This window comes from Acipenser ruthenus, chromosome 2 (genome assembly GCF_902713425.1).
Source record: "Acipenser ruthenus chromosome 2, fAciRut3.2 maternal haplotype, whole genome shotgun sequence".
NCBI classification, from domain to species: domain Eukaryota; kingdom Metazoa; phylum Chordata; class Actinopteri; order Acipenseriformes; family Acipenseridae; genus Acipenser; species Acipenser ruthenus.
In genome coordinates this window covers 103,998,622-104,221,871 of record NC_081190.1, presented here as the reverse complement: position 1 = coordinate 104,221,871, position 223,250 = coordinate 103,998,622, and the positions used below count along the sequence as shown (strand labels likewise).

Sequence of the window (223,250 nt, the reverse complement as noted above, 5' to 3'; positions counted from 1 at the left end):
ATGCATGTATTAACATATTAAAATTATTTAGGTATACGGAGCATCTCAAATCTCCCATGAAGTATCTGGTCTACAGCTTCCCCATACAAGCCCTGTTCTCGTAATGTTATTAAATCATCTCCTTGTCCAACACATGCACTCCTTCTTGGACACAAGCCATTGTCAGTAATCTAACTCTTCTGCTATCTGGTCAAAAGCACAGAGAGCTTACTTTTTCAAACAAGCCAACCGCTCAGCTCAGTGCCATATGCTTATTCATAAATGCTGTCATTCACAAGGCTTTAGAGTTCAAGCACTATGATGCCAAACAGCTGTATGCTACATGAATCAGGAAACAACAACTGATGCAGAGAAGCTTGATAAAAATGCATACATATTCAAGGTGGACCCTTTACAAAGTAAATGTTCTGTATTCTACCAAAGTCTTCGAAGATGGGCAGTCCTGTCATACAGCCAATATGTATGTTTAACCCTGTGTGAAAATACTGTACATTATTTAATATAACTGATATTTCAAATCCACTACCAACAGTGCACTCTGTGCTGGAGTGTGACAAATTACCAACCCTTACAGAAAAAAAAAAACTACAATACCATTATAATTAAAGTGCAGTATAGAACCATTAGCTGACTAATCTGCAATGGCAACCCAATCAATACAATGATCCTGATACAGTATCACACCACAAAAATGGTACCAACACCATTGATTGGTCAAATGGTCACCACTATGGTACCATTCAACTTATGGTTCATACTGTACCTGCACTTAAGTGAATGTTAGGAATTGCTAATTCCAGTGGGTTCCAGTGGTTAAAGAAAAGGGCTTGTAACCAGGAAGTCCCTGGTTCAAATCCCACCTCAGCCACTGACTCATTGGCTGTATGATCTGAAGCAAGTCACTTAACCTCCTTGTGTTCCGTCTTTCGAGTGAGACGTAATTGTAAGTGACTCTGCAGCTGATGCATAGTTCACACACCCTAGTCTCTGTAAGTCGCCTTGGATAAAGGTGTCTGCTAAATAAACAAACAATAATGACTTAACAGTTTGGACCCAATCTGCAGTATAGCAGAGATGAAAGGCTAGTGAATTAGCTTGCTGCGTCAGCCATCCCCATGTCACTGGTAAGAGTTCTGTTTTTACTCATCTTCTAGATGTGGGAGGGATGATGTTAAACAGCGCACACTTCCTGTTGGTGCTGATTTATTAGTACATTTGTTAAGTGGGCCAATTCACAGATACACTAAAGCAATTTAGAGCCATAGCTCTTTGTTCATGAATCATGTGTTATGTTCAGTGAATCATGTTTTTTATGTTAATTTAATTGGTGCTCAGGAAGGATAATGGATAGGAGTTGTCTGTATCCAAATCATTCTTCTGACTTCCAAGTGGATGTGGATAGTAGTTGCCTTGGATAGGCGTCTGCTAAATACACTAATAATAATAATAATAATAATAATAATAATAATAATAATAATAATAATAATAATAATAATAATAATAATAATAATAATAACTAGAACTGAAATGTTGGTAAGCTGTAGCATTGCAGCACAAGTAACAGATCAGTTTTATGGAGCAGTTTCAATTCAGAATACTGCATTAGTTCATTATCTCACAATACTTTATAACTTTAAACACCATAGTCATAAGCTAGTTTTAAATTTAACCTAAAGGAGAGGTCAAAGGTTATGATCAAGGTATTTTTCATTAACCTATCTGCACTTTGAAAGAAAATGTAGGTCTGGTGGCCATCTTGTTTTACAAAAGAACACAATTTCTCCTTATTTGAATTCTATTGTCCTCAGGATGATGCCTACCAAGTTCAGAGTTAGTTGGTCAAATGGTTTTCAAACAGAAGCAGTTTGATGTTTGGTGCGTGTTTTGGCGAATTTGGTGACAGCCATTTTGATATTCAAATTAATCGCTTCAACTTATGCTTCACAATTTGAAGCGGGTTTGGTTGTTGATGACATATGCCGTGTTTCAGATCAATCGGTTCACTGGTTCCCAAGAAGATTTTGAAAATGTTTTTAAAGAAATGCGCCAGGTGGCCATCTTGGTTTACACACAAACACCATTTCTGAAAAAGTCAGTTGTATTGACACAGGGATGATGCTTGTCATCTTTGGAGTCAACTAAACCGTGTTCAACTGAAGTGGTTTTAAATTTAAGAACGAAACGTAGGTCTGGTGGCCATCTTGTTTTACAAAAGAACACCATTTTGCCATATTTGAATTCCATTGTCCCCAGGATGATGCCTACCAACTTAAGAGTTATGTTTGGGGTGCGTTTTGGCGAATTTGGTGGCAGCCATTTTGATAGTAAAATTTATCACAGCAACTTCTGCTTCACAAACTTGAAGTGGGTTTGGTTGCTGATGTTTCAGTTCAATTGGTTCACCGGTTCCCAAGAAGAATTTGAAAGGTTTTTCCAAAAAATGTATCAGGCTGCCATCTTGGTTGATGGAGGAGCGCAATTTTTTGCATCTGAACTGTAATCTACACGGGATGATACCTACCAAGTTCCATGTTGATTGGTTACACCGCGTGTGCACACAAGCAGTTTTAAATTTTGGGAGGAAAACCGACAATAATAATAAAAAAAATTATATATATTATTATTATTATTTATTTCTTAGCAGACACCCTTATCCAGGGCGACTTACAATTGCTACAAGATATCAGATTATTTTTACATACAAATACCCATTTATACAGTTGGGTTTTTACTGGAGCAATCTAGGTAAAGTACCTTGCTCAAGGGTACAGCAGCAGTGTCCTCCACTGGGGATTGAACCCATAACCCTTCGGTCAAGAATCCAGAGCCCTAACCACTACTCCACACTGCTGCCCCAATATATATATATATTTTTTATTTTTTTCTTATAATAACAATAGGCTTTTTAAGCCAGCTTGGAAACTTAATAAATATCTTTACAATAACAATAGGCTTCCCCAGCCATTCTGGCTTGGAAGCCTAATAATAATGTGTCAAGATGGACATTAACGTAAGTGATCAACACCACTTAACCTGTTCACAATATCTGTCTAGGTGGCTTCTATGAATAGAGTTTTTGTGTCTGTGTGGATTTTTTAAAATGTTTTCTTTACAGTAATAATAAATAGACAAAATAGTGAATTAAACATTTATTGGAAGATGAACATTAGCATTTTCTTGCAAACCAGCAAAGCAACAAAAAGCTTAAGTTACGGCAGGATTTACACTTTCATCTGAACATTGCCTTGTTACAAATACACACAATCATTAATATAAATGAAATTATGTTAAGAGTGGTGGTTAAATGCATTTTAGATTTTTATAGCAAAATGTAAAGTCACCAATAAACAAATGTATACAAGACATTTTTTTTCTGTGAAAAAAGGCATGATGTCTTATTGAATGTTTGTATCAGATAAGGGAAAGTCTTACAACAAAGACAGTACATGTCTGGTGCTATAATGTACAAATGCAAAGTGAAGAACACAATAATATTTCAGTGTCAAAAAACCCCTCTGATTTTAATGTTGTTAATATTGACTTCCATGTTACATATTTGATTTTATTCTCTTGCAAGTTTAGGTCAATGGACTTGCACCATTTCTAGTGCTATCTATTAAGACTGACCCAAAAGCTCTGCGTCTTCAGACAATAAAAAACATTTTTTTCAGTTTTTCTACAACTAAACCCATAGCTGTCATTTGAGCTTTCCTCATCTCCTAGTGTTGAACTAATACAAATTAGCAAATGAACTACGATTTAATTTCCCATAAACTTCTTTGACCTAAGTGACATTGTGATAGCATCGCAAGAAGAACATTTGCAGTTTTTTTGCTTGTCTCCAGATGCTCTTGAACTTCAGTGGGATGTGTTGTGCAGGTTTACAACACCATTGTGGTAATACACACACACACACACACAATGGAAGTCATATATGAAACCCAGATAATGAGAATAATCCTACAACTCCCCCTTTTAAGAATCTTTTTTATTTCATTATTATTAGAACAATTGACTAACTGGAGCAACTACATGTTTGGATAACCAAGTACTTTCTTACTTTCATTATTACAGCACCTCTACTGACTGAGCATGAATTTTAATGTTCACACTGATTTTGATGCTGCAAAAGGCCAACTGAGCTAAAACCTTGGCTAGACTGAGTTCCGATTAATTTTTTTGGCCAAGATTATGTAGGGTCAGACATTCTTGTTTCTTGGAATATTATCAACAGACAAAACATTAACAACAAAAGCAACAGTCAGATTTTGTCACAGTGGGTTGCACTGAAACAACTGTCAAGGGTATTCAATATTGTTAACTGAATAGTTTCACTTTTTGCACTTTCAACAAAGCAAACATAATATACCTTACCAAAAGTCTGCATTAATAACTGCGTTTGTTATTACAGATTAGAAATACATGTTGATCTTCTCCTTACATAAAAATCTATTTGCAATAAATGCTGGTAATACATTCAACAATATTCCAAAGCACTGTAATATGTAACATACCTAAATATAATCAGAAACTGCATGTCAGGAAATAGAAACAGTACATGGTTTGAAGTCTTTTAAACTCTGAACTTGTGTCTTAATTTTGCGTCATTTTGACACTGGTCATATTAAGGATTTTGACAGAAAATTCGAAAGAATCATGTTGAAGATCAGTATTGCACACAAAAATAACTTTAGCTGTTGCTGGCATTAACTACCTGAACTTGCTTACTTGCATGTTTTTTTTTTTCTCTGCTTGCATAAAGTTGCATTTATAATGACTCTTTGGGATATTATACAAAAATATATATTTAAATAAATGTACTTTCTTTTTTGTTTGAATATAAGGTTTTTGTTGCCACATCTCTTTTGCTTTTTATATTGAGCTACTATAATAATGATTTCACAATTTACACTTTTTCAAACAGCAAGCTTAAACCTTCAGAACTAAACAGTCCTAAAATGTGTATAAACCTTTGTGTTAAACATTTCCACACATTTCCATCTAGACATCACTGAAGCTAGACAGATGCATTGCTGAAATTCGAAAAGCTTCCTACATTGTAAATTACTACAGAAGAACCTCAATGAGTTGATGGCATCCCATAGTCATGAGTGTCCTGGGTAAAAGAAAATCACACAGCAGTTTGGTGAATAAAACACAAAACTGTTTGCTTCAGACCAGTTTTACACATACAGGTACTATAGGTACGGTTAGGTTGGTAGATATTTATACATAATTGAGTGGAACCTGTTATGATATGATTGCAAAATACAATATGCCCATTATTCAGGGGTTAATCAATTGATCTTTCGCGGTCGATTTAGAAAAAAAAAACACTGCTGTCAGCTACAGCTGTCTCAAGATTGATGTGAAAGTAAACTGCATGATTGTCATCATTTTTTACAACAGCACAAGTTTTTCTTCTAAAAGTCTAACAGTGTTCCTAAAAAACAAAATTCCCTTTTCTATTTGGTTTTCTACTATCATTTAAAAATGACAACAACTGCAGTCATACAATAGGCCCCTCTGTGCTGTACCAGGGATATTAAAATGAACATCTCTAGCACTGCTTGCATTTAGCCATCCATGTAAGGCACCAAGGAGGGTCACTAATAAGAACACAAGAAAGTTACAAACGAAAGGAGGCCATTCAGCCCATCTTGCTCGTTTGGTTGTTAGCAGCTTATTGATCCCAGAATCTTATCAAGCAGCTTCTTGAAGGATCCCAGGGTGTCAGCTTCAACAACATTACTAGAGAGTTGGTTCCAGACTCCCACAATTCTGTGTGTGTAAAAAAGTGCCTCCTATTTTCTGTTCTGAATGCCCCTTTATCTAAGCTCCGTTTGTGACCCCTGGTCCTTGTTTCTTTTTTCAGGTCGTAAAAGTCCCCTGGGTCGACATTTTCAATACCTTTTAGAATTCTGAATGCTTGAATCAGATCGCCGTGTAGTCTTCTTTGTTCAAGACTGAATGGATTCAATTATTTTAGCCTGTCTGCATATGACATGCCTTTTAAACCAGGAATAATTCTGGTTTAAAAGGCACTCTTTCTAGAGCAGCAATATCCTTTTCGTAGTGAGGTGACCAGAACTGAACACAATATTCTAGATGAGGTCTTCCTAATGCATTGTAAAGTTTTAACATTACTTCCCTCGATTTAAATTCAACACTTTTCCTACATATCCGAGCATTTTGATGGCCTTTTTTATAGCTTCCCCACATTGTCTAGATGAAGACATTTCTGAGTCTACATAAACTCCCAGATCTTTTTCATAGATTCCTTCTTCAATTTCAGTATCTACCAATATGGTACTTATAATGGACATTTTTATTGCCTGCATGCAGTACCTTACACTTTTTTGTATTAAATGTCATTTGCCATGTGTCTGCCCAGTCTAGATCATTTTGAATGACCTTTGCTGCTGCAATGGTGTAATGATTTTAGCAGTGGTAGTGTTTTGCTCAGCCACCCTTTAGATTCCAAAGTAACAAATGAATAGCTGGAAAACGTGTCCAATCACCTATTTATTTTTTTTCTGGTTGATGCACATTTTACTTCAGCTTTAAGTGTCACTTCCTGTCTGTGTTCAGGACTGGGTTGCTTTGGGATCTTGGAGTTGTATCATGATCTCTGTGATTAAATCTGGTCTATTTTATCATACAGAGATAACCCTTAGGGAGTGACACTTTCACCAGCACAAGAAGAAATAAAGCTTTCTACTCTGTATTAGTGGGTGAATAAAATAATAAATTAGATATTGGAATTGCTCGGAGAATAACATAAAGCTATTCTGTAAACCTCAGAAATCACCTCTGCGACATTTTGTGAGTTCTACTAATATGTACAGTTTAAGATCAAAACTTTAAAAGAAAAGCAATAGAAATACTGTTTTGATGAAAAATAAAATATTATGTAGTGTATGATTTGCATGTCTGTTACTGCTGTAATTTTCAGGGAGACCAAATTGAAATAAAAAATGATTCCCATCCACCCCCAACAACAAATCTGTGCATGTGCCAGGGGTACCATAAGGCATTTCTATGGCCAATATGAATTATAAGGTCAATATCATCCTTGTTTCTTTTCTGTCTAAACAATACACCATAGACATTATTTGAACATATCTGCATTATAAGTAATAAATAACAGTACTGAACCATTCTAGATTTGTTTTGAAAAAACATAAAAGTTGTATAAGGTGCTTTCTATGTTTACTACTATAAAATAAAAGAATGAAAAATCTTTTTTTGTTTTCTTTTTTTTGGCCTAAGCATGTATTATTAGCCTTAGTCACCTGGTTCTGTAACATAATGCAAATTATAGTTTATAGTGGCAGTGCAAAGTACTATCAGTGTACAGACCTAAACTATTACACTGTTACGAAAGCTTTTTAATATTAATTAATTAATAAAATAATAAATGAATTCAGTTATTTGCCCTGTATGGGCTGGTTGTGACTAAGACCAGGTAAAAGAGAAGTTGCTCTCTCTATTCCTGCTGGCTTCCATTGGATCATCTTTATTCAAAGAGTGATGACATTGCAAGTAATCCTGTGGCATTTTTCTTCCACCAGACAGGACTTTTGCTAAGCAAGAAATTCTATATTCTGTGTTTAAAAAAGGCGTGCTTTCTTCTTAATGTCGTTTCTTTTCCACAGTGCTAAGCGATCAAACTCTTCAATCGTCATTCCAAAAACCCGCCCAAATTCTTCAGGAGACAAGTGCCTCTGCAAAAAGAGAAAAAGAAATGAGTAAACTAACAGGTGCCCATTACAGTCTACAGGTGGTCAAATTCAGAATGCATTCCACACTGTAACGACTTGGTTCCAACTGCATACACCTGTACGGAAATTTTAAGTCATAGACTGTCTATTTTCTTTGTATGTATATGTCCCTTTTCCTTCCCCGAATTATCTGCTTGATCTAATTTACACTCCGAATTACACACCCCTTTCTTCAATGTACTATATTAATCAAAGGTGACTCTCCAATCAAAGCTGTATGAATACAGCATCATCAATCAAAAACTTTGTCACATTAATAATTAAAAAATTATTTTGCAATACTGAGTTGATTAGTAATGACCTTATATTTTCACAAATTGCTACAATCATGAATCTAGATAAAATGTCACATCCTTACAGCGTTACATTTAAAGGTCCATTACTTTTACAGCTTTCAAGGGCATTTCTTTTAAATGCCTGCTGTGACCCCCTACAAACACACAGTTGTGGTGTGAAAACCTGGCTTATATGATCCAGGAGACACTACAGGATGTGTTTAACATGGCTGCTGCTTTACAGAAGGAGGAGGCTGTGTGGTCCAGTGGTTAAAGAAAGGGACTTGTAACCAGGAGGTCCCTGGTTCAAATCCCACCTCAGCCACTGACTCATTGTGTGACCCTGAGCAAGTCACTTCACCTCCTTGTGCTCCGTCTTTCGGGTGAGACGTAATTGTAAGTGACTCTGCAGCTGATGCATAGTTAACACACCATAGTCTCTGTAAGTCGCCTTGGATAAAGGTGTCTGCTAAATAAACTAATAATAATAATAATAACAGAAGGCAGGGTGAATAAATCTGGTGATAGGTGTTGATCATTTGCAAACAAACCAGTGGGGGTGCTTACATAACACTGGAGTCACCATACATCTGTTGTCTGCCTCTGTCAAATCAATAGCCTGCTCAGGCTTAAATGTTGTAAGACATTTTTTTTTCTCTTCTAAACATCATTCTTACTACATTTCAGCAATGAAGAGAAACCAAAGCTCACAGCAGATCTACATAACAACTGCATTTTCACATTTAAAAGCCAGAAATGTTAATTAAAATGATAATTGCTCCATAATCCGTTTCCTACTGCCCAATCAATCAATACTGAAAATATTTTTCAATCAAAAAAAATAAATAAATAATGATATATTTTTCATTTTTATAACATGTATGTTTAATATATCTACAAACATATGTTGTTATGTAAGGGATAAACAACGATAAGTGTTGAATCGGTAAAAATAAAAATTCTCTTACTGATTCAACACATTGAGTTGTTGATGCCACTTAAAACATTTCTACCTAATTTATACTTATTCGATAATTAGATTCAATTGATTGTTAATTTGGTGATTGGATTTGGTTTTTGCTCTTTTGTTACGCTTAGTTCTCATATTGTGGGAATGTTCCTCGGAGTTTAAGTTTGAAATTCCTTTTACAAAGTGTCTGTTGTAAGTGAAGATAGTAGCGAGGACTATGTTTTAGATGAAGAACATGAAGGTGGCATTAGAAAAATAAAAATGCAAGAAACAAAAGGACCATGTACCAGGAACAGAGAGAAAAAATATTGATTTGTTTTACCAAACCTAAAATCTAAATATCATTGCCAGTGATCGGTTTTAGAGACGCACTAAATGTAAGTGGGCTGTAAGCTTGTTTGAACAATGGTTAAAACAAAACAAATGCACATGTAATTGATGGAGATTTACTAAGTGATGATGAACTTGCTGTTGTTCTCGAACCTGTCGAAAAAAAATGAAACAACCACATATATTATGTTAATTTATAATTGTATTACTTTTCTTAAACAATATGAAATGCTAAATTTAAATTGCAAGTGTTACGGTTGAAATGTGTAACACTATAATTAGTTAATCAATTTCTTTAAATGTGTGATCTATCTGCAGAGATTTACATCTGCAAGGCTAGTGTTTTAGAATACATAACTTATCTACAAATGGATTTCTCTGTTCTACACAAATCTGACATTATACAAACAACAGCCTGATGTACAGGCTGACAAAAACAAAATAATGAACATGATTTACATGCTTTTTAAACAAAATATAAATATTACTCTTTTCCGTCTCCACTGCCGAGACTGCGTCCATTACATAGTTTACACGTCATTTTATTTAACCACTGAATCGTCTGAAAAGTACTCCATTTAATGATCTATTTATCTTAGAAATCCAAGTTTCAAGTGCGTTGTCTTCATTGTTTTCATTTTGATACTGTGAAATGTTAATGACTGAATGGATTAAAATCCCATGAGACGCCTTCCAGCACCTTGTCTGTGCCACCTCACGTCAAGGTAGCGATAGGGCACAGGTCAAATGACCCGGAAGTGTATGTAATACATGGGCAGATGAAGTTTGGCAATTCTTATTTGTAGAATTAAACCAAACCACTGTGCTGCCAATGCGTTTGGAGTTATTTTACAGCTGTTTTAGGTTGTCGTCCAATAACAAAACAGTATGTGATCACAACCATATATTGGTGAGGTCATTGCTGGCAAAGCTGGTTTAACTGTCCATAAAAATACGTATTCTCTTCTGCCCGGCAGACTTTATGGAGTTACATGAAAGTGTGAATTTAAGAAGCCGCTAATAAAGCTTGATAATCTTTTTCTATAAAAACTTAATTGGAAAAAAAAGCATATCTTTTTAGAAAAAAACACCCCTATGTTGCAGACTAGGGCAATTTTAATTTGAGTAAGATAACATATTTCTTTGAAAAATGTGTTTGACTTTGATGAAATATTTCTTTAAAAACATTTTCCAAATCTTAAAGCCTGCGTAAAATACAAAAACAAGGCATTAAAATGTATTGAACACTAACTGTTAAACTGTTTTGAATAAGAGGGTAATACATTTCCATAAAAACACCTCAGTGAGTGGCAGATTCTAGAACTCTTGTTTGATGTTTTTCCACGCCAATATAATGTAATATTGTGGGTATGTTTCAGTTGAAGGACAATACCTAAATAATGTTTTCATTTTAGCTGTTTTATTAAGCAAATAATAGGGCCTGATATTGCTATAGATAGTAACAATAGTAACAATTCAATCCAATGTGTAATGAAATACAATAAATCTAAAAATCCTGGTATACCGATATGCTTTAGTTTAATAATGTATGCAATGTATAGTGTATCTATGTGTTATTCTGTCTTCCTTAACACCATAATCAAAGCGTAACTAAATTTAATGCCCAACCAATTCAGATTTCAGTATCTGTTTGCACAGTTTTTTCGACACCCATTGTATCTGCACATGAGTCCACAGTTTGATTTTTCTTATTTGTGCTGGTGACGGCTCCTCTGGGTATTGGCAGGCTGGGCTTGCACCTGGTACTGTAGGGTGTAACACTAGAAGACCAGCTCCAGCTCCAGCTGAGGCATATGCATAGATTATTGATATAAAAAAACCAAAAAAAAACACAATGATCCCTTCTGTTTCTACAAGAAATGCAATTCACCAGAAAAAGAAAAGATTTTGTTACTATTGTACTTTTACAAAATCTCAAATTCATCCACAGTCTATCTAGAAGAGCTTTGTAGCAATTCAAATCTATTCTGTTCTAGATGACATAGTTCGAAGCAACATCGTCACAACACGTGTTTAAAAGCAGAGAGGCTACATGGATATGTCCTTGATGATGCAGTTTTCTGTTCTATTTACGTCTATTATAAAGCTAGTAGAAGACTATCTTAAACCCCTCCCTGCACTTTACCAGCTTATAATGAACTCCAAGCCATCTGTTATACTACATTATTGGTATTTGTTATTGTACAGAGAAGACGTATAGCACCTCCTACTGTACAGCACACCCCACCCTCCTTCCCAGAGCTACATCAATCGCCTAGCTGGAAGCATATCCTATAAAGAACCAGGAATACTCCTTCATCTTCACCAAACCACTCACTGTTTAACATTCCTATGGTTGATTGTTTCACACTGCAAGGTGGTATTGGCTACAGAAACAAAGGAACTGAAATTACATATTTATTATATTGTTCTGAATCTTTCAGAACATGAACACCACAGAACATATCTGAGAGAATTTTTGCAGAAAACTGCAGGAGATCAAGCCAGGAATTGAAAAACTTTTTCAAGGTGTGATACAGGTCCTTGTTGATCCCTAGACCCCTGCCTACTTCAAATGATAGGACCAGGATCAAAGCAAGCTGGGGTGATACAATTACTCTGTTAGCTTGCATAAACGATTCTACAGTATATAGTAATTTCACAAAACTACTCCATCTGTATCAAATGCTCAACCTTTTAAACCAGTGCACCCGTACGGATTTGCTGACACAAGGTTGCAGCTGCAGCTTTAGGGAGGTTTAGCGAATACCGTACTGTAATACAATATGTCACTGTGGGTCAAACAGGGAAGCTCCTTAAAAGATCATGATACTTTGCAGCAGAAGGTCCCCGGTTTTGTTACCACTGTTTTATCATGTTTGAATGGGTGGTTCTTCTGATACAATTCAATTGCTCTGAACAGTGCGGGATCTAATACTGCCACGTTTAAATATTAAAAATTAGACCAAACGTGAATCTGAGTTACTTTTAAAAGACAATACTGTGAAGAGACCACACACACACTGCTGTGCTGGTTTTCCCAAAGCACCTTTTTTAAAAAAAAGATTTGAGCATTCATATGTATTATTACTGGAGTAACTAAAGCATGTAATAGACCATAAATAACCATACAGTTTTTACCTCCAACTTCGTCCTGTCCACATCCTTTGGCAATTTAAAACGAACTCTGTTTGTTACTGCTAGCATTCCATAGGGATAAACCTAAAATGAAAGCGGACAGAATGACTCTTACTACTGTAATAACTGGGAATTTGTATACAAATTGTGCTTGTGATATACAGAGTTTAGGGACTCAAATTCTTACCTTGTATTCTGAAACAAAAAAAGAAAAAAAAAGGAATTAATGGGATTGAAATATAATATGATTATATTATATGATAATATATGTCAACATGTTAAACAGATGTTTTGCTTTTGATTTTCAACATAAACTTGGTATGCACTGAATACCTACGTGATAAACTGAATCTCAAGTAATATTCTATAATAGCTCTTGATTTATTTAACATGTGGGTTTCTGTACTGTATATTGTAGGGCCCATCAATGGTCTATATATCCCACCTCTCATTCCCCAGCTTCCATCCTGGTCTGGCTCATATTGGGCTAGATCTGTAGCCTAAAATAGAAGAAGCATACTTTACTACCACTTCTACAGTAGAGAAAATATACCAGCACACAAAACTACTTCACCCACTGACATATTGAAAATGCATGGAAATCTTTAGAAAACTAAGTTGAAAAAAAAACAAAAAAAACAAAAAAACAATTACAGCAATAATAAAGCAGCAAACTACTCTTATTACATTAGACTACAGTGTAAGTTATTTAATTGTTGAGAAATACTGCCACCTGGTGGACAGTCAGATTGCAGTTTCTTAGGGGCAAACATTTATTTATTTATTTATTGGATTTATACAGCGCTTTTTATACAAAAGTATCGCAAAGCACTGTACAGTTTACAGCAGAGAAAAAGAACAGACCACAGTATATTTGTATAGCATGTCACACATACAACTGCCACAATCAGACCATTTAATAACAACTTTAAATAACAGTATACACATAATAATACAGAAGAAGCAATTTCAAAGTTACATTAAAACCTACTAAGACAAGAAAGCTATTTTATAAAAGTGCATTTTTAGTCTTGACTTGAAAACTATAACAGTCCCAGCTTCCCTGACAAATGAAGGCAGAGCATCCCATAATTTCGGAGCTCTACAAGAAAAAGCCCTGCCTTCAGTGTTGCTTTTTTTGACCCTAGGAATAACCAGCAGCCCCACATCCTGTGATCTCAGAGTGCGGTTTGGAAGATACGGGGTCAATAACTCCTGCAAATAACTAGGTGCTAATCCATTCAGGGCCTTGTAAGTTAATAGCAAAAATCTTAAAATCAATTCTATACTGCACAGGGAGCCAATGTAAGAGGCCAAAACAGGGGTAATATGTTCACTTTTCCTGGTTTTAGTCAGAATTCTAGAGGCGGTATTCTGAACAAAACTGCAAGCGGGTTACCACATGTTTTGGGATACCACAAAAAAGTGCATTACAATAATCAATTCTAGATAAAACAATGGCATGGATTTGTCTCTAGGCATTAGATATGGAAATAATTTGTCTAAGTTTGGCTAGGCTACATTTCTCAAATAGTAAAAAGATACTTTAGTAACTTCCCTAATATTGCTGGTAGTGTCACGTGAGCATGCTCAGTGTGCACAAGACGGCTGCCGCAAGTTAATTTGTCTCCAAGGATTGTTCGTTGTTTTACTACTTTTATGGTCTTAATGTTTTTATGTTATTTTACTTTGCTTGTACTATGTGGCTGAGTTGAGAGCCGGAATTCCTAAAGAATGACCTAATTTAATTACCTTGTTTGGAGTAAACATTCAGTGACCGCTTGCTTCCTTTAACTAAGACTATTTGGCATACTATTATCCCGGTGTCTGTATATCTACGACAAGATTGCATATTGCCTTTTCTAACTTTATGACAAACTAATACTCTATACCTGTGAGCATGGTCTGTTATGGCTGAGGACCGGTGCTGTCTGTCTGTTGGTCTGGGCCTGGCCGGTGGCGGCATGTGGGTTGTCCCCGGATTCTAGAGCTGCTGCTGCTGCTGCTGCTGTGTGATTGTCTGGCTCTGAGGAGGTTGCCGCCGTCGGTTTGGCTCTGGCCTCTGATTGGTGGACTTGTCTGTTACTAGGCTCTCCTGGGGCAGACTGCGATTATTGAAGGTGGTGATTTGGTGGAGCTCTTCTGCCGAACACGGTTCCTCCGCTGCGAATGGAGAGAGGAGTTGGCTTTGCTGACGGGGAATTGGCAGCGGGCTGCTTGGTCTATCTCCAGTGAGACATGGGACTGCTGGACTTGAACTGATACCACTTCCAGACTCTGTCATACTGTTATCCCAGTGACTTTTTACTACCTATGCCTGTTTGTTCTAACGCTTTTAGAAAAGAAATTACCTCCGGTCGATATCTGGAGTCTTTTAAATGGATTGCATCAATAACAGAACTAGTTTTTGACCTCCTATGTGCCATTTAAAACAGAACACTATTATTTAAGAGGTTTATTAGTACCTTGGTTCTAAACATACTATTTATCTGATTGTTTTGAAATCTCATAATGGGTGGCTATTCAAGACTTGCATTAAAACTTTGTTCTGATAGATTGGCAGCACCATTAAACAAAGAAGATTATCATAATTAATAGGGCAGAAGTGTGGAGTAGTGGTTACGGCTCTAGACTCTTGACCGGAGGGTCATGGGTTCAATCCCAGGTGGGGGACACTGCTGCTGTACCCTTGAGCAAGGTACTTTACCTAGATTGCTCCAGTAAAAAACCCAACCGTATAAATGGGTAATTGTATGTAAAAAAATAATGTGATATCTGTATAAATGTGAAATAATGTATAATGTGAAATAATGTGGTATCTTGTAACAATTGTAAGTCGCCCTGGAGTCTGCTAAGAAATAAATAATAATAATAATAATTGTAATGAACTGGGGATCATGTTTATTTCTGGTAAAATTCCCATAATTTATTTTAGGTACATGACACCCACCTCTGTTGCTGTCAATAACAACTTCTGCTGTAATCAGTCAAATTTAATACATTGTGATACTCTATCTGCCACTGCTACTGCCTCTGCTAATGTAAGCCAAATATCGGGTCAGCTGATTAATGTACGATCGGCTAAAAAACATGCTGACGACCTCAACCAACTTTTTGTGGATTCCCATCCTCATTTTGTGAGACTTACTGAAACTTTGACAAAGCTAGTGATGCAGCTATTTGTAAAATTTTGATATTATACATTTAGACAATATCAGTAAGAAAGGTGGTGGAGTAGCTTGAGTTTATAAAAAAACACTGGCAATGTTTAACTTTGGCTGAGATTCAATCACCATGCTTTGAAGCTCTGTTGGTATCAATTAAAATAGAACATTTCCTATCTATGAGGATTATGATAGTATATAGACCTCCAGGTAATCTCACAAATTTTATACAAGCATTTTTTTTTTGACTCCTTGGATAGTGAATTGTCCCAAATTATTGGTGATGGGAGATTTTAATGTTTGGCTTGATAAAACCCCCTCTCCCACATCTCAGTATTTTTTTAATGAAATGGAATACATATTTTCTATAGGTTTTCCAATTAAGGTGTCCTCCATTCTTCCTATACACAATTTTTCCTACCATATTGTCCAAAACAGCTAAAGTTAGAAAAATACTCTGCAGACCAAAAACTTTGTTAGACCAGACTATTTTCAATGAGATCTTAATTAAGAATACTCAGTTACTTAATGGCAATAATTGTGAATCTTTGACAACAAATTTAAATACTGCATTGGTTACAACAATTGATGAAATGGCCCCTAAGAGGTGGGTGTTGTCTAAATCTAGCCAGAATCAACCTTGGTATACACAAGAACTAGTACATCAAAAGAGGGAGCTTCGAAAAATAGAAAGCTTATGGAGGAAAAGTAAAAACTGAATTAAAGAAGCCTTAAAACTACTACAAAAAGCTCATAATAAAACTATAGCAGAAGCAAAAAGCTACAATTTTTCGGGAAAGATTAATGATGTTATAAATAAGCCCAAAACCTTGTTTCAGATTGTCACAAAATTAAGCAAAACAAATAATGATTTTTACATTCAGATGGTTCTCCAGAATTATGTGAATCTATACAAGGCTTCTTTATAGAGAAGGTTGTAAAGATTTGTGACAGTATATCAGCTGACATGTCGGGCCCGTTACTCAAAGAGAATCTCAAATCTAAGAATGGTCTGCTAAACTGGTCTCTGTTAACAACTGCTTCGCTGGAGCCTTTTTTAGCTGCCACCAACCCTACACACTGTGATCTCGATCCTTGTTCCGCCACTTTAATAAAAGGCGCTAAATCTGTGTTGCTCCCAATTTTGACGGATTTAATTAACAAGTCCATTATGGAAGGATTATTTCCAACTCCATTCAAGAATGCATTGGTATCGCCTGCTGTAAAAAAAGCCAGGACTTAAATTGGAATTCTGTAACCTATCTCACATCTACCTTTTATTGCTAAAGTCCTGAGCGTGTGGTAGGGTCCCAGCTTCAAGACAATCTGTCCTCCTCTAACTTGTTAGGTCACTTTCCGGGTTCCGTCCCTTTCATGAGACTGAGACAACCTTGCTGTGTGTTGTTGGCGACCTCCTGAAGATCATGGATGGTGGTGGGGCTCCTGTTCTCATGCTTCTTGATCTATCAGCGGCTTTCGACACTGTTGATCATGGCATCCTACTTCGCCTGGAAAAACGTTTTGGTATCTCTGGTCCTGCGTTATCATTACTTAACTCTTTTCTTACTAACCATACCAGCAGGTTGTCAGTGGGATCTAATGTATCATCGGTGTCGTCGGTCAAGTATGGAGTGCCTCAGGGGTCTACTCTTTCCCCCATTTTATTTAATCTACACATAGAGCCCCTGGGAGAGATCACCGAGGCATGTGGACTGCAGTACCACCAGTATGCTGATGACACACAGCTTTATGTGCGTGGCTCAGGAGATGTTGATTAGATGAAGGCAGGATTGGAGTTCTGCCTGAAAGAGGTGGACACTTGGCTTAATAGGAACTGGCTGAAATTAAATCCTTCAAAGACTGAGGTTTTGGTGGTGGGTTTGACTACTACTCTCAAGAAGCTGGGTAACTGTTTTATCCCTCCATACACAAACAGAACCATACCAATTGTAGTAAATAAAGCTAGAAATGTGGGTTTTATTATAGATAATAATATTTATTTTATTCCCCAAATTAATATGGTGATGAGTTCAGCCACTTTTCTTTTACGCAATCTAAAAGGTATTAAACCATTTTTGCCAGAAAGTCTCTTTTGGACAGTGATTCAAACTGGCTCCCTGTCCAAGAGAGAATAGATTTCAAAATCCTTTGTATGGTATATAAAGCCCTAAATGGAATATGTCCTGACAATCTTAAAGCTGTTCTTAATGTCAGAAATACTGCAAGGGTGCTGCGCTCAACCATTTTTTTCGATCAGGATCAAAGATGACCCCTAAACTCTTAATTTCTAGTTTAAGTTTTGATGAGAGACTGCAAGGGTCGAGCTCATGTAATCCCACATTTCCTTTTAGGTGGTTCTGTGAGCCCACTAGCATAATCTCTGTTTTATCTGAATTCAACATTAGAAAATTCAGTGACATCCAATGCTTGATGTCTGTAAGGCAAGTAGCTAATAACACCCAGGCAGAAGAAATTCCTGACTTTAGGGACAAATATAGTTGGGTATCATCAGCATAGCAATGGAAGTTCACTCCATGTCTGCGGATAATGTCACCTAACGGCAGCATATATAATGAAAAAAAACTAGAATTGAGCCCTGTGGAACACCACAGACAACTTCTGATAATGCCGATTTTACCTCCCCAATAGAGACGAACTGAAACCTATCAGAAAGATAAGATTTGAACCAGGATAGGACAAGGCCAGACAGTCCCACTGTGCTTTCAAGATGATACAGCAGGATGGAATGGTCTACAGTATCAAAGGCAGCACTTAGATCTAGAAGAATTAAAACTGATGGAAAGCCCGAGTCAGAGTTTATCAGCAGATCATTCACAAGGGCCGTCTCAGTGCTATGTGCAGCACGAAAACCAGACTGAAACTTCTCGAATATACCATTAAGAGTTAAAAATAGAAGACCCTTATACAAAGCTCCCTCCCTAATTAAGTGTTGTCCCCCACTGTTTATTTAACTAGAGATGGAAACTGCATGCACCACATGGTACTGCAGAGAGCACAGGGAAGCTACAGATGGTAAAAATCAGACAAACTTGAATGAGCTCCATTTTTTCATTAAAGCCTTGCTGTAGGCTATGAACTTTAATCCTGCGTACTATCAAATGCACAGAATGGAGAATATCAGAGACTTAAGACAGACTTCATGAACAAATGGTCTTAGCATTTTGTGGTTGGATTATAAATAAATACATAGAAAAGCCTCTTTCGTAACATGCATTCACAATGCTCTGTTTCTGAGTATAAAACTGATCTGAGTGTTAATGTGGCAACACCTCTTGTTATTTAAAGGCATGAACTGGATTTAAAGGTAATGCAAAACAGTAATCATTGTATATCTAAAGTGAATGTCCTTGAACCAGCCTGTTAAACACATTGTAGTTCTCACTACAAGTGCCTGATTTATTGTTACTACAAAAGCTATTACAATTAGCAATAGAAACATACAATCTGCAAGAAAAGTCTCAGTATTTCCTGTAATAACCCTTATAAAAGTTTACCACAGCACATTTGTACAGTAATTTCACAGTTCTGCCAAACATTGCCATGGTTTTACAATGTATTTACCATAGTATTCTATGTGTTTTTTTTTTAATGCCTTACCATACCTCTCTGGGCTTACAAAGCTTACCTATGCTTAACCACACATTTACTGTGTTTTATTACACTTTGCTAGAAGTATCTGTGTGAGAGTAAATCTACCAATACTGTAGATAACATCCTGCTACAGCTGCAGACAGATAACCTTTGGGGATTACTGTACAGCAGTATAGGGCAGCAGTGTGGAGTAGTGTTTAGGGCTCTAGACTCTTGACCGGGGGGTCGTTGGTTCAATCCCTGGTGGGGGACACTGCTGCTGTACCCTTGAGCAAGGTACTTTACCTAGATTGCTCCAGTAAAAACACAACTGTATAAATGGGTAATTGTATGTAAAAAATAATGTGATATCTTGTAACAATTGTAAGTCGCCCTGGATAAATTATAATAATAATAATAATAATACAGCAATGTGTAAATACAATCACAGTTCTGAAAAAATATACAAAGTAGACACCTAGTAATTAAAATTCACAATGGAATATTACATTTGAAGCTACACAGCCTATCTGCCCAAACTGGTACAGTATGGGCAAACAATATCATATTTTCCAATTATCAACCATGTGAACCGATCTGTGTTTTAATCTACTGATATTTTAGCTTTATCTAGCTATTTAGCTGCAGTGGATTATTTCTGTAAGCAGAGGGCCCTAATAAAGGTGGCTGCAGTTTAAGTTCATACGAAACAGTAAGTGCTGTAACACCATCTTATCCTCATATGTTTTTGCTGCTACTTAACAGTACCACAAAATATTATCCTAACCTCTTTTTCACATGTTACAGGAAGTACAAGGATACCTTTACAATGACCAGAGATCCTACCTTATGTATCCCATTTCTCCCATAACCAGGAAGAGATGCTGATTTAGAGTAGGGGAAGTCTGTAATGGAGAAAATTGAATGTTAAAAAAAAGATTATGTACAGTAAAATGTGTTTTAATGACACCCTTGTCTTGGACATGTACACCCAAACATGCTGAGTGTTTTTATGTTACCCTTTAGTTAATTGTCCATTCAAATATTGATACAGATTCATTTGCATCCAGCATACTTCGTTGTTGTTGTTGGTAGTCCTTACTTTGCTGTGTAAGAACAGTGAAGTAACTACTAAAAAAAGGGTGTCTGTGTAGTGTATTTTATTTTTCTGGAGGATGAATAATTCCCTGTTACTTCCCTGTTACTTTACTGGAGGGGTTGAACTATATTTGATTTTATTAAAGACATACTCACTTGTCTGTGATGGATCAATAGGCAGGCTGCGAGTAGATGTCCTGGGATCTACATCATCTGGACCAGACCGAGCATCCATCTCGCTCTTCAAAATCAACCAGTTTGTCTTAATCTAAATGTAGATTTCAAACGTCAGCAAAAAATAAATACTGTAAATATATAAGCCTTTTTTTGGCACAAAGTTTAAAAAATAAAAGGGACGTACAGATTTGAAAGCATGCCTACCTTTCTGTTGTCATGTTCCATATCCTCTCCTCCGTGCCAGTATGTCCTTGCCGCTATAAGATATATATTTTATTATTAAAGCATTATTTCGTACTGAATCTATTTTATTCTTGATTTCAACAGCCCCAACCAGCTAAATAAATGTTGATATCCAAATCTCAATCCAAAGACTGCAGAAATAGACTAGAGTAAATAGGAAACATAAAAGAAAATGAATGAGCTGTCAGACAACAAACGGCCCCTTCATAGATGTTCTGTTGTATGCTGATAGCCAATCTAATTTTTCGCAGGAAATGTATGCTTTCCACAGGCAATGTAAAACATTGGACACAGCCCTCCAAGTTTGTTTAGTCTGAATAAAAAGATCTATAAACAAGGATATAATACAGATGATGCAGTATTTATTGATTAAATCCTCTACAGACCTACCTACTTTTTAAGCAATCCATTTTTGGGGCTTCAAGACACTATTTGCAGGACCACATCATGCAGTAACTGCAAGTTTAAAACTCCTTGAGGTCTTTTTTAGTGGTCTACACATTGCATGGGTGCAAAATCTTTTGAAAATGTGTGTTAAACTGTTTTGAAAGTTTAGCACCAGAGAGCCAACGGGTGCTAAATTATCAAACCCTGACCTAATCATGCCCCCCCCTCACAACTTCCCACACGACACAAACCTTCTCTCCTTTTATGTGGATGAGTGTGGGGGGGGTCATGTGAGTAGTCCAGACCCAATGAGAAACTATTATCATCTATTGTTGCTAAGTAATAAAAAATAATAATAATAATAATTAAACATGTCTACTGGCGCCAGAATTTAATGTTGCTACCGCTATATGAGGTAACCTGGCACTAGAATCTAGGACCAGATTAACACCATTTTGATCCTGTCGGCATTTCCACCCAGATGTGATTTATTGCCCCCCCCTCCTTATATTTCACTGTCATGACCAAACAACGGTTTTAAGACGCACTGCAGTCCAGATCATTAAAAAGGATCCCATTGTTTCTTGTGCTGTACTGTCTGAATCGGAGAAGAAAGAACTAGATTGCCCCAAAATGAAACCACCCTGGTGACAATGGGGTACATTTACTAAGCTTTGCACCAGCGTGAAGTTTGCACCATTTGTTCTATGAAAAAATCATAGCAAAACTTGTTAAACAAAATTGTCCTGAAATGAATATTCAGTGGTTTTGACTCATAGTAGACCTTTGAAAAACATGAATAGGTCTCTGGAGTAAACACGTAGTAAATTGGATTCCAAAGTGTCCACTGATGTGCGCCACAAGCACTGATTTCTGTGACTCGTGAAACCGTTGTGCTGATGGCAATGTGAATTACCAGGAACTCCTATTTAGCTGTAGAACATAGCTAAGGAGAACCAATGTAATTTATTCATTTATTTATTATTATTTAAGCTCGGCTCACCGCTACCACCCCTGCGCTGACTCGGGAGCAGCGAAGACGAACACACGCTGTCCTCCGAAGCATGTGCTGTCAGCCGACCGCTTCTTTTCACACTGTAGACTCACCATGCAGCCATCTTGGAGCTACAGTGTCGGAAGACAACGCAGCTCCGGGCAGCTTACAGGCAAACACGCAGACACCCGGCAAGACTACAGGGGTCGCTGGTGAACGGTGAGCCGATGACACCCTGGCTGACCTAAACCCTCCCCCGCCCCGGGCGGCACTCGAACAAATTTTGCGCCACCCCCTGGGAATTCCCGTCCATGGTCGGCAATGGAATAACCTGGACTCAAACCAGCGACGTCCAGGCTACAGGGTGCATCCTGCACTCCACGTGGAGCGCCTTTACCGGATGTGCCACTCGGGAGCCCCCTCTGAACCAATGGAATTTAAGACATCTATCGAAAATTACTTCTAATTTTGCCATTTAAAAGTCACAGTAATGTTGCATGTTACCATCTTACAAGCTGGTGTTCTACTGAAAGCACAAACACACAAAAAATACAAAAAATACAAAAACAATAAAACCTTTGTGTGCACGTCAACTGAAAATATCTGCAAACCATGCTGAAAATGATTACAAGGTAAACTTGCCACCCCTTTGAAGGAACAGAAGTAACAGAGAGCATGCATGACATGCAGAAAATTGTTAAATAGAAAAGAGGACTGTACCATGCGGTTTGTAGACTGGGGGTTTTCTATAGAGATTATCTTTTAGCCTAGTTTCTGAAGATGGAAGAGAAATGACATAGAGAAGGAGTGAGTTAAGCTTTCATTTGCCTCATATACATGGTGGTGACAAAATAATCTAAATAAGAAACTAGGGTAGTATACTGGTATAACGACGTTGTTATAACAATTACCTAGGCAGGATCACATTTTTGGAATTGTCTTTTTAATACATACGTTCCATAAGGTATTGCTGTTCCAAAATGAAACTTTCAGATAGATACCATGTTGGTAAAATATAATATATATATATATATATATATATATATATATATATATATATATATATATATATATATATATATATATATATATAATTTAACCTTCAGTCCCCATAAAGAACATACACAGATTCTTATAGTGAAGAAGCTTGTTGGCGGTTGTGCTGAGGCTGTCTACTTTTGGTTGAAAATTGGACACATTGTTCCAAATTAAGTTATTCAAAACCAACACCATATAATGCTGCAGGAATTAAAAATGGTTGGGATGAAACAAACAAAGGATTTTAAAACGAAAGGAGATTTATGGGTTATGTTGAATTTTAATACAACAGCTTGTAAGTATGTTATAAATTACTGGATTAAGTACATGGTTCCTGCATGTCAACTTTCAGCTGCTGCAGAACCTCACCACATACACCTCAGAGTTACACACTACCATGAGAAAGCTTTTTGGTGGCTGAAGCATAAGAATGTGAAACATAGGACAACAGAAAAGCAGACAGCGTTCTTTAGGTTACAGCGAAACTATGAAGTCCTACCTGGTACATGGAAGTGCCTGGGTGCTTGCACATAGGTAGAGGAGGGAGATTTGCTGTCTGAATATGCGGATAGGCTGGGGGTACTCTGGCCGCTTTCACTACCTCCAGGGGGGGAAGAGCAAAGAAAGTAGAAGCAAAGTACAATAGTTACAAACTTCCACAGCTGAGATATGGGCCGACTTGCTAATCCAACCTCAGTTTCAATTGCTGTCAAACCTGACATAATCTTGACTTGTACTCTGTCGATAGGTTTTCTAAAGCTTTCACAACATGCAGGAACTTTGGGAGACAGAGCTGGGAATGGATTAGCTGATTGTCAAACAAGTGTATAGTTACACTGCAAATGAATGATGACACCCACTGATCTGTACAGTATGCAGTAATTGTATCTCACAGATCCAATTTACATATCCCGTTTATTCAGCAAATTTCCCTAGAACTGACAGCATTCGAAAACCCTTTTATTTCTCAAGCAGGGAGACCATTTGTTGTTTTTCTTTTAAAGTAATGTAACTATGTAAACTATGTCATTTCACATACAGCTACACTCACTTCACAAGGCGTGAAGTTGGTTAAATAACCAGAAGAGTTCATCTTGTGTCTATCAAGTCACATAGAAACAACAGTCAAAGAAAAGTGCTGGATTACCAAGTCACTGCCATCTATAATGCCACAGCTAATTATATAAATTTGCTAGATAAATGCTTTAAACCAAAAAGAAAGAAAAAAAGCATCTGCTATCTGAATACAGGACTATCAGCTCTGTATGACAGAATACAAAGGCGAAGCAGAGCATAAACATACAGGTGAGTGAAGCATTGGCTTATTATGGCAAACCCTACGATGCAATTCAAGCTTTTTATGCTCAGAGGTGACCTCTTTTGTCCACGTAGGTCTCAAAGAGGTAGCAAAATGCAATTAAAACTACAGCAGTTAGCATTACGAATGTGTCATAATGAAAGGATTAAAGCTAAAGACACTGTCTAGCTCCTGGTAATAGGGGTTTATCCTATTTTATATTATTTTATTCCACATCCTTTTCATTTTGAAATAGCCATCAATGTTAAGGATTATGTTGCTAATCACATACCACAATGTTAGGGTTGTTGTTCTGGCTTCAGAACTCAACACACTGAGCACTATAGTAACTTACTTCACAGCCCATCATTTTCAGATGCGAGATGACGCAAGCTGACAATCCCTGAATACATGGTGATGTCTTTTATTTTATTTTATTTTTTTACTTTGAAAACCAAGCACTCCCTACTGAATCAAACCTACAGGGGGGTGACACACAGGCCAGTTTTGATATTAAATACAGATGAGCTGTGGCTGGCATCCAAACTGTAATCATGAACCTCTGTGATGAGATGAGGTAAGTGGTTGCCCTACTGGAAATAGAGAGAAATGACTGCAGAGCCCTCAGTGGTGCCAGACATGTGGCTGACTGCTGATCAGTAGTAGTGGGTATTGGCAGGCTCTGAACACAGAGAAGCCTGCCATGGCAACTGCTCTGCCTCTCCAAACACTTTATCAGGATAGGGGGCTGCCCCAGGGGATGAAGGGTCCCAATCACTGACACTTTACCTCCGTTTTTATTTAAAATTATGGGGTGAATTCAACTGTACACAGCAGCATAATTGAACTCCCTTTGGTAGAAGGCAGCGTTGCAAAATAAGTCTGTTTGTAGAAAAGCATAACGGCTTTCTTCAAAAGAATAGACTGCCAAGGTGTTTGAACTCCAAACCTTCTTGAGTCTTTTTAAATCATTGATCCCCCTGTGAATAGAGTGAATAATTTATCCAGGATGCAGTCTGTAGTTCTGACTGCATCTTCTATTGAAGTTTAATCAATTGAACCAACAAAAGATGAGCCCGACGCTCTGAAAACAGTTAATCTCTGCTATAAATGAACATACAACAGCTACATCTGTTCTAAATGCATATAGCACGTTTTAAAGTTTTATGAACAGGGCCTGAAGACATATAAAATATATATATATTTTTAAAAGATATTCTGTATGTGTGGGGAAAAATACAACACACCTTCGAGATTACCTCAATAAATATCTGAGATGGACATGTGTTTTTCATGTGTTTGGCCCTTTGTTCATTATTAATATTTTGTCCCCCTCTGTTTAGATCAATCGAAAGACCGCCATGACACTTTAGATTCATGGGCTAGGTACAGTGATTATACCTTTATATGAAGGCTAACCACGCTCTACATTTCTCATCCTTGCCTTTTCATAATTTGGACCCTACTTACTGTATACACAGTGATACATACATTTGACCTGATTGTATTCCAGTGATATACTGGAATACATTTCAAACAACAAATATTGATAAAAGCATTAGCACCTATTATTTATTATTATTATTTATTTCTTAGCAGACGCCCTTATCCAGGGCGACTTACAATCGCAAGCAAATACAAATACAAAAAGCACCTACCGCTGATTGACTTTGATAACACATTAAACCATCATTAAAGATTAAAAGATACTTAGGTAAAAGAAAATGTTGTATATATTCCACACAAACATACTCTTTTACACATTCATTTTATTACAAAACATGGTTAGGATCAAAGAACGAGCAATTATATCCAGCCAAGCTGTCACATTTATTTTTTCTTATTCAGTAAGGCTTTGCCATGGGTAGGTAAACTGAGACGCAACATCTTATTTTCAATGGGGTCTTGTTTGTCACCTGACGGAGTGAAGCACAGGGAGGTGAAGTGACCTTCCCAGGTGGGAAAGCTGGGATCTTCTGCTCTTAGCCTTAAAAACTAGAGCACATTGTCATCCACTTGGGCCTGCATGCCTGGACACTCTTCTCTGGATGGCAATTAACCATTTCACATCCCAGGATTATTGTAGATGATTTCCCAACATTTCTATGCATTTTTTGCAGAAAATATGGATTGACTGTAAAACAAGAACCATCTAATTTGTATTTTTTTAAGGAGGTTACCTGTCCTTTAAAAGGGTTATACGATTAAGCAAAACTAAACGTAACAGCTTCGTAAAATCAAATACGAATAAAAAGATTTAAAAAGCAAAAATTATTCTCGCAAACTCCTAAAACACCAAATGATGCCTGTATCTTTTTTCCAGGATAAACGAGCAGTCACCTTTGTATTAGTGAAGTGCACTAACTTCTCTGTAACTTTGAAGAGAGACGGCCTCCAACGCGTGTACCATTACCTGGTCCAACTCATTAACACTGCCTGCTTACTGTAGTAATTATTACATCACAGAGCTGGCGGACACTCTAGGAATGTACAAGATGGTGACGTGTCAGGTTAAATATGGTGTTATATTAATGGACATGCTGCACACAGCTTTAACACAAAGAGGTGTTCTACTCTACAGGCACACAATCCCCACAGCAGACTTGCCACTCACACTTTACCTTTAAAGTATGGGATGTAGTTATGTCGGAGCATGGCTATGGTGCTGGCGTCATGGGGAAGAGAACTGTAATTGCCAGCACGCACAGTGTATGTACCACCAGCAGGGGGTAGCTCTGAGCAAAGTAAAGAATGATTGAGAAGGAAACATTAAATTGAACCACTGCCTCTGTAGTAAAAGTTCTTCCAAAGGTTTTTAATGGAATTCAGCTTTTACTTAGTTGTTTGCTAAATGTATACAGAGGCATGTTTCAGGAATTATTTTTCAATAAAAACATCAGGCATTTGTCAAAAAAAACAAAAACAAAAAAACTTAACAAACATGTAAGATTACATTAATATTACACAAGTGTGTGTGTATATACTGTATATATTATACACACACACACAGAAGTATTCACCCCCTTGCAAAGTTTTCAAATTTTGTTGGCACCTGAGTGTACGCCACAATGCTTTCAAAGTTAAAAAATGCATACAGACTATAAATAAGTAAGATTTACAGAGAAAAAAAGATTAAATCTCAGTTGCATAAGTATTCAACCCCTTTGCTACTGCAGCCCTAAATCACCTCAGGTGCAAATGATTTTCTGGAAAGGTCACAAACTTAGTGAAATGGTTTCAGCCTGTGTGTACTCAAAGTGGCTTCACTTGTAGATAATTTCCCTCAGGTATATAAAGACTTCCAAGCTGCAACTCACATAGTGATCCAACAAAGCAACCATGAAGACCAAGGAGCTTTCAAAACAAGTCAGGGATAAAGTGGTAGAGAGGCACAGAGCAGCAGAAAGGTACAAGCTTCCAATGCTAAGGCCAAACATCGCAGCACCTGGTCATGGTGCCAAGTAAACCGTCCTTGGCTAAGACCCACCTTACATCCTGTCAAAATGTACCTTAATGCTGCAGGTGATGAACACAAAGCACATGAGGGATCCTTGCCTACCCAGAGATTTAGGTTCTGTGGTGATGGGAGAACATCATATGTTGACCTGATGATAGGGCAGCAGTGTGGAGTAGTGGTTAGGGCTCTGGACTCTTGACTGGAGGGTCGTGGGTTCAATCCCAGATGGGGGACACTGCTGCTGTAGCCTTGAGCAAGGTACTTTACCTAGATTTCTCCAGTAAAAACCCAGCTGTATAAATGGGTAATTGTATGTAAAAATAATGTGTACAAAATAATGTAATTGTATGTTAAAAAAATAATGTGTTATCTTGAAAATAATAGTAATAATATACAAGAACATTTTAAAAGGCACTGATTATCCCTCTCAGCACAGTGAAGTCCATCATTAAGAAGTGGAAGATGCATCACACCACCCAGACACTACCCAGATCAGGTCGCCCTCCAAAACCAAGCAGCCGGGCAAGCAGGAAACTGGTTTGGGATGTCACTCTGAAGCCAACAATGACCTTGAGAGATCTGCAAAGTTCTGTGTTTGAGATGGGAGTCAGTGTTCACACATCAACAATAAGCCGGTCCTACACAAAGCTGGCCTGTATGGACGGGTGGCAAGAAAGAAGCCATTACTCAAAAAGCCTCATCTTAAAGCATGTATGGAGTTTGCAAAAAGCATGTAGATGATACTGCAGACATGTGGGAAAAAGTTTTGTGGTCAAACAAGACAAAAATTGAACTTTTCGGTCTAAATTCCAAACGTTACATCTGGCCCAAGCCCAACACTACACATCACCCAGTCAACACCATCCCAACTGTCAAGCATGGTGGTGGCAGCATCATGTTATGGGGATGCTTCTCTTCAGCAGGGACTGGGAAGCTTGTCAGGATAGAGGGGAGAATGGATGGTGCAAAGTACAGGCGAATCCTTGAGGAAAACCTGTTTGAGTCAGCCAAGACCCTGAAACTGGGGAGGAAATTCACATTTCAGCAGGACAATGACCCGAAGCACAAAGCCAAAGCCACACTGGAGTGGTTGAACAAGAAGAGAATTAATGTTCTTGAGTGGCCCAGTCAAAATCCTGACTTGAATCCAATCGAAAATTTATGGCTAGACTTGAAGATTGCAGTCCATCAGCGATCCCCAACAAACTTATCAGAACTGGAGTCATTTTCCCGTGAAGAATGGGCAAAAATGTCACCATCCTACTGTGCAAAGCTAGTAGAGACCTATCTAAAATGACTCATAGCAGTAATTGCTGCAAAAGGTGCTTCTACCAAGTACTGACTTAAGGGGCTGAATACGTATGCAACCAGTAAATTTCATTTTGCACATTTTCTTTGCTCACAGTTAAGCTCCTCCTCATATAACAGTGTTCAGTATAACCACTACAGCTTTGAATAAAAAAAGTTTGTTTGAAAAACTGTGCACACATTATTTGTATTTCAACAAAATGTGACATTATTGGTAGGGGGTGAATACTTCTGCAAACCTCTGTACATAGCCATATAAGAAGAAAACTGTACTGTTTAAGTAGTGCAAGAAAAATGTAGTGCTCCCTACTTTAATTCCATTATAATAATTTTTCAATGGTATATCATACAATACCAGTACTGTTTACCCTCTGAGGCTGTACATATAGTATTTGTTTAGTTTAAAAGGTGAAACCTGTGCGGTTCCAGGTTCAGACTCTGATTGGTGTGTGCAGATCTGCGAGTTACCTGGTCTGCTGTACTGAGGCGAGCGTGTTGGAGTGAAGCGCCCATATCCCAGGGAGCTGTTGGAGCTGGGGCTGGAGGGTCTCTGCTGTCGGGGGGATTTGTCGCCTTGATCGCCCTGAAACAATGCACAAGGATTACAACTGAAGCAGGGTATCTGTTGGTTCAATTACAGATTGCAAAACTATATACACTTGTAGTCTGGCTCTTGGTCTGGTTCATGCTACTTTATTTTTAGTTATTGCAATAACATTTCTTGCAGAAACAACTATACAGCTAGGATTCGAGATACTCGATATTTCTAAAAATGAATACATAAATAAATAAATAAATAAATGATTTACAAGCAATGAATAAAGGTTTGCCTTTTGTCCTTGGGATAGGTACCCAAGCAAAGGCACAAAGCCACAGTATAATCTCAGGAGGAGAAGTATGATTCAAATCAAAACAACCATAGATCCAACTACTTGGTTTAATTCTGATGACAAAACCGGCACATAAAAGTTTTTTTTGCTGTGGAATTAACTTTATCTTGTGTGGTTTTAGAATTGATTTTAAAATCTTACTATTGACATATAAAGCAGATTCTGTCCCAATATAAACCTCTGTGCACTTTAAGGTCAGAACGCTGCCTCCCAACGGTACAATGATGATTTCCATTACATGAAAGTAGATGTTAAAACTTCATGTTGATTTGAACTCGGCTCTCGCCAAGATAAGCTCCAACTAAGACATAACTTTACAGTAAACTAATGTGATCCACCTGCGTCTCCATCCATTTGCGTTTCTTTCAATCTGATGATGTAGATATCCTTCTGCCTGGTGTTAATGGCTGAAGTGTAATGCTGGCTCCAGGGATCAGCTTATTTTCATCTAGCACACCCAATGGCCACAGTGTGGTCTTCCCAGCGCGTCAGCATGACAACCGTATGGATTGAGCTAAGTAGGGTACATCTCTGGGGTCTTCAAGTGGGCACCTTCCGTCCTCTTTTTTTCGTCGACTAGCCCATGACACCTCAAGAGGGCTCGACAATGATTCTAGCATCCCAGCATCACTCCCCTCCGTCCCCCATTCAACTCAGCCCAGCTTACTTACCTATACATCAGCGTTGTGCTTGAGATCCCCAGCCAGAATCTTTCCGTCTCAACCACAGACAGTTGCTGCTCCTTTCTGCTGCTTCAGACAAGTTCTTCACTGTGTGACGCAACTCTTGGTCACTGAATCCGACGTCTCTGAGAAACCGGGTTGTAGAGTGTGCCACAAATCCTCGACAACCCACTTCCACTGGGTAAACCTGGACTCTCCATCCTCGCTGTTCCGCTTCAGTGGCTAGTTGAGCATACCGCAGTTTCTTCCTCTCATACGCCTCATCTACAGCATCCTCCCATGGCACTGTTAACTCTACCAGGTGAACAAGGCGTGCTGATCCAGACCACAAGACAATATCTGGTCGAAGGTTAGTGGTGACAATCTCAGGTGGAAAAATAAACCGTTGACCAACATCTGCCAGCATTTTCTAGTCTCTAGCAGCTTCCAGTTGTCCTGGGCGAGGATTGGTTTAAACACCTTTTCTTGGTGGTTGCTCTCCTGGGTGGAGGAATGTTGTCTTTTGTGTGTAATGCTTTGATGGAACTGGTGGCAACTTATTGGCCATGTTACGCTTGTCTTCCAATGTTAAGGCCAAACATTGCAGCACCTGGTCATGGCGCCAAGTAAACCATCCTTGGCTAAGACCCACCTTACTTCCTGTCAAAATGTGCCTTAACTCTTTGCGGTCCTATGTCGGACCTGGTCTGACACTGCAATTTTCCCTTTCCGGTACAATGTCGGACCCTGTCCGACATCATCAAAAAGACGCAAAAAACAGGTCTCTAGTCATTTTTCCTCCGGAGAAAGCCGAGAAAACCATTCAATAGCTGAGTGAGATCGATAGGAGCCGTGAGAAGCCCCAAAAAAAGGGGGCGTATCTCAAGAATACAGATAGCTCCGGCATCACATAGATAACACGGACATAAACAAACAAGATAGCTGCTTCTGCATCCAGCGCTCAAAGAATATCTCAGACATTTGCAGAGCTTTTTTCAGATGCTATAGTAATAAAATAGGGCACTAGTGTGGAGTAGTGGTTAGGGCTCTGGACTCTTGACTGGAGGGTTGTGGGTTCAATCCCCAGTGGAGGACACTGCTGTTGTACCCTTGAGCAAGGTACTTTACCTAGATTGCTCCAGTAAAAAAAAAAAAAAAAAAAAAAAAACTGTATAAATGGGTAATTGTATGTAAAAATAATGTGATATCTGTATAATGTGAAATAATGTATAATGTGATATCTTGTAACAATTGTAAGTCGCCCTGGATAAGGGCGTCTGCTAAGAAATAAATAATAATAATAATAAAATAATGACGGATCGCATTATTGAAGAGTTTGGTGATAAAACGAGTGATCAGGAGATGATTTATCGGTATGCACGACTATGAAGAGGTATGTGAAAAAAACAGCAAACGAGGGGTGGGGCGGGGCTGGATATGCAGTGCCTTTTAAACCTGTTTTACTGTGAAAAAAATACTTTTAAACAGCGTGTCTAAAATAAACTGCGTGTGTGAAAATAAATTGGACCTGATGCGCCTGAGACGCGCTGAATAACTGGACCGCTAAGGGTTAATGTTGCAGGTGATGAACACAAAGGACATGAGGGATCCTCGCCTACCCAGAGATTTAGGTTCTGTGGTGATGGGAGAACATCATATGTTGACCTGATGATAGGGCAGCAGTGTGGAGTGGTTAGGGCTCTGACCGGAGGGTCGTGGGTTCAATCCCATGTGGGGGACACTGCTGCTGTACCCTTGAGCGAGGTACTTTACCTAGATTGCTCCAGTAAAAACCCAACTGTATAAATGGGTAATTATATGTAAAAATAATGTGTAAAAAAAAAATGTAATTGTATGTAAAAAATAATGTGATATCTTGTAACAATTCTAAGTTGCCCTGGATAAGGGCATCTGCTAAGAAATAATTAATAATAATAATAAGGAAACTGTTCCTGCTCTGTTCCATTGTCCATAGGTCTTGCCAGCCGATCTTGCGTTGTTCCACACTCTCCCATCTCATCCATTCTCCCTGCTTGGCCTGGGAAACGGCCTTTATGCACCTCATCCTCTCCTCCTGCTTTTGCAACATGTTGACTACCAGCTTCCTCCGTTGAGCTGGGGCTGCTTTGTGCCATGTAGGTGGAGCTGAACTGAGACCAAGACCCCCCTCTTCCATGCTGAAGTTGCCCCATGATATCACCGATTCGAAGGGCAGTCTTTGAATCTTCTACGACTTTCTTTGCCACCCACTTTCTTCCAGTTTTCAACACAGGTGCTGCCTCCCTTACGAATTTGTCGCGTGACTCTACTAATGTCATTTCCAGTCGGACCTTGACACACTTAAACTCCTCGGTTAGAGCGGAGACTGGTAGCTGCAGTATTCCTTTACCATAAAGTCCCACTCTGCTGAGGCAGCGTGGAACTCCCAACCATTTTCTAACGTATGAATTGATTAAAGCTTCCAGCTTCTCTGCTGTTGTCAAAGAAACGTCATATACAGTCAGTGGCCACAGCAGCCTCGACAGTAGACCAAACTGAAAGCACCAGAGTTTCAGTTTGCCCAGTAAACCGCTGCTGTCTATGCTTTTCAACCCTTCCACTGCTTGTTGTCTAACTTCTCCCACACAAACTGTGTCCTTTAGTTCCCCGTCGTACCATCTCCCAAGACTTTTCACTGGTTTCTCAGACTGTTGGTATTGCCTCACCATTAATGTAGAACCTTTTATCTACTACTTTACCTTTAATTATAGAGATGCTCCTTGATTTAGTGGGCTTGAATTGCATTTGTGCCCATTCAATGTTTTTGGTTAATTTGCCCAATAACCGATTAGTGCAGGCTACTGTTGTAGTCATGGTTGTCATGTCATCCATGTATGCTGGAATTGGTGGAAGTCACATTCCAGAAGCCAAGCGCTCTCCTCCCACTACCCATTTTGATGCCCTAATAATTACTTCTATTGCCTTGGTAAAAGCCAGTGGAGAAATGGTACATCCTGCCATTATTCCAACTTCTAGGCATTGCCATGTAGTGCTGAATTCTGAAGTTGAAAAACAAAATTGCAAATCTCCAAAATCTCTTTCACTAAATTTGTTATTGTCATCGATACACTGAAAAAATCAAATGCTGCCCAAAGAAGTTCATGTGGCACTGAACCATATGCGTTAGCCAAATCCAGGAATACCACATGGAGCTCCTTCCTCTCCTTTTTAGCTGATTGAATTTGTTGCCAGATCACGATGATGTGTTCTAAGCATGGAATGCCCGGTATTTGTACTGAAGTGCCAATGAAGCAGTTCTTTAATAGGCAAGTTGACAATCTCTGAGCAATAATACTGAAGAAAATCTTGCCTTCTACGTTTAATAGGGAAATAGGGCGAAACTGACTGATGCTTGTAGAATCTTTTTATTTTGGTATAAAGACTCCACCTGCTCGACACCATGTTGGTATAACCTATTTTTCCCATGCCACTTTCATCAATTTCCACAGGATTCGTAGAACTCCTGAAGCACTCTTGTACACTCTGTATGAAACTCCATCAGGCCCTGGAGATGATGACGCCCTTTTTTCAAAGCTTGCTCTACTTCTTTCCACTTAGGTGCACAGTCCTCCATTTGGTATTCTGGTGGATTGATAGGTGGGATGTCTGAACGAATTGACATAGGCTCCTGCCTTTTTGAATCTGTATGTTTCCTCCAAATATCTCTCCAGCTCAAACTTATGATTTTAGTGTGCCACTTTTCTCACTGGTGAATAACTTCTTTACAAATTTGAATGGATCTTTATAAAAGTTAGTTCTCGCACACTTTTGTAGCGTTTACATAGGCGCTCAGCTCTGTAACAGACTGTCCCTCCTCCTGACTATGTTCTGCTCCATTGCTTCCTCAGCTGTCTCCTTTCTCTAAGTGTTCAATTTCCTGCTGCTGTCCAGACTTTCCAGGAATAGTGTGTACTTTTTCCTTCCTTTTTTTAACTCCAAACCTCTCGCTTCCTAGATGATGTCCCCAAATTTATCCAGCTTCTTGTCAACTGTTCCACTTAATCTTTCCAACGCAAAACAGAGATCTGTGTTTACTGTGTCCCACGCTGTTTTCTCAGGAGCTCTTGGCCATTTAACTCCAGCCTTGTGCCCGTTGAGGTTCTTTTCTCTCTTACGCTGGTTCATCTGACCGGGTTCACAAGGATCATTAGGTTCATCACTAGTTGTATCCATGCAAGTCCTCCTCTCATCTTTGACAGGGGTGCTGATATCCTGCAAACTGTGGTCTGCTTCCTGTCGCTGGATTTCATTCGACTGACTTGACTGACTTTGTAAGAAGTACTGATTAATGCGAGGCCCTTGTCCCTTCTCCCCATTGAAAAGGAGAGGAGAAAGTGCATTTAGTAATAATGCCCCAGATTGTGGAACTCACTGCACTTTTCTATTAGAGATGCTGCTTCGGTCAATATTTTAAAATCAAGATTAAAGACTTACTTTTATAGTCTAGCCTTTTTTTTTAACCTAACTTACAAATACTGTATAATTGTTTTTTATTTATTTTACTTGCTTATTTCTGTAATTTTGTGTTTTATCTATCATTCGTATTTATTTTTGTAATGTTTTTTTATTGTTATTATTTATTCATATTGTTATTAGTATAACTATGTATTGCTATTTTGTAATTTTTACTATTTTTTGATACTGCAGACTTCTCACTGTTTTAACTGAAATGTAAAGCGCTTTGAGATCTGTGGTATGAAAGGTGCTATATAAAAACATTCAATTCAATTGAAAATATTATGACTGGCAGCTAGTTAAGGCACAAGCATTAAAACAAAAAGGATTGTTTTTACCTCAGTGGGTGTTGGGGAAAGTAGCTGACGTGACTGCAAATAGAAACAGCAAAAATAGGACATGAGCCACACAACTGAAATGAATAATGTTATTCAGCCATGCAGTAGAGACCTTTTTCTACATTTCATACAAAAAACTGTAGCAGAAGTGCACAGTAATGTAACGTTTATTGTGAAGCATCCTAAAAAAAAACTCCAAAACTTGTGTGTTTCAGTAATTACATTATATATTTTCTAATGCTAAGAGTAGGATTCCAGTACCTCCACATTGCTATGCCTGTCACCAGAAGAGTAATTCATATATGGAGAATAGGTGAGCATATCAGGGCGGTCAATGTTATAGATTGCCTTAATTTTAGGAAGTGCTGCCAGATCCTTGTAGTCAAGAAATTCGTCGCCAAGTTTTGTCTAGAAAGGAGGCAAGAAAGAAAGCATAAGAAATACTTAGTTTTATTACTTTTAAAGTTTTAAAAAATCTGCATAATTATGGACGCATATTAGATCTTTACTTAAAAAATGCATATCACATTTAATGCAACATTTTGCCAAAAGAAAGCTTGTGGCCTTCTAACTGTAACACATCTACAGTACCTGCTGAATCACCTTATCTGTACATACAGGAGCAGGAGGAAACACATGGCAATATCTGTACATACAGGAGCAGGAGGAAACACATGGCAATATCTGTACTCACGTAAATGACACGGCTTGGAGATCCTGAAGTGCTTGAAGCTGGAACAGAGGTGATGCTTTCAGAGGAAGTTCTAGTTACCTGCACAGATCGAAAGAATGAACTTTAATATCTGTACACAATGGGGCTATGGCACAAATACACTGCGTGATCAAATAATTGCATATAAAAAAAATTCTCAAATTGTATTGACCTAAACCCCCTACAGTTTTGTAGGTCTGGTAAAGCAATAACATCCCTATCAAATATAAGGTCCTTTTGGATTTGGACAATAAAAAAAAACAACGACGACACATACATATACTTGTATTGTAACACTTGAATGTATTTGTATTTGCTTGCGATTGTAAGTCGCCCTGGATAAGGGCGTCTGCTAAGAAATAAATAATAATAATAATAATAATAATAATAATAATAATAATAATAATAATAATAATAATAATAATAATACACCACAAAGTGTGGAAGTGTAGCAACTACAAATTGGCTCAGTATTATACTTTATAAAAACAAATCTGGGAATTCTTCACCTTTAAGAAATGTAACTGTTTTTCTGATTGGATGCTATAGTTTTCAAATAAAGCTTGTGCATAAATTCCATATTTGCTCGAGTAAAAGTCGACTTTGTGTAAAAGTCGACCCCCCCCCCCCCCCCATTGTGAGGGCGAGATTCGAGTATAATTTTTTTTTTCATAAATATATGTATTAGATATCCTGACGCTGTTTGAGATGCAGATTTGAGAAAATAACAATTTTATAAGCATGTCTACCTAGAACCGCCAAACGCATCATTTTGACGTGTAATACAATACAGTACTTTTTTTTATACTCTACAATAGTATTATTTTAGTATACAGTCCACCTTAATGCCATGTCATATAAACTGATGCATACTTGGCAATGACCGTGGCTAACTGCTCTTGATACTGTGTACTTGGATACCTGGATAAATTATTGTGAGTTTGATAAAGATTTGAAATAAAAAAGACATGTTTCAGGGGGTGATCTGATTACCTCGCTCAGGCTAGCTTAGCCTCAATGGTAAAATATGCTGGTGACTTTATCAAACATGTCAAATATATTATGATCAAGAACACATATCAAGGAATAATAAAACAAATACAATTAAATATTCCAGTGGTATTCCTTTAACTCTTCTATGAAAGAGAGACATGGGATCTTTAATTTCTGTAGAGTGGACAGGACCTCAATATATCATCTCATTCTGAGAATGGTACCTCCTGCACCACGGCTCCCCAAACCCCACTGCTGGGGTCTTGAGATCTGGTCCAGAGGGAAGAGCACACATTTTCCTTGAAGGTAAATGTTGTGATAAATCACAATATCTGTTTGTGATGAAACAAAAAAGTGCCTATTTTTCAAAGCACTAACACGAATTCATTCTCACCTTGTGTTTTTCTTCAGCCCTGGCTGCCTGTCTACAAGGTGGATGCCAAATGGAAGAACCTAAATGAGAGAAAACATCCCCTTATTAATGTTTTCCAGATTTTTACTTTCAACCTAATTTGACATTTCTCATTTTATATAACTCCCTCCCCTTGTTAGCATACATATTAAATTCAATGTCCGGATTATGACTACTTGTATGGTATGGTGAGAGTGGTGATTATAGACTAGGTTATTACTGCTGTTATAAATCAAACTCAGGCAATAACCGCTGCTGAGGGGACTACTGCTGTTATAAACCAAACTCAGGTAATGACCCTGCCAAGGGTATTACTGCCAAACATGGTAGGATGTTTAATTTCAGAAGCCCTGAGTATAGTTAGGCATTAATGTCCAGTGCAGCGAGAGTGAGTGTCCCAAGCTGAAGGCAAAAGACTTGGTCAAACTCAGGTAATGACTGCTGCTGAGGGTATTACTGCTGTTGTAAACCAAACTCAGGTCATGACCCTGTCGAGGGTATTACTGACCAAACTCAGGTAATGACCCTGATATATATATATATATATATATAAGACGTAAAAATCTATTCACCAATTCACCAAAACTGCAAGAACCTGTTCATGACTGCAGAATTTTACTCTTAGGAAGAGGGAGACCACTAGCGGCAGAAACTGGCAACTGCTTATGACGCTGTTGTAGGGTTACAAATGGGATTGCGACGGCAACGCCCAGGTGAGTTTAACTGAGATTTATATAAAACACGAGGAAGTGATCTGATGAGGGAGCAACTATTCAATAATCCTAATGAGAGAGCAATCATTCAATAATCATCCCCCAAATTTCAGCCTAAGCTTCAAATGAATGCCTCCTAATATGTGCCAGTATCAGTATTTGAAAACAAATGGTCATATCTCATATACATTTTTTTAACCTAGGTTAAACAGTTTTCATTAATATAAAAATACTATGTATGCATTAAAATGGTGATTTTGCCATACATACTGTACTGTGCAATGGCTGATCAAAGGTAAGTAACTATGACTACTATAATCTATATTATACAACAGGTGCCTTGTCTAGCCATTGTTTTATGTTTTTAATATTCTCACAATGTATATTTCATAAAATCATAAAAGTACTAATAAACCTTTGTAAAAAATACAGAAACATCAATAGATGTTTTAGCTGCACACTCATTTCAGTATGATACAGTCAGCACTCATTTATCCTCCTCTGGCAGTCTCATCAGCCGTTGGTCAGGGCTATAACAGATTGATTCTATTACAAATTACTACATATAACCGTCACAGGTGTTTTCTGACTCTGTCTGTGTTTTTTTGTTACACGAGCATTATATTTTCATGTTCGGTGTATAACCTCTAATCAAGTTGAGAGTGTATTTCGAGAGCAAATGATCTGTTAAAGTAGGCAATTTACCTTGTTCTTGTTTGCTTTTGAATGTGGGTTTTATCAGTTAAAATGCCATTTGAAAGATGTTTTTATTTATGTCTTAACTAAATGAACAAAGTTAAAAGTTACAGTACTGTATTCTTGCTGATATTGCACTTGATAAAGTAAAAGCAAGTGTTAGTCAACAGTACTGCACGTATCATCAATGCACTCACTGTACAATGTAAGCATACATTTTTGATTTTTTTTTATCAGTGTAGGTTTCAATGCATTATTCACTCCTTGAAATACCACTTAAATAGAGTGCAGTACAGAACTGTACAAATGCTGTTTTTCAGTACTGTAACTTGAATTGCAATATAAACTGTATGCATGTTATTGTAAATGTAATGCGATTTGGAAATAAAACATTTATATAAAATGTGCTTTTGTGATGATTTTTGGTACAATGATGTTAGCATCGTGATCTACTGGTCGTTTCATAAAGCCATCATACTCATTTATCCCTCAATTGACGACCCAATATTCCAACTAAATATTGCTTCTTGCAACAGCACAACTATTACACTGGGCTGATGTGTCGGTAGAAGTTATTGCAGACCATGTAGTTCATTTGTCAGTTGGGCACTTTCTGAAGGCATCAAAAGACTTTTATAATGAAGGTTAATATTTTCCTGTGCAGATCAATTTGGAGTATTTTGTTGTGAGTCATACTGAAACCATACAGAACCATTTTTCCAACACCTTTAAAAGATAACCTGCATAGCATAATGACATGATGAAATTAACCTCTAATATAAACCAATAATCTTTATTACTTTGCACTTCATCATATTTGACAGCCGACAGTTCTGTCTAGGTACAAATTACCACATAGAAAATACAATATTCTCCAATAGCCTCTGATTAAGTACTGTTAAACAGATTTACGATAATTTATTTGACAGCTGTGAAGTATAACATTGTTTTTGCATTTATTAAATGTGTGCTTCTAACAGTACCATCTTCATTTCCAGAACATGTAATACATTACACTGTGATTTGTATAATTCTCGATTGATAGCTGTTCGTAGATAATTATGTACCAGGCACACGAGTTGTCCTTTGGTGTGCAAGTCACATTTGTTCTCCTGCAACTATGAATTAACAAATGGAAAATCTCAACACAAAATGAAAAAGGACATTAGACCTGGCAGGTAATGATCGAAGCAAAGACAGCAATAGAGATGTATACAAAACACACATGACAGAGTATTCAACAGGTAAGAAATACAAAATGAAGAAAATGTATTCATATAAGCAGGCATTTATAAGCGTCAGCACCAGGGGCCCTTTATAGCCGATGGTACTGGTCCTTGTTGGAAATCAGTTATTTTGCTTTACAGTGAATGTGTCATGTCGTTACCTTGAAGATACATCTCTTCTCCTTCCCTGAACATCTGGTCGCACCTGACACATCTTGCGCAGGATGGGTGATAATGTTTATCGCCTGCCTGAAAGAAAATACATTTCTATTTTAAAGAACAGAAAAATACAAATCTCCTTGTCCTGCTCCTGGAGAATTTTACAGCTGTCACCACATGCTAGAACAAAATAACAATGATCTTTTGGAGCTGCTTTTTGGGAAGCATTTGTAATGAGTTTCCTTAAGCTTTGTATTGAAATGAGGAGCTATTTTAAGCTAATAGATAACAGAGAATGGATGAAGATATTAGTACAATATAAGCTGTAGCAGGCAGATGGCGCTGTGTCACAAATTAAAAAAAAAAAAACATGGTTCTAAACGCTGCTGAACAATCTAGAACTTTTTAAAGGTCTGTTCAACTATATATTTACCGATTCCATTTTTGTGTGATTTATTTCCATACTGTACAAGACACTGAAAGTTTTTAATAAATTATAGTGGGTGTGTCTTTATGCAAAGTTACTGAAAGAGTTTAATTGCATTTCACAATTACACAAAAATAAATATTTATTAAAGCTAACAGCAATTCATGGCATTGCAGTCCTTGACTCCATAAGATAATATTTGTTATAAAAGCAATTTGTTTACTACAAACCCTGTCAGAAACTTAACATGTTTGTTTAAATCAGAAGTACCTTCTACTATTTAATCAGAAAAAGCTTTTAAAATAATAATGAATAGAACACTTATCAGTCTGTAGGTTTACTAAGCCTCACGCATTGGGACTGACTAGTGTAGTCACAAATAAAATGGAGAAAAAGTTTGGCAATTGCTTTTGGTTCGGTAGATTAAATGCAATCGTTTCTTTACTCAGTTTTTCCAAACTAATGTAAAAGTGTGGATGTTTTGCTTAATATCCTCTTTTTTGATCCACTGGCAGATTATTTATATGCATTTATTTTCATTGAGTAAACAGGTCAGAGATGAGTCCGTAACTCAAAACACTGTCTTCTGTTACTTTAGGTAAGGGACTTGGAGTCTAGAATTGGTAATCGGGTTTGTGTAAAAGATAAATAAATGTATGAAATATTTTTATTTACCACCAGTTTAATTCAAGTAGCATATGATATGATGCATATAAAAATGAATGTGTGGTCCGTTCTGTTCTTGCTCACAACATATTACATTTATGGTTGATAATCATTTTAAATTATGAATTATTGTTGACAGCGTTCTTATTTCTTGTACTTCTCTAGTCACAGTCAGCTTCTTAAATCAGATCCAATCTCACCCAGCATTTAATGTCAGCATTAAAGTATTTTTTTAATTGTTATTTATATATTTATTTTATTCTATACTTTATTGCTATTTATTTAAAAAAAATGTGTCCATGTTAATACTAAAGTTGTTGGGGTTCAAGGCACTTCAGAATTCACTAAATTGCAGGAAGGTACACCATTGTGTGGGTGGGTGTGGTTTTGCCCCACTTCATTGAATGCAGTTTTGCTTCAGATTATGCCATTGCAGATTTATTATTTTTAATCACACAGTTGTTTTTGTGGGGCATTTTATTAGAACCCCTATAGTGCCCTTCCATAATTAAATTGGGGTCCCCTTGGTGACCCCCCCTTGTGTGCTATACTCTAGAATCGCCACTGTCTGAGATGTAGGTCCTACATTTTATTTTACACACATAAATGTTTCCTTAGGCTGAGGGAGAGCAATTCTGTCTCTATATTGTGCTTGCCACAAATACATGTTTCTTCAGGCCGATAGAGCACAGTATGATGTTGCCCGCGGTGCTGTACTTGTTCAGTGTTGTTGCCCATGAGCCAGCAAAGGCTGGGGACCACTGATGTACAGTAACTTCATATGATATCGCACCGCGGGGTGGGGTGGGGGGTCATCACAGCCTGAAACATTTCCAAAGGGGGGCCCAGCAAAAAAAGTTTGAGAACCCCTGTTCTAGGCAATCCTTTGTGGCTGATGACCACGTCTCAGAGAGCTTCACAATTCTTGACGATTTGAGATGCAGCTGTTACTACATGAATCAAATAACAACTGTAGGTGGCATACTAAGCACCAGGGGACTTGACCTTTCCTGACAGTAGTCCCTGCTATTAAGGTAACAGCCGGAAATAGGATTCCCATCACTGTATGGCATTCTGTCCTGTCTGATAAGTCATTCTGATGCGAGGGCAAAGCTCAACTCTAACAAGCAGGAAATGTCCAACAACTGTGCAGATGAGCCTTTTTTTTATCATGCCCAAAGATGGCACCTCTTTCTGTAAAGCGCTTCCAAGAACCACAGACTAAATCCAGATTATACCCACGGTCTGCAACTGTTTGGCAACTGACTTTCATCGTAATAACAGACTGTATACTGTATACTGTATGTTCCTGTGCAATTCAGAGCAGCTTCCACAGTTGCTTTTGTTTGTTTTTTGCTGTTGTGCCATTATGCCAATTTCTGAAGAAAACACTGCCATACTATAGCACACACTTCCACTTACTGATTTGTAATTAAAATACTTTAGCAGCAAGCCTGACATGGATTGTGTCATTAAGGCTGCTAGTCCTTATTGATAAACCGTCTCAGTCAAGAGTCTGTTTATCAATAGCAGACTTGACATAGACTAGAGAGCAGAGAGATCTGACTGTGCCGTTCGTTCAAATCTTCCCAATGTATTGATGTTTTATGGAAGATTAGAAAGGGATGCTGACACTGGGTCGTTTTGGAGAAACCACAGAGCCCAAGATCTCAACCCTCCAACTTCCCAATAAGAATTTCTTAAAACTGAAGAATTAGACCAATTTAAACACATTGGATCCTGGCTACCCTACACCCATTGACAGGGATATGGCAATAGTGTATTTCTAATGTAACCCTTTACTGCCCAGAGTATGTTCCTATATTTAATGCCTATTTTCTCAATGTCAATTATATTGGACACTGGGCAGCAAAGGGTTAAGGTAAAACAGCAGGATACTGTACATCCTCAGTAATGTGGTGTTTTATATGCGGCATCGAGTTAACAGAAAGAAAAAAAATCCATAGATATGAAGAAAAATGAAAATTAATAAGGTGTTGCGACATCCCCCATTTTTACATTTTAATAGTTGTTTTCCTAAATGATAAAAGTCTGTGTTGAGTCTTGTTTTGCAAAACAAGAATGACATGAAAACATTGAATGTCTGCTTAATCTGTTCAGACAAAAGAAAGGTACCCTGTAGTTAAGGTTTCTTCATGTGAATAAAAGGCAAAAAACAAGTGACATTTATCAGAATGAAAAATATCAGACTGTAATGGAATGTCCTCCCTTAAGCACACTCCTCCTTTGTTCCTTGCTAGAGGAGATACATATAAATCCGCCTCACCCAACTGTGCTTTTTATCCCCTGCTGCGCAGAAGAAGCTGACTTCAGTGCCTGAATGTCTTCCTAATGAAGACGCTTTCTGAAACAAGTGCCTAGCCACCTCGGATCAGTCTAGGTTTTCTTTTACAGAAAATGTCTTCAGAAAACAGGCTTTATACAGTACAAGGCATATTTTATGCCTCCATAAAACAACCATATATCTGTTTATGCTTATATATGGTAAGATAGCCAGTATTATAGAAAGTAGCACTATTTTAAACATGTCCTACATTAGACTTGTATGTTATCGTAGATTTCCAAAGAGAAATTCTGGGTTGAGGTGAGTGCTGACTAGTCAGCAAACAAATGATTATGAAATAATTACAATTTTAAATAGATGTATGATCATTAGAAAACACGTTTTGAAACATGTACAGTCATTTAAAACAGCCCTCATGTTCTCCAGTGTGCTCTTAGATTCCCTGAATATATATGTAAAATAAATGATAAACCCTTTGGTGTTTTTGATATGTAGTATAAACATCCTGTTGTCACGGCGACAGCTCTGGAAGACTGTGGGCTCTTCCAACCCTTTAGCCACCTGAAATGCATTACCAGTGAGATACAGCAGTCTGTGCGATTAGTCTTGATGTACTAACCATCATTTTAGTGAACAGTAATTGCTATTAATTACACTGTAGTTTCTGGGAATGTGCCAAATTTGTATATGCATTTGTATATACTTCTACAATGGCTCATTGAGGAAATGGAAGAAAATTATAATTGGTTGACAAATTATTAAGTGACTAACATGTATTTAGCAGTAACTGAATAATACTATGGAATGCTTGCAGAAACAGAGAAAAATATCTTTGATCAGACATGCCAAAAATTATATTTTCAGGATGTAATGTTGTTGGGACTAGATTCTCAAAACTCTCCAAATTATCCAAACCCAATAATCCAGGTTAGGTTTAATATCATTGAATTAAACACATAGATCAAAGAAAACAATGATTGCAAGTTCTTTTGCAAAATGTTTTCTTTTAAACTACACTTGGCAATGTATATTGGTTGTATTAGTGAGATCATGTAATACCGTTGTCCCTCATTATAAGGCAGACCTTTATAACATGTATAAAGGTTATAAGGTGGTATGTTCATGGATCCCATTTGCCTCATAATGACATTACGCAGGTACAGTTGTACTGCATTCTTGTTATAAGGCGGAACACAAATAGGACGGTCCCATCTACAGCATTATAAAGGGGGAACACTGTTCAGGTTTAATTTGGGACTGCAAATGTTAGCCAGGCCCCAATAAAAATCAATTTGCACCACTTATGTATATTGTAGCATTTCACATAGTTTTATTGCAAAATAGGTAAGCTTACTGTACATAACTTAAATCAAATGCTAACATGTATTCCAGGGTGTGTAGTCAGTGAAGAGGCTTTAACCTTTTGCGTTTAGTATTGCATTTCAGTTTAATTGTAAAATATGTACATTACTTAACGTGGAATATTAAATCAAATTGTTTGTAGTTTCAACTGTAGCTTTTCAGCTACACTAACATTTCCCCCTGTAATCTTTTCATGGTGCAGGCATAAATTAAAATGTAATTACTGCAATGTTGGCCCCAATATCTGCTCCACTGGTTCCTCCCGCTAATGGAAACTGGAGCCGGGCCTGGTGGTGGCTGTAATCCCTAATGGCAGGGTGGCATTATTATTAATATTATAGGTCTATTTAAGTCAAGAAGCAAACACGGCTATACAAACAGGAATTTAATTGCGGGTTGGTCTTTGTACCGAGGTGTCCTTTAAAGAAGGTTTCAGAGAGTGTCAACAAGACCTGTCTTCTGATGAAAAGCAGCGCACGTACAGGAATAGTAGCAGTAAACAGACACAAAATAATCCGATTTAGTAGAACGCTGAAATAGATTTTTTTTTTTTTTATCCTAGATTTGCCTGCAGTTACTTAGCAAACAGGATGACGTGCTTCTTGTATGATATTCCCTTGACAATCCCAGTTTAATACAAGATGCAGAATTGAATTGAACACTGGATATAAACCTCACTACAACATGCTGGGGGGGGCTGGATATACACATATCATCTTCCTTACCTCTAATACTTTACCAGTGATGTATTTCTTACAGTGTTCACACTGGATGCCGAACATGGCATGGTAGTCAGCTTCACAGTAAGGAATTCCTCCCCTAAATGGTGAAGGGGTAAAGTTAAAATGGATTGACGGCATTTCATATGCTCTTTGTGCAGTAGTTTTTAAGTTACAGAATCGTGAAAAGCCAAGAGTAAGTTAGTGGGTATTCATCAGTTTAATAATTCTCTGTGGGTAATTTTATTTGAATTCCTTAGGTCACTTGTGTCTTGTGGTTCTTGTGGATCCTGACTTTATCCATCTCATTTTTCATGACTTATTTTAATTTTTATTTGAAATGCTTCCCACCTTAACTCAGTCTGTGAAGCTAAACCCCGGATGCAGTATCAGGATTGACAGCGCTGTCTCCAATGGGGACTCCAGAAGTTGATGCAGCAATGAATGAAATTGTACCTCTTTTAAATATCTATAGCCAAGGCATTAGTCAGTATATATTTAGTTTATATTTATTATATACACTTTAAAACATAAGCATAAAATATCTATATTCGTAATACTAATATATTACGATAACGTATTACAAACAATATAACGAGCATGATAATTAATATTACCAAATGTTTGAGGGTTTGTTTCCGAACACAACAATCACATAATAAATTGCTCACAAACAATTATGGATTTGCAGCATTTGACTGATCATTTATGTTCAGAATGCTCCTTCCGTGTGAACTGTGACACACAATACAGAAACAAAATGATACCTTGAATTCTTGATATTCTCTAAATTAATTCATTGATGACTGGATCTACACAGGAAGAGGCAGAGGTTGTGTGTCCACAGAGCCAGGCCTGAGGTTGAATTTCAGACCTTTTACTCGCAGAATATTGTTTCAGGCTGTCGATATTCATCTAGAATCGCTCAGATTAAATGTGTCTGGCAATGCTGTGATTGCCTGTGCTGGGTATGCCTCCTGTGACTGAAACCTCATCCAACAGCTTTGTTGTGGAGCTTCCAAAAAAGGTTATCAGAAGAGAATACACAAACACCACTGTGTACTTTAACAGTGTGATGTGCAACAGCCTAATGAGGCAATCCAGAGAAGTTCTGCTGCTCAAAAGTCCAACATAAACTAGGTAAAATGTGCTCCATATAATTTGAAAGTGTTTATTTATTTTTTATTTGATATTTAAAACAAATGTGATGATTTTGTATTATTATTTATTTTAAATAAACAAATGATCTGAGAAAACCCAGCCAGGGATTCACGCATTCTGCACCCAGTCATGGTAATTAAATCTACCTTGTTGGGAAATGTTACTAGAATTATCTGGTTCCAGGCACTTGCTCAGTCTGTTGTGAACTTACTAGAGTTATTATATGAGTAAGTCTCCTCTCCATTCCTTAAAGTGAGACACGATGGTCTTTGGATTCCCATGTTACAGTTCCAGCTTAGGCAACAGACCCACATGCTTACATGCTTTCATCCATTTTATGGTCAGCTAATTACCAGCTAAGTGTCCACGGCCTTATCATCCATTACTTTAAAACACTTAATAAAACATAATTATTCAGAACAGTCAATCACATGAATACCATATACCTATTCTCCACCTTATATGTCCCTAATAGTTCTTAAATTGGCCACATCCAGTATAAGTATCTGGGATGGGCTAAGCTCATATACTGTACACACGGAAACAGAATCCGATGCACTGGTGAACAACGAGTCAGACATGTGCACCTGTTCCACCCTGTGATAGGCTCATCCAATATCTGGAAAATGTAAATGTTTATTTAGCAGACGCCTTTATCCAAGGCAACTTACAGAGACTAGGGTGTGTGAACTATGCATCAGCTGCACAACAAAGTCTCACCTGAAAGACGGAGCACAAGGAGGTTAAATGACCTGCTCAAGGTCAGACAGTGAGTCAGTGAGTCAGCTGGGATTTGAAACGGGGTCCTCCTAGTTACAAGACCTTTTCTTTAACCAGAGGACCACACAGTCTCCTTGTAAAAGACCAGCTGTTGGCTGGCTGGAGAAGTGATGGTTTAGCAATAAGGATGCCAAATGGAAAATACTTACTTGCTGATGTATTCCGCATTCAGCACTTTGTTACAAATCTTGCACTTGAAACAGCCAAGGTGCCAGTGTTTGTCCAATGCTACCAGCGACTGTTCATTTGTAAATTCCTTTCCACAGCCAGAGCAGTCTGAAAAACATGTAAACATAGGTGAGGCTGAGGAGCATGCATTATAGTTAGACCTCATGTCTTTTTTCATTTAAATCTAGATAAAGCCTACCATTTGAATAAATAAAACTAGACGGTCTGACTGGTGTACCTCTGAGATTAAGGGCTTTTACAAATGTACTCTCCAAAGGAGATATTTCAGCTAATTACATTTTGTTTTAATTCATGTTATTGAGACAACGTCATTGGTTGCTCCAATTGATGCATATGATACTATTATAATAGTTAAGATAAATCATGAGATTTAATGGTCAACGGGAGACATAATAAAACTCCCAATAAAAGGATTGTTAAATAAAACATGACTCAGAGCAAAAATGATTCTGCTCTTTTTCCAAACTTATCAAAATCTGATACGATCTCAAGTTTCACAGGATCAGCACGACCTTCTTGAGGTGCTTTTAATTTCACAGGCAATGTTCTGAAAGTTGCAATGCAGACAATTTCTGAGGATCAAGCAGCCCAGACTAGTTACAATCTAACAATGACACATTACATTTGAGCATTTCTGGTAATGCATTTCTTTATTCCCTTAGTTTTTTTGTTTGTTTGTTTATTTGTTTTTTTGAAATGGCCAATTCAATTGTTGCTTCACTGCTCAGCAGCATAACCTCAGCAGCGGAAGGTACTGCACCTGGATGTGTTTTACAGGCCAGTCTGGAAGCGCTCTGAAGCGCAATGAGTTGAACTGGCCCCAGCCGATTCTCCTCCCAAAGGCAAATACAGCACTCTGTGGAACCCCTGCCAAGATTTTTGGGAGGGATTCCACCCTGCACTCTAAACAACAGTGCTCTTAAAAGAAAAGACAACTGGGGACCTTTGTTGTTTCCTTAATAGGGGACTAATGGAAACAAAATACTGCAGCATAACCACTTGAAGATAGCCATTCATTTAAGTGCAAGCAGTTCAACTTACATGTCATTCTTTGGAGAAATGTCTTAAGTATACATGGTTATGCTGTAATTCTGCTGTAGCTGTTGTATGCTGACTTAAAGAAGATCAGTCTTCATGATGCATTCATTTACATGAATTGATACTGACACAAAGAGACTTACTTCTGACTGCCTGGATTGTTGCAGGGCTGTGGGCAGGCATGGGCTGTGAACATTTCTGGCAAATGCAGTCTTTCCCGTTGAAGGTCACTCGATCTCCAGGGGGAAACGGCTGTCTGAAAACAAAAAAGGATTTTAAAGTAGCCTGACTTAGAAAAACACATTTGAATATTATATCAGAGGGGCTCCTGAGTGGCGCATCTGGTAAAAGCGCTCCACGTAGAGTGCAGGATGCACCCTATAGCCTGGACATCGCCGGTTCGAGTCCAGGCTATTCCACTGCCAACCGTGGATGGGAGCTCCCAGGGGGTGGCACACAATTGGCTGAGCGCCGTCAGGAAAGGGGGAGGCTTAGGTTGGCCAGGGTGTCCTCGGCTCACCGCGCACCATGACCCCTGTAGACTGGCCGGGTGCCTGCGGGTTTGCCTGTAAGCTGCCCGCAGGCACCTGACCAGTCTAAAGTCTCTAGGCTGCATGGCGGGTCTGCACAGTGAGTGCAGAGTGAAAAGAAGTGGTCGGCTGATGGCACACACTTCGGAGGACAGCGTGTGTTCGTCTTCGCCGTTCCCAAGTCAGCACAGGGGTGGTACCGGTGGACTGAGCCTGAATACAATTGGGCATTTCAAATTGGGAGAAAAAAAAAAAAACGGGGTAAAAATTAATTGGCGACTACTAAATTAAAAAATAAATAAATAATATTATATAAGTAAAATACAGTACAACAATACAGCTTTATTTGAATTTCATTGTATCATAATTGCATTATAACTACTTTGTAATTACAACCAAATTCATATTCATATAGAAAGGTTTAGCTGAAGGGACACAAGCTTCATCCCTACTTGAAAGATCCTTGACTGCACAACAGTGAGAGCCAAAATAAACATGATTGCAGTGGGAGGTAATCCATACATTTTCAAGCTCTGTTTATACAGTCAATGATAAAGGCAAAAAGCTGAAATGCTTGTCTACTTAGTTTTGTATAGGTTTCACTCATAAAACAGATTAATTGTCCAGAAATTGCCATGTCTCCAGCCAAATATAAATATTAATCACAGAATATCAATGAAGTGGTCCGATGCTGTGTCAAACAGGATTTGCTTCATACACAAAACCTTAATGAAAATAGATGGATGACACACTTTGTGTCACATGGAGAGGAGTGTAATTTTACTAGTACCAGTCCAATGAATGGTTCCACTGCCATCAGTCTATTAGGCATTTTGTTATTCCACAGTGGGTATGTAGCTGCATACAGCCCTTCATGTAGAAGCCCCAAATGCTTCGTACTACAGTAATAGCGTGTAAGCTATCAACACTCACAGGGCAGTGAGGAGACTGACACCGCTGCCATGACTTACTGAAAGCTGGAAGCAATAAGCAACTCCTAGATACGTCATGTTCTGAACTCAAATAGCTGTGCTGGTGGAATCATTGCAGAAGAAGTTTTGGCTGTACTTTATTTGTTATAGTACTTGGTAACACAATACCTGGACATCTCTGAGCAAGCAGTCATCTGGTTTCACAGATGTCTCTGAGGTAATTTCTTATAACACCAGGGTTGTTATTTTCCAGTATATTTGAAATCCGAAAGCCTTTGTGCAACATAATTTGTTTTAAAAGCTGATGTCAACACTGAACAGAGTGTGCTTTCAAACATGTTGAAAAAGGAACCACTATTCTAATGTATTTTATTTAAACGTGGCTGATGATGGTTAAACACAGAATCTAACTGGCTTTGTGACTGCAGCACGATTCCAAGCAACAATATCAAATTATAGAAATGTAATTCAAAACACCACACATATCATTGTCAAAGTGCTCATCAACACATCGTATATCGTTCCATACATTTAGCCAAGGTAGACATATAAAGGTGTAAAATACCAGTAGGTATTAAATGCTCAAGTAGAATTCATTCTTTATACTATACTGTAAAACACATTCTTAAATAATTTGCACTGATGTTTTAGTAATATAATCTATGATCCACACAATTAAACACTTTTCTATTACTGGGTTTATACTTAAGCATAAGCAACCTGACTCCCAGACAGTCAGATTAGACTAATTCTGATGCTCAATGATAGTGTAATAGCACACAAGTGTATGATCAGCCACACTGCCTGCAAATGGATTATTTAAACTGATGTATCTGCTGATACTTTTGTGTGCACCCAGTATCTTTTCATCATGCTCCAAGGCTACACAAGCAATTCGCCACAGATGCCCAATGCAATACATCCCTATGTGTCCAAAACAACATAACAAATACAGTAGTACCTTTGAGAGTAGAACAGATGTATTGGAGACAACAAGGGCATCTTTGTATAAATCTGGCTATCACATTCCCCCCAACAAAACTCCTCAGGGAAACCGATTCTAGCATGAGATCACCATGGAATACTTATAGCCAACCTCATTTACTCAGGTAATACTGGTCAGTCTGTATTGGCTTCTTCACAGTATATGGTTTGTAACTTCAACTACATATTTAACATTCTTTCATTTAAATGATTTTAAAATATACTGTATTGCTGAAATAATAATCCTATAAATGGCAGTTTTTGTTTTTAAATCATGTAGACCTTCACACTTGCTTTAAATTAGATTCTGTGAGTGACATACATTCAAACCATGTGCAGTAAAAGTTTAATCAAAATGGGGTTTAATCACTGGGGATAACAACAGCCTGGGGATAAAATGTGCTGAATGAAACATGTTTGATATTTTATCAACATCTTGACTAATATGTCAGGTGGGGTATTCTTCTTGAACTTTTTTCACCCCCAAAATGTTTATAGGCTCAGATGATGGCCACCAGGTCCATAATAGGTTAGTTTCTCATGGATACTGTTCATATTCAAACTACAGTATTGAGTAGTTGTGACTTCCACATCTTAAGGTTTTGTATTAGCAACTCCCAAATGTATTTGCATATACTGAATGTGAAAGTGCTTGCGTTATTTGAGAAAAGGTCTGCGTTTCCCCACTTTGTTCACGCATCAATGACATTGAAAACTCACTGGACTGAAAAGTAAAAGGAAAGAACTTAACTTGACCCCATTTGCCAATCCAACATTTTCAAATGCCCTTATCTATCTAAAGTACACTACTCAAGCAATAAATTAATCAACTGCCTAAATCAGTTACTACGAAAGCATACAGAGTTTGATATTTTCATTTTTTTTTTTTTAAAGGGTTTTCTGGAGAAAACAGTTTAGACAATCAAGCCTCAACAACACGACTCGCCCTGATAGAAAGCAGCTTCCATGGTGAATCACAATGTTACTTGTTTACATAATCTGACCCTGGAACGAACTGTAAAGTGAGCCAGAGATCTGGGATTTCTAAATGAGTAGTAAGGGGACTTTAGTTTCTGTCTCAGGAGGTTACGGTAAATGTAGAAGTATCCAGATTGTTACAGCCATCCACATTTAAAATAAAGTAATCCATGATGGTCAGGCAGGGAGAGTAACTTACCTAGATTGGTTTTACACAAATATATGTGCATGGGCACTGAACCCAGTTATTTGGGTAGCAGTTTCTTTTTAGGTTTGGGATCTGAAGATTCAAGTTATTTCTTCCTACCTGCAAACAGCACAGACAAAACACCGGGGGTGATACGTCTTCCCCAGGGCTGAAACAACCTCTCCTTCGATAAACTCATCACAGCTAAAGCAGCGTGTCCCGTAAAGTCTCTGGTAGTCCAAGGTACAAATGTACTCTCCTTGACGGACGAAAAATCCTCCCTGGGCCAAGTCACAGCCACACACTGAAATGAGAAACCAGGTACATGTTTGAGAAGGGCAGTAGTGAAACAGTATATTGATTTTCTAGATTTCCAAATTACTGGTTGTTATGATCAAAACAATGCCTACCAATAAACAATGAAATGCATGTCAATAGAGTTATCCTGATCTGTATTGGTATATTCAAATGTCTTAGATTATTTATTTTCTTTTTCGGTGTGGGATAAGTAAGCAATAAGGCATGACAGGGTGTATGATATACTCTAATATCACCACGCCCCAGGTTCATTGCAAGCCACAAGGCCCTGAAGTGCCTTATTGCGCTTATAAAATGGGTTAACTAACTAAATTGAAAAAAAAAGTTTTTAAATTAACAAGAAAGTCATTTTTGTTAAATATCCTTCTGCCTAAAACTGAGCTAAGAAAAAATAGTTCCATATAACTTAAAAAAAAATAAAACCAAAAATGAATTAATTAAAAAAAAGAGATTTATAGATGTTGAACTGAACATTGCTATTGAAAGTGAAGTTTTTCTGTATTTGACTAGTTATACTACTTGTAATTCTTGGTTTGTTCGTTGCACTTTAAAGTAAAATATTACTGCCCAATTTCATCATGACACAGCCTTTAAATCACGCAGACCTTTCCTCCCAAGACCTGCAACAGTATCAACAGTTTTCTTTCTAAATCTTAGCTATCCAAGGTAGTAACAGGAGGTATCCATACCAGATTTGTGCTACTGCTTCACAGTGGCAAGAAAGACATTATTTGCATTATGGAATACCCAGTTACTTATCTCAAACTGCCTTTGTAGTTTACAGCTGGACAACGTGGAGAACTACTGGGCCTGTGTTAAGAAACAATTTAAAACAATGCAGGGCACAGCAGAAGAGATTATACCATCGTACCTGGACGAATTTAAAAAGAACGACAGGAAATGTCGAGATGCATTTATAAATATTCTGCATCAGATCACACAGCTGCGCAGGGGGGTGGGACCAGTGGCAGCAGACAGGCAGGCAGACCAACCAGAGGAGAAGAACGGACAGACGGGAAGCAACGACAACAAAACATCGATTTAACCACTAAAGCCTCTTTTAAGAGTGACCCAAATCTTTTGTAAAAAGCTGAAAGTTGAAGATATTATTTTTGTATTGTTTATTCTCAGAATGGGATATGGATATCAACAATATCAACACCCCCTTGTGACTGGTTTTGACCAATCAGGATAGAGTACTTAAAATACCTATTTTATAAAAGTAACACATTTCCATATGTGGGATGTTTTTAATAAAGTGTATATTTTATCTATTTAAGGGGTGGTCTAATTGAAATAGAGGTATATTTTTTCCAGTGGTATCAAGGCCTTTGAATTCCACATATGGGTGGGACAAGGATCAAGTGAATTGCCCAATACTGTTACTCAGTGGCAGCGTGCACTTGGAAATGAACCCAGGGAGTCCTTTTTAGTAATGTGCTCTAATAACTAGAACACACTGCCTGTATTTATGATGACTAACTGTGGAAGAGAAGCTCAGCTATATGATAATGTACAACATTGATAGTTTTTTCTTGCTTTAAGCACTGCTTTTTGAAAATTGGTAAAAAATATAAACAAAATGAACACTGGAGACTGTTTTGATTTTTTTCCTAGCAAATCCCTTTTTCTTTGTAAACCACCACTCATGAACACCATGATGTTGAAAATGAGCAGGACAGTTGAAAATGTGAAATGTGTTTTATCTTGTATCTGGATACACTGCTCATCGTTCTACGGTTTGTTTAGCTTGCTATCAACATGCTGAGTAATTTTAGTACAATGGAGGTAAATGTACCGTTTTAAACTTAAGGATATTTAACAAGATGCCTTTGTTATGCTTCTGCAACATTTGTTATTAGTCAAGGCCACTAAAATAGCTTGCTTCTTAGTTTTCTAAAATTTACATGGGATTAATGCTTTGAAGGTAGGCCCCACAGTCCTTAAATGTGCCTGATATACTGTATGTCCATAAAGTCATAGTTATGAACAACAAATAGAACAAATTCAATGTTGTAATCTTGTAACACAGAAAAAGAGCAAAAATAATCAAAAGCCATGCAAAGTTATCAGAATGGTGTCTCCCTAATATGATGTAATAATTAAAATAAAACTGTGTTATATAACTGTACAATCCTTGGTCAAGTCAATAACCACACTTGGACCAGGAACACATTTCAAAGGCTATGGTGTGCCGGTATATTCACACAATAATACAGGAATGTTTATCAGGAAATGTTAGACATATTTTCCAAAGTCGCTCTCCTATAAATGGGTCCTGTACACAATGTAATGTACTGCGACAGCTGATGCTGCCAGAACGTTGCATGATAGTATCTGATATAGGTCCAGGACACACTGACATCACTTCCTTCAACTGAAAAAACAAAAACAATGACTGCTTATCAGAGTTTGTGAGGCAGTACAAGTTATAATTCCATTTTTTACATCAGGTTTGATTGGATTTGTATTCTCATTTCTCTCCATGTTCCTCTACAACCTCCCGGCGACGACCTCACAATCTGTTAACATTCAAACCCATCTTAAAGCACTGCTATAACCTAAACAATATAATGGGGTTACCATGGTAACAGTGTCATGAAAGTGTATGGCAGCATTTATATTGTGATGCACATCAAGATTCCATACCATAAAAAAATAAAATAAAAAAAACAATTCACATTTGTTGAGGGTTGTGTATACAAGTATATAGCACCTCCAGTGAGACGTGTGTATCTGCGAAGTGGCAGTATGTGATGAAAAATAATGCACTCTAGGCACTCTAAATGTTAACTACTGTTTTAACTGGAAATATGTTTAAGCTATGTTAAGAAAATCCAGAATAGTATCATTAAACCATTAATAGTTTCTTACGTCACTTCTAATTTGATAATCTCAGCACCAGTGTTACTGTCAATCACACGATGAACCGCCAGGTAACCCGATATGTAGTGATTTCCCTGGATATTTAAATGTGGATCCTTTTATCATATTACACATATTGCCTTTCAGTGAGGCTATTTACATCCCAGCAAATGTGTCCCATAAACAACAAACACTCTCTGTCACTGGGCTACTCATGCAGTTCTTATCATTTCCAATCAAGCCATTTCTATCCAGTGTCGGGGAGTGCCTTGTAACTGTTTTTGCTGAATGAATTTTAAGAGTGTTGTATCAATGGATTTTAGCTCAGACAAACTCCTCCATCTAAATTTCTCAGTTGAGCAACGGCAGTTTTTTTTTTTTTTTTTTTATAAAAAAAAAAAAAACAAAAAAAAAAAAAACAACAACAACATACAAATTGCATTTACATTTACATATGTCCTTGGTATTGTTAAGGGAATCGTCAATTATTCCTTTGTTGGTTCATAGAATGAGTATTCCAAAAGAAACCTCTCTTAGTTTACACTTTACACTTGCATATTGAATCCTACTACCCTGTGCTCATTCTGGATCAATGCTTTATGTGTATCAGTTTCATTTTATTCCATGTGTTTTGCTCTCCGAGGTCCAGATCTCCTCCCCATTTCCATCTAAGGATCTGCCGCCAACCCAGGCACCTCTCTGGAATGCTGCTTCTCGTAAGCGATCACACATCCTGCCACATGGTCAACATACTATAGGTAGCATGCTCGAAACACTCAGGGCAGTATTCATGAACCTTTAACGTGCCAGTAAATGCACTGAAATCCATTACAATGCTTTAATACTACTATTTAGTTGATTAATCGTCTGATTAATCTGTTAATCAGAGCAGCCCTAATATATATATATATATATATATATATATATATATATATATATATATATATATATATATATATATATATATATATATATATATATATATATATATATATATATATATATATATATATATCTTCATGGGAAACTAATTAGCTTAACTGAATGACAGCGAGGTACAAGTGGAGATGTCAGAGGCAATGCCAAGGGTATTTATAAACAGCTGTGTGACATTACTTTAGATACATCCTAATGCCTTCATTGTGGCAAATGCCTTTAAAATTAGATGCTATTCTTTGAAGACTGATGTTTTATAATGAGTTGTAACATAAACTTAGTCAATGTTTAAATGAAATGCAAGCCTACGTACTGTGATAGCTCAGGCTAATTCGAATGATGTGCAGCAAACTGTTTAAATGGAGGTCTCCTAGAAATTCAAAGCCATTTAGAGGAACCTAGAATCTCTCCGATAAATCACAAAGAACAAACAACAGAATCCTACAGTACAGCTCTGTAATCATCCCAGAGGAGCTGTGTAAAAAAATGTATTAGAATCATATAAGGCAATAAGGCATACATTAATGTGCAATATTCACAAAGCTTCAGCATATCAGTTAACACACTTAGGATATGTTTAACAAGTACTTCCTAATTTCTGCAGTCTTTTTCTTCCTGTTTTAGTCGCCTGAATACAAATATCTGCATCCTTGGTTCAGTTTTGATGTGTGCCCCATTTTCAATGACAAGTTCCAGCAAGCAGGGAGTTGCAGGCACAAGAAAATGTTACCCTGCACAGTTGCAATGGAGCGTCTGCTTGTACATGTCCACTAGCTCAATGGTAATGATGGTGATCGTTTATTAGCGAGAGCTTTGATCAAGGTCTTACAAATTATTTTAATCAATAATAGCTGGCCTAAATTAAATGTAATATTTAAACTAAAGGAGCTTTTGCATCTAGACCTACGTTATGAACCAGTCATTGCCTTGTTTTCAAAGTCATTACAATGGTGGTCCTCATTAAATTCAGGTTTTTATTTCTGTATTCCTGCTCATTATAATTAAGGGGGGATCTTAAGCAGTGTTTTCACAGGCTTGTTTGCACGGCTGTCTCTCTTTGTGCCCTTGTCTGCCTAATTCTACAGTACATGCCCTATCCTGCTACTACTGGCCTTGAGTGCGGCATGAGAAAGCTGGTTTTGAAAGCAAGGCCAGGGGCCCCAACCCCCTATGACTTTCTGGGTGTTTGATTTTACAGCTGTCAAACCCATCAGCACTTTTGTTACTGTACATTTTTCAATGGGAAGAGAAAAAACAAACGTACTTCCGTGAGTAATTAATATAATAAATTAGTTCGAAAAAACTTGGAATATACATACATTTTTTATTGTTGCATAGAGAAAAAGCCTGTGTTCTATTTATGATTGAAGACTCTCTTATTACACTTTGCCAGAGTTCAAAATGTGATGATGGAATAAAAGACTATTAAACCAGACGCATGACAGATAATGCAAACAATGTTAATCTATTCACTCATTTATATTTAATGCAACTGGTGCAGAGAGGTAAGCAGAGGATCGGGAAGCTGAATCCATTGTTGATCCAAGATCCAATGGACTTGATCTAATCCGGCAATCCGTGGAAATACAAGTCGATACATGTGACAGAAATACAATGATTCTTCGTTGTAAATCTCCCTCCCGACCTGTGAGGGCGCTAAGCAGCGAGAACAGAGTTCTTTGGACGGGCTGGTCTGACAGTTCTTTCCCAAGGTCGGGAAGTCGGCCAGTCTGGATGAAGGCTCCGCTGCAAGAACGCATTGACCCGGAAGGGAAATGACGTGGCAGCCGCAGATTAGAGAGGCAGTTGCACTTGTTTACCATGTGTGACGGCATAAAAGGGGACGGAGAATCGCAATCTGTTCCTTCGTTTGGTTTGAATAATAAACCTGTAAGGACCTGTGAGAGACCCAGTGATAAAAGTACTGTGAGTGTTTTGTTTGTCTATAATTGTTTGTTTGTAATTATTAGACGGCTAACACGTTTCGGAGCTGTCACCAAGGGTCAGCACAAAACCCGGAACAGCACTTCACTTTTGTCACGAATAAACTTGTATCACCCACCATGAGCACTGCAGCACGCACCCAGGACTGGTGACCGTGTTTTGTACATTGTGTCAAAGATATGTGTGTTTATTATTTGGGACTGTAACCCGTTTATTTGCTTCCAGTGCATTACACATTGTTGTGTATTGCCTGGAGTTATTGTTTGGCCACCAGACCAGGATTATAATCAATAAAACCTGTTTCCAACTGGATTAAATTCTCTGTTTGTTCATTGCGCACTGCATCACTCCTGCACCTGTACACAATCAGCCACTTTGCCACAATACATAACTGGTTAAAAAATTGGAAGCAGAGTACTTGTAAGAGGGGAGGGGGGTATAGAACTGAAACAGGCTCACCAAGAGAAAGACCTTAGTGTTGTAATAGACTCCTCACTGTCAGCAACCAGACACTGGGAAAGCAATCAAAAAGGCTCAGGTATATAGTCAAAATTGTACAGTACAAATCCAAGGAGGTAATGATGAGGTTGTATAATACACTGGTGAGACTGCACAGAGGGTGGTGAAGGTATGGAATGGGTTACCTAGTCATGTTGCTGAGGCAGAATCACCTGGATCCGTCAAGACCCAACTTGACAAAGCTTTGAGATCAATCAGCAACTAGGAACCAGGTGCGCTTAGATAGGCCGAATGGCCTCCTCTCGTTCGTACATTTTCTTATGCTCTCATTATCTGCAATAATACTTAAGTAAACAATGTCATTAGTTCGGAAAAATATTCCCCACCCAAGTAGAATTCCTTAAATGCCTAATTCTTCCGTAAGCAGAATAAGCATGTCATTTACATACTCTCCTTGCTATTGCTGTAAATACAACATTTCAGACAATAGTATCATGACATACAGATGCAGCTCCACACCCTCCAAATACAGACACTCTTGACAACTTGTGCTATAGAATGTCTATAGCAAGTTTCAACACAATTGGATAAGTGGTTCTTTTGAAATATGTAATAGTCTAAAGTGTGACATACATATATACTGTACAGTACACAGGACTCCCCATTGGGGCTTGATAATTATTCTCATGTTCCTAGTAGGCATTAAAGGAACCCTTGGATCGCTCACTATTTTTAAAATTAAGTCTTGTTTGTTATTTTTGGCAAGAAAAAAAAAGATAAAGATGTTTAATATACAAATCAATTAAGCGGTTTAAAATAAATATGGTAAATTAATTGGTGATGTTGAAATAGCCTGTATCTACAAAATCGTTGGTTTACTCCTACATGTGTTTTTAAAATAAAACTTAAATACTGAATATATTTAACAAATTATACCCTCTTATTCAAGTCCATTTCAAAACACTGCAAGTCCTTTTAACTGATATTTTTTATTACTGAGGTATGAGGAGCCAACTCTGAATTTCCAAGATTAAAACGCTGCATAATCTCAAATTGAATTAACGGACTCCCTTGGGCAACAGCAGATATTAAAAAAGCAATTACTTATCGTATTTCACACAAACCAAATGGCGATCTGATGAAACGTGCCCTATTAGTCAGCGCTGTGCAGCCCAGGTCTTGAGAAATATCGGCTGTGCATGCAAAATGAACGAACACTATAAGATATTAAACAGGTAATAAATTAGATGTGAGGAAAATGTGGTTGATATGGTTGAAGGTATCCATTTAACTGCATCAGGGGTGGCACGTGGTAGTCACTAATAGTGATTGAGCACATCTTCAATTACTTTCATTGACATGCTACTGTATGTTACTGAAGTACTCGGTTTCCCTGAAATGGAGTGTTGGAAGAACACTGCAGTTTCCCGGGCAACAAGGTTGCTGACGATTTTGTGTCTTCCAGATGGATTTGTTGAACCAATGACAATAAAGGACAATTGATCGGGGAAGAAATTAATATAATTTATAGGGTATATAATCCCCTGAAGCCAACCTACACATTTGAGCTGTATTTATAAATGAATAATGTTGTACAGTAGAAATTGGCTGTCAAAAATGTATCTGCAAAATGCACATGGTATGTTGAATCAGAATGACCTATTCAAATCAAGCATGTACTGCATGGAATGTGCTGTACTGCAGTAGTAAGGCTATAGTCTTGCAGAAGGAAAAGTCATGACTTACCTTTGCATACGAAGCACTTGATATGAAAATGCTTGTTTTGAACCCGGAGGACCTCTCCTTTGCAGGATTTGCCGCAGTTGTAGCACAGGATTCCTTGTTGCTTCTCAAGAGGGCTGTGTACAGCCTGCTGCTGAAGTACTGCCAGGGGAAAAAGAGCATGTTAACTTGGTGTCCCATTGGATCATTATTAGAACACACCTACAGTAATATAATGCTAATTTCTATAATTATTAGGATGTATGTAACTCTTACTGATGCATACAGTGTATAAACAGGCATACTGACACTTGGCTCCTCGGAGTATGGCCTCTGAACAATTTGGAGCCTTAGCTTCAGCTAGTAAACAACCTCATTATTGCATGCTTCCTTGGATAAGTTGGCACTGGGTTACATGTCTTACGTTGCGTACCCTTTAGTTACATCCAACACATTAACCATGACCTGTTTTGGTCCAAGATTCCAATTGGTGTTCCAGCTGGAGTGACTACCTTAGCACAAGGTTTACCTTCTATTTAAATTCCACAGAATCTATTTTTTACAGTATTCAATTTATTGAAAGATTGGTAAACATGGATTAAAACAGATACTATAGAAAATTTTCACTGGACACATGAAACTTAAAGTGGAAGTAGCGGGGTTCCAAAAAATAGAGCGTTACACCCACATGCTGCTACAACTGTTTAATTAATGTACTTAATTTAATTTATCTTGTCATTGTTAACATCCTGACAACTTTTTACACTTGTACTTTAAAGTCTATTTCAAAGCTCTTTTCAAAATGGCCACTCTAGTGCACTGGGGTTTCAGATCTGTTCTCTAAATCACTGCAGAAAGAGCGATTTAAAAAAAATTAAAAAGCATAACAAGTGCGCTGGCTTTTGTTTCGTACCACATGGGTTACCTGTTTGAGAATGTTGGCAATAATCCTTACACTATAAGTGCACTAAATTGGACATTTTGGAAAAAGCTTTGAAACAGCCTTTAAAGTTATAGTGTAAAAGTTGTCAGGATGTTGACAATGCAAAGAAAATTAACTTTGCGATATCATTTCGTAGTATGTTTGATTACATGATGTTAAATAAAAGATCTAAACTATATTTTTTAAATGATGTCTCAATCCTAAAATTCAAGATGATGCAAAACTTTTGGTCATAGCTGTAATGTATGTGAAAATTGTATATTTATCTGGTACTTGCAGACTTCATTTTAATAGTAAAAACCATTGAATAAGTTGATTTCCTAGGTATTTTTGCGGGGCCCTTAAAAAGGGGGAGCGACTTTTATGCCAGTGCGACCTATAATTTTTTTTTTATGGCAACATACTGTATATTGTCCAGAGAGCCTGGCAAAATATGTTTAATTCCTCCGATTGTACTTTGAAAGTGGCATCAATACCTTACATTTTAAATTCCAAACATCCAGGTTATAGTTGTCCCATGGACGGTTTCTCCCATCTTAGCTGTGGATCTCTCCAGGTCCTTCAAAGTTACCATTGGCCTCTTGGTTGCTTCTCTGACTAATGCCCTCCTTACCTGGTCACTGAGTTTTGGTGGACGGCCTTCTCTAGGCACAGTCGCGGTTGTGCCATATTCTTTCCATTTTTTAATAATGGATTTAACGGTGCTCCGGGGGATGTTCAAAGTTTGAGATATTTTTTTATAACCCAACCCTGATTGGTGCTTCTCCAGAACTTTATCCCGAACTTGTTTTGATAGCTCCTTGGTCTTCATGATGCTGTTTGTTTAGATATGCTCTCTAACAAACTCTGGGGCCTTCCAGAAACAGGTGTATTTAATCTGAGATCATGTGACACTTTAATTGCACACAGGTGGACTCCATTCAACTAATTAAGTTACTTCTGAAGGCAATTGGTTGCACCAGAGCTTATTTAGGGGTGTCACAGCAAAGGGGGTGAATACTTATGCAATCAAGACTTTTCAGTTTTTTATTTGTAAATAATTTTGAAAAATATGTAGATTTTTTTCCCCACTTCGACATTATGGACTATTTTGTGTAGATCAGTGACAAAAAATCCTAATTAAATCCATTTTAATTCCAGGCTGTAACACTACAAAATGCGGAAAAGTCCATGGGGGGTGAATACTTATGCAAGGCACTGTATATATATATATTACTACAAAAGAAAATAATAATACGTTTCCCAGTGCAGCTGGGCAATGTCCCTCCTTCCTGACTTGTATTTAGTTTAAACCCACCCCAACTACTGAGTGGCAACACATACCTACATTTCTATTGGAGACTCCACTGCAAGATTTAAAAACGAGATTACAATTAGTAATGGAGGCTTGTTCGCGGGATATTAAGCTGTATTACAGTTACAATACAAAGGATTTAAAACAGAATTGCCCGTGACCATAAGGTGTGTAAGTACTGTCGAGTTACTATTATACATATTTTGACAGAAAAAAACAGCCAAGCATTTTGGAAAGTAACTGAAATAAATTCATACAGTATATAAAAAAAGAAAGCCCCGAAAAAAACTGATTTGCATAAAAATCGAAAAAACCGAAGCTCTACTTATACAGTACAATATACTGTCAAAATTGTCAAACATGACAAAAATTCTTACAGTTCAACTTTTATATAGGCCAGAGGTGACAGTGTTTCAGTTTCACTTTCTGTTATTATAATATTAGTATTATTTTTCCACAAAACACAGTGAGACATTCCTTTGCCATTACCAACATAATTTTACATTTATTTACTTTGATGGTCAAAGTAAGTTCTTGTTTGCTAATTGTATTAGAACATAAGAAAGAACATAAGAAAGTTTACAAACGACAGGAGGCCATTCAGCCCATCTTGCTCGTTTGGTTGTTAGTAGCTTATTGATCCCAGAATCTCATCAAGCAGCCTCTTGAAGGATCCCAGGGTGTCAGCTACAACAACATTACTGGGGAGTTGGTTCCAGACCCTCACAATTCTCTGTGTAAAAAAGTGCTTCCTATTTTCTGTTCTGAATGCCCCTTTATCTAATCTCCATTTGTGACCCCTGGTCCTTGTTTCTTTTTTCAGGTCAAAAAAGTCCCCTGGGTCGACATTGTCTATACCTTTTAGGATTTTGAATGTTTGAATCAGATCACCGCATAGTCTTCTTTATTCAAGACTGAATAGATTCAATTCTTTTAGCCTGTCTGCATACGACATGCCTTTTAAACCCGGGATAATTCTGGTTGCTCTTCTTTGCACTCTTTCTAGAGCAGCAATATCTTTTTTGCAACAAGGTTACCAGAACTGAACACAATATTCTAGGTGAGGTCTTACTAATGCATTGTAAAGTTTTAACATCACTTCCCTTGATTTAAATTCAGCACTTCTCACAATATATCCGAACACCTTGTTGGTCTTTTTTATAGCTTCCCCACATTGTCTAGATGAAGACATTTCTGAGTCAACAAAAACTCCTAGGTCTTTTTCATAGATTCCTTCTTCAATTTCAGTATCTTCCATATGATATTTATAATGCACATTTTTATTGCCTGCATGCAGTACCTTACACTTTTCTCTATTAAATGTCATTTGCCATGTGTCTGCCCAGTTCTGAATGCTGTCTAGATCATTTTGAATGACCTTTGCTGCTACAACAGTGTTTGCCACTCCTCCTATTTTTGTGTTGTCTGCAAATGTAATAAGTTTGCTTACTATACCAGAATCTAAATCATTAATGTAGATTAGGAATAGCAGAGGACCTAATACTGATCCCTATGGTACACCACTGATTACCTCACTCCATTTTGAGGTTTCTCCTCTAATCAGTACTTTCTGTTTTCTACATGTTAACCACTCCCTAATCCATGTGCATGCATTTCCTTGAATCCCTACTGCATTCAGTTTGAGAATTAATCTTTTATGTGGGACATTGTCAAAAGCTTTCTGGAAATCTAAATAAACCATGTTGTATGCTTTGCAATTATCCATTGTCAATGTTGATTGTATGCTTTCTCATGGCATGTGCTCACTGGGAAACCATAAATCGTTTATAGATCTTTAACCTTTTCAGTGCCAATGCTGAGAGGTCCCATCATTGTATACTCATTGTCATCAATATATTGTTAAAATTAACGTTTGCAGCAGTATGAAGTCAACACCAAACTTGGTGTGATTTTTTTTTAAATGCCTCTTTCTGGCCATGTGGAGATTGTGTTTTGATCTTGCTCTTAACTTGTACTCTTGTCAAGTGTCTCAGCAAAACAGAGTTAGACTGAGGCAGTCAGGTACTGCAATGTCAGATCTTAAGAGGTTGTTTTCAACAGCCCGTAACTTCACTTTGCTTCAAATGTAATCACATTCTTTTTCAATTCATTCCAGTGAATACCTTATTCAAGCCATGTGGAGTAGTGGTTAGGGCTCTGGACTCTTGACCGGAGGGTCGTGGGTTCAATCCCCAGTGGGGGACACTGCTGCTGTACCCTTGAGCAAGGTACTTTACCTAGATTGCTCCAGTAAAAACCCAACTGTATAAATGGGGAATTGTATGTAAAAAATAATGTGATATCTGTATAATGTGAAATAATGTATAATGTGATATCTTGTAACAATTGTAAGTCGCCCTGGATAAGGGCGTCTGCTAAGAAATAAATAAATAATAATAATAATAATAATAATAATAATTAATTCATTGAACATACCACAGCCTTCTTCTAACAAGGCCTTTATTTGTTTAAATGGACTCATGTGTTCAATTAAATAATACAGGACCTGTTTGGAGCAAAGGCCTCGAATGGAACTGATGACTTGGAATGGAATAAAAGAGCCACAAGAGAGGACCACTGATTTCATTCTTCAACTACCACAGAGGCAGCCAGAGTTGGCCCTCCCACTCCTGGTCTTTGTTCCAACCCTGCTCTAAATTGTTTAATTGAACCAGTTAAACCTCTACCCAGACACTGAAGTAATTAATTATCTAATTAATGGAACAGCCCTCCGGAACTGTGATTGGCCATCCCTGAAGTACCAGCTACTACAGCTAATCAGAAGACAGTATGTTTCCTGGCACACTATATATTACCTGTCATCATATTAGGGCTACTATGTCACAAGCTAACCTTAATTGATTGAAGTGTTGTGCTGCAAAACCCCCAAAGAGATCTTAAGAGGTTGTTTTCAACAGCCCATAACTTCACTTTGCTTCAAATGTAATCACTTTCTCTTTCAATTCATTCCAGTGAATACCTTATTCAAGCCTTGTCTTAATTAATTCATTGAACGTTCCACAGCCTTGTTTTAACAAGGCCTTTATATGTTTAAATGGACCCATGTGTTCAATTAAATAATACCGGACTGGTTGGAACAAAGGCCTTGAATGGAACTGATGACTTGGAATGGATTAAAAGAAAGCCACACAGCTACCTCTACTTGCAGAAACACAAAGCTGCTGCTGTCTATGTGCACGATGCCCACTCATTTCTAGATCTTGAAGTCGCTTTGGCATGACCTCAATCACTTTTGAACATAGCAAGCAGTCGATTTGACAGTGAGATTCCATCAGCTAATAACATAAATTTGGCAAGATCAGGAGCTGACAAGAGCGGATCCAATTACTTCTGCCAAAGATCAATTTGAACATGAAGTTTCAAGTAGACTTCAATCGCTTTTTGATGTTAAAGTTTGCACGTCATAGTATACACTTACAATCACATGTCCTAAAATTTAATAAATACAATTTCTGAGGTTATGCAGAAAAACTTTGAAAAGAATAACTCACTGGTATTTCTTTGAAAATTGTCTAGATCTTCTGCTGTCATTCTTGTTCCATAATTACATACTGCACAACTGTACCAGGACCCAAGGAATGAGGTCTTAATAATTCAATTTTATTTAAAAACATACAGTATAACAACTATCAGATGACAGAAACAAACAAAAACAACACAACATTCATGATGCTAATAAGAAGCTACAAATTATTTCGGTCACTTTGAAAGCGTGTCAGTACTTCTATTTATCCAGCCACTCTTCTGCATAACTTACATTTCATTTTTGGTTATCTGTCTCATGCCAATATGTCTTCCAACAGAAAGCCTAGAGCCCTGGCTCACAGTCAAGTTCTGTATTGATTTTTCAACCCTTAGTTTTCAACTCATTGTGCTAGATTCTCAAATCTAATTACTCCATATTGGCCTCAGAGCATTTTTTGTCTGAAAGGAGAAAACAAATACCAATTACAATTCTAAAACAAATAAGAGACACATCTGAGGCGACTCAAAAGCCCCAACATTACATATCGGAGGTTTTTCTTTCAGGTTTTGGATTGTGGTATACAGTATACAGACATATCGACTCTTCATTATCTTCTTGGTAAGACCTCCAGAAAGGTCTGTAATACAAACTAATGGTTGCTTTTGCACTGAAAAAGTATGGTAACTTAATTTCAGAGTTAAAAGTAGTCTAACGTAATGTCTAGTAAAATACACAAATGTTGATCAAACTTTGGTGTAACTAGAACAGTAGTACAAAACAGTATTGCAAATGTGTAGCTGGCAATCAGGTGTGAAAAATTAAAGAAAATTGCAAAAACCCTCAATAACTTCTTCAAAGGAATATCCATGTATGTAAATGCTTTATGACAACTGGAAAAGCAGAGGGTAAAAAGTGTGCCATACTGTACAAATATATGGACAGACAGCCGCCTCCAGTTTATCCCAGTCAGTATTTCTCTAACTTTGTGGCGGATGTCATGTCCTGGTTGACCATGTCGACAGATCACTAATCTAGCAATAGCAATGTTCTGAATCACTTCATGAGAGCCACAGCATGAAAGACCACAAAAACATCTCTCTGTCCCAGTTCATTTAACAGTAGCAGATCAGTATTCACTGTCAGAAGCACCATCAAATAACCTCCCACTCTACTGTACCTCTAGTTTGCTTTATATTGTACTGTATTGTCTACCTATGGATTAGTAAAAGGAAATGGTACTACTGTAACAGGCCTCTGGGGCAGGCTTAAATCCCAGTTGTAAAGTGTGTTTCTGCTACCTTGTAATCAAGATGAAGACTGATTGCAAACCACAGTTTAGAGTGCAGCCCAGACCACAACTGATAATGCTGCTGATCAACTGTGTCAGGCTGCAATAGTAAATAGATAAAAGCTGAGTGAAACCCCCAAAACACGTTGTGTTATTCCATGTCTTTGAGCTGTGAGCTAGAAATACATGTCAGCCTTGGATATTTCGGGTTATTAGTTACAGTAAACCTCTCCACAGCTGCCAGTCTTAGATTTAGCACACTTACTATCCTGTTCCTGGTATTTAAAAGTTAAAGTTATACTCCCTCATGCAGTACACATGCCACAAATACAGCTTCACATGGTAAGTTAAGCGCTTACAGAAACACACAACCACGTCACGTCACTAATTTAGAGAAAGAATTATACATACCTTTAGCACGTATGCTATACTGACAGAGGAGTAAAGACCAAAATGAATGTCTCTAGTAATATGTATAACTGGATTCATAAATAAAGTAAGTTAAATAACTAGTCTATTTCAGTCACTGTTTTTTTAAATACCACAAGAAAAAATTAATAGATGCATTAGCGCTTTGTGATGGTGGTCCACTATGAAAGGCGCTATATAAAGATTGATTGATCCACCCCCTTTTTTTCGGCTTCTCTCGGCTCCTATTGGTCTCACGTGGTCAATGTTTTTCTCGGCTTTTTCCGGAGAAAAAATGACGTCTTTTTGATGATGTCGGACAGGGTCCGACATTGGACTGGAAAGGGAAAATTGTAATGTCGGACCTGGTCCGACATAGGACCGCAAAGGGTTAATATCAAGTCAATTCTTGGCAGACATAACTCAGATATTGCTTTAATATAAACTTACATGTTGCATTCCTTCATCTTCAGGGGAGGAATCTAAAGAGGCATTGTGGCGGAGTGTCCCGTCCCTATGTATTATTATTTGTATTTTTGTTTGCGGCGCAGTTAAAAGCGCAGCGTCTTTAATTATTATATTTTAAAACCCCGTGAGGATGCATGACTGATCAGCTACTGATTAACTAGCTGACAGTCATGCATCCTTACCAAACGCGTGCAGACTGTGGCCGAGGGGTAATAAGATAATTAACAGCTAGTTAACCCCTCGGCCAGAGTATAAGAACCTGCAACTGCCCGTGTTGCAAGGTTGGAGTGTACAGAGGAGAGTACGGGGAGCGGAGAGAGCGAGCGAGCAGAAATAACGACATTTAGAAACAATTGCTAAAACGTGCTGGATTAGCCACCACGACACTTACTTGTTTGTCTGTCTGATTCGTTTGGCCCTCGTGCCCTTTGTTTTGTTGTTTTGTTTAAATCTTTTGTTTTGTTTATTTGGTTAATTAAACACGCTGAGTGCAGTAGCATTCAGCTTCACCCGCCCATCCATTGTTTTGGTTTCAGTTACTTCCTGGTCCGTGACGTCACCTCACCTCACCACTGCGAGCCATCCTGTCACAGGCATGTAAAATTCAGGTTAAAGTATCCTGCCATTCCCGCGACCCGCTGAGTAAACACAGAGGTGTGTTACAGTAACCTTCGTCAAATTCCCATTACCCCTGCTCAATCACATGCTCTTGATTGGACCAATTTACGCCTAAATTTATTTAATGTCACGTCTCTGACTCAGGCTTTCCATCAGTTTTAATTCTTCTTGATCTAAGTGCTGCCTTTGATACTGTAGACCATTCCATCCTACTGAATCATCCTGAAAGCACAGTGGGACTGTCTGGCCTTGTCCTATCCTGGTTCAAATCTTATCTTTCTCATATGTTTCAGTTTGTCTCTATTGAGGAGGTAAAATTGGCATTATCGTAAGTTGTCTGCGGTGTTCCACAGGGCTCCATTCTGGGTCCCTTGTTATTTTCAATATAAATGCTACCCTTAGGTGACATTATCCACAGACATGGAGTGAACTTCCATTGCTATGCTGATGATACCCAGCTATATTTGTCCCTAAAGCCAGGAATTTCTTCTGCCTGGGTGTTATTAGCTACTTACTAGCTACTACAAGCATTGGATGTCACAGAATTTTCTAATGTTTAATTCAGATAAAACAGAAGTTATGCTAGTGGGCTCATAGAACCAACTAATGCACACCTTTGTTTCATCTAGAATTGATTATTGTAATGCACTTTTTCCCAAAACGTGTGGTATCCCACTTGCAGCTTGTTCAGAATACCACCACTAGAGTTCTGACGAAAACCAGGAAAAGTGAACATATTACCCCTGTTGTGGCCTCTTTACATTGGCTCCCTGTGCAGTATAGAATTGATTTTAAGATTTTGCTGTTAACTTACAAGACCCTGAATGGATTAGCACCTAGTTATTTGCAGGAGTTACTGACCCTGTACCTTCCAAACCGCACTCTGAGATCACAGGATGTGGGGCTGCTGGTGTTTTCTAGGGTCAACAAAAGCAACATGGGAGGTAGGGCTTTTTCTTGTAGAGCTCCGAAATTATGGAATGCTCTGCCTTTGTTTGTCAGGGAAGCTGGGACCGTTACAGTTTTCAAGTCAAGACTAAAAACAAACTTTTATAAAATGGCTTTCTTATCTTAGAGGATTTTAATGTAACTTTAAATGTATGCTTTTGTATTATGTGTATACTGTTATTTAAATATGTTATTTAAATGGTCTGACTGTGGCATTTGTATGTGTGACATGCTATACAAATGTATTGTGGTTTATTATTTTTTTCTGCTATGTACTGTACAGTGCTTTGCGATACTTTCTATAGAAAGCGCTATATAAATGCAATACATAAATCTAACATTCTGTAACTGTCACTCGCACAAATGTACAGGGAACAAGGTGCACTTAAAATAATCAGCGCAATGGTTATAATATAAATGGTAAAATTATGCCACAACATGACACAATCCAGAATACTAAAATTAAGTATTCACTTTTTTATTTCTAATGTAACTTGTCCACTTTTAATGAAGTTTGTTTTTTAAGATCCACCAACAAAATGCTGCAGTATCTGCCTCACCTTCGCACCTGTATTAAGAGATGTTAGAAGTCAAAAGGGTCAACACATCCTTTTATCTGTTGTGAAACTTATACTAAATAATACATTTGCTTTTTGTGACAGAAATACAATGATTCTTGGTAGTAAATCTCCCTCCTGACCAGTGAGGGCGCTAAGCAGCAAGAACAGAGTTCCTTGGACGGGCTGGCCCGACAGTTCTTTCCCAGCGTTCAAGGGAAGTCGGCCAGCTAGAAAGGGGGCGGAACTCTGTTGCACTCGTTTACCAAGGGGTCATGTGTGACGGCATAAAAGGGAACGGAGAAACGCAATCTGTTCCTTCACTTTGGTTTGAGTTTTGAACCTGTAAGGACTGTGAGAGACCCTGTGAGAAATAACATAGTGTGAGCGTTTTGTTTGTTTGTTTATAATTGTCTTGTTTGTGATTATTAGACGGCTAACACATTCCAGAGCCGTCGCCAAAGGCAAGCACAAAATCCGGAACAGCACTGCACTACTGTCACTGATAAACTTGTATCACCCACCACGAGCACTACTGCTGTGGGACGGATATATTGTTTTTATCATTTGGGACTGCAACCCCGTTGTTATTTACTCTGTGCAATACACATTGTTGTGTGTTGCCGAGGTTTTATTGAATGGTCACCAGACCTGGAAATAAAAAATAAAACCTTTTCCAAACTGGATTATAAACCTCTCTGTCTGCTTCATTACGAGCTGCATCATTCCTGCTCCTGTATCCACTCAACCACTTTGCCACACTTTTTAAACTGACACTTTGTACTACAACACAAAAAGCCTTCCAACACCACATTATCAATCAAGAATATTGTATTTCCTCTTCAATGGCAAATATGCAGATCAACTAGAACAAAGCACAAGCTCTTTTAAATATTTAATCAATTTAAAAAACAATGTCCATTTATAAAAAGTGAATATATTTCATATATTAATAAGAAAAAATGCCCTGTGGTTTACAGTCTAATGTTAATCTGAATATCCACAAGATGTAAACATTTTTTATGCTCAGTACAAAGAATGTATTGTACCTTCAGATATTAAGAAAAAATTTACAAAAAAATAACAAGAGTGCAGTGAAAAAGCACAATCCTGGTATTCAAAATACACTACAAATAGGAATGTGTCACCTGTTTCTAAACAAGAGTTAGTAACCTATCCCGAGTTTCCAAAATGCATAACTCACGAGATACTATCCTTCTTTGATCACAAATCTAAAAGTGGTGAATTAAGACAATGAGAAGGTGTGTGTGTGTTAAGAGAAAATGGATCCCAAAATGATCATATATTGTCAACCCAATCTTCAACCAGACATTGAACAGGATGTTACAAACTCAGAGATCACTTTTTTTAATTTTGCTACTTATATATGAAGCCACAAGCCTCCAATATTTCCATGACTGTACAATAATATATTCACAGCCTTCATGTTCAGCCTAGACTTTGTTTTCTGCAGTAGGAGATTTAAACTCACTGCACTGTATGCTCAGCACGTAACTTGCACCCACAATCCTAACTGGGAGTGACAGAGTTGAAATCGATTTTGATCTACTGATAGAAACTCATGCATCAGATTTCAAATACTTTCACGTCAATCCCAGTGCCAGATGGATAGGTGGCTATAAAAAAACGCCCAAGAATTTGGAAAGTAACCGAAAACAATAATTTCACACAGTATATAAAAAGCAAAGGTGTCTACAATTTCGGGGTACCTCGAAAAAAGCTAAAAATAAGCACCAAAAAATGAAAGGAATAAATACAGAAAACAGAAGCCCTAATTATAATACAGGGGCCCAGTATATTGAAATAACGTACCACAGCTTGTGTTCCTTGCCAGCTACATACAGGTAATTGAATATTCATAATTTGAGAGGAACTGTTAAGTCATACAGTACCTGTTTGTAGGCCCAGAGTTGAGAAGATGATGTTGTTCTGGAGCCATTAGTGTCCATATTTGACGCCCATAAATGCCTGGCCTGACTCATTGTTAATGTTGGCTCATTGCATTTCTGGATTGTTTTCTAGGACAATAGTCACTTCCTTGGTAATTGCTATTCACTTTTTCCTAAAACATAAACACTGAAACCTGCAAATACAATTGTGTTTCATAGTGGTGGTTTGTGGGTTTATAATTTAAATTGTGTATTCTGGAAATAATGAAATTACTTTCAGAATTTCAATGCACTTTGATAACACAATGATTATAATTCTACTTATTACCTGCACATGATCCCTTTATTTTCTATTGCTTGATCTCAGGCTGCCAGCAAACTCAATTTATAGGATGGGTTTAGAACATGTCATCTTGTTTTAGGATTATCTGTTCCCACCTACATATGTGGTGGTGGTGGGGGGGGGGGGGGATTATTCCTATTATTTATTTCTTAGCAGATGCCCTTATCCAGGGCGACTTACAATTGTTACAAGATGTCACATTATTTTTACATACAATTACCCATTTATACAGTTGAGTTTTTACTGGAGCAATCTAGGTAAAGTACCTTGCTCAAGGGTACCGCAGCAGTGTCCCCCACCTGGGATTGAACCCACAACCCTCCGGTCAAGAGTCCAGAGCTCTAACCACTACTCCACACTGCTGTCCCATGATGTTTGTATAGTTTTGCAATGTGGGAGTGAAGTCTACAGAACCCAGCCTACAAGCGTGTTGTTCTTTTGTTTAAACCTTTTATTTTGGCCCTTGTGCCGTGTTTTGTTTGTTTTTAAGTTCCTGTTTTTTTCTGCATTTAATAAACATGAGCATACGTGCTTAAACTGCAGCTTTCTGTCTGTAGGTCTATATATATATATATATATATATATATATATATATATACAGACGTGCTCAAATTTGTTGGTACCCCTCCAGAAAAAACAAAGAATGCACAATTTTCTCTGAAATAACTTGAAACTGACAAAAGTAATTGGCATCCACCATTGTTTATTCCATATTTAATAGAAATCAGACTTTGCTTTTGATTTTTTATTCAACATAATATTGTAAATAAGAAAACAAATGAAAATGGCATGGACAAAAATGATGGGACCGCTAACCTAATATTTTGTTGCACAACCTTTAGAGGCAATCACTGCAATCAAACGTTTTCTGTAGCTCTCAATGAGACTTCTGCACCTGTTAACAGGTAGTTTGGCCCACTCTTCCTGAGCAAACTGCTCCAGCTGTCTCAGGTTTGATGGGTGCCTTCTCCAGTCTGCAAGTTTCAGCTCTTTCCATAGATGTTCGATAGGATTCAGATCAGGACTCATAGAAGGCCACTTCAGAATAGTCCAATGTTTTGTTCTTATCCGTTCTTGGGTGCTTTTAGCTGTGTGTTTTGGGTCATTATCCTGTTGGAGGACCCATGACCTGTGACTGAGAAAGAGCTTTCTGACACTGGGCAGTACGTTTCGCTCCAGAATGCCTTGATAGTCTTGAGATTTCATTGTGCCCTGCACAGATTCAAGGCACCCTGTGCCAGGCGCAGCAAAGCAACCCCAAAACATAACCAAGCCTCCTCCATGTTTCACTGTAGGTATGGTGTTCTTTTCTTTGAAAGCTTCATTTTTTCGTCTGTGAACTTAGAGCTGATGTGACTTGCCAAAAAGCTCCAGTTTTGACTCATCTGTCCAATGGACATTCTCCCAGAAGGATTGTGGCTTGTCAATATGCATTTTAGCAAATTCCAGTCTGGCTTTTTTATGTTTTTCTTTCAGAAGTGGAGTCCTCCTGGGTCTTCTTCCATGGAGCCCACTTTCGCTCAAAAAGCGACGGATGGTGCGATCAGAAACTGACGTACCTTCACCTTGGAGTTCAGCTTGTATCTCTTTGGCAGTTATCCTTGGTTCTTTTTTTACCATTCCTTCTGTTCACTCTGGGGTCGATTTTCCTCTTGCGGCCGCACCCAGGGAGGTTGGCTACAGTTCCATGGACCTTAAACTTCTTAATAATATTTGCAACTGTTGTCACAGGAACATCAATCTGCTTGGAGATGGTCTTGTAGCCTTTACCTTTACCATGCTTGTCTATTATTTTCTTTCTGATCTCCTCAGACAACTCTCTCCTTTGTTTTCTCTGGTCCATGTTCAGTGTGGTGCACACAATGATACCAAACAGCACAGTGACTACTTTTCTCCATTTAAATAGGCTGAATGACTGATTACAAGATTGGAGACATGTGTGACACTAATTAAAGAAACTAATTAGTTTGAAATATCACTATAATCCAATTATTTATTACCTTTTCTAAGGGGTACCAACAAATGTGTCCAGGCCATTTTAGAATATCTTTGCAGAATAAGCAATAATTCATCTCTTTTCACAGCTGCTTTGCTTTATTCTATGACATACCAAAGGCATGCAAGTATACATGATAAAATAGCTTTTAATTTCATCACTTTTCAGGAGGAATGAAGCATTATTTCAATGAGCTGTAAGGGTACCAACAAATTTGAGCACGTCTGTATATATATATATATATATTTGTACAATTTAACATATTTTTCTGTGGGGATCATAATTCTGGATGTTAACATTACAGTGGCACCTCACTGGAAAGTACTCTAGTCTCAGTGAGTAACTTTTCTCGTTATTCACGATTTAAATAAATACTGTCTAGTTACTTGTGCATGGCTGATGTGTAACTTGCCTAGGTTCACAGTAATACAATGAGCTGCCTGTAGTCTAAACTGAAATCTTTTTCTCAGTCAAGCCACTTGGCTGTATTTGTGGCGAGAGGAGTGACTGCTTCTTGCATGAACAAGTAAAACACTTCACTACAATGTAGAGGCTCTGTTAATTGTTGGAGCAGAAGGCTTTGTGGACAATCTACAGCATGCCGTCATAACTAAACTGATATACCATATGTACTGTATATGAGAAAGAAAACAGTACTGGGAAATGCCTGCAGTGCTAACTGTGTTACTTAGACAATGTGTTGCATTTTGGGGATCCATGACAGAAGAACATTGATAACACTATCAGGTTAAAATGAAGAAGGTGGTCATCGTACTGATACCCATCAACTGCAGTGTTGTTTTGTATTTTCCACTGTATCATTAGTTATTGTTTCATAACTGCAGTTTTGAAATCTTAAAAACCCTGTTTTAAATTACTGCCTAACAATTTCCAATTAATGTAGCACTTTTATGCAGTACCCATGCTATTACTTCAGTTATGAAATTATTCATGAAAGCATGCTTTCCCTGCAGTTAGACCCCATCGTATATCTCATTATAATAAATAATACAGCACCTTCAAAATGCTGACAAATGCATCATGAAAACCAAACAACATAATACAAAAAGAAAGTGGAGACAAATCATACATAGATTTTGTATACGATTATTACTACAGTAGTAAACTAAACAGTGAAGCCTCACTACAGATGCAAGCATGAGAGGGTTATCCAGACACCTATGTAAACACATTGGAGTGTATTTAGCAGGAAATAGTCTCATTTTAAGCACTATAAGTGTCTTATTTAGGCTACTCAAAACAGAAGAACCTCCAAAAAATTCCTCAAGCATTCCCCCATATGAACAATCAGCCAGTTTGTGCTGGTGACTGGACAAATATCACAACCATTCGTCACAATACTAGGGACTTAAATATCTTGATCTAGATAAATGCATGCATCTGCTGTATTCATGGTTCCATCATACTCACAATATGAGTGATGTACAGCCACTGCAGTAGGGTCACTTTATACAGTAACACTACAAGCAGGCCAAACTTGGAATCAGTTTTATCAGTTGCTTAAGACTGGTTTGACTAAAATGCACTTAATGTGCCTGGCATTGTTCATTGCTCAGTTGTTCCACAGGTGATTTTGAGTTAAATCAAAGACAGCTGGGTGTAAAGGGCTTACAAACACCCATATTGTATTCAGTCTTTGAACCTTCTCCTAGAGTTTATTGGATCAAGATCCTTATAAGTGGGGGATCCTTTGAAGAAACCCCATTTGACATAATATAATGTGCTTCTTTAATGCACCATCTGACACCTTTCTAACTAAAAACAATGGATAATGTCTATTGAACGAGTTGTGTTTTGAACCCATTGTGTCATTATTTTTAAGAAGCTGTATTCAGTCTTAACTACAATTGCAAAACCTCAGGTTAAACTGCACATTGCATCCAGACTTTATTCTTAATCTGCTGGCTTCAGAAGTAATAGCATCTCATTGATTAACAGTTCTAAGCAAAAGTCCAAATAAATTGCCATGTACAGTACTATTAAAAAAAAGGTTAATTCAGTACAATTGTAATATGATTTTGCAGGGTCCATTACAACATTATAAAACTATAATATATAGATGTAATAAAAACAGCCGACACACAGGCACCACACTGATATTGCTGCTGGACTACTGTTATTATATATAAACATTTAGAGGCCGATGTAAGGATAGTTGCAAAGTGATTTGTGGCACTCTGTACCCGCTATCAAATTAGCACTTTGTCATCATTAATCCATTTAATTTATATTGAAATACATTAAAATGAAGAAAAGAGAATGGAATTGGGAGGGGATCTGGAATACTAAACGGGCGCAAACATTACAATGAGATATAAGGATTTTGCCTCCACTTGGGCAATTGCTGACCCCAGTACTGTATCTCTCCTCCTGGTCTGATGTCACCCGCAAGCCGTCCAGGTCACACATGGTGTCAAGAAATGGGAAACAGCGCCCTCACACGCAGGCCAGGAATAGTACTGCGGGCGGAATTATTTTTAAAATAAATGTTTGTGGGTGTTTTTGAAAGGAGAAAATGAGGTGAAGGAGTCGAGAAGGAAAGCAGAGGAACGGCCAGTCCTAAAGCCTCACCTGTACCAAACCCGGGCCACCACCATGTGCTGCCCATTCCACGCACCCCTTCAGGCACCTGCCCAAAAGAGGGACGTGGAAGTAGGGAGGTGAACCCTCGGACCTGGCCATGGGAGCCCATCTGGTGGGTACATAAGAGCATAAGAACATAAGAAAGTTTACAAACGAGAGGAGGCCATTCGGCCCATCTTGCTCGTTTGGTTGTTAGTAGCTTATTGATCCCAGAATCTCATTAAGCAGCTTCTTGAAGGATCCCAGGGTGTCAGCTTCAACAACATTACTGGGGAGTTAGTTCCAGACCCTCACAATTCTTTGTGTAAAAAAGTGCCTCCTATTTTCTGTTCTGAATGCCCCTTTATCTAATCTCCATTTGTGACCACTGGTCTTTGTTTCTTTTTTCAGGTCGAAAAAGACCCCTGGGTCGACATTGTCTATACCTTTTAGAATTTTGAATGCTTGAATCAGATCACCACGTAGACTTCTTTGTTCAAGACTGAACAGATTCAATTCTTTTAGCCTGTCTGCATACGACATGCCTCAATTCTTTTAGCCTGTCTGCATACAACATGCCTTTTAAACCCGGGATAATTCTGGTCGCTCTTCTTTGCACTCTTTCTAGAGGAGCAATATCCTTTTTGTAGCGAGGTGACCAGAACTGAACACAATATTCTAGGTGAGGTCTTATTAATGCATTGTAAAGTTTTAACATTACTTCCCTTGATTTAAATTCAGCACTTTTCACAATATATCCGAGCATCTTGTTGGCCTTTTTTATAGCTTCCCCACATTGTCTAGATGAAGACATTTCTGAGTCAACATAAACTCCTAGGTCTTTTTCATAGATTCTCAAATCAAGCAGGTTAGTTAGACACAGTCTCCCTTTCCTAAAACCATGCTGACTGTCTCCCAGGATACTGTTACCATATAGATAATTTTCCATTTTGGATCTTATTATAGTTTCCATAGGTTTACATATAATAGAAGTCAGGCTTATTGGTCTGTAGTTACCTGGTTCGGTTTTGTCTCCCTTTTTGTGGATCGGTATTACATTTGCAATTCTCCAGTCTGTCGGTACAACCCCTGTGTCAAGAGACTGTTGCATGATCTTGGTTAGTGGTTTGTAAATAACTTCTTTCATTTCTTTGAGTACTATTAGAAGGATCTCATCCGGTCCAGGAGATTTGTTTATTTTAAGAGCTCCTAGTCCCCTGAACACTTCAGCCTCTGTTATGCTAAAGTTATTTAAAACTGGATAGGAACAGGTCTACATGTGGGGCATGCTGTCCGTATCCTCCTTTGTAAAAACTTTTGTAATCATTTAATATATTTGCTATTTTTATTTTTTCGTCTATGATTTTGCCATTTGTGTCCCTTAGACTTAACCTCCTCTTTGAATGTTCTCTTGCTATTATAATATTGGAAAAACATTTTGGAATTGGTTTTAGCCCCCTTAGCAATGTTCATTTCTATCTCTCTCTTGGTCTTTCTAACTTCCTTTTTGACTTGTGTTTGCAGTTCAAAGTACTCTTTCTGTGTACTTTGTTTTTGGTCCCTTTTAAACGCTCTGTAAAGTGCCTTTTTTCGCTGAATATTTTTTTAATTGATCTATTAAACCATTTTGGCCGTTTTGTTTTAGATTTAGATTTGACTGCATTTGGGATGTAATTGTTTTGCGCCTCTAGTACTACATTTTTAACAACCATCCTTTTTCTGTGGATGTTTTCTCTGTTTTACTCCAATCTATTAGTTTATGTTTCATACCTTCATAGTTTGCTTTTCTAAAATTGTAAACCTTAGCTTTAGTCATTACTTTTTGGGTTTAAAAATCACTTCAAATGAGACCATGGTGTGGTCTGAGTTGCCAATGGTTCTCTGACCTCTGTTTTAGTTATTCTGTCTTCATTATTTCAAAAGACTAAATCAAGGCATGCCGCCCCTCTAGTCGGTGCCTTGACATTGCATTAGGAAGCAGTCATTTGTCATACCCTCTCATTTGTGAACTTTTTTATGTTCTTATGTTCTTATGGACAGTCGACTATGAGAAGGGGTTTGCTGCAGGCAAATCTGGCTCCAGTTCTGAGACTTTACCTTAACTCAATAATTATGAATACAAAAGACTGGAAACAGCTTGCAAAGCGATCTCACTATAATAATCTGGATAACAGCTGTAGATGTAACATTTACCATAAAAAGGTGTTCTCCTCCAGTCACCCCCCTCCCCACACCGCACACACGCTTTGTATTTGAAGAATCCAACTGTTTTGTGTGCAGCTGTGGTTCTGCATCATTGTGCTACTTAAAGGGATAGTATGTTGCAGCATTTCTGTTTTTACTGATTTTATTTTTTAGTGTGGTAGTTTTTGAGATCAATTTTACAAGGTCTCATTAGCTAAAAACATGCACACAAAGACATCTGCCTTTATTTACCTAACATTTTGTACTGGACCATGTTAGTATATTTTAGGCTGGTTAGTTATATTTTCTCCAGCTTGTCGTAGCAAATTAACTATAACGTACATCTTCATAATGAAAGCCATTTGATTTCTCTAAACACAACTGAAGCCATTCTTTTATCACTGCCTGTGCTCTAGGACAGATTTACTCCTATGGATCGAATTAGACCATGTGACCTACATCAGAGAAAGTGTACCAGGAATTAAAGTGATTAGCAATTCATTAGTAAACAGTGGCCATTTATGCTTGTGCCACTTTATATTTTGCTATAATGGGTGTTGTAATGCAAGCATCCCCCAGCTTTCTGAATTTTACTGGATTTTGTTTAGGGATTTCCAGTTTGATTTGGTCTACTAAGACATTCTTTGTAAGGTAAAGTATATTATAAAAGAATGTAAGTAAGTCTGGCTATCTTCTAAATGTTAATGGTTCCCCCTAACACAGATACAAAAAAGAACAGATCAGTTCAGTCTTGAACAAAGAAGACTACGCGGTGATCTGATTCAAGCATTCAAAATCCTAAAAGGTATTGACAATGTCGACCCAGGGGACTTTTTCAACCTGAAAAAAGAAACAAGGACCAGGGGTCAGAACTGGAGATTAGATAACGGGACATTCAGAACAGAAAATAGGAGGCACTTTTTTACACAGATAATTGTGAGGGTCTGGAACCAACTCCCCAGTAATGTTGTTGAAGCCAACACCTTATTGATCTGACCAGATTCTGGGATCAATAAGCTACTAACAACCAAACGAGCAAGATGGGCCGAATGGCCTCCTCTCGTTTGTAAACGTTCTTATGTTCTTATGTTCGATGTGCGTCCCCTATTGACTGACATGCTTTCAGCTGCAAGTTTGAGAAAAGTGAACATGCTCACATCAAGAAGACATGGGCAGCCAACAAAGACCATGAAAAATGCAATTTCTATCCCTGTCATTTGCAACTGAACATATAAATATCTACCAAACAATAATACATTGATAAAACAAAATGCACATGTTAACTTCAAGTATTGAGTAACTCTTTTTATCAAGTTCTGTTTGGTTTTAAATACTAAGAAATTGAACAAAAAATATTTTTCCTACAACACTGTGGTAGTTGAGACCTTCTCAGGTCTTGAGGTGGCCTGTGTACAGTTGCACTGTGTTCAAGACACTGCTTCGAAAATATTTAACATTTCAAGCCCATGTCTAACTTAGGAACCATATATTAAAAATAAGATAGCATTATTGGCAGCTGACACTGCTGTCTGAATATATTAATGTTAGGCTGTTTCACAGGATCCTGTAGAGATTATTTAGACTTCCCATTCCACTGAAAAACAGAAGGTATAAAATATCTTTAACATTTCTATTTTATAAACTCTCCAGCAAGGGGAAAAGATACAATGTGAGCTACATCAGAAATGTGTGCACTTGAGTGAGGTGGGGAAGCCTGAGATGTCTTTCTGTGTAAACATCAAGAACCGAATGTGCAACAACACTGCAAAACAGCTGTAGAAGAGAGAACTCTCCCCAGTAAAGGAAACTGTTTTATAACCGAGAGCCTGCGAAAAGCTATCTGTTCAACTTTGCAGTGTGGACAGAAGCATCATTTCAAGTCCACTCATCGTGTTCAGCGTTGGCGGCAAAGCTGTGAATGCTAATTCCCCCACAGTCTCATAACTTCTAGATTGTATCTAAAGTCAGGACTTTGCTATTTCCTGAGGATTATAAACATCATTGAGACTGTGTTAATGTCTAGAGCAAAAGACTGAGGTAACAGTTTTGCAGCTACACAACAAAATCACTAACAGGTTGTTATATTACAGACTTTGAAATATGTTGTAAATCCTGTTTGCACCACTCACATTAAAAATTAAAGAAAATAAACAAATAAAAAAAAACTTTGACTCCTATCAGCCCTTTAGGATGTGCTGCAGTCAGGATGGTAGCCTCAGCCTTTGGGGGGCGCTCAGGGCTTGTCTCGACCAAATAACCAAATATGCAGTTTAATTTAATGATGTAACATTTCACGTGCATTCCATCTGCCCAACCTCTGCAGCTCAATTAATTATACAACCTTAGAGCTAAGCTCACAAACATCACATCCAACTGCAAAATAGCTGTGCAAATTATACCAGTGTTTAAACTCGGTGCAGTAACTTCTCAGGTATGAGATCACAAATCACACCATTAAAAGCTGTTGGAGCTGTTGGTATGCCGTACTTGACAGAACTAATAGATTATCCATACCTCTCATGAATGGTGATTTTGCACTTCACAAAACTGATATAAATGTATCTCTTGTAAGTACTGCATTTATTTTTGTAGGAAGCTGCTCATGAATAGATTTGAAAATGTCAAGGTGAAACCAGGACCCACTACCCACCCACATAATTTCCATTATTTTCCAATTTGAAAATTCTAGTGTTCAGTAACTTTTGTTACACTTTTTTGATGGTATCTCATTTTGGAATTTATCTTGCATTCTTTCAATATATGCTGATTGAATGGCTGGACAAATTTCACTGTTGGAAACTATATGACTGCAACTTGTTGCAGCTGTGTTGCTAAGCAGATGTGTTGACTGATATTATAACTGACAGAAAGATCACTCCCTAATTCTCCCATCTTGTGGGTTCGTTGTTATTTTTACCATCCTCATTTGTAGAATAACCACAGTATTCCATGCACATTCCTGGAGTATCATCCAATTTACTGTATATTTTGGTTTTCTGTTAATATGATGATGTCAAGAAAACGTTCAATCTCATCAACCCTCCAGCCATTCAATGTGTGCCATTAATTTTAGCTAGTTTTGCTATGTCCATATACAACGCTAATAAAACTATATTACGTAATACAACGGTTTTACAGTTTGTATGTCAATGACAATGACATTGAAACAAAGACTTAAACGACTGTTTTTTCAGACCTAAATTAACTCCAGTTTTGGACTTCCTTACCTAAGGAACCATTCCAAGCTAATAAGGGTTTGTGAAATTGTGAGAATTTTGTTATAAGAGTTAAAAAAAAAAACTCTTTAAAATCTTTGCTATTATAAGTATCTCTGAGGTTATATGTTACAGTACAGCACTTCAGTCTAACGAAACATGTTAGTTATTTGTCTAATGCACAGTTACCACAGTTTAACTGTAAATGTTTTCACATGACTTCACTACTGAATCAAACTAACTGAAGTACAGTATCATCTTTAAATAAATTTTTTATTTGACCGTTGGGTTGTCTCCGAAAAGCCTGTTCTGGATAAACACATTAGTGCAGCCAGGTTTCAATTAAATTTAGCCTTTTCCTCTTGATATAGATGAGCTAATAATCTCTGTATACCACTGGGTGAGGCCAATCGGCCATGTGTTACTCATGAATATTTAGCCCTGCTGAGATATTGCATCTTGTTCACACTCCACTTTGCAGATGGGTGGGGACGGGTGCACAGGGAGGTCAATGGACTTGTCCAGACTCACACAGACAAACTTTTTTTTATTTTTTTTCAAATATAATTTCAGCAGTTTGGATGTTTATTACTTTGTACTATGGTACGGAATACATGATTACAACCTTACAAAAAGTAAATTAAATTGCACATACAATCTGTAAGCAGGGAGGCTTGTCTTACCTTACAACAGTGTTTAAGATAGTCAAATGTCTACTCTTGTTACTTCTGGCAAAAACACTTAAGGTCATTTTTATCATTCTTTCTTTGCCCTAACCACCAGACCAAACCGCCTTTCAGACAATACAGCTCCTAAAAATGTTTGCAACCAAACAACAACAAAAAAATGTTTATTGGTTTTCCAGAATCATAAATCATGTTAGTGTACTTTACATGCAGAAATATTTTTGCATGGGAAATGTTACTGTAACTTTAGATTGTAGACATTTATACAGCAATAAAAGGTCTCTATTCAGATATTACAGTGAACTTGAACAGCCAGTCACCAAAGGGACTGGACTGCTTAAAGTAGTTGACTGCTTAGTTCAACTGACCATAAATATAGGTTTTAATATATTTTTATGTCTTCAATATAAAACAAATAAAAATATATCACTGAAAGCAGAGTAGAACTACATAAACTTTACTATTCAGAATACAACTTCTACAATATTCTCTTCCAGTATATATGATTGTAGTGTATGGTGGCATGCAGTAGAAGTCATTATGCGCAGTTGGCCTTATGGCACAAAGGTGTCTACTCGTGAGCACTTGTACATGCAGCAATACTACCATGACACATGTGTCTTTACAATGTACTGGAATTTTCTGCTGTTTTGATTGGCTGAGAAGTGGCTTCATGGTTTATATTCCTGTATTTCTTCCCCTAAGTACAAAATATATGTCCTACATTATTCAAAGAAAGCATACATGTTTCTTCTTTTTACTTTACAATCGGAGTCCCACACCAATTACAAAATTAGCCTGAAAGGGTATAGCTTACAAAATAATGCCATACCTGTTATGCACTTGCATTTGCTTTGAAACGAACACTTGTTAAAGCAAACTTGTAGCCTTTTTTTATTTTAAAATATTGTAAGGTAAACCTTCAGCTAAAATAAGGAGTCCCTTTTTTTTCAATTCAAGCAATAATTGAAGCAGTCATTAAGGTCTGGTTCCTTTGGTGATTAGATATGTCAAGTTCACTTGATATGGCAATGCAGTGTTGATTCTGCAGTCCTCATTTTTACAGCAGAGTGCACAGGCAAGTCAATGCAGTTTCATCAATTTCACCAAAAGGGTTAACTTAGAACATAAATGTATTTGAATATTGGATATATCCCTTATAAAAGTTTACCACTGTAACGCACGTTTGGTCTGCAACAAGCTCGCAGCCACCTTAGATGCTTTCCTCTCCCTCCACCGTGACATCCTTGCACTCACCAAAACATGGATCACACCACATACCACAGCCACCCCTGCTGCCCACACCTCTTCAGTCACCACTTTCTCCCATACCCCCTGGCCAGTTGGTTAAGGCAGCGGTACTGGCCGACTTTTGCCCTCCTCCTAGACCCCTGCCCCTCCTCCCCCAATAACTACCACCTTCCCCTCTTTTGAGTACCAACTTACATCCTTTGCCTCCCCTCACCGCATTACCTTGCTTGTCATCTATCGTCCCCCCGACCCCCCATCTTCATTCTTTGACCAGCTTGACTGCCTCCTCTCCTCTCTCCTCCCTCTTCCCCACCCTTTCATTCTCCTAGGCAATTTCAACCTCCACCTACATTGTTCCCCCATTGCTTCTGCCCTTCTCCCTCACCAACTTGTTTAACCTCCTGCTTCTCCCCTCACTCCCTACTCACACATCTGGCAATACCCTGGACCTTATCTAACTCTCCGGTTGTAAGGCATCATCATCCATCATAACTGCCCCTTGACCTCCCTCTGACCATTTTATCCTCTCCCTCACCCTCTCCCTACCCCCTCCCCCTCCCTCAACCCCCTCACCCTCAGTCCCTATCCTCCGCCGTAATCTCCATACCCTAGACACTGGTTCCCTGATCTCCTTCTCTTGTTCGTTGCTTCCCCCCATCTCTACTGCACTACCCTCTTCCCTCAACTCCCTAGCACCCCCACGTCCTTATTCTCCTTCATTTAGGCCTCCTCAACCACGGCTTACCCCTTAAAATGGACCGACATTCCTTGTGTAGGGCGGAGCGACTCAGGAAGTCCTCCCCCTCACCTTTGAACCTCCAAGCCTACCACTCCCTCTTCTTCAATTTTCACTCTGCTCTGGAACTAGCCAAACACGACTTCTTCCTAACCCTCACCCTCCTCACTGCTCTGGCCCCCCATCCCCGTCAGCTCTTCTCAACCCTCAATAAGTTACTCTGTCCCTCTCCCTCATCCCAATCTCCATCCCTCCCAATCATCACTGCTAGTGATTTCTCTCACTATTTCACCACCAAAATCAGTACTATTCGCCTACACCTCCTGACTCTCCCCCAGCCTAGCCCTTACCCCCAGCTTCCCATTTCACCTCCACTTGCTCCTAATGCCCTCTTTACTGATTTCCCCACCACATCCTTAACTGAACTCTCCTCCATCATTGCCAAGGCCCACCCTACCTCTTCCCCCCTGGACTCAGTTCCTGCCTCCCTCATACCCCCACTCCTCCCTTACCTAGTCTTCCTCTTTAATGCCTCTCTCTCCACTGGTATCTGTCCTGCCATCTTCAAATCAGCTACAATCATCCCTCTGTTAAAAAAAACCCTCTCTCGACCCTGCCTGTCCTGCTAATTACCGCCCAATCTCTCTTCTCCCATATTTCTCTAAGCTCCTTGAGCGTCTAGTCCACTCGTGCCTATCACACTACATATCCGCCAATTCACTCTACCCCCAATTACAATCTGGCTTCTGTCCCTCCCATTCCACTGAGACTGCCCTCCTCACTGTCCAGAATCATCTGGCCAACTCCTCCCATGCTGGCTTCTCCTCAATCCTCATTCTCCTTGATCTTTCCTCTGCCACTGACACAGTCAATCACCCCATCCTTCTCTCCACTCTTTCTAACCTGCATCTCTGGCACATCCCTTGACTGGCTGCAGTCATACCTATCTGCACACACCTCTGCTGTTGCTTTTAACAACCTCACTCCCCCCCCCCCCCCCCCCAACTGTTGGTGTCCCCCAGGGCACTGTCATAGGACCCTTGCTACTCTCCCTGTACACCTCACCCCTTGAAGCTCTTATTTCCTCATTTAACTTCCCACATCATTTATTTGCTAACGACAACCACATTTTCTTTTCATTCCCCTCCTTTACCCCCGACCTTGCCGCCCGTATATCAGCTTGCTTGGTTGCTATCCAATCTTGCACGCCGATACCTCCTCATCAACCCATCAAAAACTGAAATCGCTTTCTTCCCCTCCCCCTTCTTCCCCCCACCCTGCCCTACCATCTCATTCCCTCCCTTGTCCCTCATTCCATCCCTCTCTGCTCGTAACCTCGGCGTCATCTTCGACTCCACCCTCTCGCTTTCTGACCGTATCTCGGCCATAACACACACCTGCTGTTTCCACCTATTCAACATCCGCAAAATACACCCCTGCATTTCCTTTTCTGCTACTAAACTCCTCATCCACTCTCTCATTTTCACCCGCCTCGACTACTGTAACTCTCTTCTCCTTGGCCTCCCCTCCTACGCCTTTACACCATTACAACAAATTCAAAACGTCTCTGCCCATATCCTATTCAACATCCCCCGCTCCTTCCATACCTCCCCTCTCCTCCTCTAGCTACACTGGCTCCCTGTCTATTATCGTTGCCTGTTCAAATTCCTTACCCTTGTGTACAGATCTCTCCATGGTCTTGCCCCACCTTATCTGGCTGCACGATCACCTACTATGTTCCCCCATGTCCGTTATGCTCCCTATCCCCATCGTCCCTCTCGGTCTCACCCTTGCCCTGTGCCCAATCCCGTTTCCGTTCCTTTGCCCTTCTTGCTCCCCTTCATTGGAATAGACTCCCACTTATCATAAAACAGTCACCCACACTGGTAGTTTCTGCTCCTCCCTCAAAATGCATCTCTTCTCCCTAGCCCATCCTACTGATACTCCTGGCCCCCAATCTCCTGTTATGACCCTGCTTGCCTGACCCTGACCTAGCCTCTGGCCTTCTGCTTTCATTTAACTAATCTGTATCTCCCCACCCTAGCCCAATAAACTTACCTTCTTTTTTCATCCATTTTTCTTGATTGTACCGTTTTGTTTAAACTTGTAAAGCGCCTTGGCTAAAGACGCTATAAAAATGTAAATAAATAAATAAATAATTTTGTAGATTTCCTGTTCGTTATACTGTACTATGTATTTACCATGTTATTGTTATTATTTTTTTAATGCTTTACCACTCCTCTCTGGGCCTTAACATGCTATTCTATGCTTTACCATGCTTTCATTCCACTTTACCACGCTTTTACTGCGGTAACATTTTATAAGCTTCTTATGCATAATTTACTGTGAACTGTGTGATACCTCTCCAACTACAGCATTCTTCAGGTTATATTAATTCTGTTTGAATTCCCACATATGGAATCCAGCTGCAACAAGTTGCAGTCAAGTGCAAATTCTGCAGCAGGCTTCATAAATGACTGTGACTGAAGGTCTGGTCATTTTTCAGATGGGGTTTCAAGACATTTACTTCAGTGCTTACTGGGTATGTGTGGCACACAGCCTTGTCAACAGCTACATGCAATTGCTTCGCATACCAGGACTTTTGACAGACATATATTGGAGATGCCTTGCCCTATAATTAGTAACATTTTATTCAGCTGCCTGGAGAATTTTCATTTACAATCACTGGTTATTATTGGACATTACAGAATACATGTAAATTGCTTTAGCTGTTACAGAATGTGCATCAGTGTTTTAATTTTTATTTTTTGTGTTTCAATACAGTATTTGTGTTTTTTTTTTCTTTATCCATCATAACATATAAACATAGTATAATGTAGTATCTCACTAGAGGTAACTGTTCTTTAAAGTGTACCAAAACCCTTACAATCTGCATAATTGCCTTTCCTTGCATAGCCAATACGTATAGATGTAATGTACTATGAGCACTCCCGCCAATACGTTTACAGATATTCTACCCAGCAACATGTACACTTCAGAACTGTTAAGTTATATTGGTACTTTGCCTCACCGAAGACGGTTTAATCTACCCGTAATCACTTTTAAATACTGTGGACGAGACTGCATTGTAACGCGACCAAAACTGCACTACCCAACACGAGCAAGGCGTAGCATAAACATATTTATTGTTCTGCAATGCTACGTCATAAATAAATGCAATTCTAATCAGAAATATCAATTATTACACAAACCCGAAAGCACGAGACGCTCTGTTTAACTTTAAATCACAAATAAGAAACACAATAAAATCTATATGCGTGCTTTACTACAGAAGACATGTTGACAGCTTGCAACTTACACACTGACCGATTGTGTTTATAATTATTTATTTAAATTCGTTTTCACTCTTGTAAAAGGTCATGCAGCATTAATCCATAAACTTTGAAAATAATCCACCTAACTGAAATTGTTATACATAGAAGTAAGATAAAAATGCTACTCACCGGTGCTCATCTTCACTGGTATTCGCTGATTTTTTTTTATTTTTTGTAATCTTCAGAATTGAATATCCAGTTTAAATATATCCCCTTGTGGTATTAAGGTGTTGCACACTGAAGTACACCTGTTAATGCGCAAGATGCAAAAATAAGTATGTAGTCGTAGTAGTAGGCTAGGTTGCGTTCAATTTCAAACGGTCTGACAGTGTGATAAATCTTACATGGAATTTAAGGCTTTTGTATTAATGTCTTTTTGCAAGTACATAAATGTGTTTTCCCTGTAAAGTCTCTTTATCCAAATGTACAAGACACTGCAGGTTCAGAAGATGCAGCCTCCTGCGCTCACTGCGCCTTTCTGCCTCAGCATCTTTCTGGAGCCAGGTGATAAACAGTGTATCTGACAGCTTCACTGCGCACAAAAATGGAGCAACGTTTTCTGGGAAATACAGTTTTTCCACTGGATCAAGCCAGGAGGTTCATGAGAACTGTTAGGTTGTAGAACTACAATTTCCATGAACGACATCACGAAGTAAACAAAAGAGTGCCTCAGTAAAAACTGTCTTGAATGAAGAACGCGGTGTTCGATTTGGAATTATGAGTTTGCATTTTTTTTTGGTGATGAAACACAGTTGCCCACAGCGACAGGAACTAGACAATACAGTCAGACGGGGTTACTGATAAGCACAGAACTGCATTGGGCGGAGATTGTGCTTGTTGTCATGTGCCAAAAAAGCGATTGCATATTGGCACTTCACACCGGCAGTTGTCAAATGCATGTTTTATTATGGACATATGGTGCTGTGCTTTATATGTTCCCGTGCTCGTCAGAAGTGCTGCTGTTCTAATTATAATTTCGTTTTATTAGACTCATTTAGAATCTAAATGTAACAAGTATTATATATATATATATATATATATATATATATATATATATATATATATATATATATATATATATATATATATATATTGGTTAAAACAAGCAAAGTAATAAAACACATGTATAATTTTAGTAATTAAGAATGAACTTTGAAGTAATTTCAGTAACTAAAGATCTTTAATTGTTCTCCATGGGAACTATTTATTTCAAATGCAGTTTGTGTCGTCATCTGACAGAAATATTTAATACCAGATCTATGATAAGAAGATAAGAAAGTTTACAAACGAGAGGAGGCCATTTGGCACACCTTTGCTCGTTTGGTTGTTAGCAGCGTATTGATCCCAGAATCTCATTAAGCAGCTTCTTGAAGGATGATGTTAATGCACAGCACTATTCTGATGATTGATGTATAGTATGTACAATGTAAATACTGTATTTTGAATGTTATTGATAAAGTTACTTTTAACTCGGACAAAGCAGTATATTTTACTAGCAGAACAAGAGGAAGAAGAGCTTCTTTGTGGGTGACACGTGGGGGCGCCATTCGGCCAGTCGCTGTATGTCTTAATAAATTATAATAAAAAGTTCTCAGACAATTAAGTATTGGTGTCGCTGATGAACATTTAAAGATGATCTGCATTACTGGTTTTCAGATTCATTTTTGAAAATAAAATCTGGTGGATGGCTCATGTTTACATTTTTATTGTTCTTTTGTAATTGCTACTATGTGAATAGTTTGTTTCCGACAGAATTAGACATTCCTAATATAGATAAGTAAAACAGAAATATATATATATATATATATATATATATATATATATATATATATATATATATATATATATATATATATATAGCCTGTGCCACTGCCACCTGTCAAAAGAACAGACTAATACTATGTCCTTGTTATTTTCTTTATACCGGTCTCTATTTTTTTAAAATCTGTTTTCAACAAAATAAAAGAAGAGATAGCGTCTGAGCCCACGTGTGACGGGGTGTGAAAAACCTGCACATGTAAACAGTGTTCGGGTGCAGTTTTCTATTTTATTTGTGTAAATAACTGATTTTGTAGCAGAATCAACTAATCTTTTTAAATTGTTTTTGTTTTAGTAAAAAGGGGGGGTATGGCATGTGTGGTCACATGACCATTTTAAAACTAAATTGTTAAAAAGTATTTGTTTTTGATTTGTTTGGATTGTGCAAATAAAAGCAGGCAGTTACTGCTCCAAAAATGAGGGAGGTATGTGCCACTGAGAAACGTGAGAAAAGCTAGTGCATTGTTGTTAAATTCAGGGCTGTTTTGTTTTGCTGTGATTTTAAGAGTGACTTTTATGTTCACCTGTTCTCAAAAGGTGAAGCAGTGGGACCAGTTCCCACAACATCCAGTAAAGCCTATCTCCACCACTCCTTTTCAATCCTGGTTAGCATGTATAATGCATATAGCATTTGTATCTAGAGAACCTATAGTATTTGCCAGGAACATGGAATGCTATAGTATCTTTTCATGCAGTAACATGCACTACTATCAATACAGGGTGGCCCTGCAGTGCCATCTGTTGGTGGACCATAGACATTAAAGAATAGTTGGAAAGTAAAGAACTGTGTACTTTAAGTTGAAAAGGCAACTTATCACAATGTCAGAATTGTTTGAGAGGTTCAGTGATGAATATGAACTACACACAAACCTGCTATGATGCCCCACGCAGTCCACCTTTTGTTTTTAATTCTTAATTATTTATTCTTTATTCATGCTTGCTCGTTCTCCACTCACAAAAACCCAACACAGAGTGAGTGAAACACTGCATCTTTTATGCAGCTGTACCGAGACTCAATTGCTAATCAACCATTCAATTGGAATCTCGGTACATCTGCATTTGAACTAATTGTGCTCCCTGTGCTTCCATACTCATACCCACTTTAATCTGCATGTGGTGTGATTGTGCATTTCCCCTTGCCTAAATACAAATATACATTTTACATCATCTGTGATACATAACCCACACTCCGTGCACCACTACATACATACATACATATATTATTATTATTATTATTATTATTATTATTATTATTATTATTATTATTATTATTATTATTTATTAGCAGACGCCCTTATCCAGGGCGACTTACAATCGTAAGCAAATAAATTTCAAGTGTTACAATACAAGTAATACAATAAGAGCAAGAAATGCAAAAACTTTTGTTCAAGCAAAGTATTATTATTATTATTTATTTCTTAGCAGACACCCTTATCCAGGGCGACTTACAATTGTAAGCAAATACATTTCAAGTGTTACAATACAAGTAATACAATAAGAGCAAGAAATACAATAACTTTTGTTCAAGCAAAGTACAAGTGTGACAAACCACAATTCAATAATACAGCAGATAATAGTGATAGTTACATCAGGATATGATTAAATAGTGATAGTTACATCAGGATGTGATTAAATACAAAGTACTACAGGTTAAACACTTGGCAGATTACAGTATTCTGAAGTACAGGATTAAATGCAGTAAAATAGGGGGCAGATAAGAGCAAAATAAAGCACATTTAAATGAAGGGTGATAGTATCCCAGGATACAAACAGAGGAGTTCTACAGGTGCTGTTTGAAGAGGTGAGTCTTAAGGAGGCGCCGGAATGTGGTCAGGGACTGGGCAGTCCTGACATCTGTAGGAAGGTCATTCCACCACTGCGGAGCAAGGGTGGAGAAGGAGCGGGCTCTGGAGGCAGGGGAGCGTAGCGGAGGTAGAGCTAGTCTTCTAGTGCAGGCGGAGCGGAGAGGTCGAGTGGGGGTGTAGGGAGAGATGAGGGTCTGGAGGTAGCTGGGTGCAGTCTGGTCAAGGCATCTGTAGGCTAGTACAAGAGTCTTGAACTGGATGCAAGCGGTGATCGGGAGCCAGTGGAGTGAGCGGAGTAGTGGAGTAGCGTGGGCGAAGCGAGGCAGAGAGAACACCAGGTGGGCAGCAGAGTTCTGGATGAGCTGGAGCGGACGGGTGGCGGACGCAGGGAGGCCAGCCAGGAGGGAGTTGCAGTAGTCTAGGCGGGAGAGTACCAAGGCCAGGACCAGGAGCTGGGTAGCATAGTTGGTGAGGAAGGGTCGGATTCTTCGGATGTTGCTCAGGAAGTATCGGCAAGTGCGTGCCAGAGTGGAGATGTGCTGGGAATAAGAGAGGCAGGGGTCCAGGGTGACTCCAAGGTTCTTAGCTGAGGAAGAGGGAGAGAGTGTGGTAGATTCCAGAGGAACAGAGATAGAGAGATCAGAGAAGGGGGAGGAGGAGGTAAAGAAAAGGAGGTCAGATTTAGAGAGGTTGAGTTTGAGGTGATGCGAGTGCATCCAGGAGGAACTAGCAGACAGACAGGTAGAGATACGGGAGGAGATGGTGGAGTCAGAGGTGGGGAAGGAGAGGAAAATCTGAGCATCATCAGCATAGAAATGGTATGAGAAACCATAGGATGCGATGAGGGGGCCCAGGGAGCGGGTGTAGAGAGAGAACAGGAGAGGACCCAAGACTGACCCTTGGGGGACTCCAGTTAAGAGAGGGTGAGGTATGGAGGTTGCTCCACGCCAGGTTACCTGGTAAGTGCGGTTGAGAGGTAGGAGGAGAACCAGGCCAGAGCAGTGCCAGAGATCCCCAGGTCAGCAAGAGATGATAGTAGAATAGAGTGATCAACAGTGTCAAAGGCAGCAGAGAGGTCGGGGAGAATTAGGACAGAGGAGAGAGAGGCAGCTCGGGCACACTTAAGTGAGTTGGTGACAGACAGGAGGGTGGTTTCAGTGGAGTGAGCAGAGCGGAAGCCAGATTGGAGAGGGTCAAGCAGAGAATGGTTGGACAGGAAAGCAGAGAGCTGGCGGTGTACAGTCCGCTCGAGGGTTTTGGAGAGGAGGGGTAGGAGGGAGACAGGACGGTAGCTCTGGAGGGAGGTTAGAGAGAGAGAGAGAGAGAGAGCAGACAACATAAACACACCACATACAACATGTAATACATCACATACAACATAAAACACAAAAATACGCGCAGTGGCGGGGCACCCCGCCACATATGTCCCCCCTTGTGCGTAGCACACATGGCCTCGTGGCCACCTCCCCCCTTAAAAGACCTGGACCAGGAACAGAGGCATCAAGGGGCCCTTGGGCGGCAAAGTTGCTAGTAGCCATGCTGTCAGTGTCAAGGCTGACAGTGCATAGGCTGCCTCCTCCAGCTTGGGCAATCCCTCCTCCCGTTGCACCACTGGCAGCAGAAATGCTGGGCAATTCTGGCAGCGGAAATACTGCTATGGGCAATGCTGTCAGTAGACATGCTGACAGCGCCAAGGCTGGCTCCTCCAACCCCAGCAAATCCCCAGAGGTCAGCAGCAAATCGCCTCCAGGGCAGGCATCCCCAGGCAATGACGAGAGGCCTCCACGGGCGATGGAGAGCAGGCCTGCCCAGGCGACGGCGAGACGGTGTGCATTCCCCTTAATCCTCCTGTTTGTCCCTTAATCCTCCTGTTTAGAATAAATTGTTGTTTTACAGTCTGAGATTAGCAGTTTGAAGCAGTTTCATAATATATTTAAATGCATACGATTGGTCCATCACTTGACAAGCCTGTATCTCAACATGATTGCAGCTGACAGATATGAATATGTATGCTAATCTTGTTTTATGCATGTGTGTCTTGGAAAACCTCTTTGGCATAAATATATGGTTATTTAATCTTTATTTTATTTTCTTGTTCCTTTTTATCTTCTTGCCATCCGTTTTATGTTTCAGCTTGTTATTTGAGTCAGCATTTTGCTCAGACTTTGGGACGACACTGTTTCCTCTACAAAGTGACAGTCTGTAACCAAGGTTATTTTCTTTCTTCTATTTTCCTTTAACCCAGACTGTGTAACTGCTGGGCTTTCCTGTAAGATGAGATGCCCAGGACCACTGCAGCTTTAGTGAGGAAAGGGAAATGCTGACACTGTTCCTATGATAAGACTGAGAATGGAAACAATATGCACCGAGAAGCCAGATACCAAAACTGGGGAGTTGTCTCTTTGATAATAAACAGTTCTGTGCAATCTGCCTGTAGGTAACTACAGTAACTGTGAGTTCCATAAGCATCTATAATACTACAATGTTGTTAACTAAAAACTTGAAACACTTGGAACACATACATTTGCTATGTTCTTATGTTCTTATCACTAATTGACGTGCTTTCGTTAGTTAACTTGAATAAAATTAAAATGAATAACATGCTGTTTTAATAGCACTACAGTGGGATTTGTATATGTATTTGTTTGAATATTGTCAGGAAAATATCAGGAAACATATTTGCTTTCTATTTTTATTATTAAATGGTTGCCAGACATTGTATCGTTGTTAACAGTTATTTCTGACATGTATTAGTTGATTGGTGCAAGTGTAGTGTTGCAACATTCTGTTACTGTATGTAAAGTGTTATTGGATAATCAGATTTTCATGACCATTTAAACAACCCCCCACCAGTACACACATCTTGAACACCCTGTGGCCCCCCAAGGTTTGGACATTGCCTTATATGGCCCACCAGAGAATGTAATTAAGTACCCCTGGCTTAGGGGATGTTGAGTCCAAACAGTGTATAAAGAGGGTTAGTGTAGATTCCTGGAGCGGGATATTCCTTTTAGTGGGACTAGCGCTCGCCATTTGTGTGGGAAACTTTTATTTTTAGCTTTCTTTTGTTTTGTTTTCTTTTCTTTATTAAATGTGACACTAGGGCTACCTTTGCTGCTTCCCTAGTGTCAGCACTTGTGTTGGTATTAAATCTGTGCGCCTGTGCAGCGTGTCAACACCCATTGCTCTGTGTCTGTCTCAGAATTTTTCAGTGACGACCCACACACTTAACACTTCATCCTGTTACAATTACTCAACATCATTTTGATAGTGTTATGGTAGGTGTTTAAACATCCAGTATTGGTTTAACCTTTGTTGTGTGGTGCACATGGGCACAGCCACCACAGGTCCAAGGGGACAGGGAGACAGTAAACAGCACAGAAAGGTCCAATGGATCTGTGACAGTCTGGCTCGCAGTGGTGATGTGTGATGACGTCACGGACCAGGAAGTACAGAAACCAAACAGTGGATGGGCGGGTGAAGCTGAATGCAATTGCGTTCGGCGTATTTAATTAATCAAATAAACAAAAACAAAAGATTTAAACAATGAACAAAACACAAAACAAAAAGGCGCGATGGCCAAACAAATAGAAACAAGTATTTGTTTAAATATAGCAATTGTTAATGTTATATGTTCGTTCTCTCTCTCTCTCTCTCTCTCTCTCTCTCTCTCTCTCTCTCTCTCTCTCTCTCTCTCTCTCTCAATGTATACACAGTACATCATCTGAACATTAAATAGACAATAACACTGATGAGAATAATAATGATAATAATAATGGTAAACAAATATAAATAATAACCACGTTATTAATAAGTTAACAATAACAACAATGAAATATAACAAGATTTGAACTAATGTAGAGTGCTCACTGTTTGTCCCTCAGGCTGTGACAGGCGGCTGTGTACTGGGCTGCCAGTTGGACACAGCTGGACTCCTCTCCGAGGAGGATTGGGAGTTTTTGAGAGTCTGGCAGGTCTGGGAATGTTTTGCAGAGAATTTTTATTTGTGGGAAGAAAGTTTCCCTTATTTCTGTGTATTTTGTACACTGCAGTAGAAAGTGCATCTCTGTCTCTACTTGTTGGAGTTGACAGTGATGACACAGCCGGTCCTCTTTGGGCAGCCAGGTCTGCCTGTGTCGGCCTGTTTCTATGGCCAGGCTGTGCTCACTGAGCCTGTATTTGGTTAGGATCTGCCTCTGCTTGTTGTCTTTCACCCTGCTCAGGTATTCAGCCAGGGTGTAGTGTCTTTTTAGGGCCCGATAGCACTCTAATTTGCTTTGTGTTTTTGTGTGTGTGTCCCAATAGGTGAGGTAGTTTTGTTTGTGTTGTGTTATAATTTGGTTCACTCGAATTGTCTGTGTTGGAGCAGTGCTGTCCTGGGCTGGTTGGTGTTAGTGTGTGTTAGTGCAGTGAGCTTCAGGACCAGCTGGCTGAGGGGACTCTTCTTTTGGCTCAGTTCTTGGTACTGCAGGGCTTTACTGTGGTAGGAGTTTGGGTTGCTTTGTTTTAGATGAAGCCAAAATTTAATTGCTCTTTTTTGTATTGAGATCAATAATGGATATTGACCTAGTTCTGCTCTGCACGCGTTGTTTGGTGTATTTCTCTGTATTTGCAGGATGTTTTTGCAGAACTCTGTGTGCAGGGCTTCTATTGGGTGTTTATCCCATTTAGTGTAATCCTGCTCTGTGAGCGGACCCCACACTTCACTGCCATAGAGGGCAATGGGTTTGATAACACTTTCAAAAATTTTGAGCCAAATTCTAATGGGGAGTTTTATATAAAGCTTCTTTATGGAATAGAAAGCCCTGCGGGCCTTCTCTCTCAGTGCATTCACTGCCGGGTTAAAGCTACCTGATGCGCTGATGTTTAGGCCCAGGTAGGTGTAGTGCATGCAGTGTTCTATTGTGGTGTTGTGTAGTGTGAAGATGTATCTACTTTCCTGATATCTGGGTTTTTTCTGAAATATCATGATTTTAGTTTTGTTCATGTTTACTGCCAGGGCCCAGGTCTGACAGTACTGCTCTAGCACTGACAGGCTCTGCTGCAGCCCCTGCTCTGTGGGCGACAGCAGGACCAGGTCATCTGCGTAGAGCAGGAATTTAATTTCAGTATCAAGCAGAGTGAGGCCAGGGGCTGCAGATTGCTCCAACACTGTGGCCAATTCATTGATGTAGATGTTGAACAGTGTTGGGCTCAGACTGCACCCCTGTCTCACTCCACGCCCCTGTGAGAAGAATTGTGTTCTTTTATTGCCAATCTTTACACCACATTTATTTTCTGTATACATTGATTTAATTGTGTCATAGGTTTTACCTCCTACACCACTTTGGAGGAGTTTATAAAATAATCCTTCGTGCCAGATTGAATCAAAAGCCTTTTTGAAATCTATAAAGCAAGCAAATAATTTATTTTTATTTTGGTTTACATGTTTGTCTATTAGGGTGTGTAGGGTGTAAATATGGTCAGTAGTGCGGTGTTTTGGAAGGAAGCCAATCTGACTCTTACTCAAGACACTGTGTTCGGTAAGGAAGGCCAGTATCCGAGTGTTAATGATACTGCAGAATACCTTCCCCAGATTACTGCTCACACAGATGCCCCGGTAGTTATTGGGGTCGAATTTGTCTCCACTCTTAAAGGCAGGGGATATAATCCCTTGGTTCCAGATGTCAGATGTCTCTCTCTCTCTCTCTCAACCCTGAGTGCAGAGAGCTGCAGGTTTATATACTCTGGCCGGGGGATTAACTACTTGTTACTTATTTTATTACCCCGCGGCCACAGTCTGCACGCGTTTGGTAAGGATGCATCACTGTCAGCTACTTAAATCATTAGCTGCTCAGTCATGCATCCTCACAGGGTTTTTAAAATATAAATAATAATAAATACGCAGCGCTGTTATCCGCCCCGCAAACAATACAAATAATAATAAGGGCAGGACACTCCGCCACAGGATCTTACAGGTATTGCTAAAACTTTTCTGGATGTGATACTGGCTCTTTAGCCCTGAATACAGCAGCCACTGCTTACTTTATATTGATTTTCCAGTACAGGCTGGGTTCAGTGAAGAGGTTACCAGTTATCAGTGTTGACAATGTGTTTCTATTGTGTTAATTAAATATGTGTTGTTTTACAATGGGAAGCATCTTTAGTGCTGCTGGCCTAGGAAACCTTTGATGACAGCAATCCTTAAATAACTACAGGAAGTGTAGTGTTGCACTTACTAGCCTTCTACAGGAAATGTTTTCCAGATGCAGGTATTGTACTCTGAGTGATTAAAAAGCACCCATACAAAATCCTGCCACTTCCCAAAAGGCTTTTTACAGTGGCAACTTTCATTTTTCATTTCTGAAATGCTGAGAACAAACTTTACCTAAAAAAATGTGCACTGTGAGAACAAGGTTTGTGAGGTAAAGCCTCCAAATAAACCTGCTGTAAATATATAAAGTGGAATAACACTCTATAAACTATTTCATGTCATTCTTTAATCTTTGTCTGATTCTTATTTTGTTGTTGTTGTTGTTGTTGTTATCTGTATTGTATTTATTTCATTGCACCAGTGTGACCCTAACATGAGCTGCTCAACTCTTGCTAGACTGAATAATGGCCCAATTTGTTCAGGACAGAAGGTATCACTAAGCAGCCTGATCTCAAGGATGGCAATGACTCCTATTGCATAGCAGTTTCACCCATTCCAGGTTTCACTACGAGCCTGATTAGCCACAGTGTATATGTAACAAGCTCAAGTGTGTCTTTTTAAACTCATAATTAGGGCTTCTGTTTTTCGGGTTTTATTAATTGTATTTTTTGGTGCTTATTTTTTAGCTATTTTCGAGTTTTATGTAAATCGCTTTTTTTCGGGGCTTTCGTTTTTAATATACTGTATGAAATTAGAATTTTCGGTTACTTTCCAAAATGCTTGAGCGTTTTTTTTTCTGTCAAAATATAGTAACTCGACAGTACTTGCACACTTCAAGTTGTACCTTCTTTCCTTTGCTGTCTTCCACAACGAAATCCCTATGATCACGGGCACATTCTTCTGGGTTTTTTGTGTGTAGGCATTTTTGTACATTTCGCCACAATTCTGTTTTCAATCCTCCGTATTTTAACTGTAATACATCTTAAAATCCCGCTAACAAGCCTCCATTCCTGATTGTAATTTCGTTTTAAATCTCGCAAGCGGAGTCTGCAGTAGAAATGTAGGAATGTGCTGTCACTCAGTAGTTGCGGCAGGTTTAAAGTATTCAGAACGAATCAGAAAGGCAGGACATTGCCCAGCAGCACTGAGAAATGTATTTATGATTATTTTTGTAGTAGTTTTTATTTTTTAATGGGAAAAGGGTTAATGTGAATAGATTAACCATTTCCAGTTTTTCCGGTGTTTTCTGGTGTTTATTGGCTATCCACCGATTTCATTTTTTTTGTATCGGCGGTGTTTTATCGGGTTTTATCGGTTAAAAACGAAAATCTGAAGCCCTACTCATAATAAAACTAATAATGGATCAAACTGCTATGCAATGGGAGGTTTATTTCCATCTCTGTAATCTGCACATTAGATAAACAGCAATACATTGCATTTAAAAGTACAACAGTATTGCCAAACGCACTAGAATTTACTCAAAAGGGTTATGCTGTTTTCTTTATATATATACAGACGTGCTCAAATTTGTTGGTACCCCTCCACAAAAAACGAAGAATGCACAATTTTCTCTGAAATGACTTGAAACTGACAAAAGTAATGGGCATCCACCATTGTTTATTCCATATTTAATAGAAATCAATAGACTTCAATAGAATTTAATAGACTTTGCTTTTGATTTTTTATTCAAAATAATATTGTAAATAAGAAAACAAATGAAAATGGTATGGACAAAAATGATGGGACCGCTAACCTAATATTTTGTTGCACAACCTTTAGAGGCAATCACTGCAATCAAACGTTTTCTGTAGCTCTCAATGAGACTTCTGCACCTGTTAACAGGTAGTTTGGCCCACTCTTCCTGAGCAAACTGCTCCAGCTGTCTCAGGTTTGATGGGTGCCTTCTCCAGATTGCAAGTTTCAGCTCTATCCATAGATGTTCGATAGGTTTCAGATCAGGACTCATAGAAGGCCACTTTAGAATAGTCCAATGTTTTGTTCTTATCCATTCTTGGGTGCTTTTAGCTGTGTGTTTTGGGTCATTATCCTGTTGGAGGACCCATGACCTGCGACTGAGACAGAGCTTTCTGACACTGGGCAGTACGTTTCGCTCCAGAATGCCTTGATAGTCTTGAGATTTCATTGTGCCCTGCACAGATTCAAGGCACCCTATGCCAGGCGCAGCAAAGCAGCCCCAAAACATAACCGAGCCTCCTCCATGTTTCACTGTAGGTATGGTGTTCTTTTTTTTGAAGGCTTCATTTTTTCGTCTGTGAACATAGAGCTGATGTGACTTGCCAAAAAGCTCCAGTTTTGACTCATCTGTCCAAAGGACATTCTCCCAGAAGGATTGTGGCTTGTCAATATGCATTTTAGCAAATTCCAGTCTGGCTTTTTTATGTTTTTCTGTCAAAAGTGAGGTCCTCCTCAGTCTTCTTCCATGGAGCCCACTTTCGCTCAAAAAGCGACGGATGGTGCGATCAGAAACTGACGTACCTTCACCTTGGAGTTCAGCTTGTATCTCTTTGGCAGTTATCCTTGGTTCTTTTTCTACCATTCGCACTATCCTTCTGTTCAATCTGAGGTCGATTTTCCTCTTGCGGCCACGCCCAGGGAGGTTGGCTACAGTTCCATGGACCTTAAACTTCTTAATAATATTTGCAACTGTTGTCACAGGAACATCAAGTTGCTTGGAGATGGTCTTGTAGCCTTTACCTTTACCATGCTTGTCTATTATTTTCTTTCTGATCTCCTCAGACAACTCTTTCCTTTGCTTTCTCTGGTCCATGTTCAGTGTGGTGCACACAATGATACCAAACAGCACAGTGACTACTTTTCTCCATTTAAATAGGCTGAATGACTGATTACAAGATTGGAGACATGTGTGATACTAATTAAAGAAACTAATTAGTTTGAAATATCACTATAATCCAATTATTTATTATCTTTTCTAAGGGGTACCAACAAATGTGTCCAGGCCATTTTAGAATATCTTTGTAGAATAAGCAATAATTCATCTCTTTTCACAGCTTCTTTGCTTTATTCTATGACATACCAAAGGCATGCAAGTATACATGATAAAATAGCTTTTAATGTCATCACTTTTCAGGAGGAATGAAGCATTATTTCAATGAGCTGTAAGGGTACCAACAAATTTGAGCACGTCTGTATATATATATATATATATATATATATATATATATATATATATATATATATATATATATATATTACAATACTGTTCACAAAAGCAGAAATATAGACCAGTGGTATGATGTAAACACGCTTACTGTATCGCAAACATGAGCCGTTCAGCGCTTGTTAAACTTAACCATGGCCCAACTTGCTCAGATTTGCACTTCAGAAAACAAGCAATATTAAAATGAATTGTCAAAATCACTATAATTTACTGTAAACTGCAAAAATGAAATAGGAGGATGCTCTATTTCTTTTTTTTGGAGGGGGGAGGGGGAGGGGGAGGGGGGGGGGGAGTATTACAGTACTTTTCATATGGATAGAAAGTAGACCAATGGTATGATGTAAACACACTGCTGGTAAGTGGTATGTTTACATTGTACTTCTGGAAGTTACTGTCAACATAACACAGTCATTTCTTGTCAACAAAAAAGACATAGAAATAAATTGCAGTGTGCCCCATTCTAGTAGAGATTTTGAGATTAAAATGCAATCCCAGTGATAAACAGTTTGCATTTAGAAGCTCTTTCAAACACATAGAAACACTACAGTTAGATATTTATTTGTCTGGGTGTCATTTTCATATAGAACAATTTAACCAGATCCCAAATAATGACGGCAGTTTATCCAGTGGCTAAAATATCGGATATGCAGGTCTGTGCAGCCAATGACACTTGTTAAGAGGTTTGTGTTTCACGTCAAAATGTATAAGTGTACTGTGTTTTGTAATAACCGTCCATATGATTATCATGGCCATCCCGGAGAAAGGGTGTTAAATTGTGCAGTTTAACAGAAGCCTATCTTTCTGTACTACTTGCTGGTTTTCCAGCTACTGTATACAGTATGTTAAAACAAATTCAAAAGAATTAAAACTATAGTTACAGTAAATACATACACCTAAGTAGTGAAATAATTCTGTTAGAAAGCAAGATGGATCTTGATCCAACGCTGAAAGCAAATGTGATATTTCGCCATATGGTACTTGTCTTGAAATACTAGTTACTCAATAACTAAGTGATAACCTTAGTTGTAAACTGGAATAAAAAGAAAAACAATCCAAAGTCGCCATAATCTTTGTTTAAAGTTTAATTAAATATGGAAGCAAGTACATACCGTATGAATTTCTCAGTTTGAATTTACAATACAGCAGCTTCCAAAGACAAAGAGGTGTTTCTCCTTTAAATATGTGATGTGGGCGTTTACTGAAACGTTCCTATGAGGAAAATGTACACGCGTCCTAAATCTGGACTGTGTTGACAATGGGAATCATGAGATTTCTCGTTTATTTATACTGTATTGATAATTAACTTTTCTCTGACTGGTGGACCAAAGTAAAAAACGCTCACTGCAAAAATGCATGACATGTTTTACTGTTCAGGCTAACTTCATGACCTGGCAGGTTTGTTAATAGCTGACAAGACAGCAGGAATTTGAAGAACAGACACGGAAATACTTTCTTAAAATCCCCATGACCTGTTAGACTTGTTTTGTGATCCCGGCTTGTTCAGTGCTACAGTTTGGTATCAAAGAACTGGGATGGACACGTTCTCTACGGGACTTGATTAGTTTTATTATATATATATATATTTTTTTATTTTATTACGTTCATTTAACCTTTACATACACTACATACAAACCAGGGGCAACTGCAAAGTTTATACTGACTGTTATTATTATTATTATTATTATGCAATGTAGGAAAGTAAAACGAACTTGCTATGAGAAGCCAATGAAGTAAATGGCATATTTTCTTGAACTTAAATTAAAACCGAATGTATAATGCTGACGATGGAGACAAAAGATCGCGTGAAAAACGGTAATTTTGCTTTGTACACTATACAAGAGGAAAAACCCAGCTTGGTTTCAGTGGGCACTGCAAATAATGGATTTTCAGATATGTTTCTAAAAGGGACTGAGTGTGGAACGACGTTAAGACAACCGTTTGCCACACAGAGTGGAATTTCCACTGGAGAGTTTGAAGACAACGAGCCTGGAACAAGTCGCCATACAACTAAGGCAAAGGACATTGGTAAGTTTTTGTTTTGTTTTGTTTTGTCTATAAAGTGTAAAAGACACAAGCGCAGGACTTATTTAGTTAGTAATTTATATTGAAAGACATTAAACAAAAACAAAAAAACAAGTAACTTCCCAGGTATATGTGCATACTGTTACAAATGACTTCGGGAAACATGCAGGTACAGTATATCCCATCTGTTTTAATGTTTGAATTCTGTGCTGTACCAATACTGAACTAGACACAAACCTAGACAGAGAGTACTAGGAGAACAAACAGTATGGAAAATCGCGTTCAAGTTGCAAAAAAAAGCCTATAAAATCAATGACAAACATTGTTTGACATTGAGCAAGGCTTGTAGTGAAAACGATTGTAATTGAATTCTACTTCCCCCATTGTTATAAAAGTTTTATGAATATAGTTATAGTAAAAACATGATAAAGCCGTAGTAAATGAGGCAAATTCACAATAAGAGCAGGGCAAAAAAGAAAAAAGTTGGTTATGAATTTTTCATTTTAGCATGTTACTTGCAGGGTTTAATATAACCTAGGCCCAGGTAATACACTTTGATTTAAGCCTGTATTAGAATTCCAACACCAGTAAGTAGGATTTATTTTAAATACAGCATGGCCTATATGTACAGTGGCAGTGTTTAATCTGTTGTGCCAGGTTAAACACGTATGTTGATAACATATATCCGTAGCCAGGGCTTTAAATTACAAAAGCTCTGTGAGTTGTGAAATTGAACATAGTGACCTACAATCACTGTACAGTAAGTACATATTCCATTACTTCCAAATTCTGACAATTGTGGAAATAAATATAAAGTTTCACTGAAATTGGATCAGCATCTCTTTTCTGATTATATTTATATATTTAAGGGAGACACCTGTTTCCAGATTGACATGCTTTTCCTGCCCTATAAGCAAAGAATTTCACCAAGCAGGGAGAAGATGTTGTTTTTTTTGTTTTTGTTTTTTTTTTAAATTATTTTTTCCCTTCATGTAATTTATAAAAATGACCCTCTTATCCAAAATTGGATTCCATTGCTAACAACAATGGCACCAGTAATTCCTACTCATCATTTCAAGGGCAGGAAGATGTTTCCTGTTTTTTCTTTTTGTCTTTTTGTCTTTTTTCACAAGGAATCAGGATAATGTGAAACAGTTTGCACCAGGGAAATGGAATAGAAGACATTTAGCTAATAATATTTACTTTGGTTATAGGCCTAGGTCATTCTTAAAGTAATCTGCTTTATGTTTTTTGTTATTATACATTCTAAACACACAGGACTGTGTAAATTTAATGTCAGTGTTCATTGAGATACTGTGGGAAAATATTAAAAATATGAAATTAAAACTATAGGCTATACAATTATACAGTATGCTGTAAAGCACCCTTAAGCCTTGTAAAAACCTCCCTCTGGTTTCCTGATTTCCTGGTTCCACCACCCAAGCCAAGCCACTTGGGTTGGGATCCAAGTCATTGTGACAGTGCCTGCGGTCCACGATTCAGTGGGAGGACAGGAGATATAGGAACGGGCTGGCTCACCGTTTCCTCCACTATATCACTGATACCGTACTTGCAAGTGTCCATGCATTAACTATATGCTTATCACATTTGAAAACAATATAGTCAGCATAAAAAAAACAATGCATTCAGTTTCAAAATCAGACAATTCCTTTTTTTGAATAATAGGTATGTTATTGGAACCAAGGGGAAGGCTTCACACCCATTTTAAATAGACAATTGTAAGAATGACTAGATCATCCAGAAAGAAGTGCTCTCTATGATTAAATGTATCTGCAGTGTTAAACATTGTTAGTTTCAACTCCTGTTATCTGCTGCTGTGAATTCAAGTGAGTGGTAGAAGTGACCTTAGAGACTGTCAGATAAATGTTGTGTTATGCCAGTATGGCAATAACAAGCAGATGGAAGTGGCTTTGTTTACTAAACACACAAGTACCAATGCTTACGTAATCTATTGTACTCTCTGTGTTCTTTACCAGACACATGTTTGCACATTATTGAATACATTTTGTCTTTCTCCTATACTGTTCAATCTGCTGTGGGGGATGCAATGAATATATGTTACTGAAATACTTTTTTCCATTAGTTTTGAGTGGCAGATCGTAAGCACTGGAGACTGACATTCTCTCAATGTATCCTTAGAGCTAGGTTAGTATACACTAGCAATGCCCCTCAAGCATGTGCTGGAGGAATCCTCTTCAGTGGTGAAGGAGCAATTTAATCTCCAGATCTGTCCATTCGTGGCTTCCTTTTGCCCAGTGAGGTTTCTAAAAAAAGTGTCTACTTCCTTTGTGCGTATGCTTCTGAGGACACAGTTAGTCCTTTCAGACTGTCGCATATATACTGCTGTACATGAGCGGCTGTGTCCTTTATTGCCTGAAGGCATTTGTAACATACAGTAAAGGCGTCGACTATCATAGTTGCCCTTTGAAACAGATACATCATTGTTTCTACCCTTTGTACTAAATAACAGCTAACTGCTCTAGGACCTTTACTCTGCATGGTTCAGTTATTTTTCCTTCTGATTTTCCTGCTTTATTTTCTTAGTGGCCTCATCCTATAATATCGTATCCTGTGAATTAAATGACAGAACTTTCTTACAAGTAGTTTGACTTTAAGCTATAGATATAGCCTTCTGGTATCTACATAACAAAATAATAACAAACATGGGCATCGTTTGCAGTGCGTTTCGACTTTCCCTGAATTCTGAGCCAGAAATCAGATTGAATTCTGAGCTAGACATCAGTTTAATCAGATTGAATTCTGAGCCAGACACCCGTTTAATCAGATTGAATTCTGAGCCAGACATCAGTTTAATCAGATTGAATTCTGAGCTAGACATCCGTTTAATCAGATTGAATTCTGAGCTAGACATCAGTTTAATCAGATTGAATTCTGAGCCAGACATCAGTTGAATCAGATTGAATTCTGAGCCAGACATCAGTTTAATTAGATTCCTGAGATCTCACATAGAATTCCATAGAAGCACCCCCCAACCCCCCCCCCCCCCCCAACAAAAAAAAAGCTAATTCTGGAAAAGTATCACTGGCAGCAGTTGGATAATGATTTTATGAAAGTCATCTTAATATGGAGCTCTGACAACAGGGTCACATTACATTTTTTTGATTTGTGGCTTTTGATCCAGAGTGCAGGAGATCAGAGTCAGTCTGGATTATTACAAGAGCACGTAATTACTAATGAATAATTCCTGTAAATAATTACAGTGCTTATGAATAAATACACTGTATAACGGTAATACTTATAATACACTATTGTACCCCATGCGTAAAAGAATGCTGGTACAGAAAAGTCTGTACTAAAAATAGATATGTATTTTCTTTTTCATAGATGAATCACAGAAAGAGGGTTCGTTTTCTTGTTCTGCTGCTGAGGACATTTTCCCGACAGGTAAACGTTTTCCTGGTTAATACATTTCAATGGTGGCATTCTGTTTTCAACTTAAACCACTGCCACCTGATTTTCCGAGCTGGGCATATCATTCTTATGATAGAGAATAATGTGACCCCTTAGGTTTTCCCTTTTAATATTCATTTACTGGAGTGTTGGTTCTCCAGTACGCAACGATGACCATGGACTGCTAAACTGCATACACTTATCAGCTGCTGCTGCTGTTGTTGTTTCCTCTCCAGCCATTTTCGTGAAGCTGGTGATGATGCGCCGGGAGAGCGGGCTTCCTGACGCTGAGCTGCAGGAAATGCTGAGAGGAAAGCTCCGGATTCTGGAGAATGATAGCGGAGAGGTCATGGCAGTCTTCAGCGTAAGGCACTGCGGCTTCAGTATCTGCCTTTTTTTTTGCCACTGAGCTACTTGAATGCATAATTCTGGTAATTTAGGTGAATTCAGTAATTCAGAGGTTGTGTGATAAGCCCCAGCGCTGGATTTTGCAAGATTAGTTATTAGGCTTCCAAGCCAAAGGCTATAATAAAGGGAAGTCTATTGTTATTGTTAAGTTTATTATTATTATTATTAGGCTTCCAAGCCATAGGCTGGGGAAGCCTATTGTTTCTGTAAGGATTATTATTATTATTATTATTATTATTATTATTATTATTATTATTATTATTATTATTATTTTTCTTTCTGCCAAAACCTCATCGCAGAAACAAAAAATCGGGTTTATAGGTAGGTGGCTACGTGCAGATAACAGGTTAAGCGTCCAATCTTGCGCAAGTCACATGGTTTGGCAGCCATATTGGATTTTGCGAAATTTTTTAAAACGCCTATGCTTCGGAAACCCTTACTCTAGAGTTCTGAAAATTGCTATACATGTTGAGGGATAGTCCTTGATTAACTGTTGTTAATATGAAGCTGATTGGTTATGTGGTTTGGCAACCACATCGATTAATGTCATAAAAATGTCGAATTCTCAAAATTCAAACATCTTCTTCTCTGAAACCACTTATCCGATTGAAACAAAAATTGGAATAAAACATCTTAGTATGGTCCTCTATTCCGCTTGTTCAAAGGAAGTTGCTACTGTGAAAATTGTGGCGTCCACGCTGCATGACATCATCAACACACCAACTGGCTATAAAACCGCCTATGCTGCACCAAAATGCACGAAATTTCACACAGATGTAGAGGACTATGTGATGTTGTGCCATGGTCAATATGGCGGCCTTAGGTCACATGGTGTAGCAGCCATCTTAGATGTAATAATATTTTTTGTGCAATTTTCAAAAGTCTTGTTCTCATGAACGGTAAACATTACAGCTGTGAAAAAATTTGCACATTCCCACCACTGGGGACAGCTTACCCTGGAAATTGAGCCAAAAACGAAACTTAAAAACCTTAAAAGCCGCCATATTGGATAAATACGGTACTTGAAAATAAAACATCTTAAAGCAGAATACAACTGAAACAATTACATGTTTAATACATTAGCTTTACAAGTCACACGAATGCAGTTTGCTTAAAAATCGTCATATAATCATTTTTACAACTGAACTGTGGTCAAATACAGTCACAAAACCTGAATCTGTTGAAACGAAACCGTGTCTGTAATCCATTTAAAAGAGGCTTGTGAGAAAGGGGGGGCGCGACTTTGGAGCCCTCGTTTACATTTAAATATGTATTTTTGCTAAACAAACACATAGACAAAACGCTTCACAATCGCTTGCTCTATAAAATACCGCTATGATGTAGAGGACTATGGGATGTTGTGCTATGGTCAATATGGCAGCCATTGGTCACATGGTGTGGCAGCCATCTTAGATTTAATGAAAATTTTGCCCAATTTGCAAAAATGCTGTTATCATGAACGGTAAATAGCACAGCCGTGAAAAAATGTCTGCATAGTGCGATAACCAATGCACATAAAATTTACGATGACTGCTTGGAAGCTGTAAAGTTGCTCGCAACTCTAGTTGTTATTATTATTATTATTATTATTATTATTTTTCCACACAAACAACATCGCAGAGTTATGAAAACGCATACGTAAGTAGATGCCTATGGCTGGACAACCAGACTGGCGTCCCCAAATGAAAAAGTCACATGGTTCGACCGCCATATTGGCGTTAAAAACAACTTAAGGTGGAACTATGACGATGGCAGCAGATAGTGCAGCAATGGCCTATAAAAAACATATGTTCAATCGAGGTCGATTGAACAATTGCTTTGCCCGCTACGCTGGATTGGCGCCAAATATTCAACAATCTTCTTATCTTATACCGCGATGTCAATCGACACCTAAATTGGCATACATGTTCATGACCAGGTCCTTTCTACCGTTTGTAAAATCCACGCTTTTTTGTTACAAAACATACCCGCTGCGCGCAAATAACCGTTTCACGACGGCGCTATTTTCATACATTCGTGCATAAATCCAAGGTGCAATACACTACAGTCATGAAACTTTATACGACCATAGAGACTCACGTGAAGTACTGGTGATATGAAAGTGATACATTTTGGTCACATGGTTTGGCGGCCATATTGATAATTGTAAAAAAACTTTTGCAACCCATAACAAGAACATCATTGCGCTTATGCTCTTCAGTGTCAACACAATTGCACAGACCATTGGAAAGTAATAACTGCTGAAGATTGAAACAGATTGCTCACACGGCACGGCTGCCATATTGGAATTTACGTTGAAATTTTAACTCCTAGGGCATGCCGACAGAGTCATAGTTATAATGCAACACATATAGGAAGTCATATGTGCTCTATGAAAAAATGTCATCGCCAGTGACCTCTGACCTCTCCGAAAGGTCACACGTGATGCATGACATCATCAACATACGCAAATGGCTATAAAACTGCCTATAACTTCTTATTGGCTGCACCAAAATGCACAAAATTTGACACGGATGTAGAGGACTGTGGGATGTTGTGCCATGGTCAATATGGCGGCCTTTGGTCACATGGTGTGGCAGCCATCTTGGATTTAATGAAAATTGAGCAATTTTCAAAAGTCTTCTACTCATGAATGGTAAATACTACAGCTGTGAAAAATGTTGTACATAATGCGCTAACCAATGCGCTTAAATTTCACGATAACTGCTTGGAAGCCTTTATAGTTGCTAGCAACTCTATTTTATTTAGTTTTGCCATAAATTACCCACTTTGTGAATTCATTTAGGGCCTTTCATTTTCATATACTGTACACAGCTTCCAAATGAAGCATTTCTGTGTCTCCAAATAATAATAATAATAATAATAATAATAATAATAATAATAATAATAATAATAATAATGTCTTTATTTTTATATAGCGCCTTTCATAGTGGACCACCATCACAAAGCGCTTTACAGAGGTAGGCTGTGAACTGTGCATTATACGCAGAGTCACTTACAATAGAACACTGATTTAACATCTCATCCGCAGGATGGAGCACAAGGAGGTTAAGTGACTTGCTCAGGGTCACACAGTGAGTCAATCAGTGGCAGAGGTGGGATTTGAACTGGTCACCTTCTGGTTACAAGCCCTGGACTTTAACCACTGGACCACACCGTCTCCTAGGCCTATTAAATGTTTAATAGTACAGTGAGGGATTTGATCACAAAGATCAACCTGTAATTAATCCTTGGCATGAGAACTATGATAAAACATCAATGGATATAATGTTATGCATCTTTAATGATGTTGTGTTTTTCTTTAATATGTATTATTGTAAATAGCAGGGTTGCAAATCGTTTTTGAAAATTGGTGTTAAACTGTTTTGAAAGTTTAGCACCAGAGAGCCAACGGGTGCTAAATTATCAAACCCTGACCTAATCATGCCCCCCCTCACAACTTCCCACACGACACAAACTTTCTCTCCTGTGTATGTGGATGAGAGTGGGGGGGTCATGTGAGTAGTCCAGACCGAATGAGAAACTATCATCATCTGTGGTTGCTAAGGAATAAGAATGTAATGTTGCAGGCGCCATAGCGCCAAATTTGCACTCCTGGATAGTGTGCTTGTTGTCCAGGAAGTTTGAGTTCAAGGGTTTTTTAAAGTGACCGCTCACTTTATCATTTGGAATCAGATGTTCAAGTTAACATTAATGGATTGTCATGTTAAATTGAAATGTACATAGTCACAATCACAATCATATTCAGCAGTTACTGTCAATTCTCTTATTTACAGTTATGCATTTTCAGGGTTGGTGAGTAACACAGTACATTTAATGCATTACTGTAATCAGAGTTTTTTGTAACTTTTAACTGTAATGATTCCTTTTCAGATAGGTAACAAAATGTGGAAACGCATTAACTTTTATGTGAAAAAATAACCTAGCATATGCACTACATGGAAATCAGAAAGCACTTCAACAGCACGAGTGAAACAATAAATGTCACATGAACGTGTTTTTCATATCATCGTTAGAGGAAGGAACAAGCGGGGAATAGCTGGGCCTTCAAATAATATTTCTAGCTGAAGCCTAACCAAACCAAACCAAATATATATGTGTGTGTGTGTGTGTATATATATATAAAATCTTATATATATATATATATATATATATATATATATATATATATATATATATATATATATATATATATATATACATACAGTACTGTGCAAAAGTTTTAGGCAGGTGTGAAAAAATGCTGTAAAGTAAGAATGCTTTCAAAAATAGACATGTTAATAGATTATATTTATCAATTAACTAAATGCAAAGTGAGTGAACAGAAGAAAAATCTAAATCAAATCCATATTTGGTGTGACCACCCTTTGCCTTCAAAACAGCATCAATTCTTCTAGGTACACTTGCACAAAGTCAGGGATTTTGTAGGCATATAGTCAGGTGTATGATTAAACAATTATACCAAACAGGTGCTAATGATCATCAATTCAATATGTAGGTTGAAACACAATCATTAACTGAAACAGAAACAGCTGTGTAGGAGGAATAAAAGTGGGTGAGGAACAGCCAAACTCAGCTAACAAGGTGAGGTTGCTGAAGACAGTTTACTGTCAAAAGTCATACACCATGGCAAGACTGAGCACAGCAACAAGACACAAGGTAGTTATACTGCATCAGCAAGGTCTCTCCCAGGCAGAAATTTCAAGGCAGACAGAATTGGCAGAAAACAGTGGGACCCTGGTACACCCATCTACTGTCCGGAGAAGTCTGGTCAGAAGTGGCCTTCATGGAAAACTTGCGGCCAAAAAGCCATACCTCCGATGTGGAAACAAGGCCAAGCGACTCAACTATGCACGAAAACACAGGAACTGGGGTGCAGAAAAATGGCAGCAGGTGCTCTGGACTGATGAGTCAAAATTTGAAATATTTGGCTGTAGCAGAAGGCAGTTTGTTCGCCGAAGGGCTGGAGAGCGGTACACGAATGAGTGTCTGCAGGCAACAGTGAAGCATGGTGGAGGTTCCTTGCAAGTTTGGGGCTGCATTTCTGCAAATGGATTTGGGGATTTGGTCAGAATTAATGGTCTCCTCAATGCTGAGAAGTACAGGCAGATACTTATCCATCATGCAATACCATTAGGGAGGCATCTGATTGGCCCCAAATTTATTCTGCAGCATGACAACGACCCCAAACATACAGCGAAAGTCATTAAGAACTATCTTCAGCGTAAAGAAGAACAAGGAGTCCTGGAAGTGATGGTATGGCCCCCACAGAGCCCTGATCTCAACATCATCGAGTCTGTCTGGGATTACATAAAGAGAGAGAAGCAACTGAGGCTGCCTAAATCCACAGAAGAACTGTGGTTCGTTCTCCAAGATGATTGGGCCAACCTACCTGCCGAGTTCCTTCAAAAACTGTGTGCAAGTGTACCTAGAAGAATTGATGCTGTTTTGAAGGCAAAGGGTGGTCACACCAAATATTGATATGATGTAGATTTTTCTTCTGTTCACTCACTTTGCATTTTGTTAATTGATAAATATAAACTATTAACATGTCTATTTTTGAAAGCATTCTTACTTTACAGCATTTTTTCACACCTGCCTAAAACTTTTGCACAGTACTGTGTATATATATATGTAAAATGTAAACTGTGCTTGAGAAGTAACTATTTGTAACTGTACCTATAACTAGTTACATTTTTTAAAAGTAATAAGTTACTGTAACTAGTTACAATTGTGTTCGAGTAACTTGGAACCGTAACTGATTTGCTTTTTCAAAGTAACTTCCCTACACTGTGTATGCTACAGTTAGGTTCAATTGTGTAAAACACATGGCGTGGAGAAAGTAATTCTGATTGTATGGCATGATTTAGTATGAACTAAATATGCTGTCAAGTTATTCATATTATTAGCTTTCAGAGGTATAGTTCCACTCTTACTGAGAGGACTTGAACTAATATCTGAACTGAGAAAAAAAAGGATGTGTGGTGTCCTGGGGTTTGTCAAGTTGCAGTTTTCGTCTCTCCCTTGTGGCTCACAACAGTGACTTCATTTTTTTTTTTCAGGAACTGTCAGCCAGACTACTGTCCATCCATAGTGACCAAGACCTGATTGTTATCACATTCAAAACATTTGAAGAAATCTGGAAATTTTCAACATACCACTCACTTGGTAAAGTAAATAGTTTTGAAAGTTTTTTTTTTTCTGAGTATACAGTATGTTACATTAAGTGTAGGCAATTGTACCTACCCTGTCAATAATTATTACAGTACATTAAATCATTTCAACCTCTGATCCAGTCCTGTAGTGAAGAACCTATTAAACGTGGAACAGGTTTGTTCTCCTGGACTGGAGCTGCCTTCCCCTGTGGCAGACGAAATAGTGTGTTGAGGAAGGAACCGGCCAAAACGTTTGTCTCGTTGACTTAGTTTCTTATACTGCAGTACAATATTCAAGATTGAATCCTTCAATGATGTGTTCCTTGGAGTGTTCTTCATGCAATTGTGCAACATATAAAGCTGGATTGTACTGCTAAACTAAACAGAGCACTATCCACAACCAAAGCAACGTTTAATACTAGAATATAGAATATACATGTTTGCTACAACTATACAGCTACTCTCCACCTTTTTCTGGTTTTGCTTTGTCGATGTTGGTAAAATGAACTACTGTTTTCTCAAATTGGGTTTGTATTGTATCAGGTTTTGTTGGCCACTGCATGGAGAATTTGCTGCTGGACCAAGCCTTTTGGTTACATCACCTTGATGAAGAGGATGCTTGGATTAATGTCCTTATAGACGAAGAGTCTTTAAGTTCAATGTATCGAGGTATCATGATGCAGGAAGGTAAAAAAAAAAATACTTCAAAATTCCTACCAAATTATTTTTGGTTTATGTATTTTACACTAATGTGACCAGTACATGACTGTCTTAATATTCCCTTGTCTCCAGTGCCTCTCATGACAAGTTCTCTTGTAAATGCTTTTTCCCACAGCAACAGCGCACATTTGCCAAGGGACTTTGTATCCATCATATAATTGTTATCAGTTGTTATGAACTGTTATTTTTTTAAAGCCTTACACTTATTGCTTTGCAGTATTCTTTTTCCACTATGAATCGTGTTTGAGGTTTCTTTTTTTTCAGGAACTTACTTTGCAAGGTGCATTGCGGAACAGAGTTACGACAGCTCTTCCTCAGGCAGTGAACTGACCCTGCAGCACAATGATATAGTTATCGTTGAGCCCCTTTCCTCTGGATCCTCCTGGACTGCGCAGTCATTGGTTGATGGCACGAGGGGCGTTATTTCTAAATCTGCGCTGGAACCAGTCGGTTCATTTCATCAGTAAGGAGACTTGTTTGGTTCCACACTGTGTGTTTTCATTTAACATGCTACCTTGTAATCTTGTCTTGTTAAATGAACAGTTTAAGGAGCAAAATAATGCCATGGTCACCAGCAGCTTGGGTTTAAATCTGTCTCACAGGTCACAAGGGAAATTAGGTTTCTGGTCTCAATTGAGCTTCTAGTGGACATTAATAAACATCACAAAACAGCCATGCAATTTTCCTGGGAGACCAACTGCTGCTTAACCAATTTTCTGCTGTACTGTTACATAATTATCAGGGCTGCTTTACTTGAGGAATAATTGCTTTGCTTAGGCATGTAATGAGGAAATAATGGAACCCCAGATTCAATAGAGAGCGGCTGAGGGCATTATTTGAGCGAGGGAGTTCTGTTATTACAGAGTAAAACGTCTTAGTATTACTTCTTGGAATTAGCACTATCATACTCCATCTTCTTAAATGTATTTATTTATTTACCTTTAAGAGCAGGACTTGTTTGTGAGCAGGGTTTCATCATTAAGGAGTGTCATACATTAGTGTCATTTTTCAGTCGTGCTGTATTTTCAGTTCCGTTATTGAATAATAACAGGAAGGCTGACCCCCATAGAAAACAGTCTGAGAGTAGTGTTAATGTAATTCATTCATCAGTGTGATTGTCAGTTTGTTTTCTTTACTTGAGGAAAAACTTCAAATCTAACACTGATCTTTTTTTTTTTTTTTTTAGATGGTTTCTTAAAACCTACACAGAAAGCATTTGGATGTGCAGCAACAGTGTGCAGTTTGATTTTCCCTTTCAGATAGGTAAGGAGTTTATCTGACTATACAATATGTTTTTAGGCCAATCACACACACACACACACACACACACACACACACACACACACATATATGTATATGTGGTCGGGATCTGGGACTAAAATGTTGGGGGGGGGCAAAAAAATAAAACATGATATAAACAATGTTGGACTTCTTAATCATGTGTTACTTCTGAATGTACAAATATGTACTGTTTTCACCCTTCTGTCTGCAGTGCAAGCTACATCATGAAGGACTACAGAGCAGGTACCTGTGGGACGAAACATTGCCATGTTGGTGATGTTTGTGTATCCATCTAACTAAGGCCAAATAGCAAAAATCTGAGTATGTTAACATTAGCAGCCTTCTTACCTAGTTAATGAAGAAGAAGACGGCGTCCGCTCGCCATCAAGGATCGGTACAGCTTTGATTCAAAGTAATCCATCCATCTTTCTTTCTTTTCAAGATTTTTACTGAATACAGCCAGCTCTGCTGTCAATTCCTCCTTACAAATGCCGTAGTTTTCGCAAATTAAATCCAAATGAGACTCCTCCATGCTTTTAGAAGATGTTGTCAGTATGCTGTTTAGCATTCTCCTTAAATGTTTATTTTATTTCTTTTGCAGTTTTATCCAAAATTGCAAATAGAACTTCGGTTCTGTAAAAATCTTGAACCTCTTCGGTTCCATTTACAGGACTTCCACCGAACTTGGCTTGGATAAGTCTTTGCCTTGGCAACTGCGGGCCTTGGTAGTTATTCTGAGCGCAGATGCCACTTGCATACCTCCACAACTGCAAGAAAAAATCTTCAGTTCTCATTGACACTATTGTTTCCAGAGTAGCGCGAGCCATGTCCTTAACAGAAGCATAGTTGAGGATGGAGGACTGCAAAGCTTTAGAAAGCATGTTGCACTGTGTTAGAACTCAACACATCAGAAGGCAAGGGAACAGAAAGTGAAAGTTGGTAATCGATGGCATTATACCATTCGCTTGGCCTCCCCGTCCAGCGTCATTATACCATTGGCTTGTCCGCCTCGTCCAGCATCATTATACCATTGGCTTGACCACCTCGTTCAGCATCATTATACCATTGGCTTGACCGCCTCGTTCAGCATCATTATATCATTGGCTTGACCGCCTCGTCCAGCATCATTATACCATTGGCTTGACCGCCCCGTCCAGCATCATTATACCATTGGCTTGACCGCCTCGTTCAGCATCATTATACCATTGGCTTGACCGCCCCGTCCAGCATCATTATACCATTGGCTTGACCGCCTCGTCCAGCATCATTATACCATTGGCTTGACCACCTAGTCCAGCATCATTATACCATTGGCTTGACCGCCCCGTTCAGCATCATTATACCATTGGCTTGACTGCCTTGTCCAGCATCATTATACCATTGGCTTGACCGCACTGTCCAGCATCGTTATACCATTGGCTTGACCGCCTCGTCCAGCATCATTATACCTTTAGCTTGACCACCCTGTCCAGCATCATTTTCAGAAATAACAGCCAAAGCAGCAACAACTTGTTCAAAATTATCAAGGCTTTTCAACGCTTCAGAACGGCAACTCCATTTTGTGTCACTAAGCGATTTTAAAGTTGTAGCCTGTCCATAAAAATCACCTTTCAGCAAAGCTTCACAAATGGCATGGTGTTTAGATGATCCCTCAGTAAAGGTGTGTAGCGAAGACACATTGCTCATCATATGCCGAATTGCCGTTACGGTGCTACATACACCCACAATACACAGATTCAGGATATGCTTGTAACAGTGCACATACATTGCCAAGGGGTTTTCTTTTAAAATACAAGAGGCAACACCACTGTAACGCCCTCCCATATTTGCTGCCCGTCGTAACACTGGGCTCTTAGCTTCACTATAAGAGATGATGATATGCTTTTCAGGAGCAGCATTAATGATTCACCGTCTATTTTTGTTGTTCAGTGGAATCCTACAAGCGATTCCTGCACTGTACAGTCGCTGCCAACGTATCCGAGTACAACTGCAACCTGTTCATGTCTACTTATATCCTGTGTTTCATCAGCCATTAAAACGAACATACCTGCATTTCATACTCGCTGTGCTATTTCACTTGTTGAGTGGTCTTTCATTATTGAAATCAGCTCGTTCTGATGCTTGCCTTGAACCTAACTAAACGATTTGTCATGCCTTTTAAAGAAACATTCATTTAGGGGGTTGTCGTTTGCTCTCACTTCCATTAACTTTGCCCCAATTAGAAGACTGTGCAGTAGAGGTCTTCACGGGTCTACCCGGACCCGAGGACCCGAGACCCGACCCGTACCGAACAGGTTTTCGGGTGGAAAATTGTCACGCAACGGTCGGGTCTGGTCGGGTCCAATTTTGTTTACTCAGTAATACACAAACTGTCCATTACTGTTAAAGAGCTCTCTTTGGTACTAAAAGTAATTGTTTATAATTCATGTTGCGTGGATTGGCTTCCCCCAGTAACACATGACATGGCTTGCAGAGCGCAGCAGCAGACACATGACCCATATCGAAGATGTTTCTTTTAGATCATTCTTAAAAGTCAGAGTAATTGATTTGTTTATGAAGGATGTGAAAGAAACTTAAGAAAAACGAATTCCAAGAACAAAAGCTCACAGAAAAATGCAAGCCTGCAGTGTGGGAATCATCTGTTGTTATTGTGGGCAAAGAAGGAAAACAAGTTTTGCAAAACACAAATTTTACATGTCAGTTCCATTTGCTCTTGTGTTAAGTTTGTAATAAAATCACGCATTTACGAGATCGTGCTTCAGTTCATTTGATTTTCAGATTATGTATTTATCTTTGTATCTTTTACACAAACATGTTATATATTTAGTTTTACAGTCCTCTCTGTAGGTTCATGATGGAATAACTGACTGGATGACTGGAAAAAACACTGCTTTAATACTGTATCTAGTCAGTGCATATACTAAGCTGGGGAAAGGAAAAGCGTTCCAAGAATTTTACATACCGGATCGGGTAAATAATTGTCGGTTCATGGTCGGGTCAGTTTGATTTATTTGGACCTATCAAGACCTCTACTCTGCAGTCTTATCATGGCCATGCAGTGCAATACCGGCACGTCCACAGAAAATGTAACTTTGGCACACAGCTTTCAAGTATTGCCTGTTTTCCTCAACTTGTCTGTCATGTTCCGTATTTATTTTAGTAACACTACCAGTCTTTTGGGAATCTCTGTAAGCAGAAAGCTTCACAGCTGCAGAAACATGACAAGTGCTTTTTTGGTGATTGTTACATTTTTCAGTTGCCTTTTTCCAATTACAAATCCTTTTGTACGAAAGGTTTCCTCAGTGCACCCACCTCCACTAAATGCATGGCAAAGGAAACATAATGCTTGATTCAGTGCTGGACTATATTCAAGCCAAGTGTAGGTTACTTACCACTCTTTTCTAAACTTCCTCCCTCCTCTCACTGGGAATTGAAGTATGTGGTTGGTAGGATCCATTTTCAATAAATCTGACAGTATTTTCAAGCCCATGAAACAGACCCCTTCCCGTAGGCTCCAGTGCTTGGCCTTTATGTTGCATTCATGTCCAGCTCTGACACGGGGGCTTCACTTTCTTCTATGAGCGGCACAGCAGAGGTTTCTGGTTCTTCTTCACATTGAAGACTGTCACTGTAATTAGTAATTTTACTATGTTTCGGGAAATATGAATCCACTGTATAAGTGTGTTTAGCCATGCTTAAATAACCAGTACTTGTAAGCGACAGAAAACACAGTTACTCGAGAACGTTTTCATAACCCTTCCCATTGGACAGGAGTTAGGTTACCGCGAAAAGAGACAATACTGCTGTTTATACAGGTAGTCTTTGTTTCGCCATCTAGTGGTAAATCAAAATAACTACATGTGAATTTCATATAATTATTCTACAATACTTTTTTTCTTCTAAACTGTATCTTCCTATTCCTCACCTATATATACACTGGAATCCCGCTAGTGTGTGTATATATGTATATATATATAGATGGTCCCTGTGCATACATGCGGGAACTCATGACATCTAGTGGTCAACCCATTACACTGCAGGGAACAAAGCTTTCATTCTCAAACTAACACACTGATTCTGAAGCACTTCACCACATTAATCATATTGGTCCGCTTTTAAGAATCATCCGCTTGTAAGAATCAAATCATCCGGGACGGATTTCATTCTTATGAACGGAGTGCACTATATATATATATATATATATATATTATATATATATATATATATATATATATAATATATATATATATATAGTCTATCGGAGCCCAGCACACAGTCACGCTAAAGAATCAAGAAGTGCAGTTAACATATTTATTCACTGGTGAAATACAAGTTGCTGCAGTCCACTGTTTTGTCATTTAAATATTTTCACAAAACAAACATTAAACTTTAAAGCTACAGTCAGTGCAAAAGCACATCATGAAAAAACACATATGTAGGTGAAAAACACTAGAATAAAAGTCGCTACATTTATAAACTTTAAAAACACGTGAAATTTTCGGTCCTCTAAAGTAAATGGCTTTACCTATTCTCTGGAAGTAAGAAATTGGGGTGTCCAGTGTGAAAACACAACATGAAATAATAAATGAATGTAGCATCCAAAGTAGCACTATAGCAATAAAATGTTCCAAGAGTTTCAGGCTGTTAGTGTCCAAAAAAAAATAAATCCAAACTATGGATTGTAGCGTAACAATAGGAAAGCGGAGTTTGTGTCAAACTCTTCGTCATCTGAACCTTCATCACTGATGATGCAAGCAATTGTCTGAATCATTAATGCACAGAGCAACTACTTCGAGGCAGTTTTTTCTATTCACGTAAGCCGCGATAGTTCCCCTCAGGCATTATTTGCGCATGGATATTAAAATTAATTGAATTGAATTGAATATTAAACAATATACATGATCTAATTAGTGATTAAGTAATAATTGTCCTGCGTCATTGGAAGTCATAGACTTTCAAGGAAATAGTTTGTATTAACCTTGATATTATTTTGCTATTCCAGCTGTGGGCTCTTGTTTTGCATCTGTTTATTCTAAAGGCAATGGACCAGATGAACTTGCCTTCCAAACTGGAGACTCAATTGAAATTGTGGGGTTTCTTGTTTCGTGCTTGGAGTGGTTTGTGGGGAAACATGCAGATTCTGGAAAGATTGGACTGGTAAAGACAAGGGATGTGAAGCCAAGTGATTCTGTTTGTCAGTAAGTATATCTTTTTTCTGAGTGAATGTGGGGAACTCATATTTACACAGGTCTAAATGCAAATGAAAACTAGATATGCTAAACCTTTCACCAATATTGGATGAATCTGTGTGGCAGGAAGTTATTACACTCACTATATATGTAGGCCAAGATCATTGTTCTCACACCTGATTGGCTGAGCTGTTGAAGGCCACATTTTGGAAACCATTTGTGCCATCGGTTAGACAGTGTTTAGAAGTTGTCAATGAGCCTAGGGGCTGATTTGATCCCACAGTATAGCCAACCAGAATAAGCCACAGCTGGATTTTACAGTATTGGGGAATCTCCTGGGATTTCTCCTAAAAATAAGTGGTTGATCAAATGAACCCCATAGTTACAGATTGAATAACCACTTTTATTTCTTAGGTCGACAGAAGTATTCATAAATGAAGACGAGAAATCAATTTTTAAATTCCAAGAAGAATGTTTTAGAGAAGACTCTATTACTTTGCTAAAGAAGATGTCACAAACTGACATTGGAACTGTCTACAAAATGGGTATGTGAAAAGTGCAAATAACATGCCCCTAAGGCATGGAAACATTTTAAACATAGTGCTTGGTGTAGTCAGATTTCAGTACTGTATTACTGACCTATTGCAACAGTGGTACACATCAAACAGCCTGGGTTACAGTGATGGTAGTGTTTTCCATTTGCTATTATACTGGACTAAAGGCAAACTTATAATGTTTTTTTTATTTTTTTATTCTGCAGACAAGCTAGGACCACTGGGTTCTGCGAGAATGTTGCCTCAAGGTAAGGTTGTTATGGAGTTTTATACTATACCATAATCTTTTGTGCATTGTGTGTACTATGCAAACTGCAGGAAGGCACATATGACTTTCTATATAATATATGTGTCATAGGCATTGGAGTTTAGAAGGGGTTCTGCAGAAATTAAATAATTCCCATGTCACTGACCTAAAACGCAAATTGCTTATGTCAGCTTTAAAGTTGCTTCAGCTGCTTTGTTCTGCATTAAAAAAGAAAAAATGTTGAAACTACATTTACTAGTACTGGCACATTTGGTCTGTCAATATTCTGAGGACCAGGTGTTTTATGAGACACATTTTAAGTGTCTTTATGTTTACTGAGATTTTATGACTGAATGTTTGTTGTTTTCTATATGATAGATTGTAAGAGAACATACTGTTTTGCTTTTACAATGTATGACAGGGCAGGGGGAGGTTGAATCATCACTGTTTATTTATACTTGTCATTGGTCCTTAATTGTGGCAAATAAATTGTATAATTTAGTATTTATATCTGTTTTTTTTTAGAAACGCAAAGCATGGTGAGTGACCAAGAAAGAAGGGAGCTGAAGGACAAAAGAAGTATTTCAGTGGAACGGAAGGAACCTCAGACGAGCGCATCCCTTAGTGAGGATGAGGATGTTATATCTATCAGGAGCCACCCTCAGCCATCAGGACCAGGAGAGCCTTGCTTCTTCATCAGCAATTCAGAGGAAAATCCCAGCGCAGAGGAATTCCAGCCCCTACTCGAGTTCCTCAACAGCTTAGAGTACAAACCAGAATTCAGGAACCTCTATGACTTCTCCTTCGCTTTTCTCAATTCCACCTTTCACGGATACTCGGAGGAGGAGGAGCTGGTGTGTTATCTGGGCTTGGCCAGGGAGACAGCAAGAAAGAAAAAGATGCTTTGGGCTCAGACGAGAGTCTGTTTTCTCTTGGGGAAGCTGTGTGCCAAGAAATGTAAGTTTTCTCAAGCCAGGGTTTACTTTGAAGAGGCTCTGAGTGTCGTCAAAGAGGATTTCATGGATATGTTTTTGTTAATTGCTGTGAACACAAACTTAGCAGCCATCTACCTGAAGCAAAAGAACAAGGAGAAATGTTCAGCCATTTTCGAGCGTATTGCTGCACTGCTAATGGGAATTCCCAACTACATTTGCAGCACAGAAATGGAGTCTGAGATCTTAAAGTACATTTTGAAGAAGACTGTCTTGGCTCAGAACAAACTTGCTGAGGCAAGAACCTGCTTTCTCTTAGCGAAATTCTATAGTAAACGTAACGAGAATGACCGGGCTTTACCATTCATTGAAAGACTTCAGTTGCTTACCAAAGAGTTGTCCATACGTATCAGGACAATGCCCAGTGACTACTACTTAACTTTAGGGAAGCTGTATGGTGAGAAATATCTTCCACACCTTGCAGTTAGCTGTGTAAAACATGCTGCTTTACATTCCAGCAGTACGCTTACTGACTGTTTAATTGGCATTAACTTTGTGTTGAAAAATGCTTCAAGGCTGTATGGTATGGGAAGAGCTGGTGTAGTGATTCCAACTCAGGTTGGACCTTACCTCAAACGAGCACTTACTTTCTTCAGTAACAAAGGAGAGCAAGCGCATTGCCGGACTATCTGCCTGTGTTTATCACAGCTGTACCAGCATCATAAGATGTTTAATAAAGCTATCTGTTACTTGCTTAATGCCATAAATTCTGAGTCTTGGACTAGCTCAGTTGATGCAACTGATACTCTGATTTCCCTTGCATGGTTACACATTTTAAATTACCAATATGAAAAGGCTTTGGATATCTTAAACTCCATATTGGATACGTCACCTTCAAGCTGTACGCCTCTCCAACAAGGTGCTGTTTACAACATGCGTGCCATCGCCCTGAGACACGTCAAGGATGTAAGGCAAGCAGCCGAGAGTCTTCAGAAAGCTCTGTACATTTGTGAAGAGCAAGACTTCAAACATAACCGGGCTATTGTACAGGCTAACTTTGGGTTCCTGTGTGTGTTTGCCAAGGCAACGTGTCTAGCAGAGACCAGCCTCGTGAAGTCTGTAAAGCTTTTTTCTGAACTGCAGGATGCCGCCCATGATATCAGTTTTATAACCGTCTTGCTTGAGCTTGGCCAGTATTACATCGGCCAAAATCAAAAAGAGAAAGGGCCGTTTTATTACGAATGGGCATTTCTCATCGCAATCATGGCAAACCATGCTGATTGTAAGTATAGTTTTTTTAACTTTTTTATTTGTGTATTTGAACCTTTGGAACCACGTTAATTACAGAACAAAACCAATATTATACAATATATGTAATGGGCTTTTTGATGTTTGAAAAAAAAAAAAAAATTATATATATATTTATATATATATATATATATATATATATATATATATATATATATATATATATATATATATATATATATATATATATATATATATATATGGTTAATTTGTAAAGTTAGTCATTTTATAAAGACCAAGGAAATGTACATTCATTTATAGAATAGCTTATTAACTGATAAAGTTACTGGTAAATGTACAAAGAAATGTTTTTTTCTTAACGGGCTGCACAGCAGGGTTCAGATACCTACACCACTAGATATTTCCGGGATATTTTTATTTCTCATAATTTATTAAAATACGGGCCAAAGAAGAGAGTAGCAACATATTTAATTACAGTAAAAGTCTCTTGTGGTGTTTTGAAAATATTTCTATTTCACAAGTATAAAATACATGTTTTGTTGTCTGAGTTCTGTCAGCATAATCTGCTGTCAAACTTCATGATTTCACCTTTGCTTGACAGACTGACTCATCCACGGATTTGCTTAGATCAAATGTATTTTCTTTCAAGTTTAAGTTCTGGTTGGCTGGGCTTTGGAAGCCTCTGTTAGGAACCTGTTGAGTGACTTTCACAAATCTTTGCATGTACACTTGTTTCAAGAAGTTATTCAGTACGGAAATGTAGGGCATGGTACGTCAGTCTGTCATACGTTTTCTTTCATACATTTTAAGCTATATCTTGAATTTTAATTTAAACTTGATTGGGAATTTTAATAAACTGCGCTACTACTGTCCATGGAGACCACATGACTGGAGAAAAGCATTCAGGCCAGGTTTTAATAGTGTTATTTATACTCTTCACTTGGGGTACAGTATGTTTGCTTGACTGAAAAAAAAGAAATATATTTACTGTATATAAAATATATTCAGTACATTTTAATTTCAATATATTTCAGAAACCCACTTCTTAGTCTGCGGTCAGTAAGATTTTAAATGTTGTAGCTTGTCTGTTATTTATCTTATAACTTGTAGTAAATGTGACTTGTAATCATAATAATAGCTTGATGGTGTTATTGACTGCTGAAACATGGTACTCATTGCTGAATTGTGCCGTTCCTGTTTAGGCCAGATCCAAGCCACTCAGCTGCTGTGTCATTTCTACAGAACAGTGTCCCAAAACGAGGCTCAGTGCATCATCTACAGCGAGCACCTGCTGGCCTTGGCTCGAAAGACAGGAGACAAGAAACTGGAGGGGGAGATACTGGAGAGCATTAGCCAGCTGTACTTCAGTTTGGGGACTGAAAGGTGAAGGAGGTTTATGTTGTGTGGCAGTGGGGAAGGCGCAAATATGCCAAATCACAAATGTTGATATCACATTTTACTTTTTGAATCCACCTGTGTACAAGGAGAGTCAGTCTGTCTTTCTTTGTTTTATGTAGTGTATTTGGAGGCTGTAATCTGGGGAAAAAAAAGTGATAAACGTGTTAAGCTGGGAACCGGCTTTTTCTCATGCGTTGCCAGTTGTGCTCAATGCATTTTTGAAGTGAACACCCAAATACTTATTTTTCCCTAAAAGCAGGGTGTACTTACAAGCCTTGAAAACACATTTCTATGACATTTCTGGTAGCAATAGACTGCACACATGTGCCGCTAACCCCTCCAGCGCACTCTGAGCATCTGTATAGGAATAGGAAACACACCTATTCTATTAATGGGCAGCAGTGTGGAGTAGTGGTTAGGGCTCTGGACTCTTGACTGGAGGGTCATGGGTTCAATCCCTGGTAGGGGACACTGCTACTGTACCCTTGAGCAAGGTACTTTACCTAGATTGCTCCAGTAAAAACCCAACTGTATAAGGGTAATTGTATGTAAAAAATAATGTGATATCTTGTAACAATTGTAAGTCGCCCTGGATAAGGGCGTCTGCTAAGAAATAAATAATAATAATAATAATAATAATAATGTGCAGGTGGTTTGTAATTGTGCACAATTTAGCACTGCACCCCTGACTAACTTAAATAAAAACGGACAGTATACATTTGGATTATAGACTACTAATGATAATACGAATTTGCGAGAATTGACTGTCCTCCTGTAAGTATCAGAACTTGTCAATGCTGCACCATGACCTATTTTGTGTTAATTGTCTAGGCTAAAAAAATATAATAATACAAAAAAAAAAGTTAAAATTATTTAGTTTCAATTTTAAATACTGGCAGTCTTTTACTCGCATTGCACACCAATGTGTACAATGCAGCAGCATGGTTTATTGTGTGTTACCGGTAGCCTACAGCAGGCTAAAGTAAAAATAAAGTGTGCTAGGTATTCATTTGATTTTACTGCTGTACTGTGTACTGTTTAGGCCTACTGTACAGATTTATATGTTTTACATAATGTAATGTGTAGCCTATTCAAAATACATTAGTGTTATTTCAGCACAATGATTTATACATTTAAAATACATTGAGCACTATAAATGTGTGCGATTTTATTGTATTTTTTTAAACCCGACACCTCCTAATGTCAGACAAACATGTCCGGTATAGTAAGGGGCTACTGAGTGATTATGAAAAGCCTTTTGATAAACAAATTTTGTATTTGGGGGGTGGTGCAGGCCCCACTATAGAACCTGATGGAATAAACTGACTTATTATTTATTCAAAATTAATGTGGCACCTCTCTTCAATGCTAGAGATCTCACTAACATTATGCAATAAATATTTAAATGAGTATGTTGCGTCTCTCTTCATTAACCTCTTTTCTCTTAGTACATACGACAAAATGTATACTTTGCGAACTGTCGCAACGAAAATTCAAATTGCAGTATGTTTGCGCTGCTACTGGCCCATCTTAGTACATCTACCCCATAATCTATTAAACCTGACACCTACTATATATTTAAATCGTACTAACTGATACATAAACCCCATTACTGCTAATGATTTTAATGTAACTGGTATTATGAATAGGTCATTTAAAATGATGTGTTTATTTTTATGTATATATATTTTTACCACCAAGTAAAAAGTTAGTAGTTAAACTACTCTATCTAAAAAAAATGCTTTTTATAATTTCTTATTTTTAAAAAATTCTAATTTGTATTTGTATTTTTGTAGAGCTTACAAATCTGCTCTGGAGTATACTAAGAGAAGCCTGGGAATATTTATAGACCTGAAGAAGAAAGAAAAAGAGGCCTATGCTTGGCTTCAGGCAGGGAAGATCTACCACACACTGAGGCAAAATGAGCTGGTGGACCTTTACATTCAGGTACAGTGTAGTGGTGTCTTGACGTATTAACAGACACGGTGTTGTCTTGGTTAAACACATGCATGTTAATGAAATTCCTTGCCGCTATTTTCTCAGGTTGCCCAGGACTCTGCTGTCAGCACCGGGGATCATTATTTTGCTCTGGAGCTTTTTGAAGCAGCAGGAGACGTGTTTTTCAATGGCTCCTGGGACAGAGACAAAGCAGTACTTTTCTATAGAGTAAGTATAAACAGGACTGTACCTCGCTTGAGTAATGCAGTCTATTTACACAAACATTAATAATTAAAAACAAATAGGAGTAACAACTGTTCATCAGGGACCATTTATCCTGACTGTGGAACAGCTGGCTCTTGGTTAGGCACCTGGTGAGCTCACGTGTGCAGGGCTGGCCTTTGTCCGCCAGGGGGCGGTAGTTTGCCAACATCTTCTGTTGAGCTCTGGGGTCTAAAGAGGCAATTGGCTTGCTCGTGGGATCGTGGGACGTCAATTATAATATCAAACTTGCATTACCACTGTATGTACAGTGCACACCACAGAAACTAAACGTTGTTCGACGCATTTTCACATGCTGCAGTAAGTGTGTTTTTTTTTATTTTTTGTGATTTAACTTAGCTTAAACTACTATGTAGTTTAAAATTAAGTATATTAGGTATAATATAATATAGGGAACGTTTTAACATTTGTATTTTGCATATTCATATTCGTATTCTGAGTGTTTGATTCTCTAGAATAGGTTAATAATTGTGCATGATCAGAAACCGAAAAAGAACATTTCAGCTAGGGAATCCCGTCATACTACACTAATGTTTTGGCTATAGTTAATGGGATCTTTGTGTGTTAAAAGCCCATTACAAATGTATAGTAACAGTAACTTTGATGAAGGATGCATGTTTCAGGACCGGGCACTTCCACTTGCCATCAAGACAGGAGCTCTGAAGATACAACTGAGGCTCTCCAACAAGCTAGTGGAGTTACTGCTAAACCTCAAGGCCTTTGGAGAAGCTGTTGAATATGCACAGACAGCCATGGCCATCAGCATCAGCTTTGGTAAAATAGCACTCATATTCTGGAAACGTAAACATGTAGGATTATGTTTTTTGATGTTATTAAAATATATTGGTTCATGTTTTGGCTCTATTTTAATTCCCTGTGTGTACTAAATTTATATATACAGGCAATTCCATCAATGTCCACCAGATGGCAGATGTAGTCTGTTTTTTTTTTTAACTATTCCAAGATGAATTATAAAAAAATGTCTTCTGTGTTTTTCTACTGGCCTTCTGGAAGCCAGCCATGAAAAATCACAAGGCAGTTGCCCATGAAACCCTCCCCCCCCCCCCAGTACTACTGAAGTTTTTATAACGGAAGAATAAAGATATGAAGACATTATTATATGTTGTTTATTTAAATACAAAAGTTTAGTTTAGTCACACAGAAATATAAGTCCTCTCTTTCATGAAAATGCAGTGCTCTGTTTGGCTTTCTTTTTACACAACATCACATGCATCTGATTTTAAATGGAGTTTGCCAATCTTCCTGTGACCACTGGCATCAAATTTCTGCAAAATGTCTGTTCTGGAGAGATGAATCTCATCTATGTGACAGTGCAGCAAGACCACAAAGCTGATCTTCAATCTGCACGTTATTTGCTGGAGTAGAAAGAAGTCTTAGTTAATCGACTTGTTTCACTTTTTAATAAAAATAGTCGGCAAAAAACATATTTAAAATCAGGTACATTTGCGAAAAATAAAACGCAAAAAACTTTAACTCTACATATAACCGAAATACTGATATTAAATTGAAATACAGACAGTACTAAACACATCCATCAAAGTAACTGTCTATATACATGCCACTCACGAAATGAGAGAAGTGGGGGGGCTACACAGAGACTCCACATAAGTAAACAGACACAATTTAAGCATACAGTATGTCGAACTGACCATTAATTATACCCCCAGTTTCAACTAGGAGGCTGTGTGGTCCAGTGGTTAAACAAAGGGGCTTGTAATGAGAAGGTCCCCGGTTCAAATCCCACCTCAGCCACTGACTCATTGTGTGACCTTGAGCAAGTCACTTAACCTCCTTGTGCTCCATCTTTCGGGTGAGACGTAGTTGTAAGTGACTCTGCAGCTGATGCATAGTTCACACACCCTAGTCTCTGTAAGTCGCCTTGGATAAAGGCGTCTGCTAAATAAACAAATAATAATAATAATAATAATTGTGTGTAGTGCAATGACAGTAAAAGATTTTGAAGAGCACAGAGGCTATATTAGATTGACTTTTTAATGTATGCACAACAAGGGATTAAATGCATTTTATTTTGCACCAAAGCAACATGTAAAAGAGCCTAACTAAATCATTATTAGTATGATTTTAACCGAGGCCCGTGCCTCACAGCTGGCTACGGTCTTGCAGGAGCACTGATATGCAGACTGTGATTATATTCTTTTTACTGACAGATGACCAGCTGAATGAGCGAGTGGCCTATCACAGGCTGGCCACTGTGTATCACTGCCTTGGACAGTGTGAGCTGGCTGAACACTATTACCTGAAAGCATTGTCCCTCTGCTCCTCTCCGCTGGAATTTGATGAAGAAACTCTGTATTACGTAAAGGTGTATCAAACACTCGGGGACATGCTATTCTATGAATTAAAGGTAAACTTTTTTGTAACGTCTATAGCACATTCTTTTAAGTAGCTTAACATTAATTAGGCTGCCATAGATATATGTAAGATCAAGACCAAGTGCCATCTAGTCACCTGCAACTTTGGATCAAGTTTAGTTTATTTTTCTGGCAATACACTGTTGTGGACTAGATAGACAGTGCTGTTTTATTTTTACTAATACAAGTATACTTTGGCTGATCTAGTGAACATTACTAACTTATTTAGTAGGGAACTAGAAGTGGAGAATAGGACCTTAACAGACTTACTCCCAGTTTATGGAATGATTTACCTGGTAATTATAAAGCTCCTTGATGTAAGATTATAATGTACGTGGTGTTCCCCTCCTCTGTGTACACGCATGATTGTAACTGTGGTGTTACCTGAAGTCCCTGGGACAGTCTTGGAAAGAAGTTCTTGCTACTAAGAGCATCTGCTAAGAAATAAATAATAATAATAATAATAATAATAATAATAATAATAATAATAATAATAATAATAATAATAATGGTGTATATAAATAAGGGTATATCTGTCTAAAGTCATAGTTGTCTTTTACATTCCCAAATATCTGAAATGTTGTGACTGTTGTTTTTTTTTTTTGGTTGTTAAAATATATATATATATATTGTTCTGGTTCGTCTTGTCTCTTGCAGGACCCCCACGATGCTGCAGGATATTATCACCTGGCTCTTGCTGCAGCTATGGACCTGGGCAACAAGAAGTCTCAGCTGACGCTTTGCACTCGACTTGCCACCATCTATCACAACTTCCTGGTCAACAGGGAGCTGTCTCTCTTCTTCTATCAGAAGGCCAGAGTCTTTGCTGCAGACCTGAATGTCCGAAGGATCAACCTGTCACCAGACCAGTATTACCAGAACACAGCCAAGACACAGCTGAAAACATTTGTCTAACAGCTGGGACTCCTCAGTGATGTGAAGTAATGCCATTTAGGTTTGTAGGATGGGGAAAGTGTTACGCAATGAAGCAACACAGAGTTAAGGTGTGGTGTAAAACTGTTTTATTCACCTTTTATAAGTGTTTTAAAAAAAAAAAAAAACTCAAATATATTTTTCTATTTTTAAATTTTTTTGTGGTCATTCTAGTCTATGCAATTACAGCACTGGCTTGTTGTTCAAAAGGATGCACATGAACTGGGTCCATCTGCTGGACAATGAATGCTGGAATATAGTTCTGTAGAAAGTGACCTGCAAAGTGCATTTTGGAATTTAAAAACCTTCCACAGTCACTTTGGTACCACTGGTATATACACCTAGTTGGAACTGCATGACAAACTGGCTTTTTTAAATATATTTTTTTATATATACAGTATCTTATATAATCTTTATGTTAAGGGATGATATAGTGTTGAATTACAATAATTGTATTTGTTTTTGGAACAATCAAGTTACCACAATATAGTATTTTGTACATTAAAAGGTCTTTTAGCTAAGTAAACCAATCCATGAATCTTACCTGCTGTGCACTTCCATGTGTGCTGTTTTGAAAGAAGCACTTGTTATGGCAAAGACTATTTTTTTTTTTTATTTAAAACAAATATCTGGGATCATACTGGGTTAAAGGAAGCTCTTTGTAAGGCCATTTCACTTCAGCAATATGTTTGGTGCTAAAGCAGGCTACAAAAAATATCAGTCATTACACAACAACCAGACACTGCTCTCCCATTGTTTTCTATGGAGGTGAACTGTTATTGTTATAACTAAGTAATGGAAAAGATGGCACTAATTAACGACTTCTGTTCTAAAACCAGTGCTAACTGAAGAAACGCTCCACAGAGACACAGGCTCTGCTGTCAAAAGTTACCTTTCAGTGGATTACAGTGGATTACAGTGATTGTCAGACAAAGAGGTAAATAAATAAATAACTTGGAAGTGTAATAGTGTTCCTTAATAATAAAAAACATGTTCCCGTAATGCCCTCGACCTGTGGTTTGTAACACGCTGCATCAATGCCATTATCCCTTAATTAGATGAGGCTTAATGGCAGGATAGAAGCTGTTTAAGTGGTGGGGACCAAGTCACTCTCCTGATGAATATGACGTAGTGTAGGAAGTGCAAGAAATTACATTTGCAGTAACTTGCGCTTTATTCAAAACTGCACATGTAAGACCTACATAGTGAACAGGAGTGCAAGACAAGTAAGATTTGAGGTTTTATAGCATTAGCTAGGACCTCTAACATCTGTATTGAACTGATAATAAAATCAAACAAGCTTGTACCAATATTGTATATGGTAGATAACATGTTAATTATAATCACATGCAGTTAAATTCTTTATAACCCATAAAAAAATAGTAATTTTTATTGGCAATTAATTTATAACTACAAATAATTCTTACGTACTTTCTACAAACTACAGTGCATGTATAAGGTTCTTTTGACACAGTTCATTTAGGGCCATCAAATAATCATAATTAACTTCGACAAATAAAGTGTTAATTTCTTTGGAGATTAATTTTATTAACACGTGTTAAATCGCACTCCTCTGTCTTGACCCTCTTAGCATACCGTAACATTCAATGCATCAGATATACTTGCGTGCATGCAACTCAATGAATGCAGTCGGTGTTTGCATAGAAAGTCATATAACTGCATTATGGAGCAAAGTACTAAAAGTGAAGGACTTGTGAATGGGAAGTTTATTTAAAAGAATAACTTTGATGTATCTACTGTCAAATTGAAACTTTCAGTGTCACAAACATGGGCTACATCTAATCTGAAGAACCACCTGTGTGCTAAACACACTTCTCAAAATACACTTTCTAGCAACGCAACAAAACCGTCAATTTCGACATAGTACACTTTTAGAAATTCAAGATCGCTGCAAGCCCATGAATGAAGCTAAGTATGAGAATGTAACAAATGCTGGAGTTTTTGTGTATAATTCTGTATAAATAAATCTAAAACTATAAAGAAATAGGACCATGTTTTTTTTTTTGTTTTCTTTTTTTTTATGCTGGGTTCTTTTTTTGGATAATAATAATAATAATAATAATAATAATAATAATAATAATAATAATAATAATAATAGCAAATTTCACTTCTGTAGCGCTCTAAATGCAACCATTCAAGGGTGCTTTACAAAAGAAATATAAAAAAGTCTGTGTCTAATATATAATATAAACTACAAATAAACAGACCTAAACAAATACATTTTCACACAGGGTTTAAAAGTTTAATTGTGCTAGCATTCCTCAGGACCAAGTTCCAAAAATGAAAGGCATTATAACTGAATGCCCTGGTTCCATCAGAGTTCAAACACATTTTAGGGACTGTCAGAAGATTAGCCGATCTCAGGGAACAGCCAGGGACATATAGGATCAGCAGATCTTGAAGATAAGGTTTAAGACCATATAAGACCTTATAGGTAATAAGAAGAACTTTAAAATACTACTACTACTACTAATAGCATCAGTAATATGCCAAGAATCGCGAGATTAATCACGATAATTTTTTTAAATCGCTCGACAGCCCTAATTTCATTGATTTATGTTTGTTTGATTATGTAATAGCTGAATTTCTGCCACTGTACTTACTATAGTTTTTGTTGTTCCTATAGATATTGCTATTTTCTTTGACAAAGTGCTATATATTTAAACATAAATAAGAGTACATCAAGCAAATTAATATGAAAAAGAATTCCACCTCATAGAAATGCATTTTTGAGTGCATTCATTTCTATAATAAAAGGTCCTAACTTCTACATGTTCTGGTACTATTTACAACCAGTATTGCATTACTCATCTCTATGAAACGCTCACATCTGATCCTTCAGGCCTCACCACGTTACTCATGGGTTTTTACTCTTGGGTTTTCTCTGCATACAGCAAATCCAGTTATGGCTGTAAGGAATAATGAGCCCTATTTCTGTAATGATAAGGAATGGCTTAATGCCATTTTCTGTAAGTACACCAAGACTAATTTCTCAAAGCTATTTACTTCTGTCATGAGCACAAGTTTTTCAGAAAGGAGAAACGTACCCAATAAAGTTGCCAAATCATAAATAAACAACTAAGACTTTTAATTCAGGGGCTTGAATGAAGTATTATGTGTTTTTTATGGTTTGTTTTGTTTTAGAAGTTTAATTTAGAAGGTCATACAAAAGAAAATAAACAAAATTTAATATTTGAGCAACAACACTCACAGCTATTCACAACTACTGCAGATATCATAAAAGGTAAGAATGTTCTAAAATTAAAAGTATTTTGCGCTAAAAAAAAGTAATCAAGAAAATTGACTCTTGTTACTACAGGTTGCACTGGCAGACTGAAATACTTACATGAATATCCTTTCATGGTAAGTAAAAAAAAATTCTGAAGATGCTGTAATGTATTATCATTTGAACAAGCACATTTTTACACAAAATAATATATTTGTGTCTTTACTAATAGGTTCACACTGTCAACAGCCTTCCCCGTACCCCGGTATTATTTATTTTTATTTAAAGTGTTTTATAATCAGTTGTCAATTATACTTCTGTTTTATCTAAATATTTTGTTCTAAGATCAATGCCTGATTCAGCGAAGAAGCAAATGACATCATATTGGAATTTTGGCTGTTTTGAGTAACTGCTAATAAAATACAGACTATTATAAGGGTTAAGAACTTCTTTAAGATTATGCACACACATTAATCCATGTTCATACGGGATATTCTAAAACCAGCACAAATACATTTTTGACATGTCAGTAATACTCTCAGTGGTATTCATGGTGACACTCCAAGCTGTTTTAGTCACCACCATCATTTGGCATGGAGGACTGTCCCTTTATAACCTGTATTAGGTTTGTCCAGGTGCCTAAAACAGGACTGACGTGATCATAGACCCATGTCATGGCCAGAAGAACATATGCTGAGAGAGTCCTGGAAAAGGGAGAGAAGCCAAACGTGAGGATCTAACAAACTTATATTAATACCACTCACAAAACTAGAATGGAAATTGTTGGCACTTTCTTTAACATCACTCTAGAAAATGTTACATGTATTGTATACTAAATCTTTATTTAAACTCAGTAGTTAAAGCTTTGTGAATAGGGCCCTGTGTATCTGGTTTATATTCAGCATACATTAAATCTCCTTACTCCTAACTTTTTTCTTTTTTTTAAGTCCTCACAATTGATCCATAGCACTGGCAGTTGTAACTTCCATTCTTACTGCACAGAACCCTCTATTGAGGCAGGGATCAGGGGTACATACATTCACAAGGGTCCTGTGCTCTGCAAACACGAGGCAAGAATATTATTGCATTCTTTTGTGTAAATCATATATTGTACCTCCATCTGCGGCTGCCATGAAATAAGTACATGAAGTATTAGTCTCATTGGCTGGGGTCACTACCAAGCATAAAGTTCCCACATGGTTTTAAGTTCCCTATCAAGTACGAAATGTAACCATTACCTAAGGGGTATTTATCTCCTAAAGACCCAGAACCTGAATAATATATCGAAGCTGCTCATCTGAGCCTGTGGTGCAGTCTTGCCAGCCCCCGAGGGCATATAAGGACTGCACACACAGATCTTGTCATCATTGTTCCTTTCCATGGAACCTGACAGGAGAGCCATGGATGAGTACTTGTTACTTTTATCTGCTTACGTGACAGAGAAAGAATGAATCTTGGTTATAAATCTCCATCCCGACCTGTGAGGGCGCTGTGTAAAGGGAGTGCCCCGGACTGGATGGTCTGGCAATTCATTCCAGGGAAAGGGGTAAGTTTGCCATCTAGAAAGGGGGCGGAGCCACAGTACACCAAGTCATCGCCCCAGACAGGAAGCGACGTGGCAACGCGGATTGGAGGAAAAGTGATTACTCACTAACCAAGGGGGCGTGGCTGAAGGTACAAAAGGGGATGTGGCCGTGCAAACTGCTCCTTTGTTATAGTGGCGAGAGAACCGCTGAAGGACCGCTGAAAGATCGTAAGTGTTTCATGTTTGTTTGTTTGCCATTCTAATTGTACACGTTTGTCATTATTAGATGGCTAACACGTACCGGCAGCTGTCACTAAAGGCCAGCACTAACCCGGAAAGCACTGCACTACTGTTCACGAATAAAATGTATTTCACTCATCACCAGCCACCTTCATCGATTGGGCCTCCTATTTAGGAGTGCACTTGGACTCCAGGTCCATGCTGTCCACTTTGTCAGGCAACAAAATGCGGAGAATAGCCGGCTGTTTGAAGCTTTTTCAGCTCAACAGTGCCTACATCAGTGACGTTCCAGAGACTTCTGGGCTTGATGGCAGCAGCTTCCCAGACCCTTCCTTTGGGTCTCCTGCGCATGGGCCTGGTTCAACAGCAGGGTTTTTCAGCCCGCGTTGAACCATGGCTTCCTAGTGACAGTGTCTCACCACTGTCTAAGGACGCTCTCTTGGTGGACACAGCCTAGGCGTAGACTGGGGTGCTGTGTGGAATGGCAGGGAGACAAGAAGGGTATGGAACCCCCCCTTGGCAGGGTCTCCATAATATTATCTTCACCCCAGGTCATGAGCCGCATTTGGGAGCGGTTCGGGAGGGCAGAGATAGATCTTTTTGCCTCCCAGGAATCGACCCACTGTCCCCTCTGATTCTCCATAACAGGAGCAGGGGACCTGCTGGTTGAGGTAACTGTTATATGCCTTCCCACCGCTCGCCACGCTCCCGCTGTGTCTGGAGAAAATCAGGCTCTGATGCAGCTCCTGAGCTGCAACCTGCTCAGTCAGATGCGGGGGACATTGTGGCATCCCAACCCATCGTTAGTTTATTATCAAAACCTGGTTCCCTGAAATAGAACTGTAATTAATCTTTAACCTTCAAGGTCGCTGCGTCTATGATTGCAGCAGGCTTGAAAGAAAAATGATGACGTGCACTCCTTATATACCCTCAGGGGTGGGCATGACTGCGTCACAGGCTCTGACGAGCAGCTTTGATATATTATTCAGGTTCTGGGTCTTTAGGAGATAAATACCCATTAGGTAATGGTTACATTTCTATTTCAGGGAACCAGGGTTATGATAATAACCTAATGTTATATTTCATTGGGTTGCTTTGGGTTACATATCTAGGGAAAGAACACAAGTGGCTATAACTGAGTCAAAAGCCGTGCTGGACTGCAGTGAATTACTGCTTTGTCATTTCAGTCAGGTCAATAAGATTCAAACCATTGAATTTATGAAGCAGCAGTTAAAGCAGTACTTACCTTCACATATCTTATGTACCAGGTTAGCCTCATAATGTTTTAAATGTTCATAGGTAGGTACTGGAATCATGAACTTGGGGTTCCCAGCTATTCTCAGAAGAGTCTGTGACTGGGCCTCCCCCACTCCAGTCAAAAGAACAGTAACTCCATGTCGTCTCAGTTGCTCAGCAACAGTAGTGACCTCATCTGTACTTTGTCCGTCTGTTATTAATACAACCGCTTTTTGGACTCCCAGTCTGGCACCCTTCTGGGCACTAAAAGTGTCTTCTGTTATATACTGCAGGGCTTTACCCGTCCATGCGTTTCCACCTAAATATGGAGCCAGACTTAGACTTTTCTTCATTTTCCCCTCACTGTCAAAGGTATCCAAGTTGAAGACTGTCCGGGGCTTGTCACTATAAATCACCAGTCCGATCTGGGTGAGGTCAGCGTCAATGTCGAACTGTGAAATTATGTTTTTAACAAAGCCTTTGATGTGACGAAAGTCATGTCTTCCAACTTTGTGGGATGCATCCAAAGCAAATACCAGGTCCAGAGTCTTTGAATAACAGCCTGTGTAAACAATATATGTGGGTGTTCTTGTTTTAAACTTGATTGAAGGTTGTATTTATATCTTTATCTGTCCAATTCTATACATACATTAAAGACAGTTGCCCTTAACAGTTTAAATATAAATATAAAAGTGTGTCAGGAATGTGAAAATAATTAATAACGCAGCAGCTTATATTTTATTCACCTTTATAACATTTTGGGAAAACATTTATCATAAAATTCTGCCATGTAGGCAAATACAAATTATTAGGTCAACTGAAACTGCTAATACAAATTGGTATTGCCTAACCTATTCGCACTACACATCATATTGAGAAAGAGAGAAACAAAATTATGTTTTCTTACCCGCTGTATTTAATCCACATATTTTTGTTCTAAGTTCCATAACTTTGCCATACAGCTCCTGCGGATCACTGAAGGTAAACACCAGACGTGAGTCTCCAGTGATGAGGTTCATTTCATTGAACAATCTGCTGCTTCTGCCGACAGTTAGAATGAATATTTCCCTCTCTCTGGCATTCTCTGCAGGAAGAGTTACCGAGTCATGTGACTTGGAATTGGACAATACCACCAAAACATGGGGGACCTCCATTCTAGACCCCTGAGCAGATCTGAAACCATATTCCGCAATGTAATCCAGAGCTCTTCCTGTGAAAGTGTTCCCACCTCTAAAGTGGATATTGTCTATGTCCTTCATCAATTCCCAGACAGTGCCATAGCGTCCAATGGGGATTTCTATGTTGACTTTATCTCCATACTGGGCAACTGAAATTCGGACTTTGGTGGTGGAATCAAACACAGACTGAACAAGTCTTTTGATAAAATCTTTAGCTAAGAGAAATCCTTCTAAGCCCATATTCCAGGATCCATCTAGCAAGAAGATCAGATCAACTGTGCATTCAACTAGTCCTGCGGGTACTGAAGAATGCAAGCAGATTTGTATGGTTATTACCACCTAAAGATAATTGGCTTAATGTAATACAGTCTAATGGGATACAGTACTTACTGAGGTATCTGTTTCCTGCTGTAAAAAACAAATAGGAAACAGTCTTTAACATTGTTCCACACAAGCACTTTGAAAAACTACTTGCACAGTTATATTATATATATATATAATATATATTCCATTAAAAAAAATATTATTATTATTATTTATTATTATTATTTATTTCTTAGCAGACGCCCTTATCCAGGGCGACTTACAATTGTTACAAGATATCACATTATTTTTACATACAATTACCCATTTATACAGTTGGGTTTTTACTGGAGCAATCTTGGTAAAGTACCTTGCTCAAGGGTACAGCAGCAGTGTCCCCTACCAGGGATTGAACCCACAACCCTCCGGTCAAGAGTCCAGAGCCCTAACCACTACGCCACACTGCTGTATAAAACAAACACAAAAACTAAAGTTCTGTTTAGTACTTGTTCTTGAATTTGTATTATTACAATACATTATTTGGGTAGATGCTCTTGTTGATAAAATGTCTATCCATTTGGTAAGGGAAACATACCGCAATGCTTATCTCCCCCATAGCCAAGGGGACACAGGCAGCTGAACTCTTCCACACTTTCTGTAATGCAGGTTCCTCCGTTGAGACAGGGGTTGGACTCACAGGGATCTAGAATGTATGTAATGGTTAGTGAAGGACTTTTTTGGCTCAACAAACATGGATATCCATTTTGTAAATCTGTTGTTGTTTTGTATTCTGGAAGTCTTTGGTAATTCTAAATATTATACTCTACTTAATAGCTTATGTCTTATATATACTATTCTTTCATCTCTGTATGCTGCTGATTAAGTTTTACATTTTTACTGTGCTCTTTGTACATTGCAATTATCATTTTATTGTTTTCCAGGACCCCCTTGTAAATGAGACATCCGTCTCAATGGGCAAATCTCCTGGGCAACTAAAGAAATAAACAATAGCTTTGGTTTTAGACTAAGGTATAATTCAGTGTTCCATGTAGTTTTAATCACAAATAATACAGTCAGTGTATATGCTGTATTAGGTACAATGAAATATATATAGTTATATAATTTATATTTATTTAGTTGCTTTTACAGTGACTGGGTTTTTTTGATACCTGGACACAGTGTTCGGTGACATTGGCTATGTATTTTACTTTCTACCCGTTTCCACCTAGAATTTAAAGAAAACAAATTATCATGAATATTTATGGGTAGGATAAACAATGATCACTTCATTACTTTAGATTGCTGTCATCTATAGAATTGGGATGATTTAAACATAAATAAAATGTTCAGAGAACTAATACAAATCATGTACAATTATATTTGTATTTTTTTTTTTAAGGGACATCATTTGTCCAGAATGTATTTGCTTGTTAGTTTGGTTATTTATGTATTTATTTATTCACCAGTCCAGCACAATCATTTCAATAGTGGAGGCAATAATACAAAGCAAGATCATTTTACACACTGGGACTTGAAGAAGAGGGCTCAACTGTCTGGTTGGCTTTCATCATACAGTTCAATGTCTGGATCCAACATTACTTACCCATAGACAGGACATATACTAGCCATGGGTTTAACATAAAATCCTGTATTTTTGCCCTTCCAGCAAATATGATTTCCCTTGTACTCTTTCTGAGCCTCTATGGTTGTTCTCTGGCAGTTCCGAGACTCCACATAACATGCTGGAGAAGAACAGAGACACTGTGCTGTACTGTACTATACATCACTGGTAGACCCTTAACAAATACTAAACAATGCTAAAAATAAACACATTTGTAGAACACAATTTGAATGTCTTTATGAGTGTCACCGTACCAACTTTACATTTTTTATCATAAGTAAAAGTAAAATTAAGAAATACATAGAGCATGCTGGCCCTCTAAGGCCAGTTAGCTAATCAGAAGAAGACGCTATGGTGCTGTTTGCCAGGGAAACCCCATTAATGGTTTCCTTCTTTTTCCTCTGCTTCCCTTCCAACACATTGGCAGTTCTCCATAACAATGGTTCCTGCTTCTACAGAGCAACAATACAGTCATTTCTTGCTACCTGTTGTTTTCAGTGTATCACCATGGCACAGGCCATTTGCATGTAATTAAACACTTACTGTATTTCACCAGTAGTTAACATGTTTATTACCCATTTATTACACATCTGTGTATCTATAGCTCGACTGATGTCTCCTTGAGATAAATGGCAAACAGCATGGCTAAATCACACTCTGGGTCAAGTGGAATAAAAGGTAGCATCACCTACAAGGTGGAACGTCATTGCAAACAGTGCTCTGTGTTAGAGTTGTATAAAGTCCATTTACTGCATCGTCGTAGTGTTCAGCAAAGAAGACATACATCTCACTGGGCTCGCTTGCAACACTGTGTAGTACTTTCCATCTACAGGGAATGACAAAAAAGAAGAGGCAGTCAGGTTAATTAAAGCCATATTTCTATTGGCCTCAGAGTATACTGTAAAATAACATAACATTTATTTTAAAAAATATATTAACCCATACCATGTAGCTTTCCCCAAACAGCAGATCCTGGAATAAAAACAAATAAAAGATCTTACTGTGGATGTTTGATTCCCACTGCAAATAGGGTTATTCCACTTTTCTTTGCAAAAACGGCTGGAGGAATAATGTTGTCCTGTGATTTCCCATCTGTGAGTAATATCATAATCTTAGGAACTTCATTCCTTCCCCCTTGGAATCCTTTTCTCAGGACATGTTTAATGGCACGACCAATTTCTGTACTCCCCCCTCTAAAAAGAAAAAAAAATAAATCCCATCATTTCTTTCAATAGTGTAAATGATGTACACTAGTGAAAACCTGGATAAAGTTTATAAATCTGTAAGTCAACTTATCAGCAGCAGTTTCATTTTAGAACAGAGATGTTCAAAGCTTTGACATGGGTTTCAGTCGTCTTTTTTGAAGTTGTGGAAACAGTTTGCCACAGTATGGTATTGATGCAGTTTGCATAGTAACATGTGTTTCAGTTAACATGTGATTTCATTCCACGTGCATGAACGCTTAACTAGTTTACTTGTGGTTAGTTAGGTAGATAAAGGTTCTGGCTAATGATCTCATTAGTATTAATAAAACAGGCCTTTTTAAGTTTTAAACAGACTTACTTTAAATTTCATCATAATGTTATGCATTTTACTTGAAAAATATTTTCCCTAAATTGACCATACTTGTTTTGTGATATATTAATGCAGGTATGTGTGTTGTGTGTGTGTGTGTGTGGCACAACTCAAACCTGATATCCTGACTTGAAAATGCTGAGAGGTTACACAATTTGCAAAGAAAATAGCTGCAGAATCATTTTTTGACAAACTGACATTGAATCATTTCTGGTCTTGAAAAAAACCTGTCCGCCAAAATAATCAGCAGCAGCCAGGATATTTGTCATCAACATTACTCACCACTTACAGGTTAATGGAAAGAAAATGTATCCTGTTCGGAGAGACTGGTGAGCATTATGTCACATTGTTTCATTACAAAGCCCATTTGAGAACTGAGCAGCACATATTGTGATTATATTTATGTCATGCAGTCTTGCCTTTCATAACATGACATCAGTCATTTAAAAATCTAGGCAACAAACCCTGCGCAATTCAAAAACTTGCATGTGCAGTTTAGAATTTATTACAAAATATGAACAATTGCCCATTTGGCCATATTTTCTTTGGGTGCATGGCACCTGTTAACCATGCTAACAACACCCCAGTTCATATGCTCCGATCTGCAATTTGCAATATTTTTTAAAAGAAAGAGTACTAAGAATTAATTGCTCCATTCATGTTTCTAGAATCTGTGTTTTCAGTTTTTTTTATATATTAAATTAGTTTGTTTTCAATTTGAATCCAAGAGCAAAACTTAAGCATTTAAAATCTATAAATTTCAGTTTGAACTGTATTCTTAAGTAGTGTTAGAAAGTCCAAACCTGAAAAGACTTTATAATCATGAAACCAATTCCTTGAAGAAATTAAGACAAAAATTCAGTCTAGATATCTGTATCCAGTATCCAGTAGAGCCTGAGCTGTTTTTTGTTTTCACTGATACAACAACAGACCTGTCAACTCTACCGTATTCACCGGGAGTCTACCGTATTTTGGACCCTTCTCCCGCACATCTCCCGGGACAGATTTTCTCCCATATTCTACTCACTCCCTTATGTCAGCAAACCTTTAATGTCTACAAAATTCATGGCCGGTGTGTGATTACTACAATCCCAGTCTGTACCTAGCAGGGATTTGGACCCAGGGGAGTCCTGTGGCAGGCATGCATTCAGTGTGCGAGGCAAGTTCACATACTTAGCCACGCACCTGCACAGCCCCCCGCCCCCACCCCCCCGCTCTCTTGATTTTGTATTTTCAAAAGTTGACAGGTATGAGATTTCAATTTACAAAAGCTCCCGTATTTTGAAAACTCAATGTTGACAGGTGTTCAAACAAAGCTAAACCAGTACATACTAACACAGGGGACAGCGAAGAACATGATGAAAAGGCTTCCATGCAAGGAGTGCCTGATAAAGGAAGTATATACTGACATTGAATATGGACAACAACGTGGCTGTCTTTGAAGAGACAAGCCTTGCCCTTGGTTTCTTAAGAAGCTTGCTTTTTACTGCAATTCTCCTACCTAAAGTGAATATTTTTGATGGCTTCTTTTGCTTCTTCTCTTGTTGGATAAGCATCTAAAGCAAATTCTAATTTAGGTTTGGAACTGTATTGTATCACTCCAATCTGCACCTGTTAAAACAGAGAGAAGAACAGCAACATCATTTAGAATTCAATAATGTTTTCAAAGCTTGAGTTGATCTGAAATGAGTCATAGATCACTACATTTTACCAAGTCCTAAATTACCATAGACTAAACTTAATTTGATGTTGCACCCCATAGACATTGAACATATTTATTAAACTTTAACCCTTCTTTAATTATCCCACTTTAACCCTTATTTTATTGATTTAACTTTCCCAAATCACAATTATTAAATTAAGAAGAAAGGTTTCATGAATATCAAACTTAAATAATGTTTTTTTTTAAAGTTACTGGTGTTTCTTTGCTTTTAATCATGTGAACCTTGCTTAAATATTGGTGACAATTTTTATTTTGTTTATTAAATAAAGATTATTTCTTTATGTTCTAAAATGAGAAACAACCACCTTGAGAGAGCCAGAGACCCTGCATTATGAGCTTGAGCACAATTGTATTTGCCACTGAGACTTGTTTTAATGCTCTGTTCCTTACCCGGTCTGGATTTATGTCAAGCACATCACATACTTTGGATGCAAAGTGTTTAGATCTTTCAAAGCTTCCTTTTCCAATGCTGTATGAACCATCCATAAGCAGGATTACATCAATAGCCGCTGAACACTGAATCACTGAAAATGCAAACAAAACCCAGAAACACCATGAGCTTAACTAGCAGATACACACAGCAGGTATAGTAGAACAGTGGATGTTATGAAATGAAACAGCAAACGCTTTGGAGAAGCTTGTCATGGAATTGTAATGTGCAGATTGGATTCAAAGCTTGGATTTCAGTGACTTTGTGCTAAAACTCATTTGACGTCAAATGAGCTTTCGAATGATATTTTTGCTACTTGGATGAGTTTCTCAAAAGATCAGGCAGTGTAAAAGGCTAAGATGTTTAAGGCTAATAAATAAATAAATAAATAAATAAATAAATAAATAAATAAATAATAAAAAGGCTTACAGTACATGAACCTCATTTCTTAAAAGCCTCTAATTTCCAGATTGATCAAATGCAGAAGAAGAAAACAAAAAAATAAGATGTTTTAGTTTTAATGTCTGACACAGCGATCATTACTTGCTAGATAATCAACAACAAAAGTTAGATGTTAAAAGCGACAGACAAGGGCTCTTACAAAAGACGTGGTCAATTATTTACAGGTAGTGAACGCTGTGCATGATATTTGTTGTGAAATGTGTTTGAGATTCTCTTTGCAACTTAGAATGTACATTGTCGTTGAAAGTGAGTTTCAACCTTCCCCATTAGCTTTTACTGAGATAATGACATCTTCCTGTGGGATAATGACGCTCTACTCAGAGGTTTATAACAGATGTATTTAAAAATATTTGTTGTTCTTTACTTACTTTACCTTTCAAGTTTTACAGCCATGTGATTACAAAGGATATTAATCTTTTAAAGTTAATCAATAATCTTGTTAGTCACTGCAGTTATTTTATACTTGATTAACTCACATTTGCCAGAAGCTGCTATCTTGATAATTGTTTCCTTATCAGCCATAAGCTGTTGGATGCTGTCTCCCAGGCAAACTGAAGAAAATATTAGAAAGCATTGACATTTTAGGACTTATTGAAACTTTGTTGGTGTAAATGTGAAATCAGGAAAAAAATTAAGTTTTAAAATAATACCAATAAAATTTAGATAAAATAGAGTTATGTACTGTGCTATTAATGGAATTACACTGCTGAATTTTATTCGCTGTAAATAAATGGACCACAAATACAATTGAGCAACTAATGCCTCTGAGAGTTGTTATACTTTATGTTTCTTTGAATAACTAATACAATTAGTTATTATTTTTTTGTAAAACTGACAAAAATCACACATACCTAACACTGTTATGTAAAACGCAATAATACATATGATCAATCTGGTCTTCATAATGAAATTCACCACTCCTAGGAAACAACATAAGAAATATGGTAAACTTCTTTGCATTTACAGAGTAACATACTGTAAAAGGGATTATAAACTCTTGTCAAAGGTTTCTGAATGCTCCTTCACATTCCTAAGTAACTGTCAAGATACAATATATGACGTCTGGGCTCTACTGAGCACCACACAAGAAACCTTTCATTGATGTGTTGCATGATTATAAAACAGAGTTACTTTAATTTAAGTTGTATCTGTATCCCAAGGAAAACAAACAATATCCCCTAATACAGGGTTAACACAGTATTAGCAAAACTGTTCAGTGTCTTCACACACACACACACACTCGCCTTTACCTTTATGGATGACTGAAGTGGAGGTGAAAATACTGTCCCCACACCTCCTTTGGTCAAAAAGACACTAGTTGAAAATTGATTAGTAAAACACTTTTGAAATGTATTTTTAACAACTATACCACATGATAAGACATGTCTGCAATTGTATCCCCATTTTTCTTTCCATAATCAACACAAAAACATAACTTTCTTACTGGTGTGCAGCATTTTCCAACAATAAAATTAAATCATCCAGACGTTATGGGACATTTTACAATTAAATAATAATTACTATACCTTCAAAGGCACAAAAAAATCCCCCACAATTGTATTGCCCTATGTAAACAGTGAAACATTGCTTTGAATACAACTTCATGCTCTTCCATGGTGACTAGACATGTGCTTACCTTTCTGAGTAAAAGTGTCCCAGTTCTCATTATACAGTTAATTAATTTAATTACAGTAATTTACCTTCTTGACTGAGAAAGGTCTAGTCCAATTTACGGTTTCCAGTGGTAGAGAAGGCTGCTCCTCTCAAAACCCATCAATTTGAACACCTTTTTACCTTGAAAGTTCAAACTCCACCCAGCTCACTGAAGAAAACTGAAACTCTGGTAACAGGAGACATCATGTACCTGACTGACAGACACCACATGAACTGGACAGCTGAAAATAAACCTCTTGCACAGGGGTTCTGAAGAAAAGATTTAGTGGCTGCAGTGTCTGATCAGTGGTTGCATTCCATGCTGTATTACGCCTGGCCAATAAGAAGGTAACATAAAGGAAAGCAATTGGAGGAATCAAAATGAAAGCCCACATCATGACAACCGCAATGCAATGTGCTCATGAAAGACTGTGAGGAACATGTTTGAAAGCTTGATAAACAGGTTACTGGGGTATAAAGTGTGTTACTGGGAGTCTGCAGTGTCTGCACAAAATCACCCTTGTGCCCTTATGAAAGTTTACCACTGTAAATTTGGTTGATCATTTTGCAGTTTTCAGTTTTCTCATACTTTCCCCATGATAATACCGTGCATTTACCATTGTTTACCATGGTTAGCTGTCTTAAAAAAAAAACTGCTAGTCAAAAAAAAATGCTTAACCAAAACTTTCTGGGCTTTACAATGCTCCCCTATGATTTACCATGCTTTATTACACTTTGCTATGCTTTTACTATGGGAAACTTTTATAAGGTTGGTCACCTTTGAGAAACATTGTTCTAGCATCTACACAATCAGTGCAGGCACATACAGAGGGTCCTCGTAATTCTGTAATAAACTCACAGTACAATACAGTGCAAAGTGTATAGTGTGACAGGTGGACAGACAGACTGTCTGATAGATTTAGCAGGTAACCTTTGAAAAAACAAGTTACAGTCAATTACATGGAAAACAATTGCAATTTCAGCTGCATTTGACAAAACTGAAATGCTCAGGACTGTGTAGTATTCCGAAACATGGATACATTAAGCTCTGTTCAGTGTTCTTCACATTTATACATACTTTTTGTGTAAAAATCTGACCAGAAAGTGTTATGGTGTCCTCTGAGCAAGACTATTTTAAATCAATTACCTGATGACTGGATAACGATGACAATCTCAGGATGAAGAAGAATTAGGCTTGTCAGTACATGGAAGAAAGACCTGCAGCCAGGCTCTGAACATAACCAGTGCTGAGGCACGGTGTAAGGAAGTGCCAGTGCTGAGGCATGGTGTTAGGAAGTGCCAGTGCTGAGGCACGGTGTTAGGAAGTACCAGTGCTGAGGCACAGTGTTAGGAAGTACCAGTGCTGAGGCACGGTGTTAGGAAGTGCTGAGGCACAGTGTTAGGAAGTACCAGTGCTGAGGCACAGTGTTAGGAAGTGCTGAGGTACAGTGTCAGGAAGTGCCAGTGCTGAGGCACGGTGTTAGGAAGTGCTGAGGCACAGTGTTAGGAAGTGCCAGTGCTGAGGCACGGTGTTAGGAAGTGCTGAGGCACAGTGTCAGGAAGTGCCAGTGCTGAGGCACAGTGTTAGGAAGTGCCAGTGCTGAGGCACAGTGTTTGGAAGTGCCAGTGCTGAGGCTCAGTGTTAGGAAGTGCCAGTGCTGAGGCACGGTGTTAGGAAGTGCCAGTGCTGAGGCACAGTGTTAGGAAGTACCAGTGCTGAGGCACGGTGTTAGGAAGTGCTGAGGCACAGTGTTAGGAAGTACCAGTTGAGGCACGGTGTTAGGAAGTGCTGAGGCACAGAGTTAGGAAGTGCCAGTGCTGAGGCACGGTGTTAGGAAGTGCTGAGGCACAGTGTTAGGAAGTGCCAGTGTTGAGGCACGGTGTTAGGAAGTGCTGAGGCACAGTGTTAGGAAGTGCCAGTGCTGAGGCACGGTGTTAGGAAGTGCCAGTGCTGAGGCATGGTGTTAGGAAGTGCCAGTGCTGAGGCATGGTGTTAGGAAGTGCCAGTGCTGAGGCACAGTGTTAGGAAGTGCCAGTGCTGAGGCACAGTGTTAGGAAGTGCCAGTGCTGAGGCACAGTGTTAGGAAGTGCTGAGGCACAGTGTTAGGAAGTGCCAGTGCTGAGGCACAGTGTTAGGAAGTGCTGAGGCACAGTGTCAGGAAGTGCCAGTGCTGAGGCACAGTGTTAGGAAGTGCCAGTGTTGAGGCACAGTGTTAGGAAGTGCCAGTGCTGAGGCACAGTGTTAGGAAGTGCCAATGCTGAGGCACAGTGTTAGGAAGTGCCAGTGCTGAGGCACAGTGTCAGGAAGTGCCAGTGCTGAGGCACGGTGTTAGGAAGTACCAGTGCTGAGGCACGGTGTTAGGAAGTGCTGAGGCACAGTGTCAGGAAGTGCCAGTGCTGAGGCACGGTGTTAGGAAGTGCTGAGGCACAGTGTTAGGAAGTGCCAGTGTTGAGGCACGGTGTTAGGAAGTACCAGTGCTGAGGCACGGTGTTAGGAAGTGCTGAGGCACAGTGTCAGGAAGTGCCAGTGCTGAGGCACGGTGTTAGGAAGTACCAGTGCTGAGGCACAGTGTTAGGAAGTACCAGTGCTGAGGCACAGTGTTAGGAAGTGCCAGTGCTGAGGCACAGTGTTAGGAAGTACCAGTGCTGAGGCACGGTGTCAGGAAGTGCCAGTGCTGAGGCACGGTGTTAGGAAGTGCTGAGGCACAGTGTTAGGAAGTGCCAGTGCTGAGGCACGGTGTTAGGAAGTGCTGAGGCACAGTTTTAGGAAGTACCAGTGCTGAGGCACGGTGTTAGGAAGTGCTGAGGCACAGTGTTAGGAAGTGCTGAGGCACAGTGTTAGGAAGTGCCAGTGCTGAGGCACAGTGTTAGGAAGTGCCAATGCTGAGGCACAGTGTTAGGAAGTGCTAGTGCTGAGGCATGGTGTTAGGAAGTGCCAGTGCTGAGGCATGGTGTTAGGAAGTGCCAGTGCTGAGGCACAGTGTTAGGAAGTGCCAGTGCTGAGGCACAGTGTTAGGAAGTGCCAGTGCTGAGGCACAGTGTTAGGAAGTGCTGAGGCACAGTGTTAGGAAGTACCAGTGCTGAGGCATGGTGTTAGGAAGTGCCAGTGCTGAGGCACGGTGTTAGGAAGTGCTGAGGCACGGTGTTTGGAAGTACCATGGAATTTCTTCAAATAAGAGCAGGACGATTAAGCCTGATATCTTGGTCCAATTTAAAAATGAGGCATAATTTGATCTGGCAAATTAAGTAGTTTCAGGTATGACATCTATTCAACAATACTTTAGCAGTGAAGTGTTTATATAAACACAACTATAATAACCAAGGCCCAAAGACAAGTGATTTACAGCACATTCCATAAGTGGGTGATTTATATTTCTTTATTGACAGGGCAACTAGTGTTGACTGAAGTATTAACTCATTTAGACATGGCCTTTCATATAGGTCTGGCCTGAGCTTGATATATCACAATATGTAATTTACAATTGACTCCAATGATAAAAAGTTAACATCAAATAGACGTCACAGTCTAAAATTATTTGAAACACATAATTACCAGTTATGAAAGTAAAGATGAAGGTAAACATATTTATAGCATTTCACTCACAGGCATGTTAGAAAAAAAACTATAGACAGTAAATATAAACCGTTTTTTAACTGGTAACTTTCTGTAAACTTGCCAGTTTAAAATATTATACAGACTTTCATTTACATTCACTGCAGAAAAAAAACTGTATTACTGTAACTTACATTATAAATCGATGAACACAACCCAAAATATTGCTTGAAACATTACATTTTTGTTAAATACTGACCATTTAGGCTCAAGGTGACATGTACCACCACTCAATGGATTCCATTGTTACTACCATGAATACTATTAATAAATGCTTTTACATCACAATGCTGTCTACTTATAGTTACTACAGTAATCACCATTGACAAGTGGTATCCATAGGCAATACATTCAAAATTCTTATGGGAAGATTTGTGTTTTGAGAAATAAAAGCTTTCACTACTACCTGTCATCAGGTAATCCTAATCATGATGAAATGGTTCAGTGTTCTTCTAGACAACCAACATACAAAAAACAAAACACTGATTCACCTCTGTAGAGTACAGATCTCTTGGAAACAAAATTTCTCAAGTTTTCCATGGATTTGCTGCCAGAATAAACAAGAACATTTTTTAATAAACTGACAGTTAGAACGTTTTTCTTTTTTTTTTTTTTACACAGTGCATATATTTATATAGTTTATATAGTTTATATGAAGAGCTCTGGCATTGTCTGTGAGTCTAAACTACAGAAGAATGTACGGTAAATGAACCCACTTAAAACTTCTGAACTGCACAACATGGTGAATGCTGTTTGTGTGGTCAATCCGTTTAAGGACATAGTGCAGCTTAAAACAATGCATAACTTGTTCTGTTCAACAGTAAATTGTGGATTTTGTACTCTAATTTTTGTAATGCCTGTTTTTTTAGATTCTAAAAACTGATACAGTACATGTATATGTGTTGAGGACATAGTGGCAAAATAAAGTCTGAATGAATCTCAGATTTTTAAAGCTACCTTCCAAATATTTCTAGCCTCAAGGTTTCTAAAGAAAGGGGAGTCAGCCAGGTGGTATTTCAGAGGTTCACGCTTGCACATGTGAAAGTGACATTCCTCCTAAAGGTTTGCCCAAAGCAGGGACTTATCGTTCCTAATCCATGTCAAAGCTTGTAAAGCAAACTCCTAGATTCTTGAGAAAGGGAGACAGTTTAAAAGCCTCACTCTAATTAATATGATTTCTTTTATAAGAAATCATATTAAAATATAGGCAGCCTTCAGCTCTCTGCCCCGTACTCTGTGTAAAACAACATTCTATGTTATTGTTGAAAGCCTTTAGTGTCTCACAAGTATTGCATGGAAATGTTACTGTAGTACCTGTAAACCAATGTAAACATTGCAGTGATTCGGTTATTGCAGAAATTGGTCTGGTAGCTCAGTTTTAAACCACCATTTGTGACTTTATTAAAGGCTGCTCCCAAAACAGCAAACTTAAGAAATGTCACTTTCAAAGCTGCCAACGTGACCCATTGAACATTCTTGGCCTTCATTACATTATTGTAAAGTAGCTATTTCTCTAGCTCCATTGTACCTTTGGATGTTCTGTGATAATGTTTTAGATGACCTGGTGGAGTGCTCGCAATAAAAACTGCCAAAAGAAAGTCAAAGTTGCCTGATCTCGCCAAGATTAGTTGGACTGTTATAGCAAAATATAAAAAGCAAATGATAAACTAAATTGAATGATTTATTTATTTATTCTTTTAAAATTAGGCTACAGTTTTAAAACAACACTTGCAAGCTAGATCCTTCTCTTTGCATTTCCAAGGTAATTGCATTGCTGCTAGGAATCCTAAAGAAACCCTTCCAAGCACCATCTTGGCCCAGGGCTCAAAAGGCAAATGTAAGTTGCTTGTAGCATGACAAGGAAGAAAAACACAGACATACATTCTAAGATACTTTCTTAAAATACCAGCAAGGCCTTCATATTGTCCCACACTGCTCAAGTCCTAGTTCAGTGATAGAAATACCTAATATTATTGAAAAAAATACATACTGTATATATTTTAACGACTGTCATGAATAATGGATGACAGCAGTAAACTCCCAGCAGATGATTCATATGTGACACTCACTCGATTATGCGAAGGGGTGAAGTGATTTAATCTTTGAAGAATTTAAAATCTAATTGGCCAGGGACCAGCAGACACCCTGTAGACAAATATATTACTTGTTGCAGATAGATAGTAAATCAACACATGCTCTTCTATCTTGTTTTTAAAGTGAGGCTTTAAAGCTTTGTAACATAACTAGTGGGCAGAACACTGGACCATTAAACAGGTGATTTTTAATTGACAACACATTGCACGTATTTGTGTACTGTTCATTAAAGGTAATGACTACTTTAGCTAGAGTGGTACAGTATGAGCAATAGGTAGATTAGTAACATAATCATACTGTATTTTGACACACACATTACCATATGTGCTGCCATATCATCACCAGTGTTTACATTGTTAGCCCCAGCTCAACGGAGGAAGCTGGTAGTCAACGAGGTGCAAAGGCAAGAGGAGAGGATGAGGTATGTAAAGGCCTTTTCCCAGGCCAGGCAGGGAGAATGGATGAGATGGGAGAGTGTGGAACAATGCAAGATTGGCTGGCAAGACCTATGGACAATGGAACAGAGGAGGATCAGTTTCCTCATCAGGTCAACATATGATGTTCTCCCATCACCACAGAACCTAAATCTATGGGTAGAAGAGGATCCCTCATGTCCTTTTGTTCATCACCTGCAACATTAAGGCACATTTTGACAGGATGTAAGGTGGCTCTTAGCCAAGGACGGTTTACTTGGCGCCATGTCCAGGTGCTGCGATGTTTGGCCTTAGTATTGGAAGACAAGTGTAATATGACCAATAAGTTGCCACCAGTTCCATCAAAACATTACACACAAAAGACAACATTCCTCCACCCAGGAGAGCAACCACCAAGAAAAGGTGTTAAAACCAAGCCTCGCCCAGGTAGAGTTAACGGTGCCATGGGAGGATGCTGTAGATGAGGCGTATGAGAGGATGAAACTGCGGTATGCTCAACTAGCCGCTGAAGTGAAACAGCGATGATGGAGAGTCCGGGTTTACCCAGTGGAGGTGGGTTGTTGAGAATTTGTGGCACACTCTACAACCCGAGTTCTCAGAGACATCGGATTCAGTGGCCAAGAGTTGCGTCGAACAGTGAAGAACTTATCTGAAGCAGCAGAGAGGAGCAGCAACTGGTTGTGGTTGAGACAGAAAGATTCTGGTTGGGGATCTCAAGCACAATAGAAAGAAACGCTGATGTACGGGTAAGTAAGCTGGGTTGAGCTGAGTGGGGGACGGAGGGGGGTGATGCTGGGACACCAGAAAAACCGCCGAGCCCTCTTGAGGTGTCACGGGCTAGTCGACGAAACACAGAGGACAGAAGGTGCCCACTTGAAGACCCCAGAGATGTACCCTACTTAACTCAATCCAGACGGTTGTCATGTTGACGCGCTGGGAAGACCACACTGTGGCCATTGGGTGTGCTGATGCGCTGGGGAGGCAAAATAAGCTGACCACTGGAGCCAGCATTACACTTCAGCCATCAACACCAGGCAGAAGGATATCTACATCATCAAATTGAAAGGAACACAAATGGATGGAGACGCAGATGGATCACATTAGTTTACTGTAAAGCTATGTCTTAGTTGGTGCTTATCTTGGCGAGAGCCGAGTTCAAATCAGCATGAAGTTTTAACATCTACTCTCATGTAATGGAAATCAATATGGGAGCAGCTCCGAGGTGAGTATTTAAGAAAAGAGGAAATATATAAAACCATCACATGTGGAATAAAAGTAGTTCTATTAACGCAAATTAGCATTTGCTTTACAGTATGCTGGGACAGTGCCATCTAGTGTTCTACATGACTCAATGACATAGATGCATTCATCAGAGATTCATATTGGAAATGATGTTCCTTTCATTAATGTGCAGACTCTGCTTTAACCTTGTGGTAACAGAATCCGAAGCACAATACTCACAAACAACACTTGTGCTTTCTCAATACATTAAGTAAGAAAAAATTGAAAGTGAGTATAACAACAACAACAACAAAAATCTTATCTGGTCAGTTCTCATATCCAAGAGCAAGGAGTGGGCCAAGAAGATGCTACATGATAAGCAAGCGAGGGACCTTCTTCCTGGGCTCTAGAAGCAGGGTTATTGAGCCAGCTCTTTGCCTAATAGTCAGTACATGTGATCCAAGAGAGAAGGGAGCATACAGTCTTTCTTTATGCAGAATACAGACCCAGATTCCCTACCATGTCATTTTATTTTGGAACAATTTAAACAAACTAAACTCAAGAGTGAATTATTTCATATTAACTCAGCTGCCTTGAAGTATTTATTTCATGTATTTCTACTAGCAGCTTTGTATAGTAACTTATTTAAATACAATGTCACTCCTTTGCTGAAACGCACCAGATGGGATTTGATTAGTTGTTCTACTTTGCCTCTCTCCCTTGCTGGACTTAGAAAGTCATTTAAAACTAACATTCTTCCAAAATTATTATACCTTTTTCAGTGCATCTCAATTTTCATCACAAAAGTCTTTTAAACTCATTACATAAAGTGACTTGTTCTATTTAGACAAAAACATAAAACAAAAACAAAAACAAAAACTTGAATTAGAAAATATTTTCTTTGACCCAACTTCCAATTCTTAATAGTGGTCTGCACATTTGCACCCGTTCGTTTTTGTTACACTCCCATCTACAAGATCCCCCCCCTACTTTGGTTTGCAATCTGTCTCAATCCTTGCCCCCGTTGATGCTAATCATTTGTTTCCACTCTAACTGGGAGACCTGGCCTTTCAGACATGGCATATAAATGGTATTGTTATGCTGATAATGAAAAAAAAAAAAAAAACTACCCCTGCCTCTCTAATTGACTCTCTTTTTGTATTGGACCCCAGATTTAAGAGTGCAATATCTAAAATATTTAGCAATATATCAGCTGCCCTTTACTGTGTGCACTGAACATCTTTTGGGAGCAGGATCTGAGACTTGTTTTGATGGATGAATGGGAGTCTATTCTTTTTCAGATGCACTCCTTTTCCATCTAAACTAAACTAAGACATTGATTATTAAGCTTATTTTAGTACTTCTAAATTCATTGAGTGTTTAACAGTTATGGATGGTATTCTCTTATAAACCACACGATGGAGCAATATGACTACATAATTCCTTTAAAACTTAATATTAGTTTTGAGTTTCCGAATTATATTACAGTAAGAAAATATATTCTTAATATTCAGATAATTCACATATGGACTCTTATTTAACCATTTAACCTTTAGTGATTGTTCCACCTAAAACAGTGGAACAAGCACTAAAGATTAATTACTTAAACCTGTTCTAAAAGGTCTGATATGCATTCATTTAATGAAATGTGAATGGTCACTTTAATGATAAGTCTATTCACAAATTGCTACTTTTTACAGTTCTTTACGACCTGAAACCACTTTTCCAGCCAGACATGTATGTCTTTAATGAAACTACAGTTTAAGGTGCCTAAGAATTACATAAGAATCCCTAATGAAAGGCAAAGTTGAACAATAAGTGAAATCCTGAATAATAGTTGTACAGTGAACAGGCTGACTACACATGTTTATGCACAGCCAGTGATGGGGTATCCCATTTGAAAGCACTATTTTCACAGCTGCATTTCTTTTCCTTCAATGGTAGTTTATACATTTGTTAGCCATACTAACTCTATGGGGTTTAAGGTAGGTTTCTATAATGTGGTTAGAGATTGCTGTGGCCTAGCTGCCTTCCTGTGGAAATAAATTACACCAGCAAAACAGTGTCCTGAAACACATGTTTGCCCTTTAGCTTGATCTGCTCCTGTTGAAACTAATACTTATTTTTTTTTAACACATGCTATCTCTGCACATTTGGTAGTTCTAACAGCTAAATTAATGGAGCCCTTCTCTTTTTCATTATTATTATTTATTATTATTTATTAGCAGACGCCCTAATCCAGGGTGACTTACAATTGTTACAAAGTACTACAGTACAGAGTATCATATTACAGATAAGAGCAATTATAAAGTACAATATAATCAGTAACAAAAAAGATCAAATTCAAATAAGAGCAAAATAAAAAAAATACAGTACATAATTACAATTAAGAGTGAGTTGATTTTTACTAAGATCAGTTAGTAAAAATATTTGCTTACACAAGTAAAGTCCAGTAAGAGCACGTAGTAAGTACAATAAATGGATGAGAATGATTTTCATATAAGAGCAATTGCAAAAAAATGTGAATACGGATACCTATAAGAGTAAAATCAAATACAAGATACAGGAAGTAGCTATAATTAAGAGCAGTAGTAGAATACGGCAAGGTATGGAGCAGTTCAGTGCAAGCACAAGCTGATGCAAGTACTGGTACAATTGGGTTTCATATAGTCCAGTATAGGCGAGAGTTGTGAGGTTTACAGATGCTGTCTGAACAGGTGTGTCTTCAGGAGGCGCCGGAAGGTGGTCAGGGACTGAGCAGTCCTAATATCCATGGGTAGGTCATTTCACCACTGAGGGGCAAAGGTGGAGAAGGAGAGGGCTCTGGAAGCGGTGGAGCGGAGGGGGGTGCAGCTAATGTGCCGGTGGTGGAGGAGCAGGGGGGGCGAGAGGGCGTGTAGGGAGAAAGGTCAAGACAGTGAAAGGCGAGTACAAGAGTTTTGAATTGGATGCGAGCAGCAATAGGGAGCCAGTGCAGTGGAGCAGCAGTGTAGTGTGGGAGAAACGAGGAAGGGAAAAGACAAGGCGAGCAGCAGAGTTTTGGATGACCTGGAGCGGACGGATAGCAGAGGCAGGGAGGCCGGCCAGGAGGGAGCTGCAGTAGTCAAGACAGGTTAGTACCAGGGCCTGAACTAGGAGCTGTGTGGAACAGTCGGTGAGGAAGGGGCAAATTCTATGTATGTTGTTGAGGAAAAAGTGACAGGAGCGTGCCAGATTAGAGATGTGCTGAAAGTAGGAGAGGGAGGGGTCGAGGGTGACACAGAGGTTCTTGGTGGAGAGGGGGTTGTGGATTCAAGAGGAACAGAGATAGAGAAATCAGCGGTGGGGAAGGAAGAAGGGGGGAGAAAAGGAGGTCTGATTTGGAGAGGCTGAGTTTGAGATCTCTCTGGCTCTGGAGCAGGGAGCAAAGATCGGAATCCGAGAAGGGCGAGAAGGATGAAAGTTTGTGATGAAAGTTTCTGGTTTGGTAACACAGAAGACTGATTGCATTTTTTATTATTTTTTCAGGATTAGTCCACTGATATATGAATACATTGAAATCTTGCTCTGGTTATTTAAATGTTTAAGTACATCAGACATTTTCTTCAAATTCTTGTTTAAGCACATGAAGCATTTTTTCTTCTCATAGTGCTATGGCTGATTTCTATAATACAATTAGGGGCAAAGTAGAAGGTGGTTTGCTGCTGCTCATACAATCATTCAAGATGACTAACTAATCACGTATTTACAACACTGTGTGCCATTTAATCAGATACTAAAGCCACCAATTAAAAACTGATACAAATTTTAACAAAAATACTTTTACCTTTTAGGTTTTTTAACACTGGGAAATTACAGGTAAACAATTAATTGTGACAATAAGTTTTTAGTGTTGACCCAACTGAATAACTAATTATATGGAGAATGTCTTATGGTGCTTGTTACACCCTACAAGACAACAACAGGCTATGCTGCTCCCTGACCCTTAGAAAAGTTTACCACGGTAAATTTGCACGGTAATTTCCCATTGTTAAAGTTAAAGTGTGCATTTACCTAATTATGCTTTATCCTACCTCCCTGGTATTTACAATGCTTACCTATGCTTTACAATGCTTTCACCTTGTTTTATTATACTTTGCTATCTTTTTACTATGGTAAACTTTTATAAGCTATGTTTCAAACAACTTTCAATTTTTTAATATTGTAAAGTGTGCAACATTTTGAATTTTGGAACAGTAAAATCATTTCAAAACATGCATGTTTAATCATGTATATATATATACTGTGTGTGTATATATATATATATATATATATATATATATATATATATATATATATATATATATATATATTTTTTAATGCAACAGTCATTACGTACAAGTATGTATTAAGAATAAGTAATGAGAGACTTCTTTGTTACAAAAAACAACATATTTACCCAATTTAAAACAGAAAAATATATATGTATATAAATTATATATGCTGTTAATGTCTTAACCAATTCAAAAACATGTTTTGAGTATTTCAGCATTAACTGTAAGACATGCATTCATAAATTCAAATGATTGTGGAATGTTATTCCACCCCTCAGCTGCCAGCACTGGTTGGTTTTGGGGTTGTTATTGTCAGTGGGGAACTGTCTTTCCTAATGGGTTTTAAAATCAAGGAAAGCATGTATTTTTACGAACAGTGTGTGGACAGGCATTACAATATGGTGATATCATTATAAGTTGCCACAAACCTAACAACTATGAGTATGCAGCTTTCTAAAATGTTTTGCCTTGCAGTTATGGAACCATGAATAAAATACAAATGTGTGCAGTGGTGGTTGCTTGGCCTCCCCATCAATCAGCCTCAAAAACACAGTTCCCTGTATTACACACCCCTCAATCCCCAGTGGCGCAGTGTCAATGCACCTGGATTCAGTAGAAACATCACCATGAAGGTTACAGATTACCTCTGAAGGGCAGATGGTTTTTCTCATGCAATGGCCACATCACGTTTTTCTTGCAGTTAAAAAATGTAGTCATTGGGGGGCTCCCGAGTGGCGCATCCAGTAAAAGCGCTCCACATGGAGTGCAGGATGCGCTCTATAGTCTGGACGTCGCGAGTTCGAGTCCAGGCTATTCCACAGCCGACTGTGGACGGGAGTTCCCAGGGGGCGGCGCACAATTGGCCGAGCGTCGCCCAGGGGGAGGGAGGGTTAGGTCGGCCAGGGTGTCCTCGGCTCACCGCGCACCAGCGACCCCTGTAGTCTGGCCGGGCGCCTGCGGGCTTGCCTGTAAGCTGCCCGAGAGCTGCGTTGTCCTCCAACGCTGTAGCTCTTGGGTGGCTGCATGGTGAGTCTGCAGTGTGAAAAAAAGCGGTCGGCTGACGTCACACGCTTCGGAGGACAGCATGTGTTTGTCTTCGCCCTCCCGAGTCAGCGCAGGGGTGGTAGCGGTGAGCTGAGTTTCAAAATAATAACTGGCAATTCCAAATTGGGAGAAAATAATAAAAAAATAATTGGCAACGACAAAATTTATAAAAAAAAGGAGTCATTTGATGAGAGCTAGTGCAACCTCTCAAAATCCCAATTACTGTTCAATCAAGTACATCCTACATTGCCATTGAACATGGCAAAACATAACATTCATTTCCAAAATTATTTTGCATTAAAAACTGATACAAATACAAGGTCAAAGTTCAGCATAGGTGGAATACAACACTCTTGCCTTGACCTTGTGCAATGGAAAGTCTTTTCCCAGGAAATAGTTCTACTATGGAGTCATGTGTGTTTTATTCAGGAACCCAGGTGTTAAGGGCTAATTCCCAGAGTTAAATGATCCTTAACATGCAAGAAGGGTATTGTGGACTATGCTGTTCAAGTCTAAATGCTTTTAAAATAGCTTATGTAAATAATAAAGCTTCCTATGTGTGGATAATAAACCCAGACATTAGATAATTTCAACGGTCCTTGCACAAAACAAGTCATATCACTGTTTATAAAAATAACACTATGCTGCTCCAACTAATCTCCTCTGAAAAAGCAAGCAACTCATTTCACGGGTCACAATTTTGTAGTATTCAAAGGAAAGTATGCATTACGGGCAGGGTTAACACAACATCTGCTATGGATTATTATTCTTTTTTTTTAAGTTTAGATGTGCCATAAATGTGATCTTAAAATAAACATATTCCAACACCAGAAGTCAGAAATAAAATAAAATAAAAATAAAAATGTCAAGCATTTAAGCAGCTTTTTTTAAAAAACAACTTTATTAGTCATATTCACAGAAAAAACCTTCCTGCGATTTCCAATCACATGCTTATTGTTATTATTATTTTACACATTGTAATGTTTATAGTCATATGGGTGGATGTTTCTGGTATGTTATATCCATTCTGGTTACACGATATCAGTGTACACAAGGACGGAATTTCTTTCCAGCACTATGACCATATATACAGAGTTCAAGATAAATTTGACTCAGCACAATCAAATGAGCAAGCAGGATTCAGGAGTGGATTTAGCACAATGGATCATCTTCAAGCTGTACAGCAAGTGATTCAAACCAGAAATGAGTACGAACTACCACTTTGCTTGGGATTTATCGACTATGAAAAAGCCTTTGACTCTGTTTACACAAGATCTGTATTAAGCTCTCTGAAAAAACAAGGAATTGAGAAAACGTACAGAAACTTGATCAGCACCATATACAAGAATGCAACATCCACAGTAAGACTCCATAAAACATTGACAAAATCAAGACTGAAAAAGGAGTTCGTCAAGGAGATACAATTTCCCCAAAGCTCTTCACGGCCAACCTAGAAGACATTTTCAAAACACTGGATTGGGAAAATAAGGGGCTGAAGATCAAAGTAGTCTACTTGAATCACCTACGATTTGCTGATGACATTCTCATATTTACAATGTGTCCAGAAGTATTACAAACAGCAATGCAAGAACTACACAAGGCTAGCATCAAAGCAGGTTTGAAAATGAACCTGAAGAAGACTCAAGTCATGTTCAATAAATATAATACTCCACAGGCAATTGAAGTCAATGGGATCAAGCTTGAAGAAGTCAATAACTACGTATACTTAGGACAGTTAGTTTCGGCAATGAAGAACCAAATGTGCGAAATCAACAGAAGAGCAAAAATGGGCTGGAGTGCTTTGGAAGATTAAGCATGGTTCTGAAAGGGAAACTACCCTTATGCCTCAAGAGGAAAGTCTTCGACCAATGTGTGCTGCCAGTGCTAACTTATGGATAAGAAACCTCAATGCAAAAATGACTCAAAAATTACAAATGACTCAACAGAGTATGGAAAGATGCATGCTGGGAATAACAAGGAGACAAGAAAAGGAAGGAATGGATAAGAGCGAAAAAATTGAAATGGTAGTGGGCTGGACATGTAGCAAGAAGAACATACCATCGTGGACCAAGGTGATACTAGACTGGCTACCAAGATATATAAAGCGACCAAGAAGAAGACCTCCAGGAAGATGGCAAGATGAAATTAGGAAACATGCCAGAGCAATATGGATGAGAGATGCAGCAGACATGCTTTTGTGGAAGAATCTTGGGGAGGCCTTCATCCAGCAGTGGATTGAAAAAGGCTGAAGATGATGATGATGTGTAATATATATATATATATAAATATATATATATATATATATATATGGTGATGATATGGCTCAGTGTTCAGCGTGACAGTTTGGGATAGTTCAGGCTTTTCAACTCACAACCCAATGCATTCTGGTAAGCGTAGTCCTGCTTTTCTTAAAGGAAAGAATAGTACGTGAGACAGGTGAAACGTACCAGAATGCATTGGGTTGTGAGTTGAAAAGCCTGAACTGTCCCAAACTGTCCCGCTGAACACGGACTCATATGGTCACCTTATATATATATATATATATATATATATATATTTTATTTCTTTTTTTTTTTCAAGGCCTTAACTATGAAATACCCGTAGAAACAGGGTAAAGTGGAAAAATTATTGACACCTAACTGGACTCAAACTTAAAAGAAAAATATAATGCTGGCAACTTTGAACACAATGTTGAAGAAAGACAAACAAAAAATGATCTCTTAAAACTGGGGCTTACTGGCTACTATGTTAAACATCTATATTTAGGTATATAAAAATATGCTAACAAGGAATAACTTTCTCAAAACAAATACAGTGTGACAATTATGATGACAAGTCTGGATGACATACTGTTGAAATAAGGTGCCATAATCTGTTTTTACTCATTTATGTTTTGAAAAGTAGCATTAACTAAGGCTATAACACAGCATGTGCAATGTGCAAACATGTTACATTAAAATAATTTGTATTTTCAATGTTACATCAATGATATGCGATGTAAATACCAGTGATATAAAACAGAATTCTAGTGATAACCTTGAGTTATAGAACTAGGTGGCATTTTATTTTGTTAGTTTATTATTGTGGAATATGCACGCTGTAAAATAAATAAATAAATAAATACATCTTACATACAGTAGACAGCGGTCCAGGCCTCCTTCTGACCACAGTCTAGCAACAGCCAATACGGCGTCATGACGACGGGGAATGGGGGGCGTGAGGGGGGGCGGCTCAGTGCAGCAACTCAACTCCACAGCATCAGAGACGCTATGATGACCTTGAAGAGGAATACAAATATAACTGCTCCACTTCTTTGTTTGCTGTCACTGCTTGAGGACAACTTGAACTACAAAGTGGAGCAAATAAACTATTCCAAATGGAGCTTTGATTTTTTTTCCCTTCTACATACAAACATAACTTTTCTGCGTGATATTTCGAGTTTGCTACTAACCACAACTTTAACTGGCTCAAGTGCTTGTTTTATTACACTGAGGCTTTTAAATACATTTAATTTGTGTTGACTCTGCTTGTAGTCTATTTTAAATACAGCTTACTGCTTCACATTCTTCAGTAGAATTTTGCTTTTAGCATAACTTTTTTTCATTTGCGCAAGACTAAACACATTAAGATGTTGTTATGCTTTAACGATAGTTAACACCTTTTTGTAAGGTATTTGTATTATTTATTTTTTTTTTTCACTGAGCTGTTTATTTTTGGGTGAGCACACTTTGGTTAACTTTGGTCTAATCCTACACATTACTTGTTCTATTAAAACAAAGTCTTGAGGATGCAGCTGTTTTTCTTTGGTGCAGTCTTGCTTTCTTTTTATGATATTGGTAAAGCTGAGCCGGGACCGAAGTGCCCAGCGCGCTGTGATGTGAGCAAATGCCCCAGCCCCAGTTGCCCAAGCGGCTATGTGCCTGACCGCTGTAACTGCTGCCTGGTGTGTGCGCACGGCGAGGGGGACCCTTGCGGGCGCAAAGATGACTTACCCTGCGGAGACGGACTAGAGTGCAAGCACCCGACAGGCAAGCGCTTCGCGAAAGGTGTCTGTCAATGCAAACTAGGCTACAAGGTGTGTGGCAGCGACGGCAAGACTTACCGCAATGTTTGCCAGCTTAAAGCTAAGAGCAGGAAAGCGCTTCAGCAAGGACTGCCCACTATTATCCAGGCTCAGAAAGGCGCTTGCGAATCAGGTAAGTCATTTGCCTCTAGAATTGCCTCAGCGACCATCAGCACGTGATGTGTGTACCCGTAAACAACTCAAATTGAATGAATGGTTACAATGCGGTTAGTAATCCCAGTAACTGGTGGGGGCATGAAGCATTTTCACTTGACCAGTTTAAAAAAAAAAATGACTCTCTAATGGGACCATAACTTAATAATATCAAAATTGTTAACTCTGAATACATTTAGGAAAGCCAATTATAAACATTTCACACAAGTCTCTGTACACGCTCCAGTAAAGACAGGAAACACTAGGAATTTGTGCATAATCCAATTGGACACTCATTAGGGAGCTTGACTGTGACGATATTATGGCTTTGATCTCACTCTAGGATGACCGCTAAATAAAAGCTGGCACTGTAGATTACTTCTTGACGTGGGTGGTTGACCTGGTGTCTGGTGCGCAGTCAAGCTTGAATGAGCTCTGTCTGAAACAGAAGCATGCTGTACTTTATACCTTGCAAACATAGATTCATTATTCAGAAATAATTATTGTAATATTTCAAGTAAAACTTGATAAGTAACTGAGCACCAGATTGTCGCTTCTAGGAAACGTGACCACTTCTGTTTAAGTCAACCTCATAATTAACCTGATTGTCTCTGCCAGGCAGGTTCAGCAGATTATTCTTCCAGTAGATGTAAAAATCTCACTAGTATTGTAGGTTTGGTTAGGGCACCCAGACACAATCCAGTATGCCATGCAGAAACATATTTGTGCTTTATAATTGCAGTAAAACCCCCAGTTATTTATCACTGTTGCCTGTTGTGTCGGGCATTACTGCTTAATTAGTAGACCTAATGATCAGAGAAATCAGGGATGTAACTTGCATCTTGAGCCCATCAGTTCTTGTGAGGTGTTGAAGAGAAAACTCAAATAAAGTTGTTGCATCATGGTACCACCCAGCAGTTAGCAGGCAATTCAAAAGTTTTAACAGGAGAAGCGATGGTTTTGAATTTCAAGCTTTACAAAAGGTTGCAGTGAAAACATGTGAGATTTTATAGAACATAAATACATTTAAATCTTAATGTTAAGCATCCAACTGTCTTCGATTACGGTCAAACATTTTTTTACAGACTACAATTTGCTATTTCAACCTTTTTATTGTAAAATTGTGTTTCCAGAGGTGTAGCAGTGTTATTTCCATGTTATAAGCATGGATAAACTGACACTTAACTGTGAATTCATTTCCCACCATTTCTTTACAGATTTCACACCAAACCTTGCTTTGAAACAAACAAAACAGAACCTTTCATTTTAAATGTGTGAAATGGGCAGTGTTGCCCCGTCGGGGAGATGAGATGAGCTTAAAAGCTCTAAAACCATGAATGCAGATGAACCTGACTCTAATGCTTCCTTGCAGTGCACAAAGGCACTGGTTGGCATCCAGCCTCTGCCCTGTTACATGTGTGTAACCTTAAGTTTGACTTTGTGTGCCAGTGCCCATTAAATATAATGCTTTTTGGAGATATAATTACAGGGGTTAAATAAAAAACGAGGAACACATACAGAACACTGTTAATAGGGTGTAGGGGTATATAATCCATAAACCAGGGTGGCATTTTATTTATGTACCTTTTTATTTATTACAGAATACACAGCAGGATTTCCATTAACTTAACCAAAAGGTGTGCCAATTTGTTCTCCAGCTCTTACAATGCAGTTAATATTCAAAAAGTATTTTGCAGAAAATAGTGGTGTAAAGACACAGTTTACAAATTGCTCTCAACAAACATGTGTCATGATGTAATGCATTCTTCTGAGTATAGTGAGCCTTTCTTTACACAACCCCAAACATTCCAACAGCCAAGAATCAAGATCTTTTTTTTAACTATTATGTGAATTGGAATCTGAATATTCTAAATCCTAATATTTGAAGGAGCTAATATATATATATATATATATATATATATATATATATATATATATATATATATATATATTATAATACCTTTTAATTTTGTATTTATTATTTTTAAAAGATAAACCTTTGTATAGTGTAACATAATCTGAATTGTTCCTTATACAACTTTACTACAGTAAATCTGTTATGTCGCCCTGGATAAGGGCGTCAGCTAAGAAATAAATAATAATAATAATAATAATAATATGTGATTGTGCAGCTTTTCCCATGCTTCTTTACCATTGTTTATTATGTTCCACCATGTTTTTAAATATCATTAACCATACTCCTGGGCTTTACAATGCTTACCTGTGCTTTAATGTGGTAGGTTTTATAAGGGATGAACCTTTACATGGGTTTATTAACACACACATTTCTTTCTGCTAGTATAGGTCCCCAACACCCCAACAGTCCAAGATTCAAGTTTAACTTCATTGCAGATGTCGTTGAGAAGATTGCACCTGCAGTTGTGCATATTGAGCTCTTCTTAAGGTAATTGTAAGCAGAACACTTTGCTTTTGTATACAGTACTTTGTTTTCCCAGCTTTAAGCTATGCAAACATCTTCATTTTTTTTACCTACACAAATAAAGTGTTTTTATAAAAAAAATAATAATGGACTACAGCATGCCATGCCAAAACATTTTGAATAAGGGAAACATTTAGGAGAACATTAAAGGGATGCCTTGTGTTTTTGGTTCAGTTATGTCTATCTGTTCAACTTTTAACAGGCCGAGACAAGTGATAAAAACAATTTTATATCATTTACATTTACTCTGCCTTCAGAAAGAATACTGTTGCCATTTTTATTATCATACATAAAAAATACTATCGATACATACTGAACACTCTAAATAAACCTCCTTAATGCTTTAATCCTGAAACACAGCAAGCCAAGTACCTTTATATAGATGGTTTTCATTCCCCAGAAGAAACCATTTCAGACAACGTGTTTGTTTACAGCCCAGAAACAGCAAAAGCGCCAAAAAAAGAAAAAAAAAAGTTTCTTTTCCCCATGGAATGAAACAGAACACATAAAAAGTACAATATTTACATTGTCTCCTTGGTTACAGACATGGTTGCTTCTGCATTTGAAAGAGAGGGGAAACTAGAGTGAAGCTGAGGATAGTAGCAGAGGCACCTTTGATAGAATATTTCTGGAAAAACTTGGGGGAATATTTCATTTGCAATGTGTGTGTGAGACATAGCCCAGCTTTTTCCAGGTTTTATCTGAAGAAGTAAAAGTTATAACATGTTTTTTCCTGGTTTTATCTAAATATGTAATACAATAAATAAATAAAATAAAAAAATACCATGTAAGCGTAATCTTGGCAACTTAATGTTTAGGATATTCCATGTCTAGTGCTAATCAGCGTCTACCAGCCAGCGGCTTTACAAAAGTCTGAACTACAGAATGTGCTGTGACTCTCAAATGTGCAAACATTGTGTACATAACAGTTTAAGCTGCTGGTAAACAGTCATGTTGTTTCAGAAATGTGTGTGCATGCACACAGGGCCGGGTTAAGTTTAATGGGCGCTCGGGGCTGTTATCGTTTTGGGGGCCCCTCTTTGCATATTCATTTGCTTCCCGTTACTGTTTTACTACCACCACACTCGATTAACATTGATGTCAAATTAACCACTACTCCACACTGCTGCCCACTACAAATGGTTTCTGCAGGAAAAATAAAAAATGTACTGCTGCAAAATACCCATAGGCACTCAAGCATATTAATGCATACCAGCAAAACAATGCAACATATTTTAGAAGTATTTAAGGCTGTAACCCCCCACCTATTTTATTCATGTTGCTGGTATTTACTTTTGCAATAAGAACGTGGGGGGAACAAGACCGGTTCTAAATATCTTAATGAAGCATCAAAACACAGAGTAAATGAACATAAAGGGCTTGCCAAGTATTCCCAAGTTTAGCTTGTTAACTTTTTACATAACTTATTTTTGTGTAACTTGGCTGTTTTGCTCAGATTAACTGGACAGCTGTGAATAATGTGAAAATATGTTAACAAGAAACCCCTTAAAGCCAGTACTTCCATGAGTGCACAATTGGAAATTGATTACAGCAATTATTTTAATCTTTTTTGATGAGAGTGACACCTTTCAAAATTCAATAGAGGAGCCCCTATTAGGGTTTTAGTTAGAATTACTCACTATGCCACAGCAGCACAAAGGAATAAATAAGTCAACCAGATAGTGATGTTCATACAGATATGCATCAGTGCTTTATGACACCTCATCATGACCTCTCTGGATTTGTACACTTTAGGATATATATATACCCAAGCATTCTGTTTGCCTTTCTGATTGCTTCCACACACATGGTTGCTGACAGTGGGGATTCTGTTACAACACTGAGATCTTTCTCTTGGTGTGTCTGTTACAATTCTCCCCCCCCCCCATCCTCGTTTGGTATTTGGATCCTACATTTGTGTGACTGGCATGTAACTCTTTACATTTGTTGACACCGTATTTAATTTGCCACATTTCTGCCCCGTTCTGTATGTGGTCTAGATCTTTTTGGATTTCCTGGGTGGCTGTAAATGTGTCAGCCACTCCCCCAAGTTTTTTGTTGTCTGCAAATTTGACAAATTTGCCAATTATAAGTGGATAATGTAGATAAGAAACATGAGTGGTCCAAGGACGGAGCCCTGCGGCACCCCTAGAGGTGGGAAGTGCAAACTGCAGACTCTTTTGTCGTAATAGCAGGTTATCTGGAAGTGTGTTGTCCTTATCTCTTACGAATATGTACGTGTATAATAGGTTACAAATAATACAAGGATAGCACACAGCGCTTTCTTACAGAATGTTGTTTTTTATTATTATTAGTGTCAGCAGAGTCAGCAGAGCTGCACACACAGGAACGACGTATTTTTGTTTGTTTGTTTGTTTGTTTTTTTGGGGACCAAATGAGACAGGCTGTGTTTTAAGACAACCTAAAAACTTCATGGAAACCCGGTTTAAGAAAGCTGTACGATATCAGTAAGTCACACAAGGCCAAATTGGAACTCAGACACAAACATACTGCCTCCGGTATTTTAATATGAATTAGTTTATTTGCATTTGGAACGAGAATTGCTCAGTCTAAAAGAAAACTACATGGAAACAGACACAACCCGAAAATGTACTTGTTGTGTTTTTGCTTTTTAGTGTCGCTCTCATACTTCCTAGGTGCTGCTTTGTCAGACATTTACTGGTTCTGATCTGCGTCACGTTCGCGCCGCAGCACTCCTGATAAAAGTGGCACATGACTTGATCGCAGGTCAAGTCATGATCCTCCTCCAACGCAATACGACTTGGTAAAACAGACACGTTGTTCTGATCCATACAGTCACACGCTACTTATTCATTTTTTAGATATTATAAATTTTTTATATATTTTTGAGGCCTCTCAAAACCCTGGGCTGCAGCCCCTAAAGCCTCTGCGTTAATCCGGCCCTGCATACACAGTCACTCCTTTTCAACACAATAGAAGCTACATTATTTTCAGAAGATGCTGCTGAGTATTACATTGAAAGAGATACTTTAAATCCTCAGAAAGCAGGACCGTGAAGAGCCAGTTACTGTTGGCTGTACTGGAACGGAGCAAAGAAGCAGAAAATGAAGTGGTCTATCTACTTTTCTCAGTTATGAGTAATCACATATAGGCCATCTGTGTGAGAAATATTGACAAAGGACCAATTGAGTTATTACCTGTTCTTTTCCTTTCAGACATCCACTGTTTGGGCGCAATGTCCCTTTGTCCAGTGGTTCAGGATTTATTATGTCTGAGACTGGCCTGATTGTGACAAACGCCCACGTCGTATCAAGCACAAGCACAAGCACAAGTGCAGGTCGACAGCAGCTGAAAGTGCAACTACACAACGGTGATACTTACGAGGCCACGATCAAAGACATTGACAAGAAGTCAGACATAGCAACGATAAAGGTTAACCCTCAGGTATGTTACATTCAATCTGCTAAACGTTGAACAAATTTATAAAAAAAAAAAAAAAAAAAAACGTATAATCTGTGTTGAGTGTTTATAATCATTACTTGTATTTAGTGAAGTGTCTACATTCATAATAAGCACAGAAGGGTTGTTTCTGAACACATGCAGTACGAATGTTAGGGCAGCTGGTGTGGTTTTACCTTGCTATGATATGTACAATTCAAGGCAGATCCTTGTGATCTATGTTTACTTGGTTTGGGATTTATTATTGTATCTGTCAACAGGGTGGATGCGTCTGTATGTACATGTATCTTATAGTGCTGGGACAAATATCTGAATATTCAAACAAATATTTTTTGACATGTATTCGGATACAAAAATCAGATGTTCGTATTCGCTACAAATGACAAAAATACCTTGCACTTATTTAAGGCGAGGGTGCTAATGAAAGTCAAGGTCAACTGTCACACGGTAGAGCCATCATCGAGAGGGCACTATCGCTATTAGAAAACTATTTGTACTGTGTTTTCTTAAAACAAAAAAAAACCTAGATTTACCTTGAACTTGTACTGATTCGTCGTGTACCTTTCCGCTGAGTAAAAACTTTCTCAGAAAATAGTCCCGAACATTTTTTTTAAATAAAGAACAAGGATGACATACATATGAAAGAGAAAAACAAGTTTAATTAAGTTGTTAGGGCTTTAAACCCCTATGTATAATCTGGACATTGCCTGCAATTACTGAACAGTCCGTGTACGATGGAGTCTGAACTACCAATACAATCTCTCATTAAATACCACTCTAAAATGCCTCCTAACTCACCATGTTTCGACCATCAGCCAAAGCCTTTCTCTTCTGAATCTATGAATGTTACTGAACTGTCTGCGTCTCGCTTTGTTGTTGTTGAAAGATGCTGTCTGTGCTGACAATCTGTGATTGGATCTCGGCAGTTGCAGGTATAGGATTGGTTGCTTTCGTCGATGCAAAGTATTGATTGGTTGATTCTGGTGGATAATAAAATTAATTTGGACCATTTGTGTCTTAGTATTTACTATCCGATAGATGTGAACTACGCTTACAAAAAAACAGCAAATCAAAAAGAAATAGCCAGCACTTGCCCTGATTGATTTTAAATTTGATTCACAGTTGGTACTGAGACATTCCAGCGGGCATCTACCGTCTATTAGGGCCAGCTAGAACTGGCAGCTGATTGGCTGATGGTACTGAATCGTTTTCTAATATAATATAGTTAGTAAGCATGGCTGACTAGTGCTTACTCCTCCTGTACCATGCCTTTGTCACTTAAACAATGGGGCCAACTTTACACAACACCAATTGTTTTGTAAATATGGACTTTTGTTACAAAAGGCATTCAAAGATGTATATAAATAACACCTATGATTGTTTATACACTCCAAGTTTAGATTAGCATAATTCTGTATTTGATAATTCTCTATTTCATATTTTATAATTATAACGGATCATACAAATTGCGAGAAGTTTTCTAGTGATGACATACAGCTTGATATTGTTGGCTTTGAGCAGCATTACTGTATATTGAGTTCACTTGGCTTCACTCTGTTGCCAAGGTTAAGCATCATTTCAGCAGGGGAGCTCAAAATTAGGCCACTTGAGTTGTGCTGAGTCTACAGTAAACAAGGATTCACATAATTTGGCCCACTGTTTAATTAGAAAGCACTTGTAAGTTTAACTTGGTCCAGCTGACACAAAAAAACATGCATGCCAAATAAAAATAATTTTGATGAATTAAACCAACAGTTTTCTTTTTAATTCTTTTTGAGATTTTTGTTTTCATGTATTACAAAGATATGAGTTGTGAATTACTGTGGCAATTACCTTTAAGGGGGGGAGGGGGGGTGTCAGAAATTCAGAGATTTTAATATAGAGTAGAGTAACACCAATTTGCTTCCCCACATTTTCAGAAACAAGTTTTGCAAGTAAAGCAGCAACAACAACAGAGAATTACTCATAAATCATGATATTGAACAGGGAGGAAGGTGTAGGTGACATGCAGGCTGATACTGCTTTCTCATTCTGTGTTTTACAGAAAAAGCTGCAGGTGTTGTTGCTGGGCCTCTCTTCTGACCTCAGGCCTGGAGAATTTGTTGTTGCTATAGGGAGCCCCTTTGCTTTGCAAAACACAGTAACTACTGGGATTGTCAGCACGGCTCAGAGAGATGGGAAAGAGCTGGGCCTCAGGGACTCCGATATGGACTACATTCAGACAGATGCTATTATCAATGTAAGTGAAAAGATGTCTAAATCCACGATTTCTGATTGGTTAAAAAACACAAGTTTATTGTGTATGGTCCACTTGTCTGATGATGGGAAGCAGTTTTGCCCTGTATTGGAATAAACTTTCCTAACTTTCATAAGCAGATCATTCTGAGAAATATGGATGCAATTCTTGCTGCTGTCAGGAAATATTGACCAGACTGTCACATTTTCCATAAGTACGCCTGCGATCTGTGGAAATGCTGAAAATATACCTTAAACAAAAATCCCTGTGTAGCACTCATAATAACTGTAGAACACAGAGAACAAATGTATTGTTACTGTTTCTGTTTTCTCTTTTTAATGTCCTCTGCAGTATGGGAATTCAGGAGGCCCTCTTGTAAATCTGGTAAGTACTATGCGCTGAGGAGATCATAAAGGGCTCAAATATGGATATAGATCATTCAAAGAGAAATAATTATTGCTTAAACTGAACATTTGACTTAAGCCATGCACTTGAAATACTGTGGGACATGGTGGTAATACCAAGTCAAGTAATGCTCATATTTGACTACACTAGTATTTGTTCATGTTATCTCTATTTTATCTTGCCTTGAGAGTAAGAGGCCGTAACTGTAAGTATATAACTAAAGTTGAATGTGTTAAAATGTTTAGTCCACAATAGCAGAATGTTTACAAAACCCTTCTAATTCCACGGTAATCTTGATAAATGAATACCCACTCTTCCAACAGGATGGGGAGGTGATTGGTATCAATACCTTAAAGGTGGCTGCTGGAATCTCATTTGCTATTCCTTCTGATCGAATCACACAGTTCCTCAACGAGTCTCATGACAAACACAGCAAAGGTAAACCTTGAAGTTAACTGTAAGATTATTTAGGTTGTTCTGTAGTGCACTGAGGATACAATGATTTGAGACAATGAACTTTTCTTATTAAGGCCAGGAAACCGATCCAAAAATCTCCTACACTTTATTGAATTCTAAAATCATGAGGTGATTTTAAAACATTATAATCCATGAAACTTTTTTTTTTCATTTTTCATTAAATACTATAGGATATAAAGAATAAGGAAACATATTATTGGAAATTAATATTTATTGTTGATATTGTAAACTTAAACATGTGTTTTATCTTGTTTTTAGTACAGCAAAGTCTATTAAGGAGCTATTACCATATTCCACAATCTCAGACATTGGTCTCTCATACAGGTGAGACTACTGACGTAGAAAACAAATCGTCTCCACCTAAATACCATAGAAAAACATTAACTCACACGGTACTGTAATTAACTCTACTACTGAATGGACTTTTTGCACGGTTTTTACTTCATAACTGGGATGTATATGTTATGCTGCAACAATCTTTAGTGCATTGCACTCTAATCTGTATTAATTTGGGATTAGCACATTTGATATTGAAGAGCATTGCATTGTATTTTCATCATTAGGCATGGTTTAGTAAATCCTGCACTACCACAGTTTCACACTTTTATTTTTCTCTCAGTTGGTCAAGTTAGTACACTCCAACAAAAAAAAAGATTTTCCTGTTTGATATTCCGTTAAAATACAGTAGTCATTTTTTTTTTTTTTGCTAGACTTTTGCAAATTTGCTGTATCACATTACGCTGTGTCACAGAAGATGATTGTTTTTTGTTCATGAAAGAAGTAGTATATAGTTTTGCTTTTGAAAATGTTTTGTTATGTTTTTAAGTTTGTTTTGATGGATTGAGGAAGTGGATTGCTTTTGTCTCAGGCTTGCCTGTTTGGGCTAAAAGTTTTGCTTCCTTGTTATAAGTGGTTCCTTTGGATATCACACAGCACTATAAATTGATAACACGGCTGTTGATCTGGAAACAATATTATAGTGTGCACGGGGGTAGGGGTCAGGGCAGGTAGGTGACGCAATTTAAACATTAAGACATAAGCCCGACATCTGCTCTTACAATGGAGTCCAGCTCTTTTGTACAGCGGTATCGGCGCTGTGCTTCATAGCGGGAGGTCCCGGGTTCGCGTCCCAGCTCAGCCTGTGAGAAGCCCGATTGGCGGAACTGCGATTCGCCACATTGGTGTTAGAGGTGGGACGAAGTTACCCTGTCATGCACTTGGAAGCCTGTAATCTGGTAAGCAAGTCCGAGGGAGGATTTGAGGCTGGCAGGGGAGAGTGTAGAGTGCACAGGGGTAAGGGTCAGGGCTGGGAAGTGATGCAATCTTAACATGAAGACAAAAGCCCGATATCTGCTCCTGTAAGGGAGCCCGGCTCTTTTGTACAGTGGTATCAGTGCTATGCTTTAATATGATACAGAGAGAAATGTTACCCTTTTTTTATTAAACTTAAAATTAACCATTGAAGTGTGAGGATTACCTCACACTAAGGTCAGCAGTTATTTGAGTTCATCTTTGGCACAAATGGGGAGAAACAGGTGATCCATATCACTGAAACTTACTTTTCAAGTGCATTGCAGTAATGGTATAAAGTCCCTTGTGCATGCTGTCTATTTATTATTACTGAGTCCCCTCGTGGATTTGTGTGATACAGTAAAACCCCTTTGTTACATTGGAGCAATGAAGAAGAGATACTTTCCTGCTTAGAAAAAAAAAAACATAATTTGTAAAAACCAACATAATTAAATATAATTAATTACATATTGTTGTATTTGGTGTGATATTCTCACCTAAACTGAATGACCAAAACACCAAATGAAAGTACATGTTCATATAGATCAGGGGTCAGCAACCTATGGCTCGTGAGCCATACCTGGCTCTTCAAGTAACCAAATATGGCTCTCGAGTTCTAAGTATTCACAAATACACACACACAAAAATTAATTAATTAATTAATTAATTAATTAAACATACTATTAGCGCCATCGTACAGCTACAAATAACCAACTCAGGACATTTTTTAGGACATGCTTTATTTATTTATTTATTTTTTACATCCACCTACCCGCTGCTCTTACTGGTGCTTGTATTCCCGGGGTGTGTTTCATCGTGTTTTGATTGGTCGAGACAACAAGCGAAACGCACACGAACCACAATCTGTAACCCTTCTTTTACTGCGTTTTTTCAGGTTTCAAATTTGTGTAGAGCTCTTTAGTTTTGTTTAAAAATGGCAAAAAGAAAGAAGTCAGATAAGGACTACCATTCTTTTCAGCCAGAATGGAGAAGTCAGGATTTCCACTTTGTCTCATATGTAGTGAACGACTGGTTTCAAACAAAAATCTCATGACAAAGCATGCTGCATTTGAAGCGAAATACCCAGAAGGTGAGGTGCGGAAAAAGGCCTGCGGGTCAAAGTAAACTACTGGCATGGTCAAATAAAGGTGGAAGTTTAAATGTAAGTTTCACAAGCTCTTTAGAGGTTCGCAAAGGTAAGCCTTTCACTGATGGTGAATATGTGAAGAGCTGTATGCTTAATATAGCCAAAGAGCTATTTGACGAATTCGCCAACAAAGACAAAATCTTGCAGCAAATACAAGATATGCCTTTATCTGCAAAAAGAGTTCACGATCGAGCTGTGAAAATTTCAGATCAGGTTGACAAGCAGCAAATAAAAATCTTAAATTCTGGTACATATTTTTTGTTTGCTTTGGATGAGTCAACGGATGTCTGTGCTGTTGCACAACTACGCAATTTCACACTGCTTTTGGTAAAGCAGGGTTGACCTGGTGACAGACGCAAGTGCACAATACTCATATCAATGCCATGGAAACAGCTTGTTACTTACGCTTCCATGCAAGCTCCTCTGGATTGAACTGTTGGCCCAAATGTTGATTAGAGCAAATGTTTCTACATCCCTGCTGCAATCTGGCTTATGCTATGTCTCAATCAACAAAAATATGACTAAACAGAATAAACAGCAATGTTCCTTGCTGAAGTGAAACCTTCACGCAAACGCGGCTGTTTGTTACTGCGTCGGCTCACAAACGGTCGTCAAACATTTTGTCAAAGCGTGTCGACCCACATCCTGAGGTGGGTCACTGGGACCCGGGTAAGACCCAGGTACGTGGATTCACACTACGTGGGATTGTGACCCGGGTAGCCAGGACCTGGGTAGGAGTGCCAGTGTGAAAGGGGCTTTAGTAGTACAAGAAGAAATGCTTGCAATTTTGCCAATACAAAATCGAACAAGTGGCGAAGACATACTTAAAACTGTAGTGGATTTTGTTAGCAAGAAGCAGATCCTGTTAGGACGGGGAAACACAAGGGATTTGTTGCTCTTTTGTCAGAACAACAGAAATGCCCCCTTTTAAGCTTTCACTGTATTATGCACCAGGAGGCACTTTGTGCCCAGTCGTGTGGATTAGAACCTCGTGATGAAATAGCATTGGCAGTGCATATTGTCAATGGGATTCTTGCCCGAGCCCTCAATCACCGTCAATTCCAGTCCCTGCTGGAAGAAGTGGATTGCGAGTATCCAGGACTTTTGATGCACAACAATGTACGTTGGCTGTCCAGTGGCAATGTTTTAGTTTGCTTTGCTGCCTGCTTAAAAGAAGTAAAGACATTCCTAGAAATTAAAGGTGTTACACAAACTGAACTTTCAGTTTTATTATCTTGTGGACATTACAGGTCATTTGAATCAACTTAATGTTAAACTTCAAGGGCAAGGGCACACCACCCTGTCTCCACAGCAGGCAGTTTTTGCATTTGAATCCAAATTGAATCTGTTCATCAGAGATAGAGACTGGCAGATTGACTCACTTTGAGATGTTACGAATGAATCCAAATTGAATCTGTTCATCAGAGACATCAAGACTGGCAGACTGACTCGCTTTGAAATGTTACAAATGAATCCAAATTGAATCTGTTCATCAGAGACATCGAGACTGGCAGACTGGCTCACTTTGAGATGTTACAAATGATTCATGCATGGTAGAGGATCCTAGCAGCAATCTAGATCTGCAGCAGCCTGTGGCGTCTGTTAATGTTGTTCAAGTCTTGTTTTGTGGACTTTCGCAGACACAGCACTTTGTTCAAGTTAATGATTCGTCCCTATGAAATTTGTGTGGAAGCACTGGACTTGACGGTGATTCTGGGCATCTCAGTCAGAGATTTGGAGCTGGACGTTGCCGACTTCAAGGGGTCAGACATTTGGGTTGAAAAGTTCAGCACTCTAAATTCAAATCTGGAAAGCCTTGCTCGGTAACGCGCAGAACTAGCAAAACTGCACAAATGGACTGATTTGAAGAAATTGCAGCACGAAGATAACCTCATTCTGCAAACTTGCTATGAACTTCCACTTACATACGGCACAATGCAGAATGTCAGTTTTGCTCTTTTAGCGATGCTTGGCTCCACCTATATGTGTGAACAGGCATTCTCCCACATGAATCACATCAAAAACAATGTGCGCTCAAGATTAACAGAAGAAAGCTTGAATGTTTGCATGAAGCTAAACTTGACCAGGTATGAACCGGACTTCAGAGAAATTAGCAAAATGATGCAGCAACAGAAGTCACATTAAAGAAGCGCACTGTAAGTACAATAATCAATTTTAAATCTTTTTTTGCACTTTAAAAGTACTGAAATTAGGTGTTTATGATTGGCTCTTTGCAAACCACTTGCTCTGAATTTCCATTCAGTTTGTCTCTCTTGCTCAAAAAGGTTGCCGACCCCTGAGATAGATCAATTACTGTAGATGAATCCCTAGAATGCTGTATAAAACCGCCAGGTTGACAATGTTCATATAAAAGTTGTTAATACTTGTTAATATTTACATTTTTTCATTTTAAGGTAGTGTCGTATTAAGCGAAAAATGAAATACATAAATGTTTGATGATAATAAGAGACTGGGCTTTCCACAAAACAGACTTCTTATTGAAAGCATTGAAATATGGCTTTGTCTTTAAAATACTGTGGCTACTCTGGTTGTGCACCAAACTATTTCTTTATTTACTCACAGCATGCATTAATCACAATTAATTCAATTCAATTAATATTTTTTTTAATATAAAGCAATAATACAAGTTGAATTACCACTGTCAGAACACCCAATAGGAGCTCAATTGCCCAACTGCTTGAAGGACAAAGTCTAAGTTCCGAACTACAAATGGTGTCAAAAATCCTTCATGCTGTTAAGTGTGGTTAACAAAACACAGGGATGTATGCACTGTATTTGAGCAGCACAACATTGTATTTAATTATTGTGACAAATAGAAGTGCACCTGGAGATGAAAATGGAGATTTACTCTCAGGTGTTCTCAGGTTTAATAATGCAAGCCCATTCCAGTGAGATTATTACCATTCTAGTAATAATAATAGCAAAATGTAAACCCTGACATTATTTAGTCTACTTAGTATTTGTATTTGGACATTGCTATCGGTTGACAACAATTGAAAAAGGTTTCAGCAAAGGACTGTTTAAATACTGTGTATTTTTTTATGTTTTACAGAGGTTAAAGCTGTGAAGAAGCGTTTCATTGGCATACGAATGCTTACTATTACCCCTGCGTAAGTAGAGGACAGCTCTTAAAAATATTATTTCCTTGAACATTTGATATTTTAATGTTATGTGTTGAAAGATCTTTACTAAAAATGTAAGAAACAGTGTTGATCAACTAAACCATGTTTGCTGTTTGTGAAACCCCTGTTCAGCTGTTAAGAGGTTTTGAAGTCCATTCTAATTTTTCATGTTTGTAAATATTCTTCCGAAATGTTTAAAAAATATTCCTTTAACAGTCTTTACTTTTTGTCTGAATAGGGCCCATCATGTATGATGTATTATTTAATTTTTGTGTTTTTTATAAATAGTAAGTCAGTTTCATTATTTGGGGTATGTTTATCCAGTCAGTCACTTGAGTTCAGTTCTTTAAGCATGATATTAAACAACGTTTTTTTATTTAAGCAATTGTAGACATTTATTCTAATAAACTGTAATGTTGACACCAACAACCCATCTTTAAAGATATGGTATCGTAGTTTAAACTTCATTCATTTTCATTTCCTCCTTTTTGGGTTACCTGTGCATTTTCTATTTAAATCCCAGAAATACAATTCCAGTCAAAGAAGTGCTACTTTAAAAATATCACGACTTCAAGATTTACCTGCTCACCGCAATGGAAATAACCTGTTATTCAAATTCTGCCAGTGAAAGAGAATGACACTCGGATTAGCTTTTTTCTAAAATGACTAGTAACGATAAAATCATGTTTGCTATAAACATATGCTAATTATTTATTAAGGGGTATGTTTATAAGACACGTGGTCCAGACCACAGTCGGGAAATACATAGGTATAGACAAAATATATAAAAGATAATGTCTAGTCAAAGCGACAGTTATTATAATGTTGTAGCCTTAATAATAATAAAATACTTAATAAAATACAAAATAAAACAAAAACCGATTGGCCATTGAGTTCATGCATCCCAGATGACTCTGCTGCATGTGATACCAGGCAGACGGTATCTTACCAACCTAAGAAGCTATTGTCTGTAAGGTTAGTTCGGGGGAACTTGAGTGAGAATAATAGGTGCATCTACTTTTATCGTGGTACACCTGCTACTACATGATCAAAAAGAATGAAACACCAATTCCGGGATGGCAGCCTAAAATGCAAACATGCCACCAAGCTTCGGGATAGACTGGAGTTGCCCGAAGCAGTTCATAATGCCAAAAAAGTACTGAAAGTTATTTCAAGTGATCCAGGAAGATAGGAAACAGCACAGCAAGGTCCAGTACATATTACAGGTATTGTTATAACTTATATGGACGTGATACTGGCTCTTTAAGTTTGGGTTGCTTGTAGGTTTACATCAAAACTTATATATACAATGAATATGAGTTACAGACCAGTGATGCAGAGAAATGAATTCTTTTTCCAGTAGTACGCAATTACCATGGGGGCTTCTTGGTCTCATAACTCTAACAGGAAATGATAAGTGTGTCAGCAGTATATTTCCACAGAAACACAGCATGAGTTTGTAAATTGTAGAGATGGTATTTATTATACTCACAAATTACAGTCTACAAACTGAGGTTTCCTTAGTTTGGTTAGCTTTTTTTAGATGATCTAAGTTTGATTGGAATTTTTTTTTTTCTGAAATTAATAATGTACATAATGATCATACTACTCAGGCATGATATTTTAAAGTAGCAAAAGAGGTATCAGAAAAATAAATAGTATTTTATTGCATGGTACACACATCAACTGAATACAAATATGCCTTTGTGTTTAGCCTGGTTGAAGAACTGAAGCAGCAGAATGCAGATTTCCCTGATGTCAGCACTGGCATCTACGTGCTTGAAGTCGTTCCAAACTCCCCAGCTCAAAAGTATGTGCATTCCAATGAAATCGTAAAGATGCTCCTTTCCACTTAAAGCTGTCAATTTCCTGAAAGTCATTCTCACATTTATTTATTTTCAGAGGTTTTGAACGAAGGGTATTTTTCAGCCAGTTCAACAACATGTTGGTGTTTAGTTTAGTCTGAAGTTAGGGCCACAGGTTTGAATTTGATGAGGCTTGGAATTTCCATGTAGATTCAAAAAATTATTTAAAAAGCCAGTCTGACAGATTCAAATCCAACCCACTGTAGCCGGCCTCCTGCATTTATATGTATATCTGTTTATGTGGAGCAAATTAGATTTATTCCTTCCGAGCTTTCCTTTTACCAAGTGACCTCCACCTCCTGCAACAATTCTCTCTTCTTAAAGTTCTCCAAGCCAAAGCTTTTTCACCATCATTTACTTTTATAGATGAACTCAATTGGTTTTCGTTATAATAACTCCTTCAGTTTGATCATCATGTTATTAAGATATTTTAATCTCCTTTTGTGTGACTCATAAGTAGAGGCAGTAGGCCAGTCCCTTTATTGAAATTATTTTCTCAATCTGCAACAGAGGTGGAATCAAAGACGGGGACATCATTGTCAAACTAAACGGACGGCCTTTGTCGACAACCAGCGAGTTGCTGGAAGCTGTGATAAATGAATCCGCGTTGCTGCTGGAGGTTCGCAGAGGGAATGATGACTTGCTCTTCAACATTGAACCTGATGTCATAATGCAGTGAAACTGGACTACAGCCATTTTGAACTGTGAACATGGTCCTTCAAATGAGGGTGTTTACCTGGCTATATTTCAGCGAGTCAGTGTGACTGTGCTGGAACTCACTGTTCCCAATTACTGCAGGACTGGCTACAAATATAGTAGCATACTGAACCAGTAATGATATTTACAAAATTGAAGTTGTTTAATGTAGTTTCCATTTAGAATTTTCATCAGCACCCTTTTTGCACACAATACTGTATGAAAACCAACAGGTGTTTTGAGTTAAAATACAGATATATCATCTTGGTGTACAGTACTTCAGAGGGAGTGCACAGCGTATTGATTTCTCTATATTCGACATTTCAAGGAAACAACCTCAGTTCTATAAGTTAATATGGAAAATAAAATGACATTGGTTCCGGAAACCTAAGCATATATAGCATATATGTTCATATATAAAAGGGGTCTATATATACTGTATGTAAGGTAAAGCCAGATGAGCTCTTGTTTATCTTGTCATGAAGCAATGTGTGAACTACAGAATAATTCTTATAGAATTGATGTCATAGCAATGTACAACGATCTATGCAACAGAAATGTCACAAAAAATCAAGCTGTTTGGACCTGCAGCTGCTGTAGTTGTATAGCTGTTTGTTTTGATTGTATACGCTAGTTCACGTTGTTAAGGCAAGCTTTTGCTGGTGAGTATAATACCATTATACCACAATACCAAAAACTTGTACATGTTTTGTTGTTCTATTAATCAGTGCTGAAATAAATGTTTACAGATACACAATTTCTAAAAATAATTTACAAGCAACACAAACGAATATCAGGTATTTGGAACGTACCAATTATTCAAAAGAAACCTGTTATTTTGAAAAGTCTTTTCCTTAAAGTGGACACTAATTCACTGCCTTGGCTCCTCCACCTACTGCACTTCTTTAGTCTTAATTACAGTAAATAGAGAGCCTACTAAATGTTAATTGAAGACATACGGAATGCGCTTCATTAATGTGCTTAGTCTTATTTGGATACAATCCATTGTCCCAGCAATAGGATTTGTCTGAACTTTAGGAAACAACTTCATTGTTGGGCCATAGTTAACTTCTCCTTTTGTGGATGTGAAGGTATTCATTTTAGCAGGGAGGTATTCAACCTTTTTTAGGTACATTTTTAGGTCCCTTATTGCCAAATACATTGTTGAATGAATGAAAAAAAACACATTTGAACTATGTCATCCAAGTTGCTATTTACCCCTTTAAGTCACAGGTTACATAACTGAATTGTGTTGGTGTGTTGATAAATGGCATTTTTTCAGGAAACAACCCCCAGCAGACTGCACAAGCACAATTCTTAAAGTTTACTACAGTAAACCATAAACGCATTGAGGAGTGGTATGGTAAAGCACTAGAAAGTGTGGTGTATGGTAAAGAAAATAACCCATAGAAATGTATCCATTCCTCAAAGATCCCAAACAGGCCGTAAATAACACGAGAGGTCCATTGGTTTACTATGCGAACCAATTGGGGCTATCAGTACATGGGTGAACCAGATGAGCACAAATGCAAGGAAAGCATGTGTTCCACAACATGATGCCCATTAGGCCACTAGGCAACTTCAGATACTAAAATAGAGACCTGTCCAGAGACTAAATGGCACACCCTTTACCCTTTCTGTAAGAGTGCTACAGAGGTAAAGCAAAATATATTGAGTCATTTGCCTAGCACTCAGCAACTTAGATGATTTATTTGTTTGTTGGACTACATAAGATTACCAATATTGTACGGTATGGCTGGTGTAATAAAGATGTCTTAGATGTTTCTGCTGCTTAGAATTAATAATAATAATAATAATTTAGCAAAATTAAAATGATCCTGTATAATTGTACTTCTAAAAATAATGACAAAAGCCTTTCATAATGGATATATTTAAAAAAAGGAATTGGCAAGAACCATAGCATTGGTCATCACTTTAATGGAGAACTTTCTGCCACCAGAGCAACACATGTTTTAAAAGCCTTTTTGCACAAGCTTAATATCACTTCCTCATAACATACAAGATTGTAAAACCTTCAGCTGGCGGTGCCATTACTTTATATATGGTAAGGCGGGTTTGTAGCTTTGTTTATAGCTTTTTCAGAGCCAATAAACTAAAAACCTTTTTTGGCACCCAAACCCCTACTTCAAGGAGAATATAAGGCACCCTGACACCATTAACAACTGGATGAGACCAGTCAAGACGGACGGAATCAGTGAGACTTCAGCAGTACCATCAACATGTTTTGGTCTCTTGATTATTCCTATTGAACGTGATTTGCTACCTGCAAGCACTGCATATTATATAATTAACAAATGAAGGCATGTGACAGGGATGGTTGCAGCGCGCAGGTGTGGTGACGTCACGGACCAGGAACACAAAACCAAAACAATGAATGGCGGGGCAATCTGAAACGCTACGGCGCTCGGCTTTTATTAAACAAAACAAAGTTTAAACAAAACAAGACACTACAAAACAAAAGGCTCGTTGGCCAAACAAACAGAAACAAACAAGTATCGTGCTGGTTTTTAGCCAGCACGTCTAGCAATTGTTATCTCTATTCTACCACAGACTTACGTCTCACCTCTGCCACTCTACCCCGAGCGCAGACAGCTGCAGGCTTTTATATTCTGGCCGAGGGGTTAACTAGCAATTAATTATGTTATTACCCCTCGGCCATAGTCTGCACGAGTTTAATAAGGATGCGTTACTGTCAGCTAGTTAAATAAATCAGTAGCTGATCAGTCACTCATCCTCAAAAGGTTTTTAATATATATTGTGACGAACTTGCACCCACTCGGGTTCGTTGCCCCTTTAAAAATTGACCCAGACACAGAAATTGGGGGTTCAGCGCTTCCGCGCACTTTTAATAATACAAACAGAAATACAAAAACAAAAACAAACACCTAGCTCCTTCGGAGCGCTAACTAAGACTCAGGAACACCCTGACTATAAAGTGGGACGGCTAAGCCGTTTCCCCACAACACAAAACACACAGGATTTCTACCCTTGCCGGCTGCTTGGAAGCAGAGCACACCTTCCTGCATCCTTCTATACAGCAGCCCCGAGCAGCCTGACTGCACCTCTTATATACCCTGCACCTGGTCCTAATTTAACAATAATTACCAGGTGCAGGGGATAATTAACAATTAACACAAATGTGCATTCGCACATGTTTTCTTCCATGCAGGGAGGATTAACCCCCTCCCTGCTGTGTTACAATATATATAAAACAATACCAAATAATATAAACATATAAATCATAATATAAATAAATAATAAAACATATAAATCATAATATAAATAAATAATAAATAAAGGGGTGGGACACTCCGCCACAAGGCACTACAGCGATGAATTTAAAAGTGGACAGCATTTACAGAATTCATCACCTTTGACAGGTTCATGGCAGCAATGAGAATCAGACTGATGGGAGTTAAACGATATCAGTGAAATAAAGACAATGGGAATATCCTAAATAAACAGGATACGGACTCAGCTGTACTTCAGCATTGCACAGGGAAGCAGTTAATAAGGCAGTGTTTGGATTGCTAAATATAAACACAGTACTCTTATAAAAGCCTTTATATGGAAAAATGAGTGTTTACTGCAGAATATTTTCTGCAGTAAACTGCAGAATATTGGTACCAAACCAGGAGAGTTTGTTTTGTTAATATTAAAAACACCCGCTTTCCCTCATCTGACATTTGACTACTTACATAATTCTTTTGAAATTAAAATGTTTTTGAAAGTTATCTCAATCATGATTGAGATAACCAATTACCCTTCTAAGATACACAATATATGAATGCATATTCCCTAGAACTGCATATTCTGTAGCATATTTAAACACCCTGGAGTGTCTTATTGTGCATATGAAATGTCACTCAGGCAGAGTTCTAGGCTGTGCTCACATGGTGACATATTTGAACAGGTTGGGACACTTGTTATCCAAATGAGAAAGTATGTCTCTGTAATTTAATGTACAAGTATTTGTTTCCTATTTGGCACATGTCTGAATGTTGCCCTTGAGCCATCTCTCCTTTTGGTGGGGATCTCTAATACCAACATTTTGTCAAGATCTCTTTTTTTTTAGTAGGAGGACAGTAGTAAATATACAGATTATGCTTAGGCCTTTTGTTCTCTGTTGTTTTTTTCCCTTTTTTTCTGTGTATTTTTAGAAATTGAGGCTTTTTGTAAAAAGCCAAAAATCAGTGTTTACTGAAAAGTGAAATGACCAGTTCTTTCTGGTATAGCCCCAAATTAATCTTCTGCAATTTTTAGTTGTTGAGCCACCATGATAGCTTGTCAAGTAAAATACCAGCACAAACAAACAGAGTATTAACAAAGTACATTGAAATGTGAACCCCAAAAGGTGTTGCTTCCATGTTTATAAAAACACCAGCAATGTTCTGATTATTCCAAGCTGTTCCTAGCTGTGAAATAGATGCTGCCGATTGCCTATTGCTACCTGCAAGCACTGCATATTGTATTAACAAATGGAGGCATATATGGAGTCATCTGCCTGCCACTCAATGCATGTGGCTGTTGTATTATTATTATTATTTATTTCTTAGCAGACGCCCTTATCCAGGGCAACTTACAATTGTTACAAGATATCACATTATTTTTACATACAATTACATTATTTTTTACATACAATTACCCATTTATACAATTGGGTTTTTAAGTGGAGCAATCTAGGTAAAGTACCTTGCTCAAGGGTACAGCAACAGTGTCCCCCACCAGGGATTGACCCCACGACCCTCTGGTCAAGAGTCCAGAGCCCTAACCACTGCTCCACACTGCTGCCCACTACAAATGGTTTCTGCAGGAAAAATAAAAAATGTACTTCTGCAAAATACCCATAGGCACTCAAGCATATTAATGCATACTAGCAAAACAATGCAACATATTTTAGAAGTATTTAAGGCTGCCTTGTTGTAAAGGAGTATAGACCAAACATGCATTGAGATTTGTGTTTAATCTGTTTTTATCAGTTAAAACATGCATTGAGAAACATTAGTTATACAGTCTTAAGGTACATATAGCTAACAAAATAATTCCAGTAAATCTAATATGTATTACCATCAATCTGTGGATCTCACATTTTCTTGTATGAAAGAGTATGCATTTCACTTTAAAGGTATTTTTTCATAGCATTTATAAACAATGCAATTACAGAACATATCTTGCATTCTTTTCCATGCTGTAGTTCCAGTCGAAGTAACACATCTGACACACATGAGTTGCAATTCTGAACATATTGTTTCTCCCTGGGCATATTTAAAAAAAAAAATATTTCTCCAAAAACAAAACAAAACAACAAAAACACATTCTAAATATTTACCATTTAATTTCTTTAAAAGAACTCAGACTCTAGATTTATTAGCTTTCATTTCAGTACCAAACACTTCTTTTGAACTATGACAAACCAGGGGTCTGCCATCAGATGGAAGCACTTGGTCATAGGTGGGGTTTGTTTTTTTAATACTGCAATGTTTGAATATGTTCTCTCTATCGAGTACCCACCTGTTGTATATCAGTAATTAAGGAGGGCACTCATTAAGACGGCTGCTGGCCAACACACCTGACCAGCGTTTGGAATGCAAGCTTTATTTCTATCCTGTCTTGTAGGTGCTGCCACCCCGGCATACTTCACAGCATTCACTTTGGGTAAAAATGCTTGTGTAATAGTAGCCTTTGAACTGTGGTTTATATTTGCAGATTTAACCACTGTGTTCTATACAATATAGCTTTGCAAGAAACTTCAGGTACAAAGGTTGTTTTTTTTTTCTTTTGCTAAAACCTTATTTTGTTAACAAATGTTTTAAAGACCATTGACTTTAAGTAGGTGTGTTGAAAGAAGCGTCTGGTATCATGTCGACAAAACTGTTTCTTCAGTTCCCAAGGTCAAGATATGTAGGCCAAGATTCAAGGAAACTAGGACGCTTCTGTGAACTAAATATTCTATTTCTTTCGCCCTTCTCCATTGACCTCACAATGTAGGTAACATCGCAAAACAATGTAATTTGACAAAACAATATATCATGAATTCTAGAAACATTGAGTGTTAAACGGACCGTTCACATCTTTAAAGCAACAATAAATATTATTTCGTTTTCATTGTTTATCTTGTTGAGATGCTTCCACATTAAATGCACCAAAAGTTCCAATCTACTGAATCTCTTTGCTGTTGTTGTCCAGTATATTAGAGACACCACATTCTTCGATGGTGCTTGCATGATTTAGTGATTGAACACTGTAAACGGTTCACACTTGTGTAGATCACTATATTAGAGAAACCAGATTTTTCAGTGGTGCTTGCATGCATCATTGAGTGGTTGAACACTGTAAATGGTTCACACTTGTGTAGATCTTCCTTGTTCCAAGGGAACACAGATAGTTTGTATACCCTGGGAACCATGGGACTACTATGGAATGTGCAATGAACATAGTTTAAGGCACTTCAAACTTTTAATAAAGGACACATGCTTGCTGTAAGCTGCTATTCTCTAGATAAGCCAGTAGTCTTACAAGGATATGAAGTATGAGTGAGCAAACAAGCAAATAACGGTTAGTGTTTATCTTGACAAAATAAAAATCACTGTGAAAACATGTTATACTCTTTGTCAATAATTATAATAATACTATTATGTTCCTTTCAAAAAGATCTGTATACTCAGTAGAAAACAATGGATAGATGTTGTGTGCAGTCTACGAAAACACCTGCTGGAAGTTTAGTTTAGAGTTAAACTTGGCAGGCTCTTATCATAAGGCCTTATTAGCATATTCCAGTTTTATGAGAAAAAGTAGCTTCTTTGTTACTTTACTTTCATTACTTCATGTCTCATATTAATCAACACCAAAAAATTGGCAAAAGGCTAGGATGTCTTAACACCTGCTTACTGGATTTTGTATGAACAGATAAAGGGGTCAGACTTAATTCAGTAAAATAATATTACCATTTCTAGGAGCAACTGTTATACTAAAGTAACTGAATTAGAAATACATGTTATAAAATCACTTGAAGTTAAACTGTTATACAAATAACATTATTATTGTTGAAAGAACATATTACAGTTAAAAAACTAAATTAGTTCAGTACTAACTGACAATGTCAGAATATTGTAATAATTGTACTATATTTTAAAGAATATAAAACCAGCATAAATAATATTGCAGCAAATTATGAACAGGTTAGGATGATTTGAACTAAGAAAACCGAACAAGTGTTAATGTTAGAAAAAAAGCTTGTCTATGTGCCTTTGTTATTAGTGCACATACACTCTTGGAAGCCGGTCAGACTATTGTGTGTGGAAGTCTGTAACCTTGAAAGAAAGGCCTCTGGGGGAACTAAACACAGAGGCTAGGTATTGCACATTAGCAAAAACAAAAGGGTAACACTTTTTAGACAGAACGATATTTGAAACTAAAAAGACCTATTTAATTTTATTTGATTGTGTTGTTACTAAGCATAGAGGTTTTTAAAAAAAATTCTGATCTAAAAATAGAGTGACAAAAATCTCTGAAGAGAAATAAGTATTTTGATCTTATAAGAAACATAATATTTAAACTTTAAAAAAGTGTTTTTGCTTGTTAAGGCTCTACTGTAATACAAATAGATTGTAAAAGCAGGAGCGAGCATTAAATTTAATCAATTTAAGAATTAGTTCATTTTCTTTCTCCAACTAAACAAAATATCTTTTAGCCATTACAATATCCATTAAATTAAATAATATAAATGTTTAGTTTATATAAAGGTTTTACTGCAATAAAAAACAGGAACTGTTAGGTTGGAATATTAGACAAATAAAGTGTAAACTGTATTCAATAATTGTAGTACACAATAAATCTACAGAAAAATAGCCTTGCCCTTATCTGCTTTTAAGCAGAGCGGTGCTAGATATGGAAGGTTCTTTTTGGTAGTCAGAGTGAGATTTACTTGTAGTCCGCAGTTTTGAATCCAAGGTCTTTCTATGATAAGAAAACCTGGCAGTCGTACAGAGATTTCCACGAATTAGGGGAGTTGTGTCTAGTCACAGTTCTTATCAAATAAGTAGCGACTTTCTTTGGGAGAAAACTGATTTCATGCCGTGAATTTGGAGAAGTGCTTACAATGGTGTTTCATGTTAATCAAAACAATAGTCTTGGCAAGAAAACAGGGTGTCTGAATCCTGCTTGAGCAGACAACTTTTAGAAACAGAGAGAGGTCAGGCATAGTCTGAGAATGGCACAGTTAAATAAGGCTGTTATACTTAACATGTTTATTATAGCTTACATTTAAATGAAAATGATTGAACTGACCACTGTATGCTTATTCAAAGGCAGTCTTTGTCCCATACTTTGTTAACACACATTTGTATATGAAGTTAAATTGGCCCATTGACAACACACTGAAAAGGTAACATAATATGCGGCTAGGAGGGACATATATTTTTGACTCACCTTAATATACTCAAATAGAGCTAGTGTTACATATTAAAAACATCTCTCTATATACACATGTACTTGTATTATACTATAGCAAGGATTCTGTGAACTTTGGTCCACCTGACTTTTTAAAAAAAAACTTTTTGGAAAAAGAGAGCGATGAAATCATGTTCCAATATTTTTTGGCAAGAAGTTATATCCAATAAGTTTTGAAAAAGGAGTTGACCAGATCCTTCCAGAATGTGTAATTAAGTTAAAGATAAGAAATGTCAAGGCCAAGTGATGATTAGATTTACTTGGGACTCCTGATGTATTCATTGGAGGGAAAATCCTATAAAAACCAAGGTAAAACCCCAGTCAAGTATCGCGCGACTTGCTAACTACAAGTTGTGTGGTCCATACTCTAAAGATCTCTGAAAAACTGATTGCTGTTTGGTCGAAATTAGTCTCTGCCTTTTGAAGACAGTTCTTATTTTTCAATATATCCTATACTACACTTCCATATACTGGAAAGTAAGCATATATTTGAATTGAATATCTCTTTTATATTGATGCATTGCTATAAGGTATATAAATTATGTTTTAGTCTTAAGAGAGTGCTATATATATATATATATATATATATATATATATATATATATATATATATATATATATATATATATATATTGTAACACAGCAGGGAGGGGGTTAATCCTCCCTGCATGAAGAATCATGTGAGAATGCACATTTGTTTAATTGTTTTATTGTTAATGATCCCCTGCACCTGGTAGTTATTGTTAAATTAGAACCAGGTGCAGGGTATTTAAGGAGGCAGATGGTGTGCTCTGTCTCCGAGCAGTAATCCTGAAGTAAGTGCCGTGTCAATCCTGTGTTTTGTGTTGTGGGGAAACGGCTTAGCCGTCCCATTTGATAGTCAGGGTGTTCCTGAGTCTTAGTTAGCGCTCCGAAGGAGCTAGGTGTTTGTTTTGTTTTGTATTTTGTTTATTTGTATTTATTAAAAGTGTGCGGAAGCGCTGAACCCCCAATTTCTGTGTCTGGGTCTATTTGTAAAGGGGCAACGAACCTGAGTGGGGTCAAGTCGTCACAATATATATATATATATATATATGTCCTAGAATTTTGCGGTGTGCGTTTTATAGCTTTTTGCATTTTATAGCCTAAGAGCTAAATATATGATAATCATATTCGTATTACTGTATTGAAATATTAATGCTGTTAAACCTGTAAAGGCACTGGAAATGCCCAGACTGCCTCTCAGCTGGGATTCGAAGTGGTCTCTAACTACTCAATCCATTTTTTTAACATATACATTTATTAAAGCAAACAAATATTTCAAAAAAGCTTATTTTTCAATTATAGTGCATAACCAGTTACTTAAGCAGTAGACATACACTTACATGGATGGATATGAAACATCAGGGCCTATTTACAACACTTGTCTTCTTTCTATTCCTTAAGGATATATCTGGGTTTGTCAGATGATGTTTCTCTGTACTTGTTGATTATGCTTCAGATAGTACACCTTGAAAATCAAGTGATGCGAGCTATTTCACTCAATGTTTTTCCTTCTTTATGTAAGTCAAGATTGTTATAATAGTAGAAAATACTAGTGGAAGCTTGGAGTATATTGCTGATGCTCATAATGCATCAGAGTAGAAAAATGCAACATGTCTAAGACTTTTACACAGCAGTGTGTGTGTGTGTGTATATATATATATATATATATATATATATATATACACACACACACACACTATTTTTGTACCTCTCTTAAATATTAGAAACTGTGTTTTAAAACCCAAGATAACAGCTGTGAAAACTGGGACATTTTTTGTTGGTTTTATTGTTAAGGTGTGGAAAAAGAAACAAGTATCTAAATAATATTATTTATTTAGTTAGCAGACGCCCTTATCCAGGGAGACTTACAATTGTTACAAGATATCACATTATTTTTACATACAATTACATTATTTTCTACACATTATTTTTATATACAATTACCCATTTATACAGTTTTTTTTTTTTTTTTCTTTTGTTTTTTTTTACTGAAGCAATCTAGGTAAAGTACCTTGCTCAAGAGTACAGCAGCAGTGTCCCCCCACCAGGGATTGAACCCACGACCCTCTGGTCAAGAGTCCAGAGCCCTAACCACTACTCCACACTGCTGCCCAAACTTTAATTTGTGGCTCTGTTTGCTTTTGGAAATACTGTGCTCTTGGACAAAGTTAAGTAATGTGATCATTTATTAGCACAATCCATTTCCCTTACTTAATCCTCAATGTTTATATAACACTTTTAATTACCCATGTTTTCACTGTGTTGAACTACACTTTGCTGTGCTTGTACTGTGGGAAACTTTCATAACGGCACTGCTGAATTTGTATCCACTACATGGTTCCATGCAAATCCTTCTTGTGGCCTGAATTTAGTCATGATGCTTCTTCAGAAACACAGAGGCATTACTGATAGTCTTCATACAAGTACAGAATAGCAAGCAACACACTGCATGCCAAATCTACCAATAACCAGCTTCACTGTTTGCAATAGGATTTCCGGGCTCTTATAGCTGAACTTTTCACATGTGGAGGCCAGAGGTCTTACTGGGAATTTAAACGGTCCAGGCTGGAAGGTGTGCCACTAAATCAACAAGTCAGCTACATTTACATTCCCTCATGCCACGCAGGGGCTGAATATATTCCTTAGAGGGATAGTTTCTTGGCAATTCCCTTCTTTGTTGTATTTGTTAACGTGATCTCAGTTGGCAAATGTATACCACGGATATGTTGTTTTTGCATTGTATGTACACGCATCCCATGGTGCTGCTCAAATACAGTTACCCTACTTCTAAAAAATATGGTGTAATTACATCCAATGGTGACGGTAATTTGTAATTATCTGTTCTTTAAAATAAACTATTCTTTATTGGAAAGATATTTTATTAAAACTCCACTGAGTCGGAATGAACTCAACTAGTTTAATTATATTCACCAGCTGTAAAGGTGAATACATGTGGTGTAACAACATACACATTACATCAAATTAACTGTATTCAATTATCCAAAGCATTGGAATACAAATATGTAATCTCTTTTTTATCATCTTCAGTAATCTATACTGGGGAAATATAAATAACTGAGATTCTAAAGTTGGAATTATGTGAGGGGAACAGACATATTGTACTTGTTTGAACTGAACAGGAACAGGTTATTAAATCTGTCCCTTGAGCAGACTATACTGTTCGGCCGAACAAGCGTAACATGTTTTAGAAAACACGTGCAACGGTTCGCTGAATCAGATTGTCAAAATCTGCCTGGTACATTCAGTCTCACCAAAATATACCCTAATGTTCTCCGAATTTGGGTGTCATGTTGTGATATTGTTTGTGTACTTAATTCTCTGTGCATACTGTATAGGTTTTTAAAACATTTCTGTTACGTCACCCGTTGGTCTTTTGGTTGATTAATTCTACGAATTCTTCTGTGTGGCTTTGAAAAGAAGAGGAATGCGGGGTAGATATTATTATTGATTAAGGAATCCACAGAAAACTGTTGATTCGTCAACTTAACCACAGTCAGAAAAAAATATACAGAAAAGCGAATAACATTTAATTACACAACCATTTCAACAATTAGTTAATTATGGTATTACACATTTCAAACTGAACACTTAAAATGGGCTTGCGGTTTCAATTTATAATTTCATATTGTTAAAGAAAAGTAATAAAATTATACATTAACATAATAAAAAAATAATTACAAATACACTAGCTCATAAACATCCCCTTCTAATTTTTATTTTATATATCTTCTGGACAGATTCAAGAACAACAGCAATTTCATAATCACCCCTTTCACACTGGCAGTCCTACCCTGGTCCCATCCCAGGTTCTGGCTACTTCCCACGTAGTGGTCACAATCCCACGTAGTGCCCGGGTAAGCAGCGACCCATCTCAGGATGTGGGTGGACACGCTTTGACCCGGGTTGAGCGAGACAAAATGCATGATGGGAGCTTGTGCCTCAAGGAACTTGTAAGCCATTTCTGTTTATTCACGGGTTGTTGATTGAGACACACCATGAGCCAGAATCCTGCAGGGATAGCGGGGAGCGATGAAGAAACATTTGCTCTAATCAACATTTAGGCTGACGATTCAATCCACAGAAGCTTGGATAGAAGCATCCATAACAAGCATGTCTTCCAAACAATTTGCAATATGAACGTTGCTGCTTCCAGGGCTTTGCGTACACGCATTGTGTACTTGCTTCTGTCACCCTAGATTGACACTGCTTCTTCATAAAGCAGTGTGAAAACGCTTAGCCCATCCGCATAACACTGGGTCATGACCTGAGTAGAGCATGCCAGTGTGAAAGTGGCTTTAGTAAATCTCCATCAATTACACTGACATTAGATGTAAACTTAATTTCTGCATTTCTTTCATTTAACCATTGTTCAAACAAGCTTACAACCCACTTACATTTTATCCAAGTACTTCTTGAAAACTGACCGACATTTAGGTCTTCACCTGTTTTAGCTTCGGTGAAACGATCAATAACTTTACTCTCTGCTCCTGGTTCACATTCCTTAGTTTTTTGCATTTTTATTTTGCTAATGCCATAGTCCTCGCTACTATCTTCACTTAAACAGACAATTTTGTCTGTGTAAGTGGGATTTCAAACTCAAACTCTGAGGAACTCACGACAACATCCCCACAATTTGAGAGACAAACATTTTAACTGTTTGAACTAAGCATAACAAAAGAGCAAAAACCAAATCCAATAACCAAAGTACTAATCAATTGAATCTCATTATTGAACAAGTATCAATTAGGAAGAAATGTTTTAAGTGGCATAAACAACTCAAAGTGCTGAATCGGTAAGAGAATAACGGCACTTGAAACAGTGAATTATTTTTAAAGATTAAACCCTTACAGAAAAGTCAGCAAATGTCATGATGGAATACTGTATTTGTCATATATCTACAGCTACTGCCAAAATAAAGAATTCTGGAAACAATAAAGGTTGAATAACCAAACCCACATTTGTTATCTCTCATTTACAAATTCCTATCAGTTGTGTAACTTGGCAGGGGTAATCCATAGAACTAAAGTAATAATGAAAAGGACAATAGAAACTCAATAGACATGCAAGTACTGTATGAAGCAGTGCTCACTTAAGGGCCCACAACTTTAAATCAGGAGTTATTTAAATAATAGTTTTTACAGTCTGTTTTATGAACAACACAATTACAAAACACAATCAAAAAATTCCTGAACTGTTGTTAATAAAGCCAGCAACAGTCAAGAATAGTTATTATTTGTTTATTTAGCAGACACCTTTATCCAAGGCGACTTACAGAGACTAGGGTGTGTGAACTATGCATCAGCTGCAGAGTCACTTACAACTACGTCTCACCCGAAAAACGGAGCACAAGGAGGTTAAATAACTTGTTCAGGGTCACACAATGAGTCAGTGGCTGAGGTGGGATTTAAACCGGGGACCTCCTGATTACAAGCCCTTTTCTTTACCCACTGGACCACACAGCCTCCTGAATAGTTTCTTGTATATCATAAAAACAGAATTTGAATTGGACTCAATCACAATTTTAGATAACCTAGATTAATTTTCAAGAATGAATACATCGGATAAGTCTTAGCAGCTCAGGTACTGGTAACTGTATGGTTTTGTATTTGCAGTATACAATTCACTAAAACTGTTTATTCAAATGAGAATCCTCTTAATTTGTAAGACATTTTGTAAATGGTTAACATTACATTCCATATGGTATGAATTAATCTAGTAAGAATTTCAAGCCTGTGGATATTGCTAGCAATCCAAAGAAACTCCACATCAAATGAACTTTCCTGTCTCATGAGACTTACTGTAGTTTTACTCTTTCATGTTAATAATGGCAGCTGCGTCTGTCATGAAAAACACAACGCCATATCATATCAATTTCTATTTTGGAACATGAGGGGAACATATTCCATAAAATGCAGCACTTCATGATTGTAATTTAAGGCTGCAGAACTGTGCAGTGATGCGTCAAAATGAACAGAACCTATAGTTTTGATAAGTATCTTTCACACCACAGGCGATGCGACAGGCGACGCAGGAGTGGAACCAGGGCGGCCCAAAATAAATAGGATTGAATCCTATTTTTTGTGATTTGTCGTATGTCAACTAGGGCATTGAACAATCAGAGAACAACTTCCATGCACGTGGTCCAGCAGGGTGAAGCAGTATATAAAATGACAAAGGAAACAATAATGCTTGTCATTAAAAAACTACCCAGAGCTTTATGACAAAGGGCATCACAATTATACAGATACAGATTTGAAAGATAATATATTGGAGTCCATTTTAAAGTGTGTATGAGTTATTGTCATGTTGTTGAAATACCATCAGAGAAGACACTCATAATTTCCACATCATGTTGACGAATATGTACCAGTCTTGATCATAGTTTTGTCAATAGCAATTTTGAACAGTTGTATCGATCTGGCAGTTTTCAAACCTGTCGCATTGCCTCTGTGTCACTAGGTGTGTATGGTCATGTTGCTGCGAAAGCTTGTCAGCAATTAAAAAATCGCATCGCGTCTGCTGTGTGGAGACCTTTAGGAAGGGTTAAATGTTTAAAAGTTACTTCTACACAATTGTTTTGCTTGTCTCTTTTAGAGTATACATTTAAGAGAGAGAGAGAGAGAGATATAAACATACTGTAAGAACAGTTGTCACCAAGAGGAGGCCATTTGGCCCCTAAATGTTCATCTAATTCCTACAGTAGTAGTTGATTGATCCCAATTTTGTCACTTAAATGATCCCAATGACTCAGCAGCTCTACATATTTCATCCCTACATCGCAAACTAGATAGTCCAACATTTGAAATGGGAATTCATGCACTTAATATGTAACACCATTTGGCATATGAATATAGAAATCCATTTGCAAGTAAGTGACTTTGCAAGTGCTATTGGAGCAGTTGGAGTTGTGGCTGTGTGTGTCGTACTTGTGTTTAATTTGTAAGAAATGATTTGCACATTAGCATTTTAAGTGTCCTTCTGGGAGTGAGTGGAACTGAAATAACTGTGAGTCTAGTATTTGTAGCTTATTTGTCAGCAACAAAAGACTATCCACTGTCACTTGTACAATTAGTAATTTTCCTATGTATTTGCAATGTAGAAATAAATGAATAAAACATTATTTGACAATTGTGGGGATACACTGATGTTCCCTGATTTGGAGACAGATCCAATTCCACCTCTAAACAAACCTTTAGAAATGACACTACAGCAAAATAAGCCATTTGTCTTTTAAATTAATAAAGATAAGTTCCTGTTTTAAAATGCTCATAGTTAAATGCTTTCTCCCATATAGAAAGGTTTTTGACAGGTCACATGTTGTTAAATATATGCAATAAATAGTGATAGTGGATTTGTGCAGATCAGTACTTTCTGTACAGTATTGTACATACTTGTTTTTAGCTTGGAACATCAATTGCTCTAGCCAGCCAACACCCTTCTCTCCTAAACAAGAGTTACATTCCACTGCTGTAATTATTCCAAGTCCACTTTATAAGCATGACCTAAAATCAAAGATATCAAACTGTAATCACATTCCATGCATTTTTAAAGACCACTGGGGGCAATTAAGGAGCCAGCTCTGTGGAGGCAGCGGCTGTGTTTTTGTTTTAGGTGGAGTTGCTTATTATAAAGACAGCTGTGGGAGAAGCCTTCGGAGCATATAAACATACCAACTCATTTTACTGTAAGTGATCTACAGGGGTCATTTTTTAGTATGTACAAGCAATATGCTGATTATTTTCATGCAAATAAAAACATGTTTTGGTGACTGCTGTTTAAAGGGATTTATGTATTTATTTTTGCCTGTCCTGGTTACTTGTTAACCTGACAAGAACTGTAAAGCAGAGCAGCTCTTCGTGAGAAACAGAACTGTGAGGTTGCATGCAGGCCTCAGTAAATGCAACTGATTCTCTTTTCATTAGAGTAAAACAACATTCTGCTTCCCAAAGTGATGACAGAGAATGATAACTGTCTGACAGTCACCCCCCAAAATGTATGGTTTTGTTATAAATTTGCAATGCAGTTAAAATGGTATTCAAATAAATAAATAAACTGTTGAAAAAACGCCTGTAAACCAGCCAAGTTGGTTTGTACTCTCAGATCAGTATTATATAGCTACAGAATGCATGTGTTGCAGTAAACTAGATTTATTAAGAACAATGTCACAGTTTATTTCTCTCTTGATCTATATCTTCAGCATGCCCAGGGTTTACAAAATAGTCATTATTTACCATGAAATACTGGCAAGTCATATCCCCTTCAAACATGTATCCAAACTGGTGTGAGGAAAAGTATTTTGCAGTGATCATTGCAATATGCCTCAATTGGCATGCATTAAAGCTAATGTACTACAGACCCTCTGTTTTCACCAGGCTGTGTTATCTTTGTGAATTTTTGCAAGGGAAATGTGTAACATTGTACAATGTTAAAAACGCCTCCTTAATTACCTTAAAATGGCACCCAGTACAATGACTTGTGCCTTGCTGTCTTCTATAAAAAATAATTTCTTGGTTTAAAAAAAAAAAAAAAAACAGTTAATCCTATACATACCGTCCTAAAGAGCAGTTAAATTATTTATATGAACATCTGTGATCCTAGTTGACATGGTGGATGTACTCGCACAGCACCAAATATTACTGTACTAATAATTCAGATAGCTCTCCAATTTAATGTAGTACGCTGTGCAAATCACTGATCCTCACTTCTACAATAAAAGTCCCCACTCACCAGTCGTTGTATTTCAGGAAAGCTAAAACGTTATATCACTTAAGTGTGAGTGGCGCTGCGTCTCCCGATTGCAAAAATTGTGCAGTCTAAGGCCCTGTCCACACTACATAACCGATCTCGAGAACCGTACTCGAAACCGCTCTAATTAATCCAACTCAAAGCGTCCACCCTGAAGTACCGTTTCATGTTTAGTCAGGCTTAAAGCGTCCACACACCATTAAAATAGTTCAGTTACAATTCCCAGCAGCGCAACGAACCGTGGAAATTAATACGACAGTATCCCACCATGCACTGTATTTTATTTTAAAATAATGTGTTATGCCCCATATTAACAGAGGTCCATATTGCATAAATGAAATATAACAAGTATTGTGGAAAAAGTAAATACGAACACACACACACACACACACACACACACACAAAAGTAGGGCTTGAAGTTTTCAGGTTTTATTTTTAATCAGGTGAAGTCCCTTTAAATAAATTTAGCTGATTCTGTTTTGTAATTAAACTCAGAAAAAGCTGTTAATTACAAAACAATCTTTGTTTTTACCTTCATATCTTGCCTGAGCCTAAGTCTGGTCCTCTTAATTTTATTTCAAACAGAGCTGACAAATTACGTAATTTGTTCATCCCCGATCCTACTTTTAACTCGCATTTCATTTTTGCAGTCGCCTAATTCAACGCTGTGTTTTTGTTATTTATTTATTTATTATTATTATTATTATTATTATTATTATTATTATTATTATTATTATTATTATTATTATTATTTATTTCTTAGCAGACGCCCTTATCCAGGGCGTAAACAAAAATACGTACAGTCGTAAACAAAAATACATTTCAAGGATCACAGTACAAGTAATGATTTCCATTACACGAGAGTAGATGTTAAAACTTCATGCTGATTTGAACTCGGCTCTCGCCAAGATAAGCACCAACTAAGACGTAGCTTTACAGTAAACTAATGTGATCCATATGTGTCTCCCTCCATTTACGTTTCCTTCCATATGATGATGTAGATATCCTTCTGTCTGGTGTTAATGGCTGAAGTGTAATGCTGGCTCCAGGGATCAGCTTATTTTGCCTCCCTGGCGCATCAGCACACACAACGGCTGCGATGCTGGCTCCGGGGATCAACCAAAGTGCGGCCTCCCCAGCGCATCAGCATGACAACCGTCTGGATTGAGCTAAGTAGGGTACATCTCTGGGGTCTTCAAATGGGCACCTTCCATCCTCAGTGTTTCAAAAAATCACAGTACAAGTAATAATACAGTTAAGAGCAAGATAAATACAATGACTTTGGTTCTAGCAAGTATAAGTACGATTCAAGAAAAATACGATTTTCCCCACTAGTTTAACAGAGATGTCCTGAAAGATTTTTTGAAGCATAAAAATTAATACCTAATGCGGCGTATACACTGATAGCAACTCCTTCGGGCGCCTGCTCTGAGTATTTCGCCAAACATACCACAAAGCATTTTGGGATATTGGAGGATACACAAAAAATGTAGTTTGGTATTACAGCGTCCACACTTCTGATAAACCGCACTACCTGATGCGATCTAATTAGAACCGGACTCGAGACTACCTCCTGAGGTGGTCTCGAGTCCGGTTCTCGAGTACGGTATTAAATGCTGCGTAGTGTGGACGCAACCGTATTTAACACTTTTAAGCCAGCTTAAATGCAACTAATACGGTTTAAAGGCATAGTGTGGACAGGGCCTAAGACCGGCTTTATAGTGTAGCGATCTTGGTTCCCGCAGGCAGGCGCATCACACAGGGCGAGGCAATCCACACACAGGCGGAGGGCGGGTGCGAACCTGGGACCACTCGCACTAAAGTATAACGCTGAAACCGCTGTACAAAAGAGCCGGCTCCTTTGCAAGGAGCATGTATCAGGCTTATGTCTTTGTGTGTGATTACGTCACGCTACAATACTTTTTACTTGTAGATTATTATGTGAAGCTTCATGTGAGAACTCGCTCTTAACGTTATCTGATTTGTTTTAATTATTATGTTTTACACCAGATCTCATGAATCAAATATAAAGATATCATGAATATAATATAAAGACATCATACAGCATTCATTGCATACCATTATTATTATTATTATTGTAGCGATCTGAGTATTTGTTTATTGTGAGTAATTCCCGCTGTATTATGTTCCCTTCCCGCTCTGTGTTACTCTTGTCTGTGTGTGGAAATGCAGCCTGTGCGTGTTGGTGTGTCTGTCTGTGATTGGTTGTTGTTTGTCCGTTCCCATTGGTCCTGGTGTGAGGCTGGGGACCAATGGGATGTGTGTGCGAGCTCTGGTACCCGATTACCATAAAGGGGCGGAGCTACGCTATAAAAGGAGGCGCTGCGTCGCCAACTAGTTGTTGTGGTTTTGGTTGCTGAAGGCACTCTTTTGGAAGAGCTTCAATAAAGCCTATAACGGAGAAAGAAAGCGTGTTGTCTCCTTCCTTGCCTTCTGGCTTCTGCGCGAAAACGCTACACTGGTGTCAGTAGCGGGATTGAAAAATAACCCAAGCGTTAAGCAGAAGACAGATGGACCAGTGGCTGTGGTACAACCTTGAGCCGTCACGGAACCGGTGGGACGGCGGGCTGCAGGATTTCCTCGATGGCTTGGAGGAAGAGGGTTTGTGTCTTGCCTGCGGGGAGTATGGGCATCTAGTGGCGTGCTGCCCCTTCCAGGAGGAAGAGGACCTACTGCCTGCCCAAAAACAGAAGCGGAGGAGGGGCGGCCGTTCCCGGAGGCGAACGAGGGAGCTTGGGCCATCTCCAGTGTGGAAGATGGAGGTCGTGCCCACCGTAGCGCTGAGAGAGAGAGCGCCGCCGCCTGAGAGAGCACTGCCGCCGCCTGAGAGAGCCCCGCAGCCTGAGAGAGCGCCGCCGCCGAGTGAGAGAGAGCGCCGCCGCCTGAGAGAGCACTGCCACCGCCTGAGAGAGCCCCGCAGCCTGAGAGAGCGCCGCCGCCGAGTGAGAGAGAGCGCCGCCGCCTGAGAGAGCACTGCCGCCGCCTGAGAGAGCCCCGCAGCCTGAGAGAGCGCCGCCGCCGAGTGAGAGAGAGCGCCGCCGCCTGAGAGAGCACTGCCGCCGCCTGAGAGAGCCCCGCAGCCTGAGAGAGCGCCGCCGCCGAGTGAGAGAGAGCGCCGCCGCCTGAGAGAGCACTGCCGCCGCCTGAGAGAGCCCCGCAGCCTGAGAGAGCGCCGCCGCCGAGTGAGAGAGAGCCGCCGCCGCTGTTGGAAGGAAAGCTGCCGCTGTTGGAGGGAGACCTGCTGGTGCTGAAGAGAGAGCTGCAGCTGCTGAGGGGAGAGCCGCTGCGGTTGGAGAGAGAGCTGCCGCTGTTGGGGGGAGAGCTGCTGCAGCTGAAGAGAGAGCTGCTGCGGCTGGAGGAAGAGCTGCGGCTGGAGGAAGAGCTGCGGCTGGAGGAAGAGCTGCTGCTACTGGAGGAAGTGCCGCCGCCTCAGAGAGCCCCACAGCCTGAGAGAGCGCTGCCACCACCTGAGAGAGCCCCGCAGCCTGAGAGAGCGCTGCCGCCGCCTGAGGGAGCCCCGCAGCCTGTGAGAGCGCCGCCGCCGCCGAGAGAGAGAGCGCTGCCGCTGCCTGAGAGAGCCCCGCAGCCTGTGAGAGCGCCGCCGCCGCCGAGAGAGAGAGCGCTGCCGCCGCCTGAGAGAGCCCCGCAGCCTGTGAGAGCGCCGCCGCCGCCGAGAGAGAGAGCGCTGCCGCCGCCTGAGAGAGCCCCGCAGCCTGAGAGAGTGCTGCTGCCGCCTGAGAGAGCCCCGCAGCCTGTGAGAGCGCCGCCGCCGCCGAGAGAGAGAGCGCTGCCGCCGCCTGAGAGAGCCCCGCAGCCTGAGAGAGTGCTGCCACCGCCTGAGAGAGCCCCGCAGCCTGAGAGAGCGCCGTCGCCGCCGAGAGAGAGAGCGCTGCCACCACCTGAGAGAGCCCCACAGCCTGAGAGAGCGCTGCCGCCGCCTGAGGGAGCCCCGCAGCCTGTGAGGGAGCCCCGCAGCCTGTGAGAGCGCCGCCGCCGCCGAGAGAGAGCGCTGCCGCTGCCTGAGAGAGCCCCGCAGCCTGTGAGAGCGCCGCCGCCGCCGAGAGAGAGAGCGCTGCCGCCGCCTGAGAGAGCCCCGCAGCCTGTGAGAGCGCTGCCGCCGCCGAGAGAGAGAGCGCTGCCGCCGCCTGAGAGAGCCCCGCAGCCTGAGAGAGTGCTGCCGCCGCCTGAGAGAGCCCCGCAGCCTGAGAGAGCGCCGTCGCCGCCGAGAGAGAGAGCGCTGCCGCCGCCTGAGAGAGCCCTGCAGCCTGAGAGAGCACTGCCGCTGCCTGAGAGAGCCCCGCAGCCTGAGAGAGCCCCACAGCCTGAGAGAGCGCTGCCACCACCTGAGAGAGCCCCGCAGCCTGGGAGAGTGCTGCCGCCGCCTGAGAGAGCCCCGCAGCCTGTGAGAGCGCCGCCGTCGCCTGAGAGAGCCCCGCAGCCTGAGAGAGCCCCGCAGCCTGAGAGAGTGCTGCTGCCGCCTGAGAGAGCCCCGCAGCCTGAGAGAGTGCTGCTGCCGCCTGAGAGAGCCCCGCAGCCTGAGAGAGCGCCGCCGCCGCCGAGAGAGAGAGCGCTGCCGCCGCCTGAGAGAGCCCCGCAGCCTGTGAGAGCGCCGCCGCCGCCGAGAGAGAGAGCGCTGCCGCCGCCTGAGAGAGCCCTGCAGCCTGAGAGAGCACTGCCACCGCCTGAGAGAGCCCCGCAGCCTGAGAGAGTGCTGCCGCCGCCTGAGAGAGCCCCGCAGCCTGTGAGAGCGCCGCCGCCGCCGAGAGAGAGAGCGCTGCCACCGCCTGATAGAGCCCCGCAGCCTGAGAGAGTGCTGCCGCCGCCTGAGAGAGCCCCGCAGCCTGAGAGAGTGCTGCCGCCGCCTGAGAGAGCCCCGCAGCCTGAGAGAGTGCTGCTGCCGCCTGAGAGAGCCCCGCAGCCTGAGAGAGTGCTGCTGCCGCCTGAGAGAGCCCCGCAGCCTGAGAGAGCGCCGCCGCCGCCGAGAGAGAGAGCGCTGCCGCCGCCTGAGAGAGCCCCGCAGCCTGTGAGAGCGCCGCCGCCGCCGAGAGAGAGAGCGCTGCCGCCGCCTGATAGAGCCCTGCAGCCTGAGAGAGCACTGCCGCCGCCTGAGAGAGCCCCGCAGCCTGAGAGAGTGCTGCCGCCGCCTGAGAGAGCCCCACAGCCTGTGAGAGCGCCGCCGCCGCCGAGAGAGAGAGCGCTGCCACCGCCTGATAGAGCCCCGCAGCCTGAGAGAGTGCTGCCGCCGCCTGAGAGAGCCCCGCAGCCTGAGAGAGTGCTGCCGCCGCCTGAGAGAGCCCCACAGCCTGTGAGAGCGCCGCCGCCGCCGAGAGAGAGAGCGCTGCCACCGCCTGATAGAGCCCCGCAGCCTGAGAGAGTGCTGCCGCCGCCTGAGAGAGCCGCGCAGCCTGAGAGAGTGCTGCCGCCGCCTGAGAGAGCCCCGCAGCATGAGAGAGTGCTGCCGCCGCCTGAGAGAGCCCCGCAGCCTGTGAGAGCGCCGCCGCCGCCGAGAGAGAGAGCGCCGCCACCGCCTGAGAGAGCCCCACAGCCTGAGAGAGAGACGCCGCTGCTGTTGCCTGAGAGAGAGCTGTTGCTGGAAGCGCCAGTCCTTTTAAGGACTCGTGCAAAGGGCGTTAGCAAACAGCAGGAGAGCCCAGAGCCACTGCTGCTGCTGCAGGAGGGAGAGCCGCCGCTGCTGACGGAGAGCCTAGAGCCGCTGCTGCTGCCTGAGAGAGAGCTGCTGCAGGACGCGCCAGTCCTTTTAAGGGCTCCTGCAAGAGGCGTGAGCGAACAGCAGGAGAGCCCAGAGCCACTGCTGCTGGAGAGAGAGCCGCCGCCGCCGCTGCTGGAGAGAGAGCCGCCGCCGCCGCCGCTGCTGGAGAGAGAGCCGCCGCCGCCGCCGCTGCTGGAGAGAGAGCCACCGCCGCCGCCGCTGCTGGAGAGAGAGCCGCCGCCGCCGCCGCTGCTGGAGAGAGAGCCACCGCCGCCGCTGCTGGAGAGAGAGCCGCCGCCGCCGCCGCCGCTGCTGGAGAGAGAGCCGCCGCCGCTGCGGGAGAGAGAGCCGCCGCCGCCGCCGCTGCTGCTGGAGAGAGAACCGCTCCCGCCGCTGCAGGAGAGCAGATGGCCTGCCGCAAAACACGGCCCGCTGGCCCACCCACCAAAGCCTGGAGGAGAAAAGCCGGACATGAGGGGAGGGGGCCTGTGTTTCAGAGGTGGGGGTGGCCGATCACAGCCACATGCTGCATTACGCTCGGCGAACCTTTTGGGGACCAAAAGAGAATAAGAAGGGGGCAATGTAGCGATCTGAGTATTTGTTTATTGTGAGTAATTCCCGCTGTATTATGTTCCCTTCCCGCTCTGTGTTACTCTTGTCTGTGTGTGGAAATGCAGCCTGTGCGTGTTGGTGTGTCTGTCTGTGATTGGTTGTTGTTTGTCCGTTCCCATTGGTCCTGGTGTGAGGCTGGGGACCAATGGGATGTGTGTGCGAGCTCTGGTACCCGATTACCATAAAGGGGCGGAGCTACGCTATAAAAGGAGGCGCTGCGTCGCCAACTAGTTGTTGTGGTTTTGGTTGCTGAAGGCACTCTTTTGGAAGAGCTTCAATAAAGCCTATAACGGAGAAAGAAAGCGTGTTGTCTCCTTCCTTGCCTTCTGGCTTCTGCACGAAAACGCTACATTATTATTTATTTCTTGGCAGACGCCCTTATCCAGGGCGACTTACAATTGTTACAAGATATCACATTATTTTTACATACAATTACCCATTTAATACAGTTGGGTTTTTTTTTTACTGGAGCAATCTAGGTAAAGTACCTTGCTCAAGGGTACAGCAGCAGTGTCCCCCACCTGGGATTGAACCCACGACCCTCCGGTCAAGAGTCAGAAGCCCTAACCACTACTCCACACTGCTGCCCCAGTTACCATACAGTAACACTTATGTTCATATACATTTTTTCAATAACAAAGATATTTTAAAAATACACTTATTAAAACAAAACAATATACACAATACATGGGTATGGGAAGGGAAGGATATATTTGCAAAAGGTGTGGTTTAATTCCATGCTGGAGATTTTTTTGGAATATATACCAGTGTCATTCATATGGACGCCATCCCCCCTAAAATGACCAACCTGATCATATTTAATTTCGGGGTGCCGAATTGAATCCCCCCCAAACCCCTTACAAAATCTGACATTACACTGCTCACCCAGTTACGTGCTTTGTTTATTTTTGGAGATGCCTTTACATTTTTCCAAAGATGTCACTGGGTCATAAGAACATAAGAACATAAGAAAGTTTACAAACAAGAGGAGGCCATTCAGTCCATCTTGCTCGTTTGGTTATTAGTAGCTTATTGACCCCAGAATCTCATCAAGCAGCTTCTTGAAGGATCCCAGGTTGCCAGCTTCAACAACATTACTGGGGAGTTGGTTCCAGACCCTCACAATTCTCTGTGTAAAAAAGTGCCTCCTATTTTCTGTTCTGAATGCCCCTTTATATAATCTCCATTTGTGACCCCTGGTCCTTGTTTCTTTTTTCAGGTCAAAAAAGTCCCCTGGGTCGACATTGTCTATACCTTTTAGGATTTTGAATGCTTGAATCACATCACCGCATAGTCTTCTTTGTTCAAGACTGAATAGATTCAATTCTTTTAACCTGTTTGCATACGACATGCCTTTTAAACCCGGGATAATTCTGGTTGCTCTTCTTTGCACCCTTTCTAGCGCAGCAATATCCTTTTTGTAACGAGGTGACCAGAACTGAACACAATATTCTAGGTGAGGTCTTACTAATGCATTGTAAAGTTTTAACATTACTTCCCTTGATTTAAATTCAACACTTCTCACAATATATCCGAGCATCTTGTTGGCCTTTTTTATAGCTTCCCCACATTTGTATTTGGAAATAGCTCATGCAAATTTGTTAAATCTTTTTTCATTTTTCTAACTAATTCTACACTTTTTTGACCTAAATCATTGCCTCCAGCGTGAATCACCAGGCTATCGGGTTTGGTAGAAGGGGAATTAAAAAATAAATCATAAACAAAACAAAACAAAAAAAATACCACCTAAGCCCCCTCCGTCCGAACCAGCAGACAGAGGAGTTAGGCAGCTGCAGGTCCAGCCCGAGCATTTGTGTGGCACGGCGTACCCCCAGTGCACAAAACTGTTCCCAACAATCCAGATTGATGTTTCTGCAAAGAAATAACAAGATGTTATTTACAATAGGTTGATTTCAACAATTACATACTAAAACAAAACACAGCACACTTATTAGGGAAAGTGTACTTATTACATGAAACCAACAGTAAATTCAGTAAAATGCACAATTGTGTATTTTATACTTATCATTCATTAAATTTACAACACAGTATGTAGTCAGAATCAGATTATCTGGTTGCAGTAACATTTTTTACACATATATAGCGGTTATTCATTTAACACACAGAGACTTGTTTACTTACTTTTTATTTTAATGTTTTTACTCTGTTGATGAAAAAAAGAGTGAAACAATGCAAAATACACAACCCTTTCAGACGTAAGTACAGTACCTTTAAAGAATATATGTGTATTCAGGAACTGGGAACCCTTTCCCTGTCTTCAGTATTCCAGGGGACCAATTCTCATGGGAGCAAGCCCCAAGGAAGGAAAGGGGATGGGCCTGAATTATCTCCAGACCCCTATTGCAGAAAATCTGAATTCTTCCTTTAATTATTATTATTTCAGGTAGGACAGTGTTTAAAATGTTATATAGTATTTTATTTTAGTTAATGGAAATCGTACTCCCTGTTGCAGTAAGAAATAACAAATCACATTGCAAACACATAGAGTGGAAAAGTTATTGTTTCTTTGTATATGTATATAATAATGATGTCAATTAATGCACCTGAGCTTTATGGGGAGATAGAGTTAAACTCTCTCTCTCTCTCTCTCTCTCTCTCTCTCTCTCTCTCTCTCTCTCTCTCTCTCTCTCTCTCTCTCTAAGCTGTAAACAATATATTATATTTAGGTTTACCATGATTATTTTTTTATTTGACTACAATATATTGTTCATAAATGCTGCATATTGTTATTAAGCCCCACAATAGTCCTACAAGTCCCTGTATGCTGTTAATTTTAAAGTAGTTTTTTTTTTTCGTAATAATTTGCAGCAAGCAAGGTGGGGAATCATGCCAATAATTTTATATATGATCATACAAAGAAACACGTGTATTTCATAAGTGTGTAATATAATATACATAAACACTGCAGTATGCATGACAAACTAGAGGTACAGTAATTACAGGTCGATGTTTATGATGCAGTCTGGTTTTGTTTTTTGCATGGTATTTTGTAAAAATTAAAGTCAACACATTTTAACACAAATATAATTGCACATCAAAATAAATCGCAAAACAACTGCATAATGGTTTCTGATACCGTATTTATATGAAGAAAACCTAATATAAATTATCTGCGGTGAATACAAATTAAAAATGACAACTCTGGTGAGTTTGCCATGTCTTTGTAAACTGGGAATTAAACTTAACACCTATTATTAAATAATAGATAATATGTCGTATTAGAAACTGTGATTAGTACATTTTAAACACAAATATAATTGCACATAAAAATAAATCGCATGACAAATGATACATTATTTCTGCTTATGTCATAACCCATATACAAAATAATGCATGTATTGTATTTATTTCTCTTTCACTAATATTTGCAAATATATTGCAAGTACATGTAGGAAGAAAACCTATAATATAAAGCAGCCAGCGATTACATGTAAACTTTGTAAACTACGTAGTTTAAAGTTAACCTATTATTAAATAATAATATGAAAAACATGTTATCAATATTACAACGATCCTGACAACATTTTTAACAGTAAAACTATTTTACTAGACACATTGCAAAGATCGCAGTAACAGTCTGTTCACAGAGTTCACAGACAGAAAAAGGCCACGGGCTTAACCTTGCCTTTACAGTAAGTTCCAAGATTCGCGCATGCATAGAAAGGCTAAATAAAAGGCAAACGCTAACTTATTTGCCAGCTAATTTACGGTATTTCTTGTGACACCGGTCCCTAAAATTACAGTCTGACTCAGAAGAGAAGAAGCCCAGTATGGTTATTAGTGCATAACAGATTCGTTTTTTACTTCAGTAAAAAGTAATACAAATAAGCTTATTTTGGAAGCAGCGTTGCTTTCATATATTTCTATTGTATAATTTTATTACCTGTTATAAAGATTTTTAGTCCCATTAAATCAAAATACTACTCATGAAAAAAAATATACTTAAAGCAGGCTTTTTGACAGAATTATTAGGAAAAATGGAACAAAAAAATAGTATAAGCCGGATAAGCAAGTAGGAATTTTATGTTTTGCCTTCATTACACCAAGGGGATTGACACAATGCAATATAAATTCATTAAATTACACTTAAAATAACACATCTGTTTGCACTAATCGACAGTGGAAATGTAAGGTGGTTAATAATAGAATTGTCCTTTTTGTTTAAAAAGAGCATCATTAACAGTGAGAAAATTACAGTCTGAATTGGGAATGTTAATTTCAATCTTTTTTAGCACTCTTTAGTGCATTTGATTTCATACATTGATACATAGGCAACACGTGGCTTTGGACCTTCAAAACACTTAGTGTAAAAATGAAGACTAAGGGGTAAGTGTACTAAGATGGGCCAGTCGCAGCGCAAACATACTGCAATTTGAATTTTCGTTGCGACAATTCGCAAAGTATACATTTTGTTGTATGTACTAAGAGAAAAGATGTTAATGAGGAGAGTCGCAATATACTAATTTCAATATTTGTTGCATCTTCTTAGCAAGATCTCTAGGATTATACATTGCGAGAGTCGTGCGAAATTGTTCATATAAATAGCGGCAGTTGAGTTGTGGTTTGCTGCAGCAGAGGGTGCCCGAAGGATAACATCTATACATGCAAGGGTACAACATTGTTTTTGTTCAATGTAAATATCATCTGTACAATGCATTCTGTTCCATCTTCATTTTACCTATTTTAATACAGTTATATACAGTGCCTATAGTAAGTATTCACCCCCCTTGGACATTTTCACAGTTTGTTATGTTACAACCTGAAATCTTGATGCATTTAAATGGGATTTTCTTTCCTTTGATTTACACAACCTACTCAACACTTTGAAGAGGCAAGATAATTTTGATTAATGAAAAATAAAAAAACTGAAAAATCAGATTCATCCAAGTATTCCAAGTATTCTTTCTGTGTACTTTGTTTTTGGTCCCCTTTAAACGCTATGTGTTAGGAAGCAGTCATTTGTCATTTCCACCATTTCAATTTCGTCTGTCGTGCTCGCCACTGAGTTTTCCCATTTTATTATGGGGGAAGTTGAAATCTCCCATTAGTATGGCTTCTCCTTTGCTACACACACGTCTGAATTTGGCGGTCTATAGCATGCTCCTATTATTATGCCCTTTGAATTTTTGTCCATTATTCTGACCCATATTGATTCGCCGTTGTTTTCTTCGTCCAGAATTAACACCTGGGCTTCAAGACTATTTCTTATATATAGCGCTACCCCTCCCCCTTCTTCTGTCCTGCCTGTCTTTCCTATATAGTGTGTACCCACTAATATTATATTCGTCTCCATCACTCTCAGACAACCAAGTTTCTGTAACACCTATCACGTCGTAGTTACTTGTTAGTGCAGTAGTTTCAAGTTCTAACAGTTTGTTTCTGAGACTTCTAGCATTTAGATAAATACATTTAATGGCTGTCTTACCTGAGTTGTTGCCCTTGTTTTGATGTGGTCTCCCTTCTGTTTTTTTGTTCCCCCCCCCCCCCCCTTCATTTCTAGTTTAAATGCTTCTGGACCTCCTCAAGGATCCTTTCTCCGAATAGATTGGTTCCCTTTTTGTTTAAGTACAGTCCGTCCCGCCTATATAGATAGTCCTTGTTGTAGATGGTGTTACCTGGGTGATGTGCTGTGTTGGGTTTGCGCCAGACATAACGCTTTGCATTTAGGCCAAGTAGTTCAATTTTTTTTTAATCGGACCACAGAATCTTTTGCTACATCGTTTCAGAGTCTCCCGCATGCCTTTTTGCAAATTCCAAGTGGGATTTTACATGGGCTTTTTTCAGAAATGGCTTCCTTTTTGCCACTCTTCCATACAGGTCAAATTTGTGGAGTACCTGAGCTATTGTTGACACATGGACAGTTTCCTCCATCTCAGCCATGGAATGCTGTAGGTCTTTCAGAGTTGCCATTGGCCTCTTGCTGGCTTCTCTGGCGAATGCCCTTCTTACCCGGCTGCTCAGTTTGGGAGGATGGCCTTCTCTAAGCAGATTCTGGGTGGTGCCATATACCTTCCACTTCTTAATGATCGGCTTGACTGTGCTCCAAGGGATATTCAGTGCCTTTGAAATCTTTTTATACCCCTCCCCTGATCTGTGCCTTTCCACAACTTTATCCCGGAGTTGTTTTGAAAGCTTCATGGTAGTATCTTTGCTTTGAATGCACTACCCAACTGTGGGACCTTACAGAGACAGGTGTATTTAATCTGAAATCACGTGATTATATATATATATATATATATATATATATATATATATATATATATATATATTCTATCCAAAAATGACCTTCCCTGTGACCTTTGACCTCTCCTTAAGGTCAAATGCAAAACTGGCTTATAATTCTTAGAAAGTGTAGACAGGGGGCTCCCGAGTGGCGCATCCAGTAAAGGCGCTCCTCGCAGGATGTGCCCTATAGCCTGGAGATCGCTGGTTCGAATCCAGGCTATGTCACAGCTGACCGTGACCGAGAGTTCCTAGGGGGCGGCGCACAATTGGCTGAGCGCTGCCCGGGTAGGGAGGGCTTAGGTCGGCAGGGGAATCCACGGCTCACCGCGCATCAGCGACCCCTGTGGCCGATAGGGCGCCTGTGGCTCTGCAGCGGAGCCGCCAGATCTGTGTTGTCCTCTGGCACTATAGGTCTTGTAGCATTGCTGTGGATCTGCAGTGCGAAAAATGACGGCTTGGAAGGAGCACGTTTCGGAGGACGCGTGTTTCAGCCTCCGTTTCCTGAGTCGGCGGGGGGGTTGCGAGCGGTGAGCCGGGGATACAGATAATAATTGGGCATGCTAAATTGGGGTGAAAACCGGGGTAAAAATAATTGGCGACGACTAAATTTAAAAAAATAAAATAAAAAAAAGAAAGAAAGTGTAGACAGGGTCATATTTAATATGGAACACATATAGGAAACCATATGCACTCTATCCAAAAATGACCTTGCCTCTGACCTTTGACTTCTCCTTAAGTTCAAAGGCAAAACTGGCTTATAACTGCTTTGAAAGTGCAGATATTAATAATGACATTAATATTGACTTTTGACCTATGAAGTTTGTTAAAAGTAAAGTTGCTGCATCAAAAAACATGGAGGCCACGAGCAAACCAAATTTCAGCATATGTTGTACTGTTAGTAGGGGCCAATGGGGTGCTATTCCACAGGGGAAATACGGTCATAGGCCCCCAGTCTTGGCCCCCAGTCATTGCCCCAGTCATTACATTTGAAAAATGTTTTTGATGTTTTATATCGCTTTTTCACTTCTACTTCGATTGTATTTTCGTTACATTTATAATTTGAAAAAATGTGTAAAAAAAGTCTATTAAAGTTTCATAATTAGAAGGATATATACATACATACATATATATATATATATATATATATATATATATATATATATATACAGACGTGCTCAAATTTGTTGGTACCCTTACAGCTCATTGAAATAATGCTTCATTCCTCCTGAAAAGTGATGAAATTAAAAGCTATTTTATCATGTATACTTGCATGCCTTTGGTATGTCATAGAATAAAGCAAAGAAGCTGTGAAAAGAGATGAATTATTGCTTATTCTACAAAGATATTCTAAAATGGCCTGGACACATTTGTTGGTACCCCTTAGAAAAGATAATAAATAATTGTATTATAGTGATATTTCAAACTAATTTGTTTCTTTAATTAGTATCACACATGTCTCCAATCTTGTAATCAGTCATTCAGCCTATTTAAATGGAGAAAAGTAGTCACTGTGCTGTTTGGTATCATTGTGTGCACCACACTGAACATGGACCAGAGAAAACAAAGGAGAGAGTTGTCTGAGGAGATCAGAAAGAAAATAATAGACAAGCATGGTAAAGGTAAAGGCTACAAGACCATCTCCAAGCAGCTTGATGTTCCTGTGACAACAGTTGCAAATATTATTAAGAAGTTTAAGGTCCATGGAACTGTAGCCAACCTCCCTGGGCGCGGCCGCAAGAGGAAAATCGACCCCAGAGTGAACAGAAGGATAGTGCGAATGGTAGAAAAAGAACCAAGGATAACTGCCAAAGAGATACAAGCTGAACTCCAAGGTGAAGGTACGTCAGTTTCTGATCGCACCATCCGTCGCTTTTTGAGCGAAAGTGGGCTCCATGGAAGAAGACCCAGGAGGACTCCACTTTTGACAGAAAAACATAAAAAAGCCAGACTGGAATTTGCTAAAATGCATATTGACAAGCCACAATCCTTCTGGGAGAATGTCCTTTGGACAGATGAGTCAAAACTGGAGCTTTTTGGCAAGTCACATCAGCTCTATGTTCACAGACGAAAAAATGAAGCTTTCAAAGAAAAGAACACCATACCTACAGTGAAACATGGAGGAGGCTTGGTTATGTTTTGGGGCTGCTTTGCTGCGCCTGGCACAGGGTGCCTTGAATCTGTGCAGGGCACAATGAAATCTCAAGACTATCAAGGCATTCTGGAGCGAAACATACTGCCCAGTGTCAGAAAGCTCTTTCTCAGTCACAGGTCATGGGTCCTCCAACAGGATAATGACCCAAAACACACAGCTAAAAGCACCCAAGAATGGATAAGAACAAAACATTGGACTATTCTGAAGTGGCCTTCTATGAGTCCTGATCTGAATCCTATCGAACATCTATGGAAAGAGCTGAAACTTGCAGTCTGGAGAAGGCACCCATCAAACCTGAGACAGCTGGAGCAGTTTGCTCAGGAAGAGTGGGCCAAACTACCTGTTAACAGGTGCAGAAGTCTCATTGAGAGCTACAGAAAACGTTTGATTGCAGTGATTGCCTCTAAAGGTTGTGCAACAAAATATTAGGTTAGCGGTCCCATCATTTTTGTCCATGCCATTTTCATTTGTTTTCTTATTTACAATATTATGTTGAATAAAAAATCAAAAGCAAAGTCTGATTTCTATTAAATATGGAATAAACAATGGTGGATGCCAATTACTTTTGTCAGTTTCAAGTTATTTCAGAGAAAATTGTGCATTCTTCGTTTTTTGTGGAGGGGTACCAACAAATTTGAGCACGTCTGTATCACAGGCAGGAACCAGGGCTGCAAGAGGAAAGGAGTGTTTTGCAACTTAGGATTCGAGGCTCGGCCTCTAGAGCAGGGGCGAGGTAGTGAAAAGGACGGGCTGGACTCCAATCGAGTGAGCCTTCCCTATGGAGTTGAGGCTGGCCCTATCGGCCTCCAGGCCGCTTAAAACAGAGTCCTCTGACTTCTCGGAGAGTCGTTATAGGCTCGGCCTCACGACTGGGTCTCAGGAAGCCCTCAGAGGAAAGGAACGGCTCATAGGAAGCCTTGATGTAAGGAGGAAAAGAGAATCTGAAATAACACAAATAATTGTTAATTATGGGACTCGAGCACTAAGAGAATGAGGGCCACGTCCCAGGAGGACAAATGATGAAGTAAGACAGAGCCTTTCATGAGGCAAGATAAAGCACATGACCTGTGAAAGAATAGTGTGGTCGGTGGTCCCTTCTGACCGCATGTAGAACCTGTGGAGTTATGGGAACTCTAGGTCGGGGAAGTGAGAATCACTATCCCCCCAAAAGAATGGACCACCGGCTCAGCTGAACCCGCACCTATGAAGACAAACAAAGACTGCGTGCCAATGTATAACATAAAAGCAAGAAGAGACAAACAATGACAAACTATGTGATGGTCAAAAAAACCCTCTGGAGGAAAACCTCTGGTGGTCCTGGCGGAGAGGGCACCCCCACTCCGGGCATGCTAGCTGTAGACTGATGTGCTGCAGTGATATCGGGTGGCAGCGATCAGATGTAGGAGTTGACTGCTGAAGAGGACCAACACCCCATGGTCTTGATCAGGTGATGGCTGATGCGGGCTCTGGCTGCTGGGGAAGCTGCACCAATCCTAAAGGAGTGTGTGGAGTAATATTGGGGAGAAAGACCTGCTCTCATGATGAGAGCGGAGAGGTGGGAAGAGACCCAGTGTCTGGAAATGATGCTTTTGGAGCAATCATAGGAAGTCTGGAAGGAGATGCAGGGGGGGTTCTTGGTGATTCCTTGGCGTGTCAGATGTACTGCTGGGATGGCTGCATTATTGCTGATGCCTGGAAGATGGTGAGCTTGGGAAACTGATATACAAACAATTGAAGATGAGCTGCTGTAACTTCATTCATTAATTGTTCCAGTGTTGCAGCAAGGTGTACCACATTCTGATGTCTTTCCTTGCTTCCGAAGATATTTACGTGAGAATCCAGGTTTTTGTAGTTGAGGCGAGATCGAGAAGCGTGATATGAATGTTCTGCCTTGGGGAATAATGCGAATTGAAGTGGCCGAGGGGGGATAACAAGCTGCGTTTAGAGATTGATTTTGATACATGGAAATTGTTAAAGAGATGACAAATGCGCTTCAATTTGTCAAGTGGGAGGCTGGCTTCGGATTTAATGGTGACCCGGGCGATTCTGAGGAATTCTAGTCGGGTTGCTGGGCTGATGGTTTTATTTTCAGAGAGTGGGATGCCTACTGAAGAAAACAAGGATCACAAATTGGAGATTGTTTTATCGGGAGGGTCCGAAGTGGGGGATATAAGGAAAAAGTCGTCTTCCCAGCAGATCCTGAACAGGTGGTGGAGGGCATGAATGGGCATGACTTAAAAGCGTCTGAAATATCCGCTTTTGCGAGCCAGGTGCCGTGGCCTGCTGCTTTGATGGATTTAATAGCATTGGAAGCTGTAATGTAATGAAGGGAGAATTGATCGTGGGGAATTAGGGCGTTGAGACTGGAAATGGAACTGCCTCTTGGGATGGAAAGATCAATGATTAGGCGCTTTTGCGAGTTGCTATTCTGATGGGGCCAATCCTGAAGACGGGGAATGGAACTGGGAAGGGGCCGGCCATGAATTCTTTGTCCATCTCGGCTGATTACAGACTCATGTAGCGCACAGGGTAAATAATAACAGGGTTGCAGTTCCAAATAATACACACGCGTATCCTTCCCACAATGTACTAACACGGTCACCAGTCCAGGGTGCGTGCAGTAGTGCTCATGGTGGGTGATACAGGTTTATACGTGACAATAGTGCAGTGTTGTTCTGGGTTTTGTGCTGGCCCTTAGTGACAGCTCCGGAACGTGCCATCTACTAATACCAAACAACAACAATTAGTAACAAAACAAACAAAACACTCACAATACTTTATCACAGGTATTTCTCACAGGTCCTTCCAGGTTCTATCATTAAACCAAAGCAAAGGAACAGATTGCGTCTCTCAGTCCCCTTTTATGCCGTCACACATGACCCCTTGGTAAATGAGTGCAGCCACCCCTCCAATCCGCGACTGCCACATCATTTCCCTTCCGGGTCGATGAGTTAATGCACCGATGTTCCGCCCCCTTTCTAGCTGGCCAACTTCCCTTTTATCCTGGGAAAGAACTGTCGGGCCAACCCGTCCAAGGTACTCAGTCTCGCTACTTAGCGCCCTCACAGGTCGGGAGGGAGATTTACCACCAAGAATCACTGTATTTATGTCACAGGTTGTCATTGCCACTTTTGGGCACAGGTCAGATGAGTGTACAGTGGATGCGCATACCCTGCATGCATTCGCCCTAAACCCACTGAAAATACGGTTAAACAGATCTATATCGGGGGCTGACCAATCAACGACATGATTATTGTTTGCCAAGATAGCTGCTGCTTTTGCAGAAAAGGTTTTTGGTATTCGTAGAACATGGTGCCCCCGTATCTCTCATATAGTTCTATGATGTAAAATATATATTGATCCATCTCTTGCTGGCGATGGAGATATACAGCACACAGGACGTCTCAATAGATGGAGAATGCAAGAACAAACTCGCCAAGGGACACATTTTTAAGCAGGCGGGATTTCAGTGTGACTGCTAAATTTCTGCAATTGACAACTCTATGATCAATAAATTCAGATGCAGTAAGAAGAATAGAAACCAGGTTAATGTCTTTACCTTCAATTATTTGCCTTCGAATCAACGGGGAGAGAGGGCGTGACGTCGGATGGCGGCTGCTGATTGGGAGCCTGAAGCAATTGCTGTAACCAGGTTGTATTCTGGAATGCTGATAGAAGGGGCTGGGGGCGGGACTACCTGGGCTGGGGCGAGCAAAGTAGCCGCTGAAAGAGAAGATGTAGTGAAGGAGGGGGCAGAGATTAGCACATGAAAGGCGGAAGGAGGATGTGCAATGGTGCTGGAGCGATTGTCTATGCCATCTATGTGAGAATTATTTGCTGACAAGTTGTTTGCAAATGGCTGCATAAACTGTTTCTTGTCATCCATGATTTTTTGGTGTAGCGCTGCCATATCGTCTTCGGATGATGGTAGCTGTTGAGCTTCGGTTATACTTACAGGTGGCTCTGAGGTGGTGACGTACGCAGTTGAAGCTGGTGCTGCTGAGCGAGCAGGGGCAGAGCGGCGAGTGGAGAAAATCGGCTCTGCTGAAATGGATTCACACAGAAGTTGAAATAATGCAGTCCGATTGCTTCCGGGTGGGATTTGTATCCCTTCATCAAAGAAGGATTTTAATAGTCTGGTAACTAGCCAGTCCTTAAAGAAGAGTTGGGCAGGGGAGGAATCCTGTCGGCATTTCCTTTTGGAATGGTGTGGCTGGGAAAGCTGTAGGTCCGGGACTGAAGCAATGGAGGTAGATGCCACTGGAGGGATCGGGATGTTCTGTGGATTTTCAGGGTCAAAAGAAGAAGAAGAGGTAGGAAAATCCATGTCTGGTGTCGGGTCTGGTCTTGGTTCGATAACACTATGTAACACAATTTTTGTTCCTGGGTAGTAAGTGTTATTTCCTAATTGCTTATGCCTCAAAAGTATAGAAAATATCTATTATTCCCCACAAACTTTGCTTTTGTGACCAGGACAGTGATATTTTGAAATTTACCTATTTCCAATGAGAAAATGGGCGAATTTGTGTCTTTTCGTTCACATAAAGTCAGAAAAAAACAACATATGAATCCAAATTAACATGTATTTATACTAAAGTAATACAAAAATGACTACAAAAGATTTAGAAGTGAGTAGTTTTTCGAGATTTACGATTATACTGTAAATCACTTTCACGAATCAGCCCCCAAATGTAGTCTCCCATCATGTTCTCGTTATACTGTCCTTGGTAGCGGCGTTCAAAGTCCAGTATATCCTGGTGGAAGCGCTCACCTTGCTCCTCCGAGTACGCTCCCATGTTCTCCTTGAATTTATCAAGATGAGCATCAAGGATATGGACTTTGAGGGACATCCTACAGTCCATTGTGCCATAGTTCTTCATCAGAGTCTCAACCAGCTCCACATAGTTTTCGGCCTTGTGATTGCCCAGGAAGCCCCGAACCACTGCGACAAAGCTGTTCCAAGCCGCTTTCTCCTTACTAGTGAGCTTCTTGGGGAATTCATTGCACTCCAGGATCTTCTTTATCTGTGGTCTGACGAAGACACCGGCTTTGACCTTTGCCTCAGACAGCTTAGGGAAGAAGTCTTGACGGTACTTGAAGGCTGCCGACTCCTTATCTAGAGCTCTGACAAATTGTTTCATAAGGCCCAATTTGATGTGCAGTGGTGGCATCAGCACCTTCCGGGGGTCCACCAGTGGCTCCCATTTGACGTTGTTCCTCCCCACAGAGAACTCGGTCCGCTGTGGCCAGTCCCGCCTGTGGTAGTGCGCCTTGGTGTCCCTGCTGTCCCAAAGGCAAAGATAGCAGGGAAACTTGGTAAAACCGCCTTGGAGACCCATCAGGAATGCCACCATTTTGAAGTCTCCTATGACCTTGATGCCATCTCAGAAAAATGCAGATATACATCCACTTAGGCAGCTGGAACTAAACTGAACTGGTGGGCTTAAGGCCCCTGTATTTATACTACTATTTATATTACTGGAAAGTTCTAGAAGTTACTCCAAGTTTACTCAGCACTGAATCTATCTGGAATGTTCTGGAAAATAGGTAAATTTCAAAATATCACTGTCCTGGTCACAAAAGCAAAGTTTGTGGGGAATAATAGCCATTTTCTATAGTTTTGAGGCATAAGCAATTAGGAAATAACACTTACTACCCAGGAACAAAAAAAAAAAAAAATTGTTACACAGTGTAATCAGTCGGTTGGTCGTGCTGCAAGGTCAAAGCCAAATCGGGAAGTCGTACAAAAGAGACAAAGCCGGATCGGGCAGTCGAAAAATTCAGGAGTTAAAAATAGAATCGGGGAGTCAGACAGGCAAGATTTCATTCACAACAATCAATTTAATATTCTCATTCTCTCTCTCTATACGGGCAAAAAAGCTAACGCAAGAGAGTCAATGATGATAGACAGGCGTAATTGGGAAATAGCGAAGCCCTGGTTCACACCCCCTGAACTTCACCAAAGTTAACATATATATATATATACACACACACACACTTTGTATATATAAAAATCCAACTCCCTTACAATGTGCCTCCTCTGTGTGTCAAGTGACCAGCCGCCACGGTTTGCCTGGTAAGAAAGTGTACATTGTATCTATTACATGTCATAATCACTAGTTTTAGTTTTACATGTGCTTGGTTTCCATGGTCCCTAAGAGTTTCCAAAAGACAGTAAAATGCAACTTAGTGCTCAACATTTGTTTATAACAGGTATGCTAGAGAAGTATTTTTTTTTATTTTAAAGGTTTCTTTTTTTGAAAAAATAAACAATTTGTTTTGTAAAACATGTGCCAGTGTGTGTGTGTGTGTCTGTGTATATATGTATGTTTTCTTAAGTGTGTGGTAAAATTGTTAGGATCATGGATTACACAAATATCACTGTGTTTGTAACTTCAAGGTTTAGCAATGCAAATAAAACTAGAGTTGCTAGCAACTATAAAGGCTTCCATCCAAGCAGTTATCGTGAAATTTAAGTGCATTGGTTATTATAGATGAAACGTTATCATCACAACTGTGCTGTGTCAATTTTGGAACAAATATGAGAAGACTTTTGAAAATTGCCCGAATCTTTCATTAAATCCAAGATGGCTGCCACACCATGTGACCAAAGGCCGCCATATTGACCATGGCACAACATCCCATAGTCCTCTACATCCTTGTCAAATTTTGTGCGTTTTGGTGCAGCCGATAAGAAGTTATAGGCAGTTTTATAGCCAGTTGCGTATGTTGATGATGTCATGCATCACGTTTGACCTTTACGAGAGGTCAGAGGTCATGGGCGATGACATTTTTTCATAGAGCACATATGACTTCCTATACATGTTCCATTATAACTATGACCCTGTCGGCACGCCCTAGGAGTTAAAATTTCAACGGAAATTCCAATATAGCCGCCACGCCGTGTAAGCAATCTGTTTCAATCTTCAGCAGTTATTACTTTCCAATGGTCCGTGCAATTGTGTTGACTTTGAAGAGCATAAGTGCAATGGTGTTCTTGTTATGGGTTGCAAAAGTAAATTTTTACAATTATCAATATGGCCGCCAAACCATGTGACCAAAATGTGTCATTTTCATATCACCAGTACTTCACGTGAGTCTCTATGGTAATATAAAGTTTCATGACTGTAGTGTATTGCACCTTGGATTTATGCACGAATGTATGAAAATAGCGCCGTCGTGAAACGGTTATTTGCGGTCGCGGCCATGTTTTGTAACGAAAAAGCGTGGATTTTACAAACGGTAGAAAGGACCTGGTCATGAACATGCGTGCCAATTTAGGTGTCGATTGACATCGCGGTATAAGAAGATTGTTGAATATTTGACGCCAATCCAGCGTAGCGGGCAAAGTAATTGTTCAATCGACCTCGATTGAACATATGTTTTTATAGGCCATTGCTGCACTATCTGCTGCCGTTGTCATAGTTCCACCTTAAGTTGTTTTTAACGACAAGAGTTTTGAAAAATTCCCAAAATTTCCACGAGATCCAAAATGGCGGTCGAACCATGTGACTTTCATTTGGGGACGCCATTCTGGTTGTCCAGCCATAGGCATCTACTTACATATGCATTTTCATAACTCTGCGATGATGTTTGGGAAGAAAAATAATAATAATAATAAACACAGCAATAACAATAGGCTTCCCAGCCTTTGGCTTGGAAGCCTAAATAATTATGATTCAGTTTTAGTATTCCTGTTACTTAACAGATAAAACACAATGTATTCATTATATGAATCAAACTACATATACCACATATGGGCCATAGGTACTAAGAAAAACATATTATACAATAAAATCATAGGAATTAACAGATAATTTTATTTTATACAAAAAAAAAAAACCTGATGCACATTGCATCCTACTATTATTATAAAACTAAAATAGAGCTAATTCCCTTATTTATTCACAGAAAAGTTGGCCACTTTTCATTATTTTTCCATTTACTGATTTTCTTTACAGTAAAACATTGTAATTCACAAGTCCTTCGCAATATTCTAAGAATTACTGTAATGCACTCCCGGAGGCAATCTGTGTGGGTCTGAATAATATAATTAAACTGAAGATAGTTCATGTATTAGTCTGTGAGATAAACATTTTTTAACAATTACTGATGTCTGATTACACAAATGTCTCAATAGAATTACCCCTTATGGATGAATTGGAGTATGAAAAACAAGGAATTGTGAATGTAGCCATTGTTAATTAAACAGAACACCCTTTTCAATATGCTTAACCACAAAATGATTAATGGGGATTTACCAGAATAAATGAGCAATCCAAGTCACAAAGCTTCCCTTCTGTCTCCTGGACTTTCAACGAAACTGCCTCATTGACTGCTCATCTTGGTTGTAGACTTTGCTAAGCCTTCAAGTTGTTGGTGGGCACTACAGCTTTGCCCGGAGGCTGCCCAGTGTCGGCTTATTGGCACAGAACTCTGTCCACCAATATGGTCTCTCAAGAACCTTACTGCCCTGAAGAACTGCAGTACAAAGGTTTTTATAAATCTAAAAAAACAAACAAATAAACGAAAAAACAACTGTGCACAACATGCATGCATACATAAAACACATGTATGCATATATTTCAAAACCACTTTTAATATGTTTGACCCCTTAAATGAACCTTGTGGGTTGTTTATTATCAGTTTTGAAAGAATTGCCGCTGGTTTCACAGACCCTGATTTGGATTAATTAATGAAACCTTAGTTAAGGCAGTCCGATATTACCTCCAATCAGCGTCTGTGAAACCAGATGTAGCAATTTGATGTAACTTCCAAAAAAAGTTGTGCAAATTGCACTTTGGTGACAAATCTGTCCAAAAGTGAACAAAAAGCATATTCTTATTTGTTTTTAATTTCATATGGTCATACATTTCACTGTAGTAGATTGTACAAATTATGAGTTTAAACAGTTGGTTTTCATTTTTTTTTAAATGTGTCCAGGAATCATTAATATTCCCCAATAATTTACCCAAGTGTAGAGCTGTTTGGAAATTCTTATGTGGTAATTGTAATAATTTATTACAATAAGCCTATTCCCTATTAACTCTTTACACTCAGCCCTATTTCCGCCTGTTTTTCACTGTTTTAATGTAAGTATGTTTAACTACTAGATAGTTTGTGCTGCATGCATGTAACTTATATCACATGAAAGGCCAAAAAATGTTGTTTCATATTATGTAAGTTGCAACAGGATCAGGCTTACTATATGTAGTAGAGATGAGAATATATCATGTTTGGTCACTGCTATATATATTGTAATCATAGATGGTTCCATAAAAACACTGCACCATTGATCTTCAATATGAAATATGCTCTCACGCTGTGTCTCAAAGTCTGCAGCTTCTCTAGCGCCCTATCTCTCACTGATCTACTACTGAACTCAAATGTTTGACTTAAAATTGTATTTATTTTTTTTAATCATGTGTTAGAAATCTGTTAAAGTGTTAAGGATTTGTTAAAATTTTACTATATCTAATTTTGTTTATAAAGCTGGCCCTTGCATAGAACATACAGCAGAGTTCTAAAGTTGTTTTTTAATGTTTAATAGTTGATCCTGAGTAGAATATTTGTTTTTGTGATTTATAAGTTAGTAAGCCATAGGGTATAGGGTGTCTCATATCCTGCGTGTTTTCAGATTTCATTTGGACCCTATTTCAGTTTTAAGTTCTTTTAATTTTGGCACATGTCTTTTTACTATTAATATATAGTAATGCACTTTAAGCAAACTACAATTTGAACACTCAATATGTTTATTTTTCCACTACCACTGAAGAAATATCACTTGTTTTTAGATTGTTTTTTTTTTTTAGGGCTATTCATACATTTATGTTTAAATAGTGAATTAAGGTTAATAATACAATTAAAGAAGAAAACATATGTTAGGATCTCACTTGGTGATGAACATATGTTAGGATCTCACTACAAATATATATATATATTCCAAACACCAACACTTTTATTCAATTTTTCCTTTCAAACACATCAGTTGACCTGTTACAAATAAAACTTTTCTCTGGTAAAGTATATAAGTTGCACCAGTATTTTAACCTGCTATTTTCTATTGCTCTGTAATTAACCTTATGGTGTACTGGTATTGTAAAAAAAACAGTATGTTTTTGCTTTGACAGAGTCCGCAATATGGTACGCATTTTATCTGCTGTCAGACAGCCTGTATAAACCCCAAGATCCTGTCACAGCAACAGTGCTAGCGCCCCCTGTGCCAAGAATCACTACAATGTCTTTTTAAAGCAAGTTATTCTTCCTTTTTTATCAATTTTATTTTTTTAAAAAATCAATTTCGGTTAACAAAGTGAAAATTGATTAAAACCCACAGTCAAATCTAAAACAAGTAAGAGAAGCAAGTCTTTGCCTAACATTCTCATACACCACAGCTGTGTCCATAACAGTGTAACCTCATTGTGGTTTTAGTAGTTAGTCATCAAACAGAGCGGAATGTTCTTAAAACTACTATTCCAAATCCATCACCTGGCAGAGGAATTTTTATTATGGGTAGTAATGAACAGACCTGCATTTTACGAAGTGTATATTTAAAAAACCCCTTTTAAACATTGATTAAAATGTACAACAACATAAA

The 223,250-nt window shown here is 38.8% G+C and overlaps 4 protein-coding genes across 11 annotated transcripts; 2 read left to right on the top strand and 2 right to left on the bottom strand.

Annotated features, from left to right (window-relative positions):
• Positions 1–3,134: 3,134 nt before the first annotated feature.
• Positions 3,135–90,069, bottom strand: LOC117408332 (actin-binding LIM protein 2-like). 2 transcript variants are annotated; one of them, XM_034013238.3, is made up of 22 exons: positions 89,428–90,069; positions 61,073–61,210; positions 52,925–53,108; positions 49,337–49,449; positions 48,116–48,242; positions 46,032–46,125; positions 40,549–40,636; positions 37,735–37,793; positions 36,330–36,407; positions 35,897–36,043; positions 35,636–35,668; positions 29,720–29,834; positions 27,108–27,221; positions 23,689–23,790; positions 22,872–22,925; positions 20,732–20,784; positions 20,507–20,618; positions 20,099–20,157; positions 12,943–12,997; positions 12,685–12,692; positions 12,501–12,581; positions 3,135–7,727 (listed from the first exon to the last, which is right to left on the bottom strand). In XM_034013238.3, the coding sequence occupies exons 1-22, from the start codon at positions 89,435–89,437 to the stop codon at positions 7,614–7,616; spliced, it is 1,938 nt and encodes a 645-aa protein (XP_033869129.3). In that variant the 5' UTR covers positions 89,438–90,069; the 3' UTR covers positions 3,135–7,613. The 2 variants fall into 2 exon arrangements, 1 of the variants encoding a protein (XP_033869129.3); XR_009309551.1 differs by lacking the exons at positions 3,135–7,727; positions 12,501–12,581; positions 12,685–12,692 and adding an exon at positions 14,390–14,660.
• A 13,415-nt stretch (positions 90,070–103,484) lies between these two features.
• On the top strand, positions 103,485–131,560 carry LOC117409339 (SH3 domain and tetratricopeptide repeat-containing protein 1). The gene is made up of 17 exons (XM_034015224.3): positions 103,485–104,278; positions 107,642–107,701; positions 107,944–108,071; positions 114,178–114,283; positions 114,814–114,957; positions 115,255–115,453; positions 116,177–116,253; positions 121,274–121,469; positions 121,875–122,005; positions 122,221–122,262; positions 122,787–124,475; positions 125,665–125,845; positions 127,657–127,807; positions 127,904–128,026; positions 128,704–128,854; positions 130,270–130,466; positions 131,131–131,560. The coding sequence occupies exons 1-17, from the start codon at positions 104,029–104,031 to the stop codon at positions 131,386–131,388; spliced, it is 4,083 nt and encodes a 1,360-aa protein (XP_033871115.3). The 5' UTR covers positions 103,485–104,028; the 3' UTR covers positions 131,389–131,560.
• Positions 131,561–131,970: 410 nt separating this feature from the next.
• LOC117408321 (von Willebrand factor A domain-containing protein 2-like) lies at positions 131,971–147,243 on the bottom strand. Of its 6 annotated transcripts, none has more exons than XM_059005170.1 (15): positions 146,583–147,243; positions 146,197–146,260; positions 145,798–145,866; positions 145,423–145,497; positions 144,445–144,578; positions 143,833–143,942; positions 141,758–141,949; positions 141,449–141,582; positions 140,739–140,877; positions 140,305–140,360; positions 139,731–139,838; positions 139,223–139,240; positions 138,562–138,738; positions 137,665–138,216; positions 131,971–135,357 (listed from the first exon to the last, which is right to left on the bottom strand). In XM_059005170.1, the coding sequence occupies exons 1-15, from the start codon at positions 146,610–146,612 to the stop codon at positions 135,326–135,328; spliced, it is 1,890 nt and encodes a 629-aa protein (XP_058861153.1). In that variant the 5' UTR covers positions 146,613–147,243; the 3' UTR covers positions 131,971–135,325. The 6 variants fall into 6 exon arrangements, with proteins under 6 accessions (XP_058861153.1, XP_058861147.1, XP_058861143.1 ...); XM_059005164.1 differs by having other exon boundaries at positions 138,562–139,134; positions 139,223–139,237; XM_059005160.1 differs by having other exon boundaries at positions 138,562–139,134; positions 146,583–147,242.
• Positions 147,244–162,612: 15,369 nt separating this feature from the next.
• LOC117408581 (serine protease HTRA3) lies at positions 162,613–181,410 on the top strand. 2 transcript variants are annotated; one of them, XM_034013699.3, is made up of 10 exons: positions 162,613–163,493; positions 165,818–165,917; positions 169,151–169,379; positions 171,439–171,633; positions 171,982–172,014; positions 172,359–172,473; positions 172,771–172,836; positions 178,023–178,080; positions 179,807–179,902; positions 180,468–181,410. In XM_034013699.3, exons 1-10 carry the CDS (start codon positions 163,085–163,087, stop codon positions 180,634–180,636), a joined length of 1,470 nt encoding a protein of 489 aa, XP_033869590.1. In that variant the 5' UTR covers positions 162,613–163,084; the 3' UTR covers positions 180,637–181,410. The 2 variants fall into 2 exon arrangements, with proteins under 2 accessions (XP_033869590.1, XP_033869592.1); XM_034013701.3 differs by lacking the exon at positions 172,771–172,836 and having other exon boundaries at positions 162,615–163,493.
• Positions 181,411–223,250: the final 41,840 nt, after the last annotated feature.

What these genes read in the sequence shown, in the direction of transcription:
- LOC117408332 (XM_034013238.3), bottom strand. An exon ending in CAGGCACTTCCATGTACCAG is followed by an intron (nt 22,926 to 23,688) that starts GTAGGACTTCAT and finishes TTCCATCTTCAG; the next exon opens with AAACTAGGCTAAAAGATAAT. An exon ending in TGGAACATGACAACAGAAAG is followed by an intron (nt 20,619 to 20,731) that starts GTAGGCATGCTT and finishes ATCTACATTTAG; the next exon opens with ATTAAGACAAACTGGTTGAT.
- LOC117409339 (XM_034015224.3), top strand. Translation starts at nt 104,029, where the DNA reads ATGCTGACGATGGAGACAAAAGATCGCGTGAAAAACGGTAATTTTGCT. An exon ending in CCAAGTGATTCTGTTTGTCA is followed by an intron (nt 121,470 to 121,874) that starts GTAAGTATATCT and finishes TTTATTTCTTAG; the next exon opens with GTCGACAGAAGTATTCATAA. An exon ending in TGCTATTCTATGAATTAAAG is followed by an intron (nt 130,467 to 131,130) that starts GTAAACTTTTTT and finishes TGTCTCTTGCAG; the next exon opens with GACCCCCACGATGCTGCAGG.
- LOC117408321 (XM_059005160.1), bottom strand. Translation starts at nt 146,612, where the DNA reads ATGAGAACTGGGACACTTTTACTCAGAAAG. An exon ending in ATCAAAAATATTCACTTTAG is followed by an intron (nt 141,950 to 143,832) that starts GTAGGAGAATTG and finishes TTTTCTTTTTAG; the next exon opens with AGGGGGGAGTACAGAAATTG. An exon ending in ATGTGGATTAAATACAGCGG is followed by an intron (nt 138,217 to 138,561) that starts GTAAGAAAACAT and finishes TTGTTTACACAG; the next exon opens with GCTGTTATTCAAAGACTCTG.
- LOC117408581 (XM_034013699.3), top strand. Translation starts at nt 163,085, where the DNA reads ATGCAGCTGTTTTTCTTTGGTGCAGTCTTGCTTTCTTTTTATGATATT. An exon ending in GAAAGGCGCTTGCGAATCAG is followed by an intron (nt 163,494 to 165,817) that starts GTAAGTCATTTG and finishes CTGCTAGTATAG; the next exon opens with GTCCCCAACACCCCAACAGT. An exon ending in TCATGACAAACACAGCAAAG is followed by an intron (nt 172,474 to 172,770) that starts GTAAACCTTGAA and finishes TCTTGTTTTTAG; the next exon opens with TACAGCAAAGTCTATTAAGG.